This window comes from Lagenorhynchus albirostris, chromosome 1 (assembly GCF_949774975.1).
Source record: "Lagenorhynchus albirostris chromosome 1, mLagAlb1.1, whole genome shotgun sequence".
Lineage (NCBI taxonomy): Eukaryota > Metazoa > Chordata > Mammalia > Artiodactyla > Delphinidae > Lagenorhynchus > Lagenorhynchus albirostris.
Genome location: NC_083095.1, coordinates 164,737,870 through 165,004,934, shown reverse-complemented (window position 1 = coordinate 165,004,934; position 267,065 = coordinate 164,737,870). Strand labels below are relative to the sequence as shown.

General features: G+C 43.5%; 4 protein-coding genes, 1 non-coding gene and 1 pseudogene across 9 annotated transcripts; 4 read left to right on the top strand and 2 right to left on the bottom strand.

The window, feature by feature from the left end:
* Nucleotides 1–23,720: 23,720 nt before the first annotated feature.
* Nucleotides 23,721–131,239, top strand: ABHD2 (abhydrolase domain containing 2, acylglycerol lipase). Its single transcript, XM_060159140.1, has 10 exons — nucleotides 23,721–23,847; nucleotides 50,740–50,939; nucleotides 82,864–83,039; nucleotides 85,951–86,118; nucleotides 105,400–105,583; nucleotides 116,019–116,111; nucleotides 118,659–118,769; nucleotides 121,303–121,372; nucleotides 122,861–122,945; nucleotides 125,347–131,239. The coding sequence occupies exons 2-10, from the start codon at nucleotides 50,746–50,748 to the stop codon at nucleotides 125,541–125,543; spliced, it is 1,278 nt and encodes a 425-aa protein (XP_060015123.1). The 5' UTR covers nucleotides 23,721–23,847; nucleotides 50,740–50,745; the 3' UTR covers nucleotides 125,544–131,239.
* A 4,485-nt stretch (nucleotides 131,240–135,724) lies between these two features.
* RLBP1 (retinaldehyde binding protein 1) lies at nucleotides 135,725–143,159 on the bottom strand. The gene is made up of 7 exons (XM_060120931.1): nucleotides 143,148–143,159; nucleotides 142,761–142,889; nucleotides 141,319–141,523; nucleotides 139,556–139,734; nucleotides 137,375–137,533; nucleotides 136,337–136,447; nucleotides 135,725–136,015 (listed from the first exon to the last, which is right to left on the bottom strand). Exons 1-7 carry the CDS (start codon nucleotides 143,157–143,159, stop codon nucleotides 135,857–135,859), a joined length of 954 nt encoding a protein of 317 aa, XP_059976914.1. The 3' UTR covers nucleotides 135,725–135,856.
* Nucleotides 143,160–165,131: 21,972 nt separating this feature from the next.
* On the top strand, nucleotides 165,132–238,968 carry FANCI (FA complementation group I). 2 transcript variants are annotated; one of them, XM_060159075.1, is made up of 37 exons: nucleotides 165,132–165,230; nucleotides 171,169–171,241; nucleotides 181,814–181,944; nucleotides 182,386–182,542; nucleotides 182,622–182,679; nucleotides 184,338–184,379; nucleotides 184,707–184,830; nucleotides 185,267–185,352; nucleotides 186,936–187,062; nucleotides 191,056–191,148; nucleotides 191,796–191,932; nucleotides 193,981–194,161; nucleotides 195,581–195,668; nucleotides 203,275–203,405; nucleotides 203,865–203,935; nucleotides 205,015–205,129; nucleotides 206,671–206,793; nucleotides 212,734–212,802; nucleotides 216,618–216,719; nucleotides 217,648–217,821; nucleotides 217,897–218,018; nucleotides 218,557–218,721; nucleotides 219,547–219,726; nucleotides 224,042–224,208; nucleotides 224,543–224,616; nucleotides 226,162–226,278; nucleotides 228,650–228,701; nucleotides 229,541–229,668; nucleotides 229,765–229,833; nucleotides 230,019–230,112; nucleotides 230,395–230,579; nucleotides 231,656–231,709; nucleotides 231,792–231,851; nucleotides 234,891–234,965; nucleotides 236,900–236,995; nucleotides 237,250–237,354; nucleotides 238,324–238,968. In XM_060159075.1, exons 1-37 carry the CDS (start codon nucleotides 165,147–165,149, stop codon nucleotides 238,384–238,386), a joined length of 3,972 nt encoding a protein of 1,323 aa, XP_060015058.1. In that variant the 5' UTR covers nucleotides 165,132–165,146; the 3' UTR covers nucleotides 238,387–238,968. The 2 variants fall into 2 exon arrangements, with proteins under 2 accessions (XP_060015058.1, XP_060015049.1); XM_060159066.1 differs by having other exon boundaries at nucleotides 230,392–230,579.
* On the top strand, nucleotides 211,115–212,387 carry LOC132525788 (YEATS domain-containing protein 4-like; annotated as a pseudogene).
* Nucleotides 238,236–255,998, bottom strand: POLG (DNA polymerase gamma, catalytic subunit). Of its 4 annotated transcripts, none has more exons than XM_060159086.1 (23): nucleotides 255,837–255,998; nucleotides 254,271–255,062; nucleotides 251,195–251,390; nucleotides 250,109–250,273; nucleotides 249,870–250,016; nucleotides 249,641–249,720; nucleotides 248,639–248,821; nucleotides 248,380–248,534; nucleotides 248,088–248,214; nucleotides 246,906–247,142; nucleotides 245,841–245,961; nucleotides 245,561–245,647; nucleotides 245,143–245,355; nucleotides 244,496–244,656; nucleotides 243,719–243,772; nucleotides 243,511–243,628; nucleotides 242,941–243,076; nucleotides 242,593–242,839; nucleotides 241,078–241,200; nucleotides 240,781–240,949; nucleotides 240,445–240,653; nucleotides 239,324–239,484; nucleotides 238,236–238,748 (listed from the first exon to the last, which is right to left on the bottom strand). In XM_060159086.1, exons 2-23 carry the CDS (start codon nucleotides 254,900–254,902, stop codon nucleotides 238,690–238,692), a joined length of 3,780 nt encoding a protein of 1,259 aa, XP_060015069.1. In that variant the 5' UTR covers nucleotides 254,903–255,062; nucleotides 255,837–255,998; the 3' UTR covers nucleotides 238,236–238,689. The 4 variants fall into 4 exon arrangements, with proteins under 4 accessions (XP_060015069.1, XP_060015079.1, XP_060015099.1 ...); XM_060159096.1 differs by having other exon boundaries at nucleotides 245,143–245,250; XM_060159116.1 differs by lacking the exon at nucleotides 255,837–255,998 and adding an exon at nucleotides 253,389–253,545 and having other exon boundaries at nucleotides 254,271–254,384.
* A 237-nt stretch (nucleotides 255,999–256,235) lies between these two features.
* TRNAR-UCG (transfer RNA arginine (anticodon UCG)) lies at nucleotides 256,236–256,308 on the top strand. Its single transcript has one exon. It is a non-coding gene; the product is annotated as a tRNA-Arg (tRNA).
* Nucleotides 256,309–267,065: the final 10,757 nt, after the last annotated feature.

Sequence of the window (267,065 nt, the reverse complement as noted above, 5' to 3'; positions counted from 1 at the left end):
CCCCCTTGGGAATCACGCAATGATTCCTGCTGCAATTCCCACTCTGGCCTCAGGGTGGCACTGCTCCTCTTCAATGATGGTCATTTATCCCTGCTATGCTGTAAGCTGTAAAAACCAACTGGGACTTTCCAACAAGACCGTCCTAAAAGCTGAAGAATAACAAAAGGAAAATAGTCTCAGAGGGCACCATGTGTCAGAACTCTAGCTTGCCAGGTTTAGCTTGTTCCCTGCAGCTCACAGCCCTCTTCCCAGTGCACCAGTGACCCCAGGACTACGACTCCCTAGTTCCTCACCTCCAATTTCAGGCCCCGCTACATTGGTGGGGTCCTTGGCAAGAGGACAAATGGAGGGCTTGGTGCCAGTTGGTCAGGAATTCTGGGATCCTGGTACCCAGAGTCTAGTCTGAGCGTGTGTATTAGTTTCCCAGGGCTGCTGTAGCAAAGCACCACAAACTGGGTGACTTAGAAAAACAAAAAAATATTGTCTCACAGTTCTGGAGCCTAGAAATCCAAAATCAAGGCATCAGCAGGGCTGTGCTCCCTCTGAAACCTGTATGGGAGGCTCCTTCCTGGTCTTTCCCTAGTTTCTGGGGGTTTGCGGAATCCTTGGCATTCCTTGGCTTGTTACTGCATCACTCCAGGCTCTGCTGCATCTTCTCATGGCCTCCTCCTCCCATGGGTCTGTGTCTCATGTTAACTAATTACAACTACAACAACCCTATTTCCAAATAAGGTCACAGTCTGAGGTACTGGGGGTTAGGATTTCAACATATCTTTGGGGGCTCCTCAATTCAACCCATCAAAGGATGGGTATATGGACTCTTGCCTGTGGGAAGGGATGTAGCCAGAGGAGGTACAGAGCAGGGGCTTCTCTTGCTCTGGGCCAGGATGGTCCTGGGAATGGGGGCAGGGAGAAATGACATCCTTAACCCCCCATCATGGGGCATGCCCCAAGACATCTGGACTCCTAGAAATCTGGAATGAGAGAGGCCAAGTCCCCTCTCTCTTCCTCTTTTCTGCTGTGGACCCGCCTTGTGTCCAATGATTGGTACCAGGAGAGACCTCACCCTCAGGCAAGACCACAGTAAGTGACCTCAAAGCCTTTCTCTCTCTGCCCTCAATAGTATCTCAATAAAACTGCAGCCCAACCTTCTTGTGAATGATAGAGGCCTACAGTAATGGGGGGTGGGGTAGGAGCTGTCCTTCCAGGAGCACAGAGTGCCCTTCCTCTCTCAAGGGACAGATGATTCCGCCTTAATGCAATTCTTCATCTGCTCCATCTCCAGCTGCTGTGAAAGCAGGCTCCCAAAGCAGTCCCAGTGAGAGATAAGGGCTCTTTGCCTGAAATGAAAAATTCATGAAGGAAGACTAAGGATGGGGCATTCGGATAGCAGCCAAGTTGCTGTGCTCTGGGGACATGGCAAGAAGCTGGAAAAGCCAAATGGAAATTTTCTCTCCTCTCCAGCACCTACCTTCAGGCTCCCCTTCCATGTTCAGTAGGGCTCCTTTCTCCACTGTACCCGCATACCCCTCCTCAGTCTCATTTGAGACTCCAGGCCAGCACCAGCAATGCCCATATGCCAGGGCATTCAGGAAGAGGGGTACCTCTCCTTACCCAGACTGGGCATCTACCAGCAGCCTCAACAAAACGTGCGTTGTTTCTAGGGCAAGCTGGCACAGTCCTGACCACCTGCACCCCCAAAGCTGGAGGAGCCACAAACTGGCTATTATTTGCCCCTGGGAGGACCCCTCCAGATTACTTCCTGTTCCAATTCCCTGACCCACAAATCTGACCAAAATTCATAAGATCGGTCAGATGATGATAACTTACAAATTGGGGGGGAAGCCTTGGATCTGTTGTCACCATGCTGGACAGACAATGGTTTCAATAAAGGGGGAAAAACCCTCGAACCCTCAGAGTTGGAGAATTTGACTCTAATGTAGAGATGGGTTGAGAAATGTGACTGGCTGGCCTGTGATACGCAAGATGCATAAGATTCGCAGATGCTAGTGCAGAGACGGTGAGCGCTGGGGCAGTGGCTGACCCCCAGAAATCAGGTAGAAGGGCAGGCTGTCATCACAGGGGAATCAGACTCCACCGTCAGTGGGAAATGGGGAGCTTGAGTTTCCTGCTGCAGAGCTGCGGTGCTTCCTCCTAGTCACGGGTGCCACGGGAAAATCTTACTCCACCATCCCTGCCCAGTCCAGCTGGGGCACTCCATCAGGCAGAGCACAGATAGGCCTATCTGCCCCCACGCAACCTAAACAGGAGTCTCTGACAAGACATCAACAAAAAGACAAGTTATGTTTTCCATGTACCACCCTGATGTACTTGAGAGCCTAGCCATTCAGACACCAAGTCCAAGTGTAATTGAGTCATTTCTTCTTCTGTGTGTGGAAAGTCTTTTGGAGCTTTTTCCTGAAGATGATAAAAGGGATTTGTACTCCCATGGAACACTTGAAAAGTATAAGTATGAAGACAAACAGGGGGAAAAAATGTACCTGTAATCTCACCACCCAGAGGCAAATTATTAATATTTTGACATATTTCTTTTTTATTTTTGTTCTATGACTTTTTTATTTTACTTGAAATCATACCAAATATATCACTTTGAGCAAGCGTACTTTTCCCCTGGCATTAATGATACTCCACAAACATATTAATGGCTGCATAACTGTCCACAATAGGCATATGCTATAATTTGCTTAATTTGATCAATCTTCTGCTCTTGGACATCTAGGCTGCTTCTGTTGTTTTGCTAACTTATGTGATTCATATTTATGCTTTAATCCTTGTCCATCCATTTCCTTAGGAGAGAGTCCCAGAAATGGAATTATAAGGTCAGAGTTTCAAAGGCTATAAATATTTTCAGGATCTTCTTTCAAATTGCCAAATGGCACTTCTGGAAGCTTGTACATCCCAGTAGTTTATGAAAAGCCTGTCTCTGCAAGACTTAATTCTAAGCTTCACCTGGTCATAAGGCCAAAGCTACACAGTAAGGGGTGAGTGGGGCATGACTGAGCTTGAAGTGGAGGAAGAGTAGACCCAGCCAAGAGGAACTGGAACAGGCAGAGCTAGCAAGGCCGAGGCTCACAGAGAGCACCAAAATTTGAGGACACTTTTAAGACATGATTTCTGGAGGATGCAGCCACAAATGGAAAGAGAAAAACCTTTGGACCCAGGGCTGGAAGGAAAGACAGCTGGAGTCCGGAGGCCAGGCTGAGGTCCAAGAAAAAGCATAGAGTGTGAAGAAGGGTGTTGAGGGCCCCAGAGCTGTTGCTCATTCAGGAATATTAAGGTTGTTTGGGCATGACGCGCACTAGGGTAAGTCTGGAGGAGGTTGAGGAATTGATTTTAAAGAAAAGACATTTAGGAATGGATAAAGAGAGGTGGTTCCAATGCTGGCAAAGAGAGGATAAGCGTAGTTTCAGATGTTCTATTGTAAAATAGGAATGAATATGTCAAAGAGGAGATCTGAAGGTGGCCCATCTCACCTTATTGATTTCTACTGTTGACTGACTGAATGAGTCACTTTTATTGGAGAATAATTTCCTTTTAATTTTTTTAATCTTGCTTATTTGACTGTGTCATCTCTTTAATCAGTCACATTGCCGCTTCTTTTTTAAAAATTTATTTTATTGAAGTATAGCTGATTTACAATGTTGTGTTAATTTCTGCTATATAGCAAAGTGATTCAGTTAGATACCTGAATACATTCTTTTTCATATTCTTTTCCATTATGGTTTATCACAGGATAGTGAATATAATTCCCTGTGCTTATCCATTCTGTATATAATAGTTGGTATCTGCTAATCCCAAACTCCCAATCCATCCCTCCCCCACTCCCCTTCCCCCTTGGCAACCACAAGTCTGTTCTCTATGTCTGTGAGTCTGTTTCTGTTTCATAGATAAGTTCATTTGTGGCATATTTTAGATTCCACATATAAGTGATATCATACGGTATTTGTCTTTCTGACTTACTTTATTTAGTCCTTCCATGTTGCTGTGAATGGCATTATTTCATTTTTTTTTTTTTTTTTTTGCGGTACGCGGGCCTCTCACTGCTGTGGCCTCTCCCGTTGCGGAGCACAGGCTCCGGACACGCAGGCTCAGCGGCCATGGCTCACGGGCCCAGCCACTCCACAGCATGTGGGATCTTCCTGGACCGGGACACGAACCCATGTTCCCTGCATTGGCAGGCGGACTCTCAACCACTGCACCACCAGGGAAGCCCTATCTGTAGACTTTTTAATGATGGCCATTCTGACCAGTTGAGGTGGTACCTCATTGAAGTTTTGATTTGCATTTCTCTAGTAATTAGCAATGCTGAGCATCTTTTCATGTGCCTGTTGGCTATCTGTATCTCTTTGAAGAAATGTCTATTTAGGTCTTCTGCCCATCTTTCAATTGGGTTGTTTGTTTTTTTGTTACTGAGTTGCATGAGCTGTTTGTATACTTTGGAAATTAAGCCCTTGTTGGTTGCATCATTTGCAAATATTTTCTCCCAGTCCATAGCTTGTCTTTTCGTTTTATTTTTGTTTTCCTTTGCTGTACAAAAGCTTGTAAGTTTGATTAGGTCCCCTTTATTTACTTTTGCTTTTATTTCTATTGCCTTGGAAGACTGGCCTAAGAAAACATTGGTACAGTTTATGTCAGAGAATGTTTTGCCTATGTTCGTTTCTTTTTTAAAAAACTAATTAATTAATTTTATATTTTTGGCTGCATTGGGTCTTCATTGCTGCATGCGGGCTTTCTCTAGTTGCGGCGAGTGGGGGCTACTCTTCATTGTTGTGCATGGGCTTCTCAGTGAGGTGGCTTCTCTTGTTGTGGAGCACAGGCTCTAGATGCACGGGCTTCAGTAGTTGTGGCACACGGGCTCAGTAGTTGTGGCTCGTGGACTTTAGAGTGCAGGCTCAGTAGTTGTGGCGCATGGGCTTAGTTGTTCTTCGGCATGTGGGATCTTCCTGGACCAGGGCTCGAACCCATGCCCCCTGCGTTGGCAGGTGGATTCTTAACTACTGTGCCACCAGGGAAGCCCCTATGTTCATTTCTAATAGTTTTATGATGTCATGTCTTATATTTAAGTCTTTAAACCATTTTGAATTTATTTTTCTACATGGTTTGAGGGTGTGTTCTAAATTCATTGATTTACATGCAGCTGTCCAACTTTCCCAACACCACTTGCTGAAGAGACTGTATTTTCTCCATTGGATATTCTTGTCTCCTTTGTCAAAGATTAATTGACCATAGTGTGGGTTTATTTCTGGGCTCTCTATTCTGTTCCATTGATCCATATTGTCCAAGAGCCAATACAATGCTCTTTTGATTACAGTAGCTTTGTAGTATTGTCTGAAGTCTGGAAGGGTTATGCCTCCTGCTTTGTTCTTTTTCCTCAGGATTACTTTGCCACTTCTTGATGAAACATGGGATTCCTTTCTTTTAAAATCAGATTTATTGTTTTCCAATTACACATGTAAAATTTACTCATAGCCAAAGAACCATAGTATATAGAAAAGCATGAAGTAGAAGAAAGAGAATAAGGATCATCTATGACCTGAACAACAAAAGATAAGCATTGTAGACATATTGATATAAATTCTGCCAGATTGTTTTCTATACATTTTCCTTCTCTCTCCCTCCTCTCTTTCTCTCTCTTATACACACACACAGAGAAAGGTAATTATATTATATATTATAGCCATTTCTTATTGTGGTAAAATATACATAACATAAAATTTACCATTTTAACCATTTTTAAGCATATAGTTCTGTGGCATTAAGCACATTCACATTGTTGTACAACTATCACCACCATTTATCTCTAGAACTTTTTCATCTTCCCCAACTGAAATTCTGGACCCATTAAACATTAACTCCACATTCCCCTCCACCATCAACACCCAGCCTCTGGAACCACCATCCTTCTTTCTGTCTATGAATTTGACTCCTCTAAGTATCTCATGAGAATGGAATCATACAGTATTTGTCCTTTTGTGACTGGCTTAATTCACTTAGCAGTATGTCTTCAAGGTTTATCCATTATAGCACATGTCAGAGTTTCCTTTCTTTTTAAGGTTGAATAATATTCCATTGTATACCACATTTTATTTATTCATTCATCTGTCAATAGGCACTTGGTATATATAATTTTTAAGCTGTCTTCCCCCTGCCCCCTACCCCGTACTGGGCGGCACGTGGAATCTTAGTTCCCCCACCAGGGATCGAACCCATGCCCCATGCATTGGAAGTGCAGCGTCTTAACCACTGGACCACCAGGGAAGTCCTAAGCTGCCTTTTTCATATACTATATTATGGATATGATTTCATATCAATAAGGTAAGATTACGTTATTATTTCAATGTCTTGTTAGTATTTCATTAAACAGATATTTTATGTTATTTAACCAGGCTGCTGATAATGAGCACCTGATTGTTTCCAAATTTGTACTTAATAAACCTCTCAGTGATGAACAATCTTTACAAACTTTTATTGAAAAATACTTCATACATGAGAGGATATAATATATACGTAAAGCTTAAAAGATAATAATAAAATGAACTCCTCCGTACCCCCCTCCCTGCTTAAGAAACAGAGCATGATCAGAAGCTTAGAAGCCCCCTGGAGTTCCTGCCCCAGCTTATCAGACTCTCATCCTCCTAGAGGCACTACTATCTTGAACTTTGCATGAATCATTCCCATGCTTTTCTCTATAATTTTATTCTATGAGTATTTATCCTCCACCCCAATAAACTAGATCCTAAGTATAAGCCTACAGGATAAAATAAAGAACAAGAGTGCTGGGCTTCCCTGGTGGTGCAGTGGTTGAGAGTCCGCCTCGATGCAGGGGACATGGGTTCGTGCCCCGGTCCGGGAAGATCCCACATGCTGCGGAGCGGCTGGTCCCGTGAGCCATGGCCACTGAGCCTGCGCGTCCGGAGCCTGTGCTCCGCAACGGGAGAGGCCACAACAGTGAGAAGCCCACGTACTGCAAAAAAAAAAAAAAAAAAAAAGAACAAGAGTGCTACAGGCATCTTGATTCCTGGCCTTCCTTTCTAGACTAGGGACCCTGACTTAACTGAGCTCTACATTCACAGCCTGGAGCTTACTATATGATCAGCAACTGTTTGATGAATGAATGAATTTGTAAATGAATGAGTGAGTGAGTGAGTGAAAGAACCAAGTTCAATGGAACTCTCGCCATAAAGATTGACTAAACTTCTACTTCCTTTACCAAGGAATAAGGGAGAATTTCTTTCTCAAAGACCTTGGCCCTAGACTTCATGACCCTAGACTTTTCCCCTTGTAGGACCTTTCCTGTCAGGGCCCCTGCAGGCCATTCTGTGGGCCACCTACCATCTAACATATGCAAACTCACTTTGAAAAGGCCCGTGAAGAGATTTTTATACAATAGATAACTGACACCGTTTTTTTATGTGTATTTTTTAAACTGTTCCAGTCATCCACTGTTACATAACAAACTCAGTGCCCCAAAACAAGCATTTTATTATGCTTATGAGCTCTGTGCATCAGGAATTGAGACAGGATCTAGCAGGGGTGGCTTGTCTCTGCTGCCTGATGTCTGGGGTCTCAGCTGGGAAGACTCAGAGGCTGAGGATATCCCAGTGGTTGGGGGCTGGGGCCAACTGGAGGTGTCTTTACTCACATGTCTGGCTGTTTGATGCTGGGTGTTGTCTGGAACCTCAGCTAGGCTGTCAGTTCCAACACCTACACGTGGTCTCTCCACGTGGGCTAGTTTGGGCTTGCTCAAATTAGCTTGTAGCTGGGATGAAAGAGAAGGTGTACAAGAAAGCAAAGCACAAGTGCATGCCATTTTCATGATCCAGCCTTAGAAGTTACATAGCCTCCCTTCTTCCATACTATTGATATATTGACTGAGGCAGTCACACAGTTGCCCAGGTTCAAGGCATGGGGGGGTGGAAAGTTTCTAGAAGAGTATGTAAACAGGAGTTATTGTGTCCATCTTTGGAAAACATAATCTGCCATGCTTTTGCTTTCGTTTTCTTTAAATTGCATAATCTACACTCAAAAGAAGAAATATAACATCTGAAGAGTCTAAAACTCTCCAATCATGTCTGTCTCCCTTACCTTCAACCAAAGGGAACCACTCTCGTGAATTTTTTTTTTTTTTTGAGGTACACGGGCCTCTCACTGCTGTGGCCTCTCCCGTTGCAGAGCACAGGCTCCGGACGCGCAGGCTCAGCAGCCATGGCTCATGGGCCCAGCCGCTCCGCGGCATGTGGGATCTTCCTGGACCGGGGCACAAACCCGTGTCCCCTGCATTGGCAGGCGGACTCTCAACCACTGCGCCACCAGGGAAACCCAACTCTCGTGAATTTTGTGTTAATTATGCTCTTGTTTTCTTTATAATTTTGCCACCCCAGGTTTGTTCCTAAATAATATACTGTTTCGTTTTGCCTGTTTGCAAACTTTACAAAAATGGAGTCATACAGAGGTATACTTATGTAATCTTGTTCATTTACTCTTGTGTCAGGCAGGATTGACCTGGTTATGCTGTGGTAACAAGCACCACCCAAATATCTCTGGCTTATTACTCTAAACATACTACATATATGTTGAGTTGGCTGCAACTCTGCTCTGGGATCCAGGCTGAAGGAGCAGCTCCTATCTGGAACATCACTAGTCTTGTGGCAGAAGGAAAAGAGAATATGGTGGGCCACGAGCTGGCTCTTCAAACTCCTGCTCAGAAGTGACAATTGTCTGTTTTACTCACATTCTATTGTCCAAAGAAACCACGTGGCTAAGCCTAGGGTCAATCAGGTTGCAAATATAATCCTCACGTAGATAGGGACCCCAAAGAGAGTAGCCCTAGAGGGGCAACAAATATTTTGGATAATAATACAGTCTACCCCAACATTCTCCTTTGGTCACAAATATTTATTTCCCTTTTTTCTGTAAAATAAATTCACTCGTCTCACAGGAGACAACCTAAATTCTCATCTAACCATGGCACCAGACTTTTTTTTTTTTTTTTGGCTGCGTTGGGTCTTCATTGCTGGCTTTCATCTTGCAGGCTTTCTCTACCTGTGGCGAGCAGGGGCTACTCTTCATTGCAGTGCACGGGCTTCTCATTGTGGTGGCTTCTCTTGTTGTGGAGCATGGGCTTTAGGTGCACAGGGTTCAGTAGTTGTGTCATGGACTCTAGAGCACCGGCTCAGTAGTTGTGGCTCACGGGCTTAGTTGCTCCGTGGCCTGTGGGATCTTCCCGGACCAGGGCTCGAACCTGTGTCCCCTGCATTGGCAGGCAGATTCTTATCCACTGTGCCACCAGGGAAGTCCCTGGGTGAGTGTTTTAAAGCCTCCAGTAGTGAGGGACCCATAGAGAGGGGGAATGAATATTCTGAATACTAATACAATCTACTGCAGAAAGCAAGTCAAAAAACCTCACAGCCCCCAGGAGGGCATATGCCCTCTCTAGGAAGAAAATAGAATAAGAAGGACCTCCAAGATGGCAGAGGCAAGAACTATGAAGGACAATGGCCTGACAAATCCCCTCTTCCCCTGAGAGCAGGACTAAGACCTAATCAAGAAACATTCCCTCCACCTAGGGTCCAGTGGTTAAGAATCCGCCTGCCAATGCAGGGGACACAGGTTTGATTCCTGGTCCGGGAAGATCCCACATGCCGCGGAGCAACTCAGCCTGTGTGCCACAACTACTGAAGGCCGTGTGCCCTAGAGTCCATGTGCCCTAGAGCCCATGCCACAACTATTGAGCCCACATGTCACAACTACTGAAGCCCGTGGGCTCTAGGGACCACATGCCGCAACTACTGAGCCCACATGCTGCAGCTACTGAAGCCCGCACGCCTAGAGCCCTTGCTCCACAACAAGAGAAGCCATCACAATGAGAAGCTCTCACAGCAACAAAGAGTAGCCCCTGCTCACTGCAACTAGAGAAAGCCCACGCATAGAAACGAAGACCCAACGCAGCCAAAAAAAAAAAAACTCACCTGATTAATGACAAACTTGGTCGTGTGACCTTTTTGGCCAATGTGATGTGAACACAAGTGACATGTGTCACTTCCAAATAGAAGCTTTGTTAGGGTGACCAAACATCTTGATTTGCCCAGGACTATTCTGGTTTTAGCACTGAAGTTGTGTGTCCCAGGATACCCCCATTCCTGGGCAAAATGGGATATTGGTCACCCTAGCTTTATGAATCATTACATGGCCAAGCACTCTCTTTTTTTTCCTTTTTCATGAGACCACAAATATCATTAGAAACCTCCCATGAGCCTTGATCGCAGAATGAAGAGGAGATGCAGCTGACCTCTGTGGACATGTAACATGAACAGGAAAGAAGTCTTTGTGGCTGTGAGCCGTAGAGATGTGAGGGTTGTTTCTCACAGCAGCCTTAGGCATAACTTAGCTTATCTGACTGAGAACACTGGACATGGTGTTTCTGACATTCAGCCATTCATTCATCTACTTCTTGTTGATGTCCCAGCAGACCCTGCCTCTTCTTTCCCTCCCTAAGGTTATACCAATTTTCTCCTTGAAACTCTGGTACTGTTGTGAGTAGGGTTGCCAAACAAAATACAGAATGCCCAATCCAATCTGAACTTCAGATAAACAATGAATAATTTCTAAACAATTTTTACCAAATTTAAACTGATCAAATTTATACTTTTTATTAGTAAATTCACTAAATTAACTTTTTACTATTGAAAATAATTTTAATAAGTATAATCCCATGCAATATTTGGGTCATACCCATACTAAAAATTTATTTACTATCTGAAATTCAAATTGAACTGGGCATTCTGTAATTTTATTTGCTAAATCTGGCAAGCTAGTTGTAAGGAAAACACCTTCTGAGGTGCCTGGGACAAGGAGTATACTCAGAAAATTTCCTCTTCTGCAGGGAGGCGGCATTGTGAAGTGGAGTGGTCCCCAGACTTACTTGATCATCACACTTAAGAGGAACTTTAAAACAGGGACCTACGGCTTCCCTGGTGGCGCAGTGGTTGAGAGTCCGCCTGCCAATGCAGGGGACACGGGTTCGTGCCCCAATCCGGGAAGATCCCACATGCCGCGGAGCGGCTGGGCCCATGAGCCATGGCTGCTAAGCCTGCGTGTCCGGAGCCTGTGCTCCGCAACGGGAGAGACCACAACAGTGAGAGGCCCGCGTACCGCAAAAAAAAAAAAAAAAAAAAAAAAGGGACCTACGTATGACCTCAGACCTAATGAATTAGAAACTTGGGATACCTAGGGAATTCATACTCTAAAAAACAAACAAAACTCCCTGGTTAATTCTGATTGTCAGCCAGGTTTGGGAATTACTGGTCTTCTCTCTTTTTTTTTTTTGCCACACCATGTGGCATGTGGGATCTTAGTTCCCTGACCAGGGATCGAATCGAACCCACACCCTCTGCCTTGGAATCAGAGTCTTAACCAGTGGACCGCCAGAGAAGTCCCTGGTCTTCTCAAATTTTAAAGCGCATGCAAAGAACCTAGGGATCTTGCCAAAAAGATTCTGAATCAGTGGGTCTGGGGTAGGACCTGAGGTATGGCATTTCTACCACATTCCCAGATGATGCTGATGCTGTGCGTGTGTACATCACAATTTTGTTTGAGTAGCAAGGCTTTTAGAGCAGTGGTTCTCCAACCTGATTGTGCATCAGAGCTACTGGGGGGCTTGCTTTACCAGATTGCTGGGCCCCACCCCAAAGTTTCTGATTTAGTAGGTTAACAAGTAAGTAGGGCCCCTGCTTGCTAGAAAAGTGCCGGGGACCTCACACTGAGAACCACTGCCCTAGGGGAAAGCATTCGGGCTTTGGAATCAGACTGACCAGAGTTGAATTCCATCCCAACATGTGGACCACCTCCAGCAAATTCCTTACGATGGTACTCCACTCTGACTATACATTAGAATCACCTGAAGAACATAAAAAATTCAGATGCCAGCATCTTATCCCAGATCACATTAAATCAAAAAAGCTGGGAGACCCAGAGCCACAGTTTACAAAGCTCCTTGGGTGATTCTAATGTATAGCCAGGGTGGAGAGTCATTGAAGTGCTTTGAGCCATTCTCCTCATCTGAAAATGAAGACTGTGGGGATTAAGTGAAATAAAAGATGTAAAGGATCTGGTACAAGGCAGGCACTCCAAGCAGCTGCTATTACTTCTTCTCTCTCTATTGTTGCTTTCTTCCTTGCCTTCTACCTTAGAGGAAGAGTTGTCTCCAGGCCAGTCCAAGGCCCATCTGGTCCCCCTCCCCCACAAAAATAAACCTAGTCGCCTTTGTCATTTTGCTTCTGTCACTGCCCCCTCTCACCAGCCTCTTAAGTCTATTTCCCATGGGCTCCTCTCTATGACTTTTAAAATACTCTGAGCACCCTCATCCCTCAATCTTGCTGCCATCCTGTTTCCTGCCCCTTCTCATGAATGTATTTTTTAAGCACGTGGCCTACAACTGGGCCAATTCCTAGGTTCTCCTTAACCCCTGGGAACAAGGGACTCATTCTCTCCATCCCTGAACCTAAATTTTACCACACAGACACCCAAAAATTATCACGGCTGTTTGAATGGTCAACCCCAAAGGTCTTTTCTGAGTAATTATTCTCCTTCAATTCAATTGAACAAACATATTTAGTGCCGTCACTGGGGTACAAAGGTGACTGAGTCACCATCCTTGCCCTCAAGGGGTGGGGTACAGGAATGGCTATTTATGTAAATAAGTCAATAGTATTGATGAGATAAGAGCTATGATGTAAAGTATGAACCATGTGGATTCTTGACTTAGCACTCAGACTTAGTTAAGGGCCTTGAGCATAAATATTTTTTGAATGAATTAATGAATGACTGAATGAATTAATGAATGATTGAATGAATGAATGAACTCCACAGGAAGGTGAGGGAAGGCTTTATGAATGAAATGACCTCGCAGCAGTGTCCCAAAGGATGAGTAGGGTTTTCCAGGTGGGGAAGTGTATAGGTAGGTGTTCCAGATGGGGTCAAAGGTATGGGAGCAACAAATAGCATGACACATTCCAGAAATGGTGATGATGTAACTGGCTGACAGGGAGGTGTGAAGGGGAATGGGAGGAGGGAAGGCTGAAGAGGGAAGGTGGTTTGGAGGTGGAGGTGTAAAGAGATGCTGAAGGACATCCTGTGCCTCCATGAGAGTTTGAATGTTATCACTTAGGTAATGGAAACCATTCCTGGGTTTTAACAAGGGAATAGATTGATTAAAATTGCATCTTGAAAGGCAGCCTGGCAGCCACTTAAGCTACTGGGAGAGGATGAAACCCTTGGCAAGAGTATATGGGAGAGGAGCAGAGGGTTTAGGAAAGAACTCATGGCTCAAGAGTCAGACCCAGGAAGGAGAGTCCACAAGACAGACTAATGGGGGAGGTAGGGAAAACAGAGGTTCCTGCCACCAGAGTCCCAGGCTACCAAGAAGTCAAGAAAGGGGGACTGAAAGCCGACTTCCAGATGTGGGAGTTACAGTGACCTTGTCAGAGCTGACCCCGTGTCTCAGGGATCTGTCTCAGCAGGGGCAGAGACAGAACTACAGCAATGGGCATCACAAGACCACTTCCTGCCCCTGTGATCTCTGTGACCACGTGCCTGCTCTCTCCTTGTCTCTCTCAACGGAAGTACAAACTTAAAAATATGAAGGGCTTCCCTGGTGGCGCAGTGGTTGAGAGTCCGCCTGCTGATGCAGGGGACATGGGTTCGTGCCCCGGTCCAGGAAGACCCCACATGCCGCGGAGCAGCTGCGCCCGTGAGCCATGGCCGCTGAGCCTGCGCGTCTGGAGCCTGTTGCTCCGCAACGGGAGAGGTCACAACAGTGAGAGGTCCGCGTACTGCAAAAAAAAAAAAAAAAATGAAGCCACGGGAAGTAATTTTTTTTTTTGCTGGGACATTGAATGTAAGTTTTCTTCTTTTTAAAAAACTTCTTACCTAAAAATGTTCAAACATATACACAAGTAGAGAGAATGTTACACAGAAACCCAGGTAGCTATCTTCCACCTTCCAGAATGATCAGCTCCTGGCCAAGGCTGTTCCACCTCTACACTCATACCCAATGAGTGTAGCAAATCCCAAACATCACATCATTTCATCTATAAACATGTCATTACCTCTGACATATAAAGACTGAAAAAAATTAACAATACAATTAATATACCTAAAATCAACAATTAATATCATCCAAAATACAATGTGTTCAAAGTCCCCGATTGTTTCATTATTTTATTATTTTTACAATTTGTTTTAATAAGACCCATGTGTTGCATTTGGTCAATCTCTATCTCTTACATTTCTTTTACCTTTCTAATTGTATAGGATCCCCTCTACATTTTCCTTTGCATTTTACGTGTTGCAGAGGAAACAGGACACCTGCTATCTTGACAGCTCATGGTTAAAGGGGCATGTCCTCAGATCATATGGCCTACTTCTATTTTGCTTTCTTTTGTATGAGTAAACTTTTTATTGATGTATTACCTATTACACAAAAGTATATAAATTGTACGTGTGCAGGTTGATACATTTTCATAAAAGAACACACCTGTGTAACCACCACTGAGATCAGGAAACAGGACATTATGGGACCCCTTTCATGCCCTCTCCCAGTGTCTACTACCCCACAGATGTGACCTGACTTATTCACACCATAGATTCATTTTGCCTCTTTTTGAACTTTATATAAATGGAATTATACAACATGTTCTCTTTCAGAACTGGCTTCTTTTGCTCAACATTATGTCCATGCTGTTCCTTATGACAATGGTTTGTTCATTCTCAAAGCTGTATAATATTCCATTGAATATGAATATACCAGTTAGCTTACCCATTCTAGTGTTGATGAACATTTGGGCTGTTACAAACAGTGCTACTATGAACATTAGTGTATGTTGCTTTGGGTACACACTTTGGTATGAATGTTATGCATGCCTAGATTTTCATTTTGGCTCGACTGCATACCACTTGTGTGACCTTGAGCACATTATTTCCCCTCTCTAGCCTCAGTGTCTTGATTCGTAAAATGGGGACAATAATACCCACCCTGTGGAGTTATTGTGAGGATTAAATTCAAGAAAGCATGTAAAACAGTTCTTGGCTCTCAGTAAGGGTTTAATAAGGGTTGGCTATCATTATTCCTACCTGTCTTGTGCTAACTTCTCAATCTCCTTACTGTTTTCCTCCTCCTGCCTCTTAAAAGTCCATTTTCCCAAGTTTAAGGTAAACTGGTCTCGTTTTCTCTCTCTGAAACTTATCTATTCTCATGACTTCCACTATCATGTATGTGGGCAACTTTGCAAAGGGTTACATAAAAACTTTGACCCAAAAACTCTTGCCTTGGGTCTTCCCTGGTGGTGCAGTGGGTAAGAATCCGCTTGCCAATGCAGGGGACATGGATTCGAGCCCTGGTCCGGGAAGATCTCACATGCCACAGAGCAACTAAGCCTGTGTGCCACAACTACTGAGCCTGTGCACCACAACTACTGAGTCTGTGCACCACAACTACTGAAGCCCGTGCGCCTAGAGCCTGATCTCCACAACAAGAGAAGCCACCGCAGTGAGAAGCCTGCGCACCACAACGAAAGAGTAGCCGCCACTCATCGCAACTAGAGAAGGCTTGCGCGCAGCAACGAAGACCCAGTGCAGTGAAAAATAAAAATAAATAAATGAAAACCCTTGCCTACAAAACTCAACCTTTCCCCTAATCTCCAATCCTGCCTTTCTAGTCCCAATGTACTATTTGCCCTTTTCCTTGCATATTATCTGTTACCATGATCTCACCAGACCTAAATAAGACTTGTCTTTCCTCCTCCATATTACCATTACCTTGGAATCCTCTCCGACACTTCCTTTCCCCTCGCACCCCAGATTTAACCTGCAGGAAGTCCTGACAAATCTTTCTGTAATCACATCACTCCTTCCTTGCTTTTCCTTCCCTCTGTCAAGTTCATATCTTTATCACTTTACACCTAAGCTAATCAATCACCTGCTGTCTCTTCTATCTGGCTCCAGTCTCTCCCACAATAAATTACCCTGAACATTGCCTTCAGACTAACTTGACTAAGATAGTACTTGATGACAAATAATCATAACAGAGCATATGACTGCTGGAATGGTGCCATGAAGAGCTCCATGAACCCTCTCCCCAGTGAAACAACCATAATTGGTGAAAACTATTTTAAAAAATTAAAACCCCAAATGCAACAATTTGTAGTCTCTGAAATTTGTTTTAAGAGCACACAGTAAATTAAGAAACTTTTATTCAAGAAAATCTAAATCTTAGCAAGAAAAGTGAGAGTTGTACAACATAATAAATACAATTAACACTGTTGTATGTAATATATCTCCACTAGAATAGTCCAGCCAAGTCACTAAACAAACAAACAAGCCAACAATAACAACAAGCCCCAGAGAGGAGAGGAATCCATATCCAAAGTTACTACATTACCCAAAATATCCAGTTTTCAACAACAAAAATTATGGTACGTGCAAAGAAATAGGAATGTATGACCTATACACACAAAAATCAGGCATCAGAAACTGCCTTTGAGAGGGCCCAGTTGTCAGACTTACCAAAGCCTTCAAAATAATTGTTATAAATATGGTCAAAGAACTAAAGGAAACTGTGTTTAAAGAAGTAAAAGAAGGTCTGATGACACATTCTCTATTTATTTATAGAAGTATATTTATAGAAGTAAAGGAAGGTCTGATGACACATTCTCTATTTATTCTCATTAAATAGAGAATCTCAGTAAACAGAACTTATAAAAGAGAACCAATGGAAATTCTGGAATCAAAAGTTCAATAAGTGAAGTGAAAAATTCATTAGAGTACTCAGAATAGCCAAAACAACCTTGAAAATGGAGAGCAAATTTGGAGGACTCACACTTTACAATTTCAAAACTTACTACAAAACCTCAGTAATCACTGTGTAATATTGGCATAATGATAGACACATAGATCAATGAAATAGAATTGAGAGTCCAGAAATAAACCTATACATTTCTGGTTAATTGATTTTTGACAAGCAAGGGTGACATTCAGGGTGAAAAGTATAGCTTTTTCAACAAATGGTGTGGGACAACTGGATATTCACATGCAAAAGAATGAAGTTGGGCATCTTCCTCACATCGTACACAAAAATTAACTCAAAATAGATTATAGACCTAAATGTAAGAGCTAAAACTATAAAACTCTTAGAAGAAAGTATACAAGTAAATCTTCATGGGTCTTGGGATAGGTAAAGTCTTCTTAAATATGATACCAAAAGCACAAACAAAACTAAATAAATTGGACTTCAAAATCAAAAACTTTCATGCTTCTCAACCATTTTTAAATGTACAATTCAGTGGTATTATGCACATTCACATTTTTGTACAACCATCACCACCATCCATCTCCAGAACTTTTTCATCCTGCAAAACAGAAACTCTACCCATTAAATAATAACTCCCATTACCTCCTTCCTGTGGTCCCTTATAACCACTGTTCTTTCTGTCTCTATGAATTTGACTTTTCTAGGCTCTTCATATAAATGGAATCATACAATATTTGTCCTTTTGTGACTGGCTTATTTCACTTAGCATAACGTCTTCAATGTTCATCCATGTTGTAGCATGTGTTAGAATTTCCTTCATCTTAAAGGTTGGATGGTATTCTATAGTATGTATATACCACACTTTGTTTATCCATTCATCCATCAATGAACATTTGGGTTGTTGCCACCTTTTGGCTATTGTGAATGTTGCTATGAACATGGGTATACAAATATCTGTTGGGATCAAGTAGCATGTGGAAGAACGTTTTAAAATTTAATAGTTATGAAATTATTATAATGTGGAGTAGAATAATTATAACCAGCACACCAAGCTTGCTGTATTATAGATGTTATTACTTGGGTCCACAGGGATTCTCAACCTCAGCACTACTGACCTTTTGGGCCAAATAATTCTTCATTGTGGGAGCTGTTCTGTGTGGCAGCATCCTTGGCCTCTACCCACTAGATACCAACACCACTCCCTTCAGTTCTGACAACCAAAAAATGTCTCCAGACATTGCCAAATGTCCCTTGGCAGGTGAAACTGCCCCCAGTTGAGAACCACTGATTTAGGATGATACAGAAGAAGGTATTTAATATAAAAAATGAATGAATTTAATGAAACTATTAAGTAAATAATAAGCAGGTAGTAAAGAGATAGGGTCAAAATGATGAAGGTGATATGCAGATGCCTGGAGCTTAGGATGCCTGGGGCATGCCATGCACTGAGCTAGGATAGCCAAATCCTCAGGCAGCTAAGAGGAAGCCGTCAACTTAGATGAAGTATTAACTAGCCTCTGTCACGGGCCCACTCTATCTTTCCATCTTCTCGGCTATTGATTCTCCACTTGGACTCTTCTCTGGACAAATCAACTTGTATTCTTCCACTTAGAGGCCTCTGTCCCTGTTGTCCTCCCCCAACTGGAATGTCATGCCACCCCAGCCTGACTTCAGCCCATAGACCTTCAAGGGCCAGTTCAAATCTGTAAGAATCCAAATCAGAAGAAATTTTTCCCTCCTCAGAATAATTGTTCATGTTGATTACACTTTATTGCTTACTGCTCAGTCCTTTTTAGTCATCTCTTCAAATATTTCCCCTTGCCCTATATAGAGATGGGACTTCACTTCCTGGTTCTCTCTCTCTGATACTAAATGTCTTGCTTGGTAAAAATATTTACTTTCTTGTTAACTCAAATATTTGGTAAAACAATATAGGGATCTCTGGTAGGATGTAAACAGCTCAAAAATAGCTCAAGAGGGCTTCCCTGGTGGAAATAAAAAATAGCTCAAGAACATGAAATTATGCAGGAAATGATTGTAAAGCACTTACTTAATGCACAAGTTTTACTGATTCCTCTTGAGTTAACAGCATGAACAACTCAATTTTTATTACTGTAATTAAGGATGACGTCAAGAAAAGGAATACATGGTGACTAAGAAGTCATCTTTAGCCAACCACCTGTCTGACACTCTGCAGACATTATAAGGCTACAACAGCTTTGTGTGTGTGTGTGTGTGTGTGTGTGTGTGTGTGTGTGTGTGTGTGTGTGTGTGTGTGTGTGTGTGTTACATGAGAATTTTCAGTTCTGGGTCCTATGTATGTAAGTGTAAAAGTTACCACCCAATTTATCTTTCAAACTGAGACCATTTGACAGTGAAAAACACTCTTTCAAATTTGGGGGACACTATTCAAATTTTGCCAGGACAGTAGGCATAAACCACGACTGTCCTGGGCATAAAACCACCCTATGATTTTACTATAGACAACTTCACATGTAGGTTTAAGGAAGCAGCCTGAATCACAGACAAGGTTATTGTTCAGCACTGTTTGACTAGCCAGAAGGAAGCTTTCCTAATAACAAAAGAGGCTAAACCCTTGAATTTCACCATAGTTTGTTCTCGTGGAACTACTGCATGCTGGCACTTAGAACTTCTAAACAAACTTCATCTCTGTTATCAATCAGAAGCTAGCCAGGAGGCCTGGCCCTGGGGCATTCTGAGCTCACTGCCTAGACTTTACACACAGGCAGCACTTGGTGTGACAGACAATAAGGTGACAATTTTGGAGTCCTCAGAGCCTAAGGTATCTCAGGCCTTGAGGGGAATCTCATGAACACCCAGGTTGCAGCTTTTATCACTATTCTCTCAGCTACAGACTTTCCCATTTTCCTCAGAGTGATTATGCTGACGAGGTCTGGTCTCAAAAACCTTAACTTATGGTGGGAATGTAGATTGGCAGCCACTATGGAAAACAGTATGGAGTTTCCTCAAAAAAATAAAAATAGGGTTGGCATATGATCCAGCAATCCCACTCCTGGGCATATATCTGTACAAAACTATAATTTGAAAAGATACATGCACCCCTATGTTCATAGCAGCACTATTCACAATAGCCAAGACATGGAAACAAACTAAATGTCTATCAACAGATGAATGGATAAAGAAGATACAGTACATATATACAATGGAATATTAATCAGCCATAAAAAAATGAAATAATGCCATTTGCAGCAACATGGATGGACCCAGAGATTATCATACTAAGTAACGTAAGTCAGAAAGAGAAAGACAAATACCATGATATCACCTATATGTGGAATCTAAAATATGACACAAATGAACTTATCTACAAAACAGAAACAGACTCACAGACATAGAGAACAGACTCGTGGTTGCTAAGGGGGAGGGGAAGTAGGGGAGGGATGGATTGGGAGTTTGGGATTAGCAGATGCAAACTATTATATATAGAATGAATAAACAACAAGTTCCTATTGTAGAGCACAGGGAACTATATTCAATATCCTGTAATAAACCATAATGGAAAAGAATATGAAAAAAACCCTTAACTCAGTCCTCTGAACCCTCTCTGGTAAGGGTATTCTGAAGGAAAAGCTTCTCTCACTAGGTGGTAGATATAACTAGTAAAAAAAATCCTGCATGCATTGGGGCAATGGGTAAATGAGAACTTTCTGTACTTGCTGCCCAATTTTACTGTGAATCTAAAACTATTTTTAAAAATAAAGTCTACATAAAACCAAATCCTGAATCCTGTGACCACTACTTCTGAGGGACAGAACTTAGAAAATGAGTTAGCACTTAGAGGAAAAGAAATTTTTTATATTTCTTTTTTTTTTTTTTTGGCCTTCCCACAAGGCATGTGGGATCTTAGTTCCCCGACCAGGGATCGAACCCGCACCCCCTAGCATTGGAAGTGCAGAGTCTTAACCACTGGACCACCAGGTAAGTCCCTAGAGAAAGATTCTTAAATGGGTTCCTACAATAACTAGGGCAAACATTTATTAAGAGCTAGATATGTGGCAGGCACTGTTTGATGCACTTTACATCTATTAACTCATTTGCTCCTCACAGCACCCCATAAGGGAAGCACAAATACTGTCATCTGAATTTTATGGGAAAAAGTGGGCACAGGGAGGTGCAGTACTTGCCCAAGGTCACAAGGCTGGGAGAGGCGGAGGCAGGATTCAAGCCCCAGCAGCAGAGGGGCCAAAGCCCATTGCTCTCAATCATTCACTAAGGATACAGAATAATGAAAATGACAGGCTGAGTGAATCACTGATTTTGCTAGGAAAGAATAAATAGAGCTCACTACCTTCTCTGACCTCTGCTGCTCGCTATCTCTCTGAAGACCTCCAGGACTTTCACAAATCCTGCTGAGAGGCCCCAGGTGAGTTTAGAGCCACTTCTACTTCGGTAAATTGATGGAGCTTTAGTCATTCCAGAACGTGAGTGGGTGCACACCCTCTCCCTTGTTCCCTTTATAACAAGGCACTCTTATGCTTTCAAAAGTGTACTTCATAGCCACGTCCTAACCACTGGTTATCCCAAGCCAAGCCTCACCAAATCCTCAATCCCAATAGGCTACTAAACTTGAGTCCATTCTGTCTCCTAAATGGCCTCCCACAGAAACTCTTTATAGAGGGAAATAGTATGATTCAACAGAATATGGCAAGAGCCAAAGCAGAAGAGAGGAAACAGAAACCAGAGACCAATAAGGAAACAGTTCTATGTGCTGCAAATGGTAATGGTTATTTAAACCAGCCAGAGCTGCAAAGGAGAAGATGCACGTGTCCTTTCCCTCTTTCTCCTCTGCCTGGCCTCATTCTGCACCTCCCTTTGAGCCTCCGTGACACAATTGTGCTTTAGAATTCCCGAATTGGATGGACATCCCTTTCTGGAACTCTTGGCTGAAGCTGTGTTCCTGACATGGGTGGAAAAATCCATTCGCACAATGATAAGTCCATCTGCAATCTACTCCCAACAGCTGCTTTCTGTGGCTCTGAATCAAGCTGGAGAAATCTTCCCGGATATCAGGAGCCACTACATGCTTTTCAAGGCCTAACAAGACATCTCAGTCTCCTTCAGCAAACACAAGCAGGAGCAAACCTGTTTCCCCAGCACGCGTGCAGACGTATGTATGGCCACCAAGCAGTACTATTTAAAGACACAACAACTGGAAAACTGTGGAGCAGAACCAAGTGCATGAACACACACGTGCACACACACACATCCAACTGGCCACAGATCTAAAGCTTTTTTCTGGAAGCTCAAACTGTTTTAACACAGAGTCGGAACTATGGGCGTCCCTCACTAAAATCCTTTGGGTTTTTCTTTCCTAAAATAGAAGAGAATATAGAGGAATAAATAAATGCTGAGGTAAAAAAAATTTTTTGACAACGGAATGACAAAAATACAGCAATGGCAAAGGATTCTTTCTCCTCCTTCACCCTAGAAAACCACAAGTGTGGGTTCTCTCAAAGGCAGATCCAAAGGATCTGGGGCTAAATTCAGGCTTGAGAGTCTATTTCTGTTCACATTCTAGGACTTCCACACCTTCAGAGTGGGCAATGGGCTTCAGGAGTTCCTGACAGATAGATTTTTATGCAGTGGTTTTTGGTCCAGTGCTGATCAGCCTTCAAAGGGATGAAACATGAGCCATTGGACACTTGGATGGGTGAACAGGAAAAAGGAAGCTCCATTTTTTCTTGTCATAATCCTGAAATGTGTTGGAAAAAATTTAACATTGATACAAATACCACTTCCCTTCTCTGGCTAAATGGCTACTCTCATCTCAACCCCTGCTCTTGGTAGGGTGGCCCTGTCTGCCCTAGAGCAGTTGGCCTTTCAAGACAGTCAAGTGTTCTATTCGTGGTAAAAGCACATGCCATTGCAAAAGCAGTTTCAGACTCAGAATTTTAGAACTGGACCTAATTCCATAAACCAATGTGTAAGTGGGTGGGGAACTAGTCTTGAATGAATGCCTACTGAGTGCCAGGCACTCTTAGCGTTTACCGGAGTTATTTAATCTTCTCAACAACTACTATTGTTACTCCCAGTTGCCAAATGAAAAAAATCAGGATGCAAGCAGAAAGGTTAAGTGACTTGCTCAAGGCCGGTACAACCTGTACATGCCAACAGGGAGTTCAATTCTAGATATGATTCCAAAGGCTACAGTCTTCCAGGCTGCCTCCAACTGGGAGAAGGTCGTCTTAAGGGCTGAAAGAACAGTGGGACAATAACTGAGGTCCACACTGCCTGGCACGGCCCCATCACCCTTTCCTACCTGGAAGGGGCCAGAAGCCGCTGCCTCTCCATCCTTCCTCTCCTTGAGGCCTGGTGACTCACTAACCTGACTCCTCTCCCCCGGGACACGACCCCAAATTTTGCCCCTGGTGTCCTGGACTACAGGTGAGTCCACCTGTCGGCCTGGAGCCATCACACCCGGCAGCTGAACTACCAGTCAGCCTCCCTCCTCCCAACCCCAGACGACACCTTACATTACCCAATCGTCCAACCCAGCTTGCGGTCACAATTGCCTCCTCCCTCTTGGCAACCCGCCACAGTCAACATCAAACAACACCCTTCCAGTAGCCCTCCTCTCTTTTCCCTGCCCCCTCCGGGCTGGCTTTATCCTATAGTGTCTCGGCCAACGGGCTAAAGACGTGAAAAATAACCAATTGTCGTGGAGCTCTTCGCTAAGTGCTCCGCCTCCGCTCTGAGGAGCAGCTCCGTTGACCAATGGGCTACCCTCAGGGTACAATGGAAGTGCGGGGCTAGTAGAGCAGCGGCTGGGCGGCCCAATGAACGGGCGGGTTTCCGTGGCTAGGGGCGTGGCAGAAGCGGTCGTCAGGGGCGTGGCGGCAGTTGCTTGGGCGGGGCCGGTAGCGGCGGGAGCTGCACTGGCCAGGGGTTCCGGCTGCATTTCCATGAGCGCCGGCGGCAGCTGCTGAGCTGCGGGAACCTGACTGGGGGCGAACTGGGCCGCAGTAGTCAACCACAAGCAGGTAAAGCCACGGCGGAGCGAGCTCCGCTAAGCCGTGATTGAGCCCCCCGTCAGTCGGGCCAAACCCCTGAGCCCCGCGGTCCCTGTCGTGGCTCGGCCCATCGCGCCGCAGCCTGAGCGCCCCGGATCCTCGGGGGGCCTGTCACCTGTCGCCGCGGTGGTCCCCAGGGCCGGCGGGGAGGGAGGCAGCCTGGAACGCATCGGGTGGGATACGCCTTCCTGAAAGCCCTTTGTCCCCTTCAGCCTCAGATACCGAGGATGGGGACAACCCCGACTGCGGCCTCCCTACCGGCCATCCCTCCATCAGTGCGCACTCTTGGGACCTCTGGGGTCTGGGGAGGGGCTCTTCCAGCCTTGGTGATGGAGATCCGGGTTCGGCACCTGCAAGGAGAGGGCCGAGGGACCTGATTACAGCCCCGAATATCCGAGGGGCCTCTGCGTTTCTGGGCTCCAAGGGGGCACCCAGGAATGATGGGTTCAAGTTGTACGGAGGCAGCTTTTGACCCACTTGGAGGTACACTTATTTAGCTCGCCCACGTGCCAGGCACTGTTCTAGGCGCTTCGTGGTCTTTCCCCACAGTGAGAACTGTCCAGCAGCGCAGGCCCTGCTAGGCGAGGCAGCCAACACCGCGACCTTGGAAGTGACCAGGCAGAGGCCAGGTGACAGCCACCTGCCAGGGATGCTTAGAAGGGACTCGCAAGGGAGGACTGCATGACCCACCTGTAAGGCCCTTCTCCATTCACAGATGCACTCTGACCTTTAATGCCTACCTTGAGAAGAATACTGCTGGGGGCTCATTAGTTTGAAAGTGGGTGTTGAATTCATCCACAATGAACTTGTGGTCTCAACTCTCAAGAGTGGGTGTTAGCAAAGAGAACGGACCATACCAAGAAGATAAGGTTTCTTTAGCCATTATGAAACCCTTAATTTGAACTACTGTGGGCTGCGTGCGTCTTTTGGTCTTCCTGATTCCTCTCCTTTGGTTGCTTCACCTCCAGTGTGTCAGTTTCACCTGCATTCCAGTAACCAGATCCAAAGGCAGGCTCCAAAATCAGACTCCTGAGAGGTGCCTGGGTGGGACTGTAGGTTTGGCAGAGTTAATGTGATCTGGCCCAGAGCTTTTCGAGGGCCATTTTATTGCAACCACGCGAAGTAGAGTCCAAAAGAAAAACCATGCAGTACCCCTTTCACTACCCTCTGTCATTTGCCTGAATAGAGGCATAATAGAGGAATAATCTATTATTATTAGAGTAATATATATAATATATATAATATATAATTATATATATTATTATATAATAAGAGGAATAATCTTCTGAAGGTCAGGAGGCAGAGGAAGAACCTTAATAGCAAGTTCGCTGCTTGTTTTAGGATGAATTAACCTTTGAATAACCCTTCAGAAAGCAGACCTGTCCATATACTGCTGATTGTCGCATGAACTTGCGGCATTTTAGAGCTGAAGACACCTTAGGTAGAGCTTGTCTAATCTGTCTTCTCAATGCACAGGTGAGTGAGGAAACGAAGGCCTGGGGAGGTCACAGGACTGACTGGTCATCACAGAACCATGATCTGTTGACCCTGGATCTAGCCAGTGCATGACTTGTATTTCACTCCTAGACTACTTATCTCGCTCTCTGTGTTGAAATTCTAGGGGAGTCTAGAGAGGTTAAGAGCACAGATCTTGGGGTCAGAGTGTCTGGATTTGAATCCTAGCCCTGCTTCTTACTAGCTGTAACCTTGGGAAAGTTACTTAACCTCTCTGTGCCTCTGTTTGTTCACCTATGAAACAGGAATAATAAGGTACTTAGATTAGAAGGTTGTTTTGAAGATTACTATATCTGAGGCATTTAGAACAGTGCGTGGCACACAGTAAGCACTATAGATTTGCCAAATACGATCTTCTATTGCCTTTTTATACAGCTTTTCTTCATACCTACCACCCAGTATTTTCTATCAGGAGCTAATTTTTTCCCCTGCTTCCTCTCCCCCAGTTCATTAAATATATTTCAGATTTCATTGTATTTAGCACATATGTCTGTGGGGTTTTCCAAGTCACGTTGCATTTCATTTCTTATTTTTGTCTTTTATTGAATCAGGTAATTCATTTTCTCTGTTAGTCCTCTCGTTGTAATTACACTCTTCTTAGACTCCAAATCTGATTCTCTTTAAAAGGGGGGTGGGGGAAATCCCTCAAAATGATAAACCAAGTCCCTGGTGATACCAGTCTCCATGGCATCCTTCCAAATATCTATTCCCTCTGTTTGGCCCTATTTCCCAGTTGTCAGTGTGCTGCAGCGTGATTATAAATGGGTGAACAATTTTAGATGAAGATTTCATGAGCCACTGTATTAAGTGCTTTTCGGAAGTTCAGGGATCGTGTGTCAAATGCATTGAAATAAGTTACTTAGTCATTGGAGCAGGGGGTGCACCAGCAACGCCTGCCTTGCCTGGCAGAAACACAAGTGTATGACTGATTCTTGCTGGTAATCTAGCTCTTTCACTAATTTTACTGCATTTTTCCTGTTCTTTTCTTGAGCTTGAAATAAACCAGATGGGACATGCAGCGGAACGGTCTTTTCTCTCCTTCTAGTTGGGGAAATTCCCTTTCTTTTCTACTTTCACCTTCATTCTCTTTATCACCTTCACGGTTCTGATAAATATCTACTCTCAGTCCGCCATCCAATTCTCTTTTAATCAGAAGATACCTGTCACCTTTATTTCTTGCAGGAATCCGGTCACTTTGGGTTTTCCCTTCTCTGTTTTTACATGTTTTCTAGAATGAAGCAAACTATTTATCGATTGGCACCTTCCTAAGGGTTGATTCTGAGTTTGGATTTTTTGTTTAGGACATTCTGGAACTCAGCCATCTTAGAATAATTGTTTTAGTTTCTTTGTGTATTAATAAGGGCCCCTTTCTCTCACTCTCTTGTTCTCTTTTCTCATAACGTCTTGGTGAAAGGGCTTCTTATTTGCTGTTATTCCTTACTTCTTCCACTTCCGCCTTCCTCCTGGGAATCTCTGGCAGGGCCCACGAAGAGTGTAGTGGTTCCCCACTGCCCTTGTTCCAAGCTCCTGTCCAGAGCACGAACTAATTTCTTTGGTCCTATGGAAGACTGGGGTGAAGTCTGCCTTGTTCTTTGCCTAAAACCTGGCTCTTTGAAAAGCCCTAGGAGAGAGAGTCTTCCAATATAATGGAATTCACGTGGCAGAATTTCTGCTCTAACCTACTGCTTAGTTTTCCGGTTTTCATTGCAGGGTGGGTTTTGAGTACTCTTTGACCAATTTAAGAGCATAGGTGACTGGGGCAAGGGGTGTTTAAGCCTTCCTGTTTCATCTTGGGCTACGCTGTCCCTAGAGCAGAGCACAAGGAGTTCAGGCCGCCTCTTGGTGTTCTCTGGCATTAGGATTTTATAGCAGCTCTGCATGTTCCAACCTCTTTGGCCAGTGCGTGTTGTTTTTAACCCTCATGCTGCTATTTCTGCATTGATACCCTGCAGGTGCTGACATTATCTCCCTTCAGGATCATTTTCATATCTGCATGTTTGTTTTTGTGGTCTTGGTTCCAAGGCATCATGTTTTTGGATTAAACATTTTCTATTTATAAAATGACTGGTGTGGGCAGGCCACCAGACCTATTGTTACCCATGAAGCTTGTGCACTGGACCCAGTTGGGTGCAGGGCTTGTGACCCAAGGACCCATTTTCCGATCTTTTGCGATAGTTAAGTAGCAGACAGGTAAAGAGCTTATTAGAGAATTGGAACACTGATACCCTTGGGTTTGCCTGGTTTCTGATTTTCTTTTGTTGTCTTTGAATGGAGCTTCATTAAGTTCAACAAACTGAGCATCTGGTGTGTGCCAGGAAGACAGCTGTCCAGATTAACAAGGGTGTTTGGTTTGCTGCAGAAAGACTATTTTGTTTTTATTTTACATTTTAAAATTTTCAGTGTTTTTAATTTTAAAAATTGTTTTAACAGGTAATGCATTTACATGATGAAAGAAAATATTCGAAAGGCGCAAAAGTGAAGTAGTAAATACATCTCTGTCCACCCCAGACTCCTACCACCTAGTTTTATTCCTTAGAGGCACCAGCGTTACTGATTTCTTCATCCTCCAGAGGTGTTCCAGGCACAGCCGAGATATTTCATAACATCTATTAGCAAATCTATTATGATTATCTTTCCCTTTAACACAAATGGTAGCAAACGATACATGCTATTTGGAACCTTGCCTTCTTTCACTTAGTGTTTCTTCGCAGTATGGAAAGAGCTTCAGCCTCATTTTTTACGAAGGTGATCTATTTTAGATATTCGATTCTGTTTCTAAGGCTGCTAAGAACCAGTCTTATTTAGGCAACAGCTTCACATGGAGATCCTAAAGCATTTTGTGGATTATTTGGGGGCAAATATTTTTCTTCTCTGTCCTGCAGCTCTGAGCCTGAGAAGAGGCCGCGTGAGGGGGAGGGCCTCTCCTGAAGGTCATCGGGGACATTACAAAATGAGGAGCACTGGCCCTCAGGCTCTTCACCTGCCCTCTGGGCAGAATGTGCTGGAATTGCCTGGGAAAGCTTGCTATGCTTTCTCTGGTCTCCAGTGAAAGCTCCCGGCCTTCCTGATACACCTTTCAGCATCTCTACCACGTCGAATCCTGTCTCCTGCACCCCAGCCCCGGCTCTGTTTGTTCTCGCCCTTGGGCATCAGAGAGGAACCCTGCCCTTCATGACGGGACTTCCTGTCTGGAAAGCTTTGTTAAGGGCCCCACCCCTTCCTTTCTCTCACCCCATGAAAAACCAGCTCTCACACCTGTGCCTCTGTGAAGCATTTTTCCCAAACAACATTTGGGAATATGATATTTGTTGCTCTCCTTAGGAGTGTTTCCCATTCTCCATATCACTTGACCAAGGTCTCTGAGCCTCACATGACCTTGCTAAACTTTTGCTGATCACTATTCTAAGAAGAGAATTTAGGGGGTCTTCACATTTGAATTTTCTGTGGCTGCCCTTATGTTTTGGATAACCACGCTGGTTTAAACATGGTCTCATGGTCTTCTGTGGCTCCCAGTGGTTGCCTGTTGCTTTGTTTCTCACTTTTATTTAAAATGTGTCTTGGGACTTCCCTGCTGGTCTAGTGGCTAAGGCTCTGTGCTCCCAATGCAGGGGACCCAGGTTCGATCCCTGGTCGGGGAACTAGAGCCCGCATGCCGCAACTAAGAGTTCATATGCCGCAACTAAAGATACCGCATGCCACAACTAAGACCCTATGCAGCCAAATAAAATATAAATAAATATTAAAAAAATAAATAGAACACAATCCTCCTGGGAATAAGCTATAAAAAAAATGTGCCTTAATCTTCATCTTGTTTTTATTTCCCTCCCAATCTAATTTAGAGTGTTGAATTGCATTGAATCTTTATGGTGTTAGTCAGCCAGTCTATTGAGAGTAATTACTTTCTGATCTTTGCTCCTTGCTGGGTGTCCACGTCATCAATCAGTTGTACCACAGATGCTGTGTTATGTAATATGAGGAGAGGGAGGTGATGTTATCAGTCAGCCTCTTCCCAGTCCGTCTGGGGTAGAAGAGATAGAAGCTTTGAAAAATCTGCCCCATTTCTGCAGAGTCACTCCAGGCATGTATTTGTGTACTGTTTACTAAGTCATGTCAATGAGAGCAGTAGAAAACAAATCAGCAAGTTCAACATAGGATTGCCAAATTTTAAGTTTTTCAAGTAAGGCATTAAAAAAGCCCTGTCATCTCCCATCATCGCCATCATTTAAGAAAAGACTTTTTAACCCCAAAAATGTGGGAAGGTCCGTATCCGAGGGTAAAGAACAGCCTTCTAAACAGAACATATTTAGATTGATAAAAAGGTCGAGCTCATGGAAATCGAATTGTGGCGTTTGAGTGGGTCTGAGGTAGAGGATTCTATTCAAGGAGGGTTCCACTTTTCAGTTTCCTTAAACAGTGCCAGCTGTTCTTTTGCTGAGAAACCAGGCCATTCACTTAGCCAGCTAACCTAGCCATGGCATCATTTGATGTGGTTTTGTGCCCAGTGTTTTTTTTTTAGATGGTATGGACCACACAATGTCGATGTGCAGTTGTAGCATCTTAGATTGATGTGAGCTGTTGGTGGGAGTTGTTCTCAGACTCAGCAGGGGCTGGATGTGTTCATGTCTAAAGTGCTATGTTGGGACTTCCCTGGCGGTCCGGCGGTTAGGGCTCCGCGCTTTCGCTGCCGAGGGCCTGGGTTCGATCCCTGGTCGCGGAACTAAGATTCTACAAGCCACGTGGCGTGGCCAAAAAAAAAGGTACTAAAAAAACCACAATAATATAGTGCCCTGTTGTAGTTGTTAACAATGAGGAGTGAGGGAAATTGGGGTGGGACCTCCACAACTTGGAATGAGGCCATTTGATGCGATGGGTTTACACATCAGGCTTTTGAAGCGTCTGCTTACACTCCTTAAATTCTTGATGTAATGTGTCAGGTGGTGGCTCCCGTTGTTTCTGAGATATAATGTGACTTATCACCTGAGTCCCCATGGCACCTTTTGCTCTCCTCCAGCAAAAGTAAGTACCACGACATTCCTTCTGTGTTATGGGTATTTCCCAGTCCAAGGCCAAGGGTATATTCTTGAGTTTCTTTGAGTTCTCCTTAAATTCAGAACACTCAGACTTTTACGTTTCATGTTAATGATAACTGGAAATATTTTAAAAGCATGTCCTGGATCACGGGGATGACCTAATTATATCCAGGTCCAGGCACACACCACCTCAGTGCCCCTTAGGTGTGTGTGAATTTCTGATGAGTTAGAACCAGGCTAACCTGCTATGAGAAAAATACAGAGATGGACTTAGCGTGAAGAAGAGGAGCTAGCATCAGGTGAAGCCAAGTGTGCAAAGGAAGGCTGAAACGGGGGTCCCAGCAGAGGAAAGGGGTGCGAGAACAGTCACCACACTGCGCCTGGTACTCATACAACCTGCCCAGGAGCGGGTGGGAGCACCTGACGTTGTCTTGGGGATTTCAGGTCTGAGAAATGGCATCAGCCTCATTACGTTAGTGTAGTTAACCTGAATTATACTGTTTGGGTAATTGTATTTGTATTTATTTGTACATTCGTTTTAGTCTCCATAATTGTAAAAGTGCTAAGAAAACTTTATGTCTGGTTTTATGTTCGTACATTTTAAGAAATAATATAAGAAATAATAATCGAATAAAAGTAATTCAATTTAAATTTAAGATTTGAATAAAAAGTCCCCAGAGGATCCGGCGGGACCGTTTTTTTCCTGTAGAGGGAGCCAACTAGCACCTGAGTTTGAAAGACCCCAGCGTAGGAATCTAACCTCATGACTGAGGTTTCCAGTCATGTTTGTGTCATGCATGGCTCCTTTCCACGTGTTGAACACTTTAGAAATATTCATTGAGTCGAAATGAAGAGTTAGTTTGCATCATTGCCGTGCCGCCTGAATGAGATCCTGTTTGTATGTGCAGTCCACACTAAGTGTCCGTCCCAGTGGAGGGGAGCCCTCCAAAAGTAATGTCTTTGATTCTTTTTGTTTAATTTTGGAGTTAGTGATAAAGTTTTCTTATTGATATTTACATGACCCACACACTTACCAGGAGGGCCATACCTGGGAGCAGCCTGAAGCTTATTCACCACAAGTAACTCATCAGCCCAGGGACAGTGGAGATTTGACCATAACTGAAAGCCAGATGTGAACTTGAACCTCAGTGACTACTGAGACTGTTTGTACTGTGGCTAAATAATCATTCATTCACTTATTAGCTTTTATTATGGGATTTTAAAGGTATACAGAAGTAGAGAGAATCATATAGGGAACTCCCGAGTACCCAACACCACTGTTTCCTCTTTACCAGCCACTGGCCCAGCTCACATCAATTTTGAATAAATCCCAAATATCATACAGTTGTATCTATATGTATTTCTGTGATATCTCTTAGAGATAGGGATTCCTTTATTAAACCTAACTACAGTACTATTATTACTCTTTAAAAAGTTAACAGTAATTCTTTAATATCATCAGCTATCTAGTCATCGTTCAAATTTCTAAGTGTCTAAAAATGTCAGAAGTACTTTTCTTCAGTTTAACATTTTTGAATCAGGATTCAACTAAGGTTCACACACTGTGGTTGGTGGCTCTGCCATTTATGTCCCTTTTAAACTACAAGTCCATTTCCTTTTCTTTTTTTCCCTGCAGTTTTTTGGAGAAACTGGGTCATTTGCCCTGTAGACATATTTATTTATTTATTTTTGAACAGGTAATACACTCACACAGTATAAGAGTCAAAAGCTATGACATAGTAAACAGTAAAAAAAAAACCTCCCCCAAAGCAATGAATGTCACTAGTATCTTATATATTCTTTCAGAGGTATTTTATGCATATCGCAGCAAATGTATGTATATCTCTATCCTGTATCTTTCTTTTTTCTATAACTGGCCACATATTGTGCTTGTTGTTCTGTTCCTTGCTTTGTTCGCTTAACATGGAATGATGGATTTTAGCAAATCTCCATATGTATTGTTTGGCATCCTATTAACTTTTCTCAAGTATCCAATTATGACATTACTGCTTTTGAAAAATTGAGGGAAGCACAATCATTCCCAGGATGATGTGATTGCACTGGAATCTTTCAACATTTATTGAGCCCTCTCTCTGCTGGGCCTCTGCCATCCAGGCTCTCCCCTGAAGCCTGGACACCCTCTGCCCCACCGTTGGCCCATGCTTAGCCCAGAGGTGGTTGTCAATGAATGTTTGCTGAGCTCCCAGCCCCTCACAGCTAGCTAGCTCCCTGTGTGGCCTGGAATGTATTCACACCGTAGACTTAGCTTCTCAGATTCCATATACCCTGGCTACAATTCCCTTCTCTATTCCAATCAGGTAAGTAAAGTGCTCACTCACTCTTGTCAATGACATTGAAAAATGTGCCCTTCTAAATAGGAAGATGATAGAAAATGCCAAGGAGATTATAGCCAAGGATATTTTTCCCAATTTAGAAAATACAGACCATTTCCCTCTGTCTATCATTAATATCACCCATCAGTCTATTTATTGACTCCCCGTAGAAAGCTGGATGTTACACTGAAATTGCAAGAGAAATCTTGACTTTGCCACCAAAGAGTTTATGAGAGGAATGCAAATTTCTTTAAGGCTCTCTTTGGATGGGAGAGGACTTGCAGAGCGTCTGTCAATGGGGCAAAAGGCATCAGGATCCATCCAGCTGTGTGACAGGTGCCTTGTTTCTCTGTATTCCTAGAGCCTTTTCTAGACCTGGCCCAGGGTGGGTCTCCAGGCCTCAGATTCCTCCATGGCATTAATAATAACTCACAGAACTGTCATAAGTACCAAATGAGGTAATGTCTAAGGGCATACTTTGTAAACAGTAAATTACAGATTGGTTTCCATGTCAACACCAATGCACTTTGTGACATGTTTCTTTTTTTTTTTCTTTTGGCTGCGTTCGGTCTTCGTTGCTGCGTGTGGGCTTTCTCTAATTGTGGCGAGTGGGGGCCACTCTTCATTGCAGTGCGCGGGCTTCTCATTGTGGTGGCTTCTCTTGTTGCAGAGCACAGGCTCTAGGCACATGGGCTCAGTAGTTGTGGTGCATGGCTTAGTTGCTCCGTCACATGGGATCGGACCAGGGCTCGAACCCGTGTTCCCTGCATTGGCAGGTGGATTCTTCACCACTGTGCCACCAGGGAAGCCATTGTGACATGTTTGAGGAATTACTGAGGTCATGTATTTAAATCACAAGCCTGTGATAAACTGTTGAGCTACACAAATAGGAATTTTATTTTTGTCTAGTTCTGCTCCTTCCTTTTGAAAATATGGTGACTTGTTAGTTGGCATTAGCCGGAGAGCACTTACTGGTTCCCAAGATGAGGGTTTGACCCCTAACCTGTGGTTCACAGACTTAATATTTTCTCTGGGGGGCTGATAGATAAGCTAATGGTCTGGAATGGATGCAGGAACTTGTAGTACATCCGTGATCTACTCATCACCTGCAGAAGATGGTTAAATTGGGGTTGGTAGTGATCGCTCATAGGCAAGTCCAGGAGCTGGACTAACTGGGCTTGAAGACACAGACTTTGGTCTCTGCCCTGGGACCCTCTAGCCCTGTTGGATAAAGTGAGCCCCTCTTCTGCCATGTCTGGTGGACACACCATTGCCAAAGATTGTGTTTGCATTTAAAATTTTCATTTTAATAATAAGGCACTCTTTATCATCCCCGTTTTAATAGGTAAGGAAACTGAGGTGCAAAGAGGTTAAGAAATTTGCCCAAAGTCATACAACCAGTAAGTGGTAGAGTTGTGATTCAGGCCAGACCTATCTGTCCCCAAAGCCCATCACCCTACTGTGAGTGGCCTTACTACCCCACCATCCGTGCACACCCACAGGAAGCTTCTCAATGAGGTAGAAATCTTTGTAACAAGACTTGTTCTGACCTATTTACATAAACCTGTTTCAGATACCACAGATATTTAAGGAAGGATTTTCCCATTTTTCTTAGATATTAAAAAGGATCCCTATTTTTTAATTTCCACTAACCTCTCAATCTAGGTTAACCTTAGGATTAATTGTACTCAAATTTATATTTTCTGGATCAGATAAGCTCACATCAGTTGGAAAATGCCATAGACAGTTTTGTTGCACTGGATGTTTTGGAGTGAAAAGCACAAATCATGAGTCTTCTAATGGTATTTCAGTATTTATCTGAATGCCAACAGTCAATGGATAGTTTTCTGCCTACCTTCTCTTTGGGCATTTTTCCTTCCTTCTGCCACATAGAACAGCCTGTTTTTGCTTTGAATTCTCTTTCTTTCTTTATTGGTGAGCAGTTTCTGAAGTAGATTTATAACTCTGTGAAACTTTAGATAAACAGGGGAAAAGGTGAAAAGAAATATGGCATTGGACGTGAGCTTCTCTGAGTGATGAAAAGTGGAAAACTTTCACTTCGGTGGATAATTATTTGCCTGAACTTCAAAATGTTCTTTAAAATATCCAAAAGCTACTGACAGCCCAGGTCACACTGAGCTTCTTCTCTTGACCCACGGTAGTATAATGGCCCTTACCTCTCAGCCTAATGTAATAATTTCCTCATGAGAAAATTCTGCTCAAGGGATCAGAATGGTGATGCGTTGGGCCTTTCCCACAGGCTCAGTCAATCAATAAATATTTACAGAGTGCCCACCCATGCTCCACACACTAAATTTAAACTAGTATACAATTTTACACTGAGGATTGAATTAGCAGGGCATAGACCGGAATCCCCAACAGAGATCAAAGGGATATGAATCATCACTTTTATGTGGAAATGAAGCTTGCTGATTTTCTAGTTATGAAAGAGTATTTGCAAAATGTGAAGGGAGGAAACAGGATGATTTTCAGGCTCTGGAGGGGATGGCCCTCAAATGAAGACTCCTGTATAGTTGAGCAGATTGTATGAAAACTACTTAGCTGTCATGGCGGCTTGGGGTGATTTTCACGTGGTGAATGACAATGTTTGTCCAACACCCCACGGGTCAGGTTACACACAGCCAAACAAAGGCTTCTCACACTTACGAGGCCCATCAGTCGCCCACTGGGCCAGCACAGTAGGCTCTACCAAGGTGCCATCTTCCAGGTTGATGTCTGGAATTCCCCCGGGAGTAAAAACCCTGAAGCTTCTTTCACAGTGACTCACTCCCACTGCTCCCAAACCTGTCCCTCTTGCCCTGCCTGCCACTCTCCTGGCTGCCCAGCATCCTTGGCTGGCCTGTGAGGCTAGCTTGAGGTCTGCACCCACCCCTCCTTTTTCTCTTCTTCTGTTCCATCCCTTCCCATGGTTCTCCAGCTATCTGAGCCCATCTCATTCTTTCTGCCTCCTTTGTTTGAATTCCTCTAGTATTTATAGTTGGAACTTCAGGATTTCATTCTGAATTATACATGGATTTGCACTGTTTGCTAATTATTTCCTGGATGCCATGTATTATACTTCTTTCATAGTCCCCACAGAGCTTAGAATGAAGCTGGTGTCTTTGGTACCCGTGGGGAGCAGGGTGGAATGTCAGAAGCAGGATGTAGTTTTGCAAATATCTCCCCCAGTGGTATTAACACACTTTTTTGCAGGGGGAGGTCTATCCTTTTCTTTTACAAACCACTGCTTTATCCATGAGGGTGCTCCAACTTATACAGGTAAATCAATTTGGGGGAAATGGGATCACTTTCCTGATGATGGAGAAGCATTTCCTTCCTTTCCAAGGAAATCTTCCTTGATGGCTAGTTCCTTGCCTCCCAAGAAACGTGATTGGCATCACATATGCGTGGGGAAAGCCTGGCAGAGGAAGACCTCCTGTACAGTGAGCTCGTGGCTGAGTCTCTGCTCCATACGCGGCTCACCTGCCTTGAGCAGAGGTGGAGATGGACTCAGAGAAAATGCCTGCCTGATACAGGCAAAATTTAGACAAAAACCAAAGGAGGAAGGCTGCTGGGCAACTAGGAGTAATGGTGGGGACTTGCCCTCAGGCTTTAAAGTAAGCCAAGAAAGCTCGCTTCCAAAGTGGGAGGACAGGGGGAAAGGCCCAGAACAGCAGTGGGATGTTTGCGCTGGATGGACCAGGAGACAAGAACTTTCGAGGGTGTGAACCTAATTCTGTCTCTTTACTTGGAAAAGCCATCTATTAAGTTAAGACCCCAAAATATATCAACCCAGAGGGCTGCCCTTTCTATCTCAGAGCCTTTGAATTTTTATTTTTCTAGATTTTCAGTGTCCTCAGTAGAAGGTCTGATGAAGTCCAGCTCAAGACTGCCTGGGGACCAATTCCCATGTCCTTCATGTTTTGAAAATTCCCTAGCTGTTTCTTTAAAACTGACATTTTTATAATCTTGAAATATTTAATAAGGCAGTTTTCCTCTAAAACGCTCAAAGCATTTTGCAAACCTCATCTTGAGAGTATGGGTATTTTATAATTATAAAGAGGTTTTTTTTACCTACAAAATTTCATCAGCTTCTTTCCCTCAATAGTCTGTAAGGTAACCTCCCCTACCCCGTTTTATAGAAAAAAAGGAAACTTTCACAAAATTTAGGTAGTTCATCCAAGGTCACTTGGCACAACCTAAGCTCAAACACAAGTCCTCTGACTCTAAAACCTTTGTCATTTGAACCTGATTAAAAAATGGGCAGAGGCCCTGAATAGACGTTTTTCCCAAAGAAGACCTACAGATGGCCAACAGGCACATGAAAAGATGCTCAACATTGCTTATCATCAGAGAAATGCAAATCACAATGACAATGAGCTACCACTTCACACCTGTCAGAATGGCTGTGATCAAAAAGAGAACACATAACAAATGCTGGAGAGGGTGTGGAGAAAAGGGAGCCCTCGTGCACTGTTGGTGGGAATGTAAATTGGTACAGCCACTATGGAGAACAGTATGGAGGTTCCTCATTATTATAAAATTATGAATAGAACTACCATGTAATCCAGCAGTTCCATTCCTGGGTATATATCCAAGGAAAAAAAAACACTAATTAGAAAAGATAAATACACCCCTATGTTCATTGCAGCACTATTTACAACTGCCAAGATATGGAAGCAACCTAAGTGCCCACCTAGAGATGAATGGATAAATAAGATGTAGTGTATATATATATCTATATATATCTATATATCTATATATATACTATATATAGTATGGAATATTACTCAGCCATAATAAAGAATGAAATCTTGCCATTTGCAACAGCATGGATGGACCCAGAGGGTATTATGCTAAGTGAAATAAGTCAGACAAAGACAAATACTGTATGATTTCACTTATTTGTGGAATCTAAAAATACAAAACATAAGAAAAATGAGCAAACAGAAACAAAGTTAGATACAGAGAACAAACATGTGGTTGCTAGAGGGTGGAAAAAATAGGTGAGGGAGATTATAAGAGTACAAACTTCCAGTTGCAAAATAAATGAGTCACCCGTATGAAATGTACAATGTGGGGAATATAGTCAATAACTATGTAATATCCTTGTATGGTGACATAGTATAACTAGACTTGTGGTGATCATTTTGAAAAGTATGGAAATATTGAATCACTGTGCTGTGTAACAGGAACTAACATAGTGTTGTAGGTCAATTTTACTTCAAAAACGGACAGACAAACAAACTTAGAAAAAGAGATCAGATTTGTGGTTACCAGAGGCAGGGGGTGAGAGGAGGGGAAATTGGATGAAGGTGGGCAAAAGGTACAAACTTCGTTATAAGATAAAAAAGTACTAGGGTTGTAATGTACAACATGATAAATATAATGAACACTGCTGTCTGTTATTTATGAAAGTTGTTAAGAGAGTAAATTCTGAGTTCTCATCACAAGGAAAAAGATTTTTTTTTCTATTTCTTTAATTTTGTATCTGTGTGAGGTGATGGATGTTCACTAAACTTATGTGATAAATTTCATGATGTAAGTCAAATCATTAGGCTGTACACCTTAAACTTATACAGTGCTGTATGTCAAATACATCTCAATAAAACTGGAAGAGAAAAATATAATCTTTGTCATTTGATTATAGCACACAGGCCCTTAGGGTAAGTTTCAAAATCCCCAGAGAGGGCAAGTGATGTGCCCAGAGCTACACAGCATAGCATACTCAGAGGGGAGAATAATTCCAGATACCATTGGAAGCAAGTTGTATGGAGACACAAATGGGATTCCCTCCCTCTTCTGACATCCAGAATCCAGCACGTCTGGGTCCTTCCACTTGGGTTGTGACCTAGAAGTTGGGGACGAGGCTCTGTCTAGCTCTCAGAATCGGCAGGACTGATGGCAGAGGCTGGGTAGGGGCTCCCTGGAGGCCCAGTACTGGGGCTGGCTTGTTCAGCCCCAGAAGGGTGACTATCTCGCATTAATATCGTGTCCTTCATTTTTAGCCTAAGGGTGTGAGTGTGAATCAGTCCTTCATATGTATCTGTATTTAGCTGGTAGAGTTTGTCTTCTAGGACTTGGGCACTTGTCACAGTGGAATCCGTGTGACCTTTAAGCTTACTACTCCAAGCTAGCAGGAGATACTCTTTCTAGTCACAGTGCCCGAGGTATATAAAACAGAAATAAAGCATGCCTTAAAATGCCATGCACGCTGCATACCCTTGCCCCTAGAACCTTCTCTCAGTCTCGGAAGGACAGGAAGCCCAGAACCTTTCCTGCTTTCTAGACTGAGCCCTGAGGGGAGCTACTGTTCTCACTACTGGCAAAATTCATCATCAGAGAGCCCAGAACTGAGAGAGGCGGGGGGGTGGAGGAGATCAGCCCTGCCCCTGGCCTTGCGAGTGGGCAGGAGTGTCTCTCCCTAGGGGAGGGACGAGGGGCTTGACCTGTGGGTCTGGTCTCCTCACAGATATACTTCTTGCTGCCTGTGCAGTGAAAAGCAAGTGTCAGGATTATAAAGGGCTGCCCTTGGTAATGCTCACATTACAGCTTCCAGCGGCACTGTGCGCCATTCTGGCTCTGGGGCCCTTGGGACACCCCAGAATGCTCAGGAATGGGGACTGCTGATTATTTTTATTTTCTCATTAACTGAAGGTAGCTGTAAGTGCTTTGTTTTGCAGCTCTAGGTGAAACTTTCTTCTCTGTTTTAGTGAGTTCCATGGGGTCAATGATTTTTAGCCAAGGGCCGTGCCTCCCACCCCATCCCCAGTTTCCTCCTTCTGGAAGCTTTTTTGCTGGTGAGATTCCAGCACATGCCCCAGAAAGTTTCTTCTGTGGAATAAATCTGGAGATTCTCTTCTCTTCAGCTGTATCTATCTCTTAAAAATTCCAGTAAACCGGGCACTTGAGTTTGTTGGGTTCAGGCAAACTGGGATTTTCTTTTGATATTACAGATTTTAATTGCAGTGTATGGTTTTTTAAATTTATTTATTCATTTCTGGCTGCATTGGGCCTTTGTTGCTGCACGTGGGCTTTCTGTAGTTCCAGCGAGCAGGGGCACTCTTTGCTGCCGTGCGCAGGCTTCTCATTGCGATGGCTTCTCTTGTTGCGGAGCACGGGCTCTAGGCGTGCGGGCTTCAGTAGTTTTGGCTCGCAGGCTCAGTAGTTGTGGCTTGCAGGCTGTAGAGCACAGGCTCAGTAGTTGTGGCGCATGGGCTTAGATGCTCCACAGCATGTGGCATCTTCCTGGACCTCAAACCCAGGAAGGGCTCAAACCCGTGTCCCCTGCATTGCCAGGCTGATTCTTAACCACTGTGCCACCAAGGAAGCCCTAATTGCAGTATATGTTTTTTAATACAATGTTAGAATTATCAAATCTCTCCATTAAAATGCCTGTCCTATTAGAAAATTCTCTCATCTCCATAGAGGAAACACCTGGCTTAGGATTTTTGGTTTGTTCTCAGGTGTGCATTGAATGGTTTCTTGATGGTAGAGAAAGCAATTTTGCTTGTGATTTTACTAAGTGCTTTTACCCATTGTCCTCCACTTGAAAGTACTACTCTTTGAGCAAGACTATTTGCTAATGAGAGAGGCCAGCTGCCTTTCAGTAATTTAGTAAATGCATGTAAAAGTGCCCAATTAAATGTGCATGCTTAACTGGTGACTCAGTCTCCAGCTATTTTTAATTTAGTGACTTTGTGAAAGTTGTGGGTTAGTAGCCATTCCTGATATTTAAACAGGAGGTTCACATTTTCTCTCATAGGGTAACTTTCCTCTTACTAGAAACTTGTAGGACATTTTCTGAAATTTCAGCAGGATGAATGTGTGGCCTTATGACTTTGTGGAAGAATATGGTTAAATAAAACTATTATCACATGAGTGAGTTTGCACAAAAAGGCAATTTCAAGCTCTTAAATTTGAATGCAACTGAGAGTGAGGTTAACCTAAATGTATTTAATTATCTGTAAATTCTCTTCTCTTTACCAAATTGTGTGTGACTTAGGACATTCCCTTCACCTCATAGGACCTGATTTGTAAGGGATGTGGGACTAGATCTTGCTTTCAGTCTCCCTGCCACCACCCACATCCCAGTGTCATAACCTGGTCCCAGGCCCCCAGGGCTGCTCCCTGGTTTGATCTGCTGAAGGAAAGGGTCTGGGTACTTGATGCTTAATGTTCAAAAATTAATTAATTAATCAATCAGTGTCTCTTGGCATCTCTGGAAAACAGGGTTTTGGCCCCGTCGTTGCCAGGGCTCTCCATCATTTGGGGCTTGAGGTAGTGGCGGTGGTGAGAAGGGGAATTCCAAAACCCAGTTACCCTGAAGACTCAGCCAACAGGACTATCCCTGGGAGAAGGGCACGCAAGGACTAGAACAGCCTGGCTGTGCTGAGAGGCGGTGCTGTGAGCTGCTGGCGGAGGTGCTCACCCAGGGAATCGAAATCTCCCTGTGAGATCAGAGTGGGGCCCAAAGCGGCCCAGGTTATCAAGGGTACGCAGGCCTGGGTAGACTAGGACATACCTCAGAACCTTCTGGCCATGCCTCTGACTCTGTCCCAGCCCCGTGGCAGTGAGCACTTAACAAGTGCAGAGAAACAGCTCAGTGGGGGTGGTGGGGCTTTGTCCTAGCAGTCTGCTCTGGGCTTGTTTCTCCCCTTCTGTGGAGTTACTTTTTTCTGTGTGTGCAATAGCCCTGATTTCTTTAGTTAAATGGCAGATAAAGGGGTGAGAAACTGGCCCTTTTCCTCCCTGCTTTCTCCCCAAAGGTGTCATGTTGCCTACATTTCGGGTTAACTACTTTTATCTAAGTTGCCACCAAGAAGGCTGACAGATTGGGATGACGTGAGGTTTTGTCTGCTACACTACTCATAGGGCATTCTTGAGGAAGGAAGCCTGCCTGAGGCTTACTATGCTGGCGTAGGGTTTTATTTCAGGGCATTGAAGAGGTTTGCTAGGAGAGTGGGGCCAGACACGAGTGGTTTTACCTGCAGGAAGGAGGTGCAGATGAAGGAACGGTCTCTCTGCGGGAGAGGAGGGGTCCCTTGGCAGGAGAGAGCTTGTGTGTATCGGAAGGAGGGGGTCCAGGCTGTGCACCGCCAGACCCCTTTCAGCACAGAAACGAGAACACACCTTGGAACTGTTAATGGACCTTGGTGATGAACACTTACTATCCAACAATTTATTAAGTGTAACACGGTTCCGTGTTAGAAGAATCAAGAGTGTGTCCTGGGATTAATTTTAAACTTGTTGGAGGAGACCCAAGCAGTGGATCCACTAGTTATTTCATTGTTGATGAGGCCTGTCAGCTGGGAAAAAAGTATCTTTTGTAGTAATTTCTGTCAGATTAGCGTTTACTTAGGCAAAATGGAGGAGAGTTTAATGGTGGGGATGGGATGGCTTATATTTGGGGGACGGACACTTACTGTATGTCAAGGATTGTTTTAAAATAATTTCTGTGTATTAACACCTTCAGTTTGCAGAGGAGGCCCAGAGGAGGTAAGAAACTTGCCCAAAGACAAACACCAGAACTGTCGGGGCCAGGATTTAACACGGGGTTACCTCACTCCAGGGCCTGAACCTAAACATAATCCTTTTCAACCTGATTGGAATTGGAAGAGAGAAATCCTTTAGGAGTTTGGTTTGGTTTTCCTTGAGGAGTATTTGCCATGGGACCCACGTATGTATTGAAGTTTGCTTGTCAGGTCCTTTGGGTGGCAAGGGAAAGAGGGCCCTCCCCTCCTAGCCCGTGATGTCTCCGTCTCTGGGCTCCCTCACTTTCCTATAACAGGAGAGGAAAGGATGGTCCTGACAGCTGAATCACAGAGGCAAAGAGGCCAAGCTAGTAAACATTTGTGCACAGAATACAATTTGCCTTGTGTTAACAAGTAGCCTGGGAGTATCTTGTTGTTAGCTGATTATTGGTATGTATTGGTTGGAGTTTGTCTGGATAACTTCCGAAAGCATGTGGCAGAGGGTCTCTTCAGCCTCTGAAGAATAGGGGTGTGGAACAGCTGAGTCATGAGAGGTCATTTGGGCTTATTCTGTCACAGTTCTGGAGGCTAGACGTCTAAAATCAGGGGTCGGCAAGGTTCTCAGTGTCAGCCAGGTTCTTGAGGGCTCTGAGGAAAATCTGTTCCCTGTCTCTCTCCTAGCTTCTGGTGGTTGCTGGCAATCCTTGGTGTTCTTGGTTCAGAGATGCATCACCCCAGTCTCTACTTCCATCTTCATATGGTCTCTCCTCTGTGTTCTGTGTCCAAATTTCTCTTTTCTTACAAGGACACCAGTCATGGGGTTAAGGGCCACTCTAACCAGTATGACCCCATCTTAACTTGATTATATCTGCAAAGACCCTATATCCAAACAAGGTCACATTCACAGGTCCCTGGTGAACGCGGATTTTGGGGGAACAGTATACACCCCATTATACCAGGTAATGAGTCTTTTGTGTTTGAGGTCTCTGCTTGTTTTTTTCTTCACTGTAAGTTTTAGATTTTCAGTGAACATTAATATTCCAAGGCTGAAATCATCACTCACCCATGGAGGTGGAATGAATATGATGGAATTATTGGCATAAATGGCACAGCTGAAAATATAGAACTGTTTAACTTATTTGAAGGAAGAACAAAGGCCCTGAGGGTCGTTAGTTCTTATGAGTTTTACTGTTTAATGGTCCATGTAGTAGGCTGGAAAACAGGGCTATCTTCTGTTACAGAGCACAGAGAGAGTGTTCCTGTGCTCTTTAGCCAAGGACTGCAATTCTATCCCTAGAATCTCAGAAATTTTGAGCTGAGAGAGACCTTTGGTATCATTGACTTCTAATCTAATCCTCTCATTTTACAAATGAGTTCTTTAGGGCCCAGAAAGGTTCAGGGACTTGTTCAAGGTCACCAACTGAGAAGGGGCAGAGCAGGCACGAGGACCCAGGTCTCAGAACCCCCAGACTGGGTGTCTCTCGATGAATCTGTCCCTCCATCTTAAAATAACACTCTTAGTCATGGGGAACAGTGAGAAGCCCAGGCCCTCGCACTGGCGGAGATGCCAGTGGAGCCTGTCTTAGAGACTGAGGGCAATACCGAAAGTTCCTTTACTGCTGGGCCTTTGACAGCACCTTGGATTTCTTCGTTAATGTTGAGAAGACAAATGGAATTTTAACTATCATTTACAGCACCTAAATCTCACTCAAAAGAAGACTGCGGTGGGAGCAGGGAAGGGTGGAGGAAGTGCTGATCGGGTGCGTGTGAGGTGTGGGTGGGGAGATGTCTCCTTTCCATCTTCCGCATACCTGGCCCTAAGCTGCTTGAAGTGCACTTTAACTGGATTTCACCTGCCCAGAAAGGGAGAAGGGGCACACAAAATAGCACAATAGAAGCTAAGTTTGTTATGTCTGGAACAAGTGCAGAATATTAATTTTTAGTGGCAGGTCAAACTTAGATAGAAAGAAGACCATAAAATAAAATGCAGCAAGATAAGTTAAAATGAATATCAAGAGTTTTATTCTACAATTGCCAGTTAATTCCTTGTTTAATGTATATCGTGCACACGCACACGCACACACACACACACACACACACCACAAAATCTCTCTCCCACAGACTTACACACACTTCTTCTAAATCTGTACTTCACTAAGGTGCAGTTCTAGTTCTAGCTTCTCCATAAGTCCTTTCCCCACTTATTTTTTTCCTGGACTACTTATTCTTGTCCCCAAGTTTCTAAAGTATATGTAGCCCTAACATAAACTTCTTTTCTTTTTCTCTCCAGTTAAAATGAGAATTCGACTTAACTGTGGTTCTACACAATACTTAGTACAGAGCCAGGCACACAGTAGGTCATCAAGTCCTTAAGCCCACTGAAGTTCAAGGAAGGTGGCCCTAGCAACATGCGGTAGAACCGCCCTGCTCCTCAGGACTTCAGCTCAAGGCTCTGTATCTGGACCGTAATAATTAGAAACCTCTCATAGGATTGCCTTCACCGAATCAAATTCAATTTTAAACCGTTGGCATTTTTCAAACGTTGAGGAAATTAATTCTCTACTTCATTTGCTATTAAAAAAAGTTGTAGGAGGACATTACCTATCACATCACTCAAGGTCCCCATATGTAAAGTCCCGCAGAATTTTTTTTTATAAATCTGTGCCAGAAGAACCCTGTTTTCTTTGAGTATCTGTCGTGTTCTCTGGAGGTAAGAAGAGTGTACTACGGATTAGCTCTGCATTTTGGAGAAACCATAGGTCTGACTAGGTTTCCCTTTTCCCCCTGGCAGTCAGAAAGCTCAGACACATTCTAGGCTTAGTCGTATGTTTAGTTGTATATCATTTATATATATAAATTTATTTAATTTATTTATTTTGGGCTGCATTGGGTCTTCATTGCTGTGCAGGCTTTCTCTAGTTGTGGCGAACGGGGACTACTCTTCCTTGCGGTGCGGTGCCTTCTCTTGTTGCGGAGCACCGGCTCTAGGCGCGCGGGCTCAGTAGTTGTGGCGCACGGGCTTAGTTGCTCCACGGCATGTGGGGTCTTCCCAGACCAGGACTCGAACCCGTGTCCTCTGCATTGGCAGGCAGATTCTTAACCATTGCACCACCAGGGAAGTCCCAATTGTATATTTTGACCTAGGTATTTTCCTTGTTCAGAGTCTCTTAATTTCTTTTTAGATTTTGTTAGTTGCTATTTTAAAGCTTTTTTTTTGGTAATAAAAAAAAGTTTGTAGTCATTATGAATTTTGGAAAAGAAAAAGAAAAATTGCCTGTGCTCTAATAATAACCCAACCAGTGTAGCATCCATAAAGATTTGGGGAGATAGTACTTCCTCCTGTGTCATTAGAAATTACAGACTACAAGAGTCTAGAAATAACAGTGGTTTAAACATGCAAGGGTTTATTCTCTCACATAAGAGAAATCCTGAGGTAGGCAGTCTGGGTCTGACATGGTGGCTCCATGGAATCATCAGGGACTCCAGGTCTCTGTCCTTCTCCTCTGCTGTCCTCTCCATGTGGCTCCTAGAGTGACCTCAAGGTCACTTCACGGCCCAAGATAGCTGTCAGAGTTGCAGCCCTGTCGTCTGCATTCCAAGGAGGCAGGGAGGGAAAAGGGCAGAAGAAGAGTTAACTCCCTGCCTTTTAAGGATTCTCCCCAGAAAGCAGAGCAGCCCCCCCAGAACTGGCCAGCATTTAGTCACGTGGACTTGCCTACCTGCCATGGAGCCTGGGATCTGTAGTTAGTTTTTTCCAGCTAGGCGCATTTTCCAGATTTGTGTTGAAAGAAAGGAGGAGAGACTTCTTACCAGGAAGCAATCAGCAGTCAGCCACATTTCTGAATCTTTCTCTGTGTAAGTCTATTCAGCATTCTTTTTTTGTGTAGGGGGCATGTGGGATCTTAGTTCCCCAACCAGGGATTGAACCCGTGCCCCCTGCAGTGGAAGCATGGAATCTTAACCCCTGGACCACCAGGGAAGTTCCCTATTCAGCGTTCTCTTGAAGCTATCTCAAATAGTTTGTGGAAAAGAGTGAAGGTATAAATAAACATCAGTGTGAATATCAATAAATAAAACATACTACATCTTGTTATTTGCTACTCTGCCTTCCCATAATTGTTTTTTATTAATTTATCATTTATACATATACTGATAGTGTTATGTTTTTAATATTCAATCAATATAGACTTATCCAGGGCTAGTAAGGACCTTAGATTTCTGCAAGGTTTGCACATTCGGATGCCTTCAGGGACCATTCAGGTACCAGCAATGATTAAGTAGGCCAGAGGTCATTGTTGAGGGCCATGATAGGGAGTGGTGGGAACTGTGGCAACCAGGAGGGAGCATGGCCTGTCTAGAGGGGCAGCCCCGCCCAGCTCCATTCATTGCTGCCATGTGAGAATGCTGGATCAGTGTTGCCAAATCTTCAGATTTTTTTCTCAAGAGAAACCAGAGATCCAGATTTTTATCTGTAATCTCCTGGTGTTTATAACTTAGCAGCCAATAAATTCATTTTTTTAAAATGCCAGTTAAATGCACTGCCATCCCATAGGTTGCCAGTTTAAGGTCTCTGATCTGGCACATCCCTTGTTTTTTAGTTGGCAGCCGAGCCCTGGAAAGGTCAAGTAGCTTGTGATGTGGCTGGAGACATTGCTCTTTAGTCCCCTCCCCAAAACAGCCTGGTCCTCTGTGGCTAATTTGTCTCAGAATGTGAAGAAATAATAAAAATTTGAAGTTGAACAAGGCTACTCGGAAGGTTAATTGAATCTCCCCTTCAACTGGCTTTCATTTTCTTTTTAAATCATTTTGGTGTGATGGAATCAGAGAAAATTGGGCTTCAATACCAGCTCTACTATTTTACAGCCACATGAACTTGAGCAAGCTTTTGGTGTCTCATTTGTGTTTTCAGGTAATATCCACTTTCTTTCTTGTTTCTCTCTTTCTTTACTTTTCCTGCTTTCACACAGCGTAGTGGTTAAAAGCACGCTCTTCGGAGCCTGGTATGAATCTTGGTTTCTCTGCCTACTAGCTGTGTGACCTTGAGCAAGTTACTCAAGTTTTCTATGCCTCAGTTTCGTCATCTGTAAAATGGGGATAATAATAGTACCTACCTCAGAGGTACAGTTAATAGCGTTAGGATGGGTAAAGTATGAAGAGCAGAGCTTGGCACATAGATAGTGCTATATAAACACTGGCTGTCCCTCCCCCACCCCTTTCTCTCTTGTGTTTCCTCTGCTGCTTTCGAAGCCACAGATCTTTAGCCCAGTGGGCCTGGCTCTGGTTCCCCATCTCACGGTGAGCACTTTTAGCTCCGTATGGCCCTGAGTAGCCAGCCTCCAGCCCCCAGTATGGACCAGATTTGACAGGTGTTACGGCTCCCCACTTATTACTTTCAGTTCTGTTCTGTTTCTGGAACTGTGTTTTTGAGCCCATCTGTGCCCTTTTACTTTTCTCAGCTCATATTTTTTCCTGTCGTTGCTGTATACCTGGGAGAGATGGAACAAGTCAACTGCCTGCTGTCTTGACCTAAACCTGGCTAAGTTATTTCATTGGTCACACAGAGATGGTACCTGTCAGGTGTTTCTGAAGATTACGTTACAAGTTAAAGGACAAAAGCAGTGTGAGTTTGCGTTAGCCAGAGTTTTGAACGCAGCAGATAACTCGTCCTGGAAACCACAGAGAGCCCGTCAGTCTGTGGATTCACAGAGGCTTTGCCAGCAGGTCTGTCCAAACAGCCAAGAGTGCGTCACATGTGTTAATTAAAGAAATTGTCTTTTTCCCTAAAGGCTTTAAATGCAGAAAAACTTAGACTATGCTTATATTTCAGTTAAATTGCTTCTTTCTCAGCCTTTAATAGATCACCATCCGATCTTTTCAGCTTTTAGGTTAAATCGAATGAGATCTGACCTGACTGGCCCAGCTGTACAGATTTTCAAGAACAGTTCATATTCGCAGTAGAGAGGAACAGGTGACGTAGGTACATATTGGCGAGACTCTTATTTTTGCTTCTTCTCCCCACCTTCCCTGACATTAGTAAGTAGGAGTGGAAGTGGAGACAGAGGGACTTCTTGTACGTTTTTAATTCAATAAGTCTACTCTAGACCAGCCAGGAAACTGGTTAAGCCATCCAATGCATTCCTCTCCTCTCTTTGCAACCAAGGGAATAAGAAGGATGTCTGTTTCAGTTCCATATCACCAGCATCATGTCAGAGAAACTGGAATTCCTGCTAGGTTTTGGTTTTGGCCCTTCACTAACTACACTTAAAAATCCCTATTAAAATTAACACAACACTGTAAATCAACTATACTTCAATAAAATAAATTTAAAAAAATCCCTATTAACAAGCTGTGTCATCTTGGATGTTTGTTTCTCGTCGGTTTGACTGGCATAGGTGGCAGGGCTTTGGAGAGATGAGGGACAGGGGCCACAGGTGGAACCCCTGGGGCATCTTTGAGTGCAGTGCTGTGTACTTTTTAGGTCACAGGCCCCTTGAAGAATCTGATTAAGTCTGCAGACCCTCTTCCCAGAAAACTTTCAGACACACACACTTTCATGTATAATTTCAGGAAGTTCCTGGACCTTAGAATTCCATAGGGGACCTACAGACCCCAAGTTAAAAGAATCCTTGTTTTAAGGGTTTGAGGAACAGCCTTTGGGGAACATGGCCCTAGGAGTGAGGTGACATGTCCCCAGAGGTTAAGTTTTAAGGAAACTGTCAGCTCATAAAAGGTCAAAGTTGTTGTAGGTGAAAAGTATATTCTGAGGTCCAGCCTTGATTCTAAATCATGCCAGATAAATTTTAAAAAATTATTTTCTTGCCCTGATGGTGAGTCAAGGAGCTGGGGTCTTTTTTTTTTTAATTGGGGTATAGTTGATTTACAATGTTGTGTTAGTTTCAGGTGTATAGCAAAGTGATTCAGTTATGCATATACATATATTCATTCTTTTTTAGATTCTTTTCTCATATAGGTTATCACAGAATACTGACTAGAGCTCCCTGTGCTGTACAGTAGGTCCTTGCTGGTTATCTGTGTTATATATAGTGGTGTGTGTGTGTTCATCCCAAGCTTTTGATTTATTCCCCCCCACCCCACCCCCGTGCTTTTCCCCTTTGGTAACCATCGTTTGTTCTCAATATCTGTAAGTCTGTTTCTGTTTTGTAAATAAGTTCATTTGTTTCTTTTTTTAAATTAGATTCCACATATGAGTGATGTCATATGATAACTTGTGGGATGTTTAATTGCCTTTCCTCACTGAGTTGGAACCCCTGCCAGAGATCGTCTACAGTGTGTTTGGGTCCTGTATTTGCCAAAATCACCTCGATTTTAGGAGAGCGCTTCTGAGACCTCTCTGGCCTGGCTGTAGGTCTCAAATGAGTTCATTTGGTTATGCCCCAAACACGTTTTTGAGAGATTGTTTTGTCCTGCCTCTTCTGTCTGCGCCGTTGGCCACCAGAGTTCTCATACTGTTTTTAGCAGAGGCTACTTGAAACCATTCCAGGGGAAGCTGTTGCCATAGCTACCTTGGCTGCCAGAGTTACCGTTTTCTCCTTTTTGTTAGCTTGTGGTTTCCCTGATTTTTAAGGTAACAGCTGATGTTCTGTTTTCCTGCCTTGCAGCAAGGAAAAGGATGGAGTTTTGTTGCTGTTGATGTTTGGTTTTTTATGTTTGGAGTGGTGTGTGTGTGTGTGTGTGTGTGTGTTCTGTGTACAAAATAAAGCTACCTGAGAAGATGAAAAGCCAGATATGCATGTACATTTTCCATACTCCAGTTTTTAATTTTGGTCTAGCAGTTGAATTTGGTCCACTTTTAGCCCAATTTTGGACTAACGGCTATACTCAGTTGCCTTCGGTGGGGAAAAATGTAGCCAAGTTCCATTTCACACTGCCTACAACTCCCAGGAGCAAGAACCACTGTGACCTGGGCTGAGCCTGAACTTGGCTCCAGCACCAGGGCTGCCTCCAAAGGAGCAGGTGGCTGAATCAGGCCCTTCCTGCTCTGAAAACAGAGGTGAGTCCAGCAGGCAGTACAGCCTCACCTGGTGGCAACAGCAGTCCCATCTCACGTCTGTGTCCGAGGCTGTAAACACAGCGCCTCACGTGCAGCTGGTGCTCCAGGTGCAGGTTAAGTCTGCAGAGAGCGTCAAGGTTGCCTGGTACAAGAAATCAGAGCTCGCCTCCTGGTCCCCCTTGTACCTCTCCAACTGGACTCCTTTCTCCTGCTCTCAACAGGACGCTATTCACAGCATTTTCCAATTCGCCCATCTTAGAAATAAACGTTCATTAGATTAAAAAAAACACCACCCAGCCCAGTTTATTAGTGCTCAGGACTGTTCATGATCTGGGTTATTGCCAGTCTGTTGGCACTTGTAAGGCACCGATGGGAATCGGCCAGGGTGGGTTCTGCGGACACATCTGGATCGTGACAGGTGATCGCTGGCTTTGTCTCTGGGTGGTGGGCTCCTCCCCTCCCCACGTGCTTCTAAACCTGCCTGTACCCCTGCTCCCCAGATCAAGATGAATGCCATGCTGGAGACCCCCGAGCTCCCGGCTGTGTTTGACGGGGTGAAGCTGGCCGCAGTGGCTGCTGTGCTGTATGTGATCGTCCGGTGTTTGAACCTGAAGAGCCCCACGGCCCCGCCTGAACTCTACTTCCAGGACTCGGGGCTCTCATGCTTCCTGCTCAAGTCCTGTCCTCTTCTGACCAAAGAGTGAGTAGACCTCAAACCCACCTGTACACCGGCCTGCTGATCTGTCTTTGCAGTGTTCAAAGAAGAACCTTCTCACAATGTGTCCTCAAGGCATCCATGTAAAATAGTGTCATTGGTGTTAAAGTAGCCACCGTCTCAATAGGAGCCTGGCGTTTGAATCCTGGCGGGCAGGAGACAGCCTCAGATCTTTGTTGCCTGGAAACATCCCTTCCTCCACGGGGTGGTGTCATCAGCCATGACAAGGACTTTGCAGAAAACAGTTGTCATTTTTAGGTAGATGCAGAAAGCTTAGACAATATTCTAGCCCTTTATCAAATGCTGTGTTGCCAGTTCTAAGATAGAGAAATCATCCTGACCCAAAATAATTAATGAGCAAAAAAAGCACAGGCTCATTCATTGGGTACTGTCCCTCTGCCTTATTGAAAAATATACTGAGCATTAACTAAGAGAATCCACTTAAAGAGAGGGTTTTCATTGCAAGTGAACCAGATTTCCCTGCAGAAGCCCCAGGTCTGTGTTTTGGGGGTGGCAGGGGTGAGCACTGCTTCTGATAGAGGAAACCGTAGTTGTAAAACAAAGGGTATCATCACACGTGCTGTTTTCAGGAGATGCCTCGTGAAATCTTCCCCTGTTGACGTCTTCTGAATAACTCCGTCTTCCTGCAGCGCTTGGGACAAGCCTCTCACGTGAAGCAGTCCACGCTCTCTGGGGTCTTAGTTCCTTCCTCCTTCCTCATCATTGCTGCTTCACCTTGTTTGTGCCTCTTCAAGCTTAGTCCATTCTGCCAGGTGTGGCTTTCCAGATGGATGCTGCTTGGAGAGCTGTCTTATCCCAATCGTGTCCCTGGAGCGCCTAACAAAGTTTCTTATACTCAGTGGACAGTAGCAGAAGCTCTTCCCTCTATCCCAGTATAACCTCTCACCGCCTCTGTTGGGTGAATGGTTCCCTTCTAAGAGGAGATGGGCAGCAGAGACACCTGAGAGTTTGAGCTCTTGCTTTGTCCTCTTTGGTTGTCTAGTTCATTTTCATGTGCTATTACCCATGGGTGAAGAGCTGTGGGCTGCAGGTGTTTTGGGTGTTTGTGTACAGTTTGCTCGTAGTTGTAACAATAATGCCATGACTCCAAAAAGTTGCTATCAGGTCGAGAGAGACTTATAACTCCGTCATATTGCCTAACACCTGTGGACTGCCATGTACCATATAAATGTCATCATAGTAAATTTGGACCTGCCCTGCTGAAGGGACTTTACATTACAGTAGGCTCCACAACCATTATCAAGGATGTAGTGTTCTTAGCAAGCAGTGTTTGCATTGAAAACGCTCCTCTCTGAGGAGCGTGCACAGAATCAGTATGTTTTCAAAATTGTCCAGCATTTTTCTTCCATACTTAATTTAGGTAATTCACTCATCTGGCAAGGAACATTTGCACCCGATTTCAGATTGAGTGGGACCCAATTAGACCCAGTTCCCAGGTCTTCTCTTTGTAGAGAGCTTTTGAAAACCAAGATATTAAAAGCCCTACAAGATTATAGGCAGCTGAGTACACATTTCGACCCAGCATTGCTTCCTAAGTAATTAGAGGAAGCCCTGGGAAAGTTGCTCCTGTCCAGGCTCTGGATAAACATCACGTAAGGTTTGATTCCACAATAATTGTTAAAAGTGTTCAAAAAAAAAAAAGAGCTGATTTTGGCAGGTTTTTTTTTTAACCTCTTTTCTTGTTTTTCTTTGAAAAATACCCCAGAGACATAAGTCCAACAGTTTCTCTTTGCTTTTTCCCCTTCCTGGCACTCTTTCTCGATGAGCCTATGGAACTGTCCTGGCGCTACGTGACCTCTATTGCGATTGCCCCCACCCTCCCTCCTGGGATGGAAGTGCATCCCTGGTCACAGTCTCCTTGGACCTCGTGGCTCTGGCCACTCTCTCCCACCACCCCCTTCATTAACCAGTTGCCATGCTCCTTCCTGGTGAAACCCAAATCAGGGAGAGGTGGAGGTCAGCCTAGGTTAAAGGCAGAGCTGGTGCATGTTTAGGACTTAGCTATGGTTTGAAGGTGGCTGTGAGAGGACAATTCCCCAGAAACTATGTACTTCCAAGACCTGTCCTGTTGAGCACAGGACCAGCCCTCCTAGAGCACGTTGGAACATTACTTAAAACAGCTAAATGCCAAACACCCACATTCTCTGACTTGATCGTGACAAATGATTATTAAAGGGCAAAAGGATTCACGTTTCCCCTCCATCTTTTAACTAGGTTCTTATTTTTTATTTATACTCTTAATTTTGGGAAAAACTATATCCTGTGTTCACGTAGCATATCACCAAAATGTTTTCTTGTTACTCTCATCCACATTACTGCATTTAAAATTTTGAGTATCTCTCATAAGCATTATGCCATTTAATCCTCTTAACAACTTTGAGGTTAGATTCATTTTTCCTCTCATTTTAAGGATGGGGAAATGAGGAGTAACAGAGGCGGAGACTGGACCCAAGTCTGTGACCCCAGAGCTGGCTTTCTTCCTATCCACAGGGAGTGGGACAGAGACCTTTCTCAGGGTACAGGTGAGAGAGAGGAAGCCGATAGCAGTGAGGGGCCAGCCCACGACAAGAGTCTCTAGCAGGACTGGCCCCAGAGTGGTCTTCCGATTCCTGCATGACCCTCTTTCTATTTTAATCCCTGTCGGAAGCCAGTGGCCTTGATGTTCTTTCTCTGTGTGGCGTGTTTGTAACAGCCTTCCATATATTTGAAGCTGAGGGCAGGAAACATATCTGTTATGGGTAAAAGTGCTTCTCCTGGGACTTTGAAGATTTTTTTCCCAGAGGAAGCCTGTCTGCAGCCTTCACAAACAATCATCTAGGCTAGAAATGTCAGTTAATTGATTTACAACAAGCTAATGGTGTTACTCAGTAACCCTGACTGAAAGTGGCCAGTTACTATGACTCATGTCTGGAATCAGGACATAGTCTCTTGCTGTTCTGGTGTAGAAAAAAAAGTCGGTGAAAGGTGAACATCGAAAACCTGTTAGGAGAATAGGGATTTTTTCCCCTCCTTTCAGCACTGAAGTCAGTTTTTAAATCTGTTTTGAGATCACCTATCTAAAGATACATTAGAAGTGAACCTTTTAATGTCTGGAAGAAAACTTTTCTAAGATGGGATGATATGTCTCTTGTTCACTTAGCAACAGATCAATATTTACCTAGCAATTCCTTTTTTTTGTTCTCAAGAAGTGTTTGCTTTCAGTGAAACAAGCAAACTAAAAGATCAAATCAGTATTTAGAAAATGTAGTTGACGATACAGATCTCCGTTTTTTCCCGAATAAAAAATTTAATGCATATTCATTTTTTTAAATGGAGAATAAAGTGAAACATACAAAAGTCTTCTGTAAGTCTCCTCCTCAGAGATTCATATCATTACTACTTTGGTCATCACCCCTGTGGGGTTTTTTCTGCTGCAGATATTTTCCCCCAACAAAATCAGGGGCATATATAGCATTTGGTAACCTGCTTTAACACTTCGTGTTCCCTGGGAATGTTCCTGGCGGTCCAGTGATTAAGAGTCTGCACTTCCAATGCAGGGGGTGCAGGTTCAATCCCCTGTGGGGGAACTGAAATCCCACATGCCTTGCGGCACAGTCAAAAAATTTAAACAAAACAAAGCACTTGATATACCATGGACATTTATCCACGCTGCTACTTATCTTCTAATATTTGATTTTTAACAGCTTCAGAATTATGTCAACCATTCAGATTTCCTAATGGCCGCTGGCAGCAGTGGTGTAGAGAAAAAGGCTTGGTTTGAAATGTAGATTAGGATACAAACTGAGGTCTTCTTCTAAACTAGCTGCAGAACCCTGGACCAAGTGACAGGCCCTCTGATCCTTGGTTTCCTTGTGTATAAAATGAAACAGTCTTACAAAGCTACTTCTCATCATGAAGCTATGATAGGAAAGTACTACCCAAGACAGCATCAATGTTCTTTTTATTTATACATGTGGCAGGCACCACGTAGACTTCTAATACCCCAGCTTTTTGTTGGGGGTGAATGACTCAGTGACTAGAAGTCACAGAGCCATGAAGAGGGGAACATTCTAGAGCTGTGCTTTACATATATCTCTAGTTTTAAGCCATGAAGAAAAGGTTGAGTGTTTCTGATGGTAATTCTTTAACTGTAATGCATGAAAAAACAGGGCTGATTAACCCCATTATTCTGGCTGTGTATACTGCCTCTTTTCCCATTCTAACTCACATTGAACCATCCCAGTGTGGCTTGGGAAATGGGTTGTGCTATGGACTGAATTGTGTCCCTCCCCAAATTCATATGTTGAGGCCCTAACTCCTGATGTGATGATATTTGGAGATGGGACCTCTAAGAGATAATATGGGTTAAATGAGGTCATATGGGTGGGGCCTTCATGATAGTATTAGTGCCCTTGTAAGAAAAGGAAGAGATACCAGTGCTCTTTCTCTACCATATAAGGACACAGCAAGAAGGTGGCCTTCTACAAGCCAGGAAAAGAGCTCTCACCAGGAATCAGATTGGCTTACACCTTGATCTTGGACTTCCAGCCTCTAAAATTGTGAGAAATAATTTCTGCTACTTAAGCCAGAAAAAAAAAATTAAAATTAAAATTAAATTAAATAATAAAATGAAACAGGTAGCTTTCCTGCAGTACCCTTTCAGCACTAACATCCTCTGAGTCTAGGACCACTGCATTGTCACCAAGCACCAGAAGAGTTTCCTGCAGGAAGGACCCTGGGGTTGGGGAGCCCTGGCTACAAGGTAAGGGCAAGAACCCAAAGAGAAGGATTCTCTTGTGTATCTGCCCTCTCCTAACTATTCCCACTCCCCTTGCTCTAAGACAAGGGAACACTGAATCCCATGGGCTTTTATTTTTTTTAAGGACTTTTTTGAGCTATCATTTACATATATTAAAATACACAAACCTTAAGTATACAGCTCAGGGCCTTTTGCATATATATTCACCTGTGTAACTGTCACTCCCTTGTGCTTTACAGGAGTGTCCCGAGTCACCTCCCTGCCTCTGCCTCACTCTGTCACAATACCACTTGAGTTGGGTTCTTCAAGCAGGCCAGCACCCAGGGTGCTACAGTGTGACCCCAGCCTACCTGGCCCGCCTTACCACTCATGGCGTTCTCCCATTGCCTGTTAAGTGCCTACCCCTTAAGTGTTCATCCCTGGCTCCCCCAAATCCCTTCTTTCTCTCTCCACCAAGATACCTCCTTACCCTGTAAGAGAAACTTTAAATAGCTTCAATTCTGAGAAAATTTGCCTGACTTCCTCCAACTCCTCTTCAGCCAGAATGAGGGCCTCTTCCATCTTCCTACCCGTGTTTCCCCAGCATGTAGCTTCTGTGTCCATTTAGCACATTTCATTTTGTTCTTTAGGGATCTGTGTCTGTCTCTTTTCTTCATCAGTGGAGTACACGTACCTCCACATCAAGAGCCATACTCTTGACCAGACAGAACAGGTTTCCTAGCAATGCCAGATCTTTAAGTATAATGCCGTTCTGTCTCTCGTTTTCCATAGACAGGTGTAGATGAGGGATGTTCCCATTTTGGTGAATGCCACGTGCTCAGGCGAAAGAAACCACACTGTTTTCAGCTTATGCAATCAGTGCTGCTCAGGGGCGCTCCAGGGAATCAGGTGTACCTTCAGCTCTGATCAAGTTTTGTTTATTAGGAAGTCACCATGCTGTCTCTGAAAGTAGATAGATTGGTTGTTTGGTCTTAAATTAAGTCAGGGCAACCCCAGGTCTATGCAGAAAGGCAGTTTGCAACCTCTGCCCTTCCCTTGTATTTTCCATCACCAGGTCCTCATTAGAAAACGAAGACAGGAAGCAGGTGCCCCATCTCTGGAAGCCTGCTATTAAAATGTATATATTCCCCGTGGGAAGCCAGGCTTCTACTTTTTCACTCATTAGCAGACCTGTCAGTATGGGTCATGGTATAGCTGAAGATGAAGGCATTTAGGAGGAATGTGATGGAGCACTTAGCTAATAGACAAGCCTAAAAGCGGATAGCTGAGGTGTTTTTATTGGATGCAAGAGACATCTGTGAGTCCCTACGGGGTCTGGAGAAGGGAAGCAGTGTGATCAAAACCTCAGCCACATGTTTGTGGGTCCTTTCTTCCACAGAGACAAAAAGGTAATGGGTTTCTTCTGCAACCAGCTGCCACCGGTATTAATAAGAACTGGATGTTATTATTCTCTGTGAGTTTGAGAGATACCTGAAACTTGAAGAAGAGGGTCACACCCATTCCAACACCAAGTCAAAAATAGTAGTTGACTCACCTATGCCATGGTGCCCTTTCTGAGCATTTCCTCTTTGAAGCTGCTTCAGACACTGATAAGAGAATGGCAGAAACCCCATGACCTTTCCATGGATCGTAATGGGTTCATCTTCTGTGCTTTTTTTCTGTTTCTCTCCTCACTCACCAAGAGTACAAACTCCAAACAAGAATCCTATTGAAATGTTGTTCTCATCATAATTAGTCCACGTTTTTAGCTTCCTGCCAGTGGTCCTCCGTTAGTCTTGGTTAATGAACATTTGAAGACCTACTTCTCTGAGACTCCATTGTTGGGAGGTATTTTTAAAAGGTCATTTTTAAAACCTTTTTCATTGTGAACAAAATTTTTAGGGACTTCCCTGGCGGTCCAGTGGTTAAGACTCCAAGCTTCCACTGCAGGGAGTGCAGGTTCGACCTCTGGTCAGGGAACTAAGATCCTGCATGCCACACGGCACAACCAAAAACAAAAACTAAAACTAAAATGTTATTGGTTTCTGCACAACTGTGCTTCCTAATTACTTCTTCTCTCAAGCAATACCAATTCCCTCTCTGTTGCAGTCATACACACTCCCTTCCTAACAGTAATATTCATTTTTCTTTTATGTACCCCAAATAAAAGCCTGATTCTATATATAAAATTACTATATATATATGTATATATATGCAAAATACACTATTTTTGTCCTAATTAGAAGTACTCAACAGAAAATCACTAATTCAGATCTCTCTGATACTGCAGTATATGGAATTATTTTCCAAATCTAAAGAGCAAAGGACTCCGTATATAAACTCCTACTCCCTTTCCCATTTCCTTCCTTGCCTCCTTTTTATTTTACTGTCTATTTGCAGGGGCAGTGTCACAGGGGAAGCTAGGGCAAGGGTCTTGGATATAGACAATTGGTGTTTTCTCAGTCTTAACTAAAACACCATGCAAAAGCAGCTTCACACGTCCCCTTCCAGTCAGATTGCCACCTCTAGGCCCCTCCTGGGTAGAAATTCTGGAGCCAGCACTGCTTATTTATAGTGAGTTAAAGTTGAAAAGAATTTGATTATCTTGGGCTTAAATTCTTAATTCCCTCTTTTGCTCCCAGAGACATTCCAAATCAGATTTAGATCCTTTCCTCCTTGGCTGAACACTAAAGCTTTGTCCTGTTTATAGGATAATCTCCTAATTGCCAAGAGTCTTAATTCTATTGACCTGATTTTACCCATTTTAAGAACTGTGCAAATATTTCCTTAGATGCTTGTGGTAAATCATTAACAATTGATAAGTGGATCTGTAGCGCTCTGGTGAGCTTATTATGTAAGCACCAGACCTTCAAGCACATTTTTGGGAAACTTACATTGCAAGAGAGTTCTTGAAAGATGAAAGACTCAAAATCATCTCTGTTGAGACTGATTATTGATGGTTAGCCTCAGTGAGGACACGTTCTCAGGTGACTTCATCTTAAAATTCCTTGTTTCTGATGACATGGCCCAAACCAAAGCGGTCAAGGTGAGAAAGTTGAGAGTTGTTAAACCTTGGCTACCGTCCTCTGTTACTAGGCTGACCAAACATCCCGGTGTTCCCAGGACTGATAGGTTTCCCAGAATATGGAACTTTCGATGCTAAAACCAGGGAAGTGCCAGACAAACGGGGGTGCGTTGGCCACCCTCTGTTACTGTCTTCTGCCATCAGATGGTGAGGTTTTTATAAGGGGGTATGCATTAGGGGTAGGTGTTCAGTTCGCCAGTGGTCAGGTTTAATTTAACTCTTGGATGTTGCCCACCTGTACTGTCTCTGCCCTAGCAGGTCACTTATCCAAGAGGCCAGGAGGAAAATGCTACCATCTTTGAGGCCTCTTGTATTGAATTAAGATGAGCAAGCTGAGCCTGTGGAGAAATTCATCCACTTTCTCTAACCTTGGTACAGGTTGTAGCTTCTTGTTAGAGACTCTGTGCCTTCATGCAGGAATTGCTGAAAGATCTAAAAGCTTCCAAATCCAGAATATTCAAGACTTCTTTGATTTAGTTCAGATGGAAGGCAGCACATCTCCCATGTGCCGTGCACTCCTTAAAGCAGTCAATTTCAGTTTCCAAAAACGTATGACCAACCTATTCCCCTGTTCATCATGCCTGAGTTTATTCTTCAGGGCTCTACCATGCCTTCAGAAAGGCAAAAGAAGCATGTGCTACAGCTGATTCCATCACAACGATATCAAACCCAGCACATATGGATGGGCAAGTGGGCCTCTGCTCCGTGCAAGGCTGGTCCCATTGCCAAGTCACCCTCTCTTTCAGTCTTTCCCAGACTAGACTCCAGCGACCATCTTTGTTCACCAATCATCCTTAATTTTGCTTAAACAACTTAACTAAATCCAATTTACTTTACAGGATTTGCCTGGGATCAGATCCACGTTTCCAGTCCTTCTCAATATGTAGCTGACTGAAAATCAATCCAATATCCAGGAGCAGGAAATGGGCCTCATTATCTAGAAACTCTAAAATTTCCAAGTGTAGCCAACTTTTATCAGTTTCTTATGTTCTACTGATCCTATAAATTTAGTGCTTACCAATTTTGATGTCAAACTAATCCTTTTGTCTGCCTGCTCCATGGCACAGCTCCCTTCACTATGACAGTATACTCGATACTGCAAAGCAGTATATGCTTTACTAGTAAGGTATAATTAAGACAGCAACTTGACTTTGAAAGTGTGTTCTAGAGGGTTAATAAATATGATTTCTAAACTCTAACTGCCCCTGTTGCCATCCAGCTGTGTAGAGGGTTAAGAGCTGACTGAAGTTTTACTTCATCTTTGTCTGAAGCAGCCGTGTGTGAAGCGACCAATTTTGGAAGCCCCCAGTTCTCTGCAGCAGCCTCAAGGATACGTTCTGAGCAAATGGAGTCTGTTGGGGGGACTGGGTTTTAGGATCAGAATCTGCTTGGTGGTTAACTCAAGGAAAGCATCTTCCTGGATTTCTAAGGAAATCTACCCCTCCGTGAAATTCTAGGAAGCAAAGCTTTTACTCATACAGAAAGCTGTAATCCTTCACGAATTGTTGTTTCACATGATTGGATGAGATGCCATCCCTGTTACCACCCCAAGTAACTGTCTGCCAGGCTGAGCAGTGCCCTCTCTCAAGGGCTGTGTCCTCCTCAGAGCAAGCACTTCCTCTGCCCAAGGCGGCTGCCTGCGGTGCAGTGTCACCACAAGCCCTGGAAATGAGTCAGCCCTTGTGGCAGCTTGTGAACCACCCTAAATCTCCAACCCATGTCATTTCTAATCATAGAGTGCGGACTCTCGGTCAGCGAGGGTGCCTGGCGTCAAGTTGGAGGGCTTAATTTCTGAGGTAGACAGTAAGAGTCTATAATCCGGAGCATTTGGGAAACCTCCTAGCCTGGAGGTCCAGTGGTTGATCCCAAACCATCTCTGGCCTTGTGGGAACGGAGAGGTCCACAAGAAGCAGCAGGTTGTGTATTTTTCCATGTTTCCACTGAGTACTAATGCCATTGCCAACCAACCTGACTTTCCTGTTGACACGTGGCACCAGATTCTCCAGAACTAGTATTTTCAGCCAGATAACAAAAGCTTGAACAGTAATTCCTCATTAATATAAAGTGAGAAACTCCATGTTTGTTTGTTTGTTTAATTTCTTTTTCTTTTATTTTTTTGGCCATGCTACACGGCTTGTGGGATCTTAGTTCCCTGACCAGGGATTGAACCCCGGGCCCACGGCAGTGAAAGAGCCAAGTCTTAACTGCTGGACCACCAGGGAATTCCCCATGTATGTTTTTTAAACTTGAAATCTGCCAAGCCTTAACAGTACAGACTTTTCCTTCCTTAACATTTCAATAAAGGATGATTCTTCTCAGTGAATACAGAAATATGTATTTTTTAAAGTTAGTTAATATTTAGTAACCTGCTCTTCCAGTCTGTTCTCTGTGTGTATACCACACTCGTCCCCTCCCACACACACAGAACCCTTTTTCTCGTGTTTCCATCTCCTCTGCGCGTCAAAGTCCTCTTCGTCCCTCAGGGCCTCCCCACATCCTAGTTCTTCCAGCATTCTCAGACTTGCAGTCTTCTTCTGCCCCTTTGGCTCCTACCTAACAACAGGGATGTAAATGATATCTTTCCATGTGTGTATCTCTCTTCTGTATTCTGAGAGGCTTAAGGACAGACACCATCTTAAAATTTTCTTTATTCTCTATGGCTGCTACTTTGCACAGAGTCAGAGCACCCTAATGTTTTTAGGTAGTTTTGGTAGGAACTCAGGTGATTAAGTGTCAGAATGAGTAATTCAGGTAAGTGATAAAGGAGTTTAGAGAAAGAGGGAGATGGTACTATGGTGGTTTGGATGTTGAGGTCTTGTGTGATCCTGAAAGATGAGTTGGTTTGGAAAGAAGAGAAGATAGAGAGGTTGGTGTGAGCGTGAGCCAGTGAAATCCATCCTTTAAGCAAATGCTTCCGGTAGAAAACCGACTTTGCTCTCCGGGCCAGCACTCTTCACCCACCCACATCTCTCCCCTTGTCCTGCTAACCTCCCAGCCAGCTGGACTGCGTAACAAGATGATGGAGTCCTCACCGACTTGGCATGTTTCCTCATTGTCACTGATGTGCCCTGACCCCACAGCCCCTCTGCTCCTGTTGCCCCACTTCCAGGATCTTCATTTGGTTGGACGTTGACCATCTCTCTTGCAATTCCCAAACATCTTCTTGGTGCTCTTTGTGTAGCCTTTGGACCTGCCGCCCTCTCTGCCCTTTGTTCATTGTGCCCTTGATTTTGTTTGCTAGTGTGCTTTGGCCCCATCACTAGCCTAGTCTCCATAGCTGCTTCCCGGCCAGCTCTTTGCCAGGTCCCTATGCCATGATCTGGTGTGACAAGAGCGTCTGATTACAGCAGAGAGCCCCAGGTCTTCAGGGGAGAAAGAGGAGGTCAGATCACATGGATTCTCAAATTCCCAGAAAGGAGGTGTTTGGACTTGATGCAACGACCACTAGTGGTGGTAGGAAAGGGAAGGATGGGACAAATTCCAGATGCCTTTCAAGGTAGAATCAATAGAATCAATCAATCAAATGTTGGTGAATAATGGAATGGCCTTGGGCATCGGGCGGGAAGGGCTGAATCACAGAAAATGCAGAGGTTACTGAGCAGTTGAGAGAAGAATAGAATCATTGACAGAAATAGAGAAGTCCAGTAGGGAAGCTGCTTTCTTGGGGAAAGCTGTTTAGTTTGGGGCAGTCTGTAGGATGTACCTGTGCCCAGGTGCAAATGTGGCAACAGTGTGGCTTAGGTGTGGGCATAAGGCCCGACATGCAGATCCCAGAGCGGCTGCTGGCGGGGGAGAGAAAGACAGAGGGGCAGAGAGAGCTGAGGACTGATGGCTGTGGCAGGTGAGGGTGGGAGGAAGAGCCAGTGAGCAAGCCAGAGATAGGCAGTCAGAAAGGTTAGAGGAGAGCCAGGAGCCCCGGCTGCCACAGAAGCTAGAGAAGGAGGGCATGGCACGAGACAGTGTCAGAAACCACAGAAAGTGAGGAAAAATGAGGGCTGACCAAAGGCCTTGGAGCTCGGCCAGAAAGAAACAGCGATTTTTAAAAAAATCTTTTGGCTGCACCATGTGGCATGTGGGACCTTAGTTCCCCGACCAGGGATCGAACCCGCGTCCCCTGCACTGGAAGCACGGAGTCTTAACCACTGGACCACCAGGGAAGTCCCAGAATCAGGGATTTTTGAGGGTGAGTTTTTAGTAGTAGGGTCAGAAAAGAAGTCAGCTCATAGAAACTGAGGGGGAAAAAAAAAATGAGTGTGGTAACCAAAGCTGAGAAAGAAAGGAAGGGGAAAAAATAGGAAGCTAGAGGAGAAAGTCAAATTGGATGAAGGTCTTCCTCAAGATTGGGAAGGTGAGTGCCGGGGCGCCAGGCAGAGGGAGAAGTTAGCAGCTGTTGCTCAGGGAGATGTGGAGCCCGGGCTCCGTGGTGAGACCACCTGGGCTCAAATGCCAGCTCTGGCCCCTCCTGGCCAGGCCACTTCACCTTGCTGAGTGTCTGTTTCCTCATTCCTAAAATGGGCATAAGAGCACTTATTTCATAGGTTCAGTATGAAAATAAAAAGAGACAGCAATGGGAAACGGTTTATAGGCCGCTTAGCATGTGTAAGACTTCAGTAAGTATAGCTGCTTTATTGTAGCTATTTTCATATTAACATTGTTAGCTAGATCAGTTATACAAATGACAAAGGGCATCATGTACACCAAGTTCATACAAGAATATTTGGACATATGTAAGACCTCGGTGGATAAGTGGGTAAAGGATATGACTAGATAATTTCCACAAGAGGAAAGACGAGTAATAAATACCAAATAATGTTTAGCCTTGGTAGCAATGAAACTTTTAAAAATGGAGTATTGTTGGATACTCAGAGGAAAATCTGGCAATATGATCAATATGAAATTAAATTGGACACGGCATTAGTCAAGATAGGCTGGTTTACGCCGTGGTAACTAATTACCCCTAAATCTCAGTGTCTTAAAACCACAAACATTTATTTCTCACTCCTGCTACATGTTTACTTTAACCAGCAGGAGGGCTCTACTGATTGTATTCCCGATAGGACCCCAGCTGATGGAGGTGTCATCTCCATGTGTGCTTCCATGGCCACCACGGAGGTGGGAAAAGGGCTGAGACAACTCACTGCTACCCAGAAGGGACCCTCAGTCATTTTCTTTCCCATTTCGTTGGTTAAAGCAGGGCTTATGGACACGCCTAACTTCAGGCACACAGACTCACCCTGTATCCAGGAGGAGGGAGTATGATGGTGACCACAGCCGCTGACTCGTATCAGCTCAACCTCCTCAGTCTGTCTCTCCGCACCATGCCATTGCTTCTGCCTCAGTTCAGGGCGTCATCAGGTCTTGCTTGGACTGATCCCATAGCTGCACATCTATTCTCTACCCTTCTAACCACCTTGCAGGCCACCAAGTTGTCTTCTAAAGCACAAATCTGGTCATGTCATGCCCCTGCTCTAAGCAGCCTTGCTGCTTCTCTCCCACCCACATGCCTTGTGTTCCCGACACATCAAATCACTCCACATTTCCTGATACCCTGTGTTCTCTCTGGCCTGTGTCTCACACTTGTCATTCCTTCTACCTGGAATCCTTCCATAGCTTTACACAGACTCCTTATTTGAGAGAACACAGATACCACCTCTTTGAGGAAGCCTTCCTGGTTATCGTCCTCCACACTCGGAGTGAGTTGTTGGTTATCTCACAGCATCTGGGACTTCCATTATAGAATTTACATTCATCTGCATTAAAATTATTTACTAGTTGGTATTCCATGATAAATTATGAAATAACTTACTATTAACAGCAATAACAACAAAAATAACAAATACCATTGTCTCTTGAGTGGCTACTATCCACCAAGTTCAGTGATTTCAATATATTTTATTTCATCTTTAGAACAACCCTGCAAAATGGGTGTTATTATTCTTCACCTCTACCCTCCAGTTTTTAACTAATAAGTAAATGCAACTCAACAAGGTGAATTGACTTGCCCAAAGGTGCAGAGCTATAAGAACTGAGATTGGACCCTGGTCTGTCTGACTCCCTAGTCCTTGTTGTTTTCTCTCTGCCATGTGTCCTCACTGCCCAGGATCATGTCCAGCACACACTAGGTGCTCCATAAATGTTTACTGAGCAAATACATAAAGACACAGATCATAAATAAAGGAGCAAAAATGTTGATTCCACTGCTATGAATTTAACACAAAGAAATCATTTAAACAAAGAGAAAAGCTAACAGGCTTGATTAACAGTGGCAGATCGAACACATGTTTATCTTCACCTCTTCTTGAATCCCCACTAAAATGATAATAAGGGGAAAAAAGGCACAAATTCTCAAGAACATAGAGAATAGGATAGGAGAGGGGAGAGTGGAAAGCAGATGGACAAGTAGAAACTAACTTAGAGGAGCAGAGACAGCTGAAACCCCAGCCTACAGAGTGAGAACTCTGCAAGAGTCAGGCTGATTTGAAGACTCAGGAGCGAGGCATCCCTGAGGATGGGGCGTGAAAGATGTCTGAAACCACGAAGACTGGTGGAGAGTCCCCCATTCTCTTCCCATCCCACACAACCAGGTGACTGCCCTGCCTCCGCCCTGGCAGGAGACTGGCACATTGAGAGTGGGAGTGAAGCGCCAGGCCACAGAGTCTGTGCGTGGAAAGTCCCAGCCATGACCAGGTTCCCCAAGGAGGTGGAAGGACTCCCCTCTGGGGAAACTAACCTGCCCAAGGGAAAAGTCCCAAAGACTGCTATTTGGGGGTCCTGTAACAGAGCGGCTGGAAGCCACAGATTGACAAGCCCGGCCTATATAGACAAATAGCTGGGCATCAACTCTCCTGCCATAGAAGCAGACCACCAAGAGTTGCTGGACATGTAAGGAAAGCCTTGAACATGAAAGGCAAAGATATAAAGCAAGCAGATGAAAGGAAGGGGAGGAAACACAATGGAGGGAACCAAAGTAAACTGGAGAAAACCTGTCATGAGCATACTCAGAGGGAAGAGAAGATGTACATCCTAGTGGCAAGAAGAATTGCATCGTTCAGAGAGCAGGAAGAGCTTTTGGAGCACAAATGGAGAAGATTAATAAAGAGACTAGAAGATTAAATGAAGATCTCTTCCAGCAGGTAGAATAAGAAGTCCTTATAACTTAGTATTAATAACAGTAACAACAAAAATAACAAAGAAAAGTGGAAGAGATATTAGAGGATCAGTCCAAGAAATCCAATATCCAAATTGTCGTAGTTCCTGAAAGAGGCTAGAGCAAGAGAAGGGGAGGCAATTATCAAAGAAGTATCCCAATAGCTATCCCATAAGTATAGGACCTGAAAACTCCAGATTGAAAGAACTTCTGAAATCCTAGCCCAGAGAATGAAGAAGACCTAATCAAGGCTCTTGTGAAATTTTGGAACACTGGCACTAAAGCAAGATCCCAAAAACTTGCGGAGAGTAAGGAAATAGAGCACACACAAGGACACTCAATGGCAGACCAGAAGCTGAAGGACAGTAGAGCAAGGCCTTCAAAATCCTGAGGTAAAACGGTTTTTAACTTGGACTTATATACCAGACAAACTAAACCTACTGTGAGGGTAAAATAAAGACATTTTCAGATATGGAGAGTTGGTCTCAAAAAGTTTTTTTTCCAATTTACTTTTTCTCAAGAAGCTAGTGGAAGCCAACTTCCACCAAAAGAAGGAAGTTAGCCAAGGAGTGTGGCCATGGGGTCCACAACACAGGAGAGAGGCAAAGGGGCCTCGCAGGATGGGGGGAAGGGGAGCCCTTCCAGAGGGAGCAGGCACAGAGAGCTCCTTGAGCAGTGTCTCCAGGATCAAGCAAAACAGGTGATTGTCTGATGTCTTTGACTGTCCAGTGACTTACAGGTCCTTTAGAGTTTGGAAATAAGTTGGTGATTGGTGCCAAGAAAACTAAGCTAATGAGGAAAAGATAAAAGTGGTAACCTGAGGGAAAATGAAGAGTCCTACAAGAAAAATACAATATGTGACTTAGTTGTGACTGATATTTACATAGTTATAATATAAATGCTGAAAATTAATTCAAACATGTTGCTATAACAATATTGAAAAGAATGGGTGGGGTGGTGGAGAAAATGCATGGGTGGTATAAGAGAGTAGGGACAACCAACAGAGTTGAAATACTTGTCTTTCAGAAGCAGGAATTGGGAGTGGAGAAGGGTAAGGAGGCATCTTGTTGGACTTTTTTACTGTGTTGAAAAAAATGAAAAAAATTCTAGAAAGGTAAAAACGAGACGTGGAAAGATATTCTACCAGCGTTGTTTATTGTAGTAATAAACCTTGGGAACAAAAGGATCCCCAATGGGGGCAGCAGCGGTATAATGCAGGGGGAAGAATGTGGGTATCAGGTCAGAGATGTGGAGTTCAAATGCAAGGTCGACTGCCTGCTGGATCTTTAGACACTGTTTCCTGCTGTGTAAAGAGAGGTCCTGATAATACATGTTGCTGTGAGGGGTAAATTACATTATGTAATGTGTCCATAGAAAGTGCCAGATAAATGTTTGCTCTCTAAACTATAGCTAATAAACAGGTTAGAATTTTGTGCAGTCATCCAGAACTTAGTATTATAACTATATGTAAAAACAGGGAATAAGTGAAAAAAACAGGACAAAATTATATATCTACATATTGATATACCAATATTATAACTGTATCAATACTCTATATTCAAGTAGATACAGGTAAAAAGGAAACAAAAGTGAAAATCGTTTCATAAGGGTTGTGAGGATATAGATGATTTTTATTTTGTTTTTTTGATGATTTTTAAACTTTTGATTTCTTCTAGCTGTTTTAGATTGATATGAAATAAAACTGAGGACTCTGAATATACGTTTCATCCTTCATAGTTTTGAAAGTCGTTTGTAGTTCATTGCTAATAATAGGTATAAGCAGTGACACCAGCCGTTGTCTTTTGAATCTGTCCTTCATGTGTAAAGAGAGATGTGCTTTGCTTTAGCAGAACTTTCTAGAATATGCTTATCTGTATGATTTTGTGATGCTCTCTTGTCCTGTGGACAAGTATGAAGGTTTGGTGCCTAAGTTGCTGTGAGTTTTCACAAGGGTGGAGTCGTTGACTATTTGAGGAAATATTTATCTGTTCTCATGTCATAGCAAAGGGCTGCCATTTCAACAGGGCTAAACCACAGCCTTCAACAGTGGCTTCTTTCAGCGTTTTGGAACTGCGTTCCTCTTATTGAAAGCTCCAGGGCAGCTGCATCATTTCCTTCCTTTTACATTTCTGCTCAAGAAGCAGTGTCTGCATTTGCCAGTAGTTCTCTCATCAACCAGCAGAGTCTATGACCTTGTTCTGTCCTTCAGTGTTGCCCTTGTAGGCTCTGAGGTTTATCAGAGTAAATTTATTATAGTTACACATATCATAAACATCCTCAACTCCTGGATAGCTTATATTTATATTTATTTTTAAAAGAAAGGTTACATTCCCATGAAAAGATTCCCCCAGACATCATCAACCAATGTTTCCCTTCAACCAATATTTCCAGTTTCTTGACTATTTTTCCAGACATATTTTATGCAAAAACAATTACACAACACACACACACACACACACACACACACACACACACACATGCTTCTTTTCCTTTTATTGCACAAATGGTAGTATTCTGTATACTCTTCTGCATTTTGCTTTTCTTCATGAAATACCACCGAGGGATTCTCCCATATGAATGTAGGAAGAGCTTCCTCCACATATGTCTTGACTTCTTAGTATTCCACAATGGACCATCATTTGTTTAATTAGTCTGCTAGAGGGAGGTTTCATTTATTTCCAACCTTTTGCTTTCACAATGCTGCAACAGATAATTTTACATTTACATCATGATGCACACGTGTCTGTGTAGGATAAACTCCTGGAAGTAGAATTGCTGGGTCAAAGAGGATGCGCGTGGAAAATTGTGTTAGCTAATGCCCTCAGGGCTATCCTCACAAGCACCGGGAGTATGAAAGTGCTGTTTCTCCCAAACCTTGCTAACAGAAGGGGTTCTCCTACATTTTTATATCTGCCAATCTGATAAGCAAAAAGTATTTTCTCACTGTGGTTTTAATTTGTATTTCTTTTATCAAAGAGGCTGTGCATCTTTTTTATATTTAAGAACTGTTTTTATTTCCTTTTCTATTAACCTCCTATTGGTAGCCCCTGCCCGATTTTCTGATGGTCATTGGTCTTTTCAGAATCACCTGAGAGAGCTCTTTAAGTACTAGGGAGATTAGCCCTTTGTGGTATGAGTTGCAAATATTTGTTCTCGGTTTGTCATTTGTCTTGTGACTTTGCTCATGGTGGTATTTGCCATGCAGAATTTTTTTTTAAATGTTTGCATAGTCAAATCATTGGATCATTTCTTTTGGCTTCTGGGATTTCTATTTTCCTTTGAGAGGTCTTCTTCATTGTACAATTATTTTAAAAAACACCAAACTTTCTTTTGGCACATATATGCTTTCATTTTTTACTTTGAAATGTTTAATCTCTCTGGAATTTGTCCTGGTGTGAAGTGTGGCTCCAACTTCATTTTTTTCTAGATGGCTACCCTTTGCCCAATGCCACTTATTGAACAAGTCATCTTTACCCCATTTATTGAAACACCACCTTTTTCTCCTGCTAAGTTTCCTGGATGCATTTAGACGTATTTCCAGTCTGTTCCATTCTGGTGATAATCCTGAATATATACCATAAGCAGATTTGTAGCTTTTTAATAGTTTTACTCTGGGCAGTGGGGTTGGTTCTGCTACCCCCTCACTACTCTTCTTTTTCATAATTTCCTTGACTATTACAGCTCGTTCATTTTTCCATATGAACTTTAGAATGCTTGTTTAATTCCAGATATAAAAATCCTGTTATTTTTACCGTGTCTCTGTGACATTTATAGATAATTTAGGGAGAACTGGCATATTTGCGAGGCTGAGTTTTCCAACGCAAGCTCGTTTGTTCCGGTCTCCTGAGCCCTAAAGAGCTTTATACACTTTCCTTCTTATCCCCTTCTCGTGACTGTGAACTCCTTGGGAACAAGAACAGAGCCAGGTTTTGAGTGTGGGGCAGTAGTAAGGATATATATAATTACTGACAATAGAAGCATGGTTTTAATTAACTATTTTAAGAACCTTCTTTTTTCTAACGTCATTGTTTGCCATTTTGTGAATTATTTTCTGCATATCAAAGAAAGGCAAGATATGTGCCCATGTTGAATGCTAACATTTTAATTCTTACAGTAATCTCTTGATTAAAGTGTTCTTAAAAGGGGCATTCCATGTAGATAATCCAGGAACCTCACATGTAGCTATTCCAGTTCCTCCCACACTAGGAATAGTAGCAGATACGATGTGATATTTCAGCTCTTATCTTCCTGCCTAGCCCTGGAATAGATTTTTGAGGTGATCTTGGCCTGAGACGTGGCCCAAAAGGGTTGGGCAAAGAGCAGACCACTGACATTTCTCTGCGTGTCCTCCAGACAGAAGAGGGCTGAGCGGGGAGACAGGGACAAAACGAAGGTGTTCTGTGTGCTGTGCATCACCATGTGCCCTGTCTGGTCGGCAGAGGCAGTTTTTTCAAATCCATGATTTAGCGATAAGAAAGATAAGGCGGGGGAACAGTTTAGCATCTTGAGTGCCAGACTCCAGGAGCTGTGATGTAGTCCCCTAATTAGGTAACTACTACTATTTGACTGGGTCTTTGCAAGACTAGTTCTTTAATGTATGGTATTTTTTGGTGGAACCCTGGAGCCTCGTAATAAACTACGAGCCCACTTAGAGCATAGTGTCCAAACCAGGTTGAGATATACATGAGGAGAGAGGACTGTGCTTCCTCCCTTCTGTATACAGAGGACTGTGACCAGAGCTAGATGTGCAGGAAGATTGGGACTTCCCTGGTGGCCCAGTGGTTAAGACTGCACGCTTCCACTGCAAGGGGCGTGGGTGGGTTCGATCCCTGGTCAGGGAACTAAGATCCCACATGCTGCATGGTGCAGCCAAAAAACAAACAAACAAAAAAATATGCAGGAAGTTAATGGGATCAGAGACCTTTAACATGTGAATGCAGTTCTGAGGGGTTTTAACTGGTTTTCTTTGAACTTTAAAATTGAGTTTATTTTTCCTCAGAGCAAAAAATGTGTGGTTTCTTTTTAAGTGGTTTTATTGTCACTCATGCGCTTGTTCTTGCTAACATTTGCGTTTCATGGCTTTCACAAGGTACACAATGGGTCGTAGATGGGCCAGTGTCCTGTATTTATTTAGAAACCAGTCTCAGGAACAGAAGCTGATTTCTCTCATTTCCTTAGGCCACTTTTGGTCATTTCAGGCAGAAACAACCCGCTCTGCACTGGAATTTTCCTGTGCATCATCCTGCAATTCAGGAATAGAGCATCTAACAACAGCAGTTTTGAAAATGTAATGTGTGACAGCTGTGAAGAACTGTTTACCCCCCCCCCCCCCCGCCGTGGGGAAAATGCTGTGTTCAAAGCGTATTTCTTTCTTTCTTTTTTTTTTTTTTTTGATGTGGACCATTTTTAAAGTCTTTATTGGATTTGTTACAGTATTGCTTCTGTTTTATGTTTTGGTATTTTGGCTGCAAGGCATGTGGGATCTTAGCTCCCTAACCAGGGATCGAACCCGTACCCTCTGCATTGGAAGGCGAGTCCTTAACCACTGGACCGCCAGGGAAGTCCCCCAAATCATATTTCTGATGAGCCTATTAATGGGTGTTGGGGAAGCTGAATATGCCACTTGACATTTTGAGATAAAAGGCCCAAGGTGTTTGTTTCCAAAGCTAAAATGATGAAGTCCTTTCCCAGCCTCAGCCTTGCCTCCCCAGCAGGACTGGTGTCATGTGATGCAGGGTCTCCTCCACCTCTGGCCTCCTGCAAAGAAGGGGCTTCCAGGGGCCTGTGTCCTAGTGGAGAGGGGTGAGGCCCAGTGTTGTAGGCACACAAAAGACCATCTGGCTTCAGGACAGCCAGGCTGGACAGGGGAAGAGAGGCCACAAAGGGAACCAAAGGGATCTGTGGTAGGAGCAGCAAGAGTCCTGGGTTCAAGGTCTATGAAGGGGAGGCTCTGGCAGTTCAGGATCCGGGATAAGTATCTACAAACTGTTCCCCTAAGTCTAAAGAGTTCTGTCCCTTCCCTGCTTCCTCACCTCCTCTGTGGGGACACAGGCTTGTCCACACACACACACACACACACACACACACACACACACACACACGGAGGCGGAAGTCAATTTTCTGACTTCCGGAGCTGCCCCAAAGCTCTGTTCTAAGTATTCCCCCCCACCCCAACCCCCTGCCCCACTGATCCTTGTCCTGATTAATTTATTCTCACTCATTAAAGTAGGTAAAAATGCTTCCCCAAACCAGACATCTCTTGCCTTTCCAGAAGTACCTCTAGCCTCTTTATCGTCACTCTTCTGGGTCTCATTATCTTTGGGGAGCTATTCAGTATGAGTTAACATTCTGGCCCCATCTTGAAATAATCAATGTGAATATCCAAATTAATTACCCTCCAGATGGATCTCCTGCAGAAAAAAACTTCACTAATCTAAAGAAGATGGTTACAGTTGTGAAAAACATGTAAAATCAAAGAAATGTTTTTTTGTTTAATGTACGTGAAGAACACCAAAGACAAGTTCCAACAAATTCAGTTATCAATTTGGAAAAACATGATTTAATATAACATTCTGCCAGTTGATCAGACAGAAAAGAGCAGGCACAAAAATGTTTAATTGTTGTTCTAACTTGTAGTTGAGGGAGTTGATGGGTCTTGAGTGTGGCGTGGTAAGAAAAGCTCTGGACAGACATCAGAGATCTGTCCTCTAATCCTGACTTTGTGATATCGAGCAAGTCAAGACTCTACTTTTCTCATCTGTAAAGTGGGGGGGCGATATCGTCGCTCAGAGGTATTGTGAAGATTGAGAGACGTGACCAGCCCAGTCCTTGACTCAGAGGTTGGTTGCTCAGAAACTTGCCCTCTCTGAGAACCTTAGACTCCCATCTTAGTCAGCTCAGGCTGCTATAACAAAATACAGTAGACTGGGATGCTTAAACAACAGATACTTATTTCTCAAAGTTCCAGAGGCTGGAAAGTCTAAGATCAAGGTGCTAGCAGGTTTGTTTCCGGGTGAGGGCCCTCTTCCTGGCTTTGCAGATGGCCACCTTCTCACTGTGTCCTTGCATGGTGGAGAGAGAGAGAGAGAAAGAGAGAGCTCTGGTCTCTCATCGTCCTCTTATAAGGGCACCAGTCCCATCACGGGGGCTCCACCCTCATGACTTCTTCTAAGCTTGATTATGTCCCAAAGATCCCACCTCGAAATATCATCACATACGGGGTGGCGGGTAGGGCTTCAATATGTGGATGTTGGAGGGACACAAACATTCAGTCCTTAACACTCCCCATCATGTACTGAGTTAAACTCGTGCTTCTCAGCCTCGTGATTGTCTCCCCATACCATCCTCCCATCCTGCCTTTCTGCCCCCATTGCCCACTCCTTCTCACTGTGACAGTAGTTGTCTGTGTTTCCCTAGTGCGCTTCCACCCCCAGGTTGTGAACCCTACAAGGTCAGGCACTGTGTCTTGCTAATCTCTGAATTTTATTGACTCAACATGTAAGAGCCAAAAGAAAACATAGGCAGAGGCCAGCTCAGTTCCGATAATGTCTCTGGTTTGGTCCCAGATGCCAGCCACGTGTTCCTAGAGGCATTCCTCATCCGTGTGCTCACTCTCCAAACAAATCTCTTGGTCTGAGTAAATCTCTTCTCAGTGGACAAATATTTTTCCTGAAATGGAAAATTTGTTTTTCTTTACCTGAGGCTGTGCTTTGAGTAGAGTGGAGGGCCTGCTGGGAAGGGGAAGCTGAGGAAACATCCTGAGCCCTTGTCTCCTAAAGAGTCCCAGCGCCTGCTCTGACCCCTGGCCGGCATCTTGGCTCAAACCCAGGGAAAGACATTATCAGCCACTTGAAAGTGAGGTTCTCAGGAGAGAAACGGGAGCAGCTGTGAGGCAGCGCTCTGTGGGGCCGACGCAAAGGGAGCTTTTCCCTTGGGAGGGCTTCCCAGGATGACGTGACCCCTCTGCTTTCCGCCCCATCACTGAAGTGTCCCTTGGGCTTGGGCTTTGCTGAAGGAGAGGGAAGCCGAGGGCAGACCCGTGTCTGTGGAGCGAACCTCTGTGTTGGGAACAAAGTCAGGGCCATGGGCTGGTTGGGCTTCCAGTCAAGTGCTGAGTTCCCAGACGCTGACATTCGAAAGTCACCAACCCTTGAGAAGGTGGCCGCTCATTTTGCCGGATGACCTATTAAACCTCAAGAGTGAGTTCTAGGTGAATCCCGGAGGTAGCTGTGGATGTCTGGGGGAATCCTGCAGACAGATGGCTCTGCACTGGGTGTTCCTTCTTCTGCCCAGTGCCTGAAATTTAGGCTGGGGATAAATTAAATTACTACTTTTTTTTTTTTTTTGCGGTATGCGGGCCTCTCACTGCTGTGGCCTCTCCCGTTGCGGAACACAGGCTCTGGACGCGCAGGCTCAGCGGCCATGGCTCAAGGGCCCAGCCGCTCTGCGGCATGTGGGATCCTCCCGGACCGGGGCACGAACCCGTGTCCCCTGCACCGGCAGGCGGACTCTCAACCACTGCGCCACCAGGGAAGCCCACTACTTTTTTTAACATTACAATATTTAATTATTATCCTGATATTCTTTCTAGTCTTCAGTAGAATTGTATCATATGTGACTTAACTTGTATAGATCCAAGTCTTTACACCAAGAAAGACACACACACACACACACACACACACACACACACACACACACACACACTTCCTTTGTGCCGGCCCCTCAACCGGCCTCTCCACTCAGACAAGTGCAGGCCCCATGGTGTGTGAGCTGGGAGCCTCACATCCCCGCTGGTAGTGCCAGGGCCTGTGTGCCTCTCCTGCGAGAGGGAGCATCGTGCTGCATCCTCTCGTTTAAAGATTTGAGGGTTTTTTTTTAATTTATTTATTTTACTTTATTTTTGGCTGCGTTGGGTCTTCATTGCTGTGCGCGGGCTTTCTCTAGTTGCGGCGAGCAGGGGCCACTCTTCGTTGCGGTGCGCAGGCTTCTCATTGCGGTGGCTTCTCTTGTTGCGGAGCATGAGCTCTGGGTGCACGGGCTTCAGTAGGTGCAGCACATAGGCTTAGTAGTTGTGGCACGCAGGCCCTAGAGCACATGGGCTTCAGTAGTTGTGGCACATGGGCTCAGTAGTTGTGGCTCTCGGGCTCTAGAGCGCAGGCTCAGTAGTTGTGGTGCACAGGCTTAGTTGCCCCGTGGCATGTGGGATCTTCCTGGACCAGGGATTGAACCCTTGTCCCCAGTATTGGGAAAGGGAAGTCCAGTATACATTTATTTTATCAACTGGTTCATCTTTTAAATTGTGATCAGTATCACAGACAGAGATAGAAGTAGAGATAGAGTGGAAGAAAATAGCCTAGAGTCAAAATGGTAGGGCTGTTCAATGTCATTAATTATTAGGGAAATGCAAATCAAACCACAAGAGATGCCGCTTCATACCCACTAGGATGGCAGTAATAATTTTTCTAATGGAAAATAACAGGTGTTGGCAAGGATGTGGAGAAATTGGAACCCTTGTACGTTGTTGGTGGGAATGTAAAATGTTTCAGCTGCTATGAAAAACTGTTTGGAGGTTCCTCAAAAAGTTCAGCATGGAATTACCAGATGACCCAGAAATACTACTCCTTGGTATATACCCAAAAGAATTAGAAACAGGTATTCAATCAAAAACTGGTACACAAGCATTCATATCAGCACTCTTCATAATAGCCACAAGGTGGAAGCAATCCAAGTGTCCATCAACAAATGAATGAGTAAACAAAATGTGGTATATCCATGAAATGAAATAAAAAGGAATGAAGTACTGACACAGGCTACAACATGAATTAACCTCGAAAACGCAATGTAGGTGAAAAATCACAAGACAAAAAGTCACACGTTGTATGATTCCATTTACATGAAATATCCCAAATATGTAAATTCATAGAGACAGAAAGCAGATGAATGGTTGCCCAAGGCTGGGGGAAGGGGAGAATGGGGAGTGATTGCTTAACGCATATAGGGTTTCCTTGTGGAGTGATGAAATATTCTGAAAGTAGGTAAAGGTGATGATTGCACAATGTTGTTAATGTACTAAATGCCACTGAATTGTATACTTTAAGATGGTTAATTCCATGTTATGTGAATTTTAACTCAAAAAGATAGTGGGGGCAAAATGATGGGCTGCGTAAAATGTACTATTTTACTCTAAGCCCAGTAAAGATCATTGACCAGGAGTCATAAAAACTCTACTTTGCTAGATGTCTCCTTTAAAGAAAATAACACAAACTCTTTTTTTTTTTTTATGAAATTAGCTTTTAGAAAGATGGCTGTGTGAGAAAAAAAAAAACAATGCTTGAGCAAGTAAATTGCCTATTTCTGATCTATGTTGTATTATAGGTGAAGCTTTTCTGAAGAGGATCTAAAATATCAATAGATACATTTTAGAACGATGTGAAATACTAAGAGTTGGGACCAGGTTTCAGGGAACAGTGACAGAAAGGAAGAGGAGACTTTGGAAGAACTAGAGGGAATACTGTGATTTGATGGGGGCCGTGGAGTGTCAGGGGCACTGAAAAAGCTTTTTGAACCAAAGACATGTCCAGCTAAAAACCTTGTAGGGGACATTTGTCACTTTTCTGCTGCCCAGCATCCATTCTTCCTCTCCAGGGGCACACAAATTTCCTTTTGGGGAAGTTCCTCTCTCCCATTGCATGTAGGTAGTAAATCAAGGTTGCCCTGCCCACCCACTCTGAAATTCCCTGCTTCTAGACACCTCACTCCTGGGATATTGACTCTTTCCAGGTGGGTGGGGGGCAGTGATGTTGCTGACTGTGTAAAGAGCACATCGCTAGAGCAGCCCCCTGGTTTCCTTCCTGGATCCTGTGCTCTTCAAGCCTGGTTCTCCAGACTCTTGTCCATTTGGTGAGCACCCCAGCATCCCTGTAATATAAGAGGAGTTAAGTTAGTTGGAGTTGGATTTTGTTGCTTTAACCAAAGCAGCCTGTTTGATACAAATTTAAAATGCCAAGGAGTAGCGGCTGATGGGCATTTGGTTCACTGGGAAGGACTTGCTGGGAGTCGGTGGGGGGCTCAACCTCAGACAACATATCCTAAACACCTACTGTGTGCCAGGCCTTGGGCCGATTTGGTAGAGAGGTACTGGAGAAGATCAAAGGGAATAACAGCTAAGTCTGGGTCCCATAGCTATAAAGTGGTTTGATCTACAACCAAGGGACCCAAGTCCCATAAGGAAGAATTGGTCACCCACAGATTTAGGGCAAAGATGAGCATTAGTCAGCTTTTTTTTCAACTGTCTTATAAACAGCCCAGCAACCATCTGTCCTTGCTCGTGTGAACTCCATGTGCCCAAAGGCAGCATATATGTGTGTGTGTGTGTGTGTGTGTGTGTGTGTGTGTGTGTGCGCGCGCACGCATGTCTGGAGGGATGTGGGAGGGAGGGAGGTCCAGATTTTCCCTTGTGGTCTTTCCCTTTGGGCAATTCCATTAGCATAGCCAGATGTTGATTATAAGTAGGTTCAGAAGATAAAGACATGCTAGCCTCTAGATTTTGTTGTGATCTTCTAGCTTCTTTCTTAGTAACAGGATTCATTAACCACTGACCACAGCATGACATTGGACAAATTACCATCTAGATAAGTAAAGAAGTAGAAGACATCACTTCTGCTTTCTGGGAGTCAGGAATAAAACATGCCCAGATGCTAACTCTAAGAATAGCTTTTTAAAATGTAGAAATGCATGCAAATTAGTGTAGTAAAAAATGAGTATTGAAACGTGAAGCAAGACATAAAGTTTTACTATAGGACATAAATACCTGAATAATGGAGAGATAGACCATGTTTGGTTTTGGTTTCTGTTTTTGTTTTTTGCGGTACGTGGGCCTCTCACTGCTGTGGCCTCTCCCGTTGCGGAGCACGGCTCTGGACGCGCAGGCTCAGTGGCCATGGTTCATGGGCCCAGACGCTCTGCGGCATGTGGGATCCTCCCAGACCGGGGCACGAACCTGTGTCCCCTGCATCGGCAGGCAGACTCTCAACCACTGCGCCACCAGGGAAACCCCCATGTTTGTTTTTTTATCTTTTGGCCATGCTGCGTGGCATGTGGGATTTTAGTTCCCCAACCAGGGATCGACCCCTACATTGGAAGTGTGGAGTCTTAACCACTGGACCACAAGGGAAGCCCCTCACACCATGTTTTTGAATGGGACAAGTCGAAACTGTAAAGATGTCAGTTCTTCCCAAAGTAGTATATGTTTGGTGTGTTTCCAATTTAAAACTCCAAAATTTTTCATAGAACAAGCTAATCCTATAGTTCATCTGGAAACTAAAATGTCAAAAGTCTGCCAAGAAAATTTTGAAAAAGTAGAGTGAAGTAGGCCTGCACCATCAACTTTCAAAATATTCCATAAAGCTGTATTAATTAAAGTGGTGCCATATTGGCATAAGAATAGACAAAGAAATCGATGAACCAGAATAGAAAATGCAGAAACAAATCCAGATATTTAATTGAGAACTTGGTATATATTTAAAATGACCGTTGAAATCAGTAGGGAAAGGATGGGCCATTTATGGAGTAAGGACAATTAGCTAACTAGTTGAATTAGATTAAAAATGAATTAGATCTTTACTTCGCATCATTTTCAAAAATAAGTGACTTCAAGGTAATACATTTTTAAAAACTATAGGAATAATAGAAGGAATATTGCTGAATATATTTATAATTGGGTGTTGGAATAGCCCCTTTTAAAGCAAAATGCAAAACACAAAGGTTTTAACAGAAAAAATTAATAAATTTAACCACAAAATATAAAAAGCTATATAAGATGAAAAATAAAATTAAAATATACAATAGACTGGAGAAAACCCTTGCAAAATATAATATATAATGACTTAATGTAGGAGTGATAAAAATAAAAAAGGAAAAAGAAAACTATAATAGAGAAATGGACAAAGGATATGAACAGACAATTCACAGAAAAGAAGTACAAATTGCTAATAAACACATGAATCAAGGAAATGCAAATTCAAGTAAGAAACTTTTTTTCTCCCATAGATTGGATCAACCTTAAGAAACACAAATTGAAATATAATACCCATTTTTTGCCTATCAAAGTAGCCAAAACACCAATTTTTTTTTTTTTTTTTTTTTTTTTTTTTTGCGGTACGCAGGCCTCTGACTGTTGTGGCCTCTCCCGTTGCTGAGCACAGGCACCAGACGCGCAGGCTCAGGGGCCATGGCTCATGGGCCCAGCCGCTCCGCGGCATGTGGGATCCTCCTGGACCGGGGCACGAACCCGTGTCCCCCGCATCGGCAGTTGGACTGTCAACCACTGCGCCACCAGGGAAGCCCTAAAACACCAATTACTGATGAGGGTGAGGAAGACAGGTACTTTCATACACAATTGGTAGGAATGTAAATTGGTCCCTCTCTTTTGGGAGGCAGTTCGGTGGTACTATGAAATTTTAAATGCACACAGTTCTTGGTTTTATTTCTCATTCTCTAGCCCCACTCCGTTTTTCCCTCATCACTGGGTAGTCAAGGCCTGGCTTCTTTATAGCATAGCACCAGACTTCCAAGGAGGTATTATACAAGCAGAAGCTGCCAGGCTTCTGAAGGGCCAGGCCCAGATCTGCACAGCAGGCCTCCCACCACGTCCAGCAGACCGGACAAGTCACAGGCCAGCCTAGATCCATAGGGGTGGGGTAGGGGAGGTAGGAATCTAGCTCCTGACGGGAAGAATGGCTTGTGGGGGCAGGAATAGGTGGAATTATTTGGCGGCTCTATTTTCAGACAAACTACCCCATAGGTAGTTAGAGTAAAACATATTCCTCCATGTACCACTTCAGCAACATCTCTTAAATGTTTCCAGGGACTTCCCTGGTGGCGCAGTGGTTAAGAATCTGCCTGCCAATGCAGGGGACGCAGGTTCGAGCCCTGGTCCGGGAAGATCCCACATGCCACGGAGCAACTAAGCCCGTGCGCCACAACTACTAAACCTGCGCTCTAGAGCCCGTGAGCCACAACTACTGAGCCCACATGCTACAGCTACTGAAGCCTGCACGCCTAGAGCCCGTGCTCCGCAACAAGAGAAGCCACCACAGTGAGAAGCCTGCGCACCGCAACGAAGAGCAGCCCACACTCACCGCAACCAGAGAAAGCCTGCACACAGCAACGAAGACCCAAGGCAGCCCAAAATAAATAAATTTTAAAAATTAAATATTTCCATATTTATATAAATTTCAAAATATTCTGTTGTTTTGGTCCAGATTTCTTCCCTAAACTGAACCACGTGAGTGGGCACCTATTCTGGTTTTTACTTTCTTTTTTTTTTTTTTTTTTTGCGGTACGCGGGCCTCTCACTGCTGCGGCCTCTCCCGTTGCGGAGCACAGGCTCCGGACGCACAGGCTCAGCGGCCATGGCTCACGGGCCCAGCCGCTCCGCAGCATGTGGGATCTTCCTGGACCAGGGCACGAACCCATGTCCCCTGCATCAGCAGGTGGACTCTCAACCACTGTGCCACCAGGGAAGCCCTGGTTTTTACTTTCTTAATGTTTTTCCTATGATCTGTGGATCAGTTATGAAGACAAACAAAAACACAGTAAAGCTCCACCACAGTAAATGCTATGCAAAAACTCAATCTTGTAAGCCCTGGTGTTGGGTTACTGTGATGTTAATTAAAAAGTGTTTTATCAGTAGGTGGTATTGTCATAAAATTATAGACAGTGAAACTTCCACTGTGTACAACTGACCTTACACTGAACTGAGAAAGTCCCAGGCAGTCACCTGTCCACCAAGGTGGCACCTCCTAAGCCGAGCTACTAGGACTCAAGCAATAGAGGGCCGTGGCCAGGTTTGTGTGTTAGTTATCCCTCCACTGGTGGGGGGATGCCAGAGTTGATGGCAGCAAGACTAGAGGCTGAGAGACCACTTGGGGGGCAATTGCCAAGATTCAGAGGCGGTGACAGGACCTTGAATCTGGAGCATGGCATCAGGATTGATCACCTGTGTCATGATTATACAGGAAATCTGAGTAGCCAAAAGGAAATTTTATGCTTTTGTCATCTTTTCTATGATTATATTATATTCTAAATGAGATCAGAGGATAAGTAGATGAAATTTAACCCATTCTTCTGACATTTTTAACCTCAGCACATTTCTGTTTTTAATTTGTATTGTAAACAAAATTTTCTCCGAACTTCTCCTCCAGGAACAATCAGAAGTTTGGTTTCTTGGACCACTCCCCTCCCCGTATGCACAGTTTATTGTCCAACTTAGTAGTCTGAAACCCTTTATAAATTCGGTTATCTAAATCTTGTATAGTATTCAGCTGTCCTATTGACATTATTTTATAAGCTTGCTTTTTGTTACTGTCATAATCCACTTATCTCTTAAAAATGCCTTTGCCTGCTTTCTAAAGGCCGTGGTCTCTGCACTGAGATTTGCACCTGTGGTTGATGCTGGCAAGTGGTTTCATGTCCATAGGTCTTAAAAATACTCTTCCTTGGGCTTCCCTGGTGGCGCAGTGGTTGAGAGTCCGCCTGCCGACGCAGGGGACATGGGTTCATGCCCCGGACCGGGAAGATCCCACATGCCGCGGAGCGGCTGGGCCCATGAGCCATGGCCGCTGGGCCTGCGCGTCCGGAGCCTGTGCTCCTCAACGGGAGAGGCCACAACAGTGAGAGGCCCGCGTACCGCAAAAAAAAAAAAAAAAACTCTTCCTTCTCCTCCCTGCCCCCAGAGAGGAAGCTTATCTGGGAACTGGCTTGCTTAAGGTGATGACTTCCCTTCTCTTAAATTTGTGTAGATTTAATGAATTGCCAAAAACAGAGAGTAAATCTGGTTTAATTTAAGAAGAGGGTCTGGGATCATCTGGTCTGATAGAAATGATAGGCACAAATCGGCAAGCAGGTTAAGGTAAATTCTTAATAAAATGTTCACCACTGTGATACACTACAGAGGTGAAGGATTGATGTCATTACCATTTTATATTATGTCTCTAGTTTAATACAGAACACAAATCCTGCTCACACATCAAGCTTGGGCTCAAAGCTGAAGAAGAGAAACCAATAGCAGTTTCAGTAAATGGGATCATCTTGCCCTGTGGTTGTGAACTATAATCATTTCTTAATTGTAACTTGGAACACCTTGTTTTCCCAGTGATTAACTAGTTTGTGATTTTTGCACTTCCTACCAAGGACCAGAGTCACTGTGTTTTCACGAAGGACAGTTGTTAGGGTGGTATCATGCCTTGCTTATGCTAACAAGACTTTATCCTTCATTAATCCGACAAATATTTACATTGCTCTGCCCTTCTAGCACATTCTCCAGAGCATACAATGTGCCCCCCAGCACACACACACACACACACACACACACACGCACAAGGCACTTAACAGACTCTTAGGAGGCTTTGCAGCCCTTCCCAGTTTAACAAGGTAGCAGGTTTGGTTCATGGGGTAACCCCTGCAGCTGTGGCCTGCCTTATTGGGGGAAGGCAAAGAAGTGAACATTTAGTTTGCATAGGTGCCGTGCTAGCTATTTTATATACAGTAGCTCATTTGATAATGAGGCTAACCCTGTCAAGTAGCATGTGTTCAAAATGTATTAGTTGCTTTCTTTCTATTCTACATTATGGAAATAACCCGTGTTGAATTAATTTATTATGGTAATAACCCGTGTTGAATTAATTAACACCTTAAATTTGAAATCCTATCTATATAAGCATGCCCTGGTTGATTTCTAAAGCTAATCTGTTGCGTTAAATGGGAAAAGGAGATAAATCATGGCATGGGTATAAGGTTTAAAAAAATCTCATATTTGTGCTTAGTGAACAGAATTTGTCAGGAAAAAAAAAAGAGGTTGAAAAGCTCTTGCTCCAAAGTTTTTTTAGAGCATTATTCAAGGAGTGTGGGAAAATTGACCTCTCCTCTCCTTCTTTCTTAGATATATTCCACCTTTGATCTGGGGGAAAAGTGGACACATCCAAACAGCCTTGTATGGGAAGATGGGAAGGGTGAGGTCACCACACCCGTATGGGCACCGGAAGTTCATCACCATGTCTGACGGAGCCACTTCGACCTTTGACCTCTTCGAGCCCTTGGCTGAGCACTGTGTGGGAGGTAAGTGAGTTTAGGTCATATGATTGGGCCATCACTCAGGGAAGGGGAACTAGTCCGTGAGGGAGCCTCAATATAAATGCTCGAGCCATTGATACTTACCATCGCATTCAGCGTCCTGTAGGAAGTCTGCTGAGGTGCATCACTTAGGAGCAACTGGCAAGGACTGGCTCCAGCGTGTGCTTGCCGGGCGTCCTGTAGGGCTCTTCAGAAAGCATTGTTGAACACAGTTTTTTAGTCCTTTTGTGAAATAGAAAAGCTTGGTATAAGAACTTGGAGCCCAGGACCAGGCCTCTGGTTTGATGACAGCAACAGAAGCTGGACTATTCTAAGTGCTTTATGTATGCTATTATCTCATTTAATCCTCACAACAACCCTGAGAAGTCAGTGCCTTATTATCCCTACTTTACTGATGAGGAAACTGAAGCTGAGAGATGCAGTGTAGCTGGTCTTGTTTGTTGGACAACAGCAGATAACAAAGGCTCTCATATACCCTCTGCTTAGGTTTCCAGAGGTCTGGGACACCTATATCTCAGAAACAACCACGGTTTCTACTGGTGATAAAACTCTCATTGCTCTGTGCAGACTGCACAATAAACATTCATAAAAAGCTTCACAATGAGGACTTCTGAGGAAGTGGAGTTAGATGGCTGCATCCTTTGAATGCTGTTACTACTGGAAGAGGACATGTCTTTTGAGTTCTGTAGTATTCAAAGGCACCTAGTTTTTTACAGGAGCTCAGTCAATATTTAGGGGTAAATTCCAGTAAATGTAATATAGCTCTCAGTTATTTAAAGCACTTAGAACCTCTGAGTAGCTAGTGACAACTTAGCTTATGTTCCCTCTGTCTGGAATGCTTGTCCCAGACCTTCACACAATTGCCTCTTTGTCGTTTAGCTCTCAGCCCCGTTGTCACCTCAGAGGGATGGTCCCTGACTCCTCTAACTAGTGTTTCCTTCCCAGGAAATCCATCACACCTTCCTGCTCTAGTTCTTCATGGTACCTGCCATTCTCTGAGCTTATTTGCATAGGTGTTTATCATCTGTCTGCTAGAATGTAGGAATCCCCAGAGTCGAATAAACAGTCACAGAAGTGAATAAATGAATAGATTAGGAGTTCACATTGTGTTTCTAAGCCTTGTAGCTGATCTTTCAAATATTTATTTCTCTACCATTTAAAAAAAGTTAAATATATTTTCCCTTGCTTCTAATGCTCTGACTTCTTCTACTATTAAAGTACAAAATTTAAGCAATTTAATTTAACCTGCTCTTCTAGGACTGAGGTGGAAAGTTGAAAAGGATGAAACTGATTCTTTTTTGTGATTGTCTGTGTCTTTCTATCACCGCTGTGCCCAGAAAGGATTGATGAAGGTGGTTCTGGAAGGCAGAAATGCTTCCAGGAAACGCTCTAAGAAAAGCAGCCGTTTTTCCTTTTTAATGATTTCTTCCTGACAACAAAAGGAATAAATACTCACTCATAGAAAATGTAGGTAATGTAGAAACATTTAAAAAAAAGAAAAGAATCATCTGTAATCCTACACCCAGCATACCACTGTTAGCGTTTTGTTCCATTTACCTTCGGTTCTATGCAAAGTTTTTCTAAAATTTAAATTACTACACGTTATATTATAAATTATAATATAAATATTTCCCCATATAGTTAAAAGTCTAAAAGTCTTCAATAACAAAAGTCTAACAATTGCTTAATAGTCTCCAATGTGGTCATACCATAATTTAATCATTCTGGTTTTGGGCATTTAGCTTGCTTATAATTTTGTTGCTCTCAAATAATCCTTTGATAAGCATCCTTACTCATAAAATTTAAGGCAAGATTCCAAGAATTGGAATTACAAGGTCAAGGTTTATAAAAAATTTTAAGTTTCTTTATGCATATTGCGTACGAATTTTAAAATTGTTCTTATCTTAACTTTCGGAAGGAGAATTTATGATTAGATTTAATAGCCCAAACACCACTTTTCTTTTAAAGAAAAACACATATTCATATTTTTAAGTAGGTAGTTCATACTCACGATAGAATATTCAAAATGTACTAAAGGATACACAGTAAAAGTGTAAGTCTCTCTCCCACCCTAACAGTGGTACCCACTGTTAGGATTCTTGTGTTTGATTCCAGAGCTAGTGGATGCGTTTATAAACATAGATGTCTTTTCCCCCCAACAAATAGTAGCATATCATAACCCTTTTCTGCACCTTGCTTTTTCCACTTAATACATATTAGAGAGCTTGCCATATTAGTGTATGTAAAGATGTCTCATTATTTTTAAAGGGCTACATAATATTTCATCGTTTGGATATGCAAAAATTTATTTAAGCAGACCCCTATTTCTGGACATTTATGTTATATTCAGTCTTTTGCTATTACAATCTATACTGTAGATATATTGTTTTGTGTATGTACAATGTATCTGTAAGATAAATACCTGAAAGTAAAATTGCTGGATCAAAGAGGTCTAAACAAACACTGCTTTTTATTTTTCCATTCATTCATTCATACAGAATTTCATATAGAAATTAAGAGTAATGCTTGGAAACTTGTATAAGAATTTGACAGAGTGATTTTATATCCATTGAATCTAATAATTAAAAAATTGAGATTTGAATCTTTTTCATTTCATTTTTCTAGTAATTAATTTTGATTGTATTTTATTTTTCAAAAGCATCTGTCCATAATGGATTGGAACTTTTAAAAACTGACCCTTCACCACAAATAATTTGAGAAACACTGCTATAGAGAGTTCCAGCTAGAGGGAAAGATATTCTTTCCCAGAGAAATGAGTGACAAGATGTATGTTAAATTCTCTCCTACTGTTGGCTAAGCCAATGAAGTGTAGTTGTGACCATTTATCATGTCACTATTTATTGGCTATCTCGGAATCTCCTCCTCCACCACATAGATGATGTTACCATGGTCATCTGCCCTGGAATTGCCAATCACAGTGAGAAGCAGTACATCCGCACCTTCGTTGACTACGCCCAGAAAAATGGCTATCGGTGTGCCGTGCTGAACCACCTGGGCGCCTTGCCCAACATTGAACTGACCTCGCCACGCATGTTCACCTACGGTAAGCTTGGGGCACAGCCAAGTGGAGAACCCCTTATTTCTTTTCCCACTCCAAGTGTGCTGCTACTTCTGCTTCTGCCTTACTTTTCTAAGTTTAGAATTTGTGCCCATCTGAAAGAGCTGGTGGGGCACACAATTGTAACAGCAGCCCATGTGTACTGGGCATTTGAGAAGCCATGCCTCACATCAGCCTCTCAGCTGGGCACTGGAACAACCCCTATCTCAGCCGATCTCAGAGGCAGAAACTAAAGCTCACAGGGGAAGGTCTTGCACAGCGCCCCCTGCTGGTAAGTTAATGCCCTTCATCACTATGCCCTCCTGATGCTCATTCCTCAGGACTCTTGTGAGTGGCAGGCCAGCGCTGTGATGAGGCATGTGGATGTTAGTGGGAAGGGAGTCTAGCACATTAACAACTCAGTGGGTTTCAGGCTGCTTGAGGACGGGAATTGGATCTCATATTTAGACAAATGCTTCTTGAGTTTCATCGAAGTCCTTTGTTAGGTAAGGCTCTGTGTTCTGGACTGCTCGTTCTTAAATCTTATTTAACTCTCCCTTCAGATTAACTGAACACACATAAATAATAAACATTAAAATATGTGTCTGTATATGTACCAACATTTGTGGTGTTTATAACCACATCAATTATAAGGTGTTTTCATGGGAAACAAATGAAAATTACATTTATAATCTCACCATAACTAATTTTCTCTTTCTTCATCCTCCCATTCTTTTATCTGTGTGCACATAGTTTTTATTTAGATGCAGTCATAGTGTGTATATCTATGGTAACTTAATTTAAATAACTTTATATTCACTAACATAAAGATGCATAGTCATTATATTTAATCTTTTTAAAGAGCCACATTGCTGTGATTACCCTGTTATAGTTTATTTAACCATTCCTCTTTGTAGCCATTTAGGTTATTTAAAGTTTTTCAGCATTTTAAATAATGATGCTATAAATATTTTTTCATAGAACTTTTTTCTTCTCTTTAATGTCTTCTTGGGAGTAAATTTCCAGGAGTAGAATTTCAGAGTCAGCATTTTTTATGCACGTCTTGTACATATTGTCAGATTGTCCTCCAGTAATATTGCTCCAGTTTTTTCCACCCTTGGTGGCATGTGAGGGTGGGTAAGGAAGCGTGAGCGGGGGCACCTTCTCTGTGCCAGGCTGGGGGCTCCCATCCGACTGCTCCTCCATGTGCACTCCCACCTAAAGACACCCATTTTACAGCCTCCCTTCTGTTCAACAGTTTGGTCAGTAGCTTGAAGATACAGGTGAAGCTCCAGATTTACACGTAACACAGGCACATGGGGAGTAGTGAGTAAGTGAGAGACAGGTTTGGATCAAAAGGTAGAAACAGGCAGTATCTAACAAAAATGAAAACAATGGAGAACAATTATAAGGTCCTGTACTTAGATATACAAATTCGGGTGCACAAGTAGAGGATGGGGAAGTGTGGCTTGGCCGCAGGGTCTGGGACGGGAGTGCTACCTAACAGCACGAAGTGCCAACAAGACAAGAAATGCCAGCGAGAACACTTAACGTGTGCCCAGCACAGCACCGCCGTTTCCCATGGACGTGATCTCTTCCATCTCCACAGCAGCCCTTGAGGCAGTGAGTGAAATTGTGATGGAGAGACTGAAGCACAGAGAGTTTAAGTAATTCGGGCAGGGAGAGAACCCGTAAGTGGAAGAGCCAAGATAAGATCCTGAATCTTGCCGCCCTGGCCTCCAGAATCCTAGGAGAGGAGCTAGGCCTGTGCAGTCCAGGCCCCCACCCCTCAGAGTGCTGAGCTATAGAGACAGGAGTCTAGACTGGGGGGCACTCACACACAAGTCGAGGAGTCTGGTGGCTAAAGGAGCAGAGACGAGTCGGCTCAGTGTGGGACGTGGTCACAGAGAGGCTACCCAGCCCTGCCACTGGCCAGCTGTGTTACCTTGAATTTGCTTAACCTCAGTTCCAGGTTCTTCAACTGCAAAGTGGGGGTTACAGTTTTACAATTAAATATGGGTCACTAAGGACTTAGCAGGCAATTGAGTGCCTAACATATAGTATCCACTTATGAAATGTTCGACTTATTCAAATACTTGAAGATCCTATAATGCTAGTGAAAGATTAGCAGTGCTCTGTGTGGCCCAGATACATAAGACGTGTTCTGCAGGGGAAGATGGGAATATCAATAATAATTACAATACAGTATGATGAGTGCACCAGTTGAGAGTGTCTGGTGGGCGCGCAGCAGCAGGGTGGAGAATCCAGCCTGTCTCCATAGGCAAGGGTCACGCGTGGAAGGAAGGGTCCTCCCAGAAAAAGCATTTGAACTGGGTCCTCAAGGTGAGGAGGGGTTGGAGCTCAAAAATAGAGAGCAGCTGCCTTTTAAGAGAGTGGCACATCTGGGCTGGCAAGCAGAATTTGAGAAAGGAAAATCCGTGGGGTGAAGTGAGTCCATCTAGGATGAGCTCAGCACCCACATCTTTCATAGTAATTTAACTTACCCTTTTTGTTGTTGTCACCGTTTGTTTCATCAGAATTTTAGAAATAAATTCCTATAGTTTATTTTAGTAGTTTTCCAGAAAGACAGGTACCTAAAGATATGGATGATTTTTCTAGCTGTGCTATTTAGTTCTTTTGTTTATCAGTACATCTTTTAACTGTTGAGGTGCATTGTTTAACCATCGGTTAGTAAGGTCAAACAAATGTGACCTGAGGTCAAAAATCCAGAACTTAAGGCACTTGAAATCCAAACAAAAAAGTCTCTGGGGGCGTCCCTGGTGGTGCAGTGGTTGAGAGTCCGCCTCGATGCAGGGAACACGGGTTCGTGCCCCGGTCCGGGAAGATCCCACATGCCGCGGAGTGGCTGGGCCTGTGAGCCATGGCCGCTGAGCCTGCGTGTCTGGAGCCTGTGCTCCGCAACGGGAGAGGCCACAACAGTGAGAGGCCCGCGTACCGCAAAAAAAAAAAAAAAAAAGTCTTTGGTAGCTTAGAGAAGGTGTTAGTACTTCCTTAAGTGCTATTAATATGACTTTAGTTTAAAAGAATGGGTTTTTAAAGAATGAAATTTTGCTGTTTGCAACAACACAGGTGGACTTGGAGGGCATTATGCTAAGTGAAATAGAGACAGAGAAAGACAAGAAAATAGAAAGAAATAGAGACAGAGAAAGACAAGTAGTGTATGATATCACTTATATGTGGAATCTAAAAAATACAACAAACTAGTGAATATAACAAAAAGGAAGCAGATACACAGACATAGAGAACAAACTAGTGGTTACCAGTGGGGAGAGGGAATGGGGGAGGGGCAATATAGGGGATTAAGAGGTAGAAACCTCTTATTTTGTACCTTAGGTATAAAATAAGCTATAAAGGGGAATTCCCTGGTGGTCCAGGAGTCCAAGGACGAGGGTTCAATCCCTGGTTGGGGAACTAAGATCCCACAGGCCGTGCAACACGACCGAAAAAAAAAAAAAAAAAAGCTACAAGGATATATTGTACAACATGGAGTATTTTCAAATATTTTATAAATATAAGTGGAGTATAACCTTTAAAAATTATAAATCACTATATCGTACATTTGTAATTTATATAATATTATATATCAACTATACTGCAATTTTAAAAAATAAAAGAATGGGTTTTTAATAAACGGTTCCCTGGACTGGTGAATAAGGAGCAATCCTTCAACAAAGCTGGCCTGATACATTAGAGCAAAGCCTATGTTTGTTACTTTTCACTGGTAAAGTGAGGCAGCTCAACTGTTAACAAGCTAGAACTGAAAAATCTTCATCACACTTAGTCCTGTATTGACTAGTTGCCTATTTATGGACTTTCTATACTTCAGTATAAATATATTTGTCGACTTTTATTTCTACACCTAATATCATTCATTTTTAATTACTGTTGCTTTGTGATATGGCCTAATATCTGATAGGATTCACCCTGACCCATTGCTTCTTCAGCGTGTGCGTTTGTCTCTCTGCGTGTTTATTTTTTCAGTTGAACTTTAGAATTACTTTGTCAAGTTCTGTGTTGAGTTTCTGTACCAGTCAAGATGGACGCGATTATGCTGTGGAAACAACCCCCAAATCTCACTGGTTTAAAAACAAAGATTTATGTCTTCCTCACATGACAAATCCATCCTGGCTTGGCCGGGGGTGTCCTATGTCCCATCACCATCCTCACTCAAGCACCCAGGCTCATGGAGCAGCCCCCATCTGGAGCATTACCCGTAGAGGTCACAATTTATTGGCCAAAGCACATTACATGGTCAAACCTAACTTCAGTCGGGTGGGGGAGGTGTGTTGTTCCCAGAGAGGGAAAGTAGATTTTGGTGAACTCTAGCACACTGTATCACAATTTTTGAATAGAAATTTTATTGTATAAATTAACTTGGAAAAGTTCGTTGTTACAGTGTTTCGTTATCCAGGAATGTGGAACTTCCCTTCAAGTCTTCCTTTATTTCTCCCATAAAGAACTTCTAGTTCAGTGGTTATCAACATTAGAATTCCCCTGGGGAACTTCTGAAAGATACCAAGGCCAGGGGCCAGCCCCCAGGAGTGTAAGGTTCCCCCCCGCCCCAGGCTGAGAGCCACAGATGTAGGTCTTACACATTCTTTGTTTCCTCTTCAGTTTTTTTCTTTTACCTTTTTATTACAGAAATGTTCAAAATATAGAAAAGTAGAGAGAATAGTAAAATGAACTCAGAATAAACCCCTCTGTACCCATCACTCAACCTCAACAAGTACTCAGCTTCTGGCCAATCTTATTTCATCCATAAACCACACCTTTCCTGCATCCCCCTTCCAAGATTGTTTTGGAGCAAGTCCCAGACAGCCTATCATCTCATCTGTGACTGTTTCAATGTGATGCTAAGGTACATGGACTCTCTGTAAACTGTTTTAGTTTGCTGGGGCTACCAAAGCAAAATACCATAGCCTGGGTGGCTTAAATTAAAGAAATGTATTTTCTCACAGTTCTGGAGTCCAGAAGTCTAAGTTCAAACTGTTGGCAGGTTTGCAAAGGCTTCTTTCCTTGGTTTATAGATGGCTGTCTCTCTGTGTGTCCATGTCTGTGTCTCTGTCTGTGTCCTAATCTCCTTTTCTTTCTTTTTTTTGGTCAAATATCCATACCATTTGTTTTGTTTTGTTTTTGAAATTTATTTATTTATTTATTTTTGGCTGCGTTGGGTCTTTGTTGCTGCATGCGGGCTTTTCTCTAGTTGCAGGGAGCGAGGGATACTCTTAATTGCGGTGCGCGGGCTTCTCATTGCAGTGGCTTCTCTTGTTGCAGAGCATAGCCTCTAGGCATGCGGGCTTCAATAGCTGTGGCTCGCAGGCTGTAAAGCGCAGGCTCAGTAGTTGTGGCGCACAGGCTTAGTTGCTCTGCGGCATCTGGGATCTTCCCGGACCAGGGGTCGAACCCGTGTCCCCTGTATTGGCAGGTGGATTCTTAACCACTGCAGCACCAGGAAAGCCCTAATCTCCTTTTCTTATAAGGACACCAATTATATTGGGTTAGGGCCCACCCTAATGACTCCATTTTAACTTAATTACCTCTCTAGAAGCCCTGTCTCCAGATACAGGCACATTCTGAGGTACTGGGGCTTAGGACTTCTACATATGAATTTGGGGAGGACACAATTCAGTCCATAACATAAACATAGCACAGTACCATCATCACACCTAAAACTTTAACAGTATTCCTTCATAGCAGTTCAGTTTCCCCAGCTAACTTCTTTCTTTGTTATTTTCCTTTTTAATTACAGTTTGCTCAATTCGGGATCTAAATCAGGTCCCATATATTACAGTTGTCTCAAAGGTTTCTTAAGCCTCTTTTAAATCTCCTTCCCTTCACTTTTTTTTTTCTTTTTTTTGGCTGTGCTGGGTCTTCGTTGCTGCGTGCGGGCTTTCTCTAGTTGCGGCGAGTGGGGGCTACTCTTTGTTGCGGTGCACGGGCTTCTCGTCGTGGTGGCTTCTCTTGTTGTGGAGTACAGGCTCTAGGTGCACGGGTTTCAGTAGCTGCAGCACGCGGGCCCTAGAGCACATGGGCTCCAGTAGTTATGGCTCGCGGGCTCTAGAGCGCAGGCTCAGTAATTGTGGCGCACGGGCTTAGTTGCTCCACAGCATGTGGGATCTTCCCGGACCAGGGCTCGAACCTGTGTCCCCTGCATTGGCAGGCGGATTCTTAACCACTGTGCCACCAGGGAAGTCCCTCCTTCCCTTCACTTTTAATAGACCCAGTCAAGTCAGCCTCTTCCATGTGGGGTAACTGGATGTGACATGAAGGGGGGCCAGATCCCTGGGACATGGCACAGCCTATCCAGAACATACATGGGCACCAGGCACTGGCCTGAGGGGCCTGCTGACCTCAGGTCTGCCCAAGTTCTGTGTGGAGGGCCCTTCTCTTGTCTCACCAGGTTTCACCTTGTCATGCAGGACTCAACCAAGATGGCACCTTCTTAGAGAACCCTTCCAAGACTCCCCTCACCCCCAGTCATTCTCTATCTAATCCCCCTCTTCACATTCTTCAAGGCACGTATGGTTTGATGAAATGTTGTATTTGTTTACATGTTTATTTCCTGTCTCTCCATCCCCAATTCCCCTCCACAAGTGCCTGGGGTCTTTGTGCTCCTCTTCTAGCCCCACAGGGCCTCGAACCCTTTCTATGCTTGGCCCATAGAAAGTGCTCACTAGGTCGGTGTTGCCTGAATGAGGACTGAGAGGAAGGGTGCGAAATGACAGTTTGTGGATGGAAGGTGATGTTGTGCAGACTAGCGTGCCTCAAACAGGTGTGCCTTATGGTTGTATGACCTGTCCTTATGTAAACCGTGTCGCTCTGGAGCAGATGGCAGGCCTTCCAGTCACTGTGATACTCTTGGGGCCTTTGGAAACTGTGACCTTGACCAGAGCAAACTAAAGAGGGCATCAGCATGAAGCCCTTATTCTTCATTTCCTGTTTCCCCCCACACACACACACACCTCTCTTTCTGAGAAAATTGCAAAAGACCTTTTCCTGCTTATCAAACTAACTCTGTTCTAAACCACGTAAGCACTAATCCCTTGTTATTGGGCATCTTTGCTGATGTGATTAGAAATTGTTGAAAATAGATCTCTTGAACAGAAGAATTTCCTAAATGGATAACCTTACATTCTCGTGACTTAGAATCACATGAATCCTTAGTTCTGCCTTTGAAAGATAAATTCATTAAGGAAAATCCTGCATGACAGCAGTTACCATTTATCTCACACTAACAGTGCCAGGCATGTGCTGAGCATGCAGGGGTATTACTTCCCTTGATCCTCCTGATGCCTCGGGGGTAGGCGTTAGTTTCCCCACTTCCCAGGCTCAGGGAGGTTAAGTACCTTGCCTGGGGTCACACAACCAGTAAGTGGTAGGACCAGCATTCAAACTGCGGGATTCTTAACTTCAACTCAGTACCACCTCTGCCGTAGTGTTCATTTCCTATTTATGATATTGCTTATTAGAATAAAGGGGAGCAGGGAGATAGTTGAGCATTAAAAAGATTTGTCCCCACTATGGTGGTAGTGGTCATTACTGTTTTTATTAGTAGCTGTCGCTTACATTGCACTTGTTGTGTGCCAGGCACTGTTCTAAGTACTTTATAGGATGTATTAAATCAGTCATCCCCCTTTTACAGATGAAGAAACTGAGGCCCGGCAAGGTTGAGTAACTTGCACATACTGTATAGCACAGGGAACTCTACTCAATACTCTGTAATGACCTAGATGGAGAGAGAATCTAAAAAAGAGTGGATATGTGTGTATGTATAACTGATTCACTTTGCTGTGTACACCTGAAACTAACACAACATTGTAAATCAACTATACTACAATAAAAATTTTTTTTTAAAAAAGGTTGAGTAACTTGCTCCAGATCACAAAGCTGATGAGTGGGTGATCCAGGTTTCCATCCCAGGCAGTCTAGTCCTGGAGTCCATGCTTTTGAACAACTACATAGCCTTTCCATGTAAGGGACTGCATCCTGCTGATACTTCTAAGGAGTAAGGAAATAGTTCCCAGTCGGATACATTTTAGGTTTAAGGCAAAAGAGCAGCCAGGAGCTTCTCAGAGCCACAGAAACAGGCCTGTTGGGTTTGGGCTCTGGTTTTTGTTTATCTCACATCCTACAGACATTCATGAGGCCAGACCCTGTGATGAGAATACAGGTGGGAATTCAAGTCCCTGCTTTCCGGAAGCTCCCATTCTAGTGAAGAACAGCTCACTATCGAGGGAAGGGGGGGAAATAGTCCCAATCAGTCTGCACTTACTGGCTGGGCTTGTCCAAAAAGAATATTTACCAACAGCAGCCTTTTTAAGGACAGGGGCCAGATTTTAATATTCAATTTTTATATTATGTTCTTGTTAATCTCCTGCATATAGCGTATCACTTAGAGAGAGTTGCTCAGGGAATGCCTGCATAAGGAAAAGGCAGTGTTTTAGAGTCCAACAGATGGGAATTTGAATTCCGCAGTTGGGGAAGTTAACATTAATATAAAAGTACACAGCATGAGGCCCAGCAAATACCAGTAAATGCCAATGATTATTGTCTTTATTAGTCTTTCACTCTTACTTTGTGTTTTCTGTGAGCCCACTTAGAGGAGAAAAGGCGAAAGTTTACTTGAACAATTAAATGGCCTAGCCTCTATGTCAGCTTCAAACAGTTGACTGCCTGTGAACTGTCATAAGGGCCAATTTGAGAAGCAGTGCTCGTTGAGCATAAATTTCTGTTTTGAGCTTGGTCTGAGTTATGACTCTTTTTACAGGTATGGCAAGGCCCCGGTGGTTATTTTGAAGGGTGCAGTGCTTGCTTTCTGGCTTCATAACCTTCATTACTGGCTCCTTGCCAAATCTGGTGGGCCCAGGCTGAGGGTGGGGGGGGTGGTCACACACCTCCAACTCAATGTTACTGGCTTCTATATTCAAAATCAGTACTGGAAAGTTGTTTTTATTGTAGTACATGTTTATTAGCTATATTTTAACTTTCTAAAAATTATTTTCATTCTTTAAAAAATTTCCTTACCACTTGCCTCAGAATAGTTCGTAGATTTTTTTTTTAACCAGCAGATATTAAAGATTTCCCTTTTGATGAGTTACATGACATTATCTGATCTGACCAAAGACAAAATGTGAAACTGTTAGGATGACTAGTAGAACCCACAAGGGTAGAATTTAAATTTAAATTTAAATTTAAATTTCTTATTTAAGTACGATACTTTGCTGGAACAGACCGGGGGTCCATAACCCTATCTTCTGGATGAGATCAATGAATAACACTTGAAAATGAAGGAAAACATAGAAGTCTTGAAGATTTTTTTGAAGTGTATTTATCATACAGGGCCTAATCTTTAATTGGAACACTGCGGTAGTGAACAATTGACTTAATTGATTTTTTAACCTAGGCAGCGTTAGGAATGTGAGTAATGTCGTCAGTGATGCTGCAGGGGACCAGTAAATTCAGGAAATATTCTGCTCCATCTTTATCTTTGGCTAAATGCCTTATCCCAGCAGTCCAGTATTCATATTCAGAGCAAAGTAGAGCTGGATCAAGTCCACCAGCCAAGGAAACGAACTAAAAACCAGAATGATCCAGTTGTGGTTATTCTGACCTCCATTTCTAAGACTGACCTTGAAGTCTTATGACCAGAAAGTTAAGAGCCAAGTTAAGAGCCAAGTGACAAAGGGTCTATGAGTTTGATCTTGATTAGAGGAAAAATTTAAGATTTTTAAAAAGTCTTTTCTATATCAGATGAAAGGAATAAAAATAATAACCTTGCATTGGTGACTCAGTCAATAAGGTGACTGAGTCCCTTAGAATCATGAGCCTCCTAAGAACTTAGGACCGAACACCAACCTAGATCATTTTGACATTGAAAATGGTCTCAAACGATTTAAATTGCCTTTTCCTGTGAGTTTAAACAGTGAAGTGGGCTCTTCCCTTATTTCTGAACATCTGGCTTTCTTACATTAGACATCAAGCTGAGAAGAGGTACATGAAATCACAGCATCATCTTCTGTTGCTTGGAGGAGGAGCTCATTAATGTCCAATTGGGTTTAATACAGGATTTTTTTTTTAACTGTCTTTTGGAACCTCAATGTAAGATCAGAAAATTTTGCCTTGCTTAGGGGATAGCATTTCCATCTTAGAAGGGAGGGAAGCCCTGTACCTGGGGTCACCATATAATTTAGCAACCCAACTGGGTCACTTATGAGAGTGAAAAAGGACCTTACTAATAACTGCATCAGAATAACAGACAAACTCCAGGACTCTCTCAGGCAAACTAAGGTGTATGGTCACTGCTATACAGCATGCTGTAGAGGTCACCCACATGATCCAAGGCATTTTGCCACAAAGAGTTGCAGACAGTGATTTTTAAGAAACTTCTACTTTGTTAGAAGTAGAAGTAACTGCTCAATCTAGCTGAAGATATTTGATTAGATCATGAACATAAATGTTTCTGTAAGCTTTTCATGTCTACCATTTTAATTGATGCAGACTCCATTTTAGTTTTTTTTGAATTTTATTTTATTTATTTTTTATACAGCAGGTTCTTATTAGCTATGTATTTTATACATATTAGTGTAGATATGTCAATCCCAATCTCCCAATTCATCCCACCACCACTGCCCCCAACCGCCACTTTCCCCCCTTAGTGTCCATACTTTGTTCTCTACATCTGTGATGCAGACTACATTTTGAATCGTATTCATGATTCCAGATGACAGCCAGGAACTGTGTTGCCTCTGCAACAGTCGAGTGTTATAATGGCAGAAGAACACTGTGGGAAGGGAGGGGGGGGGGAGGTGGGTGAAGAGAGAGGGAGAATGGGGAAGCGAAGGTAGTGAATTTGCAGAAGCTCAAGCATCTTAGTAAAACATCTGACAAGACCATCTGCTGAGAGTCATTGAGCTTGGAGAGGGTGCCCAGGGAGGGGCCCAGAGTTTAGGGACATGTTGGGGAGTAATACTGCGAGCAGAACTGTGGAGGAGCCTCGACAGGTCTGTGCTTTCTGGATGAGATCTGAATATTTAACCTTCAGACAGAAGAGGGCAGTTTTCAGCATCCTGTACCCCGGGAAACAAAGCCAACAGCACTCATTTGCGAAAATCTTTGTTTCAGAGTTAAAGACAAGGCAAATTCATATGGTGGGCAAAGAAGGCCTTCACTTTATTTCCACAGCTGTTTTCTTCCCGAGTGAGTCAGCTTTGCAGCAGCTTGCCCACAGCTCTAGGAAATGACTCACACACCTTCACTATGAAAATGCTAGGGGCTGCTAGGCCCCCAACAGTCTGCCAGCGAGCCGTGTTGTTAGCTGACCGCTCTCTTGCATTAAATTTAGTGGGAAGGACATTTAGGTTCTTCTTTCCCGTCCCCTGCTCAGTCACGCTGGCTGATACTGTGTGCTTTCATGCCGCATGATTCAAACTTCCTTCTTACCGAGCTCCATCAATGGCACGCCCACCATGTGCCTGGTGTGGAGGATACAGAGATGACTCAAAGTCTCCATCCACAAGGAAGACCACGTCTCTGGGTCCTTGTATTTGAGCTGACTGAGTCATGATAGTGCCATTTTGGGGGAAATGGCTTTTGAAATAGATGGTACAAGAAAAAGGTCTCTCCTGTCCTCGGCAGTTTGCTTTTCCAACATAGGCCTGTGGTATTCGTCTGTCTAAGGCCAGGTTAGTGCCTCCTATTTCGTTGTCTTAAAAAGCTGCAGCAAGGGCTTCCGTGGTGGCGCAGTGGTTGAGAGTCCGCCTGCCGATGCAGGGGACACGGGTTCGTGCCCCAGTCCGGGAAGATCCCACATTCCGCGGAGCGGCTGGGCCCGTGAGCCATGGCCGCTGAGCCTGTGTGTCCGGAGCCTGTGCTCCGCAACGGGAGAGGCCACAACACTGAGAGGCCCGCGTACCGCAAAAAAAAAAAAAAAAGCTGCAGCAAGATTATATAAGGGCCTACTGTATAGCACAGGGGGGAGAAAAAGGTACAATCTGTTTGCAGGACATATATTAAGTTAACCTTAAAACTGCATTCCAATATACATTTGTCTGTAGACAAATACTGTTTGATTCCACTTATACGAGGGACCTAGAACAGTCAAATTCATAGAGTCTGAAAGTACATTGGTAGATGCCAGGGGCCGGGGTCGGTGGCGGGGTTGGTGAGGGGGAATGGGGAGTTACTCTTTAATGGGGACAGAGTTTCAGTTTAGGAAGGTGCAAAATTCGGGAGATGGATGATGGTGAGAATTGCACAACAATGTGAATGTACTTAGTGCCACTGAACTGTACACTTAAATATGATTAAAAATTTTTTAAAGTGGGCTATAGAAACATTTAAAAAAAAAAGATTATATACCTAAATCTTGTTACTGGTGCTAATCCTTTAAGGATTAAATACATAGAACCTCATTACAATCCTCCTAGTATTAAAAAAACAGGTAGCTGCAGCTCTTAATAAAAGAACCCAGGGAGGGGTTCCCAGACACTGAGGGTGTTTGGTAACTGACATCCGGTGGAGATCCCGGGAGGACCCTGCATCTACCAGCAGGCTGATCCTGGAGCTGGGCAGACACCATGTCCTTGCCTTTCCCTTGCCTGGGAGAGATGGCAGCTCTTCACAAAACACCCAACAGCTTGTCTAGGATTATGTAGACCTGGCCTTTTATCCAGATCAGAAGTGCTTGAATCTAATTAAACTGAGGCTCCCAAAGTGCCTACACGATTAGCTGTAATTGCTCCTCAGTAGTGTAGCAAATCCGAGTTACAAAATCCAAGTTTTGTAACTGCCCCAGTGACATCTGAACATCTCCTCTAGGTCTCAAGTAATTAGTCTCAGACCTGGATAAAGATAGGTAGGTCCAAAAGGCATCAGATGGTGAAAAAGTAAGACTTTTCACAATTGAAAAATAAATCCTGGCCATGCAATTACTTATGTAGATTTGGGATACAAGACAAAGGACTTGGGCTATGGGGTTAGACATGGGTCCAAAGCCCGTTGCTCCCACTCACTCACAGGGCCTAGCACAGGGCCTGGAACGTAGTGACTCCTTCCTATTCGTTTAGATGATACTGACTGAGTGCCCACTGAGCGCCAGGCCCCACAGATACAGTGGTGAACAACACCAGGAATATCTTTGCTTGATGGCGTTTATAGTCTAATAGAGAGGCTCATTCAATGGTAGAACAAAACTTAAAGATACAAATAATTAGCCAAGGGATGAAAAAATTAGGCAGAGTCCCAAGGAAATGGTGGTAGAAACAATTGACAATAAGTCCCTTAGTACCATTTCTTGTACAGGCAAATAATGTCCCCATCACAAGCTGCACACATCACTGCCCCAGCATGAGGGATGTGTTGGGTGTATTTAACATAGTTGAAGGGAGGGTGGGAGGGAGGGAGACGCAAGAGGGAAGAGATATGGGAACATATGTATATGTATAACTGATTCACTTTGTTATAAAGCAGAAACTAACACACCATTGTAAAGTAATTATACCCCAATAAAGATGTTTAAAAAAATAAATAAATAAATAAAAAACATAGTTGAAACTGGTCTAAGGATATTTAAACATCTTTTTAAGAAATTATTCTTGATTTTCACTAGATTTTTTAACTGGCTGGATTTTTATTGAAAAAGTAATGTATATACACAGGAAAAACATTCAAATGGTGCAAAAATCTGTATAGCAATAAGTCAAACTATGTCTTCCTCCCATCCTAGCCCCTGGTTTTCCTCTTCAAAAAAAAAAAAAATAATAACTGCTATAGTTTTTCAGCAAATATTCAATCAGATATGTGTACACATATAATCCCTTTAAAAACACAAGTACACACAGGAGATGGTGCCATCCCACTGCTTCGCTCTTGTTTTGGCCCCTCAGTAAGCTGGCTCAGGGTCATTCCACATCAGCAGACCGGACTCTACGTCATTCTTTTTCACAGCAATTTAACTAGTCCTCTTACTGGTGGAAATTTAGGTTATTTCCAATCCTTTGCTGCTGCAAACAGCGCTGCAGGAAACATTCTTGCACATATATCTTCGCACACATCTGCAGTATAAAGTCCCCCAAAGTGGAACTGCAGGACCAGAGGTTTGTCCTTTTGAAAGCATTAATAAATGTTACCACATTGCCTTCTGAAGGCTATTCCAGTGCCCACTCCCACATCAGTGGATGGACCAGCAGTCCTGGTACCCACACCCTCCCCAGTGCTGGGTATCGGCAAAGTTGATCTTTTCTAATATGGGCAGTGGAAAAGGATTGTGAATTGTCGTTTTAATTTGCATTTATTTAACTGTGAGTGACATGAAGCATTTCTCTGAACCGCCCTTTTAAAAGACAAAAGAGGGCTTCCCTGGTGGCGCAGTGGTTGAGAGTCCGCCTGCCAATGCTGGGGACACGGGTTCGTGCCCCAGTCCGGGAAGATCCCACATTCCGCGGAGCGGCTGGGCCCGTGAGCCATGGCCGCTGAGCCTGTGCGCCCGGAGCCTGTGCTCCGCAACGGGAGAGGCCAAAAGAAACAGAAAATTGAAGATTTTACCCACCTTTCCTATCAACTCAGACAGGGGTTCTCAAAGTGTGTTCCCTGGACCAACATTGCCTGGGAACTTGCTAGAAATGAAAATTCTCATCCCACCCAGACCTCCTGAATCAAAGATTCTGGAGGTGGGACCTAGCAATCTGTGTCTTAATGAGCCCTCTGTTTAGACCCCACCCCTAGAGTCTCTGATTCAGTAGGTGGCGTGAGGCATAAGAACTTTCATTTTGAACAATTCCCAGGCAATGCTAATGCCGCTGGGCCAGGGACCACACTTTGAGAACCGCTGGGCTAGCGCATTTTTCTTGCAGTAATATTTAACCTCAATGCAGTTTTTCTGATCCACTCTACAAGAACGATTACCGGAAAGCAGTTGTGTGTATTTAGGGCTTTAAAGATTGTTTTTGTTAGGAGTTTGATGGACCCGGTAGAGCTGTCCTGTTGGGTTGAGCAGGGGTTCACCCACTACAGAAACCTGGCTTTGAGGAAATATTTGGAAAGCAGCTACCAGGGCAAGAGCCCTGCTTCAGAAGCTTCCAAAAGGGCAGTGCCTCTGTGTGGGCAGGTTGCTTACTGCAAGTGGAAAGGGAAATCTGAAGAGGCTGGTCCAGAGACCAAGTGGGAGTATGCCTTAAAGAATGCTTTCTCCTATTGGTCTGAGCCAAAGGGATCCTTGTTCCGTAGAACAGTGGTTCTCAGCCCTGGTTGCACTTTGGAGTCCCCTGTAGATCTCATAAAAGAACACCCATGCCCGGGTCCTACCCTCAGATAGTCTGATTTCATTAGTTTGGGGAGGGCCCAGGCATTAGTATTTGTTGTTGTTTTACAAGATCCTCAGGTAATTCTAATGTGCAGTCAGAAGAACACTGCTTTGGAGAAAAATCTAGAAATCTAAATTGGCCTTTTCAAGTGTTAAGCTACAATCCCTTGTTTAAATGATTTTTTTTAATTGTGGTAAAATACACAAAAATTTACCATTTTCATCATTTTTAAATGTACAGTTCAGTAGTGTTAAGTACATTCACATTGTTGTGCAATCAATCTCCAGAACACTTCTCATCTTGCAAAATTAAAATTCCATACCCGTTAAACAACAACTCCCCATTCCCCCTCCCTCTAGCCCCTAGCAGCCACCATTCTACTTTCTGTCTCTGTGAATTTGACTACTCCTGGTACTTCATGTAAGTGGAATCCGACAGTATTTGTCTTTTTGTGTCTGGCTTTTTTCAGTTGGCATAATGTCCTCAAGATTCATCCATTTTGCAACATGTGTCATAATTTCCTTCCTTTTTAAGACTGAATAATATTCCATTGTATACATGTACCACATTTGGTTTATCCATTCATCTGTTGATGGACACTTGGGTTGCTTCCACCTTTTGGCTGTTGTGAATAAAAACTGCTATGAACATGGGTGTACTTAAATAATATTTTTAAAAGAGAAGAGAAGTAACAGTTATAATAATAGTTAACATTGAATACTTACTATGCCCTGGTCTAAGCCTTTTACCTACATCACTTTACTCAGTCCTGCAAACCAACTCTGTAAGGTATTCACCATTATTACCTCCATTTTACAGATGCAGAAACAGACCCAGAATGGTTTGGTAACTTGCCCAAGGTATTTTCCAAAGTTCCCTCAGGATAAAAATCATTTGGAGTATTTGTTAAAAGTACCCATTGCCAGACCCCATGCTGTATCTGTGGACTCTGAGCCTCCAGCAGGGAGCCCAGAGGTATAGATTTTCCTTGTACCCCAGGATTTGCTTGTCATCATTGGGAAGTTGAGAGCATTGGGGGCCACTAAAGGGGCCTACCCTAAACAGTGTGACCACAGAGCTCTTTCACTCAGCCATGGGGCCAGACTGCCTCATTAATGCTGTGTTTTTAAGGCCTCTTATGGCCTAAGAGAGGTGAACAAATGTCTCTAACAGGAGTTCTGAATTCTTTATATGTTGCATGCCTGAGCAGCCATGATATCAGCTGCGTGTGTTTGAAGACTCCCCCCTCTTTTACATCACATCTCCCCATTTTAAACCTAGCGTTTCCCAGAGATATAACATTCCTTCTATTGCTACCTTTTTAAAAAGAGAAACTTGGATAAATAACCTAGGTGGGGACAAAAGTCTGGCGTTTCAGATTCCTAAGTTAAGAGTCAGGGTTCCCTCTGGACCAGCTTTTTGTTGCTCCAGGAGGCTGTCACCAGGACCCATCAGAGGCCTTCAGAATCCACTCAATTCATCAGCTATTTATTGAAGGGCTGCAAGGTGCACCACCCTCTGCTGGGTGCAGGAGGGAGAAAAATAGGAGACTTGATCTCTTATATCTCAATGGAGAGAGAGACGTACTTCCTTTTCAGGGTGACGCCTGGGTCTTTCCATGTTGGGAGGGAGCAGCTCTTGGCCCCCAGTTTTTCCCCTAGTCTTAAGCATCTTTTGCCACCTTCCAAGCCTCAGGAGCTCCGAACACTTTCAAATTGCAATCATTAGTCAAAGTCTGGGGGATCTTGTCTGGAAAGAGGCGCGAGGGGGCCTCTAGGAGTGTCAGGAATATTTTCCGTCTTGATCTGCACAGTGGTTGCATGGGTGTAAATGCGTAGATTCATCGATTGTGCACTTTCCTGGGTGTATGTTATACCTCACTAAAAATAAAAATAAAAGAGAAGGCAGCTTTATGTGTATTGTTACACAATGGCTTCCGAAACATATTGTTAAAAAAAAAAAACCAGTGCTAAGCAATATGTATGCTGCCATTGGTTTTGTTTTGTTTTGTTTTGTTTTGTTTTTGCGGTACGCGGGCCTCTCACTGTTGTGGCCTCTCCCATTGTGGAGCACAGGCTCCGGACGCGCAGGCTCAGCGGCCTTGGCTCACGGGCCTAGCCGCTTCGCGGCATGTGGGATCTTCCCGGACCGGGGCACGAACCCATGTCCCCTGCATCGGCAGGCGGACTCTCAACCACTGTGCCACCAGGGAAGCCCTGCCATTGGTATTTTTAAAAAGAGTATAGGAAAGTACCTTTTAGCACATCTTTTATGTCATTTGAATTTTGTGCCATGTGCATGAATAACCAACTCAAAAAAAAACACATTTAATGCAGATTCCTGGGCCTGGCCACCATCTTACTGAATAATCCTCTTTAGGGGTGAAACCCAGAAATGCCCGTTTCTAACACCCTCTCCAGGTGATTCTTTGTACCCCGTGGGCTGAGAACCCCTGCATGGGGTTGTGCTGGCCTTCCACTGTTAAGAGGAAGACAGATCCAAGGGGGAGCTTGTCCCGGCTCAGAAGGTCGTGTCCCTCAGGGTTTGTGGGTTAGAAGAGGAGCCGTTCAACTCTCTTAGGAATGTCCAGCCCTCTGAGCTGGCTTTGATAAGCAGGAAGATGTGGAAGAAGTCTGTTTTCATTTTTTTTTTTCAACGAACAAAATCCATACCGTCTTCATGCTGGTCTGTCTCGTACATGCCTCTTGGCAAAGTCCCTCACTTTCCCTGTTAGGTTTTATTTTAAGTTGTCTCCCTGCTGAGTCTGGGGCTGGGCCTTAGAAGGATGTGATGAACCCCTTCATTTGTATGGCCACTAACCTTCTCCTCTTCGCAAAGCTGCTGAGACATAACATGACTTCACCAACTTCCCAAGGGGACACCAGTTGACATCATCCCTCCTGGGCAGACTGGGCCCAAACACCCTCTCCGTTCAGAAGTCTCCTCTGTATGTTTCTGAATGGGTCTGTCTCCCACGGCACCTGTCCCTATGTCACCAAGAACATTTTATCCTAATCCCACAGAGCATCTTGGCCGTCCCTCTGGACTAGTTTGTCTCTCCTTCCCTTCCCCACATTGACAAGGCAGTCCTGTAAATAACATCCACTTGGTACTTTTCTTAACACCATGAATCATTGTACATGTGGGTGTAACATCCTATTTTGTAGCCTAAGAATCTAACCCCAAAGAGTATTGCTCTTGCTTTTGTTTACCTGTGTGTGCAAACACAGGTGCTCATGTACACCCTGAATATCTGTTTTAATTTCCATGAGTATCCAGATAGGTTTCTCACAACCCATCTTTAAAGGAGCATTGTACAAGCGTTTGATACATGGTCCCTTCCCTCATGGGCACTACTAATGTCGTGTTTCCTCTAATACTGAGGGGCATCTGGGAACTTCACTGCAGGCAGCCAAAGAGAAGTCTGCCTGTCTGGCTGAATGTATGTGTCTCTCTCTCTCTACACACACACACACACACACACACACACACACACACACACACACACACACCACACTCCTATACAGTCATCCCTCAGTATCCTCAGGGGATTGGTTCCAGGATCCCCACGGATACCAAGGTCCACAGATGCTCAAGTCCCATATATAAAATGGCATAATATTTGCGTATAACCTATGCACATCCTCCTGTATACTTTAAAACACCTTTAGATTACTTATAATACCTAATACAATGTAAATGCTATGTAAATAGTTGCTGGTGCACGGTAGATTCAAGTTTTGCTTTTTGGAACTTTCTGGGATTTTTTTTCTGAATATTTTCAATCTGTATTTGGTTGAATCCACGGATGCAGAACCAGCAGATACAGAGGGCTGGCTGCGTACATATATATTTCTCTCTCTCTCTATTAGAGTCTTAACACCCACTTAGTAACCTTCCAGCTCACATTTTCTCCGATCTTTGTTGCACCCAAAATGACCAAGTCATCTTACCTCTCTGCCCATAGGCTGCACCTGGGAATTTGGAGCCATGGTAAACTACATCAAGAAGACATATCCCCTGACCCAGCTGGTGGTCGTGGGCTTTAGCCTGGGCGGTAACATCGTGTGTAAATACTTGGGAGAGACCCAGGCCAACCAAGAAAAGGTTCTGTGCTGCGTCAGCGTGTGCCAGGGCTACAGTGCACTGAGGTGAGTGATCCCGGCCACATGCTCCCAGTTCTTTCTGCCGTTGGTCCTCCAGTTAGCACTCGTTTACTGAGATGCCCCAGTGCACCAGACATTGGTCCATGAAGAGCAGGGGAAATGCTGGGGCAGACTGAGCAGAAGTTTCTGGGTCTTGGATTCACCATGTTTTGCTTCCACATCGTACACTGGATTTGTCTTATCAGACCCCTTAAGCCTGGGATATGCAGCTCTATTTTGGGATCAGATCTGTAATTGAATAAGCCAAAGCCCCCCTTAATAGCTGCTGTTCCCCTTTGGAGTCTCTGTGAGACGACTTAACTCTTCGTGCTCCAGGAGTTTTGTAGAACTGTGGGTTTATGAAAACAGAGGAGACTTGGTGAACCAGGGTCTGAGAACTGGGCCTTATGACCCCAGATTCCTCCTGTCTACCAAAGAATTGAGTCTCAGGTGGCATCTGGAAGGGGTCTTTAGAAACTATTTAATCCATGCCCTCACTGTCAAATAGTCATCTCTCTCAGGCATCCCAGAATCACACACAAGAGATGACCTACTGGGTAAAGGTTTACCTCTCCCCTTAGTCTCCCGACAACAGAACCCTGAAGCAGGAGTCCTAGGAGGGCATTATCGTCTGCTCTGACCTCCCACCAGATCAGTGTTGTCCTAGATCACTCCAGAGTTACCACACACACACATTCACACACACACACACACACACACACACACACACTCACACACACACACACACTCATACACACCACACTCACACACACATCTTTCCAGACTCTTTAAATGCATTCATATTTTTTCCTGTACTCATTGCTCATGATAATGTCTTTTGTATTACCAATGGGTATGACCAGTTTATTAAAGAACTCTTGAAATCCAAAATCACACAAAAAAAGTAAAAACAAACAAAAAGCTTCCTGATTGATCCAGTCTAATGCCAAAGAGTCTTTATAGTTAATAAATGAATCCTTCCTTTTTGCCTCACCTATATCTCTCATGGTGTAGTTTAAACCTATCTTGTCATTTTCTAATGGATAAGGGGCTACGTTATTTCTAAAAATATCTGTTACTGGAATGTGAAGTCAACACATCCAAAGGGCAAATGCAAGCTCGGAATTCAGCCTCTGCCTGAGCCTTAAAGCTGGCCAAAACGGAGAATTTAAATGTACCCAAAAATAGACATGAAAGACATCCCTGCTGGAACCTTCCCTGAGTTCCAGCGCCAGGGCCTAGGTTCCGGTTGTCCTCACCTGCAATATGCAGATGACGGTAATAATAAATGGTACCTACCCCGTGGCGCCATTATGAGGGTCAAATGAGTTAATGGGCATGAACTACTTGCAACAGTGCCAGGCATGTAGAAAGTTAAGTCAGTAACTGTTAATTATCATCGTTATTCATTGTAAAAGGAGAAGTGGACTAGATCAGTGGATGACAAAGACCAATCTAGTGAACTAGCGACTGCCTCACTTCATTAAGAATCACTTGGAGGATCGTGTTAGAAATAAACTCATTTTCTTGGGCCCCAGCCCTGGAGATCCTGATTCATGCATCTGCGTCACAGGGCCGGGAATCTGCGTTTGGACACATTTCACAGGTGACTCCTGAGATTTAGCCACGTTTAGCAGTCATTGGGCCTGGGGACCTCAGCGGTCTCTCCAGCTCTAATACTGCAGGACTAGGTTAGTCCCCTCGTCCTCCTGATGGGAATCCTCCCCTTCACTCCTCTCTATACTCTGGTGAGCCAGGACATGTTCCTTTATTTTGGCTTGGCTAAAAATATTCAACTCCCAATTCATAGCCATTATGTAACCAGAGTTAACCGAAGTCCCATCCTGCCCAGTGACTGGAATATTAGAGCAATGAGCAAAGGGCCCGCCACAGGATCCGAGGGAGGGAGCAGGGCCTGGCAGGAGGCCCTTGTCACCTGGCAAGTGGTCCCGTTTTTGGCAAGGCTTCTAGCATCTGTAAAAATCAGAATCGCTGAAGTCCCCTCCTAAACCAAGTGCTGTCAAATTACTGTGAACACTGACTTTGTGTTCAGAGAGCCCTGGATTTGACAAGCAGGAGGATGTAGGACAAGTTTGTTTTCATTTTTTTTTTCAACGCGCAGACTCTTCAGCAACAGCCTGATTTCATTTTGCTGCAACAGCGCCATCTGCTGCTGGCCAAGCACACGACTCACGCGTTTGCCGATCCATGGTGTTCAAACTAAGGCAAAGGTTTAAGCTAGGAAACTGATCAACATCTGTGAGGTGCTGAACACTTTGCAGGCGTGGTCTACACCACTTCTCTTTGAGACCTCAAAGATCTTGATACTCATAATCATGGTCACATCAGCCTCCTGCAAAGAGGAGAGAAACAGGCAACTTTATCCTCTAGAGCACAGAGAACTAATGCTAAGGCTAAGATCCTGTGGCCCTACACACAGGAACTGGCAGCAGGTCAAGGAGACACCATCGCCTATGTGCGCCCCCAACATTTTAATGAGTTCAGGTCCCCCCAACAGTTTAATGAGATCTACTTGCTAAATGACAGTGGCTTACTTTAAACCAGCATAACCTTTTTTTTCCTGCCAAGGCTTGAGGGCATTGAGCCTTTTCAGCACTGGGATGATGGCAGCCATGCTTCCTATATGCCAAGGTGGAGCGGGGAGGGCTCGTCTGCCTCTGCAGGGGCCACACAGGAGTTCATGCTTCCGGTAAATTCCTCCTTGTTGAGTCTACACAACCGCTTGTCAGTGATCCATCCCCTCCCTCTGGCTTCTCGTCCCTATAGCGCACCTCCCCACTAGCCAGAGCCAGTTCTAGGCTCAGAAGCCAGCGCCTGCTTGCTGTAGTTAGAGCAGACTAGCTGCTGCTAAACTAGCTTACCTTTGATGAGGTGCTGAACCAGTGAAGAAGGGAAACAGATGTCCCAAAACTACATGATATCCAGCTGACTTAACATGTTGCCTCAGGATAAAGAGCAGCCAACTAACTAGCCCTGGAAATGTGTGTGGTCAGACTCAGCCTAACTCTCTGGTTTAATTAATCATTTGAAGCTATCATGAAGACCTTCATTATAAATGCATCCAGTGAATAGCAACCAGACAGAAATGCAAGAGGGAGAAGTAGTGATGCCTAAAGATTACCCGTGATTAATTCATTCATTGATTCTTTGATTCATTCAGCAAGACACCCTTCTGGGTAATAGGAGACAACTGTGAACAAGGCCAACAAATTCCCCACCCTCGTGGAGCTTAAAGAAAAGGGAAGGGAAGGTCTTGTAGTCTCATTTCAGGTAAAATCAAGTCGTCATTGCTGAGGAAGCCCTCAACAATCTTAAACTGAAGAATCCACCAATAATAATATGAGTAAATACAAGCATTCTGTTGCAGTTTGGGTGTAAGAGATAGTCTGTACCTGCTTAATGGCAATAGAATGATGTTTACACAGCAGCAAACCAACAAATAAATGTCACTAATGGTGACACGCTAGGCATATGGGTGCCAAGGAAGTCTTCAGTCAAGTGGGGAGTCAGTGGGGAGGGATTTTTGGAAGGAGGTGAGGTGGGGTCAGAGGCCCCTTACAGGGCAGTGGAGGAACCGTCAGATCTCCCTAAATGCAGTATGTTTCTGCCTAAGTGAGTGCATGAGCACCACTAACTCGTAGCCACTTTAACAGCCCAGCATTTTTAGCAGGGCCTTCCTGTAACAAGGAAGAGGCAGGCCCAACTTTTCCTGCCAAATTATGCATATATTCTCTCTTTTGCAAATGGGCAAACTCCAGACTATGGATAAGTTTATGACAAAAGCAAGCATTATCGTTCATAAAGTCCCTCTGTAGAGCTGTAACTTCATCAAACCTGTGTTCATAGTCGAGCTGTAAAATAATTTTGATACTCAGTAATTTTTTTAACAGAGCCCAGCAAAGGAGGAAAATCTGCTGAGTTTAGACAAAACTCCATGGACAGAATTGCAACCTTAAGAAACAGCTTAAGGGCTTCCCTGGTGGCACAGTGGTTGGGGGTCCGCCTGCCGATGCAGGGGACATGGGTTCGTGCCCTGGTCCGGGGGGATCCCGCATGCCATGGAGCGGCTGGACTCGTGAGCCATGGCCGCTGGGCCTGCGCGTCCGGAGCCTGTGCTCCGCGCGACGGGAGAGGCCACAGCAGTGAGAGGCCCGCGTACCGCAAAAAAAAAAAAAAAAGAGCTTAACTTTGCCACCACTGGGTTATGAAGCTAACCAAATGTTTTGTCCTTGGGGATTTTTGTTTACTTTTCATTGTTAATTTTTGTAATCAGAAAAATGAGGGTGTATGATATGCTGTTTGACCCATTAATCCCATTCCTGTAAAAGTGCATCCTAAGGGAAAATATTCTGATAAGGAAGAAAGGGGGTTGGTGGGTGGCCATCCCTACCCTTGTCTGGCCACAAAGCCCAGCTAGGCAGGTGTGAAGAGTTCTGGGCGCAGTCCCTAGTAGGGTACGGAGAGCTTTTCTTTTGCTTGCAGTCTCAAGCTGAAGTAGCTGGAGGTAACGACCTCTCCACAGGTCAGCCCTGCCCCTGAAGGGCAACCAGCTGCCAGCCGGGAACCTTCTGCTGGGTGTCTTGGGCACAGAGGTGCCACCATCTTCCTCCCAGAGGCCACACTGTTCAAGGGTTGTCCTGGTTTTGCCCCACTGCAGTATGACTCTCTTGTAGGGCCAAGTTAGAAATAACCCACGTGTCCAACAAGAGGGATAGTTGTAAGCTATGATGTACCCATTCAGTAGAAAACAAGTCTGCTTGTATTTTTTTTAATTAAGAAAATATATAAAATGGCAGACTGTGTATATTAAACGTAGGGGGGAAGGTAACTATGCAAAAATATGACTGTAGGGAGAGAAAAATGGAGAGTTGTCGTTTAACTGGGTATAGCGTTTCAGATGTGCAAGATGAAAAAGTTCTGGAGATCTGTTATATAACAGTGTGAATATACTTAAGATTTCTGAACTATGCGCTTAAAAAGGGTTAGGATGGTAAAATTTATGTGTTTTTTACCACAATTAAAAAAAAATTTTAATGATTGCATATTGGCAAAGCCTGGAGGGGAACCCCCTCCCTTCGCAAATAAAAATATTGGTTATATTGGTGTGGTAGCATTCTGGGAAAATACTTAATATACTTTAAGGTTTCATAGGCATATTACTTTCAAGCTATTTTTTAATATTGCCTAGGACCGTATTTAAGAAATTCCTCACCAATCTTAATTTGTGGTGCCCCTTTTTGGAATGTGAGAGTCATGCTTGCCCGTCCCAGACGTATAGAACCTGTCTCTCATTCTCATCCTCCATATTTTCTCAAAGACCACAGGAAAGCTGTGTGGTGTTCTCACAGTCTCCCAGCACGCTGAGATGAAATTTATATGCGCTAGGAGATTTGAATTTCTTTGGGTGTTAGATGCATTCTTCTCCCAGTTCATTCTCTTCCAACTTTAATTCCTTTTAATGGATGCCTTGTCCACTCATTTTGCAAAGCATGAGTTGGAAAAGTTGAGCTTTCTCTGAGCAGTACCCCAGGAACATAAAGCAGTTGTCTCAGCTCTTCCTTGCCTAATTGATTGTTCTGAACATAATTACAGACCCCTGTTTTGTTGGGACCCTTTTCTAAGTGATTTAAAAATCCATCTCCTGGGACTTCCCTGGCTGTCCAGTGGTTAGGACTCCACGCGTCCATTGCAGAGGGCTCAGGTTCGATCCCTGGTCTCAGGGAACTAAGATCCCGCAAGCCGTGCATCACGGCCAAAAAAAAAAGAAAAGAAAATATCCATCTCCTTCCACAGCACCTTTTAAAATTCTTTTAACCCTGCAGAGAGAAATCTCTCACCAGCAGATGGCTGGGAAACCAGTACAGGTAATATCTTATTAATGTTACATTGATTAGAAATAACAGCATTTTAAAGAACTTTGTTGGTTTTCATAATAGATAGGTAGATGGATGGATAAAGTTCTTTAAAAATCCATACATGTCATTCTGGAATAAGACTCCCAGTGAAACCTTACTAGTGTTTTGGGGTACTGTCTTTTCTCATTTGCCATCTCAATGACGGAATCATTTTTGAGGGCTTTGCAACTCTCAGGGGGCATCATCCCTTTTGGAGTCATCTCGTTCTTTCTGAAGTCTATGAATCCTGCCTTCCTTCCAACAAGGGTTCACTTTGGATTATACAAAGGCTTTCCTCCCTGTAATTATGACCTAGCTGCATTCTCCCAGGTTCCACACATCTCTGCTGTGTCCTCAGCCAGTTTCTCCTGGTGGGCCAGCATCTAGCTCAGCCTGGGAGCAGTTTCTGCCATCCCTTCTCTCTTCTGGAGAACATAGCTATTTAGAGGCAAGTCAAGAACTTGGATATTCTGCTGTGTGGCGAAGTAAGGGATTCTTTCAGTGTCTAGAGAGCTGAAGTCCCCTGGTTTTGGTGCCCATTTAGCATCAAAAAATGAAAATTCATTTCTTCCATCTGACGTGGCAGATCTCACCCAAACATTCCCCACATGTTTTTCCACCTTGGTCTCTGTTTTCTTGTCATATAGCACTTTTCTGCTTCTCCTTGTCTACCTTATTTTAAATAGCTACACAGTGTCCATCGCAGGGTTCCTTCCAATCCTGCTCTCATCTCAGCAAGTCTCACCGATACCTCTCATATCTTATGACTCTGCCGAGTTGAGTTCACCTGTGCGTGCTCTTTCCATTGGCATACCGGTATCTGAGGCTATAAATGTCATCTCTCCCTCCCCGTTCTTTGCCGTTTATTCTCATGACACCACTATGCTTATCACCCTGTCATACTTGAAGTCTGTCCGCCATGGTACCCTATGTTATAGTCTCATCTGAGTGTTCTTCCCCTACCACCACCACCATTCTCTTTAAACCTTCTTGACTGAATCATCTGGTTTCCAGGCAGACATTCTCTTCATCCTCATGAGATGCATGCCCAGGAGCCTGCCCATCCCTCAGGTCTCTTCAGCCGAGGCCAGAATTCAGACCCATTCTTAACACCACCGGTTGGCCGGCTCCCCACTCACAACATCTACCACTGTCTGCAGAAGTCCATCCACCATTAACAGAAGCAATGAAAGCAACACCAAGACCCCCAGGGTGGCCTCTGTCAGGCCTGTGATAGAACTGTCTACCTACCTCAGCCACAGAGCAATCTGGGTGTGAAAACTGCTTCTCTAGTTCAACCTCCTGATTTGACAGATAAGGAAACTGAGGCTTGGAGAGGTGAAGTGGCTTCTGCAGAGTTTGGTGAACTACCCAGTGGGGTCAGATGGGCCCTAGTTCAAGTCTCTGCTCTAACTCTTGCCAGCCAGGTGGCCTGGACATCTTGTTAGACCTTCATCCCATCACCAGCCCCAAGCCCTGGGCTCGTTTGCCCCTCTAGCCTGGTTCTGCCTCCTGCTTCCTCTCACTGCAAAAACATGACAGATAAATTGGAGTTTGGCTTCAGTGGGAGCTGCATGAGTGAGGTTCTTGACGGGCCATGTATATAACGGTTCCAGACCACCTGCTGGTCTTTTGCCATCCCTGAAAATGGTTGTTGAGGCTCAGGGTTAACAGTTAAAACTGACTTTGATCTTTGGCTGTCCTCAGCAGGGTAAATAATTTTCAGTAGCTCATAATCCAAAAGATTTTCTATTTTCTATCTTTCTTTTCCTCCTCCTTCTTCTTCATTGTTATGGAACATTTTAGACACATACAAAATAAAAGCAATAGGATATTGAACCCCCGTGTACCCACCAGCAGCTTCAACCATGCTTAGCTCTTGGCCACTCTTGTTTCCTCTGCACCTCATCCATGTACCACTCCCCCATAAACTGGATTATTTTCAAGCAAATCCCAGACATTATGTCATATCACTTGTAAATATTTCACTAAGTAGCACTAAAAAACTCTAAGGACTTTTTCTTAAACATAATCACAATACCATTATCACACCGAAAAATTAATAATTCCTAATATCATCCCGTTTCTAGTCAGTGTTCAGATTTCCTTGATTGTCTCATGGAAGTTTTTTTAACAGTCAGTTTGTTTGAATTGGGATCCCCATAATGTCCACACATTGCATTTATTGATTTGTCTCTTCAGTTGCTTTTAGTCTGTAGGATCCCCCTCTCTTTTATTTCTTTTCAGTTTGTTGGTGGTGGTGGTATTGAAGAAACCAGGTCATTTTTTAGATATATGAAATGAATGTTTTTATAATATGTTGGTCTTGATTATGTTTTCTTAAAACTAATATAAAATTAAGTTTCAATCCCTTAATTTTATATTCAGAGGTAGCGAAAGACATCCCTTAAATATACTGAGTGGTAAACCGAAGATATGAGGAATCAATGTTGGCCAGCGTTGACTGGGTAAAACATTGGTCCCAGCAACCTTATCCCAGTCCCTTGAGCCCGGGGCCCCCGTGTATTCCCAGAGCCTTTCAGTGAGTGGCACCTCTGGGGTGATTCAATCAAGGAATCTGCAGCGCTGGAGCATCTTCTCATAGCTTAAATTTATGGTCAGTGCCCCCTCCCTTCCCAACCTCCGCAGTTCCTCTAATATGAAGGAGATACTAACAAAAGCAGTTAGAAGGTCAGCAAAGGGAGAAAAGGATGAGGGCAAGAGAAAGCTGGGATTTTGAGACCATAGGCTTTCTGAAGAAGGGACAGCTTGGGTCCCAGGTCAGAGGAGGGAGACCCGCCCTGGCATCAGGCTGTGGGTCACAGATTGGGTGACCCCCCTCCTCCCTCAGACCAAGAGGCAAGTGTTCACAGTCCTGCCTTAGCTGGGGCCCTGCCCATGGTGATCCGGCCCGTCCTTTCTGCTCCTACAGTGTTCAGGGAGCCCCCCACAAAAAACCCATGCATTTATAGAATGACCTTTTGACCTTTGAAGGCAGTGTTAGTCTTCACTGTGAGCTTTAGCCCATGTTTTATGAGCACATCATAGGCCGTTAAATCCACAAACCCTTTCACTTTTAACTTCCCGCCAGTTCTGATTTTTTAACCGCAATGTTACGGGAAATGTTTGTTATTCCAAAATTGAAGTGTGGCAGTTTTGGGGAAATTACTTTTGTAACTCCCTGGATTTTTTTTAAAAATACCTATGTACCACCCTCTCTCAAGAGTCCCCTCTCTGGCCATCTGGGAGATGAGACCAATGGAATCTGTATGGGAATAGTGACACCCAGACTCATTCCCAGGGTGGAATCAGGCCTCAAGACTCAGAAATCTGCAAAATGAAGGTTAGCGTGGCCTCCGTGGCAGCTGTGTCTGGGTTCACACCCCCTGAGGGAAGAAAGCACGAAGTGGGGAGGGCTGAGCGGCAGCCTGGGAATGACAACATCGGTGTTTGTTCACCTGACACGTGGGTGAGGAAATCTGGCCGCAGAGGCGAGTAGAGGAGGGACAAGGTGATGGTGGCGGAACACACGTGCTGGAGCCAGGCAGGCCTGGCTTAGACTCAGCCATACCTGACCGTTCCAGTGTGACCCAGGGCAGGTCGCTTGACGTCGCTGAGCCCGTGGTCTCCTGATCTGGAAGCAGGGGTGTTGCCTGCCTGGTGACCCCACATGTTGGTAGGCCTTGCCGTGCCAATCACACACTAGCTCTAGAGGAAAAAAGACTCAGGACCAGTCCCAGCAGCTGGGCCTAGAAGGGGTTGATGGCCTTGCTACTTCTTCCGTTCCTTGCCCCTTGAATATGCTAAGGCTAATCAAAAGAAAGCTCAAAGTATATGATTTTCCTTTGCCTCACAAATGGCAACAAGTGTTGTTTTTTTTTCCCTTCCCATTTTTTAAACTGTTATTGAATGATTGTTTAAATTCTATAGTGCTTTACCATTTTTAAAAGTTTCACACACGATTTCATACACTCCCATAATAACCCTTCCCCCCACAGCCCCTCCCCCCTTCCCTCTCCCCACTGATAGCCACTAGTTTATTCTGAGTCTGCTTCTTTTGTGTTTTATCCACTAGTTTGTTGTATTTTTTAGATTCCACGTATAAGTGTTTTCAGGTTTTTCCGTGCACTTATTTTCTCCACACACCCCCTCCCTTTACACACTCCTGTTACTAAGCCAGAAAAACATGCTTGCAGAGTAGGAAGCCGAGTAGCGAACGTGTTCAAATGACAATTGAATAGGTCCTGTGACGAAGAGAAGACCAAGGTGATGGAAGGAGGGGGTCAGGGTTGTCAGCAACAAAGCCTGTGGCCCCAGAGAGCTTTCTGGCTGGGGCCTCATGTTCAGCAGTGTTCAGCTGTTCTGGTGTCTCTACAGGTAGTTTGAGGACCACGCATCCAAGCCCACGTTCCAGCGTAGGGAGCCGGCGCTCTCCAGCGGCAAGAGCTCTGCCTCCTGCCCTCGCCAGCCCCATCCTCTCCTCTCCAGGACACAGTCCCTCTCACTGTCACTTGTGGTTCTTCCAGGGCCCAGGAAACCTTCATGCAGTGGGATCAGTGCCGGCGCTTCTACAACTTCCTCATGGCCGACAACATGAAGAAAATTATCCTCTCGCACAGGTGTGTTGCCTTCCCTATCCCTTGGGAGACAGTTCCTTTCTGAGCTTATTTCACTAAAAGCCAAAATTCCTCTTTCTCCAGGAAAAAAAAAAAAAAAGGCAGGGGTGGTACACATTGTCTGCTGACTGTTTTGTGACTTGGTTAGAAACAAACTTGTCCCAAGCTACCAAATTCACCAAATCACTTTCTGCTTCCATAATTTTCAAAAAGTCCAAGAAGAAAGAGAAACCGTTTCCACACCATTCTTTCCCAAATGCGGGCAATCCTGAGGGTGGCTTGTCACTGTTGGGGAGCTTTTCTCCTTAGGATGCTTTTGTGCTTGGGGATCCAGAATCGTTCTCTGCTGGCTCTTGGGGTTGTGACCAAGCAGCAGCATGACAGGAGTCTGGCTGCTGATGCCAAGCATGGTGTCCACACTCTCCATGCTCTGCCTGCCTGTCTCCTGCTCAGAATCCTTTGGTGGGTTAGCCCCTGACAAGTGCTTAGAGCAGCACCTGGTCTTCAGTAGCCCTCAAGAAATATTAGTGATGATTTCATCGTTGTGATTATTGTTAGCGATGTTGGCTCTCCCTCCTCCCCCATGCCTCCCTCCCTCTCCAGCTGGACCAGGCCGCTCAGAGGCCCACGTGCCCTCTGGCCTCTCCCACACCACTTATGCCCTTGTTGAGGGCCCCCTTCCCCTCATCTCTGCTTGTCCAAACCCAGCCCATCCTTTTAGGTCCGTCTCGGGTATCTGCCTCTGTGAAGCTAGCTCCTCCCCCAACAAGTCGTTTTTCTGCTGCCTCCGCAGTGTGAGTCCTGCATCATGAACTAAACTGGAAAGCACTGGAGGGCTCGGGCGTGTTTTGATTCCCCCAGAGCCTGGTACATATTGGGCACTCAAAAAGTACAATTTTAGGGGGTTTTTGATGCCATCCTAGGAAAAGCAACCTGACTGATCAGTTTCTTATCCTATTTTTTTTCAGTGATTAAAAGAAAATGTACTGCCCACCTGGCCAGCCAAGCACCCGAGATTGGGCTTCCTGTAGGTGGGGTTCACATGGCTCCTGGGCAAGGCTGGCGCTTGCAGGCCCCTCAGGCTGCCAGGCACATCCCCAGGCCCTGGGGTTGGGGGAGTGGAGGGCACAGGGAGACTTATGTCCCCCGGGCTGGCTGAGTTTCTGCTCAGATCGTGGTGTGTGAGCATCAGTTGTGTGCTGGGCCCTGATTCGGGTATGGCTCAGCTGAGGTTTGGATGGATCCAGGGATTTGCTGAGGTTCCAGCAGGGGTGAAACCAGGCCATCAGACACCAATTCCAAGTCCTCTGTCTGTCTTCCCATACCTCTGCAATGGAAAGTGAACTCCTTCCTCCCAGGGAACATTTGTTTTGCTACAGGGCCCAGTCTTGCCATTAATAAATTAGTCCAAAGGGTCCATCTTGTAATTCTTAACAAACTGGCAGAGTCCTCTGGATGTGCTCTCAGGGTATTTACATTTTTAAAATTTACCACAGAAAGCCAAACACCTAGAAATTTTAGGGATACTTTATTATAATTTTTTTTCTCTATCAGCATTGTCTTTTCTTTTTTAAAATTTTGTTCTAGTTTTATTGGGACACACTTTAAATTGTGAATTCTATCCTTTAAGTATATAATCTTCCTAATACTCTTTTGAAAAAAAAAAATTTTAAGAAATCTGTTCCTCTTCTTTGGAAGAGGTTGTGAATGGATACCAGAGCATTTAGTTTCCGTAATGAATTTTTCCCACTGTAGGGCCAAACCTCAAAGCAAACTCAGTCTTCCTTCAGCTGTGTGAGTGAGAGCCCTTGCTGGGAATGGACGTCTAAATGTGCACATTTTGATCTCTGCCTTTGTTGTCATCCTCTCCAGAAGGATCATTTTCTTACTGGAAATAATTACTCTTCTGAGTATACGTTAGCTTTTTAGCAAACATATTGGAGGGCTGTTGATTTGCCCAAATGCTGAATGGGTTAACCGTTATCTTCCTTGTTAAGTGACACAAAGGGCTCATAAAGAGAAAGGGGTTCTGCTAAAGGGGGCGGTGTCAACACCAGTGTAAAGATGGGGCCTCCACAACTTTAGACTAAGGCCCCCCACTGTTTGGCTGACAGCCCACCACAGGCCACAGAGCCCATCCTGAGACCTCTCTGCAGGGCCAGTTTTGTAATAGTCACCTAGGCTCAAACACAGTCTTCAGTTTGTCTAGCTGCCCCTTAGACAGCGGCAAGGAAAATAAGGTCTTGCTGTTGATCCCTCTTCGGTTATTCAAAAGTCAACAGTGCAAGGGTGTCCTCTGGGACATTCTGAAGGCTGAAGGGATTTATTTCTAAGTTACGCGCAGACGCTATGTCAGAGACCCTCTCCTGGCTTGCCTCTGGGCAAGAAAGTAGGCTCGGCTGTGGTTGTTTATCATGTGCTTTAAAAAAAATTTTTTTTCAGCTTTACTGAGGTATGATTGACAAAATTGTAAGGTATTTCATTGTACAGTGTGATGATTTGGTTTATCATCTGCTTTTCATTCTCTGTTTGCTTCTTGTCTCATTGTAGGCAAGCTCTTTTTGGAGACCATGTTAAGAAACCTCAGAGCCTGGAGGACACAGACTTGAGCCGCCTCTACACAGCCACATCCCTGATGCAGATCGACGACAATGTGATGAGGTGTGCCCATGCTCTGGGGCAGGGTGCTAGGCGGGAGGTAGCAGGCCGTTGCTGCCCAGCGCTAGGGGTTTCCTCTGCCCACTTTAGTGTTAAGGGTTTTGGTTGTTGTTTTTTTTTTTTTAATGTCCACTGTTTAAAAACTGAAGATTTCACAGAGAAATCCAAATTTCTAATGTCTCTTAAAAAAATAGGAAGAGGACTTCCCTGGCAGTCCAGTGGTTAGGACTCAGCACTTCAAATGCAGGGGGTACGAGTAGTTCCCTGGTCGGGAAACTAGAATCCCATATGCCACATGGCATGGCATGGCCAAAAAATGTAAAAAAAAAAAAAAAAAATAGGAAGAGGCTCTGACCACTCGTTCTACATTCCTGCATGGCCAACTGAGCTTGAACTGGGGAGCTGGGGTATGCGTGCCCTAGTTGTCCACAGTCCTCAACACCGGGTCAGGGATCAGATGTCACATAAACTGCATGTGGCATTGGAGTAAAAGGAGAAGGAAAATATTTCTTGTACCTGCCTATGTCTCTATCAAAAGTAGAAAAACCAAAAATAGACCGAGAGAGCTGTGTGTTACAAGAAAAATGGACAGAGCCTCTTCCTTTAGGGGCGTAAAGACTCTCCTCTGAGTGTAATATGCAAAGCCCGCCCACTTCACTCGGTTGCCCTTTCCCTGCCGCCCTTCCAGGCCTCTCCAGGCACCTGAGGTCACCACACTGACAGTGTCCTCCTTCCTGGCACCGGTAGTTTCTGACTGAGGTTAGCATTAGCTGGAAGAGGTAAAGTTAATCTCTGACCTCATCGTTCTCTTGAAAAAGTCATCCTTTTTATTTAGAGATCACTTGATACCTTCAGGTGTGGCCTAAAGCAAGCTAGTGTTCATCCAATAGATAGGCACATATTGACCTAAGAGTATGAGATCTGTATTTACCTTCCTTATGGGATTTTAGTAGCCTTCTTACACCAAGTAACTTTGAAATATGCCCATGAACAGTTACTCAAAGGAAATGGAAATTGGGAAATTGCTGGCACGTTCAGAAGGTGAGAATGAATTATACCCAGCCTCACTTACGATGGGGTGTGCAACTTTACTGTGGTGCAGACACTACACTAATGAGAAAAAGAAAACAAAGTTACTTAAATTTCATTCATCTTCTAAATTTTTTTAAGCCCAAAAGAGAGTGTTCTTCAACTCTTCCTAAAACTCTTCCTTTTTTTTTTTTTGCGTTATGTGGGCCTCTCACTGTTGTGGCCTCTCCTGTTGCGGAGCATAGGCTCCGGACGTGCAGGCTCAGCGGCCATGGCTCACGGGCCCAGCCGCTCCGCGGCATGTGGGATCTTCCCAGACCGGGGCACGAACCCGCATTCTCTGCATCGGCAGGCGGACCCTCAACCACTGTGCCACCAGGGAAGCCCTCTTCCTTTTTTAACAGTGCTAGATAGTAGCAGTTTTCATGATCATAACCAGTTTGGGCAGCCTCCTCATCAACCCGCCACCAGTAATACTGGAGGACGAGAGTGCCTTCTTGGCCCGCTGAGACCTCAGAGGGGCTGATTTCACGGAGACAAATGTCCTAGAGATGATTTCTGCACTCGGCCTCCTCCCTGTCAAGTTTGGCCCAAATAGTCCAACCTGAGGGTCCTTCGCCAGCAGAGATGTCTAAGGAGCCTGGGAGTGGAAGAGATCTACAGCTACAGGGGAGCCGAGATACCCTGAAGACCCCAGTCAGGACAAAAAACCCCTACTATTCACAAACCAGAGGCCTTAATCTGTGTCAGAATGAAATGAGGTTTCCAGAGATCCTCTGACCTGGGGTTGACTCTGTCTCCTGGTGTCAGAGCTCCAGGCTGAATCGTGCCGGCCTCTCAGAGCACAGGGCAGAGCAAAGCTGCAGGACCTGCCTGCTGAAGCACCGAAGGGTTTGTCAATGTCAATGTGTCTCTGACTACTGCTCCATGGAGGACAGAGTCGGTAACTTTGAATCCCTGTCTCATTTCTATTATCCAGTACATATTTCATTCCAGTTCACAGTGGTCCAGATCACTCTGCCCGGAAGAATTCTGTTGAAAACAAAGTTCTAGTAAATGTCTTCGAATTGCAGTTTCTTAGTGTCTACAGTGACATCTGGTTTTATGCTGCCTCAAAAAGATGTAACATCTGCTAATAATTACTACAGATAACACTTACTGAGTAATTACTCTGGGCCAGTCACTGTGCTAATAAAATGTCACTTTAATGTCATAAATCTCACAGTGCCGTTAAAGAAGCTCCTGTCGCTAGCTCCATTTTACAGAGGAGACGCTCAGAGAGGTTAAACCCTTTGCCTAAGGTCCATAGTCAGTAAGTGACAGAGCCAGGATTTGAAGCCAGATGCCAAAGCTGGGTGCTCTTAACCCCTAACTCTGGTGCCCGTGTATATTCTACTGATATGATGAGCTAGTGTGGGAACTGGCACAGTAATAAAATCAATTCAGCATTCTAATCTTATTTCAAGTGTTGTTTTGTCTTTTTCCTTTGTGTGTGTGTGTGTCCCAGGAAGTTTCATGGCTATAACTCCCTGAAGGAATATTACGAGGAAGAAAGCTGCATGAGGTACCTGCACAGGGTGAGTGACCAACGTCAACTCAGGAAACAGCATCTCAGAATTAGTATCACCCCACCCAGCTCCACCCGTGATATAACAAGCATCCCTCCTAAGCTTCCCTAGTGGAAGCTCTCCCAGCATCTGGCTCCAACTGCTCTAGTTGTTGACTTGGGTTTATTATTGAACCAAACTCTGCTCCTCTGTGACCTCCATATAATATCCCAGAGCTGCCCCTTAGTGCGGTGAAAGCCCTAAAATCGCTACTGCACCCATTTTTTTCTTAGTCTTCCTTTGACTATATAATCCTGCCTGGTTCCTATACCATGGTTCCTCCCAGGGAGTCCATGTAGATTTCTTATAATCCTAGACCCTGTTTTGGTCATCGTGTATTTTGTTGGTGTGGTACCTAGGACTGAACTCAAAATTCCTGCCATGATCTGGCAAGCACAGAGTGAAATAGATGCATTTCTGTATCAGAATGATAGAGGAGCATGTGTTTTGTCAAAGTAGACTGGTTTATATTAATGCAGGTGTGAGCAGCTACAATAAACTTTGTATTAAATTAAGCTTGTGGCCAATCATAACCCCCATGTTTTTTACCTGAACCACCACCAAATCAGTCTCTCCCCTTCTGTCTTTGAACAGTAGCCCTTTCTACTCAAACACAGGACTTCCCATTTATCCCTATCAATGTCCACCTGTTGTTTGGTCCACCACTCCCCCAGCTTAAGCATACCATTGTGAATGGCAGTTCTGCCTTCGTGTCATATCGGCCACCCCTCCTACTTTAGCATCATCATCCAGGCTTTTCATGTCTTCATTTAAGCCATTACAGAAACGTGAAGCTGTCCAGAGCCAGTGTCAGGGGCCTCCGGGTGAGGAAACCAGTCATTACGTTCCTGGGCATGGCTGTTCAGTAATGTCTGAGCACCCCCATCAGCACCACCTCTGCTAAAATGAAAAAGGACGCTTACTGGCTGTTTTGATAAATGGATGTTGAATGCAAAGCTGCCAAGAGCTTCCCGATATGCACCAGCCTGCACCTGTTTTCAACCTTCAGATTCTTCTAGAAAGCCTCCTTTTTCTGGAGTGGAGCACACTCCTTTTTTCCTCCCCACCATATAAATTGAATGAATATGTACGTAACTCTGTAAAGTCATTTTTCGGAAAGGTATGGCTAATATGAGACACTGTGCGGACGATCAGAAATATTTTGCCAGTGAGTATTGTAGAGTCTTTACCCTTGCTCCATCAGAGCACGTGGGTCACCTAGGACACCGAGCTTGGCTCCTGCACATGCCTGCCAGGGCTGTGATCACAGCAGCAGTTATCATTCCTGCCACCACCAGGAAATACGAGGTGTCCTGAGTCCACATGTTCAGGAAACGGAGCACTGACCCTCTTCCCTTTGCTTCAAAGACATATCCGGTAGTGTATTTGAGCCTTGGATCAACGGGGTCTAAAAAAAGAGAACTGATCATTTAATTCTGCTTTATTTTCTTGTTTCAGATTTATGTACCTCTCATGTTGGTGAATGCAGCCGATGACCCCTTGGTGCATGAAAGTCTTCTAACCATTCCAAAATCTCTTTCAGGTCAGTGTTTCTTGCTGTTGCTCCCTCAACCGCTCAGCAAATTGCCACAGTATGTCACCTTCATCATGCTGTCATATCCTGGCGATCAGGGTATCTCTTGGCAGTGTTCTTATTTATTCTAGCCTGATAGTTCTGGGGCTGTGATGGAGCCTGGGTAGAGCCTTTTCATGTTCTCTCCTGGTGCAAGAGACAGGATTATCATTTATATCCATAGCCAAGAGGTTCGGGGAGTCCCCTGGTGTTCTGTGAAATTATGGCCTCAGGGATGTGGGTCCATTAAGTCTGAGAGTTTGACTTAAAGAGATATTTAGACTTAAAATTTGACCTGAAAAGCAAAACAAAAAAGCCAGTTTTGCTACCTCTTGTGACAGACAGCCTCCCCATCTGCTTTGAGGATAAAAATATAAGCAACTGAAAAAGCAAAGAGGGTTGTTCATGAGAATGTTATCTTGCCCCAGGCTTGCACGGCCTCACAGCATGCTAGGTAGGAGCTACGGGAGAAACTAGAAAGAGGGTAACGGAAGGAAACACTTGGGTCACAATCTAAAGTTACTTTGCATTGTACCTAATCTCCCTTCCCAGTCCTCTGTAATTACATTTCCTCTTGTAAATACCATATGTTAACCAGGGGGAAAAGGGGTACTTCTGATTCTCTCATGACCCCAAGTTAAAGAGTAGATAACATAGCAAGCAGATAAAGGACCCACGCCCAGACAGAGCTCCGTTCTCCGCTCAGAGTGAATGCGTGTGTCGCAGGTGCATTATGTGATAAAAAGCTATGTGTCAACCGTCTATCAAACCACAGGCTCCCTACACAAAAGCAGCCACGTGGGCTGCAGTGAGAGGAAGCAGCCATGCTGGTTTCCTTCTGCATATCTAACATCCATAGCAGTAATGCTGTCACACAGAAACTTACAAAATAGCAGCCGAAAGGGAAGAATAAAGGGGGTCAGACAAGAAAAGAGCCCTTGCAGAGCCAGAAATGTGAGTGCCAGGAAGTGCCTCAGAGGCCTGGAGCAGCCAGCAAGGGACCCGTTGTCACTTATCCCCCTGGGAAGAGAGATGCTCCCTGTGGTACCTGACTGTACCTGGCTGCCCATTTTGCACATATCTTCGGTAATGGCTTTACCAGCCCATGCGGGACTAACTTAAACGTGGACTCATAAAGTCAAGCTCCAGGTTAATAATTATCAAATGGCCGTTTAGCACGTGCCATTGAGAGCTTGGCCGTCTTTTAACGCAGCTTTATGTTTTAGCCTTGAAAAATAAAGTTCTGTAATGAAAAATCATTGACTCCATTGAATTCATCTGGTTCTCTAGTAAATAAGAGTGTTAAGTGTTATGAGTCCCTCCTCAAAGGCTGGTCCCCACCAGTAGCATCGGCATCGCCCAGGAGCTTGTCAGAAACACAGAATCTGGGGACTTCCCTGGTGGCGAAGTGGTTAAGACTCCGCGCTCCCAATGCAGGGGGCCCAGGTTCCATCCCTGGTCGGGGAACTAGATCCTGCACACTGCAACTGAGAGCCTGCATGCCACAACTAAAGATCCCACATGCCGCAACTAAGACCCAGTGCAGCCAAATAAATAAATAAATATCTTTTTAAAAAAGGAAATGCAGGATCTCAGCTCCTTCCCCAGGCCTATTAAAGCTGAATCTGCATTTTAAGGCAGTCTCCCAGGTGATTTGGATACACGAAGTTGGGAGGTACTTGGCTGTACAATCAAGTCAGCTGGGGAGTTTTAGCAATACCAGCACCTGGGTCCTCCCTCTCTCACCTACCACCCCCCAACTCCACCCCACCCCTACCCTCAAATCAGAATCTCATTGGTCTGGATGCAACATAGGGATCATTAAAAAAAACCCAGGTGATTCTAATATGCAGCCAAGTTTGAGAACCACTTAGAGTTTTGTGTTTTTTTTTTTTTTTTTTGCGGTACGCGGGCCTCTCACTGTTGTGGCCTCTCCTGTTGCGGAGCACAGGCTCCAGACGCGCAGGCCCAGCGGCCATGGCTCACGGGCCCAGCCGCTCCACGTCATGTGGGATCCTCCCGGACCGGGCCACGAACCCGTGTCCCCTGCATCGGCAGGCGGACTCTCAACCAGTGCGCCACCAGGGAAGCCCCCACTTAGAGTTTTAAGGATCTCCTAAGGCGGTACCCATTCTGCTCCAAAGCCAAGCTGCTATTCCAAAACTTGCTAGATCCCACCATGTTGCCTGCCCCACCAAATCTCCCTCCCGCTTTGGTGAATGAGGCAGAGGGAGTAGAAATCAGTTGCCCACTTAGGTGACACCTTCGCCTGTGGGGAAAGCCTGGGCCGCCCTGGTCAGCTCACTTTTGCACCTCCTGCCCTGGAGCTGGTCAGAGAACAGTGACTCACTCAGCTGCCTTTCTCCTACAGAGAAACGGGAGAACGTCATGTTTGTGCTGCCCCTGCACGGGGGCCACCTGGGCTTCTTTGAGGGGTCCGTGCTGTTCCCCGAGCCCCTGACATGGATGGATAAGCTGGTGGTGGAGTACGCCAATGCCATTTGCCAGTGGGAACGCAACAAGTTGCAGTGCTCTGACACGGAACAGGTGGAGGCCGACCTGGAGTGAGGCAGCCCCCGGACTCTGGTGCGCACCAGCTGCCCTGGTCACCGGCTGTTTCAGGTCTCCCATCTCCCTCAGTGACCTGGATCTGACCTCACACCATCAACGGAGACCACCCACTAGAGACACCTGACTTGAAGTAGGTGGCCGTCCCTGGGAGCTCCAGGCTATTTTTGTGCTTAGTTACTGGTTTTCTCCACTGCATTGTTAGCCGTGCTGACAAGCGACGGGGTTTTCACCCTCCTGTCCGGTGTCAGCATCTGATTGCTTTCAAGCCAATTACATCTAGTTTCCCTATTAAAAATGTGTCTGAACAGCAGTTTTGCTTTGCCAATCAGAAGGCTTTTCCCCAAGAGCAGTGAAGGATGTATGTTATTTTGTGGTGGTGTATGTGTCCTGACGTAGACCCTAAAAAGAGCCAATGCTGTAGATGCAGCTCAGCTTGGGAGCCGGGGACCCTGGGCCTCCCAGGCCAAGACTGTAGCCTCCTACGTGGCAAAGAAAATTCCCTTGACTCACAAACCAAGTTTCTCCCTCACTGTCCTCTAAGACAGTTTTCCCACAGGTTGCTGCTGATGAGAGTTACCTGGGACGCTTGTTACAAATTCAGCCTCCCGGGTCCCTCCCCTTGGAGAAGCTGTTTCAGTGGGTCTGGGAAGGGGCCTGGGGATTCTAATTTTTGACAAGTGCCCCAGGTGATTCTCCTCACCAGGCAAATTTGAGAAGCACGGTTGTGCAGAGCCTTTAAATTAGAAACATCTCGGTAGTTTGTGTTGTTGAAATTCATAGTCAGAGGTATCTCTTAGATCCCAGGAGCCTCCAAAGCTGCAAGGCCTGTCGTGTACGGCTGCCCTGGTGCGATCGCTATGTGATGTCTCAGAAAGGGCTTGGGCTGGGGGTGAAGACTTCAGGCCATGCCTGACTCTGCCTCTCACTGGCTATATGACCCTGGAAAAGTCCCTTTGAACTTTTGTTTCTTCACCTGTAACATGGGGGACTTGGGCCAGGTAGATTGCCGATATCACTACCAGTTCTGAAGTTCAATGACAAACTCAGTTTACTGAGGTTTGAGAGAACACCTCTCCAGGGGAGCCTGAGAGCTATTCTAAGCATGTAGACGTCATTTGCCTTTCCTTCTTTTTTTTTATGTCCCTCATTTCATATAAAGAGGGGTTTTTTTGGTGTTTTTTTTTTAAACACTCAGTTATAATTTTATTTTTTTAACCCAGGTCTCTCTAACTCTGGCTTTTGATACCAAACAATTCAAAAGTTGGATCTGAGTTTGGAGAAATATCTTTCCAACTGAAGAGGGTGTGATTTTGAAACCAGATTTTGTAATGTAATAGCTCATATTTGTAGCGTGTTGGACAGATCTTTCCAGAGTGTTATCTTCTCAAATGAAAAGTCACTCTACATTTCAAGTACTTCTTTCCTCCAATCCTGTGGTACTTGAATATCTAAAAACCCTGCACTTTGAAAAATCAGCAGTTGCTATCTGGAACTAAACAGAATTACAAGTGAAATGACCTATAGATACTTTAAAAAAAAAAATTTCCCGGCTTCCTCTCCTTTGCTATAGGACAGACAGGAATGTAAATAGTGGGTCTGTATTTGGATGTTTAAGGGGTAAAGGGAGCCACCTGAGGGCCTGGATGCAGACCCTCATGGCCGCAGGTGAATGTAGTTTGGGCATCGGTCCAAGTCATGTGACAGTAATGTCTGTAACCTGAAGAAGTTGTTTTCTGACAATCACCAGGTCATCCTAAATAATAACATCAAAAACAGCCGTATCTGAAGAGACTGAGACTTCTATGGTCTCGACTTTGCTTCGGTACAATTTCTCACATACACCAAATTCATCATTGTGATTTTCCCCCCAAGTTGTTACTTTTCAAGTGCTTTTCTTTTTCATGTTCTTTTAGTACAAATTGGCACTTTATCATCTACCCCTCAATTTCGAAGCTAGTCTCTCCCCTCTGTTACTTTTCCCTCCAACCAACAACCACAGCTATAATCTAGAAGGTTCATGGTCATATATCCTGCTACAACCTTCATGTCTCAAGACCTTTTTTTGTGAAATTAGATGAACGAAGCAATAACTTAATGGGGTTGAATCACCATCCCAGGAAGCAAGAGGCTCCTTTTCATTTGGCTTAGGTCACATCCCTTGATCTATTCCGACAAAGCAGTGGCCAGGTACCAGCTCCATTCAGGAGGAGAAAACAGTCCTGTTGTCACACACTTGGCAGGGATGGGGGCAGGAGTCCTCGGAGCCTGGTGTGCACGGCAGTTCTGGTGGCCCACGGAGGAGAGGCAGGGCTCGGGCACAGCCTTTGTTGCCACATAACCGGAATTTACCCCACAGGACTGTGGAGACCGCCTCCCAGCTGAAATCTTTTTAGTGTGTGCCTCTGAATGGCACTTACATTCCATTTTGGCTCACATGAAATCAACTGAAGGCCTCTGTTCAAGCTCCAGGCTCTCAGGCATGGAAATAAGAGTGTAACTGTGGCTATCTTACAGGAAAATTCTTGTTTGTCCCTGAATGAGAGCACAGAGGCATTGAATTTACAGAGATGCGAGCTCGCCTAATAAACAAGGGAGCAGCATTTTATATGTAGGTCAGCTTTTTCCTTCCTCCAGCTTTCCTTGCTTTTCCTTCGTTCCTGATGATAATGTGAGGGCTCTTCTTGCTACTGAGGTCCTCTTGGGCTAAAACAAGGCAGAATTTTCAAAGAGTATTTGAATATTATATTTTAAAATCAGGTTAAAAATACAATAAAGTCAGGTTAAGGATATAAATTGCGGAAACCTAGACAGTTCTATCGCAGGAAGAACATGTTAAAAACCAAGCAGGTTTTTAACAGTTCTCCGGGTTGTTCTCCCTGCCTCTAAACAGTTTGAAGACAGTGATGAAGATCCCAGTCAAGTCAGGATTATCTGACTTGAAAAAATGGTCTCAAGTCTCCTTGATGCAATTATGTTAGTAGGGAGTTTAACAGACTTGAGGAAAACCTCTTACCTTCCCGCCCGTGAGTTTGCACCAGTGATTCCAGAGCAGAAGGAAGGCAGAAAGTTGTTTGTTGTCACTATATTCTTTGAACCTCCCCGCAGCGTTTTATACATGAGAGTGGGAATATACCTGCAAGGGGAGCGTGCCTTTCTTGACATGGTGTTAGGGAACCAGGGTTTGGGAGACTTGGATTCTTGTCCTGTCTCTAATTCACGTTGGATTGTGGGCAATCACTTCACCTCTCCGAGCTCCAATTACCTCATCTTAGACCATCTCTAAGTCTACTTAATCTACTTACACATCATTTGCCAGAACATTCCCGCTGGCCTTCTTACAGCCCTTGCAAGTGGAAACAGATAAGTCAAGACTTCGGGCTGATCTTGAGGGGACTTGGAGAGAGGGAGCTACTGCATTCAGCCTTTGCTGGTGAAGACCCTTGATTTTGCCCAAAGCCCTGTGTCTCTGACTGGCTTCTCTTCAGAGCCTCCATTGTCATCTCAATATTCTTTCTGTACTGAGGGTGGTCTTATGACTGGGACAGGTGCTGACCGTTGGAACGAGGTGAATATCCCCATCCTTCTGTGTGACTCGGGCAAGCTTTGAGAGTTCCCAGGGCAGAAACCCTTCCTGCTCAGACTTTCATTCTAAAACTACAGTCTTCATTAAAGCTGAACTTTCTGGGTAGCTGAGCTTATATGCCTGGCATCTGAATGAGAGCTCTCTTTGTCACTGTGTGGCTTGAGATCCGTTTTGCCAGCTCCGGGGAAACAATACATGTGTTCTTGTTTGTGTTTGCCAGGCAAGCAGATGTCTGAGCTGTGAGAGGCTTTTCTTTTCCCGTGGCATTGCTTCTGACTTAGTGCTAAAGTGAAGATCACTGAAACATCACGTTGAGTTGAAAACTCAGGTCTTTGTCGTTAAGGCAGGACAGGAGAGTTATTAAGAAGCATTTCACTGCAGCATCCGCTCACAATATCATCTAGAATTGTTCTCTTTGCCCAGAAAGCCTTAACTTGCCTCTAGAATATCCCCTGGTGGTACAACACTTTTGTGGCTTTGGAATTCAAATTATTCTGCTGTGGAAGTCTGAAGCAAAGCTATAGCAAAACCAGAAGATGTCTCCATGTGGCCTGTACGCTCCTTATTACATTAGGTGCCCCCACCCCTTGACAATAAGAGCAATCCAGAACTGGCCAAACACCTCATCTCTGACGCCTTTCTTCCTTCTTGGCCTCACTCTGTTGTTCAAAGCCACTTTGGATGCTTCAAAAAACCATGAAAAGTGGCCTGCCTTTGGCATTTAGAGGCCAAGCAATTGGGGGAAAGGTTTTCTTCTCCCCCCCTGTTATCAAAGCAGAGGGAAGTGCCCCCTCTTCATAAACTAGGATTGCTTTTGCCAAATTCTGTTTGAAGGGGAACGGGCCCGTACTCGCAGTGAGAACTGGGATGCTATCCAAAGCTACAGCTGCTTCCTCTTGCCTATGTCACTGCTGCAACCGCCTCGGACGCTGTAGCCCAGGCATCCCCCCGAAGTGGCCCTTGGAAGCAGCCATTCTCAGACCCCAGATGGTAGACAGCTGCCCCTTTTGAAGGAGTCAGCCCCCTGCACACACCACGTTTTCTGAACCGTTTTTCCTAGCATGTATTGTGGGTAAAACATTCACCTATCTCTAATGAATAAGCTGAAGTTAATTTCCAACCAGTGAATTAAGTCCTTTAACTCGACTCCTGTCAGTTAGTAATAAAACCTATAACCTGCCGTCTCCCCGTTCTGGTCCCCATTAGCCAAGAAATCTATTGCCGTAAGTTGGGGACAGTCCACGTATAGCACCTGCAGAAATACCCTTCATCTCAATAGGCATTCTCCTTCCAGACCACCCACATAGAGCAGCCAACAGTCACATAGAATAATTGCTGAGCCCTCAGTCCCAGCGCCAGCCACTCCCTCCCAGTGGGTGGACCGAGTTCCTGGGTGTGGGAGTTAGGTTTGGTTTGGTTTTTGTCTTGGCCTCTTTAGTTTTCCTAAAGCACAAGTCCATGTAGAATCCTGTCACCTCTCCACACCAGTTTCAGGTGATCTGGGTCTCTCCCACTGCCTCAGGAAGACCTTCACTGTACCTGAGCTTTTGACTTCTGCCACTGCAGCTGCCTTAGCGACACCAGGGGCTGGGGGCGTGGAGGGGGGAGCCAGTTTGCATCTCCCCCTTTCCTGGTTAGACTTCCATGAACCCCATTCTTCTGTTGGCAGATCTGCTTCCAGACTGATTTTTGAGAACCATCACTTTCACATTCCTAATTTTTGTTTGTTTTGTTTGATTTTTTTTTTTTGGACTTTCTGAAACTTCAAATGCTGCCCTGAAAATAATGTATTTTTGAGTTTGTGTTCTGAAAGCCTCCGTGCTGGTGGATTGGGGGTGGGGGAGGCAGAATACAGGATCCTCCAGCACTGAGGTGTTTAAGATTTGCAACTAGCAATGCAATTTTTTCTAAATATGAGGATATTTACCTTTATTAAGAAATTATACTAAACAGTGGTGTCCTTGATCATTTTATGTTCTCATATTACTTTTGGTTCTGTTTTGATTCTGTGTGGTGGTAAACAAAGATCATTACAAACAAAAACTGTAATTTTGTTACCTTTGATTCAATGGAATTTCTTTACTTAAAAAAATAAAAGGCTAAAAATGTGGCGTGGCTGTGCGTCCTTTGTAGTGGAGATTTTCTATCTAAAAGGATTCTTCCTGTGTCTTCACCGAAGCATGAGCTTGAAAGAAATGGGCAAAACACCAAGTTCTCATCACAACAGATTTTAACCCAGCCTTGCAAATACCAAGGAAATGAGCAGCCCACAGGTGTCTTTACAAGCCCATCCTCTCCAGGAAGAAAGCCAAGGCCTGGGAAGAGTGAGATATCAGCACTTTAAATACTTGCTCTATAAAGTGAACCATGTAGACAGAATGTAAGGTGAGATGTAAATGGTGGTTGCCACGCATGAGTCCCTTCCTTTTCTAATAGTGTTCTTTGAAAAGACTGGGTGAACGTGACCTAAATTAAGGTTATACTGGGTTGGTTGAGTAATGGTGGTGTTTTCTTCTCCTTTGCATCTGTCAGAATCCAAGCTAAGGGTCTCCAAGAGCCAAGCCCTGGCCCAGCCAGGACAGTTGTGCCAGTCTGTGCTCCCCCCACCCCAGGGACCTTGCACTCAGAGTTTTCTTCCCTCCTTGGCCATGCAAAACCTTTGACAAGCTAAGTGGGGTGGGGAGTGTTGGTTTTGAAGGACATGCATTAGTGAGGCCTAAAAATGCCCAATATCGAATTCCAAAGTGTATCCCTTGCTGGTAAGCAAGCTTCTCCCCCAGCACCAACCCCACCGCCCCACTTCCTATCACCCACAAAATAGCCAGACTACTTTGATCCAAGAAAACCAACTTGCAGAGAATACTACCTATGAAAAGTACCACATGAAAGAGATTTCAGGTCCAGGGTGTTAGGCAGATCGATGCCAACAGCTTGCCAATGTGGTCAGCGCACAGCTGTGCCTCTCCTGATTCTACCCTATAGATTTGCTGTCGGTGACATTTATCTACAATCACTCGCTGACCCAAGGGTGCTGATGTCTTTTTTCTTATACCTTCCAATAACAGGCCTCTCAGCTCTAGCTCTATAGGGAGTACTTTCCCATGTTAAGGACCAAACACCTAACTGGATGGCCCTCCAGCTGTATGACAGCCTCCCTCCTCATTTCTGTCTTGGTGTATCCCCCCTTAGAGGGGGTCACATGTAGCTGAGTGGTTGGGATGACCTTACCGGTGGTTTAGCCTTGAACTGCTCAATCTCTCCCCAGAGAAAAGTTAAACCTCTCTCTCTCTGTCTGTGGCTATGTGCACCCAGGACTTATATTTGATTCGTGCTGTCTACCCCATTTGGAATTACCCCAGCATCTCTACTGAAGACCATTTGGTTTCCCCTTAAAGTTATTTCCTCCTTTATCTGATGATGTTGGTGAAATTGACCTGGAATAAATGAAGCTCTAATTCCATGGTTCCTCTTCCCCACCTCTACCTACATTTCCTCTATCCCCAGAAATAAACATTTGAGACAAAGCATTGGTAGTAACAGAGCCAAGGGATTTGGAGCCAGAGTTGCTGGGTTAGGGTCCCATCCAGGCCACTTCCTAGCTCTGTGACCCTGATCAGTATTGGACTCTGGGTTTTCCTTTTTCTTTTTTTTTTTTTTAACCCCTAAGATGAGAATAATTTTAATAAGAATGCCTGTCTCTAGATATTGAGAGAATCAATAAAATAATGTTTTTCAAAGTGTTATGTTGAGCAGTCCCCTCCTGGGACCACACTTTGATTAGTAAGTCTCTCTGGTATCCGGTGAGCTTCCAGACCCTGCACTGCTAAGCTTCCTCAACACCAGAGCCACGCCCACCATTGAAAGTGGGATGAAAGGTGGTCCAGTTCACCCTGAAGGTGACTCTTCAGCTCTTTTCCTGGTTGACTTAAGACCTGGGCATCCCTCTTCCAGGAAGACTTTGCCAGGATACCAGGGAGCATTGGCCTCCTACAGCGTCCCTTACATAAACTCAAGGCTCTAAGCAGTGACCAGTCTTGCTCAAAGGCTCTCTGCGGCTGATGGCCCATTTCCCTACTGAGACCTCCATCCACACCTTAACAAATGCTTCCATCTGCTAACAGATAGTATTTCCCCAAAGGGCCACATGACGCATCACTGTGACTTCCCAACCTTTGCTATGCTCAGATTACTTTCACATGCAGAACCCCTGCCTCATCCCAGACGTCTCCAGAAAGGAAGGTGTTCTGAGCAGCAAGTGGTCCTCCTTCCCATATTTGCTGGCTTTCAAGAGTATTTTACTGTCCCTCTTCCTCTCTCATTAATGCGGGGGTTGTGGCCACTTGTAGGAATACAGCATATGTAGGCAGCTCGGATTCTGTGAGACTGAGCACATCAGATTTTAACATTAACATTCGTGGTCTTCAGGCACCTGTTCCCAAAGGTGGCAGCACCACCTTCCTGGCAAGGTCTGGCTCGGCCTGCCCCTGGCTAGTCTGTCCCTGGGCATGGAGGGGCAGTACCACGGCACGGCCAGCAGGGGGTGGTGGCAGCCCACGGTCAGAACCGACTCGCTGGGTCCCAACCCTCTAGCTTCTTCCTCAGAAAGCCCCTGGGCTTTTACGTCAAACCCTCCCTAAGCTAAGGCCCTAGCCCTGCTGACTTTAGGAGAGACACCAGCATCCGTTTGGATTTGAGTAAGACAAAGCTGCCCCAAGAGCCTCTGCCTGCAGTTTTTTCCATATCCTGATCTCATTTATAAATTAGAGCTCCCACAAATCAGAGGGTGGGACTAGGAGGGCTCCTGGCAATTAGGGGCCAGGGGAAAGATGGGAGTCATCCAAGAGGAATCAGCCACTGTTTCCCTCAAATTTGGGACACAACTCTTTTACAGAACAATTATAAGTGTATCTTGAAAGTTTAAAAAATGCTCGTTCCTTTAATTTTTTAAACTCAGCCTCATCCCTGCTCCCACTCCACCAACACCTGTACTGTCGACTCACCAATGCCCTCTATCTTGGCAAACGCAAGTCCCCATTCTCTTATCACTTGCCCCCTCAGCGGCATGTTTGTGCCCTCACACTTGAAATACCTTCTTAGCTCCAGATGTTCTAGGAGATCTCTCGGGGTGAGGCTGCTGAGCCCCCTTCAACCATATCACCTCCACTCTTTTTAGGCTTAATACTAGAGTTCCATGTAAGGTTTGATTTGGAAAAGTTTCAAAGGGTTTAAAGAAGGGTTTGGGAGAAATCCTCACTGGTCAGCCACCCACAATAATTTGCTATGATTCCTCCTCCAGCTCTGAAGTCGTATGTATATCATTTATGAACATAGATTGTTGACTGTGAACATCATAGAGAAGGAAATTACTTGGGTGATGAGCATACACTGCAAACCCTAGAACTGAAAGAAAAGATATAAGAAGTAAATGCATATATATGTACAGTCACATATATATGTACATGTACATAGCCACAATGGAAAACGAGAAAGAGAATTCAGTGGTTCAGAGAAATTCCTAAAGGCGTGAAAGCAGACTGCATTGGATTGAACCCACAGCCCAGGAAACAGCTGAAGGTCCTGCCCCAAAAGGTGGGTACAGCACCAAGGGTGCTTCATGCCCAGAAGGAGGCAAGAGCAGAGAAGTCTTGGGATGATTATCAGGGTACCTCGTGGAGGCAGCCAGGCCAGGTGACCCTCACCCACCACCATGAGCCAGACAACAGGAACAAATGTCTGCCTCCACTGGGAAAGTCAGTGTAGGATCTTGGGAAAAGAATCTGTCAGTGCCTATGAGCCTCATGCCCAGAAGAAGCCAGGCCTTCCCCAAGACAGAGCAGCATGCCCAGCACACACTCAAAAGTCACCAGACACTTGAGGAAAGCCAACTGCACAGAAAGGAAAGCATTTATATTTGTCTAAATATGCAGAGCTTGAAAGTAGAAGTTCATTTCTATAAGGTGTCTGAGACTGAAGACAAAGAAGAGCTTTCACTGTATAACTTGAGGACTGGGAGAGTGCTCAGAGAGGATACCATCTGTAAATCTAAGTAAAACCATCCGTTGAGGCAAGGGGTCTGGAGGAGAGAGCTTTGGTGGAGAGACCCCACAGACAGGAGGGGGACACAACTGCCACCCTTGAAGAAAGTCCAAGCTCCTGACCACCACTGCATACATCAGACTGCACCTGACTGAGGGGGACCAGACCACCCCAAAATGGAGCTACTTCAAGGCTGCTTCCACCCTGGAATTACCCGTGGAAAGCGTTTCACCTGCCTACCAGCCACCAAGATCACTATACTTGCCAGACCATTTTCACTTATATTCCCCCTCTCTTATCTTCTTTTTTATATTTTTAGGGGTGGGAGAGACTTTTAAACCAGCCTCCTTGCCTATTTTCACAGACCCTAAATAGTAAAACTATTACAAAGAAAATCACTGAGAAGCTTGATTAGAGTCTTTGACACTCAACCCCACACAAGTCTCCGTCCTAAAGCTTCAGAGGCAGTAGGAATATAACTGCCCTCACTTCTTCTTGCTCAAGGGAATTCCCCTGCTTTTTTATTGCCCCCCAGCTTGGGAGGAGGGTGACACCTGAGCTCACCCAAGCTTAGGAAGGTTCAGAGGAACCACAGTCATCCCAGGCAGCCCTTTTCCCAGCCTTCTGGGTCCAGGGCAGCTGAGGAGAGGCCCAGGGACACTAACTACAGATCAGATGGCAGGGGATGTTCTCAGAAGGCTGTGTTCTCAGCTTGGGCCCGGGGACCAAAGAGCTGTTCAGCAACGACTTTGCCGTCATACTTGGGCAGTGTGCCCCCAAAGTCGGAGGGCAGGGTGTCCTCGTTGAACTCCTGGTAGAAGCTGGAGAGGTCTTCTCCGTGGACAAAGACCTGCAGGGAAGCAGAGGAGATAGAGCTGAGCAAGGGGGTTCCCTTAGGATGAGGGCTGGGAGGAGAAGAGGGACAGGACAAAGGCACACATGCCATCTCTGCCTGGTGATGGCCTGCTCAAAAGTCCTCCTTGTTGTGCTGTCTGTGGGATCCACTTGGTTCGGAACCCTGGTACAGAGCCTGAGGAGGGCTCAGGCGGGGTGCCCTCCTCCTCCACCTTCATCCCTCTTGTCTCCTGAACCCTTTCCTGCTACAACCCCCTTCACTCACTCACACACCAGACAATCACCGGGCACCTTCCCTGCGTGGCCACGCACTCACCCTCTGGAGCAATTTGCTCTTCAAGAAGGGCTTGACCACGTTGTAGGTTGTGGTGAAGTACCACGGCTGGTGGATGAAGTGGATGGCTTTGAACCGGGCTGGGAAGGAATCCTGCAGGGACAGACAGCACCCCACCACATGCCCCATGACCTCAGAGGTTCCCACTCACTCTCCCACTGCCTCTCCCCATGACAAGAGGACAGAGTTGTCATCACTCGGTTGCCCCAGAGGATAGCCCACTGAAGGTTCCATCCCCAGGCCAGCAGCTGGGGAGCCCTGGCTTCACTGCAGCTCCAAATTGAAGGAAGGATGCCCCAGAGGCCACGCAACCCAACACTCGTCCTGCAGATGCACAAAACCTTGTAATTAGGTGGAATAAGGAAATGAATTGGTAGCCTTGCAAGGTTTTTCAAATCCACTTGCCTTCTGAGCGGACTGCAAACTATTATAGACCAGAGGTACACTATTGTCATGCCTCATTGTCCTTTGTCCCCTCCCATGACTCCCACCTCCCATCTCTCCTTTCCAAGGCAAAGCAGATTTAAGATTAGATTAGGTCTAAGAAAGGACTTCTGACACATGAGTATATAGGAGTGAGTTGTCAGGAGCATTAATGATATCTCTTTCTCAGGAGAAATTCACATCCAGAGGGAGGCAGCATGACATATGTGGACAGAGAATGGGATTCTAGGTCAGAAGGTGTAGGTTCAAGTCCCGCCTCTGCCACTTGATAGCTGTGTGACCTTGAGAAGTCACTCAAATCTCTGAGCCTAGATTTCCAGGTTTGTAAAGCGAAGCAGGGAAGCAGGGAGAGAATGCTTTTAAGAAGTTAATAAATTAATGAATGTGAACACGTGGCAAACTGTTGATCACCACGAAGTGTTTGTGGCTGGGGCTGTGATTGTCATTGCTCTTTTGGGCACTAGGCGGCTGTCTTCTCAGGTCCCTGCTAACATCATTAAACCGGGAAACCCGGCCCAGCCTCCCAGCCTTCCCACCCGTGAGAGGCTCCTGCAGGACAGGGTTCTGTGGCCTCACCTGGAGCATGTCCACCATCTTCCTGAGATCTGAAGCCCGAAGTCCAGCAGCCTGCTGCATGGTAAAGCCCTTGAAGTTCTCAATGATGCAAAAGCCATTAATTTGAGTTTCCTCATTCTCCAGTAGCTTCTCCAGGATGAAACAGTATGCCTGCAAGATCTTGGGCACAACGTGAACGGGCTGTAAGATCCAACCCACAAAGACAGTAAAGACTCAAGGTCCTAACGGGAGAGCTAACTGGTATACCCCTTCCCAGAGGTAATTTGTCACGGGCTTTGAGCTGGGACAGTCCACCTCTGTGAATGTATGCCAAGAAAATAATCTTCAATGTCATATCCACGGTTAGATGCCAGAGTGTTTATCCTTGTACCCCTATGATAGTGGAACAACCTAAATGTCCAGCAATAAGGGACTGGTGAAATTATGGTGTATTCATGCCATGGAGTATTCTAGAACGGTGATATATAAGACTAATGATATAGAAAGATATCCATTCATGGTGTATTATTGTAGCATACAATCCCATTTTTATAAGAAAAAATATGTATGTCTGTGTGCATATGCGTTCACATATGTTTCTAGGTTTCTAGAAAAAATAGGCTGGAAGGATGTCAGTGGTAGAAATCTCTGGGTGGTAGAATTGTGGATGATTTTAAATTTGTGATTTTTTTGGTATTTTCTAAAATGAGTAGATATCACTTATGTAATAAGAAAAAATATTTGTAAGTCTCTTCCTTACCATACGTATGTATGCCTCAGTCCTAAAGCCAGTATCTTATTCAGTAGCAAACACTACAGGCATCCCTAATACGATCAGGAACAAGATAAGCATGTTCACTTTCCCCACCACTCTTCAACTCTGTGTTGGAAGTAGTGGCCAGTGCATCCAAGTTGTTTTTTTTTTTTTTTTTAAATCAAGGGTATAAGAACTAGAAGAGGAAAAGAAAAAATGTCCCCCATTTACAGATAATATGATAGTATTCTTAGAAAATCTGAGAGAGTCATTTATATGAGTAACATAAATAACAGAAGAATTCAGTAAAAATACCAGGATACGAAATTAACATACAAAACCAATAATCTTCATAGATACAAAAAATAACCAAGTAGGAGATATAATGGCAGAGAAAGTCCCACCTATAGCAACAATAAAATAAATACTTACGACAAACTTATTGACAAACATGCATAAGGTTTGAAAACTTTAAAACACTCCTGGAAGCTCAAAATGTAAAAGGGAAGGCATCCCTTTTTTGTGGATAGTACCACTGGCCATGGATGTTGCATTCATAAAGATGCTGATTCTCCCCAAGTTTGTTATTTACATTAATGTTATACCAATATAAGTCTCCTGACATTTCTCCTAGAGCTTAATAAATTAATTCTAAAGTTCATAAGGAAAGGTAAACATGCAAGAATAGCTAGAAAAGCCCTGAAAAAGAGGAGCATTAAGGACAGAACTAATCCCAACAGATATTAAACATTCTATACCATCTCTATAATTAAAACAGTGTGATGTTGAAGCATGAAAAGACAGACCGATGGCACAGAATAGAAAGTCCAGAAATAGATCCAAACACATATGAAGATGCAGAATATGATAAAGATGGCATCTCAAGCCACTGGGGAAAACGATGGACTTCTAAATAAATGGTGTTGCGACTACTAGGCAGCATTTTCTAAAATGAGTTTGTACTTTTTTTTTAAGGCCTGGTGACACATGCCAAAGTTCTCCCAAGATAAACCCTAGTTCCCCCGCTAGGACAGCTCTCTTAAGGGCCTGACAAGTGAAATCACATATATATATATATATATATATATATATATATATATATATATATATATATATGTGGTCGGTGTTGCTCTCAGCTTTCAGCATTTGGCAGGGCTGATCCCAGCTCGTGGCCCACAGCTGTCACTCCCACTTGGCAGGGGTACCAGGGGCTGGCAATGTACTGGCCAGTGGGCCCTGCCTTCAAAGCTGCTGGGTTTTCCAGCTGCCATGGCACATCCTAGGATTTCTCCTCCTGCCGGGAAAGGGTCTGGTGCCATGAGCTACTGGCCATTCCCCCACAAACCTCGCCTCCTGGGGAGCCAGGAATGAGGGTCCAATAGAGGCCAGGTTTGGAGGAGGGAGCCCAGCCCAGGAGATGGGAGGGAGCCAGGCGAATCCCCACTGACCTCATCAAAGGTGATTTCTTCAGAGTCCCAGTTCTCAATATTGAAGAGCATGACCACTCGGCCATACTTGTCCCGACTGGAGAGGACACCAGGGTAGCCAGCCTCGACAGTGCAGCGGACAGCCTCCAGGGAGAGGCTGTCAAAGAGCTCTGGGTACTGCAGCCGGAAGTTCACATAGCCTGGCAGAAGGGGAGCAGAAGAGGCCCCTCAGGGAGCCAGCCCATCCTGGGGTGGCACATGGTGGGCATCCAGAGACCCAGGCTCCTGCCTGGCTCCTCCACCTACATGCTATGTGTAACCCAGCAGGATACTCAACCTTTCTGTGCCCCATATTACCTCTCCAAAAAATAGGACGATAATATTGGCCTATCTCACCAAATTGCTGTGGTAATCAAACAAGATTCCAGGTACAGACGCCATGAGTAAACTGTAAAAATACAAGATGGAATCCTAAATCTAAGGACAATTACTATTTGGTATTTTTCTCTTTCCCAACGGTAGAGGCACAGGTTTCTCAGTTGGGCACAGGGTTAGCTGAGTGGCGGGGTGGGGAAATGACCCCCAGATAAAACCCAAAGCAGGACACAGAGGCCCTCTCTGACTCCAGCGGCACTCCCACCACCCACTAACCCCACCCTGACCCATCCTGAACAGGTCCCCGCCTATCTGCGATTGTCTCTTCCACCAAACCCCGGAGGGACCAGGCCCAGAGGAGGTTTGGGGAGGCATTTGCCAAGGGAAAGCCACTGACCTCCTCGCTGCTCCTCCAACACTCCAGGCCCGTTCCCACCACCTAGCCTTCGTCTTTGCTGTACCCTCTGCTATACTGCTCTTTCCCCAGGCATCTCATTTCCTTCGAGTTTTTCTTTAAGAGTTCTCTTTGCACTGGAGCCTTCCTAGCCTCTTTACCTGAAACTTCAACCCCTCAGTTCTTTATATCCACCTTCTTTATTTTTCTCTGTATATTTTTATTTTATTTGTCTGGTTTATTATTTCCACCATTAGACTATAAGACCCACGAGGGCCGGCAGTTCTTGTCTGCTTTGTTCTCTGCCACATCCTTTGGCCTAAAACAGCGGTTGGCAAAGCAAAGCAGAGAATTACCATTTGCGGAAGGAAGGAAGAAGTAAGGAGAATCATCAGCCTGCATAGGGCCTGCTCAGACACCCCTTCCCTCCACCAGCACCAGGGACTTGATTTCCTTAAGACACTGGTCTTCATCCCGTGGGCACGGCCAGGTTGGTTCTGTCCTTGGGACTCACCCCCAGGGCTGGCACCATCTTCAATTCTACTATGCGTGAGGTTTGGGTACCTGAGGGGAGTCAAGCTCATACCCACCTTCCCTGCAGTGCTCCAGAGCCAAAACCTAGGCTGGGCGGGTGGGGAAGGGGAGAGCAGCGGTGAGAGAGGAAACTACCCCAATTTGGGTGACTCAGTTCTGCTCATTGAGACTCAGGAGAGTGGAGAGGCGGGGCCAGACCTCTAGGAATCTGGTCCTGCCAGACTCATCCTATCCTTGTCAGAGCTGAAAGGGATCTTGAAGGCTATGTAGTTCACACACCCATTTTACAGGGAAGGAAAAGGAGGCTCAGAGAGAGTGACTTGTATGGCACAGGGAATGGGAGGGAAGTGAAGGAGTCGGTCTCAGTGCCCGGGTGAGGGTCAACGCCCTCCTCGTGACCTTCCCCCCTTCCCCCCTCACTCCCCCCCCCCCCCCCCCCCCCGTAGCCTTCCCAGGGCCACCCATCCGGCGCAGGCCTCACCTCTGAGCAGCTCGTAGGCTCGGCCCACGTGGAATTTGCGCGCGCGGATGAAGCGCAGGAAGAAGGCGCTGTCCTTTCCCTGCACCCTCTCCGCCACGGCCACGGCCAGCTCCTGACCCGAGGCTGCCTCCCCCTGCACCAGCTCCTGCAGCTCCCGCACCGCCTCCTCCCGGGTCTCCTCCCTCTCATTCAGCTCGTCCTTGGCCTGGAACAGGGGTGGGGTGCAGGCATGAAGTCAGGTAGGCGCGGGTGCGGGAGGCTCCTCCAGGTGCCAGACCGGCTGAGGGGCAGAGGGCACGGCAGCTGGGGACATGGCTGCTCTGTCCGCAGGGGCAGCTTCTGCACTGGCAGCACCTCAGACTGCCAATTACATTTGGAGAAAATTAAGTCAAACTTTCATCCTGGGTTTGTTTGAGGAGACAGCCAGAGAGCTAAACGTTTCTAATCACAACAGCCTACTGGAGCCCTGAATTAGCACACTGCTAAGTCCTTTAGATACATTATGTTTTTAAATCTTTGCCACAATCCGTCACAGGAAGGTTGTCATCTTATCCCCATTTCTCAGGGTGAGCAGACTGAGGCTGATAGAGGTCAAGGTATTCTTGACCAAGGTCACCCAGATAAAAAGGGGTGAAGCTGAAACTCTTACTCAGGTTGGACTTTTAATCGCTTCACTCTGCTGCCTCCCAGGCTCATTTCTGATCTTTCCAAAATCAAAGATACCAGGCAGATGGCAGCCTGTCCTCTGCCTCCTATTCCTCCCCTTGGCTGAGCCTGGAGAACTCCTCAGCATACCAGGGGCAGCTCTTTCCTTGGATGGCATGAGGGGGAAAGGCAGGTCTGGGGGAGCTCAGAGCACCTTTCCCTTGAGACACCCAGGGAGCAGAGATGGAAGCCAGGAGCCCGGGTCCAGCTCAACCCCAACACAGCTCTGCCACCCTCCACAGAGCACAGTCTGATAAACTCCGAACTGGTTCAACAACTTTCTTTCACAGGTACAGAAAGCAAGACCCAAAGAGGGAAAGAAGTTTGCTCAAGGTCACACAGCAAGTTGGAAGTCGGTCTGGTATTAGAACTCAGGCCTTTTCCTATCCAATGGGGGCAGCAGGTGGATCCCTGTTCTCCAAGACCATTGCAAACCAATGTTCCTCACATCTGAGTCTAGGATGATCCCTGGTCCAGAAGCCCTAGGTCTCGGCATTGGTTTCAGGGAACACTGTTGGTGCCATAGTCTTGGAATAGGCTGGCCTGGACATCTGGTCACCCCAACTGCTGCCATGGCCCTGACCTTCAGAATAGCCCCTAGAACAAGCCAGTCCTTTAGGTCCAGAATGACCTGGAGAGCTGGTGCTGGACCTTTTCTACAGGAGAGAGGATGCTATCAACATTCCCCCTTGTTGCCTCTCTACCCTGTCCCTCTGCACACCCCGGGGCCACCTCACCTTCTGCAAGGTGTGGCGGGGCAGCTGGCTGCACTGGCCAAAGACAGGTCCGTGGTCTTTGGTTGTAAGCCGCTCCAGTTGGGCACGGAGCTCTTGTTCCTCTTCAGGGACCATGCGGAATGTGCCCGCCTGGGCAGAAAGAAGTCAGGAAAAGACAGGAAGAGACCCCCAGCAACCTGAGCAAGCCAGTCAAATGGGTCTGCTCAGACCCTAAACTAGTGCTTTTGTCCAAGGTCACCGTTGAGCTTCCTCCCTTTGGGTGGGGTCAGGGACCGCAGAGAGGTTGTAGGGGTGAATGCCCATAACCCTGAGCAGACCAGATGACAGAGAAACAGGAAGGGAGAAAGGGAAGGAGGGAAGGTGGATGGAGGACACAGGGGTACTCACCCCCTCTGACATGCTGCCTCTGGAAGACTCGGAGTGCTCGGAAAATGAAGGACCCCGCTTCTTCTGTCCTGGCCTCTCCAGGCAACCTCCTTCCTAGGAGAGGAAGTCAGGGCTGCAGTGGTATGGAGAAACTGTTGTGTTATTGTCTCAGAACAGTGGATCTCAAACTTTTGAGTGCATCAGAATCACGTGGGGCATTTGTTAGAAATGCAGATGCCTGGGCCCTGCACCTGTGATTCTGACTCAGGAGGTCTGAACTGGGGCCCAGGCATCTATACTTTAAAACAGCACCCCCGGTGGCTCCGAAGAAGGTGGTTCTTGGGCTACACTTTGGGAAACCCCCCTTTGAGAAGGAACACACACAAAAATACCTCAAACCTCAGTTCTTAAGATGAGTTGGCCCAGCCAGGGAAAAACTAGGATCAGCCTCCATTCTCAGTTACATGATCACTGCAGGATAAGGCAATCCATCCTCCCATTTGTGACCCTCCTTTTCCAGCCCAAAGGGGCACCTCAGAAACTTCCCAGCCTAGTGGATGGCCCCGTTCCAGTGAATTAACTCTCCAGAGGGGTGGTGGCTAGTTACATAACCATAACTGGATGCGTGTTCTGTGCCTTGTGATGCGCTATTTTCAAATCCATTGCCTGGGAGCCAGCATTATTATTCCCATTCTACATAGGAGGAAACAGGCCCAGGAGAATAAGTGACTTGTCCAAGGTCACACAGCCCTCAATAGCCAGGGATCGGGACTTAAGACCAAGCTGTGAACTTTCCATCAGCATCAAGAGGCAGCCTGTTGTGGCAAAAGTTAGACCTGGGTTCGAATTCTCTCTTCCATTTGCAAACTTTGTGATTTAACCTGTATCTTGGCTGTCCCCTGTAAAAGGGAGATGGAAGTTTATGAGGATTTAATTAAATAATGAACACAGAAGCAGTGCCTGACCACCATAACCAATTTCATTGTGCACATGACAACCCACTGAGTATTTTTGGAGACAACTCTTCTATTTCCAGATTTTCCCCTCTCCTACCTAAATGTCCCCAGACCCGTCACCACCCTGCTCCTGCCTCTGACCAGGTTTCCGTTGGTCAGTTCTGTCATCTGTTCACTGTTGATTAGTAGCAGAGGTGGGACTTGAACCTATGTCTGCCTGAGACTTAGACTTGCCTTGACACCTAGAGCCAAGACATCTCCAGGCAAACTCCCTAGGAGAGCTGGTGTCACAGAAAACCCTTTAGGGTCAGAGAGAACCAGGTTTGAATCAGGCTTTGTCATTTACCACCCATATGAGCTAGGGCGGTAGGTTATTTAACCTTTCTGAGCCTCAGTTTCCTCATCTGCAAATTGGGGATAATAACCACACCTACCAAATAGAGTTGTAATGAAGATCCTATAATTTCTGTAGGGTACCTAGCACAGTGTTTTGCTCTAAAACATAGTTCCCCTTCCCTTTCTTAGCATCATACTGATCATTACCCCAACTTGCACAGAGAGACTTTCTGTGCAAGGCTTTCTGTGCAAGAGACTTTAGAGGATGCCAGGGTATATCTGAGGATCTCCCATTTCCTGCCTCTCCCACTCCACAGACCCAGCAGGGCAGGGAGGTTCTGGGGGCTGTCATCCACCAACAGGAATAAAATCTAAGTCAGCTTTCTAGCAGGTAGACTTCCAAATATGCAGGCATAGATACAAGACAGACTGAAATACGACTGTGCTCTCCCTTGGATTTTGCTGGAACAGAAAGGGAGAGGCTGATAGAACTCCCTGAGCAAGGGGCTCAGACAGGAGAGACAGTGGCTAGACACCCCCAGCCAGTTAGACAGCTCATCAGGACAAGATCCTAGATCCTAGAAATGGAGGGTTAAAGTCAATACAGCAACTCTTTTTAAAATATGCCCAATCTACTAACTCTGATTTTTTTAATATTGATTTATGAGCTGTATACAAGAAAATATACCCACCCCTCACTCCGTGTCGAGGCTGTTCCCTGCCGTCTAGGGTTGCCAGTTAAAATGCAGAATGCCCAATTACATGTGAGTTTCAGACGAGCAAAAGTTTTTTTGAAGTGTTTAAGTATGTGCCATACAAATTTGGGACATACTTATACTAAAAAAGTATTTGTTGTTCATCTGAAATTCACATTAAACTGGGTGTCCTATACTGTTATTTGCTAAGTCTGCCATCAGGTTGGTCTGGCTCAACCTGAAAAATGGCTAACTGGTTTCGGTTTTTGAGCAGCCTGAGATGTGGTCTCCCCACCGCTGACTCCTCACCCTAGTCCTGGGCTTCCTGGCCCAGCCAGGCCCCTGCTACTGACTTACCTGCCAAGTCAACGGCTCCTCCTTGGGACACCTGGTGCCTGTGTCCTCCAGGGCCTGGAGGTTGCCTCCTCTGGGGGCGTGGTCCAGTCAGCAGGTTGGAATTAGCGTGTCACAAGGAACTTCTCACGGCCCACAGTTTCCCGTTAAATCAGGTTCACAGGGAGGCCCAGATTGGGGCAAGTGACGCACCAGGGGGGGAGAGGGGATCAGCCTGGGCCTGGCTGGAGCCACCTCAAAGCCCTCCTTTGTGTGCGTCTGCTCCAGAGTTCCTGCTCAGCCATGTGGAAGCCGGGCTGTGGGGATGGGATCTGGGCCGGCCCCATATGCTTCTCCCCGTCTTCTCTCTCATCGCAGGGAGGTCTGAGAAAGCACACCCCTGGGTAAGACATGCTCAAGATGGAGGGAAATTTTAAATGTGATTGTAGATGAAATGGCAGCTGTGGAGAATCCTGGCCTGTCACCCTCTCCCCAAGCCCAGCAGGGCCTGGTGTGGTCGGGCAGTGAGTGAGGCCAGCTGGGAAATGTAGCTGGTTAAGATTGAGTGTGGAAAGGACAAGACAGGCTGACCCACTTTTAGGCTGTGGCGTGCAGTGATAGGAGCCTGCTTGGGCACCAGACTGCCCACTTTTATATCCTAACTCCGTCACCTTCTAGCTGTGAGACGTGACTTCACCACTCAGTGACTCAGTTTCCTCCTCTGAGAAGTGGGAATAATTAGAGGAAGTCCTATCTCCCAGCATCTCAGAATGGGACTGTATTTTGTTGTTTGTTGTTGTTTGCTTTTGTTTTCGTTTTTTTTTTTTTTTGGCCTCACCGCGTGGCAAATGGGGATCTTATTTCCCTGACCAGGGATCGAACCTGAGCCCCCTGCAGTGGAAGCATGGAGTCTTAACCACTGGACCGCCAGGCAAGTCCCAGAATGTGACTGTATTTGGAGATAGGGTCTTCAAGAGGTAATTAAGGTAAAATGAGGTCATCAGGGTGGGCCCTAATCCAATATGACTGGTATCCTTATATGAAGAGGGAATTTGGACACAGTTACAGAGGGAAGACGATGTGAAGACACAGGAAGAAGGCACCGTCTACAAGCCAAGGAGAGGGGTCTCAGAAGAAAGCAGCCCTGCGGACACATTTACCTTGGACTTCTAGCCTTCAGAATTGTGAGAAAATGAATTTCTGTTGTTTAAGCCACTCAGTCTGTAGTACCTTGTTACAGCAGCTTTAGCAAACTGATGTAAGTGGGTTGTTGGATTTTTTTCCCAGGTATTTCACAGAGTGTGAGGCTCATGGGAGATAATGGAGGTGGAGGTGAGGGCTCAGGCTCCCCACAGGAAGGAACTATGGAGGCCACAGAAGAGGCTTTGTCAAGCTGGGTGATGGACTCTAGCACAAAAAAGAACGCTCCTGTGCACCAAGAACACTTTCGAGTTGATGGCATAGCCCCGACGGAAGTGAGCTACTGTTCCCAGAGATTTTCAGGATGCTGGCAGGCCGCGAGGCCCTGTTTAAAGAGCAGAGCTTTCTATGACATTCCTCTGCTCACAGCTTTTCTCTGCCTCTGCCCTGCCCTTCCCCCCTCCCAAGAGTCACGTTCATGTCCAGTCTCTCTAGCTGGAACAATAGTACCAGTGTGTGAGCAGAGATGCTGCCCTCATTGGCCCAGACACCTGTGCTGGCCACATTGGCGGACTCTGTGGGCTCCCTGGCTCTCTCTGCCAGGTTGGAGGGAGGGAGGGAGGGGGCTTGCATTTGCTGTGCCCCCCATTCTGTTCAGTGGCAAGAGCCTTACCAGTGTTATCTCATCCAGTCCTTTCAGATGTGAAGTAGAGAGTAAATTCCCCGTTTCCACAGAATAGGGAACTCAGAGTCAGAGAGGTAAGGAGACCTGCCCAAAGCCACACAGCTGGTAAAGAGTCAAGTCCTGGTCTCTCTAAAGCCCTGTCATTATTCAATGCACAAGGCTGCCCCCTTCTCCAGAAGCGAGAGCGACACAGGTGTGACTGCCCAGAGAAGTCACACCTGCCCCCTGGCTGCTGAGGAAGGTGACATCACCTCACCTTCCTGGGAGCAGCCTCAGGGGGCAAGAGTCTGGTCATTGCCATTCCCTCTTGGCCAGTACTAATACTCCTGGGCCAGGGAGGACCCCAAGGGGTGCCTGGGCCTCAACCCCTCCTTTGAGAGATGGGAAAACCCAAGTCAAGGAACATTCTGCACCTTCCTTAAAATTACCCAATGGTATTGAGTGCCCCAACTAGCATGGGCTGACCCACAGGGCTGGCAGCCACCTCGTGCTCTAAAAAGCTCCAGTTCCTCAGGGAGCCATGCTCATTCCATGAAAAAGAGTCTGCCCTGTGGCAGTGGGGGAGTGAGAGGTGTCAGAGATTAAAGTAATGAGGAGTAGAACAATAAAATCAATCTGTATGCTTGTTGAAAGAATATTTTCTAACTAAGTAGGTTTAACAATATGAGGAAAAAACAGTTGGTGCTTTCAGATGGGAAGTTGGCTTTAGCTCCCCACCACTAAGAAAAAGATGTAAGTGTTTGCTATGGACTGAACGTTTGTGTCTCCCACCAGATTCTTATGTTGAAGCCCTAACCACCAATGTGTTGGTATTAGGAGGTGGGTCTTCTGGAAGGTGACTAGATTTAGATAAGGTCATGAGGGTGGGGTCCACATGATGGAATTAGTGCCATTATTAGAAGAGTAAGAGGAGAGCTCTCTCTCTCTCTCCACATGAACACATGGAGAAAGGCCTCATGAGCACACAATGAGAAATCTGGCAATCTGCAAGCTTGGAAGAGGGTCTTGACCATGCTAGTCACCTGATCTTGTGTAGTGAAATGTAGTGGAATAACTGAGGACATGGAAAGGAGATGTGACCCATGAACCCCTCAGCAGACCGAGGGCTAGCGAATAAGCCAGAACCCCTTGGCAGACCGAGGGCTGGCGAATAAGCCAGAACCCCTCGGCAGACCAAGGGCTAGCGAGTAAGCCAGAAGTGCTGGCAGTCCTGGATACTTTGGGCGCTGATCCATGAAATGATCTCAGTATAATCAGAATGATGGGAACACAAGGAAATGTCCTTGTGCTACTTTAGTATAATCAGAATGTTGGGAACACAGGGAGATGTCCTTGTGTTGCTTGTGAGCTCAAGGATGAAGCACAGCATGTCTTCAAGAAAGCCCATTGTTGCTTGTATAATCAATAAAAGCATATGTTGCTGCTTTGGCATTTCTGGAATGTTAAGAAAACAAGTCTTAAGATGTAAACATAGATAATGCCTAAATAAAAGCTACCACAGCAGGACAGATGGCGCTGTTTTGCCTGAGCCAGCGGCAGCCCTCTACTGCTGTGTTTTGGCACAATTCATCTCGTGTGATGAGCTTACTTTCGGCCCTGTCATAAGAAAACTACAACATCTTGTGCTTCCAGCCTCCAGAACTGTGAGAAAATAAGTGTCTCTTGTTTAAACCATCCAGTCTATGGTATATTTTTATGGCAGTGTTTATAGGAAGGAAGCCGTAGAAAGGGAGAGGTTAAAGACTAAGGTCAGAGAGGGGTAAGTGATAGTAAGTAAGGTTCTTGGTGAGAAGATGGAACAGAGAGGGAGTCATTGCTCCAGCAGAAGTACCAGCCTTGGCTGGGTTGGTCAAACACTCTCCCATTGCTACAGAAAGCTAAAGAGAAGAATTTGTGCGGATGACAGTGAGTTTAAAGGTTTGGTGTAAAGTTAGGCTCACCTGCTGTGAGGAAAGGAGGATATAAGAAAGTTTGAAATAATTCTCATGAAGAAAAAAAAGGTTAAACTTACTAGGGAAGATTGGCTGTGTTGAAGGCTTGAGATTGGTTACAATGACTTCTTCTTTTCAAACTGAAGTATAGTAGATTTACCATGTTGTATTCGGTTCAGGTGTATAGCACAGGGATTCAGTTATATATATCTATATATTATATATAATATATATATAATATATGTATTATTTTTCAGATTCTTTTCCCTTATAGGTTATTACAATATACTGAGTATAGGTCCCTGTGCTATACAGTAGGTCCCTGTTGGTTATCTATTTTATATATAACAGTGAGTATATGTTAATTCCAAACTCCTAATTTATCCCTCCTGCATCTTTCCCCTTTGGTAAGCATAAGTTTGTTTTCTATGTCTATGGATCTATTTCTGTTTTGTAAATAAGTTCATTTGTGTCTTTTTTTTTTTTTTTAGATGCCACATATGAGTGGTATCATATGATATTTGTCTTTCTCTGTCTGGCTTACTTCACTTACTATGATAATCTCTAGGTCCATCCACGTTGCTGCAAATGAAATTATTTCATTCTTTTTTTAATGCCTGGGTAATATTCCACTCTGTGTGTGTGTGTGTGTGTGTGTGTGTGTGTGTGTATGTATATATATATATATATATACCATATTTTCTTTATCCATTCATCTGTCGATGGACATTTAGGTTGCTTCCATGTCTTGGCTATTGTAAATAGTGCTGCAGTGAACATTGGGGTGCATGTATCTTTTTTTTTTAACATCTTTATTGGAGTATAACTGCTTTACAATGGTGTGTTAGTTTCTGCTGTATAACAAAGTGAATCAGCTATACATATACATACATCCCCATATCTCCTCCCTCTGTGTCTCCCTCCCACCCTCCCTATCCCATCCCTCTAGGGGGACAAAAAGCACAGAGCTGACCTCCCTGTGCTAGGGGAGGACACAGCGGCTGCTTCCCACTAGCTATCTATTTTACATTTGGTAGTGTATATATGTCCATGCCACTCTCTCACTTCGTCCCAGCTTAACCTTCCACCTCCCCATGTCCTCAAGTCCGTTCTCTATGTCTGCATCTTTATTCCTGTCCTGCCCCTAGGTTCTTCAGAACCTTTTTTTTTTAGATTCCATATACATGTGTTAGCATACGGTATTTGTTTTTCTCTTTCTGACTTACTTCACTCTGTATGACAGTCTCTAGGTCCAACCACCTCACTACAAATAACTCAATTTCGTTTCTTTTTATGGCTGAGTAATATTTCATTGTATATATGTGCCACATCTTCTTTATCCATTCCTCTGTCAATGGACAATTAGGTTGCTTCTATGTCCTGGCTATTGTAAATAGAGCTGCAATGAACATTGTGGTACATGACTCTTTTTGAATTATGGTTTTCTCAGGGTATATGCCCAGTAGTGGGATTGCTGGGTCATATGCTAGTTCTATTTGTAGTTTTTTGAGGAACTTCCATACTGTTCTCCATAGTGGCTGTATCAATTTACATTCCCCCCAACAGTGTAAGAGGGTTCCATTTTCTCCACACCCTCTCCAGCATTTATTGTTTGTAGATTTTTTGATGATGGCCATTCTGACCAGTGTGAGGTGATACCTCATTGTAGTTTTGATTTGCATTTCTCTAATGATTAGTGATGTTGAGCATCCTTTCATGTGTTTGTTGGCTATCTGTATATCTTCTTTGGAGAAATGTCTATTTAGGTCTTCTGCCCATTTTTGGATTGGGTTGTTTGTTTTTTTGATATTGAGTTGCAGGAGCTGCTTGTATATTTTGGAGATTAATCCTTTGTCAGTTGCTTCATTTGCAAATATTTTCTCCCATTCTGAGGGTTGCCTTTTTGTCTTGTTTATGGTTTCCTGTGCTGTGCAGAAGATTTTAAGTTTCATTAGGTCCCATTTGTTTATTTTTGTTTTTATTTCCATTTCTCTAGGAGGTGGCTCAAAAAGGATCTTGCTGTGATTTATGTCATGTAGTGTTCTGCCTATATTTTCCTCTAAGAGTTTTATAGTGTATGGCCTTCCATTAGGTCTTTAATCCATTTTGAGTTTATTTTTGTGTATAGTGTTAGGAAGTGTTCTAATTTCATTCTTTTACATGTAGCTGTCCAGTTTTCCCAGCACCACTTATTGAAGAGGCTGTCTTTTCTCCATTGTATATTCTTGCCTCCTTTATCAAAGATAAGGTGACCATATATGTGTGAGTTTATCTCTGGGCTTTCTATCCTGTTTCATTGATCTATATTTCTGTTTTTGTGCTAGTACCATACTGTCTTGATTACTGTAGCTTTGTAGTATAGTCTGAAGTCAGGGAGCCTGATTCCTCCAGCTCTGTTTTTCTTTTTCAAGATTGCTTTGGCTTTTCAGGGTCTTTTGTGTTTCCATACAAATTGTGAAATTTTTTGTTCTACTTCTGTGAAAAAATGCCATTGGTAGTTTGATAGGGATTGCATTGAATCTGTAGATTACTTTGGGTAGTATAGTCATCTTCATATGTTGATTTTTCCAATCCAAGAACATGGTATATCTCTCCATCTATTTGTATCATCTTTAATTTCTTTCATCAGTGTCTTATAGTTTTCTGCATATAGGTCTTTTGTCTCCTTAGGTAGGTTTATTCCTAGGTGTTTTATTCTTTTTGTTGCAATGGTAAATGGGATTGTTTCCTTAGTTTCTCTTTCAGGTTTTTCATCATTAGTCTATAGGAATGCAAGAGATTTCTGTGCATTATTTTGTATCCTGCTACTTTACCAAATTCATTGATTAGCTCTAGTAGTTTTCTGGTAGCATCTTTAGGATTCTCTGTGTATAGTATCATGTCATCTGCAAACAGTGACAGTTTTACCTCTTATTTTCCAATTCGGATTCCTTTTATTTCTTTTTCTTCTCTGATTGCTGTGGCTAAAACTTCCAAAACTATGTTGAATAATAGTGGTGAGAGTGAGCAACCTTGTATTGTTCCTGACCTTAGTGGAAATGGTTTCAGTTTTTCACCATTGAGAATGATGTTAGCTGTGGGTTTGTCATATATGGCCTTTATTATGTTGAGGTAAATTCCCTCTGTGCCTACTTTCTGGAGAGTTTTTGTCATAAACGGGTGTTGAATTTTGTCAAAAGCTTTTCTGCATCTATTGAGATGATCATACGGTTTTTCTCCTTCAATTTGTTAATATGGTGTATCACATTGATTGATTTGTGTATATTGAAGAATCCTTGCATTCCTAGGATAAACCTCACTTGATCATGTTGTATGATCCTTTTAGTGTGCTGTTGGATTCTGTTTGCTAGTATTTTGTTGAGGATTTTTGCATCTATGTTCATCAGTGACATTGGCCTGTAGTTTTCTTTTTTTGTGACATCTTTGTCTGGTTTTGGTATCAGGGTGATGGTAGCCTCGTAGAATGAGTTTGGGAGTGTTCGTCTCTCTGCTATGTTTTGGAAGAGTTTGAGAAGGATAGGTGTTAGGTCTTCTCTAAATGTTTGATAGAATTTGCCTGTGAAGCCATCTCATCCTGGGCTTTTGTTTGTTGGAAGATTTTAAATCACAGTTTCAATTTCAGTGCTTGTGATTGGTCTGTTTATATTTTCTATTTCTTCCTGGTTCAGTCTCAGAAGGTTGTGCTTTTCTAAGAATTTGTCCATTTCTTCCAAGCTGTCCATTTTATTGGCATATAGTTGCTTGTAGTAATCTCTCATGATCCTTTGTATTTCAGCAGTGCCAGTTGTTACTTCTCCCTTTTCATTTCTAATGCTCTTGATTTGAGTCTTCTCCCTTTTTTTCTTGATGAGTCTGGCTAACGGTTTATCAATTTTGTTTATCTTTTCAAAGAACCAGCTTTTAGTTTTATTGATTTTTGCTATCATTTCCTTCATTTATTTCTGATCTGATCTTTATGATTTCTTTCCTTCTGCTAACTTTGGGGTTTTTTTGTTCTTCTTTCTCTAATTGCTTTTGGTGTAAGGTTAGGTTTTTTATTTGAGATGTTTCTTGTTTCCTGAGGCAGGATTGTATTGCTGTAAACTTCCCTCTTAGAACTGCTTTTGCTGCGTCCCATAGGTTTTGGGTCGTCATGTTTTCGTTGTCATTTGTTTCCAGGTATTTTTTGATTTCCTCTTTGATTTCTTCATTGATCTCTTGGTTATTTAGTAGTGTATTGTTTAGCCTCCATGTGTTTCTATTTTTTACAGATTTTTTCCTGTAATTGATATTAGTCTCATAGTGTTGTGGTCGGAAAAGATACTTGATACAATTTCATACTTCTTAAATTTACCAAGGCTTGATTTGTGACCCAAGATATGATCTATCCTGGAGAATGGTCCATGAGCATTTGAGAAGTGTAATCTGCTGTTTTTGGATGGAATGTCCCATAAATATCAATTAAGTCCATCTTGTTTAATGTATCATTTAAAGCTTGTGTTTCCTTAATTATTTTCATTTTGGATGATCTGTCCATTGGTGAAAATGGGGTATTAAAGTCCCCTACTATTATTGTGTTACTGTCAATTTCCCCTTTTATGGCTCTTAGCCATTTGCCTTATGTATTGAGGTGCTCCTATGTTGGGTGCATATATATTTACAATTATATCTTCTTCTTGGATTGATCCCTTGATCATTATGTAGTGTCCTTCTTTGTCTCTTGTAATAGTCTTTTTTTTTTAAGTCTATTTTGTCTGATATGAGAATTGCTACTCCAGCTATTTCTATTTGCATGGAATATCTTTTTCCATCCCCTCATTTTCAGTCTGTATGTCTCGCTAGGTCTGAAGTGGGTCTCTTGTAGACAGTGTATGTATGGGTCTTGTTTTTGTATCCATTCAGCCAGTCTATGTCTTTTGGTTGGAGCATTTAATCCATTTACATTTAAGGTAGTTATCAATATGTATGTTCCTATGACCATTTTCTTAATTGTTTTGGATTTGTTATTGTAAGCCTTTTCCTTCTCTTGTGTTTCCTGCCTAGAGAAGTTCCTTTAGCATTTGTTGTAGAGCTGGGTTTGGTGGTGCTGAATTCTCTTAGCGTTTGCTTCTCTGTAAAGGTTTTAATTTCTCTGTCGAATCTGAATGAGATCCTCGCTGGGTAGAGTAATCTTGGTTGTAGGTTTTTCCCTTTAATCACTTTAAATATGCCCTCCACTCCCTTCTGGCTTGCAGAATTTCTGCTGAAAGATCAGCTGTTAACCTTGTGGGGATTCCCTTGTATGCTATTTGTTGCTTTTCCCTTGCTGCTTTTAATATTTTTTCTTTGTATTTAATTTTTGATAGTTTGATTAATATGTGTCTTGGTGTGTTTCTCCTTGGATTTATCCTGTATGGGACTCTCTGCACTTCCTGGACTTGATTGACTATTTCCTTACCCATATTAGGGAAGTTTTCAACTAAGGTCTCTTCAAATATTTTCTCAGCCCCCCTTTTTTTTTCTCTTCTTCTTCTGGGACCCCTATAATTCGAATGTTGGTGCATTTAATGTTGTCCCAGAGGTCTCTGAGACTGTCCTCAATTCTTTTCATTCTTTTTTCTTTTTCTGCTCTGTGGTAGTTATTTCCACTATTTTATCTTCCAAGTCACTTATCTATTCTTCTGCCTTAGTCATTCTGCTATTGATTCCTTCTAGAGAATTTTTAACTTCATTTATTGTGTTGTTCATCATTGTTTGTTTGCTCTTTAGTTTTTCTAGGTCCTTGTTAAACTTTTCTTGTATTTTCTCCATTCTATTTCCAAGATTTTGGGTCATCTTTACTATCATTACTCTGAGTTATTTCTCAGGTAGACTGCCTATTTCCTCTTCATTTGTTTGGTCTGGTGGGTTTTTACCTTGCTCCTTCATCTGCTGTGTATTTGTCTTCTCATTTTGCTTAACTTACTGTGTTCGGGGTCTCCATTTCGCAGGCTGCATGTTCGTAGGTCTTGTTGTTTTTGGTGTCTGTCCCCAGTGACTAAGGTTGGTTCAGTGGGTTTTGTAGGCTTCCTGGTGGAGGGACCTGGTGCCTGTGTTCTGGTGCATGAGGCTTGATCTTGTCTTTCTGTTGGGCAGGACCATGGCCAGTGGTGTGTTTTGGCATGTCTGTGAACTTATTATGATTTTAGGCAGCCTCTCTGCTAATGGGTGGGTTTGTGTTCCTGTCTTGCTAGTTGTTTGGCATAGGGTGTCCAGCACTGTAGCTTGCTGGTCGTTGAGTGGAGCTGGACCTTAGCATTGAGATGGAGATCCCTGAAAGAGCTTTCACCATTTGATATTATGTGGGGCTGGGAGGTCTCTGGTGGACCAATGTCCTGAACTCAGTTCTCCCATCTCAGAGGCTGAGGCCTGACACCCAGCCAGAGCACCAAGACCCTGTCAGCCACATGGCTCAGAAGAAAAGGGAGAAAAAGAAAGAAAGAAAGAAAAATAAATAAATAAAATAAAGTTATTAAAATAGAAAAAAATTATTAAAAATAAAAAGTAATAAAAAAAGAGAGAAAGAAAGAAGAGACCAACCAAACCAAAAACAAATCCACCAGTGATAACAAGAGCTAAAAACTATACAAAAAACAAAACAAAAAAAATGGACAGTCAGAACCCTAGGACAAATGGCAAAAGCAAAGCTATACAGAAAAAATCACACAAAGAAGCATACACATACACACTCACAAAAAGAGAAAAAGGAAAAATATATGTATATAAAATTAAAAAAGAGAGCAACCAAATCAATAAACAAATCTACCAATGATAATAACTCTAAATATTAAACTAAGATAAATATAAAACCAGAAATAAATTAAATGCAGAAAGAAAACCCCAAGTCTACAGTTGCTTGCAAAGTCCACCACCTCAATTTTGGGATGATTCGTTGTCTATTCAGGTATTCTACAGATGCAGATACATCAAGTTGATTGTAGAGATTTAATCTGCTGCTCCTGAGGCTCCATGGAGAAATTTCCCTTCCTCTTCTTTGTTCGCACAGCTCCTGGGGTTCAGCTTTGGATTTGGCCCCACCTCTGCGTGTAGGTCGCCTGAGGGCGTCTTTTAGGAAGTCTGAGGTCTTTTGCCAGCGTTCAGTAGGTAGTTGTTCAGTGGGAGTTGTTCCACATGTTGATGTAGTTTTGATATATTTGTAGGGAGGAAGGTGATCTCCACATCTTACTCCTCCACCATCTTGAAAGCACCCCCCATGTACCTTTTTGAAGTATAGTTTTGTTCAGATGTATGCCCAGGAATGGGATTGCTGGATAATATGGTAACTCTATCTTTAGAGTTTTCTACAATGACTTTTAGGGTCCCCATGAACACAGTCACGTGAAGCCTCCAGCACAACCCAAGCAATCCAGATATAGCCACAACAAAGAATATGGCTGGCCTCATACAGGGTTAGGATTTGCCAGATGGGTGGGATGGAAGGACAGACAAGGGGGCAAGTTGAATTCAAGATGAAGGAGGAGTGAGGGACAGCAAAAATTAGAGAATAGTTAAGTGGGAATAATTGAGCATTGAAACTGGACTAAGAGGAAGCTGCTGTCTGAGTAGTGATTCTGCTCAGGCTGTGTCCAGGAGAGTAAGTGGCTGAGGTGACATAGATGAGGAAGTCAGGGAGATGGGAAGAGAAGCACCAAGAGGCCTCATGTAGGATGGAGGATCCATCTCAGTTTTGCAGCCATCTAGGGTGACAGCAGAAGAGGGTCACGTGAAGTGGAAGATGAAGAAGAGGCATCTACCTGTCGTCATCAAAGGGGCAGAGATGGCTGCTCAAAGTTTGCTGATTATTTACAAGCCAGAGCAGATCACTAGGTTCACAACTGGCCTGATTTTTTCAAAAAACTTTTTTATTTTGTCATAATTTCAGAATTACAGGTCACAAAAATAGTACAAAAACTTCCCATATGCCCTTCACCTAGAAGTTAACATTTTATCACATTTGCTTTACAATTCTCTGTCAATATATACATACCATATTTTTTTTCTAAACCATTTTAGTGTAAGTTGCAGACATGATGCCCCTCTTCTCCTAAATACTTCAGGATGTATTTCCTAAAAACAAAACATTCTCTTAATTAACCACAGTATGAATATCCAAATGAGGAAATGAACATTGTTATAATACAATTGAATAGTCCATAAACCTGAATCAAATATCACCAGTTTTAAGGGACCAGTTTTTTTGGGGTTTTTTTGGCTGCTTTGGGTCTTCGTTGCTGCGCATGGGCTTTCTCTAGTTGTGGTGAGCGGGAGCTACTCTTCATTGCTTCACATTGAGGTGGCTTCTCATTGCAGAGCATGGGCTCTAGGCACACAGGCTTCAGTAGTTGTGGTGCATGGGCTCAGTAGTTGTGGCATGCGGGCTCAGTAGTTGTGGTCTGCAGGCTCAGTAGTTGTGGCACAAGGGCTTAGTTGCTCTGTGGCATGTGGGATCTTTGCTGACAAGGGATCGAACCCATGTCCCCTGCATTGGCAGGTGGATTCTTAACCACAGCGCCACCAGCGAAGTCCCCAAGGGGCCAATTTTTAAGGATTACTTTCCACCCTACTTCCCCTTTCCCAAGTCCTCTTCCTGTCTTCCAGGCAGGCTTCTGAGAAACAAGAGAGGGAGCAGGGTAATGGAACTAAACTTTTTGTTTGTTTGTTTGTTGTTGTTGTTTTGAACTTTTAATCTTCAAATGACTGCTGATTCACAGGAAGTTTCAAAAGCAGTAATGTAGTTTTAAGTCAAAATTTTCATTTTGAAATTTAACATTTCATTGAAATAATTTAAAAACCTATTTTTCTAAGGATGTGTTCATAATTTTGCACCCATTTAACAAATATCTGAAGCACCCACTGTGTGCCACTTTTCCAGACCCTGGGATTACAAATGGTGAGCTGTTAAACCTCTACCTTAAACCCTACTAAGTCGGAATTTCTTCAGGATGGAGTCAGATGGTTCTTCTTAACAATCCTGTGACCTGCCCACGTAGTAGGATCTATTTTTTAATCTTAATCATTTCTAAGTATACACTTCAGTAGCATTAAGTACATTCACATCATTGAGAAACAGATATCCAGAACTTTTTCATCTTACAAAACTGAAACTCTATACCTATTAAACAAGAGCTCCCCAATTCACCTTCTCCCCAGCCCCTGGCAACCACCATTCTACTTTTTGTTTCTTGGAGTTTGAATCCTTTAGATACCTCATGTGAGTGGAATCATACAGTATTTGTCTTTTTGTGACTGGCTTATTTCACTTAACATAATGTCCTTCGGTATCATCTATGTTGTAGCATGTGAAGGGATTTCATTCCTTTTTAAGGCTGAATAGTATTCCACTGTATGGATACACCACATTCTGTTTATCCGTTCGTCTGCCCATGGATGTTTGGGTTGTCTCCACCTTTTCACTATTATGAATAATGCTTCCCTGAATATGGGTGTACAGATATCTGATTAAGATCCTGATTTCAATTCTTTTGTATACACACTCTGAAGTGGGATTGCCGGAGGGAGCTGAAACTATTTTTTTTTAATTCAAAAAATACTTTATTGGTAAAAGATACTAAACATCTGAAACTTCAGTGACTTGTAATCTTTTTGCAATAGTAACATCAACACGGATCACCAGAACTACATTATTAAGTGCTCCTAAACACTAGGCTCCTTATACATGCTACCTTGATTATTCTCTCAAGCAATGCCGCCCTTAAACCCAGGCAACTGGAGTGCTTGGACTGGGTGGGTGCCTCAATAGCTCCCTTCCTAGATGATGAGGAGTCCAAGAAACTTGGAGTGTGAATGCACTGAAGCCCACGTGCCCTCCTTTAGACCATGCTTGGGGTACCTTCTCAAACATCCCCAAGCTCAGTTCCTCGGCCTATACAGGCTCCTTCCTAAGTCCACCCTCCCCAGAGTGGACCTGCTAGTGTGCACAGCATAGTCAAGGGTAGCCAAGGGCAGCTTTAGAGGAGAGACATGGTGTGGATTTTCAGGCTGGGTGTCCACATGCAGGCATATGAAGCCCTTCACACTGCAGGATAGAGTGGGGAATGATAGGGGGCCTCCATTTGTACTTTTCTCTGGACTCCTGCAAATACCAGTAGCTATAATATTATTATCCAAACATGAGCTACTGACAAGGTCTGAAGAACATTTGATTCCAGTGTTGTAAACCTGTTTTTAACGGGCTGTGTTTTCTAGAATCAGTGTATCACTAGCTGACCAGTGTATGGAGTCTAGTCAGTTGAAGCAGATTGGTAAGATTTGCTGCTTAGTAAGGAAGCTTGCACCAGTGTGAAAAACATTGTTATGAATCTAAGTCTGTTCTCTTCCTTTGCATATGTACCACCCATTAGCACTAATGGAAAATACAGATGATACATTCATGCAACAAGGGGAGGCAAGACCCCCTGCCGCAATTGTCAACGCCAGCGGGTAGATGCTCACACAGGCAATGCAATAAGTGCACCTGGGATGCAAAAATGGAAGTTCAAAAAGGCAAATGAGCCCTTTTGAGCTACACAAATTCATGGCTGCCTGGCTCAGTCCCAGAAGCAGCCTGGAAGGGTGGTTTTGTGGGGAGAAGATGAGGTAAAGTCATCTGATTCCTTGGCAAGCTAAAGGATTCCTCTCAGGAATAATCTTCCAACCCCGCTGCTGTGTTTTAGCCAAATATCACAGCTTAATATTGGGCCAGAAATGTGGTAGAAGTAAAAAGTACTTAAGTAGTGTCATAGGCTTCCCTGGTGGCACAGTGGTTGGGAGTCTGCCTGCCAGTGCAGGGAACGCGGGTTCGAGCCCTGGTCTGGGAGGATCCCTCATGCCGTGGAGCAGCTGGGCCCGTGTGCCGCAACTACTGAGACTGTGCTCTAGAGCCTGTGAGCCACAACTACTGAGCCTGCATGCCACAGCTGCTGAGGCCCGCCTGCCTAGAGTCTGTGCTCTGCAACGGGGTAGGCCACCGCAGTGAGAGGCCTGCACGCTGCAGCGAGGAGTGGCCTCCACTTGCTGCAGCTGGAGGGGCCTGTGTGCAACAACGAAGACCCAGCACAACCCAAAATAAATAAATAAATAAATTTATTTTAAAAAAAGAAGCGTCATAAACAAGTAGCAGACCTAGGCACCTGAGAGGCATCATTCTCTTCCAGCCGCTACGTTTCTTCCAGAACTGGCCAAATAGATCCATCCTACCCCTGGGAACTGGGAGACAGGCTCCAGACTGAATGCCCCCTGATCTTAGCATTCCTTCACATGCCATCCCATGGTCTCACATTTGGCAAGTCCAAATCTGAAGGCTTCATCATCAACTCAAACTTTCATCCTTCCCTGTGTGTCAGTCAACTGGCAGTATCACCAGGGTGCACCCAGTCACTCAAACCTGAATATTCCTCAAACCCCTCCCACCTCTCCCCAAGGTTGGGCCACCACCACCTATGTCCAGGACAACTTAAAGCCTCCTAAGGGGTCTTGCCTTCAACTTTCCTCACCTCCATCATCTTTTTTTTTTTTTTTTGGCTGCATTGGGTCTTCATTGCTGTGCATGGGCTTTCTCTAGTTGCAGCGAGCGGGGGCTACTTTTTGTTGTGGGGGCTTCTCTTATTGTGGAGCACAGGCTCTAGGTGCGTGGGCTTCAGTAGTTGCAGCACACAGGCTCAATAGTTGTGGCACGGGGCTCTAGGGCACACGGGCTTCAGTAGTTGTGGATTGCAGGCTCTAGAGCGCAGGCTCAGTAGCTGTGGTGCATGAGTTGAGTTGCCCCACAGCATGTGGGATCTTCCTGCACCAGGGATCGAACCCCGTGTCCCCTGCATTGTCAGGCGGATTCTTAACCACTGCACCACCAGGGAAATCCCCACCATCTCTTTTAAATAACCTCTGCAGCACTCACCTGTCAGAAATATTGTTCTACAAAGTGAATACAATCACGCCCTTCCACTTCAGCTGTTCCCCACTTGCTCCTGATGTGAAAAAGATTAACAAGCCCCTGCTTTCCCACCCCCACCCGAAGCACCTGCACCTCCCGAACCAGCCAGACGCTGGATTGCTTGTTGCTGTCAGGCCCTTTGCACAAGCTGCCCGTTCAACGTAGTACAGGTTCTCGAAACTCTCCTCCATTTCTCTTTGCTCTACTATCAGTTGTTCATTTAAGAAATATTTACTGAGCATTTACTGCTTTGCCAGGCTTTGTGCTAAATGCTGAGATTTTGTATGCAATAAGCCCCCTGGCCACATGAGGCTTACATTTTAGGGCTGTCGACTGAAAGAAAAGTGCATAACCTACAAGTTGTGAGTTAAGCTTTATCCAGGTACCTTACTGAGGACTATAGCCCAGGAGACAGCCTCTGAGATAGCTTTGAGGACCTGCTCTGAAGAGTTAAGGGAGGAGCCAGGATATATATGAGTTTTAGGGGGTTTTTTTTTTGGGGAGGGAGATCCGTGTAATCAAAGATCAAGATTACTGATCACAAAAAACAGATATTTCAAGTTAATGACTTAAGTGCTTTCCTATGTATGGGAAGATGCAAGAATCTGGGTTCATTGAAACTTTTCCTTAGATATGCATCTTAACTATCCAAGGATCCTTACATCCAAAGCACAAAATGTTTCCTGTTTTTCTCCACCCTGAGCTCCCCTCAGGCACACTGAGGCCAACGACTGCAGTTGCTACAGCCTTGATCCCTATAGAAATGGAATGGCAGGCAACCCTTTTTTCCTTTACAGGAGTTACACCTCCACTGGCACAAGGAGTAGAACACCTTCCTGCGCCTTCCAGGCACTTCCAATGCAAAGACCTCTACAGCTATCACTAGATTCATCCCCTTTCTCACTGACCCTTTCCCCAAGAGTACACAAGAAGGCCTTAACTGGTCAAGGCACCGTGGTGGCCACACCCAGGCCACACTGCCCTGGCTCACTCTGCGGTCCCGAATTGGAGTTCTAAGGCTGCCCCCCCCACAGTGAGTGGGATCGTCCCAGGAGTTTCCCCCTCCCTTCTGCCTTAATGGTACGCCCCATGCGCGTGCTCCCGGGCGGCGGAAGTGAGCTGCGGGAGGCGGGAGCCGCTGCTCCCGGTAACGGAAGTTCGGCGGCGTTGGGTTGAGCGCACTTTTTGGAAGCTTTTGGAGGAGGTGAGGCTGAGGCGACCGTCCGGAGGGGCTTCGCGCGTTGCAGGGGCGGTGGGACTCAGCCCCGGGGAGGTAGCGGGTCTGGGAGGACAGGAGGACCCCACTTCCATTGTGACGTTCTGGCGTTTTCCTTGGCTTGGAAGGGTCGATGTGCCCTGCCGTCTGCCTCCGCGTTGGTTGGCCCTCCCTGCTCCCCGGGCGTGCTACACTCTCGGCCCTCCTGTTAAATTCTTCCTCTCCATCAGCGCTTAGCTCTTACGTCTGAGAAATTTCTCTAAACCTGTTTCGCCTTTTTAGCTCGGTCACAGCGCACATCACCAGCTGTCTCATTTTATAGTTTCCCTATTTGTGTTTACTTTTTGCTCTCTGAGGAGCCCCGGCGCAAGACCCGCGGCATTTCACTTCTGTGGTGCGTCACTAACCTCAGGGCCTCTTGACAAAGAATCTGCAGCCACCTATCTGTTACTCATCTCTGGTTTTAGGAAGAATTTAGCAAATGTACCTGCTGAAATAGAAAGAGTTCAGCATCTTCCCCTTAGGGCTGGACGTCTCTTTTAGTCGGTATACCTTGTTTGCATCCTCTACTGCCACCCAGCCCCTAACAGAGGGTAGCAGGTAAAAGCATGGGATTTGGGGTCCGGAGCTGGACAGACTCGGATTTCAGTTCTGCTTCTACCCTTACTAGCCTTCTAACTTTGGGGATTTGGGGAAATTCCTTAATCTCTCTGAATCCCAAAAGATCTTTATCTAAATTGGGAGTAATAACACAGACCTCATAAGGTTGGTGTGAGGATCAAATTAATGAGTGTAAAGTGCTGGGCCCAGGGTCTTGCCCATTGTAGCGATTCAGTCATTCATTTGTTCAGCAGATATTTATTGGGCACCTTTTATGAGCTAGATACTGTGCTAAGTACTGGAGGTTCAGTGTTAAACAAAACCAGACACGTTCCCCTGCACTCCTGGAGTTTGAAGTGGAGTGGGAGGTGTAGCTCTTAAGCTAATAATTACAAATGTAATGTTAAAAGTGTGGTGATGGTGAGAGAGATTACAGTTGCCTTGAAAGAATGTAATAGGGGAGTGTTTAATCTAGACTGAACTTCTAAGGAAGTGTGGATTGAGCTGAGATCTGAAGAATTTGTAGGAATTAACAATAAAAGATTGGCAAGCAGCAGATGAAAGGAGGGGTATTTGTATAAGTTCAGACAAAATCATGTGTAAGGGTCTGTGGCGAGAGGAACTTGGGGGTTTGAAGGACTGAAAACAATTCAGTGTGCCTGGAGAATAGAGTGAGGAAGGGGAGTTAGCATGGACCAGACCTTTTTATCCTGAATTCAGGATTTTGGACTGATACGAGAGTAATGGAAAGCCACTGAAGAGTTTTAAGTTAAGGATGGAGATTGAGGGAGGATAAGTCACATAATCTGGTTTGTGTTTCAAAAACATTATTTTAGCTGCTGTGTGGGGGACAAGTTAGGAAACTATGCAGTAGTTCAGGTGAGAGATGATGGTGCCTTTGGAGTAATGTGGAGGTAGTGGATCTCAGAGAGAAGTAGACTTGAGAGATGTTTTAGGGGGGTAACATCATCAGGACGTGGTAGTGGATGTGGAGGATGAAGGTGAAGTGGTTAAGAATGTTGCAGGTTTTTGGTTTCAGCAGCTGAGTGGATGATGGTACAATTTATGGAGATTGGAAACACGAAGAAATGCAGGAGGAGGAGCAGGTCTTCTTTCCATCAGTGTGCATTTCCCCCTTCCCATAATACTCCCATAGCTACACACTAACTCCTGTCTGTCTAATGTGCTTCCATTTCACCCTTTCCTTTCTACTCCCCAGAGTCACCACCCTAAGACAGGCCTTTGTCACTACCACTAAAATAGCCCCCAGTAGCCTCTTAGCCTCTGTTCTTCCTCCTTACTCCCTCCCTGCTTTAATCTGCACATTGATGCCAGATTCAGTTTCCTCAAACACTGTTTCAATCTTGTCAGATTATCTTTTACTACAGAAATTTTTGTTGCCATCTATTATTTACAGAATAAAATCTGAATTCCTTAACCTGGCTTTTAAGAGCTTGCGCAGTTTAGTCCCACCCTTTCTTTCTAGCTTTCCTACTCACTACTCCCCTACTTGAACCCTCTACTACTCATTTTCCCCAAATAAAATTTTCAGATTCTCTTATGAATGCCTTTGTTCATGATACTCTCCTTCCCAATAATGTATACCATGTGGTTATCTTGACTGTCTAAAGTTAATCTTTAAGTTCCAGTTTAAGCTTTCCTCTGCTGGGAAGGCTTCTTGATGTTTGAACACACATTTATTTCTTAGCCTTGTTAACTTCTCATTTGTTTTTACACCATTTAATTGGTATAAATGCATTTACAGTGCTGTTGATTTATTCATTTATCAAGTGTTACTTTATTATATGTTATAATATTCTTGTGTATGTGTCAATAATAATTTATTATATATTTGCTATACTGTTAAATGATAGCTTTGTTCTGGGCAGCATACTGGGTAGATGCTTAAAAAAAATGATAAAAATGTGGCTTGGAATTAGGAAACAACTTGATTAGACTACAACTTTCTAATAAGGAAATTCCAGGGAATTCTCAAGATTATTTTGGTTTGGATAAGAATCACCTACTCATACTAGTTGGTAATCCTTAGCCTGTTGAGTACCCACTGTGTACGTAGTCTATAATATGTATGAAATACTCAGTTAACAGGTAGAGAAGGGGAAAAAAATCAAACTTGTTTCCTTCTGGAAGTTTCATCCAGCTCTGACATTTTCCCTTTCCAGTTTCTTGATATGTGCAACAATGGACCAGAAAATTTTATCTCTAGCAGCAGAAAAAACAGCAGACAGACTGCAAAAATTTCTTCAAACCCTGAAAGAAGATGATGTGAGTATTAGGAAGGATGTTCTGCCAAAAGCAAATGTCAAGCATGATAACAAATTCAAGGGACATGTTAGAAAAATTAATTCTGCCACTTCATCTATCCCCCACTCTCCTTAGGAGACAAGGATTTATTTGGTAACAACTCATAGATACAAAGAAATGGGAGAGAGGAAGAGATATGCACAACTTAAGGGCATTTGTGTACATTTATACAACTGTATTTGTTTGTTTATTGATTGATTGCTGCAACGTGCAGCATGCGGGATCTTAGTTCCCTGACCAGGGATCAAACCGATGTCCCCTGAAGTGGAAGCGTGAAGTCTTAACTGCTGGACCACCAGGGAAATCCCTACAACTGTATAATATTTAAATGACATTTATGCAACCGTATAAGCAAATTAGTACACTTTTTAGTTCTTAGAAGAATCCTATTTGAAAGCAATATCCAGACTGTAGTTATTGATGTGAGACATTAGATTTGCCTGTTGATGCTTCATTTATATTTTTCCCTAAAGAAGATAAGTTCATAAGTAGTAAGATATTTTGAAATTATTAGGAAAAGTGAAAAACAACCAATTTACATTGTGTCTTCACTATAAGTATATGATTATAAAATGGGACAATAATTACCTTCTATGTTAGGCTTTCTAATCTTTTTCTCCTGATATACTTCTCCTTATTCCATTATAAATGATCCCAGCTTATTCAGATCCCTACATGGAAAATAATCCCTCCTTAAAATTAACCTTAAACATTAGTATATATGTATAGACAAATTAAGACTTTGAGTATTATTATTATTTTTTAAATTTCTTTAATGTTACATCTATTTATTTTTGGCTGCATTGGGTCTTCATTGCTGCGCGTGGGCTTTCTCTAGCTGTGGTGAGCAGGGGCTATTCTTTTTTGTTTTGTTTTGTTTTGTTTTGCGGTAAGCGGGCCTCTCACTGTTGTGGCCTCTCCCGTTGCGGAGCACAGGCTCCGGACGCACAGGCCCAGCGGCCATGGCTCACGGGCCTAGCTGCTCCGCGGCACGTGGGATCTTCCCGGACCGGGGCACAAACCTGTGTCCCCTGCGTCGGCAGGCAGACTCTCAACCACTGCGCCACCAGGGAAGCCCTGGGGGGCTACTCTTTGTTGCGGTGCACGGGCTTCTCATTGCAGTGGCTTCTCTTGTTGCGGAGCACGGGCTTTAGGCGCGCGGGCTCGGTAGCTGTGGCTCACAGGCTCTAGAGCACAGGCTCAGTAGTTGTGGCGCATGGACTTAGTTGCTCCACAGCATGTGGGATCTTCCTGGACCAGGGATCAAACCCACGTCCCCTGCATTGGCAGGCAGATTCTTAACCACTGCGCCACCAGGGAAGCCCCGAGTGTTATGTTTTTAAGGAACTTTTTATGTGCTAGTTTTTGTGGTCATTGAAGCTAGGCGAATCTTAATCTTTGTTACCTTATGCTAACTGGGAATTGATACAGGGATGTGCTCTGATTTTTTTTTTCTTTGAAATTATCCAGAAATTGCTTTTTGTGGCACTTTTTAAGACAGCCTTTGCATGAGTTGAGAGTTGAATCATCCTATAGACAAGTTACAATTTGGTTGAAACCTGCTTTCTATTTATTTATTTACTTAGAATTTTTATCTTACCTGCTTCCAAAAGGAATTTGAGGAGGCTTTAACATTACACTATAAAATAAGTAAAAAATAAGAATTAGAACAAAACCCATGATAGATGCTATGAATTACTTCTCTGATTCATGCTTATCACAAAAAGAATTCCTATCTTGGTTTTTGTGAGGATGAAATGAGATGCTGTATGCATCTAACATCTAATAGACCCTCAATAGGCATCCAGTAGACGCTGAATAAACATTAGAAAAGGTCCTTCAGCTCTTCCTATTTTAAGTTTCTTCGCCAACATGAACACAGTCCTCTGAATATTTCTGTTTTGTTAACATTACCTTTAAAAGTTTTGTACCTCAGATTGAACACAGGGCTCCACATGTGTTCTACCACTAGAGTAGAGGGGCACTAATATTTCCCTAATTCTTCCATTAATGCAGAGTCAACTTTTTGGCAGCAATATCATATTATTGTCTCATTGCTCTTACAAGCAACTAAAAACCCCAAGTCATTTTTGCATATAGGCTAAATTTCCTTCATCTCCGAACTTCAATAGTTAGTTCTTAGAACCCACATTAAAATTTTTATTTTAAATCTGTTACTTATCTTTTTAGATTAATTTGATTTCACTCCATCAAGATCTTCTTCTTGTATCCTGATTCTGTTGACCATTGTATTAATCATCATTTTATATCCTCTATAAATTTGATAAGCATTCCAGCAATATATGCATTCAGTCCATTTGATAAAAATGTCCATAGAAGATGTGCTTAAGAGTAAAAAATTATAAAACACATAAAGCAAGTCCATGACAAGGAAGACTGACATATCCAGCAGTGGGAAAATTTACATTCAAAGATTTAGAGAGAATAGAGGAATCTAAAAGGGACTGCTAGAATAAAAGTAGAAGTTAATAAAGTGGAGAACAGTAGATCAAATTAATACATAAAAATCCTGGTTCTTTGAAAAATAGACAAAACTATTAACTAATCAAGAAAACAATGGAGTAAGCACAGATATACTAAATAAGAAATGACATGGGGGAAATAACTATTCATATAGAGAAAAATCTCAAAAATTACTAAGAGACTACTCTATATATCTACTACAAATAAATTTGAAAATGTAGATGCAATGGATAATTTCTTAGGAACATACAGTTTAATTAAATTGACCCAATTTGAGATGGAAAGCTTAACCAGATCAATTTCTATAAAAGAAAAACAGAGTTATCAAACAATTACTTGACACAAAAATACCAGGTCCAGAAGTTTCATAGGAAACGTCTACCAAATCTTTAGAGATCAGAGGTAAGAGATAGTCCCGATGCCACATAAATTGTTTTAGAGTATATATAATACATAAGGAAAAATGTGCATATATAAGGAAAACTTCCAAGTGCTTTTTATAAAGTATAACATTGATACCCCAAACCTGATAAAGACAGCTTGAAGGGGCTTCTGTTGGTCAAATTTGAACATTGAAATAGTCAAGTTCAGTTATGAATTATAAACCACTGAAAAATATAGAAATTTGTGAGTCCGTATTGATGATAAATGATGAGGAGGGCTCTTGCTTACCACAGTTAGAAAATCATCATTTGGCAACCATCATGATAAAGATTGGATCAGGCAGGAAGCATCAGTGGATGCTAAATCCAGGAAGAATTTTTTAACTCTTTGTTTTGAGTTGATTTTAGACTTACAGAAAAGTTGTAAAAATAATAGAGTTTCCATCTATCCCTCTCTGTTGGTGTCTCTTTTTTTCTTTACATTTTCTCCCTGGATGATCTTACATGTTCTCACTGAGCTCCACTTTGGCATGTTCAGTTATTGATTTGACATCTCCACTTGGGTATCTTAAGAGTAACAGTTCTGAGCACCACATCAGATCTGCTGAATCAAAAACTGCAGGTGGAGTTCTCTGTTTTAACAAGCCCTCTGGATGATTTAGATGCTTGCTTAATCCGAAATTTTCACCATATCTGTAAATGGTGCCACCATCTACCCAGTTAGTTGCTTAAGCCAGAAATTTGAGTCCTCCTTGATTTCTTCTTTTCCTTCATCACCACACCCATTTCACGTCTAAAGCATGAGGAAGTCTGTCTTAGTCCATTCAGGCTGCTGTAACAAAATACAGTAGACTGGGTGACTTATAACAACAAACATTTATTTCTCATAGTTCTGGAGACTGGAAATCCTAGATGATGGTGCCAGTGTGGTCGAGTGAGGGCCCTCTTCTGGGTTGCAGACTTCGCATTATACCCTCATATGGTAGAAGCTGCCTGGGGGCTCTGTGGGATCTCTTACAAGAGCACTAATCCCATTCATGGGAGTTCCACCCTCATACCTAATCACCTCCCAAAGGCCCCACCTCCAAATACCATAACATTGGATATTAGGATTCTAACGCGTGAATTTTGTGGGGAAATAAACATTCAGACCATAGCGAAGTCCTACTGATCAAGCTCTCATATCTTCAGTCTACGGATCTTCCCCAAATTTTGATGGGGTTACATCCCAATAAACCCATTTTAAGTTGAAAATATTCTAAGTCGGAAATGCATTTAATACACCTAACCTACCAAACATCCTAGCTTAGCCTAGCCTTACCTTAAACGTGCCAAGAATGCTTACATTAGCCTACAGTTGGGCAAAATCATCTAACACAAAGCCCATTTTACAATAAAGTGTTGAATATCTCATGTAATTTATTGAATACTGTACTGAAAGTGAAAAACAGAATGGTTGCGTGGGTACAGAATGGTGTATCAGTTGTTTATCCTTGTGATCCTGCAGCTGATTGCTAGCCCAGGAAAAGATAAAAATTCGAAATACAGTATCTACTGAATGCCTATCACTTTTGCCCCATTGTAAAGTTGAAAAATTGTAAGTTGAACTGTTATAAGTTCGGGGCCATCTGTACTTTTCTTCAACTTACAAAGTACTACAAACTGAGTACCTTAAACAATAGACAGTTATTTTTAAAGTTCTAGGAACTAGAAGTCCAGGATCACGGTGTTGGCATTGTTGGTTCCTGCTGAGGGCTGTGATCATCTGTTCCGTGCGTCTTGCCTAGCTTCTGGTGGTTTGCTGACAATCTTTAGCATTCCTTGCCTTGTGTCACCCATGGTCTCTGCCTTCACTTTCACATGGCATTCTCGCTGTGTGTGTGTTTCTGTCCAAATTTCCCCTTTTTCTAAGGACATTAGTCATACTGGATTAGGGCCTACCCATATGACCTCAGCTTAACTGTTTACACCTACAATGACCCTATTTCCAAATAAGATCACATTCTGAGATGCTGGGGGTTAGAGCTTAAACATGAATTTTGGAGGGGGACACAGTTCAACTCAGGACATCTCCCCTGCTATTACCTTGCTGTAGGCCACTATCATCTCTCATTTGATCACTGATAACAATCTCCTAACAGATGTCCCTATTTCACTCTTAAACCCTCCCACAACCTATTTTCTACAAAAGGAATAAGACTGATTTTTTTTTTTAAAAAAAATCTATATATCACTCTCCTCTTTTCTTGTTAGTTACTTCTGTTGCACTTAGAGAAAATCTAAGCTTCCTATCATGGCCTACAAGGTTCTTATTATCTGGTTCTTGCCCATCTCTCCAAATTCATCTTGTGCCACTCTCTTCTTACTACTCTTCAGTCAAATTGGTCTTTTTTTTTTTTCAGGCCATCCAATATGCCAAACTCCTTGCTCCCTCAGGGCCTTTGCACATAACAATACCTTTATCTGAAGTGTTCTTCTTTCCTCCCTTTGCATAACTAGCTCTTTCTCATTCTCCAAGTCTCTAGAAATGTCACCTACCTCAGAGAAGCTTTCTCCCTGACTACCCTAGCTGAAGTTGCTTCCCTTTCCTCAATTATTGTCTCAGTCTTTTGTTTCTGTTACAAATTTTTTTTCTGATTTTTTTTCTTGTCGTCCTTTTCCCTCCTGCTCTACTGTAAACTGAGTCAGATTATCATGTTCATCCTTGTATCCCTAATGCCTAGGAAGAAGAACATGTTCAAAGAGTATTTGCTGAATGAATGTATATTCCCAAGAACATAGCTTGATACCTAGTGCTGATTAAATACTTAATAAACGTTTGTAGAATGAATGTATGAAGAAATTTCAGTCTTGACAGCCCAGCATCATGTTAAGATCTACCCTGCTATATGTAAATAAATATGTTATTTGTGATACCTGGAGTCTCTGAAGGATATGAACTTGACAGATGTGTGTTTTTCATACCGGGAGTTTAGGTCATTCAGGTAGGGAAATTGTTGCCAGGGACTTGTAGCTTTTTCTTTTCTTTGCAGCTGGCTAATCTCCTTCAGAATCAGGCAGTGAAAGGAAAAGCTGCTGGAGCACTCCTGAGAGCCATCTTCAAAGGTAATAATAATGCCACTTCTATCTCTCTGGATTCATTGGTATATTTGTTTACTTTGGGTGCATATTGCTACTTTTCTTACTGTTTGATGCCCCACTGAGACTTTTCTGTTTTGGGGATTTTACAGAATCAACTAAAGCAGCAGTCTCCTGTCTTGTGGACATAAATAATTTTGCTATAGGGGGTTGAAGTGGCTACCTGAGATTGGATTGCTGGTTTTGGAGCCTGTAAAGGATGCATGTCATAAAATCCGCTTTGATTTATTTGTGCTTTTAAAATTGTGGAGAAGAGGACTTCCCTGGTGGTCCAGCGGTTAAGACTCCGTGCTTGCACTGCAGGCGGCACAGGTTCTATCCCTGGTCGGGGAAGTTCCGCAGGCCCTGCGGTGTAGCCAAAAAAAAAAATTGTGGAGAAGAGAGCAGCAATGTTTAATAGTTAATCTGTGCTTAACAAAAGAGGCTAGGGTGCTCTGAGTTTTAATGAAATGGAGTATCTTAGGTGACTTACGTAGAGATTCTTCATTCCCAGAGGGGCATATTTTTATTCCATATCTTGAACAAGGGCCAGTTCTACATTGTTGCTGGTTGTGACTCATAGTTGTTTTATAAATTGTAGTAGAATAAAATTCTACAAGCAAAAATTAAAAGTCGCTTCACACTCTTAGCAGGTAATTTTAACTTGGTTTATTTTTCTTACCCCCTCGAGTAAATTGTGTCTCTCCTTGCAAGGGTTCAAAAACACATCTTCCTATGCATGAAAAAAAATTTTTTTTAACATCTTTATTGGAGTATAATTACTTTACAATGGTGTGTTAGTTTCTGCTTTCTAACAAAGTGAATCAGTTATACATATGTTCCCATATCTCTTCCCTCTTGCATCTCCCTCCCTCCCACCCTCCCTATCCCACCCCTCTAGGTGGCCACAAAGCACCGAGCTGATCTCCCTGTGCTATGCGGCTGCTTCCCACTAGCTATCTGTTTTACGTTTGGTAGTGTATATATGTCCATGCCACTTTCTCACTTTGTCACAGCTTACCCTTCCCCCTCCCCATATCCTCAAGTCCATTCTCTAGTAGGTCTGTGTCTTTATTCCTGTCTTACCCCTAGATTCTTTGTGACTTTTTTTTTTCTTAGATTCCATATATATGTGTTAGCATACGGTATTTGTCTTTCTCTTTCTGACTTACTTCACTCTGTATGACAGACTCTAGGTCCATCCACCTCACTACAAATAACTCAAATTTCGTTTCTTTTTATGGCTGAGTAATATTCCATTGTATATATGTGCCACATCTTTACCCATTCATCCGATGATGGACATTTAGGTTGCTTCCATCTCCTGGCTATTGTAAATAGAGCTGCAGTGAACATTTTGGTACATGACTCTTTCTGAATTATGGTTTTCTCAGGGTATATGCCCAGTAGTGGGATTGCTGGGTCATATGGTAGTTCTATTTGTAGTTTTTTAAGGAACCTCCATACTGTTCTCCATAGTGGCTGTACTAATTCACATTCCCACCAGCAGTGCAAGAGTGTTCCCTTTTCTCCACACCCTCTCCAGCATTTATTGTTTGTAGATTTTGTTTGTTTGTTTGTTTTTGTTTTGTTTTATTTTGTGGTACGTGGGCCTCTCACTGTTGTGGCCTCTCATTGCGGAGCAACAGGCTCCGGACGCGCAGGCTCAGTGGCCATGGCTCACAGGTGCAGCCGCTCCGCGGCATGTGGGATCCTCCCGGACCGGGGCACAAACCCGCATGCCCTGCATCGGCAGGCGGACTCTCAACCACTGCGCCACCAGGGAAGCCCCATGTTTGTAGATTTTTTGATGATGGCCATTCTGACCAGTGTGAGGTGATACCTCATTGTAGTTTTGATTTGCATTTCTCTAATGATTAATGATGTTGAGCATTCTTTGATGTGTTTGTTGGCAATCTGTATATCTTCTTTGGAGAAATGTCTATTTAGGTCTTCTGCCCATTTTTGGATTGGGTTGTGTCTTTTTGTTACTGAGCTGCGTGAGCTGCTTGTAAATTTTGGAGATTAATCCTTTGTCAGTTGCTTCATTTGCAAATATTTTCTCCCATTCTGAGGGTTGTCTTTTGGTCTTTTTTATGGTTTCCTTTGCTGTGCAAAAGCTTTTAAGTTTCATTAGGTCCCATTTGTTTATTTTTGTTTTTATTTCCATTTCTCTACGAGGTAAAAATTTTTTTAATTGGTTAAAAATTGGAAACTTGCTAAATGACTGTTTTGTAGAAATATCAGAGAAAAGGAAATAATGAAAGATCAAAAGCAGCTGTCTATACATGCTAAGTGACAGTAATAAGAATAAGTGGAAGAAATAAGAGTAATTTCTTTCTTGGGTAGACATACCTGGAACAGATTATCATGGCTCCCACTTTTGTAAATAACCTTATTTTTACCTTATATAAAAACATAGATTTGGAAATCCTAGTTTAAAAGTATCATGAATTACCAAGTATATATGGACACTACCTCATAACCATTTTAATCCTGTTAAATCAATGGTGTAAACCAGTAGTTAGCTAATGATGACATTTTAGAAAATTGAGATATAATCCACATACTAAAAAATTCACCCTTTTAAAGTGTACATTTTTTGTTGAGATATAATTGACATTGTACAATTCACCACTTAAAATAATGCATTTCAGTGGCTTTTAGTATATTCACAGAGTTGCACACCTATCACCACAATTTCAAGAATTTTTATTACCCCTAAAAGAAACTTTGCATCCCTTAGCTGTTGCTTCCCTAAACTTCTGTTCCGCGCCAGCCCTAAGAAACCACTCATCTACTTTCTGTCTATAGGTTTGCCTATTCTGGATATTTCATATACGTGGAATCATACAATATGTGGTCCTTTGTGACTGGCTTTCACTTACCATAAGGTTACTAAGATTCATCCATGTTGTAGTCTGTATCAGTATTTCATTCCTTTTTATTGGTGAATAATATTCCATTTTATGAATATATCATACTTGTCCATTCATGAGTTGGTGGACAATTAGGTTGTCTACACTTTTGAGCAATTATGAATACTGCTACAAGTTTTTGTGTAGACATATTTTCATTTCTCTTTAGTAAATAAGAGTAGAATTGCTGGATCATACGGTAACTCCATGTTTAACTGTTTGGGGACTGCCAAACTGTTTTCCAAAGCTGCTACATCATTTTACATTCCCACCGGTACTGAAATAAGGATGCCCATTTCCCACATCCTCTGTCAACGCTTGTTATTGCCTTTTTCATTCTAGCCATTCTAGTGAGTGTGAAGTGGTATCTCACTGTGGGTTTGATTTTCATTTCCCTGATGGCTAATGATGTTGCGTATCTTTTCTTGTGCTTACTGGCCATTTGTATATCTTCTTTGGAGAAATGTCTATTCAAATCCTTTGACCTTTTAAAAATTGGGTTGTCTTTTTATTACTGAGTTCTAATATTACTTTAAATATTCTGGATACACGTCCCTTATTAGATATATGATTCACAAAATTTTTCTCCCATTCTGGTTGTCTTTGCACTTTTTTGATGGTATCCTTTGATGCACAAAATTTTAAATTTTGATGCCTAATACTTAATTTTTTTGTAGCTTGCTCTTTTAGTTTTATATCTAAGAGGTCATTGCTTAATCCAAAGTCACAAAGATTTATACCTGTGTTTTCTTTTCAAAGTTTTATAGCTTTAGCTTTTAAATTTAGATTTTTGATCCATTTTTGTATATGGTGTGAGGTAGGAGTCCAGCTTCATCTTTCCCCATTTTCAATAGCACCCTTATTGAAAATCAATTGCCCATAAATGTGATGGTTTCTTTTTGGACTCACAGTTGTATTCCGTTGATCTAGGTGTCTCTCCTTATGTCAGTACCACACTGTCCTGATTAGAATAGCTTTGTAGTAAGCTTTAAAATTGGGAAGTGTGAGTCCTCTAACTTTTTTTTTTTTTTTTTTAGGATTAGTTTGGATATTCTGGGTTCCTTGACTTTCCATATGACAAGATTAGCTTGTCAATTTCTGCAAGAATGGAAGCTGGGGTTTTGGTAGTGATTTTGTTGACTCTGTATATGAATTTGAAAAGTATTGCTATCTTAATATGTCTTCCATTAATGAACATGGAATATCTTTCCATTTGCTTAGGTCCTCTTTCATTTCTTTCAACAGTATTTTGTACTTTTCAGAGTACAAGTCTTACACTACTTTTATTAATTTATTCCTGAGTATTTTATTCTTTTTGGTGTGATTGTAAATGGGATTGTTTTCTTAATTTAATGTTCTCAGTGTTCATTGCTAGTGTATAGAAATGCAATAGACTTTTGTATATTGATCTCATATCTTGCTACCTTCCTGTACTTGTTTATTAGCGCTAGTAGTTTCTTCTTTGTGGATTCCTTATAAACAAGATTATGTCATCTGTGAATAGATACTTTATTTCTATTTCAATCTAGATGCCTTTTGTTATTTTTCTTACCTAATTACCCCAGTTGGAATCTTCAGTAGAATAGAACTGGTGAGAGTAAACATCCTTCTCTTGTTCCTGATCTCAGGGAAATCTTTCAGTTTTATATTATTGAGTGTGATGTTAGCTGTGGGTTTTTCATGGATGCCCTTTATCAGGTTAAGGAAGTTCCCTTCTATTCTTAGTATGTTGAGTGTTTTTTATCATGAAAAGGTATTGGAATTTTCAAATGCTTTTTCTGTGTCTACTGAGGTGATCATGTGGTGTTTATCCTTTACTCTATTTCTATGGTATATTATATTGATTTTCATACATTGAACCACTCTTGTATTCTTGGGTTAAATCCAATTTGGTTATAGAGTATAATCCTTTTTAAAATGTTGCTGGGTTCAGTTTGCTAGTATTTTGTTGAGGATTTTTGCATCTGTAGTCACAAGGGATACTGTTCATAGTTTTCTTAGGATGTCTTTGTCTGGTTTAGGTATGAAGATAATAGTGGCCTTGTAGAATGAGTTGGGAAATGTTTCCTCCTCTTCTTTTTTTTCGAAGAGTTTGTGAAGGGTTGCAGTTAATTCTTTATATGTTTCGTGAGTTCACCAAGGAAGCCATCTGGTTTTGGGCTTTTCTTTGTAGAAGAGTTTTGATTGCTAATTCAGTCTCTTTATTTATAGGTCTGTTGTGGTTTTCTATTGTCTTTTTTAGTCAGCTTTGATACTTTGTGTCTTTATAACAATTTATCCATTTCATATAAGTTTTGTAATTTATTGGTATACAGTTATTCATTGTATTACCTTATTCTTTTATTTCTGTAAGACTGGTAGTAATGCCCCTCTTTCATTCCTGATTTTAGTAATTTGATTCTTCTCCCTTTTTTTCTTGGTCAGTCTGAAGATTTTTCAATTTTGTTGATCTTTTCAAAGAATAAGCTTTGGTTTTCTTGATTTTTCTCTATTCTTCTATTCTCTTTTATTTATGTCTGATTTTACTTTTATATTCTTTTCACTTGCTTTGAGTTTAGTTTCCTCTTTTTATAATTTCTTATGGTGGAAGATTGGGTTATTGATTTGAGATCTTATTTTTTAATATAGGTATTTACAACTATAGATTTCGTTCTAAGCACTACTTTAGCTGTATCCAATAGCTTTTGGAATATTGTGTTTTTGTTTTCATTCATCTCAAGGTATTTTTCTAATTTCTCTGTGCTTTCTTCTTTGACCCATTGGTATTTAAGATTATGTTAATTTCCACATATTTGTGAATTTTCCAGATTCCTTCTGTTATTGATTTCTAGTTTCATTCCACTGTGGTCACAGAAAATAAATGATATGACTATAATCCTTTTAAATTTATTGAGAATTTTTTTATGGCCTAATGTGTGGTTTATCCTGGAGAATGCTCCATGTGCACTTGTGAAGAATGTGTCTTCTGTTGTTGTGTGTAGTGTTCTATATATATGTTTGTTAGATCTGGTGTGTTCAAGTCTATTTCCTTGTTGATCTTCTAATTGTTGTTCTGTTGATTATTGGAAGTGGTGTGTTGAAGTCTCCAACTATTGTTGAATTGTCTATTTCACCCTTCAGTTCTGTTAGTTTTTGCTTTGTGTATTTTGGAACTCTTTTGTTAGGTGCTTATATGTTTATAATTGTTATGCCTTGATTCTTTTATCATTATAAAATGCCCTTTTTTGTCTTTAATAGTAATTTTTGTCTTAAAGTCTACTTTTTTCTGTTATTTTTAGAGCTACTTCAGCCCTCTTTGGTTATGGTTTTCATGGTATATCTTTTCTAAACAATTTGTATCTTTGAATCTAAATTGTGTCTCTGATTGACAGCACATAATTGGATTTTTAAAAATCTGTTCTGCCAATCTTTGCCCTTTTTAAAAATAAATCTATTTATTTTTGGCTGCGTTGGGTCTTCGTTGCTGTGCGCAGGCTTTCTCTAGTTGCAGTGAGCAGGGGCTACTCTTCGTTTTGCACGGGTTTCTCATTGTGGTGGCTTCTCTTGTTGTGGAGCATGGGCCTTAGGCGCACGGGCTTCAGTAGTTGTGGCTCGTGGGCTTAGTTGCTCTGCGGCATGTGGGATCTTCCCGGACCAGGGATTGAACCCATGTCCCCTGCACTGGCAAGCAGCTTCTTAACCACTGCTCCACCAGAGAAGTCCCAATCTTTGCCTTTTGATTCGAGTATCTTATACCTTTACATTTACCATAATTGCTAAAAAAGGAGGATTGATATCTGCTGTTTTGCTGTTTGTTTTCTTTACATCGTGTCTTTTTGTTCCTCTGTTAATACCTTGTGTGTTATATGTTAAGTAGGTGTTTTCTAGTGTACCATTTTAATTCCTTTGTAATCTTTTTCACTATTTTTTTCAGTTACTTTCTTAGTGCTTGCCTTGGCGATTAGAACTGACATCTTAACACATTATTGACCAGAGACATATCAATACATTTTTAGGGAGTGCTACAAATTAACATCACCATGAGAAGTTGTTAGAGCTTGAAATTGATCAAGGGTTCATTATACAACTTATGATTGTCATTATCATTCACATTTTGCTCCGTTTGGTTTTTGCTTCAATCTTGTGTATATTATAAATGTAAAATTTTCAAAAGTGACACATCATGAAATTTTGAGTGAAAAATTTTTTGGTGAGTTTTATGCAGATACTTTCTCTGATTGTCTAAGTGGCATATATACTAGTGTCTCAGAAGATGATAGTTCTTCAGAATATAATTCTGATTCAGACGATGTGAGTATTAGACCAACAAAGAGACAAAAAACCTTAGTGATTGATTCTGATACAGAAAGTGAAAATGAAATTCATGGTGCAGGAGAATGCTCCTTTGCTTCTACAGAAGAGTGGCTTGAAGACAACATTTTACAAAAATTAGAAGACTTTACAGGTGTGTCAGGTCTAACTATTGAATGTAATAACACACAAAGTGTTAGTGAAATAACAGAATTAATTTTTTGGCCAGCCAAAATAAAAGTCACCGGCCACATGCATTAGTTTCTGCAAAAATTCCCCTGGGCAATAATGAGTTAATTTATAACAATCTAGTTCAGATTAATACCAGCTTAGATTTAATAGTTATAAAACTTTGCTCTACATATAGCTTCATTCTCCCCCTTCCTCCTTTGTGCTACTATTGTCCTATAAATTACATCTTTACACATTTATTCACACCAATGCAGATTTATAATTGTTGTTTTATGCAGGTGTCTTATAAATCAGGAGAAAAAATAATTACAAAGTACATTTATACTGTCTTTAATATTTTCCTATGTAGTTACCTTTACTGATGTTCTCTGTTTCACGTGGATTCAAATTCTGTCTGGTGTCCTTTCATTCCAGCCTGAAAGACTCCCTTTAGCATTAGGGCAGGTCTTCTGGCAGCAAATTCTCTTTTGTTTATCTGGGAAAGTCTTAATTTCTCCATTTTGGAGGGGTAGTTTTTCTGGCTATAGAGTTCTTGGTTGACAGTTTTAGAGGGATAGTTTTTCTGGCTGTTGAGTTCTTTCAGTACTTTGACTATGTTATCCCATTTCCTTCTGCCCTTCAGTGATTTTTTAAAATGAGAAATCAGGTGTTAATCGTATTGAGTACTCCTTTTACCAGATGAGTTGCTTCTCTCTTGTTGCTTTCAATATTCTCTTCTTGTCTTTAACTTTTTTATTTAACTGTACAGTTCAGTGGCACTAAATGCAATAATTGCTCTATCTAGAACTTCCAGTATTATGTTGAATAGAAGTGGAAAAAGTGGGCATCCTTGTATTTTTCCTATCTTACGGAAAAGTTTTCAATCTTCACTTATTGGATATGATGTTAAGTGTGGGTTTTTCACATATGGTTTTTTTTATGATGAGGCATCTTTGATTTTGATAGTTTGCTATGGTATGTCTAAATGTGGATCTCTTGGGTTTATCCTGTTTGGAGTTCTTTGAGCTTCTTGAATGTGGGTTTTGTTTGTTTGCTTTGTTTTTCTGGCTGCACTGTGCAGCTTGTGGGATAGTTCCCCGACCAGGGATTGAACCTGGGCCCTTGGCAGTGAAAGCCCAGAGTCCTAACCTCTGGACTGCCAGGGAATTCACTGAATGTGTAGATGTGTTCTCATTAAAATTGGGAAGTTTTTGGCCATTACTTCTTTTTTCTCCTTTCTCTCTTTCCTTTCCTTCTGGGACTTTCAGTATGTCTATGTTGGTATTCATGATGGGATCCCGCAGGTCTCTGAAGCTCTGATCATTTTTCTTCTTTTTCTTTCTGTCTCTGAGACTGGATAATCTCAATTGCTCTATGTTCAAGTTCTCTGATTCTTTCTTCTGCCAGATCAGATCTCCTGTTGAGCCCCTCTAGTGGATTCTTCAGTTCAATTATTGTACTTTTTAATTCCAGAATTTTTGTTTGGTTCTTTTTTATAATTTCTATCTCTTTATTGATATTCTCTATTTGGTGAGACATCATTCTTATATTTTCCTTTAGTTCTTTAGACATGGTTTCCTTTTGTTCTTTGAACATATTAAAAATAGCTGATTTCAGTCTTTGTCTAGTAAATCTAATATCTGGGTGCTCTCAGGGACGGTTTCTATTGATTCCTTTTTTTCCTGTGTATGGACCATGCTCTTGTTTCCCTGTATGTCTTTTATTTTTTTGTTCCTGAAAACTGGACATTTTAAATGATATTTTGTGGGAATTCTGGAAATCAGATACCATCCCCCTCCCCCAGATCTGTTGTTGCTGTTGTGGTGTTGCTTTTGTTTTTATAGTTGTTCTTCTGAACTAATTTTGTGAAATATGTATTGTTTGTTGTGTATGGGCACTGTTTTATGTGGCCACTGAAGTCTCTGTTTGGTTAGCTTTGTGGTCAGCTAATGATTTGGCAAAGATTTCCTTTAAAATGCCTGGAACCAGTGAGTTTCCCAGCCTTTGCTGGGGGACCCTGTGCATGTCAGGTGCACACCTTCAGTTCTCAGGCAGATAGCTTATAACTCCTTCTTAGCCCTTCTGCTTGTGTAGAGCCTCAGGATCATCCAGAGGTGAGAGATTAGGGTCCTCTTGGGTGTTGCCTGGCCATACACACAGCCCTTTCCATGTGCACAACCCTAAGTATTTTCATGGCTTCCTAGGTTCCTAGGAATATGTCAGAATGTTTCAGAGTCCCCTCTGCACCTTTCTCCAGGCTTATATTTTAAGTTCTTTGGTCAGCTTGTTGCATGTCCAACTGTTATTGCTATCCAGGCAGCTGAAAAAGTAATCACTTGCAACTGGTTTAGACAAATGCCCCTGGTAAAAGATTGCACTGGGCAAGTTCTAAGTCAGGTCAAGTAAAGACAAGTCTTGCGAGTGAAAATTTCTAGGGAATAGCCAGACAGGTCAAATAATGACAGTTATCTGGGAACTGGGCTTTGGTGGAGCTCCAGTCATATTCTGTCCCCTCCAGAGGCTGCTAGACTGATGGCTTGTACCATGAGTGTGAACTGTTGGTTTTAAAGACTACTGGACTGGTGGGGGGTAGGGGTTAGAAGGTGGAATGAGGGCATATTGAAACACAACAGAGCTTGTTATTCTCACTTAGATTCAGCTGTTTATCTTAAATAAACTCTCCCTGGATTGTTGCAAGTCTGGTTAATTTCCAGAATCCTGAACAAGTTGGTTTTCACTATTTTTGTTAGTGTTCTAGTTGCTTTTATGGAGGAGAGCATTTTCCAAGGTCTTTATTACTCTACATTCCTGCTGACATCAATCAGTGATGATGTTTTGAAGTGAAGTATGTTAAAGGCACTTAATTTGGGTTACTGGATCCCAGAAAAGCTCTAAAGTATATTAGAAGGTGTTCCTTCTTCTGCACTATACAATTATTTAAAAAAATTAATGACATGGGTGGAAGTAGAAAAGGTAATGTTTCAGTTTTCTGTCTAAATTAAATACTTTTTCAAAGCTCCTAAATATTGCTGTTCTAAACACCATAGTAGTAAGTAGTTTGATAATTCTATTTCTATATTCAACTACAAAGCTGTTTGTTTTTCCTGTTTACCCTTCAACCTTGTAAGAATTCTGCCTTTTTTCTTTCTTTGTTTCTGTACCACCTGTTTAAAACAATAAGGTTTCCCCTGTTCTGAGGAAGCTGGAGCTCTTAGGAGACTTAAGATATACAGTTGTTGTGTCAAATTGTTGGAATCGGGGGATTTGCAGAAAGAAGTAGCATCTGAAATCATAGGATTACTAATGCTGGAGGTGAGATGGAAAACAAAAACTTTTTTGGTTTTGGGTGGGTTTTGGGGGGTTTGTAATTTGTTGAGGGAGGGAAAACTTAAGTGTGCCAAACCTACCATAGCTCCTATTTATGAATAAGAACTACTGTTATAAAACAAAATAGTTGATGGATGAGCCATAAACCATTTAGATGTTTACGTTACATTTCTGGTATCATGGACATGTATCTCTTTGAAGAGTTGGCGTATTTGAAAACATCAGGGAACTGGTGGAAGATCCTGATCTATGAAATCCTTTACAATTATGTTTATACCAGAGCAGAATGATTCCCTGAATCACTTATAGGACCAGTTCTAGGTTTCAATGCCAATTCTATTAATTCAACAAAAGAGTATTTCTTAGAAAGAGATATCAAACATTTAGATTTCTGCTTAACATTTTTTTAATCCCATCAACTTCTAGGTTCACAATTTTCCAGGAGCATTATTGGTTGAATTAGCCAGTGAGTTTGTTGATGCTGTCAAACAGGGCAACCTAACGAATGGAAAATCTTTGGAGCTATTACCCATCATTTTCACTGCCCTTGCTACCAAAAAGGAAAATCTAGCTTATGGAAAAGGTAATTTTCTTCCAATCTTAGTGGCTTTTACTCTCTTCACTGAATTAAATTTATTCCTCAGTATATTTTGCATTTCTAGGTGAACTAAGTGGGGAAGAATGTAAGAAGCAGTTGATTAACACCCTCTGTTCTGGCAGGTGAGTCTTATTAATGTGTAGAACTTTCTCAGGACTACAAGTGACCAAAAAAAGAATTATCATTTATTTTAGGAATTTATACCACTCAAGTTTTTAGTCCATTTTGGTTTATGGTCTACCACTATAAAACCATTTAGTCTGTGATGAATTTTTGAGAGAGATTATTTACTGTATTCTCTGTTCTAAGACTATACATATAGTTTCTATTTACTTGACTCTCCATCTTAACACAGCAGTTTATCCCTATAGCAGTATTTGGAGTCCCAAGGTCCTTAAGGCTGGAAAGTCACCCTACCACTATCTTTTATATTTTTTTGAGGGAGTGAGATGTATAAGTGATGTATCTTTAAACCAGAAATATGAGAATCTACCCTAAGGAGAAATTGCAACATATAAGAAAATCTTCATACATGAACATTTCAACACAGAAATTTGTGACCAACTTAAGCATACAATAATGGAGATATGTAAGTTATGGTATGTAAGCTATGTATCAATAAGTTAAGGTAGAGCCATTCCATGTAACTTATAGCCATTAAAAATGAAGTATATAAAGACATACATCAAAGATGAAAAATTCTTACTATATATATATTATATATATATATATCTGTGTGTGTATATTTATAGTAAGAAATCCTTAATATATATATATTTTTTAATTAATTATTTTTGGCTACATTGGGTCTTTGTTGCTGTGTGTGGGCTTTCTCTAGTTGTGGTGAGCAGGGGCTACTCTTTGTTGCGGTGTGCGGGCTTCTCATTGCAGTGGCTTCTCTTGTTGCGGAGCAAGGGCTATAGGCACGCAGGCTTCAGTAGTTGTGGCTCGCAGGCTCTAGAGCACAGGCTCAGGAGTTGCGGCGCACGGGCTTAGTTGCTCTGCAGCATGTGGGATCTTCCCGGACCAGGGCTCGAACCCATGTCCCCTGCATTGGCAGGCGGATTCCTAACTTCTGCGCCACCAGGGAAGTCTATTACAGAAATAATTTTAGGCATGAATCAGCACATGTATATTTATCCATTTGTTTGTTTTTAATTACACAAAAGAGTTTATTCATTACATTGTAATATACCTTTGATTTTTCATTTAACACATGTTCATGTCAGCATATACCACTTTACATCATTCTTTTTAATAGTTCCATAGTATTCTAATATTTGGCTAGTGTCCAATTGTTAGATTATTTGTTTTTTGCCAATAAATAATATTTGGCTATTTGGTTTTTTGCTATTATAAAAAGTGTTGGAATTAACATCCTTATATGTCTAGGTGACCTTTTATAAGCATGTACATGGGATATATTTCTAATAGTAAGTTGGGTGGGTCTTTGGTTATGTGCATTTTTAAAGTTGATAAGTAGTATTGCCAGCTTGTCTTCCCAGGATTATATCAGTGTACATCCCCTAAAACGGTATGTTAAGTACTTGTTTCCCAAAATCTCACCAGCACTGAATATCATCAGAGTTTGATTTTGCCAGTCTGATAGGTTAAAAGCTGTTATTTCATTGTTTTAAATGTCATTTCTTTGATTTTGTTTCCCAGTGGTACCAAATCAAACTTGAAATGGCCCTAATTTTTTCCTCCTTACTAATTTTACAAAGTAATATGTAAATAAGTTTAAATGACATAAACTTCCTTTGTCAATTTCTTTAATCAGATGGGATCATCAATATGTAATCCAGCTCACCTCCATGTTCAAGTAAGCCTCATCATTCCCTTTTCTTTTTATATCCTGCTATGAGAACTTACCTACTAGAAACTGAAATGTAGCAAGGTCAAATACCACTGTTCCCTAAATAAGAGTATCGGTACCTCTGTTTTCTGTTACAGAATTTACCCCCACTCTTTTTTGCTTTGATTTCTTATTTAAAGTATAACTTTATGATTTTTTTTCCCAAGATAACTGCTTAGGTAAGGTTGTTGGTCCCCTTTAAGCTTCTGCATTAGAGAAAAATCAAAAGAGGTAGTTATAGTATTCTAATATCTCCCAAATTAGGCTCTGATCTTTAGAATCTTTGATCCACAGGGATGTCCCTCTGACTGCAGAAGAGGTGGAAATTGTGGTGGAAAAAGTGTTGACGATGTTCTCCAAATTGAATCTTCAAGAAATACCACCCTTGGTCTATCAGCTTCTGGTTCTCTCCTCAAAGGTATAAATGAAAAATTTGCTTTTTTTTTTAACTCTGGTGAAATGCCCAGTTAGTACCATTCAGCTTATTCATACTCTTGTTTTATATACTAGGGCATAGATGCTTTTATTTCATGTATGATGATTTGATCTAGTAAAAAGGTCATGGCCCTCAACCAAAGTAAACATACATTATCTCTTGTAGTACCACATTTTGTGTGTGTGTGGTAGTAAAAGGGATAAAGATTTCAGAAAGGGTGGACTATAGGCCCCTTAAAATCTGATGTTAAGATGTATTTCAAACTCAATTTCAACATGAAAGTGTTCTATAAATTCTTAGTGTGACTCTAGGTTATAATTTATTTAAATTCATACTTGAAAATCCTTCAAGCTGAAAAGAACTTTAAGTTCAACTTGCCCTTTATGGAGAGACCTTACTTATTTTGTATTTTTTTCAGGGAAGCCGGAAGAAGGTTTTGGAAGGAATCATAGCTTTCTTCAACAAGCTAGATACGCAGCACAGTGAGGAACAGAGTGGTGATGAGTGAGTATCACAGTATAGAAATAAAATCATTTTTCCAAATTCATCTTATTGTTATCTAACTGTTCAGTCCATACCTTCACTTCAGCCCAGAATTTCCCTAGTCCCCTTAGCTGCTCAGTAATAAAATTAAAAGAATAATGCAGTCTCTTCAACTCTTTCATTTTAATCTTTCCAGGAAAACAGCAATAATTATTCTGTAAATTGCAAGCTTAAAAGCTATTTAAGTGTTTACTTTGTGCCAGAAACTATTTGGCCCTAGGACTACAGTGATGAACCAGTCAGACAAGGTTCCTGCTCTCATGGATATTTCAACGAGAAGAGAAAAGAAAATAAATAACAAAAATATTAGAGTGAAAAGTGTTATGCGTATATTTCAAATGGATGATGTGACAGTGACAGTATAGCTACTTTAGGTTGAGTGGTCAGGGAAAACTTCTCTGAGAAGGTGTTATTTTAACTGAAGCCTAAATGGTAAGAGCCACAATATATAGATCAGGAAAAAGCACATTCTCAGTTGGTGGAACAGTTAGTGCAAAGGCAGGACACAGCATGATGTGACTGAAAAAGAGGATTTTTTTTTGAAACAAATACTTAACAGAGTGCTTGCTCTGTGCCAAGTGCTGTTCTAAGCACTTTAAACCTTACAGCAACTCTCTTTTGCCTCTGTTTTATGCATATAGAAACCAAGGCACAGAGAAATTAAGGAATTTCCAAGGGTTATGTAGCCATAAATTGGTGGACCTGGGATTTGAATTCAAGCAGTTTGGCTGCAGAGTTCGTGCTTTTAATCCTGTTTCAGCCTACTGCTTCTAATCTGGAATAACTTTTAGTTATTTGGCTTGAGCAATTGATTAGAAGGTGGTCTTGTATACTGAGTTAGGAAAGACTGACAAAAAGCAAGTTTAGGGGGAAATAAGCTCAGTTTTGACCATGTAAGTTTGAGATGTATATTAGTATCCCATATGGAGGTGTTGAGCAGGCAGTCTGGGGTTTTAGAGGTCAGGACAGGAAATACAGATTGGAAAGGACTAAAGCCTTCAGACTGGATAGGGTCACCTAGGGAAATCGTGAAGAGAAGAGAAAGAAACGCAAGATTGAGCTCAGAGGCATTCACCATTTAAAGGGAGGATGAGCCAGCACAAATAATTAAGAGGCCAGTGACAATGCCCCAGAAGCTAAGAGAAGAAAGTGTTTCAAGAAAGAAGGGGTCAACTGTGTCAAATCTGCTGAGGCTTTAATTAAGATGAAATTTGGTTATTGGTTTTGACAGTGTACAGGTCATTTGATTATTCTTGCAAGGGCTACAAATAGCATTGGAAAGGGAGGTTAGGGAGGGGACAGAAGCCTAATTGAATTGAATTGAACTGGGAAGAGGTAAAGAAGTGGAAATAATGACTGTAGACAGTTCTTTCAAGAAGTTTTGTAAAAAAGGAGCAGAGAATGAGACAGTAGATTTTGTACTTTGTGCCTGCCTCCAGTGATCATATTAGTTCAGCTTGAGTTTTTCTGTTTGTTCATATGAGCATATGCACTGTTGTCTCTTTCCCAAACTATAGCTCATACCGTTCTGTTGAATCTTTTAGGCTGTTGGATTTTGTTACTGTACCATCAGGTGAACTTCGTCACGTGGAAGGCACCATTATTCTACACATTGTGTTTGCCATCAAGTTGGACTGTGAACTAGGCAGAGAACTACTGAAACTCCTAAAGGTAGCCCCACACTCTTAAGGAGATCCAGGATCTCTTTATGAAACAGGGATGTTTGAACTCAAGCCTCTTTTATGCTGGTTAATGACAGGAAACAAATACATAGAAATATTGTAGAACTACCCTGGGTCTAGAGGATCTCTTTTTTTTTACTTTGAAAGTGGAAGATACATGATATCACTACATTCTTAAGCAAGTTCTGTTTTAAAACCATACCTTAAGTGTTTTAGTGTTTAAAAAGAAAAAAAAAGGTGAAGACTGTTCAGCAGGAAACTCAAAATTTAACCTTAACTCCATTATTCTATGAGCTTCAGTCTTGACCTCTGTTTCCGTATTTGTGAATTGGGGAAATTGCCTATTTCTAGTAATATATTGTGAGGTTTTGTGAAGCTAAGTCATTCATCATTAAATATTTGTGAAGTAGTAAGATAAAAATTAGAAATGTTTTGAACTCTTTTTAAGTATTTTGCTACATTTACCTTATCTCACTTTCTCACAAGTACAGATTTTTTTCTGAACCATTTAAAAGAAGAAATCATGACCCTTCAATGCCTGAATACTTCCACAGATGTCTCCTAAGAATAAGGATTAATACCTTTTCATTGAGTTTTTTGAAGCATCCAGCCCAGTTTTCTTGTGTCTCTCATTGTCAGATTTGTCTTTTTCCTCATGATTAGATTCAAGTTAAACATTTTTGGCAAGAATATGTCATAAGTGATGTTGTATACTTTCTCTTTTTGGGGTCAGCAAACTTCCTCTAAAGGGACAGACACTAACTATTTTAGGCTTTGCAGGTGATACGGTCTCTGTCAGTGCTACTCAGCCCTACTGTTGTAGCAGCAAGGCAGCCAGAAACAACACATAAATGAATGACTGTGGCTGTGTGCCAATGAAACTACATGGGCACTGCAATTTGAATTTTATTTAATTTTCGTGTGTCACAGAATATTATTCTTCCTTTGATTTTTTTTTTCCCCTCAACAATTAAAAAAGTGAAAATCAGTCTTAGCTCATGGGCTGTACAAGATTAGGTGATGGGCTAGATTTGTCCCAGAGGCTGTAGTTTGCCAACCACTATTCTATTGCATTATGTCAGAAGGCTCATAGTATCAGGCAGTCTTAGCCAAATCATTTGATCAAGACAATGACCATCAGGTTTCTTCATTTGCAAAGGTATATGTTTCCCTTTGTAATTAGAAAGTAATCCATGGGATCATAATTCGAGGCATGCGAAAATTCTTTTCCTCAGCAACCTTTCACACAGTGGATTTTGTTTTCCCGTCTACTGATGATTCTTGGCCTAAATCACTAATTATACTCGGAGTTGCAAAATAGTAGAATTAAGATTAGAAAATTTTAATTCTGTCATTCCTTCTACATTATTAGCTGGTTTTCTTCTGTGAAAAGAGCCACCCCCCATTTTTTTGGATATTGTTATGCAGCCAATGAACCTTTTAAAATTCAATCTGCTCGTATGCAGTACCCAAAGTGACCCATATTTGGCTAATTGGATCCTTGAGGTAGGCTTATATGTCCTTCTAACATGGCCCCATTAGTCTTTGAGCACTTCTGTGGCATAAGCTATCCAAGACACACTTGTACTTTCCTTACCCGATCCTGATTTCTCTAAGGAGCCTTGGGTCCCTTTTGTAGGAAAGGATATTTAAAGACCATGATGTGGGAACTAGCCTTTGAAGCTCCTTTGTCTTCTCTGTATCTGTTCACTCTTCTTTTTATTTAGGTTTACAGTAACTATATTATTGATCTTTTCAAAGAACCAGCTTTATCGACTGTTTTATATTTGTTTGTTGGTTTTCTGTTTTATTCATCTTTGATTTTATATTTATTCCTTTTTTTCTTTTTTTAATTGATTAATTTATTTGTTTTTATATTTGGCTGTGTTGGGTCTTCATTGCTGTGCACAGGCTTTCTCTAGTCAGCAAGCCAGGGCTACTCTTCATAGCAGTGCATGGGCTTCCCATTGTTGTGGCTTCTCTTGCTGCGGAGCACAGGCTCTAGGCGTGCGAGCTTCAGTATTTGTGGCACACAGACTCAGTAGTTGTGATGCACGGGCTTAGTTGCTCTGCAGCATGTGGAATCTTCCTGGGCCAGGGATCAAACCCGTGTCCCCTGCATTGGCAGGAGGATTGTTAACCACTGCTCCACCAGGGAAGCTGTATTCCTTTTTTTCTTTTGTTTCTTGTCATTTCTTTCAGGGCTCAAAGATCTATTTTTTAAGCTTTATTGAGGTGCAATTTACATAACATAAAATACACCCATTTGGGGCTTCCCTGGTGGCACAGTGGTTAAGAATCTGCCTGCCAATGCAAGGGACATGGGTTCAAGCCCTGGCCCAGGAAGATCCCACATGCCGTGGAGCAACTAAGCCCGTGCGCCGCAACTACTGAGCCTGAGCTGTAGAGCCCACAAGCCACAACTGCTGAGCCCACGTGCCACAACTACTGAAGCCTGTGCGCTTAGAGCCTGTGCTGCACAACAAGAGAAGCCAGGACGATGAGAAGCCCACGCACTGCAACAAAGAGTAGCCCCCACTCACTGCAACTAGAGAAAGCCCACGCACAGCAACGAAGACCCAACACAGCCAAAAAAAAAAGAAAAAAAAATACACCCATTTTAAGTGTGTAATTCATTGATTTTTCATAAGTTTACCTAATTGTGCAACCATCATCATAATTCAGTTTTAGAACATTTTCATCACCTTGTAAGATCCTTCATGCCTGTTTCTATAGATTTACCTTTCCTGATTTCATATAAATAGAATCATACAATATGTAATCTTCTGTGTTTGGCTTCTTTCATTTAGCATAATTTTCGAGGTTTATCCATGTTGTAGCACTTACAAGTATTTCATTCCTTTTTATTGTTAAATAGTATTCCGTTGTATAGACATGTCCATTGTTTAGCTGTTCACCAGTTGATGGACATTTGAGTTTTTACTTTTCGGCTATTATGAATAATGCTGTTGTGAACATTCACATGCATGTCTTTGTGTGGACATATGTTTTCATTTCTCTTGGGTAGATACCTACAAGTGGAATTTCTGGGTTATGTAATACATTTATGTGTCTCTCTCTCTCTCTCTCTCTCTCTCTCTCTCTCTCTCTCTCTCTCTCTCTCTCCCTCTCCCTGTCTCTCTCTCTCTCTCTCTCTCTCTCTCTATATATATATATATATATATATATATAATTTTTTTCTTGGCCATGCCGTGTGGCATGTGGGATCATAGTTCCCTGACCAGGGATCGAACCTGCGCCCCCTGCAGTGGAAGCACGGAGTCTTAATCACTGGACCACTGGGGAAGTCCCATATGTTTATAATTTAAAGAAACTACCAAATTGTTCTCCAGAGTGGCTACATCATTTTACATATCCGTCAGCACTGTATGAGGGCTCCTGTTTATCCACATCCTGGCCAACATTTGTTACTGTCTTTTTTTTTTAATATACCTATTCTAATAGCTGTGAAACAGTATCTCATAGAGGTTTTACTTTGCAGTTCCTTAGTGACTGATGATAACCAAACATCTTTTCATGTGCTTATTTAGTTGTTCTGATATCTTTGATGAAATGTCTATTCAGATCTTTTGCCCATTTTTTGATTGTGACTTAAAGAGTTTTAAGAATGCTTTGTATATCATAGGTACAAGTCCTTTATCATGTATGTAATTAGCAAATATTTTTTTCAGTCTCTGGCTTGTTTCATTTTCTTAATGGTGTCTTTTGAAGCACAAAAGTTTTGATTTTTAATGAGATCCAATTTATCAGTTTTTTCTTATATAAATTATGTTTTTGTTATGGTATCTAAGAAATCTTTAATCCAAAGTCTTGAAGATTTCCTACTGTGTTTCCTTTTAAAAGTTTTATAGTTTTAGCTCTTATATTTAGGTTTCTGATCCATCTAAGGACTTGTTTTTAAGTAGGATATATTATTCTTTTCAGATGTAAGTTATGACTCCTTTCTGATTTATTGTTCTAGGCAGGACAGCAAGGAGATTTCGGTAGTAATATATGTCCTTTCAGCATTGCCCTCTTCCTCTCTGTAACAAGAATACAAAGATTTGAGGAACAGGTATTTATGAATGACTTTTTGGTTCCTTCTGTAGTTGATAAAGTGTACAATAGTCTGTTTTTTTTAAATTATCTTTTCCTAAACAATTCCACTCCCACCCTGCCAGCAGCATATTCCCCTATAAGAATGTAGGCCCACACTGTTCTCTGTGGGCTGCTTGAAGACTTCTTCAGATACTTGGTTTATACCTCCACTTCCTATTGTGTGGTAAGCCAGGTGGCGAGATGGGAATAAGAGTGGAAACATCACACAGTCCAAGTAGCAAGAATGGGAAGTTTAGCTGGGTATTCATTGCAATTGTATTATGTTGTAGCTTTCTAAGAAACTGTCCCTGATCAACTTGAAATTAATGAGAATCTGTTATTTGAAAGAATGAAAATATAAAATCCTTTACCCTTTTTTCTCATATGTGTTTCTCTGGTTGTGGGTAATATTGATTTTTAGCCCTTTTTCTCTCAAGGAAGACCTGTCTTCAGCTCTTTTAAGTTCCCACTGAAAGTCATAATTTTTGTATCATACTCATCAGTGAAACAGTTGTCATAGGGATATGAGTGTATGGCAGCAAGTAGGAACAGTTGCAGGGTTAAGATTCTATAGTATGGGCTATCATTTTTTGCTTCATTTTCCTATTTCTTTCATTATATTAGGTATTTGACCTTTTAAAGTCTTTGGTTATAAAAAGCTTTAAGGATCTTCAGCTTCTCCAAGGCTCAAAATTTCTTCAGGATCTAGTTCCTCATAGATGTTGTGTTTCAACCATGATCTTGGAAGTGGTAAAGAATAGGTAAGTTCATGAACCATAAGGTTCATAGGGTATTTAGTGTTAAGATCAGAAGATCCTTGAATCCCAAGGGCTGAGTTCTTGGCCACCTTGATAGCAAGGATACAAAACTGAAGTAGGTACCTTTGCTCCTTTCATGCTATTTCCTTTAATGCTATTACTACTCTATTGGCCTGAGTCTTCATTGGCTTTTTAGGTGAGTAGAAAACTGAGTTTTATTTACTTTAACTGTTGGGAGTTTGGGACTGATGGATGGAATTGAATTAGCAGTTTTAGACAATTAAATTATTAGCAGTTTTAGGCAAATCCATTTTAAATCAAATTGAAAAAACTGGTAACCATCCTGGTTGTTACTTTCATGTTTAATGTTGTATTTCAGAATATACGTTAGCTGTTATAACGGTCTTTACTGTGTCATGCTTTGTCTGTGGTTTGTCTCCATGGTTTGCTATATTTAGCTCTATTGGCATACTTTGTGTTTACCTGCAGATACTTAGAGGTGCAGAACATTAATGTACTAGGAAAAAAAATCACCTATGAACCAATAAAACTTCCAGGTTATACTTACCTCCCCTGTTTACCAATCATGTATGAGCTCTTTCATGTTACAGATAAACATTTTGTAGCAAACCGACTACAACTGTCTCCTCCCTCCAAGATGGTAACTTTAGCCCACAGCAAACATTTCTCCACTTCATTCTTGTTGAGATTATTAACAGACTATACTTATTTAGACTTCATAATTTTACTGGTTTCTTTGTTTACATCTTATCTTTTGAACCTCATACTTTTCACTTGGAGATATGCCATAAGTATATATTTTTTGCAGTAATCCTTTCGGATATGGTTTGTGGATAGTAAACTTTTCATATCTGAAAATGTCTTTGTTTTGCTCTTCCACTTGAACAGAAATAGTTGGACGAGGTTTAAAATTCTGAGTTTATAATCAGTTTCACGTTGTCTTTTTGCATCTAGAATTGCTGATGAAAAGTCTGATGGTTATCTGATTCTTGTATTATTTTAGATAATCTGTTATTTTTCTTCATGGGAACTTTTAAGACTTTATTTTTATCCTTTATCTTCTGAAATTTAACACAATTTGTGTTTGTGTAGGTTCCTTTTTAATTCATTTCTGTTTGGTAATTGGTGTGCCCTCTCACTGTAAGGAGTCATGTCTTTCCTAAACTCTGTAATGATTTTCTTCTGTTTTCTTTGAGTACTGTCTCCCCTTTTTCTCTCTTATTAACTGTTGGAATTTCTTGATCTGTGTGCTGTATCTCTTAATTTTTCTTTCACGTTTTTCATATTTTTGTCTTTTTGTGTCAAGTTCAACAAAAATTCCTTAGCTCGCTCTTCTCAATAATTATTTCTTCAGCTCTGCCCATTTTATTCTTAGGTCCATTTATTGAGTTTTTCACTCTATCCGTCATGTTTTTTATTTCCAAAATTTCTAATTGGTTCTATTTTCATAACAGTTCATTTTTTGTTTCATGCTATAATACTCTTATTTCTCTGAGGATATTCATTAGACTTTTAAAATCTTCTCTTTGTTCCATTAACCTTTTCCCTTAGCGATTAGTTGTCTTCATTGAGTTTGGTGCTTCTCTTTCGTGGTGATATTGTTTTCTTGTATTTGGTGGTTATTGCTTATCTCCTTATTATCGTTTTTGATATTCCCCATTAGTTTGTCTGAGAGTGCTGTATCTTTTAACACATTCTGCCTCTGTGACTTGAGGATAGTGGTAGGGTGTACCAAGGGCTAATCTTCTAGGTGTGGCATTGCCCTAATCCTCCAGCATGTTGTCATCCTCTCAGAGTGCTGCTCTGCTTCATATGTTTTTTAATGTTCTGTAGTTTTTGGATTTTCTTGGTGTTCTGTCGGTAGAGATTGCTTGCCTACCATTCCCATTACTGTTCATTAAGAAATTCAGAATTTATGTGGAGTGTTGGTTATCCAGGTCAAGTTTGGGAAATACGTAACACAGCAGAGAATATAGAGGTAAGGTATTTTACTAAGTTTTTCTTCTTAACTAAACTTTGTTTTCTTGCAGTGTTCACAGTTGGGATCATGTTACTCAGGGCCTGGTAGAACTTGGCTTCATTTTAATGGATTCCTATGGGCCAAAGAAGATTCTTGATGGAAAAACTATTGAAGCCAGCTCAGGTCTTTCTAGAATGCCAAACCAGCATGCATGTAAGCTGGGAGCCAATATCCTGTTGGAAACTTTCAAGGTGAGACTCTAGTTTAGCAACCATTCCCTAATAAATAGGGCATTAACTTGGGAGTCTGGGGGACAGGGCAATTTGAGTATGTAGCAGTTTCCCAGAACAGAGATTGGGATAGTAATTGAAACATTATAGACCCAGTTTGATGGAATACTTACTTTCTCACTCTTTATTTATATGAGATTTTCATTTATTCTAATTTCTGTTTTTCCTGACCATGTTTTAGAAGTTTGAATATAAGTTAACTTCCTCATGATTTCCTCTTCTTCCTCTAGCAGTAAATCTGGGTTTTTAAAATTCCCTTATACAAAAAATAATCTTTTAGGTTGCTGTAGAACATCAAGCTTGAAGAATCATTCTTAATGGTTCATTGTTTTTGAAGAACCAAATTGGGGAATTTACAATCTTTTAATTCATTACCATATTATGGCTATCATCTCAATCTTAATTTCTGAAATAGCTTTCAAAAATTCATTTCAAGTTCAAAAAAGATCATATCTGAGACTAAACAAATTTGCTTTGCCAGTGATTTCTCTAAGACATCTTCTTTACATTCAGTTGTTCACTGTATCTACACAACAAACGTATCTGCTGAAAATGTTATTTGGAGACCAATTTAAATGTAAATCTGATGTTCTGATCCAGAACCATGAAGTGAATGTCATATAATAGTCCTTGAGAGTTGTGTATTAGATACATATGACTCTCCTTAACCATAATCTGATTAAAAACATTCTTAGAATAAGAAAATGGTTTTTGTTTTTAAATTAATCTTTTTTAAAACTAAGAAGGTTCCACTTGGTTTCACACAGATGTTGGCTTTGCCAAGGTATCTATAGAATATAGAATTTACTAATAATCAAATTATTAGTCCAGGGTCTGAAAGTAATTAGTCTGTATCCCAAAGTTATCAAGTTCAGGTATGAAATTTAACTAAAATTCGAGTAAAAATTCAAAACAGGTTGTTTTTTAGGCAGTTGCTCTGCTTGTAGAAACTGAGGAAGGGGTTGGTGAAGATTTTCTAGGTTTTCAGAAATTTTCATGGGCTTTTAAATTTTAAAATAAAAGTTGTGCATACTGTCAGGAATATGGACGTTGGCATGTAATAGATACCTAGGTAGAATTATTCCTGTTTGATGCTGGACCTTATATGTAGCAGTACTTTCATATGATTTCTCTTTTAGGCTAATAAAAGTTTGCCCTGCTAATGAATTGTCTGAGCACAGAATGAGGGTAGAATTGAGTGATTCTTTCCCGATGATTCACATTATATTTGTCTTTGAAATAAACAGTCCAGTTTTGCCCATATTCAAACTATTCTTTTTTTTTTTTCAAACTATTCTTTAATCTGCCTAACATGCATTGATATAATTGTAAGCTGAAGGTCACCAAGGAATATTTTATTGGTTCTTCTGTTCTTTTTAGATCCATGAGATGATCAGACAAGAAATTCTGGAGCAGGTCCTCAACAGGGTTGTTACCAGAGGATCCTCCCCCATCACTCATTTCATAGGTATTGAACTTTGGAAGGGTGGATAAAGTTGTCAGGAACATTTTTATTTAAATGTCATAACGCTTTTGGTTCTGGAAAAAAATGTAATGATACAGTAGATTGACATCTTTAATGACATCTTTGATTATGATGCCAGTAAAACATAAATGCATTTATATTGTCTATGGTTGTCAAGAAGGAAAAGAGCATATAACTAATGAGTGAACTTCTATCTTGCATCAACTTTCTCTCTTTTTTGTTTGAATACTTCTCAGGTGAGTGCTGTCCTTCTGCTGTCACTCAATGACTTCCCGTTCTCTTAACCCTTGACATTCGTTTTTTGTTTTTTTGTGTTTTTTTTTGGCGGTACACGGGCCTCTCACTGCTGTGGTCTCTCCCGTTGCGGAGCACAGGCTCCGGATGCGCAAGCTCAGCGGCCATGGCTCATTGGCCCAGCTGCTCCACGGCATGTGGGATCTTCCCGGACCGGGGCACGAACCCGTGTCCCCTGCATCGGCAGGTGGACTCTCAACCACTGCGCCACCAGGGAAGCCCTAACCCTTGACATTCTGACTTCAGTACTGGTCTCTTTGGTGACCTCTGAATGTTTTGCTCTTTTAATACATATATCCTAATGTCTAAATCCACTGGTATTTTCTTAATCACCAACTTTCTTAATTTCTCTATCATTCTACACTGTTTACAACTCCCCTGAAGTTGATAACTGTAATAATTTGCATCTTATCCTGCCTATGATCAGTTTTTTTTTCTTCTTTAGTGATTCCTTTTCTTTCTTCTATCCCTAAATGTCAGGGTTCTCCAAAGCTCTGTACTTGACACTTCATTCTACTTTTTTTCTTTCTTTACAGCTTTATTGAAGTATAATTGAGGTACAACAATGTCCACATATTTAAAATATAACAGTTTGATAACTTCTGACATACATATACACCAGCGAAACAGAAAGTATCACCACAGTCAAAATGAACATATCTATCACCCACAAATGTTTCCTGGTGCCTCTTTGTAATTTGCTCCTGCATCCCTCTCTTCCTTCCCATCTCTCATCTCTAGTCTGGTCTGCTTTCTGTCACTATAAATTTAAAAAATTTTATGTAAATGGAATCCTACAGTGTGTACTCCTTTTTTTTTTCCTTTCTTTTTGGTCTGACTTCTTTCACTCAGCATAATTCTTTTGAGATTTTTCTGTAGTTGTCACACGTATCAATAATTGATTTCCTTTTTATTGTTAGTATTCCCTAATACGGATATAACCACAATTTATTTATCCATTCACCTGTGTGCAGGTTTTTAGGTTGTTTCTAGTTTGGGGCTATCACGAATAAAGCTGCTATGAACATTAATGTGTAAGTCTTTCTGAGGATGTATGCTTTCATTTCTGTATGGAAACATGTTATAGTGGAATGGGTACACCATATGGTAGGTGTAGGCTTTATAGTTTAAGAAACTGCCAGACTATTTTCCACAGTCGTCGTACCATTTTACATTCCTATAAGCAGTGTTTCTAGTTGCTCCACATTGTGACCAACTCTTGGTATGATCAGTCTTTTTAATTTTACTCATTCTAATTGTGTTTTTGTTTGCATTTCCTCAATGCCTAATGATATATTGAACATTTGCCATGCTTATTTGTCATTTCTATATTTTCTTTGGTTAAATGTCTGTTCAGGTCTTTTGTCCATTTAAAAAAATTGAGTTGTTTCCCTTTTTATTACTGAGTTGTAAGAGTTATTTATATATTCTAAATACAAGTCCTTTGTCAGATATATGTTTTGCAGATATTTTCTCCTGGTCTGTGGTTTGACTTTTAATATTTGTAACAGTGTCATTTGAAGAACCAACATTTTTAATTTATCAGTTACCAGTTCATCAGTTTTGTATAGTTCCTGCTTTTTATGTCATGTATTAAAAAAATCTTTGCCAAACCCAAGGTCACTAAGATTTTCTCCTATATTTTCTACTAGAAGCCTTATAGTTTCAGCTCTTATACTTAGATCTGTGATCCATTTTTGTTAAATTTTGTATAGGATGTGACATAACAAGGTTCATCTTTTTGCTTAAGGCTATCCAGTTGTTCCAACACAATTTTTTGAAAAGATTATCTTTTCTTCATTGAGGTACCATGACATCTTTATTGAAATCAACTAACCATACATGTGTGGGTCTATTTTAGGAATCTGTTCTATTCCAGTGAGCTATGTGTGTGTTATGTCTTGATTGCTATAGCGTCATAATGTGTCTTAAAAGCAATAGTGTAAGTCTTTTAACTTTTGACTATTCTAGGTCCTTTGCATTTCCAAATAAATATTCTAATCAGTTTGTCAGTTTTTATAAAAGGTCTCAAGTTTTGATGGAGATTGCCTCAAATGTATGGATTAATTGGGGAGAGAATTGGCATCTTAGCAGTATTGAGTCTTCTAACCCACGAACACAATGTATCTCTCCATTTATTTTACTTCTTCAATTTCTTTCAGCAATGTTTTGTAGTTTTCAGTGCGTGGATCTTGCATATCTTTTGTCGATCCCTATTTCATTTTTTTGACACTGTTGTAAATAGTATTTTTAAAATTTTCAATTTCTGATTGTTGATTGCTGTTGTGTAGAAATAGTTGCTTTTTTAATATTGACCTTATATCCTGCAACCATGCTAAACCCACTTATTAGTTCTAGTCGCTTTTTGGCAATTCCTTAGGATTTTCTACATAGAAATCACGTCATCTCCAAATCTAGACGTTCTTGATATCAGTGATATGTCTTTTTTCTTTTTTTCTTTACCAGTCTGGCTTAGAAGCTTGCCAGTTTTACTAATCTTTGAAAGAATGAGATTTTAGTTTGAATTTTCTCTTTTTTTTTTTCTTTTTTCAATTTCACCAAATTCCGCTTTTCATTATTTCCTTCCTTTTGCTTGCTTTGGGTTCATTTTGCTCTTTTAAGTGATTGAAAAACATCAAAAGAAGAATATATCATGATACATGAAAATTTTAGACTTTAGAGTTCATAAAATATAGTATTATTGGAATACAGACATGCTCAATCATTTATGTGTTGTCTATCTTGCTTTTATACTTTACCAGCAGAGTTGAGTTGATGTATATATATATATATACACACACACACACACACACACATACATACATGTACCGACTCGTGATATATATATCTATCTCACATGACCCATTAAGCCTAAAATAGTTATTGTCTGGCCCTTTACAGAAAAAGTGTGCCAACTTCTGGTCTGTTATATTTACCTAGATATTGATATTGCTAATTTTTCCTTCCTGATGATTGAAGTTTCCTTTTGTTTGTGTGAAGGGTTTTAACTACAAAATCCATTCTTTTAATAGAAGTAGGGCTAGTCAGGTTATCTGAATCTTCTGGGTGAACTTTGGTAGTTTGTGTCTTTCAAGGAATTTGACCATTTCATCTTAAGTTATCAAATTTATTGTCATGAAGTTGTTCCGAGTATTCCATTTAATGTCTGTAGGATCTATATTGATTTGTCCTTTCTGACTCCTAAAAGCCATAATTTGCATCTTTTCTCTTTTTCCTGATTAGTCTAGCAAGAGGTTTATCAATTTTATTGATTTTTCTCCAAGAACCAGCTTTTGGTTTCATTGAGTTTCTCTGTTGTTTCTCTGTTTTCAGTTTTATTGATATGTGCTCTTTTTTGTTTTGTTTCTACTGCTACTTTGGGTCAGTCTGTGCTTCTTTTGATTAAAAGCATATGTCATTAATTTGAGACCTTTCTCTTTTTTTTCAATAAAGCATTAAACTATAAATTTCCTTCTAAACGTTGCTTTAGCTGCATCCCATAAATTTTGTTTTTTATTTTCATTCCGTTCCAAATACTTTTAATTTCTTTTGTGATTTGTTCTTTAACCAGTGGGTTATTTAGAAGTGTGTTGTTTAGTTTTCAAGTATTTGTAGATTTTCCAGGTTTTCTGTTATTGATTTCTAATTTGTGGTTATAAAACATACTTTGTATGATGCGAATTTTAAAAAATTTATTGAGACTTGTTTTATTCTCAGAATATGGTTCATTTTGATAAATGTTCTCCATGCTATTGAAAATAATATGTATTCTATTATTAGGTAGTTTTCTATAAATCACTGAATTCAGATTATTCAAGTCTCCTGTGTCCTTACTGATTTTCTGTCTACTTATTCTGTTAACTATTAAGAGAGGGGCGTTGAAATCTCTGACTTTGTATTTATAGAAATGACTGTCTGTGCCTTTCAGTTCTATCAGTTTTTGCTTCAGGAATTTTAAAACTCTATTATAGGGCATAAACATTAAGGATTGTTATGTCCTCTTTGTTAATGGATCCATTAATTGTTATGAAATGACCTTTTTGTTCCTGGCAATATTATTTACTCTGAAGTCTACTTTGATATTAATATAATCTCTGCAGCTTTCTTTTTATCAGTGTTAACATGGTATATTTTTTCCATCTTTTTAGATTTAACTTATTTATGTCTTTATATAGTTAACTTGCGTTTTATTATAGACAACATACAATTGTGTTTTACTTTTTTTTATCCAATTTGACAGTCTCTGACTTTTAATCAGGGCAGGCCATCTACATTTAATGTGATTAACATCCGGCTATTTGTTTTCTACTTTGTCTGTTTTTTGTTCCCTTTTTCCTCTTCTCCCTTCTCTTTTTTTTTCTTTTTTTTTTTTTTTTTTTTTTCGGTACGCGGGCCTCTCATTGTGTGGCCTCTCCCGTTGCAGAGCACAGGCTCTGGACGCGCAGGCTCAGCGGCCGTGGCTCACGGGCCCAGCCACTCCGCGGCATGTGGGATCTTCCTGGACCGGGGCACGAACCCGTGTCCCCTGCATCGTCAGGCGGACTCTCAACCGCTGCGCCACCAGGGAAGCCCTCTTTAGTCTTTTTTACTTTGTGTTTCATTTTAGATAGTTTTTATTGCTGTAAATTCAGATTCCCAAATCTTCTGCAGTGATCTTATCCATTAAAATTTTCATTTTTAGATGTTTGATTTATGTCTTCCATATCTTCCCTGTCTTTTTTTTTAAACATGCTTCCCTGACCTATTTTTTTTTTGCTGTGCCACATCTTCTTGCAGGATCTTAGTTCCCCAACCAGGGATCAAACCTGGGCCCCTGGCAGTGAGAGCACCAAGTCCTAACCACTGGACCACCAGGGAATTCCCTTCCCTTACCTTCTTGAACATATATTTATTTTAGTTCTTTTAATGTCCTTGTCTACTAACTCTTATCATTGTGTAATTTCTGATCTGTTTTTATTGATTTATTTCCTCGTCGTCATGAGTTGTGTTTTCCTGCTTCTTTGCCTGATGAATAATTTTGATTGGATGGCAGATACTGTGAACTTCACATTGTTAATTTGCTGGATTTTTTTTTCCTTCGAATATTATTGAGCTTTAAGTTTCTTGGAAAGCATTTAATCCTTTTTATGATTATTTTTATGTTGTGTTATATAAGACCAGACAGTCTTTAATCTAGGGCCAACTTGGTGCTACAATTAAAGCAATGCTCCTTGTATATTATGAGGTGTCTCCACTGTGGATGTTGTGAATATAAACTATTTCCTGTCCTTTATGACCTCTGAGAATGGATTTGCCTACTGCTTGCCTGTGATTTTTTCCCTGACTTAGATTGTTTTTTCATACAGATGCACTGACTAGCATGCAGCTAACATACAAGGGGAGCTACCTGCACATCTCCAGGGCCCTCTTTCCATGCAGCTCTTTCCTTTCTGGTACTCTGCCCTATGAATTCTAGCTGCCTTAGCTTTCCTGAATTGTCAACTCTGTCTCTGTAACTCAGGAAGACCGCTGGATTCTGAGTTTCCCCTCTCTGTGCTACTGCCTAGAAACCCTCCAGGCAGTAAGATGGGGCAGTTATTATAAGCCTCTCCTCATTTATTTCCCTTCTCTTAGGGATCAATGTCTGTACTGCTTCTTGTCTGGTGTCTGAAAATTGTTGCTTCATGTAATTTGGCTTATTTTCTTGTAGATGTTTAAAGTGGGAAGATAAATCTGGTTACTCTTACTCCATCTTGGTGGGCAGTGTCTGTCCCTCTTTTTATATATTATCTTACTTGCAGATATCGTACCACTTCTCATGATTTCAGTTATTTTGGTGGGGTCTTTTGTGGGCATGGCTCCCAAATCTTTATGTCAAGACTCTCCTCTTTCCTTAGTTCACTGCTTCAATGACTTCATTCCTGCTGGATATTTCCATTTAGTATTTTTTTTCCTTTTATTTCAAATGCAATACTGTTGCCTTCAAACAAATTCCCCTTTCCGTTGTCCCTGTTTCTGTTATCTGAAACACGGCTCTGAGTCTCAGAGGCTAGAATTCCTTTTAATCTTCTCAAATACACTTGGTACCTAAGTTCTTTCATTCTTTCCGTCATACTGTTACCTCTTTCTTCTTTTTTATACCCTCCCCCCCACACATACACCCATTGCCTAATTCCCAGTCTTAATAACCTTGCATTTAGACTACTACCACAGCTTCCTAACTGGTTTCCCTGCTTTCTTTTTTCTCTGCAGTGATTCTGCCTGCAAATTGCCGCCAGATCAGTATTCCTAAAATACCACTCTGTCATTCAAAACTCACTAATACCTCCTTTCATAAATTACCAGCTCTTTATCCTGGTATTTAAAGTCCTTGATGGAATTCCCTGGCAGTCCAGTGGTTAGCACTCAGTGCTTTCACTGCCATGGGCCTGGGTTTGATCCCTGGTCGCAGAACTAAGATCCCAGAAGCCACATGCCACGGCCAAAAAAAGTCCTTGACAATTTGATCCAACCTACCTTTCCAGCATTAACTTCCATTATTTACTTTTCTGAATGCTTCACCCTGTCTCCACAGATTTCCCCACCATCCTCTGAATATGTCTTACACTTGCCTTTCCTGTACTTTTACTCGTACTTTTCCCTTTAAATATAATAGTTCTTTCCAGTTCTTTGTGCATCTCAATGTTACCCATCTTTTAGAATCCAGCTTAAATTCCTTCTTCTCTTTGCTCTCCTAAAGCACACCATCTCATAATGATCTCTTCCTTTGCGCTCCTGTTTAAACTCTCTCTTTACCATTTGCTAGACAATAAACAATGTTTGGAATTATTAGATTTTTGGTATCATTCTATTCTTTCATTCTTTTAAAATATTTTTTTCTTCACTTCCAGCTAAATTAACATTCTTGAAGGAAGAGAGACCAGGTTTTGTGCTTTTGAATATTCCTTATAGGACCATATTATTATGCTTGCATATAATAGAAATTCATAAATATTTATTGATTTATTTCAGTTTGGAAATATGAAGACAATGTGTACTACTTATTCAGGCAGTATAATGGGTTTCTTCCTTTCTTTTAGACAGTTTAATTTTTGTAGTCTTACACTATCACCAGAAGAAATTTTACAAGTATCCTGGTTACATTGACCTTAAAGTCTTAATACATAGAATCAGTAGAAATCTATGTTGCAGTGTACTTGACTTATTTGAGAAAGAAACAAAAAACTTTTTACCATTTCTTTCTCCATTTTATGTTCCTTTTATTTGAAACGTTTTTAGTTATTTGAGGCAACTGATTATAGATTCTGTTTTTCAGACCTGCTTTCAGATATCATCATGTATTCACCCTTAGTTCTTCAAAGTTGTTCTTCTAAAGTCACAGAAACTTTTGACTATTTGTCCTTTCTGCCCCTTCAAACCGTACAAGGGCTGATGAAGGCAGTGCAGGTAAGTCTTGACTCCTAAAGAGCTCACCACAACTGAGGTTGAACTGCCGAGTGGAGGTCTGATGTATTTCTTACACATATACATGTAAGAAATACTGTTTTCCTTGATTCTAGAACATAAAACTTTCTATTAAAATAGAGTCTATTTTCCAAGTTTACCCCCTCTTCATAGTGCTATTCTCTCTCCTTTGATTCAGTTTCAAGTTAGTGAAGTAATTGAAAGGCTCTTAGGAAATTATTAATTGAGGACAGTAGGTTTAAAGGTATTCACAACTAGTTTCAATTTAGCATTTCAAAATATAAAATTGTCCTTATTACTAAGTGTAATAAACAATGCAACTTGTTTATAAAACAGAGCCAAACTTTCTTATAAAAGCCAAATGGTAACAGTATTGAGTAGAAATGTGCTAAGGCTAATAAACAAATTGCTGTTTTTACCTACTGATTCTTCCTCTTTCAGCCCCTTCTAAAAGTCAGCTTGTCAATAAGAGACTCCTTGATACTTGTCCTTCGGAAAGCTATGTTTGCCAGGTATGTAGCCTCCCATGAGAGCTGAGGAAGTGATGCTTTCTAATGTTACTTAGAGTCCTCTCTGCAGTCATCTCTAGTACAACCTATTCACAGCAGTCATGCAAATTCCTAACCCAAACTTAGAGATGATAATACCATCTCCTAAAGATACTATGAGATGGGTAATATGTGGGAAGCATTTGTTACTTTAAGGATAAGATACCAAATTAATACCACATTGGCCATATTATAATACACTCATGGATATTCAGAGGAGCAACTAGTAAGTAGCCATATGCTGTTTATCCCTATTCTAGAATTGACAGTTTGTTGTTACTCCTTACCCAAAAGCATGTCTGATAGGCCAAGGTTGTATATTGTAGCATCTATAACATGCATTAATCATTGAGCCTCAGTGAGATGAGTGTATCATTTTTCTGGATGGAGGGTTTATAAGGCACCAAGCACTGCACTCCTCTATGAAGAAAGGAAGTGCTCCTTTAAACTCAGAGAAAATCAGCAATTTCCTTTGCTATATTTAGTACTTACATTTGAGTTATCAACCCATTGTACAGCCTTTCAGCACTCTTGTTCTCATTTCCCTCATAGACTTGTCAGCAGGATAGAAGAAAGTATAGATAGTGCCAGAGGTTAAGTAGATAATGCAAAATTCAGCTGAATTCCTATACTACTAATTGCTGTGAACAGCCGATGCCTTTTTTTTTTTTTTTTTTTTTTTTTGCGGTACGCGGGCCTCTCACTGTTGTGGTCTCTCCCGTTGTGGAGCACAGGCTCCGGACGTGCAGGCTCAGCGCCCATGGCTCACGGGCCCAGCCGCTCCATGGCATGTGGGATCTTCCCAGACCAGGGCACGAACCCGTGTCCCCTGCATCGGCAGGCAGACTCTCAACCACTGCGCCACCAGGGAAGCCCCAATGCCTTATTTTGAGTATATAAATTCAATTTATTTTGCTCTGTGCTTCATTGTTTATACATATTCCTTTCCTGTACAGAAGTAACTGAATTTTTCTGACCCAGAAGCCTATTCCTGTGAAATCAGTACTGTTTGGTAACTTCTTCTCTGTCTATTCCTGAGCTAGGCAGCTTGATGCCCGAAAATCTGCAGTTGCTGGGTTTTTGCTGCTCCTGAAGAACTTTAAAGTTTTAGGCAGCTTGTCCTCTTCTCAGTGCAGTCAGTCTATTGGAATTAGCCAGGTAAGGATTTTTTTTCACACCAGCTTATAGTGTGTGCACTGATGCAGGAGCTGATGATGTGCAGACTCTTTTCTTTTACTCCTTTTCTGGTTGTACAAATGATCCTGAAACTGAGAGTCTGATGATGATGATGATATCAGCCAACACTTTTTAATGGAAAATTTGCTGTGTGTTAACTGTGCTTTTCAATATGGTAGTCCCTGGCCTCAAGGTGGCTGTTGAACTGAATATTGATTGAAATGTCGCTAGTTCAAATTGAGTGTTGCTCTGTGTGTAAAACACACACTGGATTTTGAAGACTCTGTGTGAGATAAAAGAATGTAAACTATCTCGTTAATAATTTTTAATTTTGATTATGTGTTGAGATAATATTTTGGCTGTGTTGGGTTAAATAAAATATTAAAATTAATTTCACCAGTTTTTTTACTTTTTTGATTTGACTGCTAGAAAATTTAATATTATATATGTGGCTTGCATTTGTGATTTGTATTGTGTTTCTACTGGACAGCACTGTGCTAGACTCTATGCTAAGTGCTTTACATTTATTTTCTCATTTAATCTTCACAGCAATTCTCTGAGGCTAAATACTGTTATTGTCCCCAGTTTTAATAGTTTATTTACTTTGTACATCTATTAAAACCTGTAACCTGAGAAAACAAAACATTTTACAGTAACGTGATAATCTAGGTTTTGCAGCAATAAAATTGTCTTTGTCATTTAAATTCAGTAATATACAATTTATAATAAGAGACGTATCTGTTTACTAGTTTCATTAAGAATCCTTTATTGCTCTGGTATAACTATACAAAACTTTTGTTTATAACATATGGCATAGATTAAATATTAGGAACACTGGGTATCATTTATGTATTGTTATTATCCCCAATTTAAGGGTAAGAAAACTGAGACTGAGAGAGGTTAAATAACTTGCCCAAGGTGATATGGCCAGTAATGGGTAGAACTGGGATTTGACCTCAGTCAGTATTAACTTCCTCACTAAGATGCCTGAAGTGAGGATTAGGAGTTCTTGGTCTATAATGGCTGAATTTATTATATGACTCAAACAAGCAGTGTTATTCTTCGTCAAGTCCATATCTGAAGAAAATAACTACCTACCCCTAAACCTCTCAGGAGTTCACGGAACCAAAAATAGCTCAATTCTTCTAGCTATTGAAGACATGTAAGGAAGTCTTTTAGACCTTTTATGTAAAATCAAGTTTATTATGACTACTGAATTCTAGAAGCATGAAATAATCTGTGTGCCTTCCTAAGCAGGTGACATTGCCAAGGAAAATCTTAAGGAATAAGGAAGAGTTAATTTTTTTAAGTGCTTGAAAATTCTCTTAGTCCAAACTAGAATAAGAGTGATAACTTATCATGGCCTAATAATGATTATAATATCTGCCTCAGTCCTGGGTTTTGGCATATGGGGAAAGCTAAATGTAAGGTTCTTTGACCAAGTACATCAGCTCATTTTACCCCCTTAATAGAAACTACTTACTCTAGTAAGATAGACATGAACTGGCCTCTCTTCTTTTCAGGTCCATGTGGATGTCCATAGCCGTTACAATTCTGTCGCCAATGAAACCTTTTGCCTTGAGATCATGGATAGTTTGAGGAGATGCTTAGGCCAGCAGGCTGATGTTCGACTCATGCTTTATGAGGTAAATCAGCAGAGTGAAGAGATGTAGTACTTCCCTCCCCAACTCCGCTAATAATCCTTTTAATTTTAATAATTTTTTTTCTGATTATCAAAGTACAGTAAATATGCTCTTATTTAATGCAGTTAGGACCAGTAGTTAGTGATGATTAGCCAAAAAGTCGTTTAAGGTGAGGAATCATAAAGAATAGTTAAAACACCTTAAATGTTTTATTTTAATTTGAAATATTTAAATGTACTGTTAATTTACCAGTCTTTTGCTTTAAGGCCAAGTCCTTTTGGTTTTGAGTATGAGTCTGCCATTTGGAACTTCCTGTCTCTCAAACAAACCATAACTTTAATGTATTGCCTATAATTTCAAGTTTTTGCTTATGTAAAGTAGGATAAAAACTTTAAAACACTTCAGATACAGTCTTAGTATAGAAATCTTCTAGATATGTTCAGTTTTTCCCCTAAGTTTTTAGAATTGTCTTATCCCTAATTCATCAGAAATTGGTTTTAGAGATTTACTTTTATTAAGTCTTTCCAAAACATTCAACTTAGTTTTTATGCAAACAAATTCTCGTTTTTTTGTTGTTGTTGTTTTTGGCCATGCCACATGGCTTGTGGGATCTTAGTTCCCTGACCAGGGATTGAACCTGTGCCCTCGGCAGTGAAAGTGCAGAGTCCCAACCACTGGACGGCCAGGGAATTCCCAGAAACAACTTCTTTTTCATTTTGCACTTGGTTTCCAACAGTTTACAGAATGTCTGATTAGATCACATAATTAACAATGATGGTACAATTAGCAAAAACTGAGAGAACAGTATTACTACTGACTTGTGATTAGGATATAATTCAGCCAGTGGGAACAAAAGTTTGCAGTCATGAGGGATTGCACTACGATTGCTAGCATTTAGTATGCTGTGTACTTCAGCATACATATTTCATAGGATGGAGAGCATTAGATGATCTAGCAAGTAGATTAAGTGGAAGTCATTTCAGAGAACAGCTATTGTAATACTTTTATTTGCCCTTTTTTTTTTTTTTTTACTAAATTTATTTGTGGCTGCATTAGGTCTTCGTTGCACGCGGGCTTTCTTTAGTTTTGTCGAGCAGAGGCTACTCTTCCTTGTGGTTTGCGGGCTTCTCATTGTGGTGGCTTCTCTTGTTGTGGAGCACAGACTCTAGGCACGCGGGCTTCAGTAGTTGCAGCATGTGGGCTCAGTAGTTGTGGCTCATGGGCTCTAGAACACAGGCTCAGTAGTTGTGGCGCTCAGGCTTAGTTGCTCTGCGGCATGTGGGATCTTCCGAGACCAGGGCTTGAACCCGAGTCCCCTGCATTGGCAGGCGGATTCTTAACCACTGAGCCACCAGGGAAGCCCCTATTTGCCCTTTTTAAAATAACATTTATTGAGCTACAGTGGTTGCAAGGCACTGTACCAGACATCAGATTTTTCAGGTTTATTGTAGAAAATATAGAAAGTACAGGATTTTTTTTTTTTTTTTTTTTTTTTTTTTTTTTTTTTGCTGTATGCAGGCCTCTCACTGTTGTGGCCTCTCCTGTTGCGGAGCACAGGCTCCGGAAGCGCAGGCTCAGCGGCCATGGCTCATGGGCCCAGCCGCTCCGCGGCATGTGGGATCTTCCCGGACCAGGGCATGAACCCGTGTCCCCTGCATCGGCAGGCAGACTCTCAACCACTGCGCCACCAGGGAAGCCCCAGGAAAATATTTTTAAAAATATTATTACTAATCCCAGCACTCATATATGTATATTTATACAAAATTGGAATCATAAGATTTATCTAGCTTTTATCTCTTAATATTATGTTGTAATATGTATTTTCCTATTTCATGGAATGTTCTTTGACACATAATTTTTAATGCTAAAAAGTGTTCTTTGTGTATACAGTGATTTATTTAACTGTTCTGGGTCATTTCTGTTGTTTCCAGTTTTTCACCATGAGTGTTGTTGTACCTGAATATTTGACCACATTGCTGGGTTAAAGATTAGAACATTTTAAAGTCTACTGGCATACTCTGGCAAGCATTGAATTTTTATAATAATTAAAAATATCTTTGTTCAACATTCATTTGTGGTAAAACTCTCAGACGCTCTTAGCAAACTAAGATTAGAGGGGAATTCCTCAACCTGATAAAGGGTGTCTATGAATCCTACATCTGATATAAATAGTGAGACACTTAATGTGTTTCCCCTTCGATCAGGAACAAGGATATTTGTCCTCAAAATTTTTATTCTGCATTAAAGTGAAGGTCTGATCCAATGCAGCAAGGCAAGAAAAAGAAATAAAGGCACACAGATTTGAAAGGATGAAGTAAAGCTGTGTTGTTCACTTAGTGTACATAGACAATACCAAAAAGTCTGCGAAAAATGAGTTTAGTAAGGTCGTATGCAAGATCAGTAACCATGCAAAAATCAATTATAGTTCTATTTTCTAGCAATGAACAGTTTGAAATTGAAAGAAAGCAATATTTATAGTAGATAAAAAAAATACTTAAGGATAGATTCAACAAAATATGCACAAGATATGTACACTTGAAGACCTCAAAATAGCTGAGAGACATTAAAGAAGAATTAAATAAATGGGGAGATATGCAATGTTCACAGATGAGAATGCTTAATATTGTTAATGTTTTTAAGTCTCAGAAATATCTGTAGATTCAATGAAATCCCAGGCTCTTTTTGTAGAAATTAAGAAGTTGATTGTAAAATTTATGTGGGGCTTCCCTGGTGGCGCAGTGGTTAAGAATCCTCCTGCCAATGCAGGGGACACAGGTTCGAGCCCTGGTCCGGGAAGATCCCACATGCTGCGGAGCAACTAAGCCCGTGCGCCACAACTACTGAGCCTGTGCTCTAGAGCCTGTGCTCCACAACAAGAGAAGCCACTGCAATGAGAAGACCGTGCACTGCAACGAAGAGTAGCCCCCGCTCTCTGCAACTAGAGAGAGCCCGTGCACAGCAACGAAGACCCAATGCAGCCAAAAATAAATAAATACATTTTAAAATGTATATAATAATAATAAAATTAATGTGGAGTGTAAACCACCTAAAATGAACAAAACAACTGAACAAGTATAAAGTTGGTCAGTTAAGGTTTTTCTTTTTTTTTTTTAATTAATGTATTTATTTTTTGGCTGTGTTGGGTCTTCATTGCTATGCACAGGCTTTCTCTTGTTACAGTGAGTTGGGGCTACTCTTCGTTGCGGTGCGGGGGCTTCTCACTGCAGTGGCTTCTCTTGTTGTAGAGCACGGGCTCTAGGTGGACTTCAGTAGTTGTGCCACACGGGCTTAGTTGCTCCGTGACATGTTGGATCTTCCCGGACCAGGGCTCGAACCTGTGTCCCCTGCATTGGCAGGCGGATTCTTAACCACTGCACCACCAGCGAAGTCCCTGGTCAGTGGAGTTTTCACAGAAATCCCAAGTAATTCAGTGGAGAGAGGATGGTCTTTTCAACAAACGGTGCTGGAACAATTGTTTGTTGTATTGGGGGTACCAAAACCACCTCTGTGTTTAAAGATTTCTTTAGAAGGACTGATAAAACTTGAGCGTAAATTTGTTCTCATGGCTGAGATTTAGAGTTAAAGGATAGAAAGCAAAAAACAGCAGAGGCGAGAGGCAAATAGGGTGAAGTCCACAGGAGACCAGGTGCAAGCTTCTAAGAGTCCGCTCCAAGTGAGATTGCACAGGATGCACTTAATTCTTCCAGCAAATGAGTTGTGATAACGTATGCAAAGCATATTCAAATAAGTTGTGATAACATATGCAAAGCGTATTCTACTAGGGAAGCTTATTAGAGAGCACTCAAGGCTTTTTATTGGCAGCTGGTCACATAGGCACCCTTACTTAGCACGTACCAAAATTCCTAACTCCCAGAGGGAAATCAGGTTTTCAGCATAAACTATATTGTTTGTACAAACAGTTTAGGCACAGTAAGCTTCTCATTGTTTAGGGAGTTTTATATCAGTATAGGAAAAAACTGTTTACCAGCCAAATTCCCAGCCACCAGCCAAGGGCCAACCTTGGAAGCAGACCTTTCTAAGGATAGCAATCTCAGACCACTGTGTTAATGATAACTCTTTTCTGCACAGTCATCCATATTCAAAAAAAAAAAATCGCAATCTTATCTACCTCCAAATTTTAAAAATTACCTTGTAGCCGCCACCTTTCCCGTCTTGCGTGGGGCTGAATGGGCTTCCGTGACGCCCTCTGCCGTGAGGCGTTGGTGATTCCTCAGCACACTGAGCACTGCTGACTCGTCTTCCTTCGGCCAGAAACCCTCCTCCTTGGGCCCGCGCGGGAGGAGCACAGCGGCGAGTCCGCTGGCCCCAGTCTCTTTCCCTGGCAGCGGCGGCTTCTTCCGTAGGACAGTATGTTCAAGAGAATGGCCGAATTTGAACCTGACTCCGGCGGGAGAGTGAAGGGGGTTACTGTCGTTAAACCAATAGTTTATGGTAATGTTGCCCCATATTTTGGAAAGAAAAGAGAAGAGGATGGGCACACCCATCAGTGGACAGTATATGTAAAACCATACAGAAATGAGGATATGTCAGCATATGTGAAGAAAATCCAATTTAAGTTATATGAAAGCTATGGCAATCCTTTAAGAGTTGTTACTAAGCCTCCATCTGAAATTACTGAAACAGGTTGGGGTGAATTCGAAATAATCATCAAAATATTTTTCATTGATCCTAATGGAAGACCTGTAACCCCGTATCGTTTATTAAAGCTATTTCAGGGGCTTCCCTGGTGGCGCAGTGGTTAAGAATCTGCCTGCCAATGCAGAGGACATGGGTTCGAGCCCTGGTCTAGGAAGATCCCACATGCCACAGAGCAGCTAAGCCCGTGAGCCACAACTACTGAGCCTGCACGTGTAGAGCCTGTGCTGCACAACAAGAGAAGCCACGACAATGAGAAGCCCGCGCACCGCGATGAAGAGTAGCCCCCGCTCACCACAACGAGAGAAAGCCTGCGCACAGAAACGAAGACCCAACACAGCCAAAAATAAATTAATTAAAAAAAAAAAAAAAAAGCTATTTCAATCAGACACCAGTGCAATGCTGGGAAAAAAGACAGTGGTTTCAGAGTTCTATGATGAAATGATATTTCAAGACCCAACAGCAGTGATGCTATAATTATTAACAACAACATCTCGTCAGCTTACCTTAGGAGCCTATAAGCATGAAACAGAACTTGCAGAACTTGAAGTGAAAACCAGAGAAAAATTAGAAGCTGTGGGGAAAAAAAACAAACTTTGAAATTGCAGAGCTTAAAGAGATTAAAAGCAAGTCGTGAAACTATAAATTGTTTAAAAAATGAAATCAGGAAACTCAAAGAAGATGATCAGACAAAAGAAATATAAACGGTTCTGAAGAGAACTCGTAAGTGAAACTAAAAATAAGGTGGAGTTTAAAGGTGAGATGGACTACAAATACTGCGATGTTTCTTAGAGGAACTGCACATATAGTTGTCAGCCATAGATTTCTCAGCAATGGGGTCAAAGTATTTGTACTTTACAAGCAATCTTTAATGTGAAATATATCTGTATAATGCTGTATAGGCATTTTATCAACCCATTTTGGGGTAGTTCTGTGATACTAAGCACAATTTTAAAACATTTTTACTGCATTGTATGTATAACTTACCCTTTGGACAGACGTCAAAATTTCATTATAAAGTATAACTTGTACAAATTTTGTACTTCCCTAGTAGTTAAATTCATGGTAAAATTAATGTGTATATTTAATTTCTTAAGTTCTTACCTGCCCCAGTCCCAACTCTTTTGTATCTGATGTGCCCAGTAAGCACTCAGTAAATGTAGTTTACAGATGCTGGAAAAAAAAAAAAAAGTACCTTGTAATGGATCATAGACCTAAATCTGTTAGGATATTGTTGTTCATTTATTCATCAAAGAGCTTATTTGTCCTCTGTTTGATTCCTTTTAGGGGTTCTATGATGTCCTTCGAAGAAATTCTCAGCTGGCTAATTCAATCATGCAAACTCTGCTCTCACAGGTAAAATGTGGATATAAGGGAACAGATACTAAGGCAATTAAGAGGCGATTGACATTCTTCATAATTTTCAAAATATGAAATAGTTCCCAACTAGTGCAGTGGTACATTGTGACCATGCCTGAGGTATGTGATGCTATTTCATGTTATTTTATTTTAATCACCACTTATTGCCATTATCTGACAGTTATCCCTCTCAGTTAACAGTCTGCATCCTAAGTTAGAAGGACGTTCTGAAGAACCATTTGTACAGAGGCCATCAGCAGCTTTATTTGTTATGTTTATTTCTGAAAGAAGACAAAGAGAGATTTGGAGAAAATATAGCACAATATTGACATTTGTTAAATCTGAGTGACATATTAATGAATGTCTATTAGGTTATTTTCTGTATTTCTCAGTTTTAAAAAAAGCTTTAAATTATGAAATATTTCAGAGGATTATCAAGATGAGAAGAATTCAACTGGAGAATATCTGCTGTAAATAAGATCTTTTACTCAACGTTTATTCATTAAGAATTTATTTGAATGTTTTTTTAATAACAGTTTAATAGCAGTTTTGTGGTGATATAATTCACGTACCATGCAATTCACCCATTTAAAAAAATATAACTCATATATTTGCAGAGTTGTGCAACCATCACCATAATCAATTTGAGAACATTTTATCACCTCAGGAAAAAAAACCCGACGCCATTTAGCTACCACCCTCTAATTCTCCCATCCTTCCCCCAACCTCCTACCCCTAAGCAATCACTTATCTTCTTTCTGTCTCTATAGATTTGCCCATTCTGGACATTTCATGTAAATGGAATCATACAGTGTGTGGTCTTTTGTGACTGACTTCTTTCACTTAACCTGATGTTTTCAGGGGTCATCCATGTTGTAGCATGTATCAGTGCTTCATTCCTTTTTATGGCTAAATAATATTTCATTACATGAATCTTTTTATATATTGAGAGAGTTCAAGATACTGTTATGTACTAATAGTGATAACAACAATACCTAACGTTTAGCACTTATAGAAGGCCAAGCAGTTTATGAAGCATTATATGGTGGATGATCTCATTTAGTCCTCACAAAACCCTGTGAAATAAAAACTGTTATCTCCATTTTACAGATTTATATTTTAAGGGTCTGAGAGGTTAAGTAATTTAATTTGCCCAAGGTCACACAGTTAATTAGTGGCAGAGCTGGGATTTGAACTCAGATCGTGTAGCTCAAGAGTCCAAGCATGTTATTCTCCTATTTGGAGTTGATTAAGCTTTTTGGATCTCTAAGTTGATGCTTGTCACCAAATTTGAGAAATGTCCACTGATTATTTCATCAAATATTTTTTTCTATTCCCTTTTTCTCTCCTTTCCTTCTGCGACTTCATTGGATGTATGTTGGAATGCCTGATATTATTCCACACATCTCTGAGACTTGTCCCATTTTTCCTCAATATTTTTACACTGTTTTCTTCAGATTTGATATTTTCTCATAATCTGTCTTCAAGTTTACTTTCTCCTCTGCCATTTCAGATCTGTTGTTTTACTCTTGAATGTATGTTGAATTTTATCAAATACATTTTTGTATCTATTGAGATGACCGTTATGATTTTACTCCTTTAACCTATTACTGTGATGAATTATATTATTTAATCTTTTAAAGCAACATGGTGGGGGGACTTCCCTGGCAGTCCAGTGGTTAAGACTCCGCACTTCCAACTGCAGGGGGCGTGGATTCCATCCCTGGTCATCAGGGAGCTAAGGTCCTGCCTGCCGTGTGGCACGGCCAAAAAAAAAAAAAAAAAAAATTGCATTCCTGGGATGAACTCAAATTGATGATGATATATTACCTTTTTTATACACTACTGGGTTTGGTATTCATTTAAGACTTTTACATATATGTTTATAAGAGGGAATGGCCTGTAATTTTCATTTCTTATACTGAACTTCCTTGGTTTAGTATGAGCTTATTAATAAAATGATTTAGGGATGTTCCCTCTTTGTCTAGTTTATGTAAAATTTGAAATTGTCTCTATTTCCTTTTTTTCCCTTAACTTTTTTCAAAGTTATATGTTATCTTTCTTTAAACTTTCAGCTAGATTTTTGGCTTTTGATTTTTCGGACTACACAGGTAGTGTGAATGCTACCCCATCTACATTTGGAGACTGGCTTGTGGTTAGAAAGTCCCAGGAGAGACATTTTTCCCCCTTCACCTAAAGTCAGGGGTCAGTTAAGCAGATACATATCCCTCTACCATCCTCCTCCATATGCTGGATTTATTTTTTAGGTTTATCCACTAAGAATATCTCCTGAGAATTCGAGCTTTATGTGAAGGTTTCTGATCCAACCTCCACCGCATGAGGACCCTAGGCTTTGTCTTTAATTTCATGATTCCTTTTTACTTTCCTTTTCCTTTCCTCTTAGCTATCTATTTAATAAATATGTCTATATAAAATTTTTAATGCAATATTATTTACTGTTCTTTACCATGAGGATTTCTCTAAACCCTAGTCCACCATTTTGCTATAAATGGAACTGCTCTTTCTCTCCCTCTCCCTCTCCGTCCTTTTTATGCCATTGCTTTGTGATAATTCTGCTAACGAAGCTCCATTTGAAAGTACGGTCTCAGATATGGAGAAATTATTGGGAGGTCCTATACTATTCATCGAAAGCTTTTCAGTGGGCCTTGGACCTGATCCTATATAAAATTTGTATCCTGGTATACTGTATCTATCAAACTGTAATGATCAGTCCATCTACATTTGCACATTTAACATCGCAAATGATGACTGAAGGCATAGACCAGTGCTTCCCAACTTAGGTTAGTATGTGGACCTGTAAAATTCTACAGACTCCAAAAGTTAAAAAAAAATGATAACCTTTTTTTTAATGGAAGTATCGTTGATTTACAATGTTGTATTAGTTTCTGGTGTACAGCAAAGTGATTCAGTTATATATATATTCTTTTTCATATTCTTTTCCATTATGATTTAGTACAGGATGTTCAGTATAGTTCCCTGTGCTATACTGTAGGATCTTGTTGTTTATGTATCTTATATACAGTAGTTGGTATTTGCTAATCCCAAAGTCATAATTTATACTGCCTCTTTTCCCTTTGGTAGCCATAAGTTTGTTTTCTGTGTCTGTGAGTCTATTTGTTTTGTAAGTAAGTTCATTTGTCTCGTACTTTAGATTCCATATGTAAGTGATATCATATAGTATTTGTCTTTCTCAGTCTGACTTAGTATAATCTCTGGGTCCATCTTTGTTGCTGTAAATGGCATTATTTCATTCTTTTTTATGGCTGAGTTAACTAACAGTTTTTTGAGCTCTGTTATGTGCCAAGTAGTATTTGAAGCTCCTTACATATGTTAGCATGTTTAATCCTTATACGAATTTATACATTTATATTAATAAATATCCTTATTTCACAGATGAGGAACCAAGGCATGGATACCTTTATTGAATTAATAAGTGGTGGTACTGGGATTTTAGACTCAGCCAGTCTGACTCTAGAGCCTATATTCTTAACCTTCAAGCTATACTGAAAATGCTGATTGCCTATACAAATTTAGGAATTGGTGTGAGAGAGTATGATGTTTTATAGGAGCGGTTATGAAGTGGAAATAGGAAAGAAGATCTCAGTTGGTACAGTACCTAAAGCAAGGGCAAAGGATATGGTTGAGTCAAAGCAACACAAATTTTGCTGCAGTGTTCTTTGGACAGTTGGGAAATAATGTCTTAGAAAGCATTAAAGGTGCCATTAGCTTGACCCACTAAAAAAGTGAAAAACATTCATGAGCCATGGTATCTTTTTCCTTACCATACACAGTTAAAACAATTCTATGAGCCGGAACCTGATATGCTGCCACCTCTGAAATTAGAAGCTTGTATTCTGACCCAAGGAGATCAGATCTCTCTACAGGAACCACTGGTGAGACTTTTTTCCCTCCTTCCAGAACCATTATTTTTACTCTTAAGTAAAACTATCAGCCCTGTTGATATGGTTGATCTTCAGAAACAGATACCTTCCCCTGTGAAGCGCTCTTCCTGGTACTCCCAATGAATTTTTACTCTTAACTCTTAATTGCTTATCTTTTCTGACCCATCTTCACCTTGGTTTTCTTGGTAAGATATCTGCATGTCAGCACTTTACTAAATCAAGGCATCCATTGTTTCTCCCAAGGAGCATTTTATCTCCCGTTTATGGCTCTTTGATTACATATACTAAATAAATATAGTTTAGAATGGAGAGAAGGAGGTCACCCAGAAGCAGATGAACCCAGGGGGCCTGCTTCATTAGTCTGGGGTATATGATTTAGGCTGAGCTAGAATTGGCATTCTGTCGAACCTTCAGAGGAACTAGGACAGGTTGGTTTTCTATTCTAGTTGTCTAGCCTCAGAAAGAGAAGAAAAGATAAAAACTGAAACTGTCTCATCCCAAGTGACTTATAACAGATGTCCTCAGCCTGGATCAGAGATGCTAAAGATTGGTCTCCCAAAGATTCCCTCAACATAAACCCCTATCTTTAGAATAGCCTCTGTGACTCAAAGGAGCTAGAGAGGATTTAATTTCACAGCCTGGCTCCATGGTGTTCGTACCAAATCAGAGGCAGCACATCTGATGTTGCATTCTTAGGTGTCAGCTACTTATGAAGCCAGTGCCTTTGGGAAAGGCCAGAAAACAATGCCTCTGTTAGTTCAATTATTTTTTTTCCAATTTTGTTAATCCAGATTGACTTAACTTGTGATGCTAATGAATAACTTACTTTAGCCTTATAGATAAGGATTATTTGTTGATTATCAACAGCTTCATAGGTTATCCTTTAACAAGAATATTCAATTATTATTTTCTTCTGCAGGATTGTCTGCTTTGTTGTATTCAACACTGTTTGGCCTGGTATAAGAGTAGAGTGATGCCCCTACAGCAGAAAGAAGAGGAGGAGGAAGAAGAGGGATTCTACCAAGACTTAGATGATATGTTGGAGTCTATTACTAGTAGAATGATTAAGAGTGAACTAGAGGACTTTGAACTGGTAATTGCTAAGTCTCAGCTGTGTTGAATAATGGAGGTTTTTAGTAGCTTATTAATTTTATCTTCTGTTTTTTAGGACAAATCAGCAGATTTTTCTCAGAGCACTGGTATTGGCATCAAAAACAATATCTGTGCTTTTCTTGTTATGGGAGTTTGTGAGGTTCTAATAGAATATAATTTCTCTGTAAGTAATTTCAGGTAAGGTGTTGCTGTGACTCTACTTGTAGTTCATTTTATGTGTGTGTGTGTGTGTGTGTGTGTGTGTGTGTGTGTGTGTGTTTTAACACAATATGCTAGGTATGAACAGACCACAGACCATACACTATCTATTAATGGACATGTAGCCTAAGACCAATCTATGTTCTTTCTACCAGGGAACACCAAAGCATATGCCAAAGAGGCTGGTGAATTTTGTCCCTCCAGCAGGCTTTAATGTATTCAAAATTCCCCAGACCCTGAACATAAGAACTCCTGATTTTAACAGAGAAATTTTGATTGGTGGTAGTATTGAACTTTCGTTCTCTGCAGTGACTGGTATAAATAAGGGAAGAAAAGAAATAACCCAGATTGGTATGACCTGGGAGTGCTATGTTAATGAAGATCCATTCATTTGTAATGTTGGGTCTAAACTATGACATCTAAAGAAGCATTGTGATTTCTTTATTACTGTTTGTGAAAATAAACCACAATATTCTGATGCTTGTCCTTGATGGTCTCTTTTTTCTTTTTTACACAGTAAGAATAAGTTTGAGGACGTTCTGAGCTTATTTATGTGTTACAAGGAACTCTCTGACATCCTTAATGAAAAAGCTGGTAAAGGCAAAACTAAAATGGCCAACAAAACAAATGATAGTTTTTTGTCCATGAAATTTGTGTCTGATCTTCTCACCGCTCTTTTCAGGTAAGGTTCTAACAGAGTGCTTAAAGACAGCAGTGTGGTGAAGATAAAAATACCTACCCAGGCTCACTGATATTACCTAGCTTGGATTCACACAGTTCTTAGCACATATACAGTAAGAAGTAAGGTAGGAGGTTTGTAATTTTCTTGAAATGAAGGCAGAACAATCCTACCTAGGCATTAAAGAGATACTTTGAATTATTAAAGGAAAAATCAGAAACAATGGACTAGTGAATGAAAAAATAGGATGAATTCCAACAATGTGTTCTAAGAAAATCAACCTAAGTAGCTCAAACACGCTAACAGATAAAAAAAAAAAAGAAGAAAGAAAAACCTGAATTAAAAAAAACAAAGGGGCTCCCCTGGTGGCGCAGTGGTTGAGAGTCCGTCTGCCGATGCAGGGGACACGGGTTCATGCCCCAGTCCGGGAGGATCCCACATGCCACGGAGTGGCTGGGCCCATGAGCCATGGCCGCTGAGCCTGCGCGTCTGGAGCCTGTGCTCTGCAACGGGAGAGGCCAGAACAGTGAGAGGCCCGCGTACCGCAAAAAAACCCCAAAAAAACAGAAGAATAACAACAACAAAAAACCACTAAAGAAAACTAAGACATTTAAATTTCATCAGAGTTAAAGGAGTGGGGGAGGGGGAGAAAGTGAGGTAACACTGAGAATGATATTTGTAGGACAGCCATGGCAGTGACTCAGGCATGGGCTGCTTAGAGTCTGTCATTTAGAGCTTGCTCTGTACTATTACCCTGAACAGTCTCTAGAAAACCTAATTCCAGGTCCGAATAGCTGTAGAGGAATCTTTCTCTTTTTCTCTCTCTAGGGACAGTACCCAAAGTCATGAAGAGAGCCTGTCTGTTCTAAGGTCCAGCAATGAGTTTATGCGCTATGCAGTGAGTGTGGCTCTGCAGAAGGTACAGCAACTAAAGGAAATGGGGCATGTGAGTGGCCCTGATGGCAAAAACCCAGAGAAGGTCTTTCAGAACCTCTGTGACATAACTCGGTAAGCCCCACTCACCCTTAGAAACCGTTTCCACTTGCTGTGGAGTCTCCAAGAGAAGAAATTGGGGGTGGGGATGAAGGTGGGTTTGAGGTTGGGCATTGCCCTAAAGGTGAAAGTACAGTCACTATATTGGGTTCTTTTTCCTAGTCATATTTTGGTGTGGATTGTTAGTCACATGTAAAACGTTATTCTGTTACCAGGAATAAAGAGGGATATTACATAATGACTAAATAATTTATCAAGTAGATATAACAATTTTAAATGTATATGTACCTAACAACAGAGCTTCGAAATACTTGAAGCAAAAATGGATAGAACTGAAGGAGAAATATACAAATAATAATCTACCTCTCTTGGTAATCAGTAGAAATAGATAGAAAATCAGGGAGGACGTGGAAGACTTGAACAACACTATCATCCAGCTTGATTTAATTGACATTATAGAACATTAAATAAGTTTCAAAATACACGTTCCTTTCATGTGCTTATGGTACATTCATCAAGATGGACCAATATTTTGGGCCATAAAACAAACGTAACAAATTTTTAAAATAGAAATCAGCGTGTTCTCTGACCACAACAGAATTAAACAAGAAAGCAGTAACAAAAATACGCGGATAATCCCCGTATATTTGGAAATTAAATGCATTTCTAAATAACCCATAGTCAAAGAGAAAGTCAGAAATTTTAAAATATCTTAATGAAGATGAACATTTGAGTGTGCCAAAATTTGTATGGTCCAGCTAAAGCAGTGTCTAGGTAGAAATTTAGAACAATCAGTGTTTATATTAGAAAGAAATCTGAAATCTCTAATGTAGGCTTTTACATTAAGAAAATAGAAGATCAGGTTAAAATGAAAGTGAGCAAAAGGAAGGAAATAATAAAGACAAAAGTAGAATCATTGAAAATAAAAACAGGGGCCTTCCCTAGTTGTCCAGTGGTTAAGAATCTGCCTTCCAATGCAGGGGAATGCAGGTTTGATCCCTGGTTGGGGAACTAAGATCCCACATGCCTCAGGACAACTAAGCCTGTGCTGTAACTACTGAGCCCACGCACCACAACTAGAGCCCATGTGCCGCAATGAAAGATTCCACATGCTGCAACAAAGATCCCACGTGCCGTAACTAAGACCCAATGCAGCCAAATAAATAAATAAATTTTTTTTTAAAAGAAAGCAAAAACAATAGAGAAAATGAGACCAAAATCTAGTTGAGATCAATAAATTCAATAAACTTTAGCCAGACTGACCAGGAAAAGAAGACACAAATTACAAATACCAGGTATATGAGGAAGAGGAGACATCACTACTGATTCTACACATATTAAAAATTCATAACAGAATGTTAACTTTATGCCAATAAACTTCATAACTTAAATGCACAAATTTCTTTAAACCTCACTCAAGAAAAAATAGGTAACCTGAGTAATCCTATCTCTATTAAAGAAATTGCATTTGTGATTCAAAATTTTCCCTCAACAAAAACCGCAGACCTGCATGTCTCCACCGTTGAATTCTACCAAACATTTTAGGAAATAACACCAATTTATGCAGACTCTTCCAGAAAATGGAGGAGGGAACATGTCCCAACTCATAAGACCAGTGTTAATTACCTTGATACCAAATCCAGCCAAAGACATTAATAAGAAAAGTACAGACCAAATTCTCTCATGCATATAGATGTAAAAAAATTAGCAAATTCATCCCAACAGTTTATAAGAAGAATAACTTATCATTTAAGTGGAATTTTTCCCAGGATGCAACGTTGGCTCAAAATTTGTAAATCAGTGTAATTCACCATGTCAACAGACTAAAGAAAAAACCATATGTTCATCCCAGTAGATGCAGGCAATCAGAATTCAACATAAACCATGATAAAATCTCTTGACAAGGGCTTCCCTGGTGGCGCAGTGGTCGAGAATCTGCCTGCTAATGCAGGGGACACGGGTTCGAGCCCTGGTCTGGGAGGATCCCACATGCCGCAGAGCAACTAGGCCCGTGAGCCACAACTACTGAGCCTGCGCATCTGGAGCCTGTGCTCCACAACAAGAGAGGCCGCGGTAGTGAGAGGCCCACGCACTGTGATGAAGAGTGGCCCCTGCTTGCCACAACTAGAGAAAGCCCTCGCACAGAAACGAAGGCCCAACACAGCAAAAATAAATAAATTAATTAATCAACTCCTACCCCCGACATCTAAAAAAAAAAAAAATCTCTTGGCAAACCAGGAATGAAAGAATTTTCTCAGTCTAATAAAGGATATCCACAAAAACCCTATAGTTAACAGCATACTTAATGAAGAAAGACTCAGTGCTTTCCCCCTTGTGCTTTCACCACTACTATTCAAAATCATACTGGAGGTGGTCCTAGTCAGTGCAGTAAGACAGGAAAAAGAAATAAAAGACAAAAGATTGAAAAAGAAAGAATAACACTGTCTGTATAGACATAATTGTCTACATAAAAATTTCCAAAGAATTATTTTTAAAGCCACTAGATCTATTAAGTAAGTTTAATAAGGTTGCAGGATTCAAAGTCAGTTTTTTCGAAAACTGTATTTTTATGTACATACTAGTGGTGAACAACTGGAAATTGAAATTTTAAAAACTACCATTTACTATAGTGTCACAAAATGAAAACTACTTAGTGATAAATCTCAAAAACATGCAAGATTGATGTGATGAAAACTATAAAACGTTAATGAAAGAAATCAAAGAAGTCCCAAGTAAATGGAAAGACATACAGTGTCCAGGGATTGGACGATTCAGTGTGTCAAGGTGTGAATTATTCCCAAATTAATCCATAGATTCAACACAATACCAATCAAAATCCTATCAAGCTTTATTGTAGGAATTGACAAGATTATTCTAAAACTTATATGGAAAAGTAAAGGACCTAAAGTAACTAAAATGTGAAATAAAACAACAAAGTTAGAGGACTCCCACTATGTGATTTCAAGTCTTACTATAAAGTTGTTGTGTTTAAGGTAGTGTGGTATTGCTAGAATCAATGGAACAGAAATAGATGGTTCAGAATTGATCCACACAAGTATGGTCTTGACTTTTGACAATGGAGAAAGAAAAGTCTTTTCAACAAGTAGTTTTGGAACAGTTGGACATGAATATGTGAAAAAATGAATCTTTTATCCATTTCTCATGTTATATACAAAAAGTTGACTTGAAATGGATCAGAGACATAAATGTAAAACCAAATATTGTAAAACATCTAGAAGACAGAAAAGGCTTTGCAACCTTGTTTTAGGTAAAAATTTCTTAGATGAAATACCAGAAGCACAGTTGATATTTTTAAAAAATTTAACTCTGTTCTTTGAAAAACACTCTTAAGGAAATGAAAAGACAAGCCACAGATGAGAGAATATTTGCAAAACACATGTCTGATGATGGACTGGTAACCAGAGTATATAAAGAACTCTTAAACTTGTTAAGAAAACAATCAAATTGCAAAATGGGTAAAATACTTGAACACTTTACCAAAGAAGATGTATAGATGGCAAATAAGAACCCAAAAGGATGGTCAACATAATTAAACACTAGGTAAATGCAAATTAAAATCACAATGAGATATCAGTAAACACCTATTAGAATGCCTAAAAGTTTAGATTGACCATACTAGAGTGTTGTCACAGATGTGGAAGAATTTGAACTCTTATACACTGTTGACAGAAATGTAAATGGTGCAGCCACTTTGGAAAATAGTTTGGCGGTTTCTTAAGAAGTTAAGCACACACCTACCATATGATATTCCCACCCCACTCTTAGGTATTTACCCAAAAGAAACGAAAGTAGATGTTGATACAAAGGTTTGTATATGGCAGCTTTATCTGTAACAGCAAAATCTGGAAACAACCCAGAAGTCTGTCAATAGATGGATGGATAAATTGGTGAATGGGTAAGCTGTGGTACATCCATACCCTGGAGTACTACTCAGCGATAAAATGGGACAAATTACCAATACATGCAGCAACATAGGTGAATCTCAAAAGCATATGCTGTTAGCAAAGCCAGATTCTAAAGGCTGCATAATGAATGATACCATTTTTATATGATAGTTTGTAAATAGTAAAGCCACTGGGACAGGAAACAGACCAGTGGTTGCTTGCAAAATCGAGGAGAAATAATTGATTACAAAGGAGCACATGGGAACTTTTGGGGTAATGGAAATATCTTGATTGTGGGGCTGAGTACACAACTGTGTAAGTTAGTCAAAATTTATAGAACTATACATCTATAGGATGGGAATTTTACTGTATGTAAATTGTACCTTAGTGAACCTGACTTTGAAAATAAAATCACTTTTCCCCAGGGTCTTGCTTTGGAGATACACTTCAATTCCTACTTCAGTGGAAGAGTCGGGAAAGAAAGAGAAAGGAAAGAGCATCTCGCTACTGTGCTTGGAGGGTTTGCAGAAAATATTCAGTGTCGTGCAACAGTTCTACCAGCCCAAGATTCATCAGTTTCTCAGGGCTCTGGGTGGGCATTTCAATTTTGATAAATTGGCTCTGAGTTTGTCTTTCTTAACCAAACCTCTTGATTCTAGTTGTTAACCTACCAGAGGACACCTGAGAAGTCCTAATGTTGGTAAGGAGTGACATCTAGTGGATTCAGAATTGACACTTACTGGATTACATTTATTCACAAACAGTGACTGGAAAATGGAATATAGTATTAAGAAATTGCAGAATGTTAGGAATATAATTAAATCTGCCTCCAGACTTTTTTTTGGCTTCCTAAAATTTTAGTATGAAAAGGCAAAAAAAAAGCCCAAGCCCATTTCAAAGAAGATAGAGTTCTTTTCCTTTCCTAGATGCCACAGATAAGGAGGAAGAGGTGGAAGTCAGTGTCACTCAAAGAGCAGCATTCCAGATCCGGCAGTTTCAGGTGAGAAGCCTGGGAAACTGCAGTACTTTGTGAGGGTCCTTGGAAAGGGACTGTTAGCAGGGCCAGCTGGTGAGAATGGGCAGACAGTGAGCAAGTAGAACAGGAATTTCTTCTGGGTCATCATTCAAGCAACAAGACAGAGCTCTTAGAATGAGAGAGAATGCATTTGAAAGGATTCTAGGACGGATGTGTATTTAAGCCACCCCAACCTGCAGGAGTCATTGCCTCTAAGAATCACTGTTTGAGCTGATACAGAGAGACAGCCAGGAGCCCATTAATGCATGCAAATGTAATTTGGCATTGTCCGTCAGATTGCATAAAGACTGGACAGTGAAACCTATTAGTTTCTTTTTTAAATTTATTTATTTATGGCTGTGTTGGGTCTTCTTTGCTGCCCATGGGCTTTCTCTAGTTGCAGAGCGTGGGGGCTACTTTTCGTCATGGTGCACGGACCTCTCATTGTGGTGGCTTCTCTTTGCTACGGAGTATGGCCTCTAGGTGCGCGGGCTTCAGTAGTTGTGGCTCACGGGCCTAGTTGCTCTGCAGCATGTGGGATCTTCCTGGACCAGGGCTCGAACCCGTGTCCTCTGCATTGGCAGGTGGACTCCTAACCACTGCGCCACCAGGGAAGTCTCTCCTATTAGTTTCTAACCACTAGTTGTCACAATATCAGAATCTTTTATCACAGAAGATTTCTTTAATACATAATTTTAAAGTTCCTATTATATGCCAGGGACTGTTCCAGGTGCTGACGATATAGCAAGGGATAAAAGAGACAAAACCCTACCCTCACAGAGCTTACATTGTAGTGGGAAGAGACTAACAGACAAAATACAGTGTTTCAGGTGGTGAGGGAATACCAGCATTGGGGCGTGGTCTAGCCCTGAGGTCAGTGGATGGGCTTCAGGGAGTTGCGAACCACCCAAAACTGGGTGCACGGGAATTCCCTGGCGGTGCAATGGATAGGACTCAGTGCTTTCACTGCCATGGGCCCGGGTTCAATCCCTGGTTAAAGAACTAAGATCCCGCAAGCTGTGTGGCACGGCCAAAACAAAGAGAAAAAAAAACTGGGTGCACAATTCATTCCTGATGTACATTTGGCAGGGGGTTGGAGAAGGAGTCCATAGTTCTCAAGAGAACACTTAGACTTAGAATCAGAAACAGGGTAAGAAACCACCTATTCAATCCAGGTTTATTTTCAGCTTTTATCCTCTTGGATTTTTGGTGTTTTTGCGGTATGCGGGCCTCTCACTGTTGTGGCCCCTCCCGTTGGCGGAGCACAGGCTCCGGACACACAGGCTCAGCGGCCATGGCTCATGGGCCCAGCAGCTCCGCGGCATGTGGGATCTTCCCGGACCAGGGCACAAACCCCTATCCCCTGCATCGGCAGGCGGACTCTCAAGCACTGCGCCACCAGGGAAGCCCCGGATTTTTGGTGTTTTTGAATCCTTTCTGTCCCAGCCTTAGGAATCTCCAGGTAGATGTCTCTTCTCCCTGTTAGTAACATGTCTGCTAATGTTTCTGTGTATACTTTTCCTTTCTCAGAGGTCCTTGTTGAATATACTTAGCAGCCAAGAAGAAGACTTTAACAGCAAAGAAGCCCTCCTACTCGTCACTGTTCTCTCCAATTTGTCCAAGCTGCTGGAGCCCTCCTCCACTCAGGTATGAGTACCACTCATTCACTCCCACTTAGCATCCCTCAGAAGATGGGGAGTATTACGTCCTAAAGTATATATCTAAATGTCTGCTTGAAATCTGGCTTATTTAAAATAATATATTCAGTTATGCTTCTGAATTAATATAAGATGTATAAGATGTACCTTTCGCAACATAGTGTTTCTATCATGTTATAATTACTGCTTTTGTTTGTTTGGCCACTGTCAAGGGTAAACAGTAAGCACTACAGAAAAAATCTTGTTTATCTGTGGAGTTCAGCCTTCTTAATGTGGGTTTTTCCCCACTCCTGGTGTTTTCTCTTCTTTTCTAAAATGAAAGTATGTTAATTATCAAGAAGGTAGCTGACATTCAGCAGTTAACTTTGTCATCAAGGTTAGCTGGTACTGAGTTTGGGAGAGATTCAACAAAAGGTGATAAGTCAGAAAGCATGATCATAGTCCTAAAACAGAATCAGTTCTGCCCAGACAGGTTTTAGGTATATGTGTATGGGTCTGCACACATACACGAAGAATGTATGTACCCACATGAGCATTCACACATACAGAATAAGAGAAGTGCCACATTTTGTGGGTCTGTTCCATTCAGGAGTGATTTCCCTAGAGGATGATAAAGAGAGTCCTTGAGAGCCTAGGGCTGTGTGGTTCTACCACACCTCCTTCCTGATCTGTGAGGAGACAAGTTGGAGTGCTAAGATGCAAGCCTCCTTGTGTAAGGCCTTGCTTTAGGAAGCACTAGCCAGACCAGCCCTGTGTGTTATGGTGTTTGAGCACTGGAAAGCAGACTTGATTTTCCTGTTGTCCTAGTTCCAGGTAGCCCAAAGAAAATCCTTTTGTTACTTATGTCATCCTAGATCCAAACAACGCATCTGCACTTTACTTTCAGCTTCATTCTTTCATATTGCTACTTTTGCTGCAAGGAGCCCAGGATTAGGAAGGAAACACGGACAGAGAATTGGAACATGGTGACATCTGAGGGAAAATAAATAGATTTGGAAAGGCTAATATAAACAGGAAATTTTTTAAATTTAATTTTCATCACGTACCCCCTCGTAACTTCAGGTAGTCTGTTTAAAATTTTTTAATTTAATTTTGAATGGGTAATAAAGTTGTATGATTTGAAAACCAGAAATTATAAAAAGATTTACAGGAAATGGTCTCCCTTCTATTCATGTCCTCCATCTGTTCAGTTCTTCTTTTCCCCCGATAAGTAAATAATCTTCTTTTAGTTTCTTATGTAAAGAGTTTTTTATTCCTATACAGCAATATGAATATAGATTCTTATTCCTGACCCTACCCTCTTCACACAAAAGCTTGTTCAGCATCCTGCTTTATTTATTTGTTTCATTTAATACTGTATTCTGGAAATCAGTATTCTACAGTAATCACTGTATTCCGGAAACTTTTTATATCAGTTCACAGAGAGCTTTCAGTTAGCCTCTAAATTGATCTTTTTCCCCAACAGATCAAAAACTAGATTCTTTTTTTTTTTTTTTGGTGATACGCGGGCCTCTCACTGCTGTGGCCTCTCCCGTTGCGCAGCACAGGCTCCGGACGCGCAGGCTCAGTGGCCATAGCTCACGGGCCCAGCCGCTCCGCGGCACGTGGGATCTTCCCGGACAGGGGCACAAACCCGCGTCCCCTGCATCGGCAGGCGGACTCTCAACCACTGCGCCACCAGGGAAGCCCCAAAAACTAGATTCTTAATCATTGTTTTACTCTTAAGTATCACGGCATTTCAGTGCCTTTGTGGCTGAAAGCCTATCCCAAACAACTGCTGAAGCAGAAAGCTGAGTGTGTATCTGGCAACATAGGACCTACTATCCCAAGACCTTAAGCTTCCCTGAACTCTTTTCTTTTTCTTTCTTCTTCTTTTTTTTTTTTTATCCCTCCTCTCTTTTAACCTCCTATGGCCTCTTGGCTCCTAATAGCTAATTCAACTATCACTATGGCCAGGATCTTACTCTCCTGCACCTCTGTTAGCTTACTATCCTTAAAGATGTCTCAAATGCAGAGAATGTGGGGCATGGGAAGAGGAAAAAGGGTACTTTAGCCCTAGACTGTGGTGGTAGGGGCAGAGGAAGCTCAAAGGGTAAGAGCCCAGACCCCAGGACCTTTGGCCCTTAATGAGGGCATTGAGAATTGAGTCATATGCTATATTTGAGAAAAGTATCAATAAGTCTTCTCATAACTTTGGACTTATTTTTATGCTATTTTTAGTAGATTACTACCACTTTAGATCCAGGCACGTGTTTTAGCAGGTGATTTGCTTAGACTTGGAAAGGTCTAGGGCTCTTTTAGTCTGGCAACACCTAGGTCTGTCTTTTGGCATGTTTCTGTAATATCTGAATGATCTCTAGTTTGTGCAGATGTTATCCTGGACAACTAAGATTTGCAAGGAAAACAGCTGGGGTAAGTTTCCTGACATGTTTCCTTTTAGGCTTTATATAAAATCATCACCACCAAACAACATTTAGAAAATTCACCAGAGTGGCCAAAATGAAAAAACCACACACAATGCCAGTACCAAGTGTTGGTAAGAATATAGAGCAGTTGAACCTCTCGTTCACTGCTACTGGAGCTGTAAGTTGGTATAACCACTCTGGAAAACTGTTTAGCAATATCTAACTACTAAAATTAAACATATGCTTATGATCCAGCGGTTCCACTCCCAGCAAAAATAGGTGGAAGAATTCTCACAGCAGCACTATTCTGATAGGCAAAATCGAACCCAAACATTCATCAGCAGTAGAATGGATCAAGGGATTGTGCTGTATACACACAGTGGAATACTGTAATGAGAATGAACAAACTCCACTGACACACAACATGGAGGAATCTCACACATATAACATTCAACAAAAGACAACAGACAGATAAAAGAGTACTTACTGTACGATTCCATTTAGATAAAGTTCAAAATCAGACAAAACTGGATTACAGTTACAAGGCAGAATAACAGTTTCCTTGGTGGGGGGAGGGGGGCAGTTCTGGGGTGCTGGTAGTGTTCTATTTCTTGACCTGTGTGCTAGTTATGCAGTGATAGTGACTAATAATGGGAAACATCTCCCTTGTTTGGACTCGTGGATAGAAGTGCACCTTTGTGGGAGAGCTGCCTTGATTGGAATGTGTGCAGCACAGGGATATTGTGCCTGAAATATGACGAGCTACATGTTCCAGTTAGGCACCCCACACCCGCCAAAGGACTGACTTAGATTATAACTTAGCTTTTCTTTCCTTCCCACTCCTAGAGGATGCCTCATTTTGCAAGGGCTTGATGAATTTGCTCTTCAGCCTCCATGTTTTGTGTAAGAGTCCTGTGACCCTGCTGCGTGACTTGTCCCAGGATATCCATGGACATCTTGGAGACATAGACCAGGTACCATAGTGAGCCTTTAATACAACACCCTGAGTTGGGGATAGAGGCCAGGGGAACAGCCTTACTGTCATATCTCACCTCTCTTTCCCTCCCCAGGATGTAGAAGTGGAGAAAACAAACCACTTTGCAGTGGTGAATTTGAGAACAGCTGCCCCTACTGTCTGTGTAAGTGTTGATCCCCGACCCTTTGGAAATAGCCTTGTCTTACCTTCCATTTTATTCCCTGTGAAGAGTGAATTATAGTGGCTCGCCTCCTGAGGCCTGTAACCCACCCGCAGGTGGCCATGGTTATCATATTACACCAGCAGCTGTGTGCAATGAGCCATGCCAGGCATTCTTTTCTTTCACAGTTACTTCTTCTGAGTCAGGCTGAGAAGGTCCTAGAAGAAGTGGACTGGCTAATCACCAAGCTTAAGGGACAAGTGAGCCAAGAAATTATACCAGGTAAGTTAACTAAAATCTGAACTGGAGGACTGCATAAAACCAGATACACTGAGCTCTGTTTGTTTGTGCTAGATTTCCAAAGTAATGAAGGAAGTAGAAGGTAGTGTGCCTTATGACAGCATGATTATTAATGTATTCTGCATGATGAATTAAATACATGCTCATTTTCCCTACAGACTTCCTAGTTAATGATGTTTTTGTTGGTTTCTAAACCTCTTTCACTTGAACTAGAAAATAAGGCCAGTTGGGTTTGAATATGCCAGTTTCCTTTCCTTTCAGAAGAAGCCTCTTCTCAGGCAACCCTACCAAATCATCCCATTGAGAAAGCCATCATCATACAATTGGGAACTCTGCTTACATTTTTCCACGAGCTGGTGCAGACAGCCCTGCCATCAGGCAGCTGTGTGGACACCTTATTAAAGGACCTTTGCAAAATGTACACCATTCTTACAGCGCTTGTCAGATATGTGAGTATTGGAGAGACAGTCACTACTATCATTCTGTCCCACCCAGCCAGGACATTACCCCCTGCTGCAGAATGCCCCTGTGCAGAGAGCTCTTGCCTACATCTTTGCAAGTGATGGTTTGATCAGTAGGTGACAGCCGTCTCCACAGGCCCAGAAATAACAGTTGAGGCATAATTCTAAATCTCTTTTTAGAGGCCCTTGTTTCTTTAGCATATGAGTATGTAGCACCTGATGGAGAGTAAATGCCTCTTCAAACACCTTCTAAGGCTCAGTCTAAACTATAGCTATAGAACTTAATCTGATTCCAGTTGCACAAAAAATTAGACTATTGCAGACCAGTCTGGGCACTGACAAGGTGTTTGTTCCTTTAACAAGTGAGTGTTAAATGCCTCACAGGTCAGGTACTAGGGTAGGGAATAAGTCTATTTTTTAAAAATAAAAGGCATAACTTGCCCTGGGTTTAAGTTAATGCTTCTTAGTATCTGTTAACAAGAAATTCTTTTTGTACTTGCAATATTTTGATTCTCAGCAGACATTCAGAGAGTGATAAGAACTAGGTAATTTAGTTCTGATTCTAGCAACGACCCACATTAAATACTTAGAAAGGCACAGACAACCCAAGAAAGATAGTAGACCGCCTCACACCATGTACCCAAACAGCAGTGTGGCCATTTCTGAGAGGGTGCAGCTCAGGCTACAAGGTATGGCTACTAAGCTTCTGTGGTAGAAATACTGAGAACCTCTAATCTTTATTGGCTTTTTCTAAAGCAAAAACAGCAAAGTCATTGGTTTTCTAGATACAGGGACTACCAGCCTGAAGGATTTTTAAAGCAATAAACAGAACAAGTCAGAAACAGAAACCCTTTATTACCTGCTGTCTGGGAAGCTTTGGAGCTTAGAGGAGGGGAAAAAGGAAGCCTTGAGTCTAGGATTCTCCATGAATATGGTAGCTTATTTTCTTTTCCCTCTCCAGTCAGAGCAATAAGTCATACTCCATTTGCTCACTGAGTCACTACCTATAGTTTCATGGGACATTTATATAGGAGGGCATGCTAAATCTTGGAATCTTTTGTTAGTATCTCCAGGTGTGTCAGCACTCCAGAGGAATTCCGAAAAATATGGAAAAGCTGGTGAGTTGAGAATGCCTTTCCTAGGAACGGGGAAAGCATCTTATTCCTACAGTTACATTGATTTCCTTCTCCTTTGCTGCAGGTGAAGCTGTCAGGTTCGCATCTGACCCCGCTATGCTATTCTTTCATTTCTTACATACAGGTAAGTGATGCAGAGTCTGTACCAAAATGCATCCTCAAGTAAGAAAGGACTCCTTATATTCCCAGGGGACCACTAGGTCACCTGAGCTAAGCGTATATAAAGTTTCTTCCCTACTTACAGTAAGCCAAAGGTGCCCATAAGAGAACAAGCCAAGGTTTGAAGTCTTTACAGCAAGGAAATCTTTATATATATAAAAAAAAAGTTTGATTTAGAGAGAGAAGGCATTTGATATGTGTACACTTGGAGCAGGGGAGAAACAAACATGCTTGGGCTCAGTGACTTGGTTTATTTCTGGGTGATTCCAAATCCATGCCTTTGGGCATCCTTTGGGAATGTAAGTAAAGTAGCACCATAGTGAGAATGAATGAGGTGATGCATGGAAAGTGCTTAACACAACATCAGGCAAGTGTTCTCTAATGTTAGCTGTACTAAAAAATGAACGTGGCCTTACAGCATCATTTCCCAAGCTGAACTCTATGGAACGTTTTGCCAAATAGTAATATTAGGTATTAAAAACACCAAGAACAGGACTTCCCTGGTGGCGCAGTGGTTAAGAATCTGCCTGCCAACGCAGGGGACATGGGTTCGAGCCCTGGTCCGGGAAGATCCCACATGCCGCGGAACAACTAAGCCCGTGTGCCACAACTACTGAGCTTGCGCTCTAGAGCTCGTGAGCCACAACTACTGAGCGTGCATGCCACAACTACTGAAGCCGCATGCCTAGAGCCCGTGCTCCGCAACAAGAGAAGCCACTGCAATAAGCCCGCGTACTGCAATAAGGAGTAGCCCCCACTCTCCGCAACTAGAGAAAGCCCACGTGCGGCAACAAAGACCCAACGCAGCCAAATAAATAAATAGGTGAATAAATAAGTTAATTAATTTTTTAAAAAATTAAAAAAAAAGAAAAGACCAAGAACAGCTAGTTGAGAGGCCAAGCTGAGACTTGAACCCAAGTACTTTGACTCTACAACAGGGGTCAGCAAGCATTTTCTGCAAAAGGCCAGATGGTAAATGCTTTTAGGTTTTGCAGACCATACAGTCACTGTCACAACTAAACTCTGCTGTTGTAGCATAAAAGCAGCCATAGTCAATACACAAATGAATGAGCTTGGCTGTGTTTAATAAAACTTTATTTTGAAAAACAAGCAGTGGGCCTCTGGGTTGTAGTTGGTTACCCCTTGCTCTAGAATCATACTTGGTACTCATTGACATGTAAAATGTTGGGAGGTTTTGGGGTTTTGTGTTTGACCCCATTCTCAAGCTCTTCTTATGCTTATCACCAGGCACCTTCTAGACTATCTTTTTTTCTACATTACAGAAAAACCAGTTTATGTGTTCCCTGGATATTTCTCCCCTTCTCGATTCATATTTGACTTAAGGCCTTACTTGACAAGTCAGCTGATCCACAGGCATTTTTCTCTTTGTGAGATGTGCTTAATGAGTGACCTTGGGCAAGAGCCCACACGGTTCCACTAACTCCAACTTCTATCTAGAAATCTGGATTGCATTTGCCACATCTTTCAGAGAGCTGTTTATTCTCTTATAGCCCCTTTCTTTTTCTCATAGCCTTGGATCTCAGTGGGAAAAAAGCAATGAAAGCCATTGTTCCAAAACCCTTAGCATCCTGCTCAGAACTGTATACCTTTAAAAGATGCTTCTGGGCTTCCCTGGTGGCACAGTGGTTGAGAATCTGCCTGCTAATGCAAGGGACACAGGTTCGAGCCCTGGTCTGGGAAGATCCCACATGCCACGGAGCAACTAGGCCCGTGAGCCACAACTACTGAGCCTGCGCGTCTGGAGCCTGTGCTCCGCAACAAGAGAGGCCTTGATAGTGAGAGGCCCGTGCACCGCGATGAAGAGTGGCCCCCGCTTGCCACAACTAGAGATAGCCCTCGCACAGAAACGAAGACCCAACACAGCAAAAATAATTAATAAACTCCTACCCCCAACATCTTAAAAAAAAAAAAAAAAAAGCTGCTTCTCTTCCAGCTACAATTTTAGTCCTACCTGAATCAGCAGAAATGGGCAGTAGATGGGGTTGATTTAGGGAGTTCCAACAAGGTGCCATGTTGGGTACAACTTTTAGGAAGATGGCTCACTTACCATTTGGTCCACGTGAGTTCTATCTATGGCTGATACTCTGCCCCTCCCTTAAAAAGTCTTCACCCTCTACCCTGCCTTCCAAGGCCAAAAGCAAGTTTCTTCATACCAGCATCTCTGGGATCCCTGCATTTTCTTATTTTCCAGAACATGCCGTGTGGACCAAGCCTCCTGCCTTTCATATAGCTCCAGTAGTATAATGTCTCCATTTGCAGGTCTCTGTTTTTAATTTTTTTCCTTGTCACGTGGAACGTGGTAATGTTCCATTCCTGGAGGGCACAGAACTCCCCTTCAGGTAAAAGGTTCCTGTTTGTGTACCTCACACTTGGGTGGTCTCTCCTGACTCATGTCTCAATTCTCTTCTGCCTTATCAGAATCCTGTTCTTCTTGGTTCCCTTTCTTATTGGTTCTTCCTTTTTCCAGGAGCTCTTTATTCTCTAATTATGTACAACATAGGGAAATAAGTGTTCCTATGACCTTTAAACCCTTCTGGAGCATGTAACCACTTGTCATGTAAGATACATCACTCCGGGAACAGCTTCTCCAGCTTCCTCTTCTTTATGCAACCCTTTTAGCTAACTTCCCAGTTGGGAAACACCTATTCCTACTTAACCGTGACAGTCCTTTTGTGCCTCACTAGTCCCTTGGCTGCCCTGCTATAGTAATGGTTGGTCCTGCCCTCACTTCCATGTGCTAGATGCATCCAAGAGCAAGATGGTAAAGCTCCAAACAAAAAATAGAAAAATGAGGATTATAAAGCGTCCCAGAATGCTTCCCACCTTCTGGCATCTGCTGCAGGATAATCTCTTCACCCAGACTTGGTCCCCCTAAGAGTTCCTCCATGCTCCACTGTAATCATCATACTAGAAATTTACCACTAGCCTGCTAGCTCTACAGAACAATCTTCAGGAATGACAGAATTTGTTTCTATTTCTTTAGAACAAGAAGAGTAAGAGCCTAAAACATACAGGAGAAAAGAAAAAGGAGAAAACCGCTGCTGGGCCCACAGCCATGGTAAGCTGCTGACAGTGATCAAGATGTGGTTGCTGGGACTTCCCTGGCGGTCCAGTGGTTAGGAATCTGAGCTTCCACTGCAGGGGGCATGGGTTTGATCCCTGGTCAGGGAACTGGGATCCCGCATGCCGCACAGCACGGCCAAAAAAAAAAAGTGGTTACTGATGAACCTTGAAAATATTAAGTGAAAGAAGCCAGTCAGAAAAAGACTACATAATATGAGTCCATTTATATGAAATGTCCAGAAAAGGCAAATCTAAAAAGACAGATTAGTGGTTGCCTAGAACTGGGGAGTGGGGGGAAGGGGGGTGTTGGAGAAACTGGGAAGGTGACTGCTAAAATGGGTGTAGGATTTCGGGGCGGGGGTGAAAATGTTCTAAAATTGATTATGGTGATGGTTATACAACTCTCTGAATACACGAAAACACACCAAACTGTACAATGTAAATGGGTGAATTATATCTCAGTAAAGCTGGGGGGGAAATGTTTGTGTATGGCTCCTTCTCAGCTCATGGACTTTATGTTCAGATGGAACATCTTTTCCCTCTGAACCAAAAAACATATACTTTATTCAGGAAGTACCGGAAAATCTTGAGCTCTTTCTTTAAAAATAGAAATAGCTTAGGATAACCATTGAGAAGGAACTGGTTTTAGGAAAAGTTAGCGAGTGCAAAACGTGCTCCCTAAAGGATGTGAAAGAGTTGGAGAGGGTGCAGGGAAGTGGGTTCTCCAGTGCACAGCTGGCAAAGGTGAGAATTCAGTACTCTCTCATGGGGGCAGTGTGGCAATAACTGCTCAATTTTAGACCTATACATTCACACACACACACTCTTTACTACAACAATTGCATTTTTAGGATATAGAAATTGTAAAGGCCTATGTACAGAATAGTCCTAGCAATGTTGTAAAGTAAAAGTGAAATACTGGGAAAACTAAGATACCCACTAATAAAGGACTGGCTAAATGGGTTTATAGTACATTTATACTGCAGAATACTATGCAGACATGAAAAAAATACAAATCTAAATGTTCAGATATAGGATTCTCTCCCAAGATAATGTTAAAAAGAAAAAAAAAGATGAAAACAATGTTCTCATTTGTAGTTTCAAAATATATATATAGAAACACGTCTATATACTTAAGAAACATATGGAAGGATCTACAAGTTACAATTCAAGTTGAGGGGAAAGAGATATATTAATACCAGCAATGAAAACTCATATGTAGACTAGAGAGGAAATAGAGGTAGTGTAGAGTGGGCTCATTGTTACAAGAATATCAAGTCAGGCAACCAAGTATCTACAAATGGTCCATCCCTCAGCCAGTTTCTAGATAACAGATATTTAGGAATTATAAATAGGAGGATTCATTGCAATCTCCACTAGCATTTAGGTCCTTTGCTGAGAGTGAACTGTTAAAAAAAATCTGAATTACTGGTATATAAGTAAAACTGCATTTGATTGGAAGACTGACTAGCTTTCTTCCAAAGCCATGAGCAGTTCTGCTACAGACAGCTTCAGAGGACTTCAAGAACCCTTGAAGGGACTTCCCTGGTGGCGCAGTGGTTAAGAATCCACCTGCCAGCACAGTGGACATGGGTTTGAGCCCTGGTCCGGGAAGATCCCACATGCCGCGGAGCAACTAAGCCCATGTGCCACAATTACTGAGCCTGTGCTCTAGAGCCCATGAGCCACAACTACGGAAGCCTGCATGCTACAACTCCTGAAGCCCGCACGCCTAGAGCCCATGCTCTACAATGGGTAGCCTCCACAATGAGAAGCCCCCGCACCACAACGAAGAGTAGCCTCCGCTTGCCACAACTAGACAAAGCCTGTGTGCAGCAACAGAGACCCAACGCAGCCAAAAATAAATGTATGTAAAAAAAAAAAACACCTTGAACCCAAAACTTAGGTCTTCTCTTCTTTGCCCTGTAGGCCAGAGCTCTTCGGGAAACCAAGCCAATCCCTAATCTCATCTTTGCCATTGAACAGTATGAAAAATTTCTCATCCACCTTTCTAAGAGGTCCAAGGTAAACATACTCGTGTTTTCTACCAATCCCATTTACCCTGTGAAGGGACCTGGCAAACTGAAGCAACACAACTGCAGTGGGGGAAAAATCTGCAGTTCTTTTCTGTTTCTGATGGCCTGAATCCAAACATTCATGGATTCAAGTGGGTGTGTGCCTTCCTAGAGGAACTGAAGGGTTTGTCAGAGATAGTTTAGGCTGTCCTGGGCAGGACCTATCGGTAGGAAAATGTGCCCATGTTTACAATCCTGTCACAGGTGAACCTGATGCAGCACATAAAGCTCAGCACCTCACGAGACTTCAAGATCAAAGGGAACATCCTGGACATGGTTCTTCAAGAGGATGAGGATGAAGATGAAGAGGTCAGTGCCTGCTTCTGACTGAAGTGCAGCAAGCCCTAGCCACCCTTTCTAACTGGGGTTAGCAGCCTGTCTGGAGGCAGCCACGGGTTAGTGGAGGAGCAACCACCACAGAACGGGCCAAAAGGTGGTCAGACAAAGATGAAACAGGCTCCTCAAGAGAGGGGTTGTAAACTTGGAACCATACCCAGTTGCCCAGGCTTGTATACATTTTGGGTAGACATTTCCAGAAAGGGGGTGATGAAAACAAGACCCCTTTCTGTGGGTCTTCCCCTGTGATCCTTTGAACCATAGGAAAATCACGAGCCCAAGCATTCTGGCTCAGAAAGCAGTTTACTTCCTCTTTTATCATGCCCTCATTCGAAGGAGGGCCACTCTATGATCAGCTCAGGTTGTCATGCCAGTTTCTTATCCTCCTTTTGCCCTCTGATAAGACTAAAAGGGAGAGGAACAAACCAGTTACAGCAGCACACCGTGAGCCCTATAGCATCTCTGAAGCAGAACTCAATGTTTCCTTACCTCTAGTGCCTAAAATTTCTATCACCTCGGTTTGTCTAACATAAACTGGGAGTTTACATAAAACACCCTGGATTTCTAGCGTCTCAAAAATTTTTAACTTACATTCTTCAGTTTATCACACTCCAAGCCATAATGCACCTGGCCCCATCCACTCCCTTTGCCTATTAGGCATTTGAGTTCAGGGGAGTTATGTAGCATCTTGATGCCCCTTCTCTGTCATCTTGTCCCACGCATGTCCCCAGGTATAACAAAAGCCCAAAAAAAAAGAAGTTAGCACCACCTTACTCTACTGTAGAACTCTTCCCTTCTCCAACATAATTACCTCCCAGGAGTGGGAAAGGGGAGAAAGCATGACTAACACAGGCTTTGATGAGAAGATAGAGGATCTTTGTTTTTATTTCCACTGCCTCCGAGCAGGCTTATCACATTTAGAGCGTTACTTCTCTCCCCTAGGGCACTGCATCAGAGCATGAGGGACAGAACAAAGAACCAGCCAAGAAGAAAAGGAAAAAATAAATGAAACGCCTGAGTTAATGTGAACTTTGGGGCTTCTGCTTTCTTTTCACCCAGCAAGCAACAATGCCCCCTTGTCCTACAGCCTGCACCAGTGTTGGCATCTTGGTTCTGAACTAATTGCACCATCAGTGAGAGGCAATCATTCTTGGCAGGTCCTGCTACTGAAAAATGGCTGCCCTTAGGCAAGCCCTTTTGCAAAAAAAGCACAGCTGAAAGCCTGAGTTTAGGAGCCTGCACTGCCCCGATGAAGCTCCACGGGAGCAAATACAGAGCCTCCAGACAGAGCTATGGTCCAGGCTGGCTTCATTTTTCCAGGGAGCCTTTGGTGAGTTCAATTATCTGGTAAATATCCAGTGCTTCACCTGAAAAATAGTGCAAATTGGTTAGGATGCTTCCTCAAGAATTGTTAACTCACAGGTCAGAAGTGAGAAAAGGAACTTAATTAATGTTAAGGTCAAAAAGTACAGAAGGGTTCAGAGTAATTGCCAGGAATGGTAATGTTAACATTTGGGGAGGATCTGTTTTCTTTTTCGTATAAAATAAGTTTATCTTAGACACATAGAAAATAAGCTTTCTGATTTACTTGTTTGGCACTCAAAGCACAGTTTTTTCACTTAAGAATGTACTTTGACTTTATACAGTAAATCTTCAAACATTTCCGTTGTGGTTGAAGAGGGAAGGGAACAGATGGAAGAAACCAGAGTTTCAAACATTCCTTCATTTACTGTGAACAGCTTTCTAGAAACACATGCCTTTGTGATTTGAGCATCATGCTCACTTTGGAGCCAGGGCACATTATAAACTGAAACAGCCCAGAACACAGCACAAGAAGTAGACTTCTTATTCTCTGGTGCCCCAAGCTTCGTGTTGTCCAAGACCACTTTCTATGCCTAACGTCCTACGAGCGAGTAACGAGGAACAAAGGTGTTGTGCTCACCCTCGGGAATCCCGTATCTCCTTTCCATCCCAGTTGGGTTGGAAGGGGTTTTACAATCCATGGTCACTTCCTTCCTGAGGCACTGGTCGATATCGACTGTACTGAAAAAGGCGACTGACTGGGGCAAGTCATTCAGACCCAGCTTGTAGGCAAACATGCACCTGAAAGAGACCCGACCTCCTCTCACAGTCATGTCCCTGCTGTGAATCCAGGAGAGATGACCTGGTATCCGTAAGGCAGAGCCTCCCCCCAGCCAGCTCTGTTCACTTAGCAAAGAAAGCTGAAGGGCCAGCACTGCCCGCTATCCAGCAGCCGAACACCTCCCGCTGAGACACGTGCAATTATGGACTCAAAACACACCTTTTTTTTTCCAGTTTGGTACACTTTATTGATGTCAAAATTTCAATTATTGGGCCAGAATTTGAATATACGAGGACTTTCATTAGCTCTGTTAAACATAACCCCCCAGGAGATGATTAAGAGGGCAGCGGAGACAGTGTTGAGTATTGTAAAACATTATTTACCCATTAATCAGGATAGATCATGGTTCCCAAACTGGTTCTGGGGCAGATCAACATGAAACTGTAACATCATTAATGTAACCATATAAACTAGGAATTTTACTACCAAAAAACACAACTCAATATATAAAAAAAAATGTTTTTAAAATCACATTTGAGTTTCCCCATTAACAATGTTTTCTGTCAGTATTCAGAATAACAAACTTCTGGCACTTAATTCTTAACATTTACGAATGGAAGAAAATATCTCAGTTTTCTACGGGTTGAGAAAAGCCTCTGTCATTTTGATTTTCAAAACAGAAAGGTGTGTTCTGAGGGGAGCACAATTTGAGAACTACTCTTTGGAACAACTGCCCTGGCTTCTACCTTCTCACCACCTCAGTGATCTAGTCTTGGTATATGACACTTTCAATCCCCCAAAAATTTTTTTCTAAAGGTTGAGGCCAGTCTTTTTTAAGACTGCTACAAGTTTTAAAAATCAGAGAGAAAAGTGGGAACATTTATTTCTGGGGGGATGAAAATTCAGATCATGCTCAGCCTGGTCCAAGCCCCACATATCTGGTATATAGTCATGCCAGAGAGGCCACGGGCCTTGCCTACCTGGTCAAGAGGTTGGTGATCTGCAGGGCAAGGGCAGCGCGGTAGCGGTCCTCCTCCCGCACCAGGTAGCGAACCTCATCGTGGATGCTGATGCAGAAGCGCCCATCAATGGCAAACTCCTCAAACAGCCACTTCATGGCCACAAGCATGAGGTGTAAGTAGTCCACAGCGGAGCTCTGCACCACCCAGTTCACACGGCTGGTCATAAACTGGGGAGGGAAGGTAGGCACAGGCGAGAAGGGTTAAACCACATACCAGTTCACTAGAGTAGGAGGTAGTACAGGAACCCTGCCCTCCCTGCGACCCTCTCCCCATGTTCCAAGGGTAGTAGGATACCTCCCCCTGGACAGCAGAGGGCTCCAGGGCTCGGGTGATGCGGCAGCCCAGCACCGGGGTACATGGTGTGTCAGACATCGCAATGCTCTCCAGCTTATTGAACATTTCTGACTCTGTGCCCCCCATCCAGGCTCGTTCAGCAACCACCTCCCACTTCTTCCATTGTGATCTGGGGGGCAAGGAACAAAGAGAGGGCAAGCTTTGTCTTTTAGCATCTTAGAGCTAAAAACAAAGCATCCCAGCTTTCCCCAGGCCAGCCCAGACCCGCCCTCCATCCTTAACACAGACAGTTCTCACTTCCTAGAAGCTTCTCTCTGGATCTTGCGTAGATCCTGCAGGGAAACCCAGCCATCCTCGGTCCTGTCCACAGGGAGGTCCAACTCCCTCAGCAGCCACTCGCCCTCATCTGACAGCCGATACCTTGGGGGGGGGGGGTGCAGTGTCACAACTGTCATTCCCACGGGAACGCCTCTTCTATGCCAAACCCTGGGCTAGGAGTGTTCAATCCCCTCTCCACTTCCACAACCACCCTGGGGTCGTGCCTTTCCCCTACAAGCTCCACTTCAGAGGGGGAAAAGGCTCAGAGATACTAAGTGACTTTGTAAGATCACACAGCCAGGAAGAGGTAGAGCCTAGACAGGAACCCAGGATTCTGGAGACTACATGAGGGTAGCCCGATAAAGGACATATTCCAACACGAGAACCACGACTGTTATTATTGTCCTAATGCCCTAAACACTGCACTGCCCCATGACCAACAGGTGGCATGTAGTAGTCCAGAAGGCAGCAAGAGCTATCACCCCACATTGGGGGGGGGGGGGCGGTGCGGTGCGCATAGAGGGGATAGAACAGGCTACTCCCTGAAAGGGAGAGGACAGAAGACAACCTACAGCCAGGCCCGACTGACCCTTCTCACTCCCCACTGCCCCAGACTCCCAGCTTCAATGCAACTTCAGACATCACCAGGCTTGTCTCCAGATGGCTCCAGAGCCACGCCACTCACCTGCTCAAAGTGCACCAGGGTTTCCCCACCACCCCTCAGTCCAGACTCCTCTGTGAGGCCAGCAAAGGTTTCCACAACTAAGGCCCAACCTCTTCTGTCGTCACTGCCTTGCCTCCGCCAGCACACACCGCCCACGGTGCATGCCACCCCCAACCCCATGTCCTCCTCTCACCTCCCTGGACAATACTCGGCTCCCCTTTTCTGCCTTTATGCAGTTACTACTGAACTGTTATCACTTAACTTTTAGTCTTTCCATGAGGAGGTCAGCTAATTAAACGTGGACACCGTATGTTATACCCACGCAAGTTGTAAAGGCACCTCTCCTCCCTCACACTCGATTCAGGAACCCTCCTAGGAGGCTGCTGAGGCCCTGAGCAAACAATAGGTACTATAGGCGGAAGCAAACTGAAGCCTGGGAAGGCTTTCTCCTCTGTCAAAATCAGTTTAAAGTCTCTGGTTTTCCATAGGCCCTCCTGTCAACTTGTCCTACTAAACCGCCTGCTGCACTTGCTCTCACTCTCTGTAGGCACGTGAGTTTGCAACCCCACGTTACTGTTCGCTCTGCATGACCAGAGCTCTGACAGCATAACAAAAGCACAGCTTTAACTCTATGAGGAAAACTGAGCATTAAGCAAGCAGATGTCACAACCCAAGGACAAACCACCCTAGAACTAGGTCACAGGGGTCTGGAGGAAGAGGGGCCAGGTGAGGACTCACGTAATGGGAAGAGGTAGAAAAGAATGGGGTGGTAAAGGTAGTAAAGCAAGCCTGAGGCCCTGGGGTAACGTGGATGGGAGAGGCACCCTCACCTGCGGAGGCCCTTGGTGACCGCATACATCTGTCGGGCCTTCTCAGCTGCCTCCTGCTGCGTGAGCCGGTGGTTGAACTGCATTAGCAGGCGCTCAGCGAAAGGCTGCCCGGCCCCGTAGATGCGGCCATAGTTGAAGACCTTGGCGTGCTCACGGCTGATGCCCACTGTGGCAGCTGTCTTACTGTGTAGATCGGTGCCCCTGCTCTTCCTGCCCTGCAGTGTCATCCACCCAAAGGCTGTGCAGCCTGGGGGGCGAGGCAGGAGTGAGAAAACAGGCTTCAGAAATAATCCTCCTGGCGAGGCATCAGGCTGCCACCGCTTTGCTCCGGCCCCGGCTCCTGCTCACCATGCATGCCGGCAAAGTGGGCGTCTCCAAGCACAGCTGCAATCCACAGCTCCTGTGAGTCCACATCAGCACCCACGAGGATGTAGCCGGGCGGGGCCTGCACCATGGCCTTCAACTCACTGCCTACTCGGTCAGGCTGCAGGAAGAGTGAGGTCAGCCCCGACCTAGATACCCCAGTAGACTCCTCCCACCCATCCCTGGAGCCTGACTAGACGGAGAATGCTGGAGCCCTTCCTGAGGGGATGGTTTTAAGGAATGCCAGCCAGCAGTGCCCCAAACTCCACAGTTCCAGGTAAAGAATCCCTGCTCCGTGCCTGGCTCTATACCCAGCCCCATCTAGACTCCACAATAGCTGTGCCTAGCATGCCTTGTCAATGTCCGGCCAGGAGCAGGTGCCCAGAACATATTTGCTGAAAAGCTGGATGAGTTGTGAAGCTAGATTTGAACTTGAGTCCTGCCTGACCCAGATCTTAGGTTCCTTTTCATGCTCCTCAGCAAAGTCCCTCTGCAACCCAGCTTCTAGACACACAGGAGAGAAAGGGCAGGACCAGAGGTGCAGAGGACACATACCCGGGCATTGCTGGCAGTGAGCCATGTGGGCTCTACAGCCCGTCGAGTGATGGTGCCAGCGGTCACAACCTGGGGCAGGATGGCCCCATAGCGGCCTTCCTCATCATAGTGTGGGTGCCTGGGGGGAGAACATGAGGCTCAGCAGCTTGCTTGGGTCCTAGGACCCGCCCCCGTTTTCCCGTTCCCACAACCACTTGCCAGGACATACCTGGTCACAGCACGGGGCAGAGCTGACCTGGGCAGCCACACCACCATCTGGGAGCTATGGGGACAGACGGGTTGCTCAGCACAGCCATAGGGAGCACACACTCCATCCCCCATCACAACACGGCCCTCATTTGCCCAGCTTTGGGGGTTGCTGTGCCCCCTCCTTGCCCAGCCTCAACCCTTTTCCCACTGACTTGACTCAGGTTGGGCCTAGCATCTACCGTCTAGGAGCATAAGCCACCGGGAACTAGCTAGGCATCTGAGGCAGCTTCGGCCCCCGTCCTGGAGTATCCATGAGGCACCCAGCACCAGCCCTGCCACCACTGCCTTTTCCAGGCTCAGGGCAGACTTTACCAACCCATCACAGCACGCTTCTCACAAGAGTGTGCTGCTGGCAGCCACAAACCCCTCAGAACTAGCCTTCGACCCATTTGCCATTCCCAGCCTACAGGACCCACTCCCAGCCCCCAACAGAACTTACAGGCTACTAGCCCTCCATGGAAGGGGCCACAGAGCTGGGAGGGGCCGCGAAGGTCCTACAGTACCACTCTTTTTACATAACAGGGAAACTGCAGCTGGAGAGGGAACGAGCCTTGTCCACGGTCCCATGGCACCGGGACCACAAGCAGCCAGGCCTCTAGACCAGGCTGTCCCTCCACTGCAGCACAGGCTGTCAGGGGCCCCTGGGTGGAAGGCAGGGGAAGGGATCCCAAGACTGCAGTAACCCAGCCAGAGGCACGGACAGACAGCATGTCTCTGCCCTCCCACAGTGACCCACCTGATACGTTTATGGGCATTCCTCCAAAAAGAAATCATTTTGTTGATTTCCAAGGCACGGGGCCCACTGGCACCTCCTGGGCCAGCCTGCAGGGTGCCGTCCTCCATCTTGGGCAGGAAGTCTTTGGCAAAGGGGCTGCCCACATTGCAGCTGTTACCATCCTGAAGAGAGCAAAGGAAGCAGGGGCTGGAGGCACATGGCAGACCCCTCGCTGGGGAACTGATGCCCTGTGTGCCTGGGCTCTGCCCAGCACTGAGCCCACAACCTCAAGCAGAGCGGTCTGGGGCAAATTCCTGACTGCAGCGCGCACACACACACACACGCACACACACACACACACACACACCTAGCTCCCCTCACACACACCTAGCTCCCCTCACAGTAACAGCCATCAGTCAACAGATCCTATCATGTACCAGATGTGGCACAGACACCTGACATGCCCTGTGTCATTTAATTCCACCACCATGCCCCTCACCACCCAATTTTCAGAAGGAAGACAAAGCCTCAGAGAGATGACAACATTTGTCTGAGATCATACTCTGCGCCACTACTACCAGCATTCCTGCAAAAAGGGAGTCTCCCTGTTTGAGTCACTCTGGAGGCCTACTGTGCACCCTGAGCACAGCGAGGACACCAGGACACACCTTGTGAGGCAGCTTGAAGAACCAGCAGCCGGGGATATCCACATCATTGTAGGGTCCGTTGCCATGGTGATAAGCTGGCTGGCTGGCTTTTGGGCCACCAGCAGCAGTCTGTGGGGGCCACACACCTAGATCAGGCCCTGCTCCAGCACCTGCATTCAGCGAGGGCCATGGGGTAGGGGGTGGGAAAAGGGCCTGAAATGGCAAGCAGGTAAGCTGGGAAATGACAGGATGGCTATGAGGTCTCAGGCTTCCTCCTTGGCCTCCAACAAGTATGGGGCCACCCAAAGGCAGGGCAGCCATCTCCCAGCTCCCCAAGATCCTGGGAATTCTCTGGGGGGAAAGAGCTACTTGGGCACAAGAGGAGGGCCCTGCCACCCAACACCCACCCAGACAACCCCTGAGCAGGTGCCCAGCTCACCAGAGCTGGGGGTTGACCTGGAACTGCCACTCGCAAGTTCTCCATCCTGGCCTCGGCCTCCACTTCTAAGCAGCCCATTTCTTCCACCTGGATGGGCCCAGGTACCAAGGAAGTGAAGCAGAGGGCTGGCTTGGCCCAAATCCACCACCCCTCCCTGCGACACGCAGACAGCCCAGGACAGCCTGAGGTGGACAACTGAGCGCATCCACCCAAAAGGCCACCCCTTCCTTGAGGGAACAGAGCCCCCTCCCCAGAGCTCAGGCTCAGAGCCCGCCCTCACCGTCTGCCACATGGTGCTGCTGTCGGTGAGCAGGAACTCCTCAGCCAGGTCTGCCTCCTGCGGCTCCAGCTGCTGCTTCCCCTGTTCAAGACAGTGCTTCCTGTACAGGGACTCGATGGCTCTGCGCAGAGAACAGCAGCAGCAGCCTCTGGTTACCGGGTGCCCCCTCCGGGCCAGGCAGCTCGCCGGGGGCCTTCCGCGATTCCCTCCGTTTAGCCTCAGAATCAGCTCTGGGGCGGAAGTGGACAGCACTTCCCCTGGTTCATAGACAGGGAGTGACAAATTGAAAATGACGGCACAATGGTGGCAGGCTGGGTTTCGAGGCCTGGGCTGACTCAAATCTAAGCGCTTCTCCCCAGAGCCGCCACCTCCCCAGGAAAAGGTCTGGGAGCCCAGCAGTGGGAAGTCAGGGCTAGGCCCTGCCCCAGGCTGGCTCCTGCCCGCTCATCCATCCTTCAGCTGCAAAGGGGCAGACTGATCCCTGCCCCTCTGTCCTAAGGCCCCACGGGTGGTTCAGGCTGCCCCGCAGAGCCAGGACTCTCAATTCTGGGCCACTTCAAGTGCTATGGCTTCTCCCCAACACCTGCCTGTCAAAAGCTCAAGGGTTTGTGAGCTCAGACAAGAAACTGACTTCCCTAGGGCCTTTGTTTTGCCAACTCTAAAATGAAGATAACCGCGGGACTGCCTGGGAAACAAACAAGGGAAGCACTGTAAAACGTTTATTAACACAGAATATAATCAGTGCTCAATAAATTACACTCAAAAAAGGGGGACAAAGCTCATCCCCCGTCACTTCCAACAGCCCTCCCTCTGCACACTCCTGTGAGGGCAGCTGGGCTGCCGGGCCCAGGAGCAGGGCCTCAGTCCCACCCACTCCAAGCACCACACCCTCAGTCCCACAGGGCTCTGAGGTCCAGACACAAAAGGCAGCCACCAAACAAAGAACTAGAACCCAGACTCTCAGACCCGAGCTCTTTCCACTAGCCTGAGCTGGGTTTGGTCTCTCTAGCCAAGGGGAAGGGGTGCCTAGCCTCCAGCCCCTTCCTCCCTGAGCCAGAGCCTTACGTGTAGGGGCAGGCCACCCCAGCCGACGTTAGGCCGCTGCCTGGTGGCACCTTAGCCAGGTTGTCCCGCCGCCCGGGCACCAGGTATCCCCAGCCATGCCGCTCCGAGTAGTGCAGAGGGAAGCCGTCCCAGGTCAGCGCCATGAGTTTAGGTGTGACGCGCATCTGGAGACTGAGGAGACTGGGGCCTGGGGTCCACGCAGGGTCATCTAGCCGGGGACAGAGCTTCCGATACCACCTATGCCCCGCCAGAAGAGAGCAGTGTCATGGTAGTCGGGGGAGGACAGTGTGTGACGGCAAGGGCCCCACCCACTCTCCAAGACCCCAAGGCTTTCTGGTGACCTCGGCCTACAGTCACCATCCCTTCCCTCTGGGATACAGCCAGGACCCCCACGGAGTCCCCTAGAATAATTCGAATATCCCAGAAGGAAAGATCCTATGTCAGCCCCCCTGTACTACTCAGAAGTCAGGACCCACATGCATAACCTAGGGCAGGACTCCTTCCCCAGCTCCATTTCATGCAGGGAGCAAGTAGATCTGCCCTCCCACCACTGCTCTAGAGGCACACCAGAGCCTTCAGAGCTCCATCCCTCACGTGCTGTTCACCGGAGCCAACACAAGGGTGAGGCAAGTGAGGCACTCAGGGCACAAAATTTAAGGCGGCCTCATCTCAGGCAAATATAAAGTTGGTACTCTGCTGTTCACCCTGGCTGCCCCTATTTTCTCATCTCTGCCACTCTATGGGGTGTGAATGAAGGGTCACCTCCCCAAGGAAGCCTTCCTTGATTTCCCCAAGCAGAGTCAGGCACTGCCTCAACACTGATGACTCTTCTGTCTCATCATGGATATAAAGTCCAGCTGCGCTGGTTGGTCTGCACAACTGGCTCCTCCCAGGGAGAAGCTACTAGAAAGAAGGAGTTATGTTCCTATTTGTACTCTCAGAGGCTACTGTGAGGCCCAGCACACAGCAGGTGCTTAGTGCACTTGTACCGCTTAAGTCCAGTGACCCAGGAGTCAGAGCAAACTAGTGAGCAGGACTGGAAGACAGCAGGAACAGATGGCAGCAGGTTAGTAAGGGCCCATATGCACACCACCCCCTGTGCTGGGGCCCAGAATAGAGGTGTCCCAGGGTGGAGGGAGGGGTAAGGATGGCCGCTGGACATGTTAGGGAGACAGGGCTTACCCTGGGTGCCCAGGAAGGTGCTGGGGCCGCTTAGGCAGGAGCTCTGTGGTCCCCCTGAGCTGCTCCAAGCAGGCGCGGGCCATGACATCTCGCTGAAACTCCTCCTCCTCACTGGGGGGGCCAGGGTCTGCACAGGGTCGGGGAGGACAATCAGGACCAGAGGAGGGTCTCTCACAAAGGCCTGCCCAGCCTACTCATGTCCAGAAGGCCGGAGCAACCCCTTCCAAGGGACACCCCGGTCAGGACCTTCCCAGGGTCCATCCCTGCTCCACCTCCCGCCCATGTTCCCCACCTTCCTGATCCTTGGGATCCCCAGGAGCCTTGGGCCCCTCGACAGGCAACTTGCTGGCTGCGGCCGGCTCCTTCGTCTTCACCTTCTTTGCCTTCTTCTGCTTAAATTCCTGCAGGTCCCACTCTAGGTCCCAGAGCCAGGGATCTTCTTTGTACCTGCACAGCCAGTCCACCAGGGCAGGGCTAAGGCCAAGCCGAAGGCCAGCCCTCCCACCTGCCCATGCCCTGCAGGGGGATCCAGCCGCCCAAGGCCTGGCTACCTCTCTCCTGAGAGCAGCTGGCAGGCATCGTTGGCCAGGTCCATCAGTGACTTCTTCATCTCCCACTGGAGCTCCTCGTAGGTGCTCTGTGCCTCCGCCAGGTAACGCTCCCAGTTCTGGTTGACGGGCAGGTAGGAGACACCCATCTCCAACATGCCAGCCAGAGTCACCGGGTGGGGACACCTTGAGGACAAACACCAGGGCTGCCATAAATGACCACAGGAGGCAAGGCTTTGGCCCAATCCCTGGGCCAGCCTGGCGATCCTCAACCCAACCACCCACGTCAGAGAGACAGGGGTTGAAACCCCAGCTCTACCATCTCCCAGCCATGAGACCCTGGCTAAGTCACTTCATCTCTCTGAGCCTAAGTTCCTTCATCTATAAAATGGGAATAATATCATCCCATCCTCAGGGGTAATGGGGGGAATGACAGATCACAAAAATGAAAATGGCTGCCATTTGCTGAGTAATGACTAAGCGCCAAGCACTGTGCTACAACCCCCCACACACAAAAGATCATACAAGAACCTCACAACTGTAGTCAAGTATATTTGTGTATGTTTCACAGATAAGAACATTGAGGCTCAGGGAAACCAAGTAACTTGCCCAAGGTCAAATGAGTTGGATAGGATAATTAAGATTAGAACCAGGTCTGGCTGACGCTTATGACTCTGACCACATCATAAATCTGACTCACTAGCAAACATAACCAAGACGGATGTGAAGTCCTTGGCTCAGGATCTGGGTTCAGAGACGGTGCTCAGCAAACCAGGGCCACGCACATGAAACAAGCACAGCCTCAGCGCCCCCCTCCAGGGCCTCTGTAGAAACCCCAGAGTCCAAGGCCCAGGTGGCCACCACTGGACAGAGTGGCTCCATGCTCTCAGCCCAGAAAGGCTAAGGCCCCCAGCCTGAGAAAGGCCCAGCACCACCTGGTTACGGTGGGCCCGGGTACCAGGAACCCACTGACCCCCATGGGTTCCCAGAGGGGCTCTCCCTCACCTCTCCAAGAAGAGCGGTAGCTGCTGCTGGAAAACCTCATAGGTGGCCCACACGTCCTGGGCACAGTACTGCATCAGGTCCTGGCACAGGCGACAGGAAGGCGCTGGGTGGGCAGCCATCCCACTACCACCACCGGGCCTCTCAGGGTCAGGTCTGGCAGCTACACTCCCCAGGGTCACTAGGGGTCTGCCACAGCCCATGTCCCCAGAGCCCCTCTCCACCACCATACCTGGAAGTTCTCACGGATGTCCTTCATGCTACCCTTGACAAACAGCTCGCGGGGCTCCTTCTCTAAGCGAGGCCCCCCCACGTAGAGGCTGTGCACGTCTGCCAGATTATTGACACTGCTGATGTCTAGCCAGTCCCAGGATGAGATCTGGAGGCCAGAGCAAGGGACACGGCAGATCAGCTCAGTCTCAAGCCAGACAGGCCGGCCGGGGAGGGGGGCCTCCCACAGTGTGCTCTCACCGCTGGGCCGTTGGCTTTGCTCTGGGATTTCTGGCCTCGCTGTGTGGGGTGCCGGGCCTTGCGCTTGCCCTGCTTGGCTGCCATCCACAGACTGCGCTGGAAGCTGCTTAGCCCTGAGATGGCCATGTGCATGCTCATGGTGTCCAGGAAGCGCATGTGGGAGCCCTGAGGAGGAGAGGCTGCAGCTGAGGGGCCAGTTTACCCCTGCTTCGGCACTTCAGCCCACCAGCCCCACCTCAGCCTCCCCTCCCAGCCCACAGCCTCCCAGCGCTAAAGAGTGTCTTCATGCTTGCTCACGCTTGTCCCTCCACCTGTGAGGGGCCTGCCTTCTCAAACCCTAGCCACGCTTGAAAGCGCAGGCCTGGTTGAATCCCAATACACAGGCCTTCCCAGCATCCAGCAACAGCTCCAGGGGCACCTTGGGAACAGAGTGGCCAAAACGAGGCCTTCCAAGCTATCAGGCTCAGCCCCCAGCCCTGCCGCTCAGAAGCTCTGTGGCCCTGGGCAAGTCAACAAGGCTGTCTGAGCCTCAGCACACTCAGCTAGAGGCTAAGGCTACTCTCACCTGCCCTGCCTTTCTCCTAGGGCACTTTTCACAGAATTAAGAATTGCCACAACTATGGTTCTGAGTGTTTGATGTGTGCACTGTTCAAACCCTCTCAACAATCCTATGAGGTAGCTTCCGCCATCTCCCTCTTTTTACAAATAAGGAAACTGAGGCTCGGTTTCCTTAGTTGTAAAAGGGATGTTAAGAGGCTCGAGCTGCTCACCAGTGGCCAAGGCAGGATGGGAGCCCAGGCCGTGGGGCCCACAGCCTCCAAAGACCCACGCTAAGCTCTAAAATGCCGCACAGAGATAAGGGCCATTAGTACCCTTTGACAACTCAGGTCCTGTGCCAGGCAGACCCTAGGGACAGAACAGCTGGGTACAGGGACCACGGGCAGGGCTGGTCAACAGGAGGCCCTGTAGCTTCTACAAAGGTGATGGAGGCACTGGCCAGGAAAAGCAATGCCTTCCCTAGCCACTGAGAGCAGGGCTCTTAGCCCACCCGGTGCCAGAGGCTACATTTGGCCCCATGAACCATACCTGGATCAGGTACTGCTCCCTGATATGGGCCCGGTCGAAGCACACGTTGTGCCCCACCACTAACTGCTCCTGCCAGTCTCGCTGGGTGGGGCCGCCGGCACTGGCAGGGACCTCCAGGGGAATGAGGTCAGCCGGCGATAGCTGGCTGGTCCAAGAGTAACGCTCTTCCACCAGCCGCCGGCTGCACCAGGAATACCTGAGGGAGGTGAGAGGCAGGCAGGTTCAGCACGGAGGCATTCAAGTTCCACCCCACAATCCCCACTGCACACCTACCACCACATGCCAGGCCCTACGCTAGCAGCTGGGGGTACAAGGGAGACCACGGGGTGCTCCTAGAGCTAGAGGTCGGGCGGGGTGCTGCCCGGGTATGTGTTGGGAGTGCGGAGGAGTTACAAAAGCTTTACTTTTCAACCTCCACAGAGAGAAAGGGAGCTAAGTGCCACAGTCCCGGGGGTCCCAGATGGGCATTCAGCCCGGGCCATCAAGGTGTTTGTTACGCCCAGGGCTCACCAAGTCTGTGCTTGGCTCTGAGGTGTCTTAATGACCGTTATCAACCCCTCACGTTGATAAGCACAAAATGGCTAATGTTCAAAGTGCTAGTAAAGAAGAAAGACAATTATAATAAAACCCAAAGTGGAATTTTTTTTTTAATTCAAAGTGGCAAAAAAAAAAAAGACAAATGCTGCACACGTGTACAGGATGAATCATCTGACGGCTGGAAAGATTCTGAAGGACAAAGAGTGAAACACGCACCTTGTAGAAGGTGCTGTGTCTCTGAACAACCACCCTCAGTGAGAGACCAGGGAAAGTGCCAGAATGGAGGAAATGTATGCACATGTGCTAGGAAATATGTGCTAGGGTTGGGGTGGGAGGGGCAGGGGATGAGTGCTGCCTGCTGGGGGCCGGACACCGATTCAGGAAAAGGCTCGAGTTTGCTCAAGATCCACAAGACTAAGTGTGGGGAAATGGCTGCTGAGCAAAAGCCTTTTGTGAACCGCAGATTACACCAAAGGGTCAAGGCCACTCAGCATCAAAGTGAGTGACGAGGCCACATGTGTGGCCACCACAGCTGCGAACAAGCTGCCCGTTTCCCTTACGGCGGGGAGGAGGGGTTATCTGCCGCAACAGATACAACAAACATAAAACTAGTTTCTTTGGGGGAAGGGGTTACCAGCAAAAAGAGGTTCCTAGTGTTAAACCCGGTAAAATCTAACTCACACTCCAAATGATGGGAAAACGCTCAGGGACTCAAGTTGAAACCTCCTCCCCTTTCAATTCAACATGTCAAAGCCCTCAAACAAACACAACACAGAAGAAAAGGCTGAAGGATGTCAAATATTTGAGGCTGTGGTGATGACAGGGACTTTAGTTGCAATAAAAAGCCAGACTGGTGTCAAGATCCGGGTCTGCAGCTGTACGTGAGAACCATCTTTTTAAATTTATTTGTGATAAAAAAAGAAGAACGCCAAAATGCAAACACCTCTGGCAAATTTAAGATGAGTCAGGACCAACGCCGTTAACACTACACTTTTCCTGTGAATCTTAGATCGGTGTTGACAGCCTGTGTAATGTCCCTCTGGTCTGATGACCAAAGCCCTTACCAGCAGCCTTCGGGAAGCTGCCCTCTGGGCCATCCAAGGCTTTTCCCTCCCACTGGAAACTGCGGGCTGCTCAGGAACCTGATGTTACACAGCCACGCGGCAGGGATGTGCCCAGGTTAAAAGTGGACTGCCGTCAGGGTCCCATCTGGCACCTCCCACCCCCCGCCATAGTCAGGCTCCCAGAAGGAAGGCCCCAGCATGAGTCCAGTCCTCAGCAATGACTTCTGCCGCCAGGCAAACTGCACAGTGCCCCCAGTACCACCGGCAAGAATGGAATGAGAATGAGAGGAGGATGGGAAGGACAGGGAGAGAAAGAGATGAAAAATTAGGAGAGGAAGAAGGAGGAAAAGAAAAGGGGGACTTCAGGGAAATTGGCCAAGAATGACCAAAGATCAAAAAACAAGTCCTTCTTATCACTGGTTTCCTAATTTCCTTTCAGCCACCACAGTCTACTTTACTTTCTCAAATGATGGACAGCATTCCCTCTATTTTGACCATCAAGTTACACAGTAAGCACTGAGATTCTCATCTTAACTGGAACTACATCAATGAGGAATCATCTAGTTTTGCTCTTTTCAGCCGTTAATGCCTACCTTATCTATTTAGCCATGCTTTCACCATTTTCAACTGCATATTTAACATTTCGCAGCTTTCTTTACAAAGATGTAGCTTCCAATAGGAATAAAGAAACTGCCAACTTTTTTGCTGGCCATGCCTGAAAGCATTAAGGTTGTAAATAGTATTTTAATCCTGGAATGAAGAATAAAAAAGGGGAGAAAAGTACTGCCATCATTGTTTGAAAAAGAAACTTGGGTAGCACTTAGAAAGTTATTTAAAAAGAAAAGAGAGATTGAATATACCTTTTGGGGACAAAAATGCCTGCAAGCCTGCTTGGAAGGCTGGGGGAAGGAAGCAGTTTCTCAGCTGGGGATGGTCACGGGTTGGGTGGGGGCAGTTTCCCGAGGGGAGTGGGTATTTGGAAACACTGAAATGGGTCGGGGCGGCGAGGATTTGGTCTGGCATTTAAGGGAGGAGCTGGGGATGCTGAGTGTCCTATACTGCCTGAGCCATTCCCGCAAAAGGTAGGTTTCTCCTGCCCAAAATTACCAATAACATCCCCAAATGGAAACACTGTTCAAATGTCTTGGACTAACTTCTCAGGAAGCTACTAGGGCAAGTGGGAAGGCACCAAATCAAGGTGATCTCAAGTGGTCTCCCAGTCAGTCTCAAGTTCAAAACACGTGATTCTCTGCACAGCCCCTATCACCACGTGACATTTGCTTGGGTGTTGTTTACTACCCATACCTTCCTACCAGAAAGTAAGGTCTGTAAATGCTGGGGTCAAGGCTTGTTTTAGTTCACCGAGTCCACAGTCCCTGGAAATCCACCCACCAAACACATAGTGGGAGCTCACCAAACCATTAAGCTGGGCCCCCCACATGTGCTCAAGTCCCCTGACCCCTGCCCGTACTCACCAGGCCGAGGGGGATATGGCCACCGCCAATGTGGGGCAAGTTCCCTCTGCCAAGCAGACCTCCACGTCGAACACCAGGGCCCGCTCCTCGGGGATGGCCACGGGTTCGGCCTCCCCCGCGGGGCCGTACCGGGTCCAGCCCTCCGCCCAGGCCCAGCTCGGGGGCCGGGGGGCCAGCTGGGCCTGCAATAACAAGTTGGCCGCCTCCAGGTAGGGCAGGCTCTGCTTCTGGGCCAGGAGGCGGAAGTGCTGGTCCAGGCTGCCCCCGTAGAGGGGCGGCAGGCGCAGCTCCACGTCGGGCAAGGGCGCGGCCGGCTGCCCCCAGAGCCCGTGCTTCTGCAGGTGCTCGACGCTGCGGCGCACCGCGGCCTCGCCGGGCATCTCCCCGCCGTGCCCGAAGATTTGCTCGTGAAGCCCTCTCGAGAGCATCTGGATGTGCAATGGGTTGTGCCGCAGCTGCCCGCCCTCCGAGGACGGCACTGGCCGCGGCGGCGGCGACGGCTGCGGCGGCTGCGGCTGCCCGTCGCTGGGGACGGGGCCGGAGGCGGAGCTGGAGACCCAACGCCCCGGAGCTGGAACCGGCCCTGGCCCGACGGTGGCGCCGGCCACCTTCCTCCAGAGCAGGCGGCTCATGGTTGGTGCAGGGAGCCCCCCGCTGGGAGTCAGCACACCTGGCTTTGGGCTCCAGCTTGGCAGCTTCTACTGGCTGAGAGACGTGGAGAGAGACACGTCCTGTCTCTGTTTTCCTGTCAGTGAAATGGTTCTGACCATGCCTGCCTTCCACCCACAAATCCTAAAGGAGACAGATGATATACAGTGTTACTAATGACACACGTAACATGTGTGATATTAACAGCCATCATTCCTTAAACATCTTCTGCGGCCCAGGCAGTGTGCCAGGTGCCTTTAGGTACATTTTCTCAGTGAATCATCAAACAACCTTGGGAAATAGCAATACCCCTCCTGAGGAAAACTGAGGTTCACGTAAGTTCATCAGGGAAGGTGAGAGACGTGGTTAAGAGGGCAAACTCTGAATAGGAGGACGCGGGTTTGAATGCTGGCTCTGGCTCTTACGAGACGTGTGACCTTGGGCAAGCTCCTTAGGCCCCAATTTCCTACTCTGTAAAATGGGGTTACGGATTCTACCTGTCATACAGGGCTGCTGTTTGGGTGACACAGGGCAAACACGCCGCGCGGCCCGGCCCTCGGCAAGTCCTCGGCAAATGGTGGCTGCCTTTATCGCAACCGCCGCAGCCCGAGGGCCTAGCGCCTTTAGGAGACAGCGCCCGGATTCGAACCCGCCAGGTGGGCCGCCGTCCCGCGGGGCCCCGACCCACGCCTGAGCCCGGGCCCAGCAGGCCGAGGGCGCCCTGCAGGGGGCGTCGGCAGCGGCCCCCGCGCTCCCGGCCGCCCGCCCGCCCGCTAGCCTGAGCCCGGCGGCCGCGCCGCGGTGCGCCCTGGGACCAGCCTCCGCCCAGCTCAGGGCCTCGCTCCCTGACTGGAGAGGGAGGGGCCGCGCCGCCGCTCAGGGACCCGGCCTCCCCTCAACGGCGAACCCGCCGGAAACCTCAGTCCGCCCGGTGCTTCCTGGTCTGCGGCTCCCGACCCCAGGCCGGCGACGCGGCGTCTCCCTCCGCGCGGCCTATGCAGCCTCGGGGTGGCGTGTGGCCTGCACCGAAGCAGTCCGCCTCGCTGGCAGCCGCAACTTCCCGTCTGCGCCCCGCTCACTCCCGCCGCTACCCGAGAGGCAAGAGGGAGACTCCCAGCGCGACCAATAGGAGAGCCAAAAGTGGACCGGTCCGCCCGCGGGGTGGGGAGGAAGGACTTCCGGGTGGGCCTTCCCTGAAGAACTCTGGGAACCAAGGTCCAACCTCCCCTGTTCAAGAAGCAGATGGATTCGTCCTGGGCAAGCCGGTGGGCGGTAATAATACTTTTTAGATTGTCTAAAGAAGATGAACTATCGAGTGGCCGCGTGGCCTAATGGATAAGGCGTCTGACTTCGGATCAGAAGATTGCAGGTTCGAGTCCTGCCGCGGTCGTAGGGATCATTTACAATTTTTGCCTTATTCCTTCTTGGGAATTAAATACCGGAACAGTACGAAACGCTGTCGCCGATTAGCACCTCACGTGGAAGTCTGGGAACACCAAGATCTGCCGAAGTAACTACCCCCACACTCCACACCCAGTATGACCCACTGAAATTGCTCCCTTACTTGCCCTGGGGGCGGGAGTAGTGGTATTTTTCTAAAATGTACCTTCCGGGCTCATACCCCCACGCTGGTAGAGTGGGGCGGGGGCATCCTACGCGGAAACCCCGATTTTAAATCAACTGATAAGTGGGAATAACAGAGATTCACGTTTGAGGGGAACACCCTCCCTCTCTTCATCCTGGGCAATTCTGATGGGTAAAAATACTGCCTTTCGTTGAACCCGAATCTGCCACCGGTAGATTAAGCCCTCGCCCCGGCGCGTCCGGCTCCCCCGCGCCCGAGGAGCTACCAGAGGTTGCCTTCCAGTCTTTGCGGGCTCCTATCTCTGCATCCACCTCCTGTTGCTCCAGGTGCCTCTGATAAACTGCAAAGCGCCGCAGAATAAGGCCCACGTGGATAACGAGAGCCTGGGAGTTGGATGCTGGAGACCCAGGAAAGCAAGGCTCAGAGAGATTTGAAACAGACCTGAGGACACACAGCTGACTAGGGACAAAACTCAGGCCTCACAAAAAGTGGACGCCCACCTGCCAGGCCGTGCGTGTGCCAGGACACCGTGAACTGACTTGAAAAACCGACTTCGGTATTTTTCAGGGGTGTGGTTTGGGGATACCCAGGGAAACACACTCCTCCGCCTGTCCTGCGGACTGATCCTGCCCAGAGAGGCAGAGAGAAGCCCCAGACCAAGGCTTGTGAAGGTTGCACTGGCGTTGAACCTAGATCCTTCCATACATTTATCTTTTCTTTAAGTATGAAATATTGTTTATACATTGTTCTAGATGTATTTAATATACACACAAATGTATTTTTTTTCTTTCTTTTGGCAAAAAATACAAGCAAATGAAAATTCAGTGTCTTAAAATCTGGGCTTTTTCACATAACCTTGTACCACTGATATTTAACAAAATGCCGAGAGAAGAGGTTCTCAGTTTAAATCAGGGACTCCCTAAATGGGGAAAACATTTTCATTATTTCTTCTAATCTCCTACTGCAATTTAGCATTTCCTTCAATTATGAGGTTAGGCTACCAGCCACAGTAGTATCAGCAGCACCTGGGGCTTTGTCCCCAGTAGCAATCACAGATATGTCCATGACACATTACAGTTGCTGCAGATTTTTCAAAATATTGTTTACACTCATCTGTACTTCATTTCTTCTTTTTTTTAAATTGGGGTATAGTTGTTTTACAATGTCGTGTTAGTTTCTACTGTACAGCGATAAGTATCCCCTCTTTTTTGGATTTCCTTCCCATTTAGGTCACTGCAAAGCACTAAGTAGAGTTCCCTGTGCTATACAGCAGGTTCTCATTAGTTACCTATTTTATACATGTTAGTGTATATATGTCAATCCCAATCTCCCAATTCATCCCACCCCCCCCATTTCCCCCCTTGGTGTCCATACATTTGTTCTCTACATCTGTATCTCTATTTCTGCCTTGCAGACAGGTTCATCTGTACCATTTTTCTAGATTCCACATATATGCATTAATATACAGTATTTGTTTTTCTCTCTGACTTACTTCACTTTGTATGACAGTCTCTAGGTTCCTCCATGTCTCTACAAATGACCCAATTTCATTCCTTTTTATGGCTAATATACACTCATCTGTACTTCAGAATAACAGTGTGGTAGGCCACTGCCCTGATCTCCTTTTTCATGAGTTAACAAAAAAATTACATATTATATCATCTATTTGTTTTTTCTAATATTTCATTATCTTTGTTTTCCTTTGTAATCCTATGTGTTTTATGCATTTAAAAAACATTATTCTTAGAAGGTGTCTATGGTACAAAAAAGCTAAGCTCTCTTGCCCTACCTGAATGTCACTTCCGGGGATGGTGTTGCTGGACCTGCCTGATATCCATTAAGAGAACAGCCCTCCCCATAGGTTCAGTGTCAGGAAACGTCCAGCAGGATGCCTGCGCCTCCCAGAAGCTACTTCAGGACAGTCTGATACCCTGGCCCTGGAATCAGAATCTTCAGCAAGAATAAAACTGATTGACACTGATTCCTGCTGAGGGAGGGTACCCGGAGGCATGAGCACTTCCTGCCCAGCTGCACTGTTTCCAGGGTTTTGAGCCCAGCTCCCCAACCTTCCCTCCCGTCTTTTCCGGGAGCTCCTGCGAGAGTGTGTCCTTCTTGAAAAGTCTATTTTTACTAGTAATACCTGAGAAGCCATGTACATTTCCCTACAATTCCCTGGACCTCTCCTCCCACATAGCAAGAGACAAATTTATTAGGAACCCCCTGTCCAAATTGAAACACTGTACTTTTTTGGAAAGCATGTACCTCAGTTGTAACAAGCTGATTTTTTTTTAAATCTCCCCTTCCACTGTTGTAAATGCCCAGGAAGACTGACCTTGTGTCTCACTGGATGCTCTGCTCCAGGCCCTGGCTGGAGCTTGGTAATAACAACCAGCACTTATTAGATGTCAGGTTCTGGCATCTAATTAATTAATCCTCGCATTGACCCCTAGGATAGAGGTACTATTATTATCCCCTTTTACTGATGAGGAAACTGAGGCACAGAGAGGTAAAGTAGGGCACTTAAAGCCTGACAACGGGTAAGTGGTAGAGCTTCCCCAAGATTTGAACCCAGGGAGACCTGCTCTAGGGGCAAGGATTTCAATAACTGCATTACACAGTAAACACCCACTCACCCTGAAAGCTGAGGACCCCAGCTCCAAGGTTATGTGCCAGACATGGGCTGGTGCTGGAGATGCAGGCTGGTGCAGACTCTGCATCACTGCTGCTGACTAAGGGACTCTTCGGTCACGGCCTGCTCCTCCAGGGTCCCTCTAGTGAGCTTACTTCCTGGTGACCGTTTTCTGTCGTGTTTGCCAAGCCCAGCTTCAGCAGTTTCTGACTCAGAGAGAAAATATCACTGTTCTACCTCTATCAAAAGCTACCACTGCCAAATGAAACAGGCTAAACATTTTAGGGTACCATCTGCTTTAATCCTCTCAATAACCCCTTTCGGACTATTGGTACGTAGGTACTATTATTATTCCATTTTACAGAGGAAAAAGGAAAAAGTCTCCAGTAACAAGTATGAGGTTGACTCACTTATCCAAAAATTACACAGTGAGCGCAGGGCCTGGAATAGGACCCAAGCACTGTATGATTCCAAACCCACCAGGCATTTCTGCAAGCCCACTAAACACCCCATGTGAGAAAGGGAGTCTGAGAAGACAGAAAGCCAACACTGATCCTGGGTTTGCTACGGGCTCACACCAGAGTGACTGGCGTAAGATCCCAGGTCATGCTAATAGCTGCCCCAATATTTGTCAGAAGGCAACATGAGTTTATTTTTATTATTTTTTTAACACTTTATATTTGTATCTGAGTGATACAGGTCTTTTTTTAAAAAAACTTTTTCTTTTATATTGGAGTATAGTTGACCAACAATGTTGTGATAGTTTCAGGTGTACAGCAAAGTGATTCAGTTATGCATATACATTTATCTATTCTTTTTCCAATTCTTTTCCCATTTACGTTGTTACATAATATTCAGCAGAGTTCCCTGTGTTATACAGTAGGTCCTTGTTGGTTATCCATTTTTAATACAGCAGTGTGTACAACATGTGAGTTTATTAATATTTTTCATGAGTCTTCCTCCTTTGTGCTTGACCAGTGGGACCCCCAAGGGAGTTGAACAGGAGGAACAGGATGAAGAAGGGAGGAGGGGAGGGGTCTTTTAACCAAATATTATTTACCACGCAGTTCATAAGTCTCCTTATCTGTAAAATGGGGACGTTATAGCACCAGCACCATGGAATTGCTGCAAGGGTCGAATGAGCTCTACGTGTAAAGCATTGAGAACAGCGCCCGGCCCAGAGTAATCGCTCACAAAGTGTAAGGTGTGATTATTCTTATGTCAGCACCTCCATAAAAGCTGTGCCAGCACTATGAGCACCTCCAGGGCATTTGTCCCTGAAATAACCACACCTGTGCTACCGGACTTCAGAAAGCAGAAGGCGACCATCTCTTTTGAGCTGTTTCTAGCAAAAACACATGGGAAGGGGAGGGCTCGTTTGGGGTCAGCTCCTGCCGTGCCAGGTCTCCGTCTACCACCTGTGGGATCAAGTTGGCATGTGTGTAAAACTGGGGATGAGAGGTGTGGGCTATTTTCAAAATGTGCTTCATATTTCAGAGGGGTAATTGTTGATGTCAAACCTGTGTAGTTTAAGGGAAAAAGGGAATTAATGGACATGCAAATCCTTGGTCTTGTGGATGAGAAGCTTCCTGACCAGAAGAGACCGTGCCCTGTCCATTTGTGTGTCCCTAGCATGGAACCTGGCACATAGAGGTGGACGCTTATTGTCTCCCTCCACCCCACCCCACCCCTGGCCAACACCAATAGTCCCTTCCTGACTCCTGGCCAGGGCTGAGGAGCTGACTCAGTCCCCACAGCCAGGGACTGGGCTTATTAATGACGCCGAGCCAAGCAGGCATTCCACCAAAAAGTGAACAGTATTTCCTTACCATCAAATAGCCCATCAATGTTGAAATTTCCAATGGCAAGAGCCCCTTTTTGCTTTAGCTCATTTGGGTTGATTTCCTGTTGCTTGTGATGCAAAGAACTCTCACGGATTAAGTATTCATTAAATATTTGCTGAATAAATGATCGAGCTTTTCTTTTTTTATCTCTTTAGCTAAATTTCACCGAAGTAAATTTCACCAAGATAAGACCAGGCCATACACAAGATTCTCCACAACAATTTATGATACTGGAGATATCTCTGATTCAGAGAAGTATTTAAAAAGAAAACTTGATTTATTTCTACCATAACTTGAAAACTATCACATCATAAATATAATTTTAATATATACAGCTATAGAATACCTAATTTATATAGTAAATATACATTGAATGTATAATTCAACATATAAAATTTAAAAATAACAGACACCAGCAAGAAATTCAGCCGGTTTACAAAAATCCACACCTGAAAATAAGTTCCTCCCTCAGAAGAATGGAACATTATGAACACTATATAGTAAGGAGACACTCAGTTAACGTATCTTAGTTTAAGATAAAGTTGAGGTTTTTGGGCTTCCCTGGTGGCTCAGTGGTTGAGAGTCCGCCTGCCGATGCAGGGGACACGGGTTCGTGCCCCGGTCTGAGAAGATCCCACATGCCGCGGAGCAGCTGGGCCCGTGAGACATGGCCGCGAAGCCTGCGCATCCGGAGCCTGTGCTCCGCAACGGAAAAAGATGAGGTTCTTGGTCAATAAGACAATTTCATTCTTAAAACGTTGATGTTAATCAGCCCCAAGCCATCTCAATCCACATGTGCATACCACGAGAAAGGCAACTGAACTGGCTTCTCTGACATACATTTGCATACTTGTACATACTTCACATACTAAACAAATGCCAACTTCTGGAAGTGACATTTCTACAAATCACTGAAAAAAAAGTCCCCACAAGGATCCATCCTGGGGGCCATGGCATCAGTGCAGTGTGTCCTTCCAGACACACTGTCCTTCAGGGCAGAACCTTCAGTTCCTGAGGGATTGAAATATCCATGGGCTCCAAGCCCTGGCCAGGGCCCTGTGGCCTGTTTTGCCAGCTGCAAAACTGCGAATCCCATGTCCTAATCTATTAGATCCCGGCCAGGCCCGGCTTGGCGAGCAGTGCCCCCTGTGGGTTGAGCACAGCACCACCCACGGAGCCTTGACCTGCAGTGACTACTCCGCCCACCCGCCAGAGATGGTAAATGGGTTTCTTGCCATTTGTTTTTCACTAAAGATTTTAAGCTCAAAATATAGGCTGTGGGATTAAAAGAGATGCATATTTCTCTCCTGCAGAGACATTTCCTTAAGTTGCGCTAAACTCTAAGCACCTAGAACTTTTGTGGAGATTGTCTTGCTCTCCTGTTAAAAGGGGACAGACCCCATCCCATCCCAGGTACAAAAAAAGGTTTAAGTCATTCATTCATTGGGGGATAAATGAGAGCAAGACTCTCTGAGATCAGGTGTTTACATGTAGGGGAACATCCCAGGTATCCTGCTTCTGGAAGAAAATGGTCATCTTGCCTTGGCATTCAATTGTCAGGGTTTCGAGACAAGATTCTGTCTGTTGTCCTTCAGGGGAAATTGTAATGTCTGGTAATTGTAATGTGCCATTCAGTTTAGATTGGTCTGGTTATTTATTTATTTAGTCCCTCCCTGCTTTGTTCCAGAAACACTTTCAGGTGGCAGAGGTTAGTTTCAATCACATAATCATTACCGTCGGAGCATAAAGCCGGGAAGCAGCTCAGGTTGGCATCTGGTGGGGTCAGTGGCCATGGGGGGGGATCCTGCCAGGAGGCTCACAAAGGCCTGCCATGCCCAAGGCCCCATCCCCAGCAAACCAGCTGTGCTCCCCTGGCCACAACTGGCTGGACTCAGGCAGGTACCTGAGTCAAGGTAGCTGTGGACCAACCAGGTCTGAAAGAGACTAAATGTCGATGAGGTGACGCTTAGCCCATGGGGGTGATCCAAACCAGATGGTGACCAAGCGTTCTGATTGCATCCTCTTTCAGGAAGCGTGCAGGGGCCATGAACATTCTCATCTGAGAACACAAGATGCCCAAGGTCACCAGAGCTACTGCTGCACCCACATGGTGATGAGCCTGGAAGGCCATCCCAGCCTGGGAAGCTCAGGCAGCTCTCCCCATGACATTGGAGTGCCACACTGATGCAAAGTTGAAGGCGTGGCTGTGATTGTGGCAGGATGGTCGCTTTGCTAGAGGCCCAGTTCTGGAAGTCATTCTGGAGGCCCAGCTGAGAGCCCACCCACCAGCCCTTCCAAAGATCTGTAAGCACCTAATTCCCTATACTAAGTGCCTTTTGTATTAAAATATCTGGAAAGGTCTCTGTTTCCTGAAACTGAACCTGACTGATGCCAGGACCCTCCTCTGGGCTCCCAGCGCACCCTGTGGTGTGGATCACATGGCCATGGTGGCTTAGCTTCCCCCCGCCCTCACCCACACACCCACCCAGCTGTGAGCTCGCTGAGAGCCGTGTCTGGTTTCTCTCGTATCCCCAGCACCCAGCACAGAGCCTGCAGGAAGGAAGTGCCCAATCCATATATGTTGCGCGAACCAGTGAATCTCCCCAGTGAGAACAAATTCTTTTTCACCTTCATATCCGTATCATTCAGAGTAGGAACTAGGAAACACTCTGGTTATTTCAAGCAAAATGAGATGTGGTACAGAACTTCACCAGCAAGAATAAAGATGGCTGGAAGGGCTGGCATAGTGGGTGTTAGAACGTGACTTGCTTCAAGGTCACGCTACTGCAGCTGGGATCTGGAGCCAGAGTCTAGAGGACAGGAGGCCACTGTTGCCACGGCTACCACTGTTGCTGCCACCACAATGCAAATTCAGTGACTAGAGAGTGACACACCGAGTTGGGTTGCGACAACAGTCTTGTCCGCCAGAGCTGGTCTGTGCCAGGGCCACAGGAAGACAGCCCCTGCCTCTCTTTGGCCTCTCAAATCTCTCATGAGTGTATCTCACAGGCAGAATATAAATCACACCCAGAACCATAGCTGCAAGGGCATCTGGGAAATGCACACTGGCTCCCAGCACTAAGGGCAGGGGTTGTTTCTTCATTACCCTGGGCCCGGCTCATGCTCAGAGGACAAGTGCTCCATCCATGTTTCTGGCCAAGTTCTCCGCCAATTTCTGTGGGTTCCCAAGAACGGGGATCTAGGAGAGGGACTTCCGGGCTACCCTTAAAAGCTGCCAGCAAACGACCAGCGCTCCCTGACCCCTACTCACAGGAAGGGAGAGGCCGCAGGGAAGAGCGGCTGAATGCCTGGGCCTGGGGCCTGCGGCACCTCAGCTCAGCGACCGGCAGCATCTTGGAAAGCAGAGGACACAAGCTAGCAGGAGGGCAGGTCTGGACCAGGCAAACAGAGGAACCCTGGGGACCTTGCTGAGGAAGCCTGCTGGCTCCAGACAAGGGGGCTGCCCAGTGTGAGGGCCCTGGGCAAGGTGTGTAACCCCAGGAATCCACAGCGACAGGGCTCAGCTGCCCCTCCTTGGGTTTGCAGGGAGACTCAGTGACTCCCAGCTGGAAGCAAAGGCCGCTGAAGTGTGACTGGGTTCCGAGAGGCAGGACCCCAGGGGAAAACTGTGCCCCCACTGCAAGGGTCAAAAGGCAAAGGTGGCTGCTCTGACCCCCCGGCACGGGGCTCCTCACGCCTCAGCTATCGAGGTGGGTGGGATTGGGCTGTTCTGATTCGGCACCTCCGAACCACAGTGGGTCGGTGTGTGTCTGGTTCCTTCAGCAACCCACGCCTGGCAGAGAGCAGACTCTGACCACCCAGTCCAGGTGCCCTAGCCTCCTGCCAGTCCTGGGTCTGATGGGCTAGGAGGAGTCCTGGGGGTGGGGGAGGCCACAATGAGGCCAGCCCTCCGGATTGGAAGCTAAGCCCCAGCAGGGCGGGGTGGGAAGGGGAGGGCATCGTGGAAACTGCTGACACACTCCAGCCCCAGGGTCACCCACGCCTCTCCGGGGGTTCAGCTTGGGAGGACAGAAGGGCAGGGGAGGCCGGGCCCACCAAGAGGCAGGCACACCCCCAGGACCAGATGGGAGCAACAAACACTGGCTCTTGGTCCTCTCCGTGACTCCCCTCCACCCTGGTAGTCCTGAGGGGAGCTCCAAAGGCTCTTTGCCTTCCCCAGAATGCAAGAAACTGACACCATCGATGACCACCTCCAGGGGGCGGCGACACAGGGAGACTTTTCACTTCAATCCTGCAGTAGCTTTTGAATTAGGAATGGTGGACTTGTTATTGGTCAAAAATCATACATTACACTAAACTTTACAAAGAAAAAGAAGTCATTTTTCTCCCTCCATACGTTATCTACTTCCATGTTTAACACACATTCACCTTGACCACAGGGGACAGTCAAATCACTACAGCTCCTCGGACAGGACCCTCGGTGTTACTGCTCTCCACCCAGCCCGTGCACACATCCTGCCGCCCACAGGTGGTCTGTAAAGAGCTGCAGGCACCACCTTGGCCACAGGGACAGATCTAAAGGTGGCAGGTGAGCCAAAGGGGCCCCATCAGGCTCTTTGCCTGGGATATTTTTAAACGGTAGCTAGAAGAGAGGGTCAGGTGTCAAATCTGCTGCAGCCATGCACCTGTGATGTGTCGAAAGCTGGTCTGACCCGCGGGGAGAGGAGAGGAGAGCCGGACGAGACCCCAGTGACGTCAGGTTCCTGTCATCCCTTCCCTTTCTGCAGTTTGGCTGTGTGAGCCAAAAAATTCCCACTTTGTCTGCCAAAACTGGTTTGAATCAGGTTTCTGGTGCTTGAAGCCAGAAGAATCCTAAGTGACTGGCCTTTCCCTTTGTAAAATAAAGGGGCTAGACAGGCTGGTCTCTGGGGTTCCTGGTGGTTTTGGCATCCGGGGTCCCTGTGCCCTGGAGTGAGCCGGGGTCTGGCCTGGATGTGACATAGACCATTCCCCTCCATGTCAGGTAGAATGGTTCATTCTTGGGACACTGCATTCAGGAGGATGGACCAAATGAAGAAAAGGCATTTGGCCACCTTCTCTGGCCCTATCCTGCCATTACCTACCCTGCTGCTGGGCCAGCCAGCTGGGGGGAAGTGGACACACAACTAAAGCCTCTCTGAATAGGGAATCAGCGCATGTTACTGCAGATAAGCCTCACAAGCCATGACTTTCCCCTTCTAGAGATGAGGACACTGAGGCCCAGGGAGATCCAGCATAATTTGCTTGAGGTCACATAGCTTAGACAGGTAGAGTCAGGATTCAAACTCATTTTTTTCATAGACCTCTACTTGGCATTGCCACAGGCCTTCCAGGTCCTCTAGCCAGACCCACCTGGAAGGGAAGAGAAAATCCACTTTTTTCCAGGGGCTTGGCCCCCAGGGGTCCCAAAGCAGCACTGACTCCATGGATGTCAGCAGGAAGTGTCAAGGTGAGAGGCCTGAGTCAGTGTAGGTCATGTCCAGCACTACGTGGCCTCAGCAGGGGACCTCTGAGAACTGCCATCGCTCATCTGTAAAATGGGGAGAAATGCTTCCTTTGCCTCCCTCACGATCAGGTGAGCCCTCAGGTGTGGAAGCCTCAGGACACTGTTCAGCTCCCTGCCTTCGTCAGAGTTCTGTGTGCCTTGTGGGGAGAGCTGTGGCCTCCCACATCCCCTGGCCACAGCCCATGCCAAGGGCCACCTCCTGGGACCAGCTAGGCTGCTTCCACTTTATCTCTGCATGAGAGACCAGGGCGGCAAATGGAGTTAACAGGGGAGGTGGAAGCTCAACCGCTCCCCCCAACCCCTGCCTTTTTTTTCTTAAGCAACTAATATTTTTTTCTGTTTACCACCCGCCTACACCAAAACCCCCCCGCAGACTAATCATAGAAATTTTAGAAAATATATCTTAATCAATATACAGTCAACACTCATTATTCATGGATTCTGTATTTGTGAAGTCACCTATTCTCTAAAATTTATTTGTAACCCCAAAACCAATACACGCTGGGATTTGCACAGTCATTCTCCAACGTGGGCAGAGCCGGGAAAATTTTGAGTGGTGGAGCACTGGCGTTTCCAGCTGAGG

Excerpts from the sequence above, each read along its gene's own strand:
- RLBP1 (XM_060120931.1), bottom strand. Across the intron at positions 141,524-142,760 it reads CCCGCCACACCTTGCAGAAG|GCCAAGGACGAGCTGAATGA; the intron begins GTGAGGTGGCCC and ends CCCCTGTTCCAG. Across the intron at positions 137,534-139,555 it reads AAGAAATCACCTTTGATGAG|ATCTTGCAGGCATACTGTTT; the intron begins GTCAGTGGGGAT and ends GTTGTGCCCAAG.
- POLG (XM_060159086.1), bottom strand. The coding sequence starts at position 254,902 with ATGAGCCGCCTGCTCTGGAGGAAGGTGGCCGGCGCCACCGTCGGGCCA. Across the intron at positions 248,535-248,638 it reads CAGCTGCTCTCAGGAGAGAG|GTACAAAGAAGATCCCTGGC; the intron begins GTAGCCAGGCCT and ends CTGGCTGTGCAG. Across the intron at positions 240,654-240,780 it reads CCTCTGCTGTCCAGGGGGAG|TTTATGACCAGCCGTGTGAA; the intron begins GTATCCTACTAC and ends TTCCCTCCCCAG.
- FANCI (XM_060159066.1), top strand. The coding sequence starts at position 165,147 with ATGGACCAGAAAATTTTATCTCTAGCAGCAGAAAAAACAGCAGACAGA. Across the intron at positions 212,803-216,617 it reads TGCAAACTCTGCTCTCACAG|TTAAAACAATTCTATGAGCC; the intron begins GTAAAATGTGGA and ends TACCATACACAG. Across the intron at positions 229,834-230,018 it reads CAGCTGCCCCTACTGTCTGT|TTACTTCTTCTGAGTCAGGC; the intron begins GTAAGTGTTGAT and ends TTTCTTTCACAG.
- ABHD2 (XM_060159140.1), top strand. The coding sequence starts at position 50,746 with ATGAATGCCATGCTGGAGACCCCCGAGCTCCCGGCTGTGTTTGACGGG. Across the intron at positions 50,940-82,863 it reads TGTCCTCTTCTGACCAAAGA|ATATATTCCACCTTTGATCT; the intron begins GTGAGTAGACCT and ends CTTCTTTCTTAG. Across the intron at positions 116,112-118,658 it reads AAAATTATCCTCTCGCACAG|GCAAGCTCTTTTTGGAGACC; the intron begins GTGTGTTGCCTT and ends GTCTCATTGTAG.